This window comes from Engystomops pustulosus, chromosome 1 (assembly GCF_040894005.1).
Source record: "Engystomops pustulosus chromosome 1, aEngPut4.maternal, whole genome shotgun sequence".
NCBI classification, from domain to species: Eukaryota; Metazoa; Chordata; class Amphibia; order Anura; family Leptodactylidae; genus Engystomops; species Engystomops pustulosus.
The window spans coordinates 67,401,964-67,648,489 of NC_092411.1; the positions used below are offsets into that span (position 1 = coordinate 67,401,964).

A 246,526-nucleotide genomic window follows, 5' to 3' on the forward strand; every position below is an offset into this window, starting at 1 on the left:
GTTTTGGCTGCACGCTAATAAACATTGTGAGTCTGCATTTTCTAAGAGACTGGTGTGTCTTAGTGTGTGCTCTCATCCCATACCAGTAGCCATTTTTTATGGCTAAAAGTCACCTTACAACTGATAAGGGCTGTTTGAGCCCTAGATAAAGATCTTTTACACCAGGAAAGCTGTCAATTATAATGGGCTGTGGGCTGAGAAAACATGACTGTCCTGGGAATAAATCCTATTTAAAGAAATGGTCCAAAAAGTAAACAAAAAAATGTAAAAGCAAATGCTACAATAAGATAGGGCACCAAACAATATAGAACTAATTTACTCAGAAGACAGACACTACCAAATGAAATAATGAGTAATATCAATAGTATTATAAAAAATGCAAAGTTTATTAGGTACACTTAATTAAGCATTTAACAGACATGGGTGGTTTCATAGCAGAAACATAAGTGCCGGGCAGCGAGCAGATCAAATAGGCTTAGAATACATCATTTTGTGAAGTGCATAGTGCAGAGCCTAAAGGGCAACACGTCACAAATATATCAAAAGGTAATAATAAGGGGCACAAACAATGTGGAGTAGCAGAGTATACCTGAAATCAGAGAATAGTGAGGCACATTGGAGAAAGCGCTGCCCAGCACCTCCCCGACACGTGTTTTGTTCCCTATACGACTTTGTCAAGGGGTATGCACTTTACAAAATTATGTATTATATGCCTATGTGATGTGCTCTCTGCCCGGCACTTATATTGTAAGTCTGTCCCAGGAGTCCAGCAGGATTTATATATCTCTACACAAATATAAATCACAGAACTAAGCTTCTATTTTGCCCTGACTTTACATATTTTGAGCTTTGCTTTGCCAACCATTAATAGAAACAGTTGATGAATGCTAATAGAAAGCTTGTCCATGTTCAGTCATATGTTGTGTGTCCTGGGAGCAGGACTCATCACCCTGGCACCTGTGTCTTTAACATAACCAAGGTCACTAAACATTTTGCACAGTATGTAACTATATCTATTGCTTCATATACACACCTAGGTCTCTGGTCTCTAAAAGTGCAGATATAATTGACCATTCGAGAGCTTTTGATTGAGACGTGGGGTAGTAAATGGTAGTTCACATTCCCATTTTTTATTATAAAAATAATAATTTATATAGTACACACAGATTACGCAGAGCAGCACAGAGCTTGCCAAATCTGTCCCTATGGGGCTCACAATCTAATCCACCCACCAGTATGTTTTGAAGTGTGGGAGAAAACCCATGCAAACACAGAAAGTACATACAAACTCTTTACAGGATGTTGACCTGGATGGGACTTGCAGCGCTGGGGTCCTGGGTTCAAGTCTGTAGTGCTAACCACTGAGCCACCAATTCTGTTGTAAACTCTTGTTTTTTTCCCCCCAAAAACATGGGTATAAAACAGCTACTAGATCTAGATTACTAGATACTAGCTAGATTTTTTTTTATATATTTTTCAGTTAAAATAAGAGCACTTTGTGCATTTTGCTCTTAGTTATGCAGAATTATCATGCCCTGTACGTTAGTTTTGTAGTCTACAAGGCATGAAAACAGGAAAATTCCTGGTTGTGCTTTTTGAGGGTTTTCCGCCAAGAACGGTGTGCTGTGCACCGGCAGAGGGAATGTTAAGACCGATGCATGAAGTGTCTGTCTTTAAAAAAAAATTCCCTTTAGGCCTCTTTTCCACTGATGTTTTGGGGACGTATATCCGGACGCAAATCTGCGGCTGAATATACGTCCTCACAGATACTTATGGCGCCCAGCTGCGGTACGTTGACCACATACGTCTGTCACCGTACCATGCACAGGGAAAACAAAGAGCACGCTCTATGTTTTCCCGCGATTAAGGCTTGGGGACATGTCTCACTACGGAGAGGGGAGGGCACCCCTCCGCATCTCCAGCACATGGCTGTATGTTTGCCTGGGCCATGGCCGAGTGAGCGTACGTCTGTGTGAAAGAGGCACAAGTCTGTTTTAGAACAAGAGGTATAAAGAATGATGGAAACCATTTAAATAAGCATCTGCTTTCTTTAGTTATATAGTCTTTAATATTAAGATTTGAAAAAGGCCATTTTTTTCTTCTGTTATGTTTCTGTTAATTTTATCATTATAGCGCACCAACCTTGATTATTATTTCTGTCACAATAGCAGAAGTATAATGGAAGGGTGGCAACTGAAAGCAAATCTCCAGAATTTTTACTTAAAGGGAACCCATCACCACATTTTTTCACAACTACAGGTAGTGATATGTTCCCATAGAGGCCTAGTAACTAACCGACACCTTTCTTTTAGGCAAAAATGGTTCCCCTGAGATTCCCATATATTCAACTTTATAGTATTACCTGGTATCCAAGAATGGCTACAGCAAGACGAGGTGGGCGTGGCCTACTCAGGCTGAATCCAGTAGCTCTTCCCCATCCTCTCTCTGTATGCAGCTGTAATGTCATGTGACCAGGGTGACATCATCGCAGGTCCTATAGCTTTTTAGAATAAGAAGACTGTACACCAAGCATATATCTCATGAAATCACAACATATTGTATAACATCAGCCTGAATGGAGAGGAGAAGAAGTCCATGGAGGCTGCTGCAATTGTTATATGTGGTCAGATATGTACATGGGGTACAGTTTGCTAATGTTAAGTAGCTAAAGAACCTTTGATGATGTCACCCTGGTCAAATGACATTAGACCAAGCCCCCTCGACTCGCTCTAAAGATGCATAGATAGCAAGAAATTTTATGGGGATCTGAGGGAAACTATTTTTAGCTTAAAGCAGGGTGTCAGATAGTTACTAGGGCTCTATAGGAACTTGCCACTACCTGCATTTGCAAAAAACATGGTGACAGGTTCCCTTTAAAATAGAATTTGGAAGGAAAAACAAAAAAGGGACATTATTATTATTGTTGTTGCTACTAAATTCTCTGTTTGGTGGATAAAATTGGATATGAATTGTATTCAGACAGCTGTGGTGAGCACCAACCTGGACTGTTCAACATAGCGTAAAAGTGCAGCTTCCTGCCCTTATTTCTCATCCACATAAAACAGAGTAATTACATAAAAACATACAAAAGTGTTATTGCACTGTACATGTTGGTAAAATCCTTAAATTACAATTCCATGAGGAAAGCTCCCTAGCTAAAGGGCAGTCATAAACAACAAGGTCTAAAAAGAACATAACACTATTTATTGCAATAAAATTATGTGACACTCAGCGACTTTATAAATATACCAGGATCCAGCCTTATCAGGCGCCACATATGTAAAAGGCTCTATTCCCTCATTTATAACCATTTCTATGCCTCACGGTTAGACTATAGTGTGAACTTGGACAGAGCATGCTCCTGGATGGGCGGTTTGTTAAAATGTCCAATTCATGATAAGCAATATCAGCTATGCACCAACCAGCTGCAGATTACAACACGTCAGGCCACACCGCCGCCTTGAACAAAGGGAATGCAGATATTTAAAGAAGAGTTTTGCAAGTTATTGCACGAATATGGAACTAGACTTCTCTGCAAATACAAGAAAAAAAAACAGAAAAAAAAATTCCACCATTTAGTGTGAATCAGCACTTTTTTGATGAAATCATATGAGCCACAGATGTGTAACAGGAATTCACATGCTTTTCATTAACTATCCTGTTCCTTCGTGAGAAGAAGTGATGGAAGAGAGATTTTTGTGTTCTTACATATAAGGCTGCAGTTATCTTAGACCCGCTTCACATCTCCATGAATGTAAGGAACGGCATAATGAAAAGACCTAACAGATGTGAACAGGGACTTAGAGTACATGGACGGTTTTCATGTGTTCTATTACAGTTTTCACATACCCAACAGTTACAGTGTGTGTAACCTTAAAGTGAAGTACTGGTGATGGATTTGAAGCACTATCACTATAATTATTAAATGTAACAGCCTTGAGAGCCACAATAATCACTGCCACAAGCAAAACAGATTCCCTAAATTATTATAGGACAGGGTCATTAAAGTAAAAGGGGTCTTGCAAGTTCATGCTATAATGACCTGTACCATTTACAATTGTTTACACTGAATTCCATATAAATAGTAGTGGCTTTTCAATGTATTGTAGATAAAATGAATGAAGCAGCACTCCAGTTCCAGCTGTCCTTTCAAACCCCTGATCAATAGTGTTAACCCAGAAAACTCCTTTAAGAGTCCAGGAACATCTTGCTTTTTGTACATAGCAATAAAATCATGACTTCTATGGACATCAATAGTATCATAGTGTAAACAGAATATTGGTTAAACAATCAAAAAGTTAAATGGTCCCAAACAATTGGCATAATTCAATTGTGCAAGTAGACACAAGAAACTTTACAATACATCATTACAGAGCAAAGTGCCTCATTCTTATTTACTTCATATTCTATCCTCCATCCCTCATCTGCTTCTAAAATCTGTGCTGGATTACACTCATTGGGAGTTATTTATCATGCGCCAGTACAGTCGGATACATCAAGAGGCCAGGCCCATACGGCGGGGTCCTGCGCCGCGTTTCTCTCTCCTGGCATAGAAATAAATGCAGCCGGTGAATTTTCACATATGAAAATTCACCAGCTGAAGCTAGTGTGCAGGCGCGGGGACAGGAACGCTGCACGCCAGACCACTCCCTGCCGGTGGCGGATTTACGTAGCGCAAAAGCCCTGATAATTATCCCCCATTGAGTCAGATTACATAGAAGCTCTATGCAGAGGAGAGGTGGAGCAGTGAGTCACAGCAGCTAGAGACACATGCTAGAGAGAGGAGAACAGCAGGGATATGAAGATTAGAAGTGATATAATGACCATAAACAGTGAAACAAATTTCACTAATTGATAAATGATAAAGGTACACATTAGGCCCAATTCACTCTTGCATCAGGTGTTTTGTAACACTCCATTTAAAAGGAAATCTACCATCAAAATCAAGCACAATAAACCAGGGACACTTACTCTTACATGCAGACACCAGGACTGTGGTAATCTTCCTATATGTGTTATCCATGGCCTCTGTAACGCCCCTATAGCACTTATTCTTTCCACTATAACACAGACTGCTGCACAATTTTTCCTACTTTAATAACGACAGCTACCAAATGCCAGTGTGAACTGAACCTAAAGTGTTTGTCCAACCGTGATATAACATACAGTAAAAAACAATATCTTTTTATAATGCGAAAATAGACATAAAAGATCATTGTGCAGATTTCAAAATTTTTTTAAAAGCAATATTTTTTATAAAAAAAAAATTTTTTTCATTCTCATTGCCTTACTCTCAATGAGAACAGACATGCAATATAATCTGAAAACCAACAGTCTGATGTAGTGCTTTAATATTGCAGATTATAATTCCGTCTGCTGTATGGACTAATATTATACTAAACCAAAAAAAGGGGCTAAAAAGAGCATTTGGCTCTCAGTCGTGGCAGTGAGAATAAATAGTTTTTTTCTACATAGTCAGAATTTTAACATCTATGTCATGAGATATCTGCTCTTACTCAGAATCTCCCATTTCACACTTGGACCTGTCACGGAAACTTTTAGTCCACTGTGCTCTGAGTTGTTTTATTTCTTCCCCAAAAAATTCATGAAGTTTTGTGAAACTGTACCGGTCTTCAGCAACATCATTCAAGACACATGGCTCATTTGCAGCAACTTGACGATTTTGGTCTGATGTCATGAACCTATTTTGGATTTGGTTTCCTGAAGTTTCAGATGTCACTCCTCTATAATGCGGCCCGTTGGTACAGGCAAAGCCATTTGGCAAGTCAGCGATGCTGTTATTCCATTGAGCACAACCATTGTCCTTTATAACTGAGCTATCCTGTATGGAAGACATAGACGGAAAGTGCTGACTATGACCTGTACCTACTGCAGCAGGAGTCACACTAGTGGTGACCTGACCTTTGCGCATTTCCATGACCTGCTGTTGCAGTTCTTTCACCACAAGCCGGATGTACTCAAAGTTTGCCCTGGATAAAGCTTTTACCCAGGATTCCATAGTACTCTGACTATCTGCAGCAAGAATATAGGCACGGGATTTGGAAAGGCCAAATCTAATTGCAAAGGCATATTCTTCTGTAGACTCGCACAGTTCCACCCTGCTCCCCTCCAGTATGATGACTCCCACTGGTTCTCGACTTTCCTGATTGTCATAGTAAAAGAGCATGTTCCCCTTCAGCACAAACCATCGCCGGTGGTATGAGGCATTGCGTTCCCCTTTCTTGTACAGGAAGCCACTTTTGTCTATTGGCGAGTTGCAGTTGGCATAATACACCAAGTTCCTCTCGTTTAGCTTCATGTCTTTGCGTATGTCCAGCCCTTGAATAAACAATAGGAGAATAAACCGCATTAGTAAAAGGGACACTAAAAACCAATTTCCCTATGAAAAAACTGCATAGTGACTTACAATGATAGGCCTACTAACTGTCCTTAGGCCGCCTTCAGACGGCAGTATTGTGTTCAGTATTTGTAAGCCAAAATTATGGCACAATCACTTTCTAGGTTGGGAATGAACACCCATCACTAAATAAATATATTATGCCAATTCAAATTGGTTTCCGTAGACTTTTTTAGGACTTCCCAATTTTGACTGATTACAGCTCCTACTAGGTGAAAAGTTTACAAGATCCCCCTACAAAAAGACTAAGGACTTTTGTTGTATTTTTTAAGCAACTTTGTTTCACTACACAATGAAGAGCATTGATTTATCTATTAGAAACTTCTGATGGACCTTTTCACTGCCCAGTAACATATGAATAAAATATATGATTAGACCTTTTCACTCATAACTGCCTGCTGGCGCTATCGTCCCTCATGGATCATTAACTATTAACACGCTGTGATGTAATCAGTTCACAGCATTATAACAGTTACTTTCACTTTCATTGAAAAGATCGGAGGAGGTGTGTGGAGATCAGGGGATCCATTACTACACTAAGGGCTCTTTCACACTAGCGTTGGTGCTCAGCTACAGTTGTGCATCCCCTGCGTTTTGTCTCCCGTTTAGTCTCTGTGTCCGCAAAAAAAAAAAAAAAAAAGCCATTGCTTTGAAAACATCACACCTGGTTTTTCAGCCTCATCAGTGAAAAAATAGTGCATATTTACAGGCAGTCCCCGGGTTACATACAAGATAGGGTCTGGAGGTATGTTCTTAAGTTGAATTTGTATGTAAGTCGAAACTGTATATTTTATAATGGAAGTTCTAGACAATTTTTTTTCTTTTGCCCCAGTGACAATTGGAGTTTCAAAATTTTTGGTGTAATTGGACCAAGAATTATCAATAAAGCTTCATTACACACACCATACATCTGATCATTGCAGTCTGGGACTATAGTAAAGCATCCAGAGAGCTTCACCAGAGGTCACATGGGGCAGAGGGGTCCGTCTGTAACTATGGGTTGTCTGTAAGTCGGGTGTCCTTAAGTAGGGGACCGCCTGTAATCAGTTTTTAGTTTGCAGACCCATAGACTTCTGTTGTCTTCTGTGATCCCCAATCATGAAAAAAATAGGACATGTTTCATAATTTTTTTCCATGGACAACACAGCAGTGAAAATACAAGCCAATGAGAAAATAGAAATCAATGGCTTTGTGTCTCATCCGTGGAAATCGCTAAACCATGGACGTGTAAAACAACACCAAGGGGAAAGAGCCCCAAGAAAGAATGAAGTATTCCGGCGGCTTACAGGCTTTCTGATCAGACGGCATTGGCAGGCCTCATTAGATGTATATACTGCAGTATAGTAGTATTACTGTGTATAGCAATTCGGAAGCCACGTCAGTTATTTTTACACTGTCAGATGAAACATGGATTTTCTGCAGTAACTGACATATCATACTGTTTGCAGCAGAATTCTGACAAACAAAAACAGTCTAACCCCTCTCAGCCTATAGTGACATATACTGCACACGTTCTTCACATAGGCTCTACATAAATGTCTGACAATGAGGCAGAAAGACCTAGGAAGTTTAACCACCAATAGCAACCAGATTATTAAAAACAAAATAAGACTAAGGATATTGCTCTATTACTTTATCGAATAGGACTCAAAAGGGTGACACCAAGCACCATGTTCCATGATTGGAGACCACGCCAAATCCTTCAGACGCAAGTTTAAGGCATCTTACTTTAATGTTCTATAAAAATAAAAGCAACATTATCCCATGTTCACGGAATAAAAAAAATTGCTCCCCCCTCAGTAGATGACATTTTAAAATAGAAAGAAAAAAAAAAACATTATGCATCACGTGTGCAAAAGTTCTGGTGCTTTTAAAATTATACAAAATAATTATTCCATATTACACAATCACAAGCATTATATTATAACAATATTTACCAGAAATGGTCAATGCAATAAAAAAATAAATAAATAAAACACATTCCCAGGGGTAAATACGGCTATCCTAACAAAAAAAATAAGCCCTCGTATCTCGGAAAACCGGTTTCCACCACATCCCTGCAGCACAGAATAAAGTCATCTACGGAGATTAAAGACGGAAGTTTTCCTAAAAATAACAAATTCCTGGATAGTATGCAAATGAAAATTAAGGAAAAAAAACAAACAAGCCTCTATACACATATTGAAGAGATGATAAAGTATACAAGGATACATTCTAGATAACATAAAGAGGAATAGTGAGAACTCTAGAATGTGACTAGGTATGAGAGCTGCATGTGCACAGGACAGGTGTGCACCTCCGTGTACAACACTGGAGGAGTCCGCCCGCACACACATCTGCATCAGCACAAAGCAGATTGTGAAATGTCCGTGTATGAGGTCACTATTATACATAGGGCTTACATACACAGCGCTAGCGGTGCCTGGTTCATCTGCACTCATAGCCTTCTAGCGCCTCCTCCAGGTAAGGGCAGGTGTGCGGCAGACACTGGCACCTCCGCTCTGCCCCCTCCTGCCGCCGCTGCCCATTGTCCGCTCCTCAGTCTCCCGAAAGTCTCCACATTTCCACCCGCCTGGACAGGAAATGGCTCGTCCCCACAGGCCCCGCCCCGCTCACAGCTCTAGCCCCGCCCCCTAGCGGCGTGGACGGTGCCTGCGTGTCCAAATACACAGGAGTGGAGCGTCCCTACCAGAGCCTCCACTCACATCACAGGCATCACCAGAGCCCCACACGCGGGGCCATTATCCCCCTGCAGTAATGTCAGAAAAGCTGGAACTCCAGTTATGAGAAGTGCTGGGGGCCACCAGAGCCCCTGGAAATACTCCTGATGACCCGTGCAATTCATAACAGGCCCTAAAGATCCAGCGGAAGCCAAGCACTGATATAAACTTCCCAAAAATATCAATCCAAAGCTTTTATTTTTGCATTTTTCATGAGCTGAATGCAAAATATCTAAGACCTTTTCTATATACACCGACTCCATTTATATCTCTCAAATATTGTTTATAAATTTGTCAGGCCCCCTGCCCCTGAACGAGCTCGGACCATGAAAAAGGAACCATGAACAACCGTTGCCGCTGCTTTGAAGCTGTGCATCATATATCGCTATGATGCAAGGACCCCCACTGTGCTCACCTGCACAGGCATGAGCATATTGGTGTACAGGGGACCTGAGTAAGCAGCTCTCTTTATCCAAGATAATTCATCCACCTCACTGTGTGACATAAGCTGCAGGCATGTCGGCATCCTTTATATGACCCAGGCGGGGACATCGCCAACAGCGCCATCAGAATCACCTGAGTCACACAGGCGTTTTGGCACCCTAGGCAGACAAACAAAATCCCCCCCCCCCCTTACTGTATAAAAATATGGAGTATGAAGATGGCCCCCAGGATATAGGTAGCCCAGAACAAGTCCTCTGTACACTCACCGGCCACTTTATTAGGTACACCATGCTAGTAACGGGTTGGACCCTCTTTTCCCTTCAGAACTGCCTCAATTCTTCGTGGCATAGATTCAACAAGGTGCTGGAAGCATTCCTCAGAGATTTTGGTCCATATTGACATGATGGCAATCACACAGTTGCCGCAGATTTGTCGGCTGCACATCCATGATGCGAATCTCCCGTTCCACCACATCCCAAAGATGCTCTATTGGATTGAGATCTGGTGACTGTGGAGGCCATTTGAGTACAGTGAATTCATTGTCATGTTCAAGAAACCAGTCTGAGATGATTCCAGCTTTATGACATGGCGCATTATCCTGCTGAAAGTAGCCATCAGATGTTGGGTACATTGTGGTCATAAAGGGATGGACATGGTCAGCAACAATACTCAGGTAGGCATGGTATGGCATTAAAGTCTCCAATTATCACATCAGAATGCCCCTTTATGAGACAAGATAGGACATCACATTTCAATATTTCAATGGCTCACTGTCACATCAGGGAATGGCCGCCTAGCTAGCGGCGCACACATTACTGGAGTTTTCATGATGGACGAGCAGGCCATCACCAAACTATTAGTTGCACTGTGCATGCACAGGAGTTTCAAACTGGAGAGTAGTGATGTAGGGTTGGAGGTTGACTGGACCCAAAATCTCTCCTGCCTCCAGAACTGGATTACTGATACAAGACATGGGGATTAAAAGTTGTTGTTCGACCACAGATGCTACATACTTAAGACAGATTAGAACCATTTAGACACCTGAACAGTGTTCTATAAAGTACTGTCTGGGGTTATTTAGTTGGTTGAGGGTGGCAGGTTACCTTTAATTATCTAGCAGAAGACAAACCTGTCATGGGGGCTCCCGCATCCCATATCTCGGATTGCGGGTTAACCTATGCCCCTCCATGTACGCTGCTGCAGCGCCCGCGCTTCTTACCTGTCCGTTGTTTCCGTTCCTGACTATGCTCCTCTGCTGTCTGCCTTGACCTATTGCTATGTCCCCAACTCTAATCCCGTGCTGCCCATCCTGACCTCCTGCCTGTCCCCGTCTACGATCCTGTTTAAAATCTGTGTACCTCGCCTTGGCTGCCACCTTGGACAAAGTCGCACCTGTGGAACGACCTGGTGGTACCTCGCCGCAGCAAGTCCAACCAGCTTTGCGGCGGGCTTTGGTGAAGAGCGGGTACCACTTAGATTCCGATCCCAGGTGTCAGCTTACGTCATAGTCCGCGGTGGTCCAGTGAGTCCACAACCCCTGGATGCGAATGGAGCAATCACTTAACACTATGGTTTATTTTTTATAGGTTGATTCACATATTTTATGGTTTATTAGAAATTATTGATGATATATCCTACTTGGGGATTTTATGGATGGAGGGCACAGTAACATGGAGCAGCCTTTCCATGCACATGCATAATGCATAACTGACTCTATGGGGCACATTTATCATAGTTTTTCAGCTGACACTTTTTCAAGTTTCCTGAAGTTGGCCTATTTAATCATTGCAATCTATCTTAAGTTTTTTCCCTTTGTGATACATTTGATGAGTTGCCTGTTTAGTCTCACTTTTGCAATTTTTCTGAAATCTGTAGCATGCTCTGTTTTGGGACTTATTAGTGGGACATGCAAGAATGGGATAATTTCAGACCCCAAAAGTCTCAAGTTAAACAAAGATAAATATGGCGCACTGCAAATCCTTGAGACAGCTAACTTTGGTATACTGCTGGATTCTGTGCCTAAAAAGTCTCAAACTGCAAAAAGTCTCACAAAAAGTTGCACAAAAAAAGAAAAAGAAAGCAATAGGAATAATACATGTCCCCCTATAACTGACATCAAAAGGTACAAAACCCACACTGGAACAGTTTACTTGCCCCAATAGTGGGCCAATTGCAGTGTTTGTCTATAGTCACAGTTGCAGTAAGGGTTAGTAATTTGAGCATCTCTGCTATATAGCTGCTATAAATCAATATGTATATTGACTCCTGCTCTATAACATGCTGTCTTTCAATTTACTACACTTTCAGCATTCTAGGATTCCTTTATTAGACTTAAAATTAACCTAAACCTCTTTATAGAAACACTTAGGCCCCTTCCACACTCGCGTTGCATTTCACGTCAGAGTTTGCTCAGGGTGCGATCAGGGTTTGGTCAGTGAAAAACGCACATTTTGCATCAGAGTGCAATCAGTTTTCAGTCAGTGTTTGTTCAGTGTCTCAGTTTTTCACGCGCGTTTTTGATGCAATTTCAATGCAATTTCAATGCGTTTTTCACGCGCAGAAAATGCGTGTGAAATGGACTCAGGACTGAGCTCTATCTTTTCTATGGCAATTGATGCGTGAAAAACGCATTGCACTTGCATTGCACTTGCAAGTGTCTCAGAGTGCGATGCGTTTTTGATGCGTCTCCATAGACTTGTATGGTGCGTTTTTCACGCGCGTGACTTGCAAAAGTAGAGCATGTCGAGATTTAAACGCGCGTTAAAAAAAACGCGCGTGTGTGCGTGAAAAAGAATGCAAGTCTGAAAAGACCCATTGGTTATAATGGGTCAGAGTGCAATGCAAGTTCTGTGCGTCAAAAGCACGCGCAGAAAACGCGCGTGAAAAACGCAAGTGTGAAAGGGGCCTTAGGCCCCTTCCACACTCGCGTTGCATTTCACGTCAGAGTTTGATCAGGGTGCGATCAGTTTTTGGTCAGTGAAAAACGCGCATTTTGCATCAGAGTGCAATCAGTTTTCAGTCAGAGTTTGTTCAGTGTCTCAGTTTTTCACGCGCGTTTTTGATGCAATTTCAATGCAATTTCAATGCGTTTTTCACGCGCAGAAAACGCGCGTGAAATGGACTCAGGGCTGAGCTCTATCTTTTCTATGGCAATTGATGCGTGAAAAACGCATTGCACTTGCATTGCACTTGCAAGTGTCTCAGAGTGCAATGCGTTTTTGATGCATCTCCATAGACTTGTATGGTGCGTTTTTCACGCGCGTGACTTGCAAAAGTAGAGCATGTCGAGATTTAAACGCGCGTTAAAAAAAACGCGCGTGTGTGCGTTATTACAATGGGTCCGAGTGCAATGCAAGTTCTGCACGTCAAAAGCACGCGCAGAAAACGCGCGTGAAAAACGCAAGTGTGAAAGGGGCCTTAGGCCCCTTCCACACTTGCGTTGCAGATCACGTCAGAGTTTGATCAGGGTGCGATCAGGGTTTGGTCAGTGAAAAACGCACATTTTGCATCAGAGTGCAATCAGTTTTCAGACAGAGTTTGTTCAGTGTCTCAGTTTTTCACGCGCGTTTTTCAATGCAATTTCAATGCGTTTTTCACGCGCAGAAAATGCGCGTGAAATGGACTCAGGACTGAGCTCTATCTTTTCTATGGCAATTAATGCGTGAAAAACGCATTGCACTTGCATTGCACTTGCAAGTGTCTCAGAGTGCAATACGTTTTTGATGCGTCTCTATAGACTTATATGGTGCGTTTTTCACGCGCGTGACTTGCAAAAGTAGAGCATGCCGAGATTTAAACGCGCGTTAAAAAAACCGCGCGTGTGTGCGTGAAAAAGAATGCAAGTCTGAAAAGACCCATTGGTTACAATGGGTCAGAGTGCAATGCAAGTTCTGCGCGTCAAAAGCACGCGCAGAAAGCGTTTTTCATGCACGTTTTCTGCGCGTGCTTTTGACGTGCAGAACTTGCATTGCACTCTGACCCATTGTAATCAATGGCTCTTTTCAGACGTGCATTTTTTTTCACGCACACAAGCGCGTTTTTTTAACGCGCGTTTAAATCTCGACATGCTCTACTTTTGCAAGTCACATGTTCAGTAACATTATTATTTTTACTTTTCTATTTCATTATTATTCTTTCATAATAGAAATTTTTAACTGCTGTATTGCACCATGACACTTTTTTGCATGTATTGTATTTTGGTAAAAAAATGGTTTCCTCACCTTTTTGGGGCATTTTTGATATTGGCACTGGCACTTTAATATGCACATGACACTTTACGAGGTAGGCACACATCGGATTGCAACGCATTTTAATGCATTTACTCTCCCTTCATTTATTTCTTTACCTTTTCCCCTTTTTTCCTTCCCTCTTTTGACACCAAATCTACGTTTCACTATGCTACACTAATATTACAATAACACTCACAAGTGTATGGAAGGTTGATACTCACTAACACGCTACTCTCTTCTCTCTCTCTTTTCTTTTCCTTCTTTTTTCTCCTCCTTTTTCTCTTTTTTTCTTTTTCCTTTTTTTCTTCCTCTTTTCTTTCCATGCCAATTTTTTCCATTCTCTCCTTCCCTCCCCGTCCTCCTCCTCTTTTTCTTACCTTCTCCCGAGTGCAGGTAGTCACACCCCTAGATTCAAGGGCGGGTGTGCGCACGAGCACTGAGTGACGAGGCTCCACCCCGTCCCTGCCGGCATCACTTGGCGCACTGCGCATGACCGGGGATCCGATAGCGCTGTCGGACCCCGCGCATGCGCGCTAGCGCCGTGCTGCCGGAAGTGGAGCAGGTGCCGGACCCGGAAGTCGCTCACGGCGCGTGCGCCGATCGTACCCCCTGAAGAAGCGTGGGCGAAACGCGCGTTGGGGTGTCCGGGAGGCAGCCACAGACGACGTATAATGGGTAGGACACTTGTCTTTTCACTTAGTACTGAGGTGTGACTCATATTGAACTTCTATACCCTGTTGTACATCCATGTGGACATTTGTCTCTCCGGACCTTTTTTTTTGTTTTGGATTTCCTCTGCACAATCATATTGTTTTAATTTATGACAATACAATTTTGTGTTGTCTTTTGTGTATAATAAAGATTATATGTATTGATTTTATAAGAACGTTGTATACTAATTATGGTGGAGTAGTTCATCCATGTGGACATTTGTCTCTCCGGACCTTTTTTTTTTGTTTTGGATTTCCTCTGCACAATCATATTGTTTTAATTTATGACAGTACAATTTTGTGTTGTCTTTTGTGTATAATAAAGATTATATGTATTGATTTTATAAGAACGTAGTATACTAATTATGGTGGAGTAGTTCTAGATTCTGAACATGGCAGGCTACGTGCCGAGTACCTAACTTCAGCAACATGAAGATAAGGTATTTATTAGTTCCACATAGTGTTGTCTTTATATTGGAAATAAATGCATCGTTAAAAAAAAAAGTTTTGACTTTACTAAATTTGGGATTTAGTTCCAGGAAATTGTGGTTACAGAAATTCCCCATGCAAGCATTTCTGTGTTCAGAAAAAAATCATGGCTATTCTGACTAAGAGAATTCCAAATATAGAAACAAAGGAACATTGTGTGTGTGCTGTCCAAGTAGACAGACTGACATCGATCGGCAGATGGTAAACAGATTTATTTATTTGTTGTTGTTTGTACAGTGGCAAGGTATCACACAGAAATTTAAGGGTTTCTCCGTCGGCCTAGCCTAAGTTCTGCACGGGTCCCCTGTGCAGGGAAGAGTTCTGATCCGGACTGTTTAACCCGTTAGATGCTGTGACCGTGGGATCTATGTAATCTATGTACCTGGTGAGGGAGGTTGCTCCCTCCCACACCTATTGCGATTACTGCCATTGCGGTAAGCCATCTGCTGTGCTGTATAGCTGGAGACCTAATGAAGGACACCGTGGGGCAGATTTACTTACCCGGTCCTGTCGCGATGCAGCGCCGTGTTCTCTGTGGAGGATTCGGGTCTTCCGGCAATTCACTAAGATAGTGCGCCTGATGTCCACTAGGTGTCGCTGCTGCGCTTAATTCCGTCGGAGTTCACTGAAGTTCACCATCCTACCCTGGTTGCAGGTAAGTGCGTGTCAAGCGACACTTTTTTTTTTTTTAAAAAGGCGTTTTTTCCGAATCCGTCAGTTTTCTTACGCCCCCGATTTCCGTTGCGTGCATGCCGGCGCCGATGCGCCACAAAACAATCACGTGCGCCAAAATCCCGGGGCAATTCAGGGAAAATCGGCGCAAATCGGAAATATTCGGGTAACGCGACAGAAAACCGCGATTCGGGCCCTTAGTAAATGACCCCCCTTGTCTGCCTGAGGCAAAGCATGCTCGATCCAGCCCCTGAGCTGTGCATAGGCTGTCACTTCTAATGCACTGCAATACATGGTTTTTGCAATGCATTAGTATAAACAAGTGATCAGATGATCACTTGTTCATGCAGCATTGCAGTAAAAAAAAAAAGTTTAAAAAAAGAAAAAAAAAACACACACAGAACAATATATCATTACAAAAAAGTTGTAATTCCCAATCTATAAAAATATAAACACAGTTATTCCTGGCAGTAAACCTAACGGAAAAACACACCCAAATGTCCAAGTCACCACTTTTTTGCCGTTTTGCAACACATAAGAGTTAAATAAAAAGTGATCAAAAGGTCACACTTTACCGAAAATGGTAGCAATGAAAACATCCAGCTCCTACTGGAAAAAATTACACCCTACACAGCACTGCATACCTAAGTATGAAAAAGTTATTGGCCTCAGAATATGGCAAAGGGAAAAACCCAAACAATAAATTAGAGATGTCATTTAGGGCACACAGTGAAAAACGTAAAAAAAGAGTTCACAAGAAAATGGTGCAAATGCAGTTTCTTGTCAATTTTATTTCCACTTCCTAGTACATGTCAAAGGATATAAAATACTGTCAATAGGAAGTACAATTTGTTATGCAGAAAAAAAACCCTTGTATGGCTATATAAACGGAAAAGTGGGTAGCGATAAACAGGAAATAAAATGGAAAAAGCCCATCAGTGACAAGGGGTTAAAATGCCCCCTATGCCACAGATTTTTAACAGGGTTTTGGTACCTTAAGCCGCATCCACACATGAGATTTTGGTTGCTTTAGAACCAAAATCCAAAGTCTTCACCCATGATCACATGTTGAAGTAAGATTACGTTTCTAACGCGTTAACTAAATGCGAAAGAAATGCAATGTTACCTCTACATGTGATCGCAGGTGGAGCCTTTGGATTTCAATCTAAACGCCACAAGTGTACATTGCCTCAGGGCTTCTGCAAACCTTTTTTTAGGGGCTCTGCAAACGTCTTCCCTGCAAAAGTTTGATGGTGCTACTTCCCTTCTGTGCCCCGCCATGTGCCCAGACAGCAGGTTACATCCACATGTTGGGTGTCCTCGTACTCAAAAGAAACCACACAATATATTCGTGGGTGCATTTTGAACTTTTATTCAGCTTAAGGCCCCTTCCACACTTGCATTGCAGATCACGTCAGAGTTTGATCAGGGTGCGATCAGGGTTTGGTCAGTGAAAAACACGCATTTTGCATCAGAGTGCAATCAGTTTTCAGTCAGTGTTTGTTCAGTGTCTCAGTTTTTCACGCTCGTTTTTGATGCAATTTCAATGCAATTTCAATGCGTTTTTCACGCGCAGAAAATGCGCGTGAAATGGACTCAGGACTGAGCTCTATCTTTTCTATGGCAATTGATGCGTGAAAAACGCATTGCACTTGCAAGTGTCTCAGAGTGCAATGCGTTTTTGATGCATCTCCATAGACTTATAGGCCCCTTTCACACTTGCATTTTTCACGCGCGTTTTCTGCGCATGCTTTTGCCCCGCAGACCTTGCATTGCACTCTGACCCTTTGTAACCAATGGGTCTTTTCAGACTTGCATTTTTTTTCACGCGCACGGTTTTTTTAACGCGGGTTTAAATCTCGACATGCTCTACTTTTGCAAGTCACGCGCGTGAAAAACGCACAATACAAGTCTATGGAGATGCATCAAAAACGCATCGCACTCTGAGACACTTGCAAGTGCAATGCGTTTTTCACGCATCAATTGCCATAGAAAAGATAGAGCTCAGTCCTGGGTCCATTTCACGCGCGTTTTCTACACGTGAAAAACGCATTGAAATTGCATCAAAAACGCGTGTGAAAAACTGAGACACTGAACAAACTCTGACTGAAAACTGATTGCACTCTGATGCAAAATGTGCGTTTTTCACTGACCAAACCCTGATCGCACCCTGATCAAACTCTGACGTAAAATGCAACGCGAGTGTGGAAGGGGCCATATGGTGCGTTTTTCACGCACGTGACTTGCAAAAGTAGAGCATGTCGAGATTTAAACACGCGTTAAAAAAAACACGCGTGTGTGCGTGAAAAAAAATGCAAGTCTGAAAAGACCCATTGATTACAATGGGTCAGAGTGCAATGCAAGTTCTGCGCGCCAAAAGCACGCGCAGAAAACGCGCGTGGAAAAGGCAAGTGTGAAAGGGGCCTAAGGCCCCTTCCACACTCGCGTTGCATTTCACGTCAGAGTTTGATCAGAGTGCGATCAGGGTTTGGTCAGTGAAAAACGCGCATTTTGCATCAGAGTGCAATCAGTTTTCAGTCAGTGTTTGTTCAGTGTCTCAGTTTTTCACGCGCGTTTTTGATGCAATTGCAATGCAATTTCAATGCGTTTTTCATGCGCAGAAAATGCGCGTGAAATGGACTCGGGACTGAGCTCTATCTTTTCTATGGCATTTGATGCGTGAAAAACGCATTGCACTTGCATTGCACTTGCAAGTGTCTCAGAGTGCAATGCGTTTTTGATGCGTCTCCATAGACTTGTATGGTGCGTTTTTCACGCGCGTGACTTGCAAAAGTAGAGCATGTCGAGATTTAAACGCGCATTTAAAAAAACGCGCGTGTGTGCGTGAAAAAGAATGCAAGTCTGAAAAGACCCATTGGTTACAATGGGTCAGAGTGCAATGCAAGTTCTGCGCGTCAAAAGCATGCGCAGAAAACGCGCGTGAAAAACGCAAGTGTGAAAGGGGCCTAAGTGTGTAAATTTTAAGGCTAAATTAACGTATTAATGATGAAATTAGCCAATTCTCAATCAACCTTTCATTTTGTTTGAAGTTCTGTAAAATACTTAAAGGGTTAACAAGCTTCCTACCTGCTCTTTCAAATAGTTTGAATGCAGTTAATAGAAGGAAGTGATTTGTGGGGGGTTTCTATTAACAGGATTTCCAAAACCTCTATAGAAATTAAATGGTCCCTAAAATAATTGATTATAATAAAAGAAAAATACACTTTTAACCAGTTAAGGACCAGGCCCTTTTTCTTTTTTGTGTGTTTATTTTTCACTCCCCACCTTCAAAAATCTATGACTTATTTTATTTTTCAATGTAAAGAGCTTTGTGACGGCTTGTTTTCTTCATAGTGATGGTATTTAATATTCTATGCTGTATACTGGAAAGCGGGAAACAAATTCTGAATGTAGTGAAAATGATGAAAAAACACATTTGCGCCATTTCTTGTGGGCTTGGATTTTACGGCTTTCACTTTGTGCCCCAAATAAAATGTCTACTTCAATCATTGGGTCAGTACGATTACGGGGATAACAAATTTGTATAGGATTTATAATGTTTTCATACATAAATTAAAACCTCCCTTACAAAAAAAATCTTCATTTTTCTTTCTTTTGGCGCTAATAACTTTTTCACACTTTGATGTGTGGGGCTGTGGGTGGTGTCAGGTTTTGCAACTTTTGATGACATTTTCAATGCTTCTATTTTTAGGACTGTACAACCTTTTAATTGAATTTTTTATATTTTTCAAAATGGCACTATTTTCCGTTACGGGGTTAAACGCAGTAAAAACTGTTATTATATTTTGATAGATCAGGCATTTTCGGACGCGGCTATACCTAATGTGTTTATGATTTTTACGGTTTATTTATATTTATATGACTTCTAGGGAAAGGGGGATGATTTGAATTTTTAGGTTTTTTTAATATAGTTTTTTTTTACTTTTTCTTTTTACTATTTTTCAACGTCATAGGGTACTTTAACCCTAGGTTGTCTGATTGATCCTACCATATATTGCCATACTGCAGTATGGCAGTATATGGGGATTTTGCACACCATCTATTACAAGAGCGCGACGCTCTGAGCCAAGATGGCGGTGCCCACACGCCGTCGGCTCGTTCATGCCGCTGGCAGCTTTGCTGGGGGCGATTAAAGGGTTAAAACCCATGATCGGTGCAAGCAAAAAAAGAAAACAAAGCAGAAGATCTGCCAGAAATTAGGTGTATTTGGGCAGAAAAATGGTGCAACTTCCATGGTCTAAGTTGCCACACTGTGTGACAAAATTTAGCCAATCTTTCTGGAATAAACATTTTGTGCATGTCTACTGTACCTGTATAAGTGGAAACATTCTCTACAATAATGTAACAAAATTATCTCCCATAACAGTATTTTATTGATACTGCGATTATGCAGAGTTGATACATGCTTTTTAATTGGTTTTCTAAGCCCTAAACCAGGTGGTGAAATCTCTCCTCTATCAGATCCACAACTGCGTGACAACTCTTGCAGGATGTGCCGCCAGACGTCTTCAGTTCCTTTCATCATATCTTCACTGTCATGGTCGCACCGGCGATCCTGGGTACGGCTTGTTGGTAGACCCGTTCCCTTCCATGTGGCGCGGCAACCCCCCGGCCTGGACTCACCTCTCCAAAGCTCCTGCTACCCTACTAGGCCACGTGCACTCCGGCTCTGCCTAATCCAGCTCAGCCCTTATAACCCGGCACCTCCCTTCCTGCCAGATCTTTATCATTGTTTCCTGTAAGTGAAAGTCCCATCTTCCCCAAGGAACTTCCATGGTTTCTGTACCAATCTTCCCTAAGCTGTTCCAGAAGAGGCGTGAGATAGTCTCCAGCCTATCCAGACGCTCCTGTGTCCTGTGTCTTCAGCGTTCCCAGGCGCTCCTGTGTCCTGTGTGTTCCATCGTTTCCAGACGCTCCTGGTGGCTCCTGTGTTCCCAGCGTTCCCAGACACCCCCAAGCCACCAGTTCTCCTCCGTGGGCCAGTCCGTTCCCATCTGCCAGTGTCATGTGTCAGCTCCTGCTTTCAAGCCGTACTCCTGCTGTCACCCCCAGACTCGGTCTATGGCCTGCATCTCCTCCTGCTCCCTGTTACCTTGGCTGTCACTGTGGGACTAGTCGAACCTGTGGAACGACCTGGTGGCACCCTGCCACAGCAAGACCATCCCGCTTTGCGGCGGGCTCTGGTGAAGGTGCCACTTAGACTTCGGTCTCAGCTAGTACCAACATCTCCCGCGGTGGTCCAGAGAGTCCACAGACTCTTCCCAAAGAGACTGACAGATTGTCCCTAAGCGAACTTTGACATTTACATTGTGCCTTTAAAAATACCATAGCCATTTACAGCATAGTGTATCTTGGAAAACAACTACGTTCTGCACTGTACTTCTAAATAATATATACCACTCATACAACTGAACTGTCGTGCCTCCTGCATATATCACAAAATACACCGTATAGGAAAGATAGTTTTCTGTTTACTCTGATTATTCTGGAGATTTACATAACAAAAGATAAACCATTGCACAATAAAACCAAAAATATTAGAATTAAATGTATAATAAATTGATACTTTTGTTTATAGAAGTGATTCCTAGTTAGTGATTCCAGTAGTGTATGTAGATTCTAGCGTCTCTTGGGTCAAAGCAGTATTAAAGCAAATAAAACCATGCTTTGGCTGTTTACAGGCGGTCCCCTACTTAAGAACACCCGACTTACAGACGACCCCTAGTTACAAACGGCCCTCTGGATTTTGGTAATTTTCTGTACTTTAGCACTAGGTTACAATAAACAGCTGTAACGGTTATCAGAGGTGTCTGTAATTAAGATTTATTGTTAATCCTGATTCTTATGACAACCCAACATTTTAAAATCCAATAGTCCTAGAGGCCAAAAAATTTTTTGCCTGGGGCTACAATTATAAAGTATACAGTTCTGACTTACAAATTCAACTTAAGAACTTAACTGCCTGTATTTATCTTTTTATATTCTTTATGGCTAAAAATGTATTTATTTAAATATTCTTCAAAATACAAAGTATCCAATGCATATTGCAAAAGTGTAACAACTCCAAATAACCACTGGATGGCACTTCAGTCAAAGACGAATTAGTTTCCTGCATGTCAAGATTTTATATTTCTCTTCATTTTCAACTTAAACAAGTGCATAATACTTTGCCTATTTAACAACCCCCTTTGCAAAAGTATACTGGTATACAAAATATAAATCCTAAATAAATATAAATCAAAATCATATGATTTTCTCTTTTTTTTTTACCATTTTGATGATATGTGATACATGATATGATTTGCGAATTTAGTGGATTCAACTGACTTTTCGGAAAATAACTATCCAATTTACTACTTATTACACAGCTATCCCTGGATTGTACATTATCTAAGGGGGACACACATAATCTGAAAATCATTCATAACAAAATACCAGAATTTTATCATTATAATATACTGACTACCCACTTACGTTTTCTTTTTTTTCATTTTTCTACTCTTACATTGCAGCAGAACACTGGGCACTCCAACAGTGATGAGAACAGAGCTTAATAGTGCAATAGATACTGTGTTGTAGTACACTGTTTACACACAAAGATCCCAGAGACAATGTATAAGGGACACAAGGAACACAGCAGCTGTGGGAACAATAATGCAGGATGAGATATATTTTGCTCCATCATACACCCAGGCTTATCTGTTTCCCTCAGGACACCCTTTACATGTGGACGCTGCTTTAACTAGGATGTCATTTATATTGGGTTACTATAGAAGAAAGAGAAATGGTTTTGCTGACCAAGTCAGATGAAATACTGAAGTCAACCTAATTATTATTATGGCATGTATAACATTCATCTCTATAATCCATTTAATAGGAACAGATTACATTCTAAGCAATCAGCTTTTCTTATAGAGAAGTTCCAGCTTTACACATTTCACAGTATAAATGTATAATTGTCACAATTTGTTGGTCTTTGTTTGTCCACCCGTCTCTTGATGATTGACCACAAGTTCTCAGTGGGGTTAAGATCTGGGGAGTTTCCAGGCCATGGACCCAATATCTCTATGTTTTGTTCCCTGAGCCATTTAGTTATCACCTTTGCTTTATGGCAAGGTGCCCCATCATGCTGGAAAAGGCATTGTTGATCACCAAACTGCTCTTGGACAGTTGGGAGAAGTTGCTCTTGGAGGACATTCTGGTACCATTATTTATTCATGGATGTGTTTTTAGGCAAGACTGTGAGAGAGCCGATTCCCTTGGCTGAGAAGCCGCCCCACACATGAATGGTTGCAGGATGCTTTACAGTTGGCACGAGACAAGACTGGTGGTATCGCTCACCTTGTCTTCTCCGAACAAGCTGTTTCCCAGATGTTCCAAACAATCGGAAAGGGGATTCATCAGAGAAAATGACTTTACCCCAGTCCTCAGCAGTCCACTCCCTGTACCTTTTGGAGAATATCAGTCTGTCCCTGATGTTTTTTCTGGAGAGAAGTGGCTTCTTTGCTGCCCTCCTTGACACCAGGCCTTGCTCCAAGAGTCTCCGCCTCACAGTGCGTGCAGATGCACTCACACCTGCCTGCTGCCATTCCTGAGCAAGCTCTGCACTGCTGGTAGCCCCATCCCTAAGATGAAACACTTTTAAGGGACGGTCCTGGTGCTTGCTGGTCTTTCTTGGGCGCCCTGGAGCCTTTTTGGCAACAATGAAACCTCTCCCCTTGAAGATGTGATAGATTGTTGACTGAGGTGCAATCTTTCTACCTGCGATACTCTTCCCTGTTAGGCCAGTTTTGTGCAGTGCAATGATTACTGCACGTGTTTCTTTAGAGATAACCATGGTTAACAGAAGAGAAACAATGATGCCAAGCACCAGCCTCCTTTAAAGTCTCCAGTGGTGTGATTCTTACTTAATTATGACAGATTTATCTCCAGCCCTGTCCTCATCAACACCCACACCTGTGTTAATGGAGCAATCACTGAAACGATGTTAGCTGCTTCTTTTAAGGTAGGCCTGCAATGAAGTTGAAATGTGTTTTGGGGGAAAAAGTTAATTTTCTAGGCAAATATTGACTTTGCAATTAATTGCTGTTAAGCTGATCACTCTTTATAACATTCTGGAGTATATGTAAATTGCCATTATAAAACCTGATGTAGTAGACTTTGTAAAAATTAACATTTGTATCATTCTCAAAACTTTTGGCCATGCACGGAATGTGTATATCAATAAATATATATGACTACATAGTCATGTTTCCCAATAATGCAGTAAAAAAATCACCTGCTACACTATACAAAACATTGCAGCAGTTGCCCCATTTGCCAGGGACTACATACAGTTGCAGTTGAAACACATATAATATTGGCTCTCCCTGTTCCGGTTTCTAAATCCAAGTCAACTGTAACGTCTGAACACAGTCTAAGGGTGATTTCACAAATGGCGTTTTTAGGACGTTTTTGGGACGTTTTTATTTAGTGCGTTTTCAGATAGAAAAAACGTGTGCGTTTTTGGCTCTTTTTAATTGCGCAAATTTGGAAAATTGGACAAAAATGCATGCGCTTTCAAGAAACAGATGCGTTTTTAAAAAACGGATGCGGTTTTTAATGGCCTAAAAATGCCATGTGTGACATCACCCTAAGGCCAGCAGCACACGTGGCATTTTGAACCCGTTTTTGGGTCATTTTTAAGCATCCGTTTTTGACCGGTTTTACCAATTATCTTAATTAAAACGGGTCAAAAACAGATGTGTTTTCCAAAAACGCATGTGCTTTTTAACAGACTGCTTAAAAATGGCCCAAACATGGCTTAAGGGTGGTGTCACCCGAGGTGTTTTGAACCCGTTTTTAGTCATGCGTTTTCATTCCATTAAAAAAACACATGCGTTTTTAATTAAGATAGTACGGTACCACACGTGTGCTGCACCGTATCGCTCCTGTACAGCGATGTGCGCCCGTATATACGTCTCCCATAGGTCAGTGTTAATGTAGCTTAAGTCCCACAGAAATGAGTGGAGTGTTGAATGAAGATGTGCACGTGATCCATGCTGTATTGCTGTATAGGGCTATAGGCACCCAGTTACTGCAGGAGTAGGACACGTGTCTTTTGTGGCACCAACCGTCTAATGAAAGAAACAATTATAGCAACCCTTGAAGGGTTGACATGACACCATATAAATAATAAATCATGGTGTATCACTTGTCATGGGAAGCAAAGTCATTTTAGTACTTTTAAAATGGCTCTCAATTTTTCACAGCACAGAAAAGGAAAAAAGGTACATGAATTATAGTGGCTGCTGCATCTTTAGATAATCTAGTTACCCAAGGTGAGCCAGCCCTTTAAGAATCTTAAAACCTTGCTCTCTGCTTCCAGCTCCATTCCTTGATCTTGACCTGTTTTGTCTGTTCCTAGACATGTGTATTATGTCTCTGTACTTGTTTTGTGTGTTTTGCTTCTAGGCTGTTCCTGGATTCTTGAGGCCATGTTCACACGTTGCATTTTGGTTTCATTTACATTGCCCATTACATGGGCTGAGCCTGCGCTGTACAACGCTGAGCGCTGAGGGGTTAAAGGTCATCTACCACCAGGATGAAGGATTGTAAACCAAGCACATATTGGTGTGTTACCCCTCTGGCAGGACCTGCTCTTCTTTTAGATTCATACGCCCTGGTTTTTTTTAAAGCTTTTTAAAATTATGCAAATTAGTCTGAGGCTCATTTGCATCATTTTTTTCTTATAAACCAGGACGTAAGAAGCTAAAAGAAGAGAAGATCCTGCCAGAGGGGACGTACACCAATATGTCAGTGTGCTTGGTTTACAATCCTTCATCCTGGTGGTAGATGTCCTTTAATACTTGTTTTGAATATTATGACTTTAACCTGTACCTGGGTATATAGCCGATGTGCAGCCGACAAATCTGCGGCAACTGTGTGATGTCATCATGTCAATATGGACCAAAATCTCTGAGGAATGCCTCCAGCACCTTGTTGAATCTATGCCACAAAGAATTGAGGCAGTTCTGAAGGCAAAAGGGGGTCCAACCCGTTACTAGCATGGTGTACCTAATAAAGTGGCCGGTGAGTGTGTATATACACTTTTGTACTAAAATGACATTTTGCTTTGTGAATTTGCAATGAAACTATTGTAATAAATCATACACAAAAGCTCTGACATTACTTGAAGTTTCTCTTTTCCCCTTCCGGAGAAAGAAGTCAAAAGTGGCTGTTCCTATGTAACTTCCTTCCTGTCAGGAAAGGAAAGCAATGAAAAAACAGGGAGCATGTAAATGAATATTGTGATTGGCACTCGCTGATGCCTGGTATTGTTACAAGGGAACTCTGACTAACCCTTTTGCCCGTTAATTTTATCAGTGAGGGCCCTGAGGTGGTGCGGTTTGCTATCAAGCTTGAAAATAGCTTTATATCAGATTTAGGCTGCATTTACTCTGACGTATACTCACCTGGCCATAGCCGTGCAAGCATATGGGAGGCTCTACTTACCTCTGCTTTCTCCCTAGGGAATGATGGAACATGTCCTATTTTTTCACGGGGTACGGGGCGGTATGGTGCCGCACGTGTGCGGCACCGTACTGCTTCCGTAGGGCGCCGCGCGCCCATTGCTGTCTATGGGGGACGTATATCGGCCGTATATACGTTGCGGTCGTGTGAATCCAGCCTTAGATGTATACTATGGGCACGGTTCCTTGTGGACTGGAGGGGTCATGATGTTATTTAGCCATTTTCCCAAAACTATGCAAAATAGGATGCTGGAAACGGAACTATAGTATCTTCTAGGGAAAATTGTAATATACCTATAATTTGTATAGCACTATGGTAGTGTATAACTAATAATGAGTATAATTTATTCCTGCTAGGCTTTATATAAATATAGTGACTCCATAAATTGCGATCACTAAAGTAAGTAGCTCCTAGTGCTACAACAGCCCCAGCAGTGTTAGGCTGGTCGCACGTGGCGTTTTGAACCCCTTTTTGGGCCGTTTTTAAGCAGTTAGCAGTGTAAGGCCGGGCAGCACAAATTTAAATCTTTTGTACAAAAAATATATTTTCCATGTTACCTAATTTTAATTTATATTAATTTGGGACCTTTATGACTGATCATTTTTTATTTAAATATTCATGTATCGAAAAATGGCGAAAATGTGATGATTCACACATTTGGGCACTATGTAAACGCAAAGCTAACGGTACATGTGACAGCACCCTGAGCCGATGTCACAGACCACGGATCAGTGGTTTGTGGGCTGATATTACATGTTTGCATATAAAGTCTGTATATTTCATTTCTGACAAGCCTTGTGCTTGAGGCCATATATTGCAGATGTATGTAAATCATGACAGACACAATCTTTATCACAAGCCTCTCATGAGAAATCCTTGTATACACATTATATCATGTATTTGAGTGTGTGCAGTAGTGTACGTGGATTGAACCTCTGCACATGAAGAGCGCTGCAGCACGCACATCCATGTCCTGTGTGAACCTGGTCTTAAGAGTTAAAAGGGCTGCGAGTAGTCGTCGCTCCTCCTCCGTCTTGTCTTGAAGTCACTTTCATTTCAGGCCGGACAGATCTCTCAGTGTAGTCTCCCTTAGTGTCAGTGTGTCCACATTCCCGCATAGTGCCCGGGTGGGGGAGGAGGAGCCGCACGGTGTGTACAGCGCCGTGCACCTCCCTGCAGTGACAGCACTGTCTAGCCCTGACTTGTGACCCCGCCGCCACATGCAAAGGACACTGCAGGACTGATAGACAAGATCCCACATCCTGCTGCAGCCTTTACATAACGCATGAGCCTCAGCATGGGAAGCGCGGCCACCGGAGGGGACCTCGCAGCGACAACCCGCTGAGCTCTCCGGGACCTCGCCTGCAGCAGCTTGTGCCTTGTACACACAGCGCGTTGTGCCAGAGCGGACATGCTCGGCGTGTAGCGGCAGGTACTGGCTGCTGATCCTCCGCAAGTCTCTGGGAAGTTATGGCTTGAGACAACATGGGGGATCGGAAGAGAAGAGGATTATGCAGGTAACGCGGGACACTTAACCCTTTATCAGCGTGCACGGCGCATGGGAGGAGGAGAGCACAGGGTGTTGTGTGACAGGACTGCTGCTGCGGCCTGTCACCCTCTACATGAACTATGTAAAGATGTGTGCAGTCCTAGTGCGACTACAGCTTCACAGTCGGGACATAGTGCAGTAAATAAAGGCACAGTTCACATGAGGTGCTATAAATGTCAATACCCTGCTATGTACAGACACGCAGAGCCCTGCCAGCCCCTGTGCCCGTGTAGGTAATACACAATGTACTGCGCTACAGCACATACATAATGGCGCTCACACTCTTTGCACTTTAGAAAGTTTACGTGTGAGGTATTTGCCGCATGTGGCGACACCATCATAGAGCTGTCAGCAGTGTCATAACATGCACATGCCAGGCCTGGACTCCATATGTGTCGTCATCTGCTTCATGGGTGAGAACACATGTGACTGCTATGAGGTGTATATATATATATATATATATATATATATATATATATATATATATATGGTTTATTCTCCCACTTCTATACAAAACCCATTATGTGACAAGGAACTTCACCTCAGAGTTGTCAGGGTACAATTGTAACATCTGAGGAGGGGAGTTTTTTCCTTTTTTCCAATTTCTTCCTTTGGACACCATACACATTATTATAACTTGGTTGCTGCTCATGCTATTTGCGGACAGTGGGAAATTATGTTATTTGTGATAATCCCAGACACTTGTAGATGTCAGAATCAGGAAGCTCATGGTAATGTATCCGGACGTATGGAGGCAAATTTATCTTCTCTGTGGACTCTGTAGAATGTTAGGGTTTGTTCTATTGCGGAAGTGCCGCTGTGTCTTGCAGATGTTTGGGCCTTAAGTCCATGTTAGGTCACTTTTGCTACAATATGTATAGAATTGTTACTTTTTTATAGTGTACTTTAGCGGCTGGTACTTATCTTTTTCTGCTTATATAATCTGATTGTTTTCTATTTTTTTTTTTTTTTTTTTAGTAGTATTAAAAACGGAAACTATGCTGTGAGGTTATCCTGTAAATTTTCCTTTGCGGTGCCTAAAGTGAAATCAATGGCAAACCAACAGCAATTTTTATTTTCTGCATAAAAAACCACAGCATTTTCGGTATCAATTTTGCTGTAGAAAAGATTCACCGTGGAGGAAAGTTTAAATTAAATTTATAAAACTTTTATATACTTTTATATGGATCACCTTGAAGTGAAAACTGTAGAAACGTGAGTGTATGCTTTGTTGTGTTAGAAGCTTCTTACTGCCAAGGAATGGGGTTTTTTTTTTGCAACTAAATGACAAGTGAATTGTTAACAGGATGTAAAGATGTAAAACTGTTTCTTTTATGTCTGATGGTATCTCGGTGAGGAAGACAGTCACAAGCATATATACCATTAATTTGTTCTCAGGGATTTCCCCCAATAACTCCCCAGAGAGGGTACATAAAACCTCAAGTGTCCGCTGTTTGGTAATAACATCTTATATACTAGGACTGAAATTTTAGTTTGTAAATAGATGGAGTTTTCTTGTGTTTTTTATGCAGGCCTCTAGTGTCAATACACACCAATATGGCATTATTATACTATTGTTGTTTTGTCTGTGACTAGGGGATAGTGTAAAATCTTTAAAAAATACATAAAAAAGGCACCTGTTAAATGCTTCCACCGCTGCAGCGTTGCTCCTCTAGGGGTACCGGATGGTCCTACCCAAGACCTCACATACTTCATTCATGCAATTGCTACCAGTACATTACCGTTATGGCTGCGATTAGTCCGGCCTGGAGAACATGACTCTGAGCATCACAGTAATATATGATATGAAAGGAGTCCATGCTTCCCTGCAGAACAACAGCTCAAAATTGTAATCGTGCTTGGATTTTTCCGCTACCAGTTTTGAAAAGGCCAGATGTATCAAGTAAGAGATACATTTGCTTAATATCTCTCCATTAAGGTGGGGGCTAAAATATGGAAGAACATCTTAAATCAGACTTGAAGAGTCACCAGATTTATCATAGATCCTAGGTTTGGTACTGCTTTAACCCCTTTCTAACCAGGCCTTAAAAGGCTTTACTGATCGAATCACTTGTTGGTTTAAGGGCCATAACTTCCTTTTTTTACTTTTGTGCAGTACCGTAAAATCTTTAGCTGCATTTTTTTCATGACACTTAGGGATAATTAAAAATAAAAAAGAGGCCTTTTTTCATTTTTAGTTTTCTTTGGGGAGGGGTAAAAGTTGCAAAATCTGGAGAAAAATCTATATTTTTTTTTATAATGTGTAGTATAATTTGTTTCAGTTCAAAATGATCATTATAAGTTAATTCCCTAGTGTGTGATGGTCATTTCGATATATAATATGTGTAGTCTGGGGCAAACGGGGTGACTTTGGAAATGTTTTTTTTAAATGTTTTTTTTTTTTTTGTTGGGGAATATTAATGTTTATTTTCAAATATTTATTTATATGTAATATGTTTGTGTGTGTTTTAACTTGATATGAGGTCATAAAACAACCCTGGGGGACATTTCCTAGATTTCACCTGTAACTGGGGCATCGTAAGATCCCAAGTTACAGGGCGTAACAACCCTCACTGGGGGCAGATGTGTGATTAGTGCTGGAGTGGGTGGGCACAGACCCAGCAGCTCTGATTAACCCCTTCAGACGTGACCACCAGGTCAGTAATGTTGGCGGCAGTGTTGGCTCTGCTCCTCTATGCATTATGCTACTTCATCGTGATGCTGTGAGGATCAGAGAAGGAAGATGTGGTAGGTCCTGCTACCACGATTAGCGCGGGAGCAGTGGAAAGACGTCGCCGCAGATTCCTTTATGATGAATGTTGGTGTGTGAGGGCTTGTTTTTTTTTTTTTTTGCTTGTTATGTTTAATGCAACTATTTCAATGCACATATATCTCATTGATGAATTGATTTCTTTATGGAGGGAAAAAAAACAGCCGTTCGAAATTGACTATTTACATATATACAATATTAACGATTTGATACCGTGATGCTTGTGCTTTAATTAACATGGTCATTTGATCATCTGGGCTCGCAATATTACAGCAAAACCTTATTTATAAAGTTTTTACATTTTCTCTTTGCGTGCAAGTATGTTTTTTGGATAGAAATAAAACTGCAATCCCACAGTTTTTTAGGGTTTTTTCAGCATTTTCCTCACTGTTATTCTTTATATATTAAAAAGTCAGACACATTTTTTGTGATATACGATCGGTATCAATTCTCATGGTTTTCAAGATCTCTGCTTGCTGTCTTTCATTTCTTACTTCCAGAATATAAAAGTCCATGGTGCACATGGCCATAAATTGGTTTTGATCCATTGAAAGTAGGCAATGAAGGTTTCCTTTGAATGACAACTAGCAACGATTTTAAGCAAAGTGATACAGAAAGTGTATTGGGAAATGTTGCGATTTTTCACGATACTATAGTGTAACTTTAATTATTTGAAACTGTGCCAACACATTCTCTAGCAAAACGGACCTCAATAAGGCTGCACTCACACAAACGTATGAAAACGGCCCTATATATGGGCAGCATAGGGCCCCATTCATTTCTAGGAGCAGTACTGCCATCCATTTACATGGCTGTATTGCCTACCGTATCGTAAGCAACCGTACCGTAAAAATATAGAGCATGTCCTATTTTCTCATATATTTCTATTCCGTAAGACCCATAGAAGTTTATGGGGATGTATAAAATATGGGTTGCATACGGCAGTGCACCCTATGCTGCTGTATATACGTGCAGTATCTAGGGAGACCAGAACCAGAAGGTGGTGCATTCTGTGAGGCAGCCAATAGTCAGCCATCCATCTTTTGCCAGCACACTGTATTTTATACAGATACGGTATGGGTGCGGTGAAAATCGTCACATATACAGATTCATATAACATGGAAATACAGGACTGGGGAAAGCACACTTCTGTGTGAATGCAGCCTTAGGCCAGCGGCACACGTGGCGTTTTGAATGCGTTTTTGGGCCTTTTTTAAGCAGTCCGTTAAAAAACGCATGGGTTAAAAAACGCATGCGTTTTTTGAAAATGCATCAGTTTTTGACCAGTTTTAATTAGTTAATTGGTACAACCAGTCAGAAATGCATGGGTTTTTTAACACATGCGTTTTTTAATGGACTACTTAAAAACAGCCCAAAAACGGGTTCAAAACGCCACGTGTGCCGCCGGCCTAAGTCCCAGGATGATAAATTCCGTCTCTAGAACGTGCTTAATGTTTTCCCCTGGTGCTGCTCTTATGTACATCTTTCATTTTCTTTTTTTATTTTATTCTCCAAAAGGAGGTACATTATCATACAATAAAGTTTACCAACAAGTTGCTGTTACAGATAGTCATGAAGCAATCATATCCACAGATTGCAAATAGATACTTTGTCGTATATAAAACTCCCCGTCCCGCCCTATTTTCTATTATTTTCTGGCGTAGGTAATGCTCTTGTGTTCTTTATTACCAGATTTTTACATATATGCCCATTGTTCCACGACAAAAAACAGTAAAAACAGTAAAAACTAAACAAACCAACTGTAGGAAGTTTGGATTGCGCTACTATACAGGTAGTGGGTACATTGATAAAGAGCTTTCTGTAATGCAGTCATGTACATCACTTTCTGCTCTGTGTAGACATTCTGGATGTTTCATCGTTGTTATGCAGTGTGTGGGAGTCTTAGCGTAGGCCTCCTTGTTGTCATACAGTGTATGAAGTCTGAATAGTTTACAGCTTGTTTAAATACACTGATACATTTACTTTGTCACTTTACTTTTAAAATGTTGTCTTATTTTTTTGGGGGGTTTCATATTTAGAGATGAAGTGGTTAAAGGAAACCTACCATTTCAAATTGTAGGTTTAAGCTGTAAACACCGAGCACCAGCTCAGGGTGAGCTGGTGCCGGTGCTTAGTTTCGTTAGTGTTAAAACCGCGGTATCGCGGTTTTAACACTTTTTAAACTTTATAGCAGAAGCCGCTTCGGCGCTGCGGCATTTCCTATGTAGGCGCGCGCACGCAGCGCCGAAGCAGTTTATGCTATAAAGTTTAAAAAGTGTTAAAACCGCGATACCGCGGTTTTAACACTAACGAAACTAAGCACTTTGAAATGGTAGGTTTCCTTTAACAGCATTGCATTTGCTGACTACAAGTGATCACTGCTGCTGGCCTTCCTTGTGTAAGTCCACTTTCACATACAAAGAATTTCATCAGGCGGAACAATATAAAAAGAAAAGGTATAGCTGAAAGCTCAGTATCTTTTCAGTGTTATGACCCTACACATGGTTTTGGCTGATCAGTTGGGCGCCAAATGAGATGTGCGCAAAAATCTTACATGGACTGTGACTTTTTTTTAAAATTTTGATTTCAGACCCTGGTCTGTTTTGCACCTAAAAATGCTGACATACTCCACATAATTGTGGCGGATGATGTGGAAATATAGGCCACTCCTACTTGGGCCAAATAAAGCCAGACTAGTCCGAAACAACTATTCTTACTGGCGCCAACTCATTAGAAATGATCCGTAACAATTATGGGCAAAAAAAACCAGTGAGTTTCTGACACTTTTTTTTGGCGCAGATATGATAATACATCTGCCCCGTTCTGTCACTAGCTGCAGATTTATGTATAAAGTTGAGCAAGGCTTATTTTCCTATCAGCAAGATTTATATTTAAGAAAAGTGAAATGAATAACATTTCTGGGGAAAATGCAAAACGAAGTAGATCTTATACTTAAAGGGGTTGTCCGATTGTTTTTAAAATTCTCGGGACGGGTTGGTGAGTGATTTAAAAAAAACCTGCGCTGCTGTCTCGCCTGTCCATGCCCCCATTTCTTTACAGGGGCACGGAAGCTGCGCTAAGACAGCAGAGGTAGCCGGCCACGCCCACCCGACCCCATACCTCAGTGCATGATACCTTGCTGGGTATAGGTATGGGTATGGAAGGGGCACGGACTACCGAGGTGGAGCAATGGAGGAGGTGAGAGTACTGTTTTTTTTTTTTGTTTTTTTTTTAATCCCTCACCAGCTCATCCCCAGAATTTTAAAAACAATCTGACAACCCCTTAAAGACCATGGATTTTGATGTGGCATGTTCTAGGGAGTACTCCAAGCATTCTCCTTTGAATTTAATATTTGGCGTAGGCTAGATTATATTTATCACTAATATTGGTTCCATGCATTACTAACAAATATGATGCATTATTTTAGAACTTACTTTTTCCCAAATTGGTTTTTGCTCAATAATTTTTCTTCATTTTGGGGGCAGTATTCTTGCCTGAATTGAAGTTCTAAGCTGTGAACAGCAGACCCTTGACTTGCTTCACAACAGCAAGGGACATAAGAGTTTCATGAACTCTGCAGGCATACTCTGTGTCTCCCATAACTTACTATCTGTGGTGGATAAAGTGTTATCCACTTCCAGCTGTAAAATTAAGATGTTACATTTCATTGTTTTGCTGAAGATTTTTTTTTTAATAATGTTCTTGCTTTTATAACATAAAAGCAAAATTAATTTTGCCTATAAGGGTGCTGCCACACGGGGCGTTCTAGGACTGTTCTTGGACCATTTTTAGACAATTTGAAAATGCATGCGTTTTAGAACTGATGCAATTTTGTATGTTTACTATGCGCTTGGCTGGTTTTAATCCATTCCACAGCTGTCTACGCTTCTAGAAATGAAGATAAGCAGGCCACCCTGTGTGGCAGCCCCCTAACTCCTTTTCTGTTCATATAGCATTTAATCAATTAAAGAGGACCTGTCACCTATATAAACGGCACTAGGAGCTACTTAATAAAGTAAGCAGCTCCTAGTGCTAAAACAGAGGCAGCAGTGTTACACTGCTAGTGTTATTGGAAACCTCCAATAACGCTAGCAGACACTCCTGCGATGTACACTAGAAATGCTGGACCACACTGGAAGCGGTCCGGCGTATTCATGAGTTAGCAGGATTAGGGGCGGTCACTGTCGCATGACGTGTGGCAGTCACCACTGGCCTATGGAGTGGGCGGGTCGGTTCAAAGACTGCCCACCCTCATGAATATGCCAGACTACTTTGAAAGAGGTCCGGCGTTTCTGCTAGCGATATCCGAGGTTTCTGATAACGCTAGCAGTGTAAGTGTCTTTGAAGTCTTTTAAAACTATTGTTTAAGGCCACACATTTAAAAAAAAAATTTAAGGTGATTTTTTTTTTACACCTCTCAAAACTTCAATGTAGATTTTTGTAAACAGAATGACATCATCTGAAAATCAGGCACCTCCAAAACAAGAGAAAGGGGGAAGTTTTATTTACCCTGGTGCTGGCGTCTGTCACTGATCTTTTTTTGTGCCGTGTAAGATTGTCACTAAATTGACAGTTTCACTTTCACAAAAACCACAGTGATTGATTTTATGTCTAAGATATGAGTGTGCAAACAGCAACATGTTTACATTGACAACGGTCGAGGAGTGAACTTCATGTTCTTCTAGAACATATCCATATCAAGCTTAAACAGTCTACCCTGTCAGAGTGACATTCATTCAGAGTGGAAATTACTACACAGCACTGTACTTGTGCCCGTCTCTGGAAGCAGGATTCTACTAAAAGAAAAGCCTTTTTAATTACATTCTCAGTCCCTCGGGATGCAGCGTGCAGATGAAAAAGCACACAATCTGTGTGATGAAAGGCCATAATTATTGCAGTAGATGTTTGCCCTAAACTAGATTGATCAATGTAAATGTATTTGTTTTTATACTTTATTTCTTCTACAGTTCTTCATACAGTGCATCCGTTTCACAGCTCAGTATGGATGACCTTGATCAAATATCTAGTGTTATAATAAGTCCTATATTGCAGAATTCACTAGTAAAGGTGCAAGCGCTAATGAACACAAATTAAACTTGGCTTAGTTGGCCCTAAAAGCAGTGGCGTAAGTAGGAGTGAGTAGGCCCCATAGCAAAATTTTGCCTGGGCAAATAAATAATTCCTTAATTTATAAAAGGAAGATTACGCAGCGCTGCACAGAGTTTGCCAAATCGATCCCTGTTCCCACAATCCTCACAATCTAATCAACCTACCAGTATATTTTTGGAGTGTGGGAGGAAATCCATTTGGATATTTTTTTTTTAATAAATGTATAAATGGTTTTTTAAAATGTATGACAAGGGTGTGTAGGTGAGTTTTTATTTTAAGAAAATATTTTTTTTTACGCAAAACTTGCCTTGGTGATGTCTAATAGACAGCACCCATTTTTAAGGCAGTAGCCTGGTGTGAGCCAATAGAAAAGGCTAAGCCTAACAGCCTTATTATTATGCCTGTAAGCACTGCCACCAGGGTTTCCAGGATGACCAGGTACTGGGGTGGCGTCAGGCTGGTATTATTGGTCTGTGGACGCACAAAAACAGTGAGCGCAGCACCAGACTGCTGCTGCTGTATTGTATATGGCTGGTTATAAAAAAAAAGAGTGTATAGACCGGTTTAAAAAAAAAAAAATTAATTGGGGTACCCTGACGTCATTGGGGTGTGAACGCACACTCTTTTTGGGCCATCACAGCCCAATAATACAAGCCTGCAGCCTCCCCAGTACCTGATCATCTATAGATTAACAGGTACTGGATTGTCCCCAGGTCTTCCTAGTACCCCTGATCGTGGGTACCAGGGTAATGATTAGGGGTTTAATGTTAGCCTTTTTCACTGGCTTACACTAGGCCCTCTATTAGACAGCACCATTACCATGGCAGCCGACTATGTGACCGGGGAGGGGGGATTCAGGCTTGCGTGCAGAGCCCATGACATCGCAGGCTGTGTGACCAGGGGAAGTAACAGCCAGCGGTCATGCGCGCGTGTGAAGTGTAGTTTGTGAAATCGCAGGCTGCGGGGCCCAGAAGGGAGGGGTGCGGGCTCCAAAGGCTAAAAGGCCCCCTAGCTGCCGCCACAGTTGTAGTTACGCCCCTGCCTAAAAGCATTTTTCCTAAAATACTTAGTGTGAAAATTGCCTTATGTTGTAGTGTCTTGTAACCCCTTCTCTTAAATGGAAATGTATGTATATTCAAATGCCATGTTCTTTCGCATTAGTGTGTACTGGTGATAATTAAATAAAGTTAAAAATGAAAAAATGTATAAAATTAAAAATGAAAAAATGTATAAAACTTTGGGTAATCATGTGGTAAAGCCTTTTTCTTTTTCCATTCTCCCAAGGAAAGGATTAATGAAAATTATCCAATGGGGTTTATGTACCCAAAATATACTGCCGTAAAAGAAACCCAACTGGTCCAGCAAAATAAGACACCTCATAGAGTCACAGGAATAGAAAAAATAAAAAAAGAGGGGTACATAAAATGATTGGAAAAAAGGTCGGCCCTGAGGGTGCATTCATACGTTCAGTTTGCCAGATACAGTTTCCAATGTCCAAACCAGGAGTGGAGTGAAAAAAGAGGAAGAGCTGCATCTCCCTATTATGTGTTCTCAACCATTATCATCCACTCCTGCTATTGGCATCAAAAACATTTTCTGAAAAACTGAACTTGTGACCGCACCCTAAAGGCCAGAAATGGGCATCTCGTGAAGGGGTTAAGGACCAGGCCCTAAAGCATTCTGATTCCAGCATGTGTATTATAAAACAAATGTTATCTTTTAGTGTTCACTATGAGAAAGCCCCTAATAGAATTCATATTCTAGATGAAACATGAACACTGAGATGGTATTCTATAAGACAAACCTCTGTCTTGTGAGCTTCCTCCAGGCCTCTGGAATGCAATGGAGGATTCTGAAATGAGCTTGGGAGACTTCACTAATCATAACATTATGACATTTTTAGTATCTGGTTTTTGTTTAGCTGGAAGAATCCATTCCTTACATCTTAACCCACCCCCAACAATTCTACTTAGAGATAAAATAGTCCTGTTTATGTGGAATTTTCTTCCCCCTGAATGGAGCAAAGTTATGTTGGTAGAGTATAGATGGCATATCTTGTAGAAGTATGATATACATGTATACACCTTCTATCATTTTGTGTGCACTCATTAGACTTGTATGGCATTATCTGCCGATGTGCTATAAAAGTGCTCCTGTAAAAACCTTATTTTGACAGCCTAAGCCTTCAACTTTTGGTAGGGTTAGAAAAAAGCAAAACTTGCAATAGTGGCATAATGCATTTGATTTATACAGATTCCATCCACATACTTTATAAAAACCTGCAACCACCACAGGACTGGTCATAATAGGCCACCTTAGGTCCAACCGCACAGTGTGCAGTAGGTCGGTTCTAGGTGTCAAACTTGTTCCTTCTATTAAATATATTGGATTACAAGATCTGGTATTTTGTCTTTTGTGGGGAGAGAGGGACAGCCATGTTGAAATACCAACATGTCCTCCTAATCCCCTTACATCTATTATTGACTGATAGCTGGGAATGAGATATACAGAGATTAATCATGTGCTCCTGCAGATTAGGCCAGGTTCCCACCAGCCGTGATCGCATGTGTAGTGTCCACAACTGGAATAGAGTCCTGCGCTTCACTCCAGGCATCCAACCTCGTATTTATGTATGAAGCATAATGAGTTTGAGCATAAACTTGCAAAATATTAATTTAATTTCTTGTGGCAAAGCAGTGGAAATTTTCATTTCAGCCTATTTGGTTGGTCTGCTTAGTACCACTCTCTGGAAGTTGTGCCATGGACCCCACAGTGTCATGGGCTAACCACAGCTAGTGTGAAACTGCCCTTACGATCAACTTTTTCCCTTTTCTGTATGGTCAGCTTTCGGTCTCTTGCACATAAGCTACATATGTGTGCAAAGGCTTATTTGTAACCTGTGTGGGCTCTGCTTACACACCAATGACATGAGAAGAGGCTGTTTGAGCTGCAGACTTGGGCAGGAGTAGGGCAGCCATGGAAACCACAGCCATGTGCAAGAGCACATAGAAGTAAATGGGCATGTGTGTTAGTTGCTGAAACAATGACTTGCACATGTCCCAATAACGTTCCTGTGGAAGAGGCCTAAGGCCTCACACCAGGGCCGGAAGAATCGTAGAACAGTGCGAAACGGCCTTGCCTTGTAATGGGCGCTCAGCTCCCACTCCCTCCCTTGCACTTGTTATGTGAGTATATGTACTTTATTCAATAAAAGAAGAAGATATCTGCATCTACAGCCTGGGGAGTGCCATCCTTGCCTTCTATATCGTGTTCTTTTCCACATTATCCTCCACATTTATGTGTATTTTGTAGGCATTTTTAGGCGAAATTTTTGGCGCACGATAGACCAGGAAAAAAATGGTCTGAGAGGAAAATTAAGGCGCAGTCCATGTAAGATTTTGGCGCACACTTCATTACTGTCGGCATTTTTCTGGCGCACGACTGATTAATTCCTTCTACACAGTAATCACTAACAGCCGAGCACCACTTTAATACATGGGACTGTGCTTTGCGGAAATTAGTGTCGCCACCCGCTGATGTCAGGTTCTGTGCCGGCAGATCACATTGAGGTGCATTTACAGGCACAGAAACTATGGGGCACATCTGCTTGCACAGAAACTATGGGCCGCTCTGCTGGGCATTATACTAATGGGGCACTCTGCTGGGCATTATACTAATGGGGCACTCTGCTGGGCATTATACTAATGGGGGCACTCTGCCGGGCATTATACTAATGGGGCACTTTGCCGGGCATTATACTAATGGGGGCACTCTGCCGGGCATAATACTAATGGGGGCACTCTGCCGGGCATAATACTAATGGGGGCACTCTGCCGGGCATTATACTAATGGGGGCACTCTGCCGGGCATTATACTAATGGGGGCACTCTGCCGGGCATTATACTAATGGGGGCACTCTGCCGGGCATTATACTAATGGGGCACTCTGCCGGGCATTATACTAATGGGGCACTCTGCCGGGCATTATACTAATGGGGCACTTTGCCGGGCATTATACTAATGGGGGCTTTCTGCCGGGCATTATACTAATAGGGGCACTCTGCTGTGCATTATAAGGCAACATGTCACCAGGGACCTCATTTTCACTAAAGAAAGGTTGCAAAAGCCCATCACACCTGCAGTGCAAAAATGCCTCTCTGATTTTTCTAAGCATTTGCATTACAATATAAATGTGTGTTAAAACTTACATTGCACCCTGATAAAATCCTGGGGTAGTCACAGGGGTTGGGCTTTGGTTTGGATGCATTTCAAAAAACAACATGTGACTTGTCTGTGTTACTCCTCAGATCTTAGCCCCCACCTTTGTGCTCCTGTACAGCTCCTCCCTCTCCCACTGATGTCAGCTCACCAGGCTGTGACCTCTGGGAAGGAGCAGGAGGGAGGAGCTGGGCAGGAGCACATAGGTGGGGGCTAATATTTGAGAAGTGAGTAACACAGACAAACCACATGTAGTTTTTTGAAATGCATCCAAACCAAAGCCCCGCCCCTGTGACTACCCCAGGATTTTGTCAGGGTGCAAGGTAAGTTATATTTACAAGGTAAGTTATAGTTACACAATTATATTGTAATGAAAATGCTTAGAAAAATCAGAGAGGCATTTTTACACTGCAGGTGTGATGGGAATACGGCCCCTTGCATTCCAATGGGCAATACGGTCATCCATGTACATCGCGGTATTGTCCACCGTACCGCACAGCCTATAGAAGTCCATATGTTATATGGGAACATATAAAATTCGGGCTAAATACATGCTGCACACAGCTGTGCACCGTATGTTGCCATATATATACGTGCTATATCCAGAACCAGTGGGAGGTGCATTCTGTTAGCCAGCCAATAGTCAGCCATCCATCATCTGCCAGTCCACTGTATTTTATACAGGTACGGTACGGATTTGCCACGTTGCCATACTTTTGTAATACTCCCCGTTTTTATGGCCAGCATACATCCGTATATACAGAACAGAAAATACCATACGGTCGTGTGTATGAGGCCTTAGGGATATAATATCTCATTTTACAGTGTTGGTCTAGATTTTGTTAGCTCATAGCATCGTTTATTGCAGTTGTGCTGCATTTGGTATTTCTTTAAAGTTAAAGGGGCTAGATTTTGCATATAGAAATTAGTTTGTTACTAAGTGCATTTTTTTGGGTGTCATGTGTTTCATCCAAGCAGTTCTAGTGTATTTGCCTGGAATTGTTTGATTTCATGCTATCTGCATGTATAAACATATAAAATAGTGTGGCTATATACCTACTTATTGTGCTATGGCAGGTCCAGGTTTCCTGTATATTCATTTAGTTGTGGGGGGTTTCTGTTAGGCCCAGTTGCATCCTGGGTTCCCTTTACACTCTCCGTTTTAGAAGAGCACAGTGGAAACAAAAACGGAAGGTAAACCGATGTTCACGTTAAGTTCCCCTTAGACATCTAGACATTTAGGGGGGGTACATAAATCATAGTTATTTAGACAGTTTTTGACATTTTTTTTGCACAAAAATCTGGCGCAGTTAATTTGCCACATTTTTGCAACATTTTCTGGCGCACGTCAAAGTTTGGCACTTAGTGGTTTTGAGTCCCTGCGCCTTATCTGACATAGTGGGGGGGATTTATCAATGTGTCCCAGGTTCTGTCAGTTTAGTGGAGGAAAACCCTAGTCATTTTCTGCGCCAGATTTATCACTGTGTTAATGAATCTGGAGCAGGATAAGACGGTTTCCTGTTTAGACCTACTTTAAAGTGGTCTAAACTCTGCGACTCAATTTTTGGCGCACGAAACAGTAAATAGGCCACGCCCCCTCAGTCGGACAAGTCGGAAAATGGCTAAAAACAGGTCTCAAAAGCCTTGATAAATGTTGTGTAAAGCTTTTCACACTGTGTAAACCACCAGAATTGTGCGCGCAAGTGTGTTAATACATCCTCCCGCAGTGACTGGCTGCTATACAGATGTTTGCACAGCATCTATCACAATTTTGCGCAAAGTTGCAAAAAAGGCGCAAAAATTCACCTACTCTGAGCAGGTGCACTTAAAAAAAAACTCACTTTTCATTACTGAAATGAAAAATTTTGCCAAATTTTGCCAAATGAAAAATTTTCTCTATGCAACATGGAAAATCATTCAGAGAAGTTTTAAAATGTAAAATGATACTTTTTTGTATAAAAATGAAGCCTTGAATGTTCTGTCACCTTTTTTCTATCTCGTTCAATTAGTAGTCACAAATGTGAACGATCCATTTGTAAAAATTAGAGACAAATTTGGCCCCAAAATTAGGTACAAATGAAGTGGACATGCGACAATTCATAATTTTATCATCTTTAATTAACTGTCACAAGGGACTGCTATAAAAAAATATATGTTCTTTGGAATTTTGATGCCATTTGCATTGGAGACTCAGCTTCTGAGCGACAGCTGTAGTATCCAACCAGAATCCTGCTATTTCTGTTACTCTTAGCAGAGGAGAAAGAGCAAAAATCTCCACAGGCAGAAAGAGCAGAGCACTTGCAGAGTTGTAGACCTGGATTATAAATTAACTTTTCCCAACAACAAACATTCTGAATACATAAATCTCCAGGGCTTCTACATAACACGGTGTGCATGGTCTAAACTGCTGACTGATTTCCTTTAAATTCCTTTCATATGGCACAAAACTGTGTTTTTAAAGGTATTATACTTAAACTTGCTATGATAATGGGATATCACCATGATTGTACAGACTCAAATGATAAAGATGATGTGTAATTTGGACCACACAGTGAAAGCTAGAAAAGCTAAGTCAAATGGCACAACTGAAGGGGTTGTCCGAGACTAACTAAAAAAAAAAAATAGCTAGTAGCTAGTCCCACGCTGCACTCTCTCCAGGACCTTAGGATGAGGTAAATACCAAGGTAGTAATTTTTGTTTTTATGCAGCAACCTTGTTTTTTACATTTTTTTCGGACAACCCATTTAATTTTAAATAATTTGTCATTTTTTTCTCAGCTTCCCAGTATACAGCTTAGAATATTAAATTGTGTCCCCAGAATTTATAATTTGTCCCACAGTTAACGAGCTCTCATACAGGAAGGAGAGGAGTGAAAAACAGAAAACTGGATAGTGAAACATCAAATGTTTTTTTTCCTGGGCTGACATATAACAGCATTGCACGATATAGCTCCCTCATTGCCATAGGCAGTAATAGCCGCGAGCCAACTAGATGACGTCTATGGAAGAATTTCTTGGGCATTTTCTGTGCAGGGAGGAGGAGATGTCTGTGTCTTCATTGTCGTCACCTATCATCAATTATTTATTTATACTACATTCGTCTGTTGATGAAAAGTATTACTGGTATATGTGACTATATATTTCATTGTCAAATGTCCTATTCCGTGACAAATTTCGGACTGTTTTTATGGATTTTTAAAATCATCTTCTCAATTTTATTTATATGTATAAAAATGTACCGGTATTTGGTTTTTAGACTTTGTTATTATTATCTGTTCAGTTTGGTTTTTTTTAAATATCATGTTAACTTGTATAGGATTTTGGCTTTGAAGGATTGACTAAAGGTAGTTGTATTTTTTTTACTGGTGATCACTATGTCAGTGGAAATAAGTAGTAAAGCGTAAAGAAACCCCCCAAAATAGAAAAATGTATATAATATTAAACCACTTGTTGGTGAACGTGTTCAATAGACCTTACGTGTTGGCCAATATTCATTATTAATCACTAGAAATGAATAGGATTTAGTCTGCAGGTAGCCGTACTATCCATGGAAGACCTTTAATTCTATTTGCATCTAGCATGGACTAGGAGAATTCAAGAAATTCACTGTAAATTAACCCTTAATGAGAACCAGAAAAATATTCCAAACAACAAAAATTCATGTCACAATGTAACTTATATCGTGAGAAAAGCATATTAATGAGAAAATAAGCAATTTATCCTGAAACGCTCCCCATGCTGTAACTTGCACGTTCAGCCTGGTGTTTTGTGTGACGTACATCAGTCCATACTCCCATCTGTGACACGAGGGCTTGCAGTCCTAGTGCAGCCTCCGTCTGTGTTATGTGCGGGAGGAAGCTTGGCGAGTGGCTGTAAGGATGCTGAGTCACTTGCTGGCTGGCAGTGACAACTTCGATAGAAAGTCACACTGGGGGGCCCACTAAAGGGCAGTAGTGCAGATATACTATGCAACACGTCCTCATTCTGAAACCTCTTGTACACGTGGCCTGATTGTGTCTCACTAAATATATGTTACGTTTGATGTTTATAAGGTTTCTCAGAACAGGTTTGCCATGATTTCACAGGAATAAGGAGGGGACTGATGTAGAATAAGACGGCAATGGTTGTGGAAGCAATTAAAGTACTTTTCCAGTATAGAACAAGCAATGGGGCACAAATACGTAAAACATTTTTTTTCCAGTATGAGTGCCCATACCTCACTTTTACTGACTTCAGTCTGTTAGGTCCTGGGGTTCATTTATTATGGTTACATTGCAATTAATTTTTAGGTTTTTTTTTTCCCAGTTAAAGCTAAAACTGGGAGTTGCTAATACAAAATTGAAGAACGGTCTAGCCTATATACATATTTTTGGACTAAACAGTAAAGAAATATTGTCTTCCATTTTACTTTTTCTCTGTTCAGTTAATCTTTCCAGGCAAGTCACGTACCTAAAGGAGTATTGCATTGTCTGTGGACACTATGGCCCTTCCCAAATCTTTTTTTTAAAGTTCCATGGGTGTCAGAATTTTCGTCACAAAGCAATAATGACTTTCCCCTTCAATATGTTATAATTGGTGCTGGTAGTTCAGATAACTAGTACATGTCTAATGTTGCATATTACAAGCAGATTTTAAGATAACTCTTTAGAATCAAAGGAGTTTGGGGAGGAGGGGGATTTACAGTCTTGTAGCAGTTTAATTTTACTTCTCAGGACAAGTGGTGCTGTTCAAAGGGAATGCCTACAGAAAGGTAAAATTTTCTTTAACAGTGTTAAAGTAAATACAAGAATCATATCTCATCGTATCCTTTATACCAGGGTATACAATGGTCTTTTGGAGGCCTGGCCACTGTTGCACCGAATCACAGGCACCATTCATAACTGTTATAGCTGATTATTGCAGCCTAAGGCTAAAGTATAGTAAATTACCATAATCCAGAGGTCCGTTTGTAACTAGGAGTCGTATGTAAGTCAGGTGTTCTTAAGTAGGGGACCACCTGTATATAGCAATGATATGAATTATTAGATATGAGCTGACCCGATGTTCGGGTAGGCCACAGGAACAGCCAGTCCTGCAAACTGATAATGTTTTTGGGATGGAATCTACTCCAACGTCCCTACAGTGGCAAGTTATCATCAGAACAGGCATGTTGAAATCTTGGTGCCTGATCCATATTCTGGATATCGGGAGGTCCCCATACACGTTAGTAGGTTGGTTGGTTGGATCTATAAAATTTGCCGCTCTGCATAATTTTAAAATTTTAGAATTGTTGATTTTAGAAGGAAGGATATGGAAAGGAAATATAAGAAGATCACCTGGTGCCTGTAAGGGTCCCTAGTTTATCATGATTAACACTCTTCATATGAGCTGTTCAAGTCCAGGGCTTAATCTTAACACTGTACAGTCTACAATTTATTGGAGAAACAATGATTCTTCATGTTTTCTCACATTAATGGTGTGTAGTATAGCAGGAATTGGTTAGAATAGTTTGCATTGTATTTTAGATACTGCTTAGGAATCTCAGGCACTGTTCACTTGATGTGAGGGAATTGAATGCTTGAGGCCGTGCAATCCAGGCCTAAAGGAGAAAGAAAGAATATCTATTTCTTTTATGCTTTGTTCTAAAGTAAATTCAGTAAATTCTACTGTGCTGTTTCTTCTCATCTTTCTCAGATGTTTTATATCCTCTTGTAAATTACATTTAGCTGGGGTTTCTACATTAAATTTTTCAGAAAAAATATTAGTATTACCCATGCTTCCTAATTATTATATATTAAATATATATAATACTGAAGGTTGATATTACTGGATTGTATTTGGTGATTTTTTTTTTCTTACAAAAAATTCAGTTATTACCAGAGTATACATTGAAGATGCATTCAATGTTATCAACAAGCTTACACCCACATTGGCATGTTTACTCTGGTTGATGCAATATCGCTGCAATATTGTCTCATGAGAGCTAATGTAATGTATACATAGACAATGAGAATATTTAGTATAAATGTATTTGCTTTATTTATTTTCATTTTTCACTTGGCACCTATTATACGGTATGTTTTATATTCCTGGTTTTCTGCAAACCCACTGGTTAATTTCAAACATTGACTTTTTTATCAAATACTTATGTTTTTCAATACAACTGGATGTCACAAAAAGGCACATGACTGATCTTCTGTGAGACGTAAGATTTTCTTACATAATTCGTAATTTTTTATCACACCTGACATAATAGAATAAGAGGAGATTTAGTTCTTAATCACATCAAATGTGAACATATGGTGGATGCATTTCACAGACACAACACTGTTTTGAGGATGAGACTACAAGCATCATAGACATATATTATTGAAGGGCTCCCTGTAGGACAACTGCACCGTACAATTATCACGTTTTTAATATTGCCTGCTTGTCCTGCGGAGATGCAGATTGGCAGCATAATACAGTAGCATTGTGGCATTTGGTATTGATTACGATCCCAAACACTTGATCCTGAGGATCCCATTTTAGAAACCCTTGGAGCACCACTTTCCGGGTGAGATTTTGGCTTGTTTCTGATACTTGTGGAATGGCTGCGGGATAACCGCTCTAGTAAATCCCGCAGCCGGTCTACAACATGTACAGATATCCTTCGGGTGTTATCCTGCAAGCTACTTTGGCAAAGATCAACCTTTTAAATTGTAAGGGTCAAAAGTTGCAGGTGAAAGTGTTGCAGGAAAATTCCATGTTGCATGGCTTCAGTCACTGCATTTGGATGAAATTTGTTTTCTTTCATATATAAATTCTGTGACTGTGTACTGCAGTGCTTATACTGTAGCTTGTGCCCAACGGATGTTTTGGTTTATAATGTTTTTCTTTTTTTGTTAATGTTTTTTGGTGATGTTGTCTGTTCAGTACTTTTAAAAATTCATGTAAAACATGAGGTCAGTTTCCTACCATAAATTCTCTATGAAATCATCATTTGGACTCTTGCTAAACATGAGAACAGCAGGATCCAGATTTCTGTTTACTCTTTGTTGGAGTAAGAGCAGAAAGGATATTTTTATTTGCAGTTCTGGTTATAGAAAATGAATGTTCAGCTTGTTCTGTGGAAGAAAAAACACTCTTAGACCCAGACTGTAGGAAAAAAGCCCTTTAAGGCCAAACTGTATATGTATCTTTACAGGAGTTTTCCTTGACTTTATAATTGTTGCTTATTTGTGCACTCGCGGTGGTCATAATATCCGATGACAATAATCTCATTTCTAAGGGACCATATGACTACATTTATTAAAAATTATCCTTACCTAGCTAGATTTTTTTTTAGAACATCCCATTGAAGAAATGTATGTATATGCCCAGATGAGAATATCCCTTAAATGGGCCAAGCTCCTCCCCACACCCTTTGAATTGTATTTCAAAGCGTTACATGTGGCCTGATACTCCGGTAAGCGCTGCTTCTTCTTCAGTACAATCCATTATTTAGGCAGCTGTATCTGATCCTGTCACTATGTCTCGATCTGTAATACTGGGCAGCCACTGCTCCATCAGTCAGATGATTATCCTAAGGGCAAGTCATTAGTTATAATGAACCAGATAACTCCTTTATTATTACCTTTTATTAGGATCAACATGGTAAGAAATAAAATCCTCCTTGTGCTCCAATGTATATCTATCTTTTTCAACAACTTTATTGGATTCTTAAGTTATTTTTTATGATATATTTTACAGGCTGGAAAACAGTGATACCATTGCACAAAGGAGCAATAGCATGTATGTATGACCAATAATCCATGTTGTGTGTGTTCTACAAATCCATCTTTCAAATCAGAATGATGCTTCCTTATATATATAGGGAAATACAAACTATTTAAATTGAATGCATGCCTTAATGTCATAGACTTCTATGTCTAGTCTTCTAGACTGTATTTCTTCTTTATTTTTTGAGGCCAATTGGTAATGTCAAACCATAACCTGATTCAGAGAATTTGCTCATTGCTGTGAACTAAAAGCTTCTTAGCTTGATGTAATGAGATAAGTGTTTTAACCTAGTGCGCACTTCATTGTAAAGCTTCCTCTTAGCAAAAAAAAAAAAAAAAGAATTGTGAATTGGCAGTGGAAAGCCCCTCATTTAACGTTTCCTTTTTCTGCTTTCGTAGCATACCACAACTGCTTCAGTCACTGCAATGAATGGGGACACTATTCAACCTGAAAGTTCCTCCGTCCCTCAGGGTTGGAATGAGTTCTGTGAGCTTCATGCCATCTCTACTGCGAGAGAGTTGGCAAAGCAGTATTGGTTGTTTGCTAACCAAAATCCACACCATGACATCCTGGCCGCAGAGAACTTCTCCTTGCAATTTACGGATCTTTTCCAACAGTATTTTAGGAACGAGGTGAGGGAAAGTTGGGGCATGGACCAGTACAGATTTTTTCCTTTCAGCAGAGTAAAGGATTATAGAGAGACTGGTGGCAGGACATCAGAGGAACCTCCTAGTACGGTTGCAGCAAAAGTGGAGGTGGACGTGACAGCTCGCCATGAACATACTGAGCAGACAGCTAATGACTCAACTGCCCAACAAGTGCCTAAAACATGGAGCTCCGAGGAGCTCCAAAGCAACATCGCTCCCTCACCTCCAAGACAATTCATTCGATTCTCTTTCAGTGATATCAGAAGGAGTATTCGAAATATTTTCCGGAGAAGATCTGCAGATTCCTCGGAAGCTAGGGAAATTGACACGGATTTGGCACAGTCACCTACCTGGCATAAAAGGATTTTGCAGTGGACTATAAAAAGGGAGCCAGTGTTCGAAATCCGAAAGGAAGGACATTTAAATTACACTATGGTAGATGAAACAAGTATGGACAGTGGGACTCTTTGGCAGAGGTGTCGGTTGATTTTAAGGAAAACAAGCCCTTTGGAAAATGAGGAATATCTATTAGAATTATTTGACCCACCCAAGGTAAGTGGAAAACGTAGTTTGCTTCTAAGAAAAATATGTAACTGGACATTTGATGTTTCAAAGTAGCTCTTTCCCGTTTCACGGAATAATTGAAAATGTTTATTCTAGTTATGGTTTAGTATTAGGTCAGTAGAAACCTGGCCTTGCAGTTGTTCAAGGATTGTATGGAAATTATGCAAAATGTTATTTAATTAGCCAAAATGTTTCAGCTCTGCATCTGTGGCCTGCTGTAACTTCTGAACCATGATGGTTAGATGGGTAATGCAGTAAGGTTTTAGGTTTTCTGCTAGCTTCATATATTTTGTTTTTGTCAATTACATAGCATGAGCAGTGTATGTTTACGCTTTGTGATGGGTCACATATGTTCTTGAATGTCTTCGTAGAGATTGAAAGCTTTCAGGGAGACACAGGGAGACACAATATGCTATGTTTCATACAGTTTTTTTTATTCTTAGATTGTGTTTCATGGGAATTTTTCAATTGTTTTATTTTCTTTACGTGGTCTTTAAATTTCCAGTGTGGCTTTTGGACATCCAATGCCTTAAGGCATCTAGTCTATCAGTTTAAATGGCATTTATTTATTTGAATTTCTGGTTAAGGCTACATGTAGAGGAATGTGGCGAATTTCAGGTGCATGAGTCTGGTATCTTTTTTTTTTAACTACAGTCTATGAGTGATCCGTGAAAAACTGATTTGACTAGAACATGTCCTAATTTTTAATGTATTGGTTACATGATCCATTAAAGTAAGGTCATGTGGAACTGATCCATTAAGAAGTATTACATTTAGTGCAGCCGTGTGCATCTGCCCTTAGCCAGGGCATCAGGAACATTTGCGCACATTTACTAAGAGCCGTGCAAACTGCACTAAAAGTGCTCTGCCTGTGTATAATGCAGGGTGCGCTACAAAGTGTTGCGTGCGCCAGAAATGTGTCTCAGACACTTCTTAAATACCTGTGCAAGCTGTTTGCACTGCGAAGAACAGGTAAAGTCTGACAGAAAACTGGCGCATGGCCCTTAGTAAATGAGGGCCATTGTTCTCACACTCTGGAAATGTCTTTTGGTGGGACCTTGGAGCGCATTTACTAAGAATGTAGGAAACTGCACTAAAAGTGCTCTGCCCGTGTAAGTTGCCAACTTTTTTGTGGTGCCGACAGATTTTGCATGTTAAATCCACCGCACGGTCCGACTGAGTACTGGAATGCCCCCTAATTTGTGTCGCATGATGCCTAGTGCAGCTGTGACACAAAGGGGCCGCGTGCAACACATTTGTGGTGCAGATGCTTCTTAAATACCTCTGCATGCAGTTTACACCTAAAAGAATGTGCAAAGTCCACCAGAAAACAGGTGCCAAACCCTGAGTAGATGTGCCCCTTTGTGCTTGACAAACCTTATCTAACCTCTTTCGCTACCTTAACTTTGGATGGATAGTGGAATGGTCAAATATAAATATAGGTAATTTATTTGTAAAATCTAATATTTTAGCAAAAGTTCACAAAAAGGTAAGAGATGATATGCAACCTTACATGCATTGAATGTATATGTAAAGTTTGGGAATACTACTGAATACTTTTTTTATTGTGTGGTTATGTGGCTGTATATTTTTGGGCCTAACTCCAAATGCACACGATTGTTTTTCCCTCAGGTGCTCCGGCTGTCTCACAGCTCCATGTATTGCTATGGGCTCATGCTCACTGCTGGGGATTCCTCAGCCCTGTGTCTGAGCCTTGTGCCTGTAAGGAAAAACTCAGAGCATGTCCTATTCTAATCTGTGTTTGAGGCTCAGACAGTCCCATAGATTTCAGTGTGGCTGTGAAAAAAAGGGATTGTACACGGTTGTGGATGATTGCTGGGCACCAATCACATGATCTTAATGGGCTGGCCTAGTTTAGTCACTGGCTTCCTGGAAAACACCGATTACACACGACCCACAAATGCGACCATTGCAGCCGTAGATCGCGGACATAGAGTAACAACTATTGTTTGCATAGCTTAGCAAATGACATTTTTATGCAGAAATAAACTTTATTTGTGAGATCCATATTTTAGAGTTTAAGGTGTGTAGTCAAATGGAAGGAAAATCCTGCACATGCTATCCTTTCTCCATCTTGTTCCATGAACTGTGAGACTGCAGGTTTCTCCAGTGCACTAAAATGTGTACCGCATATTTACCTGTAACTAAAATTGTGGCACTTTTTCTCCTTTCTTTATTTACTATGAACTTCATGATAAACACATTGGCGTATGTGTGTCGTGCTAGTAGAATTTGACTAGACTAGACTCACTGTACATGATAAATCTATAATGTCTACTTATGGCTGACTACGACTACATGTCCATTTTGGTACTACATGTACAGAACATATGGTGGAAAATTGACCTTAAAGTGGTGATGGCTTATTTCTGATCAGTGATCACTTTTGGTCCAGTAGAAACTTCCAACAAGCAGCTAATATGAAGACAGCTTGGGATGTGAGACTGTGCAGTTCTGTAGATGCATAAGCTACAGTAGTATAAGTAGTTATGGAAATATTGTAAGACAGTGAGCTATGCTCAGCTCTGCTATGTTTTTGTATAGCTCAACCACCACTGACATTCTGTATATGGCTGTCAGTGGAGAGCAATGGATGCGGTCTCAAAGGTTGATTCAATAGATGAAGTAGATCCCAGTATATAAATACCTTTAACGTGACCGCCCTTTCAGTATCGGCCACTGTGCCCATACCTCATATGTTTCTTCTACAAGATATCAGTTGTGCCTTTACCCTATTAGAGAACTTTGAATAAATACAATAAATGTTCACTATCCCCATTTCATAGCCTGATTGGAAAGCGCTTACAAAGAATGCCTCTCGTTCATAGACCTTCCAGTCTTGCATTACATGCTGTATTTACATGTAAAATCATCCAGAACTGAGAACACATTTAAAGGAGTTTTTTTATAATTTGTAAAGCCCCCCAGGTGTGGGTGAGGTTACACAAATATTGTAGCCAATCAGAGTCCTCTTTGGGCCTCTCAGTGATATCAATTGTTTCCTTTTGCCGTGGCCCGCTTAGCCCCAAGATTATCAGCAAATGAAAATTAGTATATAAATATACGAATTCACATATTGCTGGTTTTGTAGTTATTTATTTTTTGAACAAAACTAGGGCCTTTATAGAGTGACATTAACATTGAACTTTCAATCCCTGAATTTCACTTTGTCCTATTATAGAGGACCAGCCACCCTGAAAAAGTGCACTAGGAGCTGCTTCCTATAGTAAGCAGCTCCTAGCGCTAAAACAAACGCAGCAGTGTTACATTTCTAGCATTATCGGAAACCTCCAATAACACTAACACCGCTGAGATGTACACTAGAAACCCCGGACCACTCTCAAAGCTAAATTTCGTTTATGATTGATGTGCTGTAAGGTGATGTATTGACTTTGTCAAACAATTGGACCGTCTGGGAAGGTTTTCGTTATGGATCATACATTTTTTTTATCTTATTAGTGTTCCTTGATCACAGACAGTTAATATATTGCAACTGTTTAATTTGGGTGTGAAATGGAAATTAAAGTACCGTATATACTCGAGTAGAAGCCGAGTTTTTCAGCACAATTTTTGAGCTGAAAATTCCACACTTGGTTTATTCTCGGGTATATTTCAAAAAATAAACTTGGTACACACCATTTTGATGGCCCGGGCAGCTCCTCTTCATTTTCATGTGCGCTGCACGGCCCAGCCGACGCACTCTGTGATGTCAGCTGTGGCTGACATCATAGTTGTGCGTCGACCGGGCCGTGGGTATGGAGCCATCACGGACCTGCAACCAGCATAAAGACTGAAGAGGCGCGGCCACATAGCTGTCACGGACCTGTGGCATGAAGAGGAAGTGGAGCTGCACGGGCCATCGAAATGGTGAATACTAAGTTTTGGGGTTTTTTTTTACGGGCAGACTATCTTCTACAGGGGGCTGGCTGGCTATCTACTACAGGAAGCTGGCTGGCTATACACTACAGAAAGCTGGCAGGCTGTATACTACAGGAAGCTGTCAGACCATATACTACAAGGGGCTGGCTGGCTATATACTGGGACTATGACCAATGCATTTCCCACCCTCTCTAGTCAATAGGTTTTTCCATTTTTTGTGTTAAAATTGGGGGTCTCGGCTTATACTCGGGTCGGCTTATACTCGTATATACGGTACAATAAAGACTGAAATCTGGAAAGGGCCGGACAACATTATTGAATATATTGACTGACTGGCTCGCCTACACAGTGTTCACAGAGCCGGTGACATCACTGACTCTCCTTCTGCAATTCCCGCGCTATGTGCAATCATATAATTCCTATAAATGCTATGATCGTGCATAGCGTGAGAGGGAGGTCACGTCACTGGCTCTCAGAACAGTGTGTCGGGGGAACCAGCCGGGCCAGGGGGCATGAATAAATGACTCAGCAGCAAAGCCGAGAGGTGCACTGCAGAGCACCCCAGGCTCATTTGCATATTTTAAAATCTAAAAAATAAGAATAAAAGATTACAGCAGATGCGAACGGGACGGGGAGGTGAGTAGTAAGCATCTACCATTAGGTAATCAACGCAGTGTTTAACCTTGAAACCCTTTTTACCTGTGTTTAGCAGAAGAGTCCACCAGCGCCATATCCTTAGAGCACTACAGAGGAAGTCACAAGATCCTCTCCCACTTTCTGTGAAAATGTGCACGTCTCATAAGCTCATCACACTTAAAATTCCATAACTAGTTCCACTTCTTCATACTTTAGTTAGAGACAACAGCCAGGGGAAGTAAAACTTAACAATTTCTGTAGAAGTCATAATGTAAAATGAAGTATGAACTGAGGTGCCTTGAGAAATGCCATAAATTTCTTCATCTGTAACAAGTTAGATTGTGCCTGAAAGCAGGCCTGATGTTTTCCAATATAAGAGTCTTTGTGTACAGGTTGGTCTCAGGGATAAGCATATTGGGGATGAGGTTTATACGTCCACATGCTGTCAAAGAAACCTCTAGCCCAAAGTGACGCATGTTGCAACTCATAGTCCACAACATGTGGGTCATGAATGATTTCTGTTCATTAGCTTGTCCATCCCACAGTAATAATGGTGGCATGTTTTGTGATTATGAGTTTTATTAGTAAATGTTTCTATTCTCATAGATAAATATGACTGTCACTGTTACCCCTACATGTAAATGTGCTTTATATTCTTTTTACCTGCCCATATCAGAGATCCTAATTCTCTGGCCGGGAGCTGGAGGAGACTTGCAGCGGGGTGTGCATTAATTAAAAGCTGTGGAAGCAAAGAAGCGCGCAGCCTGAGGACAGCCAACTAGGACACTCTACCACCAGTAATCTGTTGGTGGATGTCTTTAAAATAAATCTACCATTTGATTTCATGCATTATGAACCAAACATACCTTGAGAATCATATCTTGTTTGATCCCTGTGCTGAGTGGTTTTGCTGAAAAAACAATTTATAAAATTTAGGACCTTGGGGATAGCTGTATCTACATTACACACAAGCTTTCTTAACAGCCAAGACAAGACTAATGAACCTGAGCTGGATCACTCATACACACTGACTGGGGGATGGTACAGCAATTGATTATTCTGCCTGGCAGGGAAAACAGTGATTGCATTATTCTCTGGTGTAGTGCATAAATAATGTGAAAGGAAAAGTCCAGGCATAGAAGGGACAGAGCTTCATTATCATAATGTTATAATTGTTTTTTCAGCAAAACCAATTAACATAGGGATTAAACAAGATATGTTTCTGCATCAGTGCAGTTACAGAATTTTCAAGGTGTATTTGGTTCATAATGCATCAAATCAAATGGTAGGTTTCCTTTAATCGTTTCTCAGGAATCAAACAAAAATGGAGTGGAAATTTTTACATTTAATAAGAATATTTAGCCCTCTACTGTACACATTCAGAGGGTACTACAGGTAAAAATATTTGGGCTGTTTCTCCTGGGTAAGTCAATAACAGACATGTGGATGTCAACTGCTGTTTCTCCGCACAGCGAAGGAAATTAGTGCTACTGGGTTTTTGGCAGGCCAGTTTGGCTACAAATGTTTTGTGATGCCACAGAGTACTTGCAGATGCCCTAAAGTTCTAGTACAATCGAAAACACCCAAAGATGACACAATTTTGGAAACTACAGCCCTCATTGTAGTGGGCATTTTAACTCGAAGTTCTGGCCCGAATTTATTACAAAGTGAATGTTGAAGAGTAAAATTTTTTTTTCTCTAATATGACGTATTAGTGCCAACAAATTTTACCCAACTCATGTCACTTTGGCTAAAAATCATTACGTTGGTTCTCCCGATTATGGCGATATGGGACATAATCTACACGACCAGTACAGTAGAAACCCCTGAGAACTGACCCTATTTGGAAACAACACCCCTCAATTAATTAATCTAGGATGGCACTACTGGGCTGAAGCACATGGCCGACAAGTCAACCTCTCCCAGGTACTTGTCCTGCTCTAATATACAGTTAGGTATTTGGGTTTCTTTACTGGTAACTCATACTGGGACAGGGGTGCTGGTTTGTACATGTATTGTTAATAATACAAGAATCTCTCTCTTGTCCTTGTACTTTACCCTTTAAGAACGCAGACATTTTGTAGCTTCAGGCTCAGCCCCACTTTTTGTATTCTGACTTGCGTCGCCTTATCAAAGCAATTTTGGGTGATAAGTTTTGAGTTTATTTACAAAAAAAAAGAAAAATGATGCATTTTTTTAAAAAATTTGCCATTTTTGAAATTCTAAATCATTGCATTTTCAGGCAGATAGATTTACCACCTAAATAAGTTGCTGAATAACATTTCCCATTTGTCTACTTTACATTTTCATAATTTTTGAAATGTCTGGATAATTTATTTTGATTTCACGCGGTTTACAAGTCGAACAACGTTTTTCTGTATTTTCAGAATTGACTATTTTGGGGATAAATACTGTTTTGAATGAAATTTTAAAATTTAAAAACCCCCCATATAATCAACCCATTTTCAAATCTGCACCCCTCAAGCTATCAGAAACAGCTTTTGTTAACCCCTTGAGATCTTTATAGCAATTAAATCAAAGCCCACTCTGACTGTTAGTGTTACTCGGGATGTCGGCTGTTAGTTTTAGCCGGCACCGCGTGTATCCTGATGCCGTCTTCAGCTTAGAACTGGATATATCCGCTGCTGAGTGCTAAGTTAACACACAGGGGTTAACACACAATACTGAGTCGGTGCATGTGCAAGTGCCCTGCTCTCGTGCCTTCTAAGATTTTCCCTAAGTAGTGACTTGGGGAGACCTCTCTGATTTCTATTTACAGTGCTGCATGTCGAAAGATTTTTTCAAGCAAGGCACTTGAATAGTATAACGCTGCTATAAAAATTGTACATGTAGAGGTGGTAGCCAAGGGTTTTCATGGGGGGAAGCTCACCCAAGTGGGCCACCCACCGATGTGTACCAGTATTCCACCATACAGTGACCATATGGGGGTAGATACTGGTTATACTCAGGCCTCCTCACTAATTATCACATTATATAACAACAAAGTGACTTAAAGGAGACATCTCTGTACACATTTTTTTTGACTCTTCCATATGACCACTGCCGCTCTGACTTCTAGATAACAATATATGAAGTGCACCTACCTATATGCCACACCTAATAGATGTTACACATAAAATAATATGAGGTGCACAAAACTATATGGGTGTGCCTAATAGATGGCACATACACTCACCGGCCACTTTATTAGGTATACCATGCTAGTAACGGGTTGGACCCCCTTTTGCCCTCAGAACTGCCTCAATTCTTCGTGGCATAGATTCAACAAGGTGGTGGAAGCATTCCTCAGAGATTTTGGTCCATATTGACATGATGGCATCACACAGTTGCCGCAGATTTGTCGGCTGCACATCCATGATGCGAATCTCCCGTTCCACCACATCCCAAAGATGCTCTATTGGATTGAGATATGGTGACTGTGGAGGCCATTTGAGTACAGTGAACTCATTGTCATGTTCAAGAAACCAGTCTGAGATGATTCCAGCTTTATGACATATACAAAATTGGGAGAAAACAGCAGATGTGTATATAGAAAATACTTTATTAATGACAAACAGGGCAAAGGATAAAAACATTTAAAAACCCAAAAGAAGAGGGTACGTAGTCACAAAAACTCCCCCAGAAATGTGTGGTGATAACACAGTAGGTAAACAAATGAGGTGGGCAAATAAATAAATAAATATACAATAACAATATCATACAGGTAATAAACAATAAAAAGCCACAGTCTCATGAAAAATAATGAAGTTACATTACCAAGGGTAAAGATCAGGGGAGGATAGGAGACCCCACGCGTATCGCCCGTCTAGCGAGCTTCGTCAGGGGATAGTAGAGTAATGAGCGGTATGCCCTTAAATAGCCCCAAGAGCTTTCCTGATGCGACCCAGCCGTGTGACCGGCACACCAGCCGAGCGCAACGTCGCTTCCGGTTCAGACCGGAAGTGCGTAGGTGTGCACGTGATAGATGCGGTCCATCGAGAAGGCGGGGTATGCGTGTCAACTGCAGCACACCCCGTCCAGCGCGGACCAATACAAGAGAAGAAGGCGGGTCGCAACTCCATGGTAACGTGAGTAACACTAAGACCGTGTATAAGAAACAGCGCAAAAATAGACACAAGTAAATTAATAAATAACGACACATGGAACAAAAAACAAAATAATTAGTGGCCATTATGTTTAGCAATCAATCAATGCATGCGCCAAGATAGATCAGATATAGAGTACATATGAAATATAAGTCGCAACACTATCATCCATATCCTAAAAATATAATACGAAAATTTAGTGACAAAATAAGCTCAAGAAGAGCAAAAGGACGAATATCAATATACAACAAGACGACGCAGTATTGGTGATAAAGTGCTGGTGTAAAGTGCTGTGAGTGATGTGCAAATATTGCAAAAAAGTGCAAATATGACGCAAGTAAGGATAGTAGATAAGAACCATGCTGACGATATAGTTTAACGGCGCAAATGTGAACATTACAGGTTGAAAACTGAATAGTATAAACATAGTGCATTAAAAAAGTATTCAATGAGGAACGTATAATATAAAAGGTAGACCTCCCAAAGAGGAAGAAATATAGAGGTGGAATCTGGAGGATACCAAGGTGGCCTAAGAAAGAATTACAATAAATGCAAAAAGAGAACATAGATGAAAAATATATTAATAAATGAAAAATCGTAAATACGAATGCAGGTGGCGGGGTAGGCTGAGTCGCATCAGGGCTCCAGGGGGGCAATGGCAAATGAAGAAGCGAGGTAAAGTCATGATATTATATTCAGATATTGGGTAGAAATAACGATCACAAGAAATATATATAGAGATACCAGAATCCATAGTACGAGTAGAGAGGAAGAGCAGGGTCAGGGAGCATCAATCTATGACTATACAGAATTGAGTATGTACATGGAAGGAAATGAGGCAAGAGACAACCAGTGGTCTACAGTTGTACAAGGGACCTTAAGAGATGAAAATCGAGCAAAATCGAGCAAAAAGAGGAGGAGAGACGGGGGGGGGGGGGGGAAGGGGAAAAGGGGGAGGGGGAAAGAGGGAAATGGTCCAGGAAAGATGAATCAACAAAGTGAGTAACCAGACGTAAGCATGTCAACAAGCCAGTCCTTGATGGAATCATGTTCTTATCCGCTGTTCAAAATTCTCGATCCTCCAAGGAAGTTCAGAAGAAGAATCATCCCCATACGTGAGTGTCAAAGGTATCTATGACTTAATAAAAACAAGATTAGAAAACTCAAACTAACAACAAAACCCCTTGGAAGCAAGGAGAAATGGGTGACAAACAAATGACAAGTGACCGAAGTAAAAACAAGTAGGGGGCCCAATGAAGAACCTGTAAGGGGTCCATTTTAGGTGAAAAAAACCATAAAAGTGGTGCAGTGCTAAGGAGTGATGTGGTGGACGTAGATGTGTGCGATGTATGAAATAAGTGGAAATGTGAAGAATACCCAAGAAATGTCCAGCTTTATGACATGGCGCATTATCCTGCTGAAAGTAGCCATCAGATGTTGGGTACATTGTGGTCATAAAGGGATGGACATGGTCAGCAACAATACTCAGGTAGGCTGTGGCGTTGCAATGATGCTCAATTGGTACCAAGGGGCCCAAAGAGTGCCAAGAAAATATTCCCCACACCATGACACCACCACCACCAGCCTGAACCGTTGATACAAGGCAGGATGGATCCATGCTTTCATGTTGTTGACGCCAAATTCTGACCCTACCATCCGAATGTCGCAGCAGAAATCGAGACTCATCAGACCAGGCAAGGTTTTTCCAATCTTCTACTGTCCAATTTCGATGAGCTTGTGCAAATTGTAGCCTCAGTTTCCTGTTCTTAGCTGAAAGGAGTGGCACCCGGTGTGGTCTTCTGCTGCTGTAGCCCATCTGCCTCAAAGTTCCACGTACTGTGCGTTCAGAGATGCTCTTCTGCCTACCTTGGTTGTAACGGGTGGCGATTTGAGTCACTGTTGCCTTTCTATCAGCTGAAACAGTCTGCCCATTCTCCTCTGACCTCTGGCATCAACAAGGCATTTCCGCCCACAGAACTGCTGCTCACTGGATGTTTTTTCTTTTTCGGACCATTCTCTGTAAACCCTAGAGATGGTTGTGCGTGAAAATCCCAGTAGATCAGCAGTTTCTTAAATACTCAGACCAGCCCTTCTGGCACCAACAACCATGCCACGTTCAAAGGCACTCAAATCACCTTTCTTCCCCATACTGATGCTCGGTTTGAACTGCAGGAGATTGTCTTGACCATGTCTACATGCCTATATGGACTGAGTTGACGCCATGTGATTGGCTGATTAGAAATTAAGTGTTAACGAGCAGTTGGACAGGTGTACCTAATAAAGTGGCCGGTGAGTGTAGATAAAAATATATGAAGTGCACCTAACTATACAGCGGACCTAATAGATGGCACACAGGAAAAATTATACACAGAGCACCTAATAGATGGCACACAGGAAAAATAATACGAAGTGCACCTAATAGATGGCACACAAGAAAAAAAAATAAATTAAGTGCACTTAACTACACTCACACAGCGCAATGAAAAGTGCATCTATTGTAAATAGCTCTAGCACAGCACGCTAAAAAGTACAAAAAATGTGCACCATGCAAAAAGTTGCTACAAATGGACCTAGCTAATAATCAGAATAACTAACTACCACTACGTAGAATACTGTGCAGCGCTATTCACACAGCACAAAAGTGTGTCTAGCATAGAATAATTCAAGCACAGCGCTTGGGTTCAAAAGGGACAGCCGGATGATGGGAGTAACGGAGCACCATGTCATCATGCAAGGTGATCACACAGGGAATACACATGATCCAGGAGAGGATCAGGAGGGATCAGATAGGAAGATGAGAGTAGTAGTAGCAGTGCAATGTCACACAGTCGCAATGCGAAATACACTGAAATGCAACTTTTTACTGTAAGTATGCTGGGATTGGTCATTCAGATTTTACTGACCAACTCAGCAATTGCAGGGGCTGCTCCGATTGGGCAGCTGGGGTGATCAAGAGGCTTATGTCAATCACGTTTCATTGCAATAGCACCATGTAGGCAGAAATAGTATGTCCTGGAGCGGCAGCACGTTAAACCCCTTGGGGTAGTAGATAGTTTTGTCCTTTGTGTTGTAGTTGTGTTGTTTATTGCCATGCTAGAATTTGGATTATTTCATATAATATAATTGTGATAGGATAAACAAAAGCAATAGAGATATTTTTGTTCTGAAACATGTGCCATCTAGATGTATCTGCTCTAATCAGAATGCCTACAAGCGGAGAAAGTCTGTTCTTCTTAGAACTCAGGAAACCAACATTGATAATAGAAGAGCAGCTTAGCTATGTACTCTGGCATGTGGGACTCCCCCATTCTACGCTGCAGAATGTAACAGGGAGGGTCTTCACCACATACTCTGCAGATTTGCTAACTCTTCATTTACAGTATAGACAGAGCTGCCGGGTTTCATTTTTTTTCTTAGGCCCAGGGAACATGAATAAAAACAATCTGCCGCTGCTTCATCCAGTGAAAACCACATCTCTCGAGAATACAAGTTTTGTTAGGTATTTTTTAACAGAAATGACTAAACTGAAACACAGTTGAGTTTCACAATTGTAGAATATTTTCATACGTGGAAAAGGGAATTTAAAAGGAGTGGCGTAAAAATGAATGTAATAAACTAAATAAAAGAAAAAACATAACTCCCCTCTCCATCCAGCGCCACCTGCATGCTCAGCACTGCTGCAGCTCTGGAGATGTCCCTGTCCCCTCTTTTTGATATTTTTATTTTGTTGCAACAGTGTATCAAATAAATGTTTATATTTAACACAGAGAAATAACCTGTGGTTTATTGTGCTTACTTACACAATTGCTGCTCTCACATGTATATGGGGCTTTCTAGTTCCTGTAGGTGTATACACCCCCGTCTCTGTGGTTTGGTAGTTTCCTGGGAATCATATGTACAATCTATATAACACGTCAATAATCTATTTAGGGTAATGCCTTTGGAGTCCTTTGCATTTAGCTGTAGTGTAGGTATAAACGTTCCTGCATTGGCATCTTTACCTGGGGATTTTATAGGTTCACAGGTTGTGAATTGTTAGGTCTATTTGTACCAGTTTCCTACTGACCTTTGTAACCTTTGTTGTTCTGATCCAGAACAAAGTAATTCACAATCAAATTGTTTATCTTTGTTGGAAAAGCACAAGTCTACTTCCTTCCTGAAGAAACACACTGTGTGTACATAAGTTATGTGCCTGAGTAATGAATTTCTCTGTATCTGCAGCTAGAATATGAGATGAAGCAATCTAATACACCCAGCTTGTACTGCCTTTAATATTTACACATGCAAATACATTAATGTTTTAAGAACAGTGACAAATATTAGTACTAACGCCCACCACAGAATCTGAACCTAAACAGTTGCTTCCTGCCATTAAATGTTTACATTTCTTTAGGAATAATAATAATAATGCAAAAAAGAAACAATATAACACTGTTAATGTTCTTATGGAATGAAGATATTTTCCTTTGAATAACTCATTAACCTTTTAACACCCCAACCACTTCCCACATACCAAAAGCCACAACTTTTGGATTTGTATCCATTTTATTTAGAGAGATGTATGAAGTCTTGTGTGCAAAACAAATTCTACTTTAGATGGTCTGTGTCAGTAAGCTTTTTTTTAATACTTTGGTGTGTGTATTAGCTGTGTGTGATGTCATTTTTTGGAGGTAAAGCTGACGTTTTCATTGATATCAATTAATAGCTTTTTTTTATAATGTGCTATATTGATGACAAAGAACAGACAGGAAAGCAGTCATCATAGTCCTCACTTCCATATTTTTCAGTTTATAAAGGAAGACCAGGAACAAGCAGCAATTCGGACATTTGGGGTGGGGGTGATTTACACAACTCTCACGGACCTGATGTGCTCGTCTTTGTGTCAAATGGGTTGCATGTAAATAATTGCATAAAAACATGCATATGAGACCTGACAGTTTTGTGATAAATCCTCCCCCATTCAGTGTACCCAGATTGATATTAGAAGGAAGGAGGCCATGGATAACAAATATGAGAAGATTACCACAGTCACAGTGCCTGGATCTATGAGAAAGTGCCCCTGGTTTATCATGCTTGAATCTGATGGTAGATTTTCTTTGAATGCTTAATGGAAGGAAGTCCCTGAATTAATCCCAAGAACAGAGTTCCATTGACCCCTGTTCAACAGCTATTCTCTATTCAAGTCAGTGGGAGCACCAAATATATCAAATATGTTTGGCATAGCCGAAACATCAATGTCATTATTTTCAAATCTCTCTCAGACAGGTGGAGCAGTCTTCTCTACTCCACGACCACCCATCTGGCAGTATAGAGCCTGTTTAGCATTGGTTCAGGGTAGTTTTAGCACTCAACATTCTAATTAGGCTCTCTACTGGCATATGGATGAGCCTAGGGTGAAGCAGACATCTTGCCTCCATCCATATGAAAGGTGAGATCTGAAAATAATGATTTTTATTGCTCAAGAACGGAGAAACAATAGACTCATCAGTGACTACATCTAGGTCCTGTCAAATATAATTAGAATAACAGCAACACATTAGGGAAAAAATGTAAATGGAAGGGTGCGACCAAGCAGGACACACCCCCTCCGATGCCAGGTTAACGACATAAAGTTGATTTTATGGGGATGTGACAGAAAAAAAAAAATTAGTTATAAGAAGGGTGGCATTTATTTCATAGGACTCTATGGGAACCTGTCATTTGCTGTATTTGTAAAAAAATTGGTGAAAGTGCATAGGTGGAGTAGCAAATGCTTCTTAGGCATGTGGTTGTTACTCGCCCATGTTACCTTGTAATCCTTGTAATCCTATGTTATGTACCTATGAGATATATCAAACTATATCCAAGATCCATTCTTTATACAGCATGACTCAAGTGGGTATTGGGTTTGGCAAAATACTGTTGAATGTTGAATACTACTTTAGTAGTTTTTATTTCTCTTAATCCCAGTATTCATAGTAGAATTGTAGAATTATAATTATATATATATATTGTGAGACACTGAAGGGGTTAACTGTGGATGGGCGGTATGTTTCCCCTAGGTTTTGCTATTATGCAAGGCCTAAGTGCTGAGGTTGTGTTGGACACAGGTGGTGGGAACAGCCCAATCAGCCTGCATAAAGCGGCTCAGCAGAGCTGAGAGTGGTCTCTCTCTCTGGAAGGAGGCTGGAGAGCACGCAGCCTTGACCTCTGTGCCTGGAGCAACAAAAGTGTTTTGTTAGTGGTGAGTCAGAGAACCATTGTTTAGTTAGCACCCTGACGGGTAGGATATTATTTTGTTTTTGATGCCTGAATGTAAAGGCTGTTTATTTTGTTCCTGCTGAAATAAACACAGGCTAGACCTGTTTTGGACTGTACTTTGGTGTCACTGTCGAGAACTGCATCACAGCACCCCGCTACCACGGTCTCTACTGGGCCAAATCTCCCACAATAGATATATATATATATATATATATATATATATATATATATATATATATATATAATTAAATAATCCCATTTTTCACTAGCCCTGTGTAGCCAACAGAACAAATCTTTTGGAATGGCTCAATTTCTAGATTAGGGCCATGGCCGCAGTGGTGTTGTGACCATCATGATACAGTCATGATAACTACCAAGTTGCTATTACCAGTAAGAATCATGATACAATGGCCAACTCTGACTCCACAAATGTATAATAAATTGCTACAGATTGATCAATATACTATTATATACTATACTAAAATTATAACATTTCTCTTAAATGTCTATGCTATTCTTGGTCTAAGGGTACAGTCAGACGGCTGTCTGGGGGAATGTCCCCATAGACTGAAATGGCGGTCCGGTGCACACATGTGTGGGACCGTTCTGCACCGTACATTGGTAAAAGATAATGCATGCTCTATCTTTCCCTGTGTGTGCGGCCATGTCCACGCTTTTCTCTATGGAGGGTGGAGGGGTCACCTCTTCCTCCTCTCCAGCAGGCATAAGGCTGTGTGAATGTACCCTAAGGAATTACACCAGCAGAGAGAGCTACATTGTCATACTGCTCAACCTTAAGGGGCTGCACCAGTAACCATAGTATAATACTGAATACCACCCTAGCAATTATAAATAACACAGTTCAGCAATAAATGTCACAAAAAAAAACAGATAAGGCATTCAGAGCAGATAATAATGTTATCGGGGGGAAGTGAGGACTTCTCAGCTGCACTCCATGCTCCCTGGCCTCCTGCACCAATTAATGCTTCCATCAGTTATTGCTTGTGCTCCACTTACTGCTGACAGTCATATCAAGGCTTGACAGGGCGCATGTCGGCTGTTGGTTTTATACTCCTCTTCTGGGCTTTTAGTTGAGATGAGTGTGTGCTGCATTTTATGTACATGCTCAGTAGTGAAGCTCCTCTGTTACAGATCAAATGAATAAAGCACTGGGAAGAACGGACTGCTCTTATCTGAGAACTTCAAGAGAGACCCGAAAACCAGGGCTATGGAGTTGGTGTTGGTGACCATTTTGGTGATGATGGAGTCGGAGTTAGGAAAATTGAGGAGTCTGAGGTGCAGTTGGAGTCATACGTTTTGCGTAATGAAATCCATGGCTTATTTATGGCATATCCATAGGACCGGAGGTGGAACCAGAACTGATGTCAGAAAGGGGGTTGGAGACCTGTACCTCATCCCATTGTAGCTGTGAATGGAGAGGTGGTAACATATGGGCAACTCTCTCCAGTTATTTGTATGAGAGACCTATCATTAAAGTGACTGAACAGAGCCCTGCATGTGCCACTGCACAACAAGTGTCCCTACATAAAAAGCCCCATTTAGAAATGAAAGAGGAGTCCTAATTGTGTATTATGAACAGCAAGATTATTTTACTTGTACTTAAACATTCATTTTTCCTGCATGTGGTTGTAGGATGAGAGCATGAATTTTATATTTTCTTAACCTTTACATCTCATGTAAATTAAAATACACATTAATAAAATGTTTGAAAATTCCACTACTCCCTTTAGTATATACCAGTGGAGGATGCCTTTAATTAGATGTATTGAACCAACTTCCTGGAATTCACAAGTACAAATTAAACTCTTGTTTTCGAGTTCTTGGAAGACAAGGAACTTGCATCATCAATGATGCATGCAGACAGAATTATGTCTTATACATTCCAAAATATTAAATGGGACTGGAATTTTGCACAGAATATACCTTATAACTAAAATATAAATTTTTTAGTCACCAACCACCATGCTGTGTCCCCTTGTAGTTTTTAGTATCTCTTCTGGGTCACATTATTTGGAATTGGATCTGTACCTCTTTGGATATGATCCTCTTTGGGTGTTGTATGCCTCAGCAGCTCTAGTGTTAAGCACTAAGTTGTGTCTCTCAAGTAGAGTATAGTACATTGTGCATAGACAAGCCCTTAAATGGGTCGGCTACTTTACCTTATGTTTTTGTAATTTGTGAGTAAGGGTGGGGGGCAGGATATTAGGTAATTTACATATACTCCATGGGAGTAAAAATACTCCTCTTTCCATTTTTGAGGAGTATTTTTAGCTGCAGAGGAGTATGATGTGTCAGTAATAGAAATACTTCATAGGAGTTTAAAATGGTAATAAATTGCTATTTATATAGGCCCCAGACCAGGCTTTTTTTAATATATTGTTTTTTTTCCCATTTACTTTTGTTTATTTATTTTTTCTATCTGGGGCACAAGTTGGCAGGGAGCACATGATGACATGTAGCAGTGATCTAGTGGTATCAGCCCATTACCAGTGATCTTTAGGCACAGACATGCAGAGAGGATGCACATGGCTTTTTCCCTGCATGTGTATCAGGGTGCGGTCACACGTGGAGGTAATGCATGTGTTTTCAAACGCATGAGAATAGTTAAGAAGAGGAGATTTGCCCGATAACATAGCCACAAAGTTAACACATGGGTAATGTTAATAGCTATGTAATCAGGCAATTCTCCTCTTCTCAGCTGTTATGATGCGCTTGAAAACACATGCGTTACTGCCACGTGTGACCGCACCGTCATATATCTTGATGATGTTGTCACTGGATCCCTGGAATCGTGACAGCGATGATATCAGCCCCCGTCACAGTATAGGATCAGGCTGTCAGTGTGACAGCTCCATCCTGCCCCTGACACCAGACTGGGTTATTTCTAGGCTATTTGGTTTACAGAGAGGGCTTTAGAAAAGTGCCACCCTCCAACATATACTGCATACAATGTAACACACATGCCTCAGCTGCTGCAGAACCTACTCCTACATGCCGTCTTTGCATCCGCACAGTCACTTACTCTGAACAATGGCGAGGTAAGTGCCACTCACCCCACCGATGTCAGATGGGCCACAAGCAATGGGACAAAGCTTGTTGTTTGTGGCCAGCATAATGCACAGTGTTCATGTGGCCTTGTACTGCACACAGAAACACATTCAATACATATGACACACTGATACTGCACACACATTAACACATTCTATATATATATAAAACACTGCCAATAGGAATCTGTTAAACCCTTCCCGACATTTGACATATTGTCTACATTTTTCAACTAGCATGACGTACAAAGTGTCACAAGAAAACAATTTCAAAGTCACTTGGATACGTTAAACCGTTCCAAAAGTAATAACCACTTATAGTGACATAGGGCAGATTCTTAAAAAAATGGGCCGTGTCGGGAAGGTGAAAAGTGGCTTTGATGGAAAGGGGTTAAAGTACTGCTCTGCTTTAAAGGGTACCTTTCATCAGGTCTCTGTCACCTCTACCTGTTGGAGCAGCTCACAAGGATCCATCACAGCCTTTATATAATCCATTCATACATGAATCATTATAAAATCATCTTTTCTTTATTATGTAAATGAGGCAGTGATGTCACCCCTTTTACCCCTCTTATGGTTTATAGAGAATTATTGATCACATGACCCTCCATCTGCGGCCATTTTATGGACAGGAATGTCTGACTGATGATGTAAAATACAGGAGGCTTAAAGGGGTATTGCCATCTGGGCATCTACATTTAATTTAATTCATTTGGCATTTGTAAACATTTCTTCAATTGGATGTTATTAAAAAAAAATGTTCCTGTGTGAAGATAATTTCTCATAAATGTAGTCATATTGTCCCTTAGAAACGAGATGGCTTCCTCGGATACGACCACGTCAGATTTTGGCGGCAGTGGCCAGACCGGCACTATTGAGTCCTGCCTGACCCCCTGGCTTCCACAATGATTACTACAGGACGTCTGTGGGACATTTCAGTAACTCCCGGACATTTCATATACAAAAACCTTTTGTTCCTTTGTGAAATCACTGCAGCAGTGGTGGCCGTAACTGAGGAAGCCATCTCGTTTCTAAGGGACAAAACCATTACATTTATGAGAAATTATCTTCACTCAGGAACATTTTTTTAAATAACAACTTATTGAAAAATTTTTTATATATGGCAGATTAATGAAAACAGAATGTGAATGCCCAGACGAGAATACCCCTTTAACTTTACTTATCAAGAAAGCAGAGCAGAACTATTAATAGATGTAAATTGGTAACTTACCTAATATCCTGTCCCCCAACACCTACACACACATTATGAAACACATGTGGTAGAATGGCCAACCCCTTTAATTCTCAGAATTAAGTAGAAAACCCCATTGTTTTGGAGTATGGCCCAGAACTAAGTCTGGCCCAAAATTAGATGGTCTGATTTTGACTATATCCTCTATTCTTACTTTATGATGATATTTTACCTCAGAGCTTTTCTTGGTGTAAAATTGTTAATGAAGTTACTTTAAGTAGATAGTAGATAATATAGTTTATGTTAGGATTGTGGCCCAAGTCGCCAGAATAAATTTGCTGTTGAGGAGTGAAAGCTGTGCCAGAAGCCATATTGTCACAGATAAGGAATTGCAGAGGAATGTTCTAAATGGGGAAAATAAAATTCTTATCAAGGAAGCTTATAGCACCATCCGCAGCACCTTTTATTTTACTATTGAAGGTATTTAGATTTCCACACTTCTGCCACTGGGTTTTATTAATAATATTCAGTTATGTGTCTTCATCTACCCCCTGCTCAGAGCAAAAAGGGGGGAAGCAAACTGACTACAAACCACTACAGCGCTTATCTAAGAAATTTCCCACAGAACAGGAATGAGATGCTGTTGGATGGAATTACATTTAGATAAATAATTGGAACGCTTTAATTAATAAAACCCAATTATGTAAATTATATTTACTCAAAAAATATATATATATATTGAGTACAAGAGGTAGGTAAGAGTAGGGGCCCATCTAGGGCATTACAAACCGGTTACTGGACGGCTACTGGAAGTCTTATTGGCTATAGGCCAGTACAGGAAACTTGTGGCCACCCGTTTTTGTGCATCATAAATAACATTAGTGGGCTACACCCTCAGGATATTGCGTCATGTTAAGTTATTTTATGTGAACTAGACTTTTAACATCATAAATGACATGTGTAAGTCTAAAGATTAAGCAATTGTAGAATGATATACGCCCTAAATAAGCAGTAGCTTAGAAGATAGGTGGTTGGAGACTGTCTTCCATGATGTTTCCCATACACTAAGTACATAGAGAAGATCCATCAGACAAGGAGAAGCAACAGCAGAAGAATGGATGTCATTATAGAAAAGAAGTAACTGCTGTAGCTATAACATGGAGCAGAGGATTAAAACATATTTTGTTTATTTTATTTTTGACATGCATTAATTACTTTTGATTGTTCTCTTAGGTAAATACAAGCAGGTGTTAGGGTCCTATAACAATAACCAATGTGGAAAAAAACACTCTTCCTTTTAACTAATGGTTTGAATCATCATTCTTCGAAGGTGGTGGAATGGCTGCTACTTTCTAATGCTCATAACATTGTTTTATGGCTTCAAATAAGATTTCTTTCTCATGAGTATGTGTATGCACACTCATTTATTCTCAAACCACATTGTTTTCCATTCTGTGTATGACACGGAAAAACACACTTGTGTTGCAGCAACCACATGGGCAGCTTATTGATCGCTTAGCAGTAACACCTATCTTATTTTGGAAACTCTGCTTCTGTCCACGTTACAGTTTAATATAAAGAGAACTACCGTATATACTCGAGTATAAGCCGACCCGATTATAAGTCGAGACCCCTAATTTTACCACCGAAAACTGGGAAAACCTATTGACTCGAGTATAAGCCGAGGGTGTAGTATACAGCCAGCCCCCATGTAGTATACAGCCAGCCCCCGTGTAGTATACAGCCAGCCCCCAGTAGTATACAGCTTGCCCCAAGTAGTATACAGCTTTCCCCCAGTAGTATACAGCCTACCCCCCCCAGTAGTATACAGCCTGCCCCCCCAGTAGTATACAGCCTGCCCCCAGTAGTATACAGCTTGCCCCCAGTAGTATATAGCTTGCCCCCAGTAGTATATAGCCTGCCCCCAGTAGTATACAGTTTGCCCCCAGTAGTATACAGCCTGTCCCCAGTAGTATACAGCCTGTCCCCAGTAGTATACAGCCTGTCCCCAGTAGTATACAGCCTGCCCCCAGTAGTATACAGCCTGCCCCCAGTAGCATATAGCCTTCCCCCAGTAGTATACAGCCTGCCCCCAGTAGTACACAGCACAGCCCCCAGTAGTACACAGCACAGCCCCCAGTAGTATACAGCTTGTCCTCAGTAGTATACAGCCTGCCCCCATCAGTATACAGTCTGCCCTCAGTAGTATACAGCAGCCCCTATACAGATAAAGAAATAAACTTAATACTCACCCTCCGTTGTCCCGATGTTCGCCGCGGCTCCCGGCGGCTTCCGATCCCCATCGCGGCTCCCGGCGGCTTCTTCACTCTTCTCTGGCCGGGAGATCGCATTGGCCGTCGCACACTGTGATGCCGCGCTGTTGCCGCTGATGACGTCATCGCATCACAGTGTGCGACGGCCAGCGCGATCTCCCGGCCAGTGAAAAGTGAAGAAGCCGCCGGGAGCCGCGAGGAACATCGGGGACACCGGAGGGTGAGTATTAATGTATTTATTTTTATCATTGACTCGTGTATAAGCCGAGGCGAGGTTTTTCAGCACATTTTTTGTGCTGAAAATCTCGGCTTATACACGAGTATATACAGTATGTCCTTTTATATAGAATGTTTTAATTATTCATAGTAATAATGTTGATTTATATAGCACAATCATATTCCACAGTGCTTTACAAAACATGACGTATGTACACAGGCAAAATTGTACATAAGTCCACATATGATTACATTGACAGAAAAATAGTAAAGTGCCTTTTGGATGACTAGGATGGAAAATTTTAAAAAATATCTGAAATGATTTAAATTCAGGTATAACAAAGAAGTCTGAGTCATGCATAACCCCAAGGCAAGCGGGTATCAAATTCTTGTTAATACCACAGACCACAGGAGGAATTCTCTTGAATTTGCTCTGTGGAAATACAAATACAGGCAGTCCCCGGGTTACATACAAGATAGGGTCTGTAGGTTTGTTCTTAAGTTGAATTTCCATGTAAGTCAGAACTGTATATTTTATCCAAACGAAGTAATGAAGAGGGTAGGCGCGGCACATCCAGTATAAAACGTATCTTTATTCTTCTCACATTAAAAAGTAAATATGTTGTGCATGCAGGTGGCTCACCTACATGCACAACATATTTACTTTTTAATGTGAGAAGAATAAAGATACGTTTTATACTGGATGTGCCGCGCCTACCCTCTTCATTACTTCGTTTGGATATCCACGCCAGTAAGACGCTGAGCACTCCAACGGAATCTTTCACCACTACAAGTTTGCCTCTGCAAGGACACGTGAGAAACAAAACTGTCTATTTAGTTTTTCTCTTTTGTATATTTTATCATTGTAATCCCAGCCAGAACCTTTTTGGTCTCTGTGACAATTGGATTTTAAAAATGTTGGGTTGTCATAAGAACCAGGATTAACACTAAAGCTTCATTACAGACACCTTTGATAACTGTTACAAGGCTAAAGTACAATAAATTACCAATATCTGGTGGTCCGTTTGTAACTAGGGGTCGTATGTAAGTTGAGTGTTCTTAAGTAGGGGACCGCCTGTACTGAACTTCCATATGCACAGTCTAAATGGCATGAAAGCTCCTCTATCTTTTGTGTGGGCACGGCATGGAAAAGTGAACACACATTTTGCTCACTGTCCTGAGCATTTCATTTCCCCACTGCCCAAGTCCACCAAGTATCTGTACTTCATAGCCCCTTTGACCTACAGAAAAAGCCTCTCAGCCAATCGGTGTATTGGGTTTATTATTTACATGTGTTAGAGGGGACCAGGGGGCAGAGCCTTACTAGAGAGCTCTCTTTGGATAGGTCATCAATTATAATTCCTGGCCAGACATTTTAACAGTCTTTTGAGACATCTTCTTAAAACAACATTGTTCAGACACCCTTTAGTAGTAGTAAAGTGCTGTACAGCCAACTTGAGATGTACTACGTTACATATTTTTCATTATTGTTCAGCTAGTCTGCCTAATACTTTCAATATTAGGGGGTCTTTCTTGCATATTAACATGTTCATTCTCACATTTTTTGTGAGGAGTGGAGTTCAATTATCATGTTTCATTTCAAGTAGGTATCGTGGGTCCCTTCTTTAAAACACCCAGGGTTGTACTATGACTATCAATAATTGCTTTTATATTAAAGTAAATTAAAAAAAATAATTGCTTTTATGCATTATGAACTGAACACCTCCAGAATGCTGTAGTTACACTGATGCAGAAATATAATTTGTTTAATCCTTGAAACAAATGGTTTTGCTGAAAAAATAATTCTAAAATTATAATGAGGCTCTGTTGCTCCTGTGGCTGCCCCGGTGCTATCCTCTTACCTTAATTATGCACTGCTCCAGCCTTGTCCTGACCTGCATAAGCAGAGAATAGAAATCTCTGTGTTGTCCCTGACAGGCAGAAGTAATCGCTGCACAATTCCCAGATGCTGTGTATGAGTCATCCAGCTCCAAGTGTCTGGACAGTTCAGGGAGCTCCTGTGTATGTGGAAGTAATGTGTTTATGTACGGCAGCCAGCTTGCACCCAGCTTTCCCAAGGTTCCGAATTTGGTTCAGGGATTAAATAAGATATGTTTCTGCATCAGTGTAGCTACAGCATTTTCAAGGTATGTGTGGTTCACAATGCACAAAAACAAATGGTAGATTTCCTTCAATGAAATTGTGAATAAAATTCCCTAATCAGTTTAGTTTAGTCAGAGTTTCTTCATCTAACTAGAAGTTGGCATTCCATATATGTCGCAGATATGTAAATTTATTATGGAACAAACCTCACATAGGCTGTACACTTTCACACACTTTGAGGTTTGGAAAATTTACGGGGAAATACTCTTTAATTTATTTTGCTTGGAAAACATATGATGTATAGACTCATTCGTATTAATTTCAGAGTCGTGCTGTGCCCCATCAGGCACTGCATAAGGTACTTTTTGCCCTGAATGTCCCTTGTCTGATTTCCTCTAAACTCTTCTTGTGTATATCAAAGAAAATTATCCCACAGTTTTAAGGAACTTAGTCACATTACCAACTTCGCAAATTTAGAAGATGGATATTTTTACATTGGGAAAATGCAGAGATTCAGTACAAAAAAAGGATGTGAGAATCATTGAAACACACCCAAAATGTGTCTCTGGCAGATGACTGTGAGAACAATGAAAAATAGGTTTTAAGCTAAAACAAACCTTGTACATAATCCCAGAGCCTGAATTATGTACTGCTTTTCTGTGATTAACCAAAAAATGGACATTTGTGAGAATTAGATACTTAGATCCGCTGTATACCATCATGTTACTGTACGTTGCATTATTGACAATCCCTTTAGTGTTTTTATCTAGCATTTTTAAGATTTTTTTTCCCCTACTTTACCAGGTATATTGTAAGTAGTGTAGTTGTACATTTCACAGATAAACTCTTGACCATATTGCATTAGATGTGTAACCACATGTATAGCCTATAAGGAAATCTACCATCAAAATGAAGCATGATAAACCAGTGTCACCCATAGATCCAGGCACATGGGTTTATAATCTGCTTATATTTGTTATCCATGGCCTCCTTTCTTAGAAAATCTTTTTTTAATTTATGCTAAGGAGCCACAAGGGCACTGGCTTAACAGGCTGTAAGACTCCCCCTGCTCCTTCATCACTCACCTCCGCCTACTGTAAACTCACACAACGGGAGGGGGAATTGCTTCTGCACAGTGTAACAGCCGGTGAGGCAGCACAGAGGGCCTCTTGCAAAGATTTCTTTAGAAATATCAGAACGCAGCAACAAGCCTTATCTCCCAGCTAACAATGATGATATTGTTGTTTTTATCAGTATTACAATTTAGAGAAGAAATTCTCGTGGTGGAAATGTGAGGAGGAATCGCAGCAAGAACAAGATCAGTCTTTGGTGTACTAATGGGAACCAAAAGCTTTCTTGGAATTTATTCCTCAGGAGACCGATAAAAAGAAATGCTTTGATGCTAATGTTATGTTTAATAAAAGCATGGTATGTCCGCTTGGACTTACAGACAAGATTTTCCACCCACATCCAGTACACCATATAGTTTAGCTTTAGCTACATTTATCTTGCTGAGGAATGTACAATGCATTCTGGAAGTAAAGGTGGAGTACAGCTTTACAGCTAAAGGTTATCTAGGTAGCTGCACACTAGGACTCTCTTGCTATTATTGTCATGGATTCTGTTTCCAGAATGTATAAGCCGTGGGTGGGAAATGCATTGGTCAAACCCCCCCAGTAGTATACAGCCTGCCAGCCCCCATGTAGTATTTAGCAGCCCCTAGTAGTATACAGCAGCCCCCTAGTAGTATACAGCAGCCCCCTAGTAGTATACAGCAAGCCCCTAGTAGTATACAGCAAGCCCCTAGTAGTATACAGCAGCCCCCTAGTAGTATACAGCAAGCCCCTAGTAGTATACAGCAACCCCTAGTAGTATACAGCAGCCCCCTAGTAGTATACAGCAGCCCCCTAGTAGTATACAGCAGCCCCCTAGTAGTATACAGCAAGCCCCTAGTAGCATACAGCAAGCCCCTAATAGTATACAGCTAGCCCCTAATAGTATAAAGCAAGCCCCTAGTAGTATACAGCAAGCCCCTAGTAGTATACAGCAGCCCCTAGTATTATACAGCAGCCCCTAGTAGTATACAGCAGCCTGCCCCCACGGCCCTTAAAAAAATAAACTTATATACTCACCCTCCGATGTCAGTGCGGCTCCCCGATGTCGGCGCGTCTTACCGATGTTCCCGATGTCAGCGCGTCCCATCTTCTGTCTTCTCCGCGGCTCCTGTTCTCTCTTCCGGCATGGACACGGCCATGTTTTCTTCTAGCATGCGGAGGGTGAGTATTTAAAGGGGTATTCTCATCTGGGCATTCACTTTCAGTTTCATTAATCTGCCATATATAAACATTTCTTCAATTAGATGTTATTAAAAAAAATGTTCCCGTGTGAAGATAATTTATCATAAATGTAGTGATATTGTCCCTTAGAAACAAGACTCTGTCCTTGGTTACGGCCACGTCTGCTGGAGAGATTGCACAAAGAAACAAAAAGTTTCTGAATATTAAATGTCTGGGATTTACTACATGTCCCACAGCCGCCCTGTGGTAATGATCGCTGAATCCTGGTGGTCAGGCAGAGCTCATTAGCGCATGTCTGGCCACCGCTGCCAAAATGTGACGTGGTCGTATCCGGGGAAGCTGATCTCGTTTCTAAGGGACAACATGACTACATTTATGAGAAATTATCTTCACACAGGAACATTTTTTTTAATAGCATCCAATTGAAGAAATGTTTACAGATGGCAAATGAATTTAATTAAAGGTGAATGCCCAGATGAGAATACCCCTTTAAGTTTATTTTTTTTTTTTGTTATAGACTCGTGTATAAGCCGAGGGGACGTTTTTCAGCACATTTTTTGTGCTGAAAAACTCGGCTTATACACGAGTATATACGGTATGTAAACCAAGACCAGAACCATCTTACATTAATAAATGGAACATTTTTGCGTTTAATTGACACAACCATAAATTTATGTAAGGCTAAAGTCACACTACCATTCCTTCCCTCTGTGAAGAAATGAGGTTTAATGTATCCGTTAAAAAAAAACCAGATAGATAACAGATCCCCGCCTGAATGAAAAATAACATAAAATTTACATTGTTAAAAAGTGAAAAATGGATGTTTAACGTATAACTTAAAAATCTCATTGACATCAGAGGGAAGGAACGGTAGTGTGAAATGAGCCTAACTCTAATGAGCTTCGAGAGCCCCAATAGAAACCATCCTATTTCGGCAAATGCGGCCAAAATTTGCCTGCACGGAGAGCAGAATTTCACCTTTTGCATTGTGAATACAGAATTTACAGTAATAAGTAATGTGCTGTGGATACTGAAACTAAAGCAAAATCATTTTATGATGCAGATTTTTCCTGAATCATGCAAATGGTATTACTATGGCATGACTGTACGTTGACGCGGATTAGCCACCAGTGATATCAATCCCGACAACCTGCTATAAGTACAGGCAGTCCCCGGGTTACGTACAAGATAGGGTCTGTAGGTTATTTTTTAAGTTGAATATGTATGTTAGTCGGACCTGTATATTTTATAATTGTAACCCCAACCAAATTTTTTTTGGTCTCTGTGACAATTGGATTTTAAAACTGTTGGGTTGTCTTAAAAACCAGGATTAACATTGAATATTAAAGGGGTATTCTCGTCTGGGCATTCACATTCAGTTTCATTAATCTGCCATATATAAACATTTCTTCAATTGGTTGTTATTAAAAAAAATGATCCTGTGTGAAGATAATTTCTCATAAATGTAGTCATGTTGTCCCTTAGAAACGAGATAGCTTCCTCGGATACGACCACGTCACACTCTTGCAGCGGTGGCCAGACTTGTGCTATAGAGTCCTGCCGGACCACCAGGATTCAGCAATCATTACCACAGGACGGCTGTGGGACCTGCAGTAACTCCCGGACATTTCATATACAATAACCTTTTGTTTATTTGCGCAATCACTCCAGCAGAGGTGGCCAGAGGTCGCACTAACATTTTTCTGGAAGGGTAATAATACTCCTCTCACCATTTTTGAGGAGTATTTTTAGCTGAGGAGGAGTATGAAATATTCAGTAATACAAATATATAACTCCTAGTCGTATATATATCTATTAATGTCTATTAACAATCTAATAAACATTTATTAATACAAGAAAATCATTAAAGCCCAAGTTTTTTTTTTTTGCCACAAGTGGTGCACAACTTTTCCATTGTCTTAACCTACAGAGTGGACAAGGGTTGACACCGGCCCCCGAAGACACCCCCCCCCCCACTTATAGAGTGGGCTGGGGCCGGCTGGAGCCCCCCCCCCCCCAACAGAACAGGCCGGGGCTGACGCTTCTACATTTATTTTTGGGGGTTTGAGGGCGTTACGCTTTTTCTTTTAACACTATTATTTTTTACTTAATGTTTTTTTTCTTTTTTTTTTAATTACTAATTTTTTACACTGTTATCAGTGATATATATACAGAGACCTGCAGAGAGGAACACACACTACACATAGGGCACACTCACTACACATAGCACACCCACACAGCGCAGCACCCGGCACACTCACTAACTATACATAGTACCACACACAGTGCAGCACACGCACGCACACAGCATACCCACTACACATAGGGCACACTCACTACACGCACGCACACAGCATACCCACTACACATAGGGCACACTCACTACACGCACGCACACAGCATACCCACTACACATAGGGCACACTCACTACACGCACGCACACAGCATACCCACTACACATAGGGCACACTCACTACACGCACGCACACAGCATACCCACTACACATAGGGCACACTCACTACACGCACGCACACAGCATACCCACTACACATAGGGCACACTCACTACACGCACGCACACAGCATACCCACTACACATAGGGCACACTCACTACACGCACGCACACAGCATACCCACTACACATAGGGCACACTCACTACACGCAGCACACAGCATACCCACTACACATAGGGCACACTCACTACACGCAGCACACAGCATACCCACTACACATAGGGCACACTCACTACACGCAGCACACAGCATACCCACTACACATAGGGCACACTCACTACACGCAGCACACACACAGCGCACTCACTACCCATAGTACCTGGCACACACACCTAAACAGCGCAGCACACGCACGCACACAGCAAACCCACTACACATAGGGCACACTCACTACACGCAACACACACACAGCGCAGCACCTGGCACACTCACTAACTATACATAGTACCTGGCACACACACACACAGCGCAGCACATAGCATATCCACTACACATAGGGCACACTCACTACACGCAACACACATACAGCGCAGCACCTGGCACACTCACTAACTATACATAGTACCTGGCACACACACACACAGCGCAGCACATAGCATATCCACTACACATAGGGCACACTCACTACATGCAACACACATACAGCGCAGCACCTGGCACACTCACTACACACAGCATATCCACTACACATAGGGCACACTCACTACATGCAACACACATACAGCGCAGCACCTGGCACACTCACTACACACAGCATATCCACTACACATAGGGCACACTCACTACATGCAACACACATACAGCGCAGCACCTGGCACACTCACTACACACAGCATACCCACTACACATAGGGCACACACATACTACACACAGCATACCCACTACACATAGGGCACACACATACTACACATAGGGCACACACATACTACACATAGGGCACACACATACTACACACAGCATACCCACTACACATAGGGCACACACATACTACACATAGGGCACACACATACTACACATAGGGCACACACATACTACACATAGGGCACACACATACTACACACAGCATACCCACTACACATAGGGCACACACATACTACACAGAGCATGCCCGCTACACACAGTACACAGAGTGCAGTGAGTACAGTGTGGTCGGGGTTTGCACTCACTTGGCCCTGCTCTCCGGTCCCGATAGAATCATTTAACACTGACACACTGGCCTGCAGGGGGAGCTGGAGCAGCAGCCCGCATGTCTCCCCCGAGGACTGCGCTGTCGCTCCGGGTCTCTCCTGCCCGCCCCTGACACTGAGTCACGTGTCAGGCTGAGCGGTCCAGCGCGCGCTGTGATCGCTCTATAGACATTTCCCTCATTTGCAGCGCGCGCTGAACCGCTCAGCCTGCGCGCTACAGGAAATAATTGCCATGCGTACTTTGACGCATGGCAATTATTTTGGGGGGTAATGGCGCCTCAGCATGCGTCTATGACGCTTGGTGAGGCGTTAATGCGACCTCTGGAGGTGGCCATATCCGAGGAAGCTATCTCGTTTCTAAGGGACCATATGGCTACATTTATGAGAAATTATCTTCACACAGGAACATTTTTTTTAATAACATCTAATTGAAGAAATGTTTATTAATGGCAGATTAATCAAACTGAATGTTAATGCCCAGACGAGAATACCCCTTTAACTACAGACACTTTTAGTCACTATTATAGCTGTTTATTGAAGCCTAAGGCTAAAGCACAGTAAATTACCAACATCCAGAGGTCCGTTTGTAACTAGGGGTCATCTGTAAGACCGGTGTTCTTAAGTAGGGACCACCTGTACATCCTTTAAGACCAAGTGCATTTTTACAATCAAGATTTAAATTGAAAAATAAAAAAAATATATACCGTATATACTCGTGTATAAGACGAGTTTTTCAGCACAAAAAATTTGCTGAAAAACGTCCCCTCGGCTTATACACGAGTCTATAACAAAAAAAATTACCCACTTAAAAAAAAAATAAACTTAAATACTCTCCCTCCGATGTCGGCGCGGCTTACCGATGTCGGCGCGGCTTACCGATGTCAGCGCGTCCCATCTTCTTTCTTCTCCGTGGCTCCTCTTCTCTCTTCTATCTTCCGGCATGGAGGCGGCCATGGTTTCTTAGTGGCCGCGCATACTATGACGTCAGCAGCGGCCGCATCATAGCATGCGCATGCTAGAAGAAAACATGGCCACGTCCATGCCGGAAGAGAGAAGAGGAGCCGCGGAGAAGACAGAAGACATCGGGAACTTCGGTAAGTCGCGCCGACATCGGGGAGCCGCGCTGACATCGGAGGGTGAGTATATAAGTTTATTTTTTTAAGGGCCGTGGGGGCAGGCTGCTGTATACTACTAGGGGCTGCTGTATACTACTAGGGGCTTGCTGTATACTACTAGGGGCTTGCTTTATACTATTAGGGGCTTGCTGTATACTATTAGGGGCTAGCTGTATACTACTAGGGGCTTGCTGTATACTACTAGGGGCTTGCTGTATACTACTAGGGGGCTGCTGTATACTACTAGGGGGCTGCTGTATACTACTAGGGGCTGCTGTATACCACTAGGGGCTGCTGTATACTACTAGGGGCTTGCTGTATACTACTAGGGGCTTGCTGTATACTACTAGGGGGCTGCTGTATACTACTAGGGGGCTGCTGTATACTACTAGGGGCTGCTGTATACTACTAGGGGCTGCTAAATACTACATGGGGGCTGGCAGGCTGTATACTACTGGGGGCTGGCAGGCTGTATACTACTGGGGGGGTTTGACCAATGCATTTCCCACCCTCGGCTTATACTCGAGTCAGTAGTTTTTCCCAGTTTTTGGTGGTAAAATTAGGGGTCTCGGCTTATACTCGGGTCGGCTTATACTCGAGTATATACGGTATATTTTGGCCACACATTTGTATATACTATACACATCTATATGTGACTGTATATAGGTAACCCTGCTAGCTCCTTTCCCATCATGCCCCCAGCTCATGCCCCCATTCGACCACAGCTCACTCTGGGACAGTCCTATTCTATAGCAGCATGTAAGGAGCCATTTAGGAGCTCTGAGTCGGCAGATAACTATGAGTATGCTGTGGTCATAGTTGCAGAACTTAGCAAGTAACTTGCCTTTGCCAGTACCAAACCGCTTGATTAAATGGTGGAGTCTGCAGTGAAGGATGGCCAGGGACCAAATGATCCCCAGTAATGTGCACCACATTTGATGCAGGGTCAGTAGCCTGGCTGACAGTCATAATGACAATTACAGTGACAATACACTGCTCTACATGAGTGTATTATACACACAATCAAATTCCTGCGTAGTGGGATTGATAAAAACTGTCAAAGAAAAAAAGTTAAAATACAAATAAAGAAATTATAAACATAATGGGGCAGATTTATCAGATTCCTCCCCCCCCTCTTTGCGCCGTCATTTATAGGCAACTGGTTTGACTTCGTTTTCCAACTATTGTTAAGTTTTTATAGATTCTAGATATAGAATATTTGCCCATGGCAACCAATCACAGATCGACTTTCCTTTTTACCATTGCTCATGAATATTTGAAAGGGGAGCTGTGATTGGTTGCCATGGGCAATTAGAAATATTCTGACTTTCAGACAGCTTGTTAAACCTGCCCCATTGTGTATTGGCACATCTGCTACATCCTGTCAAGTAAGCAGTATTTTTTCCCTCCATTGTAAAAATTATTAAATTGCTGATTTTTGGTGTTTTTGCTACTGTATATACTTGAGAATAAGCCGACCCGAGTATTCACCAAGGTACCTAATTTTAACACAAAAAACTGGGAAAACCTATTGACTTGAGAATAAGCTTAGGGTGGGAAATGCATTGGTCACAGCCTACACCCAGTATAAAGTCAGCAGCCCTCAGTAAATAGCCAGTCCCTGCCCCTTAGTATATAGCCAGCAGCCCATGTCTCCTAGTTTATAGCCAGCCTCCTGCCCCCTTGTATATAGCCAGCAGCCCCCTAGTATTAACCCAGTGCCTGCCCCCTTGGATATAGCCAGCAACCCCCTACGGCCAGTCTATTAAAATCAGAAAAAAACCTCTGTACTCACTTTTCCAACACCCCTGCAGGTCCTCTTCTGTCTTATGAAGCTCCCTCTCCGTGTCCCCACGCGCGGCCGTCGCATATACCATTTTGTCAGCTGCTTGCTGACATCATTGTGTGTGCCGATGGCGATGCACACACTGTGATGTTGGCAAGCGTCTGACGTCATGGTTTGTGCAAAATAGAAGTGACCCATAGCCCGAGGTGAAGACCGAAGAGGACCTGCGGGGGCATCAGAAAGGTGAGTACAGGCATATACTCTAAGACATCTTGTAATATTCCTGCAAATTAGGGTTAAAATGTATCAATAAATTCTATGTAGTCTAAATTGGTAGTCTAAATTTCAACTCTACCTGCAAAAAACAAGCCCTCATACGCCTAGAATGACTACAAATGTTAAAAGTTTTGGCCTTTTGAAAGGTGATGGTAAAAAAAACAAAACAAGAAAAGCTTTAGATATTTGACCCCAATACGGGTTGCTCACTAAGGGGTAAAATTTCTATTTTTCATACAATGTATCAGAAGTCGCTCAGCAGGACAGCATTAAAATGTGCTCTGAATGTTACCAATTGTTTCAGTTCCCTATAAAGAAGTGGTAATATTTACAGATTTGAGGAATTGAAAGTTTAATTATCAGGGTTTTTTGTTATGGACCCAGTGGGTGTCAAAATAACAAATACCCTATACTTAGCCTGGCACTCTGGCCTCTGCCTATATTCAAATGCTCATTCATCACTGAAAGTGATAGCGGGTGTGCTCTACAGACACTGTCACCACTGAGCCATGGGAGCAAGGTACTATAGGGTGTAGGGGCGAAGCTATAGCTGTAGCTGCCACTCTTCAACGTCCAGGGGCCCATGGTGCCCGTCTCATGGGCGAATCATGCCCAATGACCCATGTCATCAGCTTACAGGGGCCCGCCGGAGAGGAGGGAGGGACTATTTAGTATGTGTGTAAGAGTGTATTAATGTGTGTGTGAATGTAGAACTTTATGTGAGTGTATAATTGTGAATATATTTGATCAGAGTTTTGGGGCATCACATAAGGGACTGATTCTTAAACACCTCAAATTGATATACTGTTTTTCTAGCTCAAGGTTTTTCCAGGATTAACATATTATTGATCTATCTTTACCATAGGTAATCAATATGGCTGCTTGATGCTGCACTCTACTCAGTGCCACGTCCCTTTTCCACGCCTGTGATGTGATGTCCATTGTCACATAGCTTTTAATGTAACAGGACTGGGAAATATGCAAATGTTTTCCAGGTTGGGATATGGAAAACATTGCCCCTTAGCTTCCTTGTAAGGCAGCCCCTTAGCATCAAGCATGCTAAGCATACTGGTTTGACTTTAATCCTACATCATATTATTAGGCTTTCTGAAAGTAATTCTTCACATTAGGTGATCTGCCTTACTAGGTAGCTATGAAGCAATGTTTTTCTTATCCCATCCTGAAAACATTTTTGCATATCCCCCAGTGGAGCATCAATGGCTGTAACTTTCCATACCCCTGCAAGGCAGCCCTAATCGGCAAAGTCTCCTTCAGGAGAGCTCTTACTCCCTGACCGTGTTGCAGACCTGCAGGTAAAATTGGAAATTGATTACAATTTTCCACAGCAAAAATATATGGAGTTTCTGTGATCATATTACATATTACATATTTGAGCTTTACAGTCTGTTACACATTCTTGTCTCTTGTTTAAATTTTTCTGCCATTATTAAAATTCAGTCTTCTTTTAATTGCAAGAATGCCATTTCCAGAGATTTGTTCTACGTCTCCCAAACATTCCCATTTGTCTACTGTCGGGGACTAAAACAGAAGAAACAGGAAACATGTCACATGATGTTTGTTTTTGGCAAACTGTAATGTCTTCATGCCAAACTTGCATTCAAACCCTTTTATTCAAAGCAAGGATCAGATGTTTTATTTACCTAATCTCAATCATATTTTTTTTATCGAATAGTTACATGTAAAGCATCTTTCACCTCTCAACAAACTTTTACAGAGATGAGCAGTGTGTCCATGAGGAATTAAGGCTAGATGCCCATGATCAAGCTAATTCTCAAATGGGAGACAAGGATGCTAACCTTTGTTTTTCATGGCCTATGTGCATCTGATTTGAACGACGTAGCTGTGTGTTGTATCTGTGTGAATATGTCCCTTAAGTATTGCATTCAGTGAAGCCACGTGCCATCCAGCACTTATCCTGAGTCCTTACCCTGTTCCTGGACTTTATGTGATTTGTAAAAACTCCTTTCCCCTCTGTATACTGACTATATGTAATCTCAACATGGAAAATGACACTCATACCCTATTTACAGGATAAGTGGCTGGGTCACATTGATGGGGGTGGGGGCAAGTGTCCTGCAGTACCCCTTAGTCCAGGGGTTGGGAATCGTTTTGGCTGAGAGAGCCATTAGCGCCACATATTTTAAAATGTGATTCTTTGAGAGCCATACAGTATGTTTAAAACTAGATACAAGTAAATGGGGCACATGTATCAGTCCGGCTTTGTCCCTTAGTTTTTTAGGACTTTTCTTGGCTATATCTTTATGTATCTTAGTGTTTTTTCCTTATTGATACTTTTTGGGTTTGGTCTTTAGTAAATTTGTGACTTTTTAAAATAAAAGTCGCAAAAAGTCTCCAAATGTCACAATCAGCTCCAAGCTAATTCCTACACCTGGTCTGCAGCAGCCTTAGAATTGTGCCAAGATTTGTGACTTTTTTGCAACTTTAAAAAAAAAAATAGCAACTTCCAAATCTGGATTCAGGTGATAACTCATGGAACACTGCAGAAAACTAGACAGTGGTGGACTTTGAACGGAGACAGTTTTAGATCGCAAAAAAAGTCGCAAATGAGCACCATAAAAAGTCTTAAAAATTAAAGAAAAAGGCAAGCCAAAAGTTTGATACATGTGCCCCAATCTTTGCAAGTACAAGTAATGAAATGTCCAGCTATGCCCCCTCACTAATGAAATGTCCAGCCATGCCCCCTCAAATAAATTGGCCTAGTATTCGCCCTCTGGCATTCATCCTCGGTATCCTCTTCTCTCGGGCAGCTCTTCTGCTGCTCTTCGGGTTCCTAGCAGTGTGGGCAGAGGCACGTCTATACATTCTGCCCACGCTCACACTATGATGTCACCGGACAGTAACACCGCAACGTCATAGTGTGAGCGCAGGCAGCACACATAGACGTGCCACTGCCGTCCTGCTACAGCAGTAGGGTATACACCACATCCACACCATATATATATGTATAACTAAAATTAATTTAATGTCAGCTGATTAAAATTATATATGCAAATGTCGTAAATGTATTATGAATTGTCCAAAATTTGAATAGGGGATTTTCAATAGTGCCAATGTAAATAGCAGGAATGTAAACTAGAAATAAATGTGTGAAGAAGCAGATGCGAAATGCGCATTGAGGAAAGGGGGAACAAACTCAGGTATAGTTTAATATTAATATTTTGGTACAGTTAAAAGGCTCACCTTGTGGGAGATACTAAGGGCATTATAAAGACATAGGCCCACATTTATCAAAAACACTTGGTATGCCAGGACATGAATTGTGGTGCCGTTCTTCATGAATGTGGCGCCCCCTGCACTACTCATACAGAGTGCCGCAACTTTTTTGGTGCACCTTTCACAATTATGTCGGACACTGCATTATAAATGTGGTCTAATATGTTTAGGCCCCTTATCTTTCATTTCTACCAGGGTTGGCACAAGCAAATAGAACACACATATCCTCAAGGGGTCATTGGAGGGCACTTCTGTGTATGGAACATCATGATTTATATTTTATCTGCATCCTGTCGTTCATCTGAAGGGATCATGCGACTAGTCCGTTGCACTTCGCCTGTTTGGGTTAACATCAAAACTAAGAAACAGAAAACCAGAGCTTTCTCATTGAACCTGACTTGCACTTGATACTTATGATATTGGACATAAACGGCAATAAAACATGTAATTTCTTTTGAGCTGTACTTAAAATTCTTTAAATCTATCATTTCATTATGATGCATGTTTTACAGTAAAGACATGATATTGGCTCACACTCCACACATATTTCAACAGCATACAGAACATATGACTTCTACTCCTTTCGCTTCCACACAATTTACCAAACCAATGTAAATGAAGCAATTGTCTGTCAATTGATTTCTCTATTAATAGTCTTATGTATTTGTTGCATTTTTCCAGAAGAGACTTGTCACAAATGACTGGAAGCTGTTGCAACCTAGTGATGGCTTACAGCATATGACTTCTTTGCAAAACATGTTGCTTGAGTCAAACTGATTGTGAAGTTTCCTGAGTGGGTGGAGGTTGTTCTTCTTCACTTGAACATCCAAGCTCTTACTAATTCACTGGCAGGAAGGAAAAACTCTGGAATCAGCTCAAAATTTCAGATAAGAAATGACAATGTTTGATCATAGTTTACCCCACAAATCCTGCCTGCAATAATACAGCCATTACTCATCCAGTGTCTCCATGGTAGAGTAACACGCTTTCACTTTCAATCTATCCTCATCTTAGTCATTGGCATATTGCCTTATGACAAATTTATTGTCAACATTCATACACTTATGATACAATACTTCAGTTATTCTTTTGAAGATGATGAGTCGGTATATCCTGGTTGTTTCATAATCTCTTTTGAAAGAGAAGAATTATTTATTGGTCAAATATTGCTTCAAAAATGTATTTGCTCATTTTTATATTAAAGGGGTTGTCTGGGATTATTCATCTTTTATATATGGTTGCGGGGTCAACAAAAACACTCATACATACCTCTGCCTCACTCCAGTTCTCTTTGGGGCAACGGTTAGAGCCCATCACTGCACTGAATCTCATGCAGTAGCAGGAGCGTGGCTGTATAGACGCATGACAGAAGCTGTGGACATGCGCTGCCATCCACCTTTATATATAAACACAAGCCAGCAGTGACAGGCACGGCCACAGGAGAATGGGAACAGAGGTAGAAGTAATTATGAATTCTTTCTTATTTTTAGGACCTCCTAGCCATATATAGAAAACATATATAAAATTTTAAAAACCTTTATCATCCCGGACAACCCCTTTAAGACATACAAGTAAAAAAATATGAGAAAACTTTGGTTGAGAGGGGAAAAATTTACATACACAGTTTATTTGTGATCATTTATTCCAGAACATTTTGGACAATGTTGTTTAGGTCAGCAGTTCTACGTTCAGGCCGCTAAATCCAGCAGGCAAATTTGTTGGAACTACCTCACTTAGGCTAGTTAGGCTAATCGATTTCCATTTTTCTTTACTGAGACAGAGATAAAAATGGAGATCAATTCCTGGTTTCTGCTAGCCTTTACTATTTGATTATTGTTCTGTATTATGGAAGAGAATAATAGCAATGTTGATCGGAGATGTGAACAGTCTGAATATATTGATTGCTATCAGGATGGGTTAACATCACCAGTGGAATGTACATGTGGTGGAAGTCTACTGACATTTATGGGAGTGTTGCGTTTGGTCAAGATCTGTATGGATCCCGTGACCTTATTTATGCTGCTGTATTTTTGTCCCTATTCTTCACCTTAATGTTCCACAAAGTTGCAGCATGTCTAAATGTAATGTGTACTACAGACACAATAGACAAGTTGTCTCTGATGACCACCTTCATCTCCTCAACCGACTACCAGCATTTAGAAACATCAATGTTGTTCATCATACAGCCGTATGAGTCCAACTTTACCAGAGAAGATTGTGTCTACTGATTATCTCTGAATAAATGAATTTAGAGCATTTGGATATGGTTTCTGTTTTGAAAGACTTCTCTTTCCCTAATTTAACCACTATTTTACAACACCTCTTAACAGCACGTCAATGGCCTTGTTAAATGATGAGAGGAAATTCATTTTAACCTCCACCATGATTGCCTCTGTACTACGATGCTGTCTCTTTAAAAGTCAACCGGTCATAATACCTTTAAGTGCTACATAGAGCCATAAGGATGTGGTTGTGCGGTATGGCCCAAGCCTTTTACATTAGCTGCAGTTTCAGATAAATATTTCAGGTCCATTTCTTTGCTAACTATTACATGGTTGGACTGACATGTAATGTTTGTTTTTGATGTCCCTACAGAGGCAGTTCATTATGTTGTTTTGCATTTTAAGGTCACTTTATGTCCACACAACATGTTATTGTGTGTTTGAGAGTTTTCTACCACATTTCTTCTGTAATTCTTAGAATGGACTTATTTAAAGTAATGCTGAGACATCTAAATATAAATCTCTGTGGTCACTTTCAGTACATTCAGCTACGTAGATTGAAATCCAAAAGGGCATTAACAATTAGAGATCATGCCTCAGGTTACAGATTACTAAGTTAAACTGTGATAGACTTTTACTAGACTTTTTAAGTAACATTAAATATTGTTTATGAACATATTAGTTACTAAGTTGTGAATGGAGACAAATATTGCAATTTTTATCACACATATATATAGCTCTAAGGATAAGGTAAAGAAAAAGCTTGGGTTTTTTTAAATGTGTGGACACAGTGCTAAACTAGCATCCTCCCTTCATTGTTAGTTGGCGTCCTCATAATTAATGTCATTTCTTGGAAATTTTATTAAGATTTTAAGTGTTTTTAATTTTTTTTTTTTTTTACATTTTATAGCACACAACAAAGGGAATACCACTAAGACCCTCCCACCACCTCCAACCCAAACCCACACACAAAGGGCATACACAATCATTGTACACATGGATGGCTCGCTTGGTGAAGAAGAAAAAACCCAAACGAGCCAATGAAGGCAATGGGTCAAGTATAGACATATACCACCTACATGACATTAATAACAACAGCATCCATACAAGTACCTATGAGTGTGACCAACCCCCAACCCCACAACCACCAGAAATGTGATAGGGATATATCCCCCCAAGTATTGAAAAAGCCAAAAGTGATAGACACCTTTGCCCTCCAGGGAGATGATGCTCTATCTATGGTGCCCTCAGTTTTCCAAACTTGGAACCCCTTTCTCAAAATTTCTTATCCAATTTACTTTGTTCACAAACTCAACCTTATCCACTTCCAATCAAAGCCGAGCAATTGGTTTCTGTAGCATAAATGGCAAGTGTGCAACTGCTAGTTTTCCAGGCTTGCTGCTCCCTGGGACCTGGTGAAGGCAATTGCACGTTTTTAATTGATGTATCTGGACAATATTCAATTTGACTCATAGACATGTTGTAATGTAAATTGCCCCTGCAGATTGATGGCCAATCCCAACAAAAGTGTAAGAGCTACCAACAGTAATCAGTAGAAATACCGTTGAACACACTAGAATAGGGAAATGTATATTAACTTGGACATGCAGTCATGACCACAGAACTGTATGTATATCCCTACATATTACTGTACCGTAATATCAGTTGGCTGGCAGATAATGAAAACCTAATATACATCCCTATAGAGAAGGATGAGGAGTCCAACAAAAAATATAAAATAAACAAGCAATAAGGAATATAAAGAATCTTAAATACTTTATTTTAAAGATATAACACACTGATTTAAAATGATGATCTTGTCCCAGGTGAGACACAAAAGAGAGTTGCATTCCAAACAGCGAATCACCGATATGATATATACATGTATTGACATCAGTGGCCATAATGAGTATAATGAGCGTTCATAGGGAAGAAACAGTACAAGTGTATTGCAAGGTAGCCTTACATAAGAACATCATAATCCAATAAATTGCTTACCCGTGTTGTTGCTCGTCAGTGCCTGGGATGACAACAGCCCCGACGTACGTTTCGGCTGATGTACAGACGTTCTTCTGGGGGTGGAGTCCTCAGGGCAGCGGGCCACAATAATAGTACCCAAGCAACCAATGAATATCCCGAACGATGGTCATGTGATAAGCCACTGATGCCAATACATGTTTATGTGATTCACTGTTTGGAATGCAACTCTCTTTTGTGTCCCACCTGGGACAAGATCATCAAAGGCACAATATGACACAATGTTTTATTGTGGGTTACTGTATTTTGCGAAATATATATTGTTTTGTAATGTAAAGTATGTGAATTTATTTGTACATTAAAATGTATAAATAAAAAAATAAATAAATAAAGTATTTATAATTCTTTACATTCCTTATTGCTTGTTTATATTATATGTTTTGTTGGACTCCTCATACTTCTCTATAGTGATGTACAATAGGTTTTCAACAGTAATCTGCGACCACTTTTGATTCCTAATTTGGCCACCCTTGATACATGGCTCAATTTTTGGATGAACCCTGCACCATTAAAAGAAGGATCATGCTCTCTAGAGATCAGGAAACCCCTAATAAATACAGCAACATACGTTGTCAGAGGGGTCATTATAACAAGATGTCAAAATAAATAATATTTTACATAATTTTATAATTTGTTCTGTATCTGAGAATGTGGATTGTGACACCACAGCAAGCAAATTTTCTAATTTTACTTTCACTTGTATTGCTAGCACATATCTCTAAATTACATCTGTAGAAACAGTGAAATCTGTAAAGTTTACATATCAATAGCTTATTTTTTACCTGTGTACCTTCACCACTGCATGTAATAACATATTTTTTGCAGTCTGAAGTATTATACCTCTCACAGTCAATAACAAAGCCACTGGACAAAAAATTGCAGTGGACTTCGAAGACAAAAAAACTCATTTTTTTGGTGCTCTATTTGTAGTTTGTTTTGTTAAATCTACCCACCCTCCTAAAAGACAGGGACCCTTAAAGGTGTTTTCCCACGAAAGAAAATTCTCAAATCTCAATTCTCTAGTGATGTTTACACAATAAAGATAATTTTAACCCCTTACTTTGCAATTTTACTCAATATTATTGCTGTTTCAGCTCCTATCACTCCCTAGGCTGGTCAGTGTAAGATTCCAGAGTGTGGGCGGGGTCTCTCTAAGTAGACACATTATTATCCATCTAGTTCTGTGAGCAGACAGTGTAGTTAGATTATCAGGGTACAGGTGTATATACACTGTCATCTGGCTTTTGACATTGTATAAACACACGGACACATAAAAAGATAGATGAGACAGAAGAGAGATGATGAGATGCATGAGATACATATTACACAGAGGCTGGCAGACTTTTACACTGTGAGATCTGCTGAATATCTGTCCCTGCCTCCCCCTTCCCCGGGTAACCTATTTGTAGTTTACAGCTTCTCTCTGCTCAGGATGTGTTTGCTGGCAGGAAGTGAATAAGTGAGTGTCTGTGAGGCATAGAGCAGAGAGACAGAAATCTCAGCAGCACGGGTTTACACAGAAATCCAAGATAGCGGCCCGACCCTAAAGTCAGAAGTTACGGGGTCAACTAAAATTGTGTACAGCAGGACTGATAGAGACAGGTTGGACTTACCGTATATACTCGAGTATAAGCCGATCCGAGTATAATTTTACCATCAAAAACTGGGAAAACCTATTGATTCGAGTATAAGCCGAGGGTGGGAAATGCATTGGTCACAGACCCCCCCCCCCCCAGTATGTAGCCAGCCTGCCCCTAGTAGTGTACAGCCTGCCCCCAGTAGTATACAGCCAGTCCCCAGTAGTATACAGCCTGCCCCCAGTAGTATACAGCCTGCCCCCAGTAGTATACAGCCAGTCCCCAGTAGTATACAGACAGTCCCCTGTAGTATACAACCTGCCCCCAGTAGTATACAGCCTGCCCCCAGTAGTATACAGCCAGTCCCCAGTAGTATACAGCACTGCCCCCGTAGTATACAGCACTGCCCCAGTAGAATACAGCACTACCCCCAGTAGAATACAGCACTACCCCCAGTAGTATACAGCACTGCCCCCAGTTGTATACAGCACTGCCCCCAGTAGTATACAGCCCAGCCTGCCCCCAGTAGTATACAGCTTGCCCAAAGTAATAAACAGCCTGCCCCCAGTAGTATACAGCCTGCCCAGCATTAAAAAAAAAATAATAATAAACTTATATACTCACCCTCCGGTGGCCCCCCTCGTTCAGTGCTGCTCCCCCGATGTCCGCGTGGGTCCTCTTCTGGCTTCCGCGGCCGTCTTCTGTCTTCTCTAACTTCGTGCTGGGAGCTGCCATTGTTCTCCCCCGGACACCGCCGCTGCTGAAGTCATACTAGGTGCCTCCTGGGAGAGAAACATGGCGGCGCCCAGCACGAAGTTAGAGAAGACAGAAGACAGCCGCGGAATAGATATACGGTATATCTGTGAAATGCAGCATTTTTGGTAATAACAGTAAATTAGAGAATGTGTTATTTTGTTATCCTGAGTACATATAAGAAACTTATCGTCGTGGGAATACCCCTTTAACTTTATATTAGCTCATACTAGCTATAGGACTCAAACATTTTATTTTTTTCTGGGGGTGTCTATATGTGTTTTTGTGCATATGAAAAGAAAGAGAGCATCCTCTCATGAGCTTCCAGCATACCTTTTGAACTTTTCAGAGGAGGGTCATATCTTATTGTTATTGAGGGATTGTTATCGTTTAAAACAAAAAACGTCAACTTCATAAGGGACATCGGGAAAAATCTCTTTCAGCATTTTCAACCTAATGACCCCTTAACCACCTGCCTAAAAAACCTCTAGCTACCTTACCTACTATAATAACTGACTACAGGCAGCTCCTGGGTTAAATTCAAGATAGGATAGTCAGAACTGTATATTTTATAATTGTAGCTCCAGACAAAATTTTATTTTTGTCCCAGTGACAATTGGATTTTCAAAATGTATTGCAGTAATCGACCAAGGATTATCAATAAAACTTCATTATAGTGACCTTACAGCTGATTATTGCAGCCTGGGAGTAAAGTAAAGCATCCAGAGAGCTTCACGAGAGGTCACAGTGGTCAGAGAGGTCCGTCTGTATCTAGGAGTCGTCTGTAAGTCGGGTGTCCTAAGTAGGGGACCGCCTGTATTTCATCCTGACATTTCATTGTCAGACTTATTTATATCTTTGTACATGTGTGTAACAAACCCCGGATTTAAAATAAAATGTAATTCAAACCATACAGTGAACACCATAAAAAAGCGCCATAAAAAGATTTTTCTATAAAAGATAATTGGTTCGATTATACCTAAATATAAAATAAATAGTACTCCATATTATGCTGTATGGGTACATTGAAAAAATAAAAACCCTTAACATTACAAAACAGATTTTACTGTCCAAAACATAAGCCTGAAAAACCTATATATATTTGGTATCAACATAAATGTAGCAACATGTAGAATAAATGTTAAATGTTCTTTAGGTAGGGAAAAAAATAGGCTTGTACTGCTGTTTTTGCATCCTTTCACAGAAAGGGTGAATAAGTTATTCAGTACTTTTTATGTAACCAAAATATGATGTTATTTTGAAGTGTAACTGGTCCTGCAAAATGCAGCCCCTTTATCTGAAAAAAGAAAAAGACCATAAATGGAGGTAAAATATGTTGTCCAGGATTTTATTTATACAAATGCAGTTCAACTTATCAGAACATAGAATCACAGGTGATTCATCTCCTCAGTGTTAATGCTGTACAACACAGATGTAACCGTAATCTAATTGATAAATTCAATGTCAGATTTACATCCTCACATCCCAATCATACTAACATGCATTATAGTTGACCTATATACGTAGATTACACACATATAATAATATCCATATAATCTAATGCAGCCTTATGTCTACAATACACACTACCTGCTTTTATGGATGTGTCAGTCAGGCTGTTCAGCAGGTGCCATGACTCTCTCCTCCTCCCAAGACAGTCAGGAGTGGGGAGTACAGAGAACAGTGAAAACATAGCACACAGAAGTATATAGTTTTCAACCTATGTATCAGATTGCTGTGCTGATCATCCACTTTTATCTTTACTGACTTCACTATAGCCTGTCAAAGCCTAGATAGAAGTTGGTGGTGTGTAGGGAAGGCTTATAGACGATAATTGTTTGTTAAACTGAGCATATGCAGGGGGAAGGTGCACTGTGTGTGGGAACATGAGAGCAGACTGTAGATAGGAGAGAACAGACATGAGGAGCTGCTTCCTGTAATACTCAGCAGAGAACAGAACTAGCACAGTGCATAGTCACACCCTCACACATCCAGTCCATATTTTCTTTTACTCTATGGTCTGTTCTTAGCAACCAGAATACAGGGGTAAAGGGACAGAGGTTGAGACAGGGTGAAAGCGGAGTATAAGCAGCCAAAAAGCTGCAATAAGATTATAAATGCATATTGGAAAAATGTTAATTTTTCAACTATTGCCGCAATAGAAAAAACATAACCACATAATCACTTAACGCAGTCTTCAGCTTTTATACCCCTAAACTAACAGCACTCTTTGGTCAGGTATAAAATACCTGCATTCCCTTTTTTATGATAAATCTCGCCTATAAAAATCAGGTGAAAATGAGCTTAAAACATATATTAATCGCTTAAGCAGTTAGAGGGAGCGTAAAATGCCTCTTTTTGTGTTCTGTAACAGCTACGACCGTTTCTATGTTAACGATGCACCTAAAAATGGTGGTGCACACTTACCAAGCAGTGCGGGGTGCAGGTCTGCTACTTGTATTTTTTTCTGCTGTTTATGGAAGCAGCTGGCTAAGTGGCAGAGGCAATTGATTCTTTGCTTCGCTGCTTGGGAAATTGGCAAAAACAGTGTATGGCAATGCGGCAGTGACAGGGTTAATCTTGCATGGGAATGCACAATCACAAATCTGTGGCTGTAAGCAGAGCGTTTCCTTGAGCGAGGAGTATTGTGACAGTCATGTGAATTCCCTAAACGGATGCTGGTAATTGTGTTATACGCTGGTTTGACATTGCTTGAATCAATAGAAGAAGCGGCTTCCAGTGGAAAGTAACAGTTACTTGTGTGATAGAATGTGACTTGTCTGTCCTCTCCTTATCTGAGCTCACATCACATTGTATCCCTGATAATGGATGCCGGCCAGAGATAACACTCATTTATATAACTGAGGCAATGGCCTAATGTTCACATGTTTGTAATGACAACCTTCTCATCCATTTCCCCGGCTGTATCATCTCTCATTATAGAATAATATCACTGTAACTAACCAACTAACTTCAGTTAACCTACTAATGCATATTACTTTGTGTTTTTTCATCACTATAAAATTCTCTGCTTATAATTAAAACTTTATTACACACCACAAAAAGGAACCCCTCTCCTGGTCAACTAATATAAACTTGCAGTCATCAAAGTTGATGTTTTTGTGAAATCATGTCCATATGTATATGTCAATGCCATTGATGCTGTCCCCTACCCAGAATAACTACTTCATTCCCATCCATTTAAATAGCCATCATGCATGCTATGCATATTTTCTTTAACCCCCTTAAGGACCAGGCCCTTTTTCGATTTGCGTTTCAATATTTCACTCCCTACCTTCAATAACTTTTTTATTTTTCCATGTAGACATGTGTTTGGGCTTTTTTTTTTTTGCTTAACAAATTGCAATTCATAGTGATGGTTTTTATTATTCTATGCCGTATACTGGGAAGCAGGAAAAACATTCTAAATGCAGTGAAAATGATAAAAAACCGCATTTACACAGTTTTTTTCTGAGCTTGGATTTTAGGCTTTTATTAAGCGCCCCAAATCACAAGTCTACTTCTTTGGGTCAGTATAATCAAGTAGATACCATATTTGTATAGGTTTTATAATGTTTTCATACATATGCAAAAATTAAAACCTGTTGGACAAAAAAAATTCCTTATTTTGCCGTCTTCTGGCACAAATAACTTTTTCATACTTCGGTGTACTGAGCTGTGGGTGATATCAATTTTTGCGTCTTTTGATGACATTTTAATTGCTACCATTTTGAAGATTGTATGGCCTTTTGACCACTTTTATTGAATTTCTTATATTTTGAAAAATGGCAAAAAAGTGACATTTTCGACTGTGGGCGCTATTTTCTCTTACAGGGTTTAACGCCAGGAAAAAAAACATTATTATATTTTATTATATCAGACATTTTGAGATGCGGCGATATATAACATGTTTATGATTTTTACTGTTTATTTTTATCAGCTCTAGGGAAAGAGGGTGATTTGAATTTTATTTTATTTTTTTTTTAAAAAAACTTTTTGTGCAACTTTTTCAGACCCCCTAGGGTACAACATAAATTGCACATTGTAATAGATAACCTAAAACATGACAGCCTCAGATCTTTGTGTGACCCAGGCTGTCACTGCAACGCCATTCCGTGCGCTGCTGGCTTGTTAATGCTGATTGTGGGTGTTAGCGATGGGTGTTTGCTCCATTGTACCTCAACAACTTGATTGTTTAGACGAACATACACTTATATAAAGGCATACATTACACTTATATTCGGTACAATTCATCATACTTGGACATACAGCTTATTATATAAAAAAGACATATTTTGACAGGTTAGATTTCTTATTCTTGCCTTACTTAATCGTGGACCACTACTGGGACGCATTTTGACGCCTTTGTGGGCAGAAGTGATGCTGCAGTACACTGTTGGAGCGGATGGAGTTCAGTGCAATGGATCAACTACGGTGGCCAAAATAGGACAAAAGACTATCGTGTGGGAATGAAACTTGGATGAACTGGCATCAGGCTTGAGCTTACACCACTGCTTCTGATGCTTCGTTCAAGCCCTCGGGACTCAGGGTACATAGTTTGTACATCCAATATACCTACCTACGACATAGGGCTTAGTATCGATTGGTGACATTGTTCAATTTTGGGTAATCATCATGGTGACCGGTGGAGCAGGCATTTCCACTGTGTGAAGACAGATCTGAAGTCAGACAAGTAGGGACCAGGAAGCATTTCTATGTTTTGCTCGGCTACTCATAAGATAGACATTCCCTATAAGCATAAGCTGTGTATAAATACTGGACCTAATGGGCTAACCATTGGAGGAAGCCAGAACAGTACTTGTGCATAGCCTGAATGTGTGAACATGATCATTGATATTCAACACATTCTGACATTGTGGACATTCTAACATTTTTACATTTTTATGTACAGATTTTCTAAACTATCTGTGTCTGATTGCATATTTAAAGTGTGTAGAAATTGGGAATGTTGTTTTCATTAGCATAGTAGTGTATTGTGTTATAAATGGGAGCACTACATACCGAGCTTTATAAAGTCATTGGCCTACGTCATCCACCCATTACCTCCCCAAAGCTTTGCAATGCATTGGAATTTCCTGGGAAGGATTATTTCTTATCTAGCCTGGTCTTCATAAAGTGAACTGTGTTCTTCCAGCTCGGACTACAATGTATAAAAGCTTATCACTTGGGTGATAAGCATCCCCACAAACAATGCCCTTTCCTATAGGTAAGTTATTAGTACATGAGGTGCCCATGGCTGAAAACAAAAAGACATACAATAAGTGTTCTTATCAGAGCAGGTTAGAATACTTGGATTACAAAAACCAAGGCACATTACGCTGCTATCTCCAGCCTTCTCAAACTAATGAGAAGAATGCATGCACAACTATCCCTTAACTTAAATGGAAGCCCAGCAGTTGAATCCCCTCATCCTCTGTGCAGCCTGTGGAAACAGACCTGTAAATTGGTCCCATCCCGTGGAGTGAACACATTGTACGGAATGGGAGTCCTTGCATCATACAACTGCAGTGCAGACACTGTAATAACTTATGCAGTTCAATGCTGCAGTTTTAAATAACAACAATATGATTACCCTTGCTCGCAGATGAATAGAGGGAACGGCGCAAGGAGGATACAGGTTAAAAGATCCAAAAAACCTTATGTTATCAATACAAATTAATTGATCCTCCTCCTCTACGTTCACCTACTCCAAAAATAAGAAAAAACGTGGTACCCTTCCAATCTAAAAGTTCAGTACTCACGGGGACAGTCCTTAGTCTATACCCAATGGGGTAGATTTATCAAGTGTCTGAAAGTCAGAATATTTCTAGTTGCCCACGGCAACCATTCACAGCTCAACTTTCATTTTATAAGTGCTCATGAATATTTTAAAGGGGAGCTGTGATTGGTTGCCATGGGCAACTAGAAATATTCTGACTTTCAGACACTTGATAAATCTACCCCAATGGGGTAGTCAGAATATTTCTAGTTGCCCATGGCAACCAATCACAGCTTCCCTTTAAAATATTCATGAGCACTTATAAAATGAAAGTTGAGCTGTGATTGGTTGCCGTGGGCAATTAGAAATATTCTGACTCTCAGACACTTGATAAATCTACCCCAATGTCCTCAATTTTCTGTGCATAGGGCATAGAAGTCCTCTTATGAGGTGCGATGTTTTGCCACGGCGTCCCTCCTAGGAATTTCAGAGGTAGCGCGTAGCCTCTGTGCTGCTCCTAATTCCTCCCACCAGGGGACTTGTTCCTCCACTTTTCGTTCCGTTCTCCTCGTTCCTTCCCCTGATTGCTGTTCAAGGTAGGAAGAAAAGGCAAAAAACGATGGTGCAGTACTTTTCTAAAAAACGATGGTGCAGGCGAAACTCGGCAGTTGTCGGGCAGTTGTACCGAGCGTGTTCTTTTATATTAAGGCCTTTTTATCTTCTACTCTTGTGAGTATTTGTAATAAAATTGTTTTTAAGAAACTGAAAAGTACTGCACTATCGTTTTTTGCCTTTTCTTCCTACCTCGAACAGCAATCAGGGGAAGGAACGAGGAGAACGGAACAAAAAGTGGAGGAACAAGTCCCCTGGCGGGAGGAATTAGGAGCAGCACAGAGGCTACGCGCTACCTCCGAAATTCCTAGGAGCTGAAACATCGCACCTCATAAGAGGACTTCTATGCCCTATGCACAGAAAATTGAGGACATTGAGTATGGACTAAGGACTGTTCCCGTGAGTACTGAACTTTTAGATTGGAAGGGTACCACGTTTTTTCTTATTCTTGGAGTAGGTGAACGTAGAGGCGGAGGATCAATTAATTTGTATCAATGCTGCAGTTTGACTGGCAACAGGGCATCCTTGCATCATACTTAAAGGACACCTGTCATCAGGTCTCTGCCACTTGTCCTGTCACCTCTTCCTGTTGGAGCAGCTCACAAGGATCCATCCCAGCCTTTATCTAGTTATTTCATACATTATTCATTATAAAATCATCTATTCTTTATTATGTAAATGAGGCTGGTCACATGGTCAGAGGCAGTGATGTCACCCCTGTTCCCCCTCCCCTCTCCTCCCCCTGCTCATGTCTGTGTGTAATGTATAGTAAAGCATAGTTAGTGCATCTGCTGACATGCTGCATCCTCCTAATACACATGTGTGATACACAGACATCAGCTACACGTGAATCTGACATGTTCTGCTGTAACATGGCTGCTGCCTGGAGCTGCTGTATCTCTCCTAAACACACACACATTCACACACAGGCTGCAGGGGGGCGTGGGCACCAGCACCAGGAAGCACATCATTATACAGCCTCACATCATTATACAGGCTGTCAGTCAAGCACTGGGGGTGTGGCTGTGCCTCCCACTCATGAATAGAGTGGACAGCTTGAATATGCTAATTCTTCATTGGACATTTCACAGGTCATTTGCATACAGCTTTAGGACCTCATTGCTTAGGTTTACAGGCATATAGAGGGACAATGAAGGGATAGATGCAATGCTCTCTAATGGCAGTTTATGAAAATATATTTAGTTTAGGGGGGTTATTTTGCATGACGGGTTCTCTTTAATTACTGATTACAAGCCAAAAACACAGCATCACTGGACCAAAACTGTTCTGGGAATGGGAGGCCAAGCATTATCGTTATATATGATGCAAGGAACCCCATCACATAATCTCAGAAGACAGCTCCATAATGTAATCATGTTGTCAGTATTTTTACTGGAAAATCTGGCTACCATAAGTGAGTGCAAAGAGCACAGAAATATGTAGAACGGGCCTTGTTTAGGGCCTCTTACACACTGTTGGGTTGGGCAAAGATTTAATATTATTTCCTATTCCCAGGATAGGGGAGAACATGCTAATTTATGGGGGTCCCTGTCAGAAAGAAGTGCTGTTTATACAAACTACTGACTACTGACAGAATTCCGCCATGTAAAGATTTTACAAGCCATGTGTAAGACAAAACCAAAAATCACCACCTCTTTTGTAGGAATAAAATACACAACTGTCCATGGGTCAGGGCGAGTAGTATTGCAGCTTAGTAATTCATATCAATCAGAGATGAGCTTCAATGGCAAAGACAGCCCATAGACAGGTGCAATGCTATTTATAGAAATATATGTATTTTGTAATTCTGGGCAGCCTCATTACAGGGTTTGTCCACTTTCATGGTTTGTGTAGTGTAGTGAAACTATGGCCCCTTTTACACACGGTCCGGCACTTGGAGGAAGCATACGGCCGGCTGGAGAAGGGGAACAGGGAGGGCTCCACACCTCTCCCCTCTCCATAGGGAGCCGTGCAGCCACACCGTACGTATGACAAAAGATAAAGCATGCTTTGTCATTTTATAAGGCTCGGCACAGTACGATGATTACAACATTTACCTCACCTCTGTTTTCAGTGCAGCCGGTCATAGGCCTCATCAGTGACCTCCATGGGGGACCAGAGAGAGACGTAGATAATCTTCATTTTAAATGGCCCTATAGCTGCATAACAGCTATCCATCCTGTAGTCTTTAAGGGTGCTTTCATGCATTTAGAACACCAGTCGAAGCCTGTGGGGAGGAGCTTGGCCTAATAGCGTTGTGTAAATAATTAATTTACAATGTGTTTAAGTAAACGTAATATTAAGATAATGGGGCACATTTACTAAGGGGTTTGCGCCCGTTTTCTGTCGAACTTTGCATGTTCTTGTAGGTGTAAAGTGCTTGAACAGGTATTTACGAAGTGTCTGCACCACAAATGTGTTGTACGCGACCATTTTGTGGTGTAGCTGCACTAGCCGCCATGCACTTGGGGGCATTCCGCTGCTCAGTTGGACCATGTGCTGGATTTAACATGCAAAGTCTGTTGCACGCCCTATGTAAAGGTGCACCACAAAAAAGTTGGTGAACTCTGTCGGGTCAGTGCAGGGAAGTGACAGATTCATGATTTCTGGCACACGTTCTTAATTAATCTGGCGCAGCCAGCATTATACACAAGCAGAGCACTTTAAGTGCAGTTTCCTACATTCTTAGTAAATGTGCCCCAATGCTTTGTGTAGCGCTGCATAATCTGTGTGCGCTATATAAATGAAGGAATTTTTATTATTATAAAAAAAATCACAAATGCACTCTTAACATTGCGTTTGTGCAATGTCAATGCAATTCAATCAGGACAGGCTCCTCCCCCACAGCCTCTGAACTTCATTTAATAATTCAACTTAAATGGAACATGTGAACGCAGTGTCATGGGATACTCTTATCTTAACATATATAAAGAAAAGAGTGAATGGGGGGACACCACACTAGAATGAAGAAAATAAGGCTGCATTCACACTACAGTATGGGGGATGTATATACGGCCGACGTATATGCGGCTGATATACATCCCCCATACACTTCTATGGGCTTGCGGCGCCCTACGGGAGCGGTACGGTGCAGCACACGTGCAGCACCGTACTGCTCCGTAGACCAGGAAAAGATAGGACATGTCCTATCTTTTCCCGTATTATGGCGCCGCGGCCATACATCGCTATGGAGAGGGGCGGGGGTGAGCTGCGCTCCTCCTCTCCCCGCGCTGCCGTGTGCCCGCCGTGCTATGGTGCACCAGGCACATGGCAGTGTGCATGTAGCCTAAAAGCGAGTTCCAATCATAAAGTTGGGGAAAGCAGCAACTTACTTTAACAATATTTTATTAACCCCTTCCCACTGAAGCCCTTTTTCATTTTTGCGTTCACATTTTTTTGCTCCCCTTCTTTAAAAAATCTATAACTTTTTTAAAAATTTTTCTGTGTACGAAGCTTTATGTGTAACAAATTGTACTTCCTAGTGCCTGCATTTAATTTTCCATGCTAAGCAGGGAAAAAAATTCCAAATAAAGTGAACTGGGCAAAATAATGCCCTGTTTTTTTATGGCTTTTACTATGGGCTCCAAATGACACCTCTCCTTAATTCTTTGGGTTAGTGCAATATATAAATGTAAAATGTTTTGTAGGGAAAAAAAATAGTTGCAAAATGACAAAAAAGTAGCATTTTGGACATTTGGAGGCTATTTTTTGTTTTTATATATAGATTGAACTGTACTTTTGGGATGTGGCAACTAATAATGTTTAAAACATATTTTTTTTAGACCGGTTAGTAAAGTGTAGCTGTATATGGCAATTTTGCACATGATCCGTTACAATGTGCCACCGGCATATAAAAACCCCAGAGTGTCATGGCGATGGATTGCCACTCTCAATAACCTAATGGAGAGCAACAATCACAGCCAAGATGGTGGTCCCCATATGTTGTCAGCGGTTACAAACATGATGGCATGTAAAGGGTTAACATCTGCGATCGGTGAGCCTTTTCCATACACCCTTTCCTTGCTATTATGTCAATTTACGGATAGGGGTTAAATATATCAAAATACCCAAAAAAATTAAGTGCAGAAGAACAGTCAAGTCCTCAAAAAAAATGGTTAGAATAGTTGAAAGCCCTTAAAATAATGTACTGTACAAAGGGGAGGCCTAGTTTTGAGTCCTCCTCCACAACATGACCTTGTTCAGAGATGAGGCTGATAAAGTGTGCCCCCCTACAGTCTGTACTATAATACAAAGTATCAAAAGAGGGGAAAAGGGTAGAAGACAAGTCTCCTATAGACGGTGCATATACGTAATTGACATGAGATATGATATGTATAAAATACACAAGCCTGGCTTGTGATGGGGGCACATGGGTCATGTCAACTGTTTACCTTACATCTTGACAATTATGGCTATTTTTCATAAAATCTGCCATAAATGCTTGATAGATGCAATTCCTACCAAAATTGTACGGCCGTTTGCCCACAAGAGAGTTCAGAAACTTGCTTAGGATTTCTCGGACTGAACGTTGCATGTAAGTACGGTCCAGGGGTCCAAGTTTCGGTGTGGGAAATCCCTCCAGCATGTGGAACGAGTTTCTACGACCGCACTCATTCCTAAGCAATCGGCCTAACCGATACTTAAGTCTCTCTATTCACGTTATTATTGTAAAAGTTAGTGGAGAAACTGTAACATAAATGTTGAGATGGGAGTACATACTTAAAGGGATTTCCATTATGAGATAATGGTAGATTCTTCTAAAAATACCACGTCTACAGGACAGTTGTGGCATTGCAGCTCAGAGCCAATATCCGGGGGGGGGGGGGGATGTGATACCACATACAACTTGTGGACATTAGTAATGATTGTTTTAGTTGTAAAGCAGCTAAGTTTTTCTTTTCCTTAAAAAAGACCATGTAACCTTATCTAAATCCAATAGACCACTAGCATAGTTTTTATGCAGCTGAACTATAGAGTCACAAACCTGGCAAAATAAGTCCAGTTCATTCCAGTAATCCCTCATCCATCAGCCTGCAGGAGAAACAATAATCTATTCTCATTATTGCCTGTCCCCAGGCTCTGACCATTGGTACTGGACAGTGCACTGACAATGCTGGCTTTTAAGAACTTGTAAGCATTATTGAAAATCCACAAACTTCAATAGCAAATGTGATGTCTGCTATGTAGATTACCGTATGTTTTTTTTCAGGAAAGAAGGATTTCTCATTTGCTTCAATTCTGCCATATCCCTTCATATTCTGTTTTAATCATTGAAAAATCCATTAATAGGCCCCTTCTATACTAGCGACTGAGATGTGATGAACTCGCATCACACTTGCAACACATGCTGCGCTGATCGCACGGCCCGAACGCTGCAAACCGGGACTGAACTCAGCATGTCAGTTCAGTTCCGGTTTGCAGCGGTCTGTGAACTATAAACAGATTTGATTTGTTGCTTGCACAGATTGAACTTCACTTTAGCTGCATAGGCCAATGTTATACCATACAGGGGTCTGGTTGCAGATAAGTCCCTTGTAAGTGAATGGGGCTGAGCTACAATAATATGCACATCTGGTGTACAATGTGCAGTAGTGTACGTTCCATGTGCAAATTCCAGAATAGAATATATTTTTAATGGAAAGTATAGCTGTGTCAGTATCTGCGGAACTGAAGCATTACCATGCATTGGTACAGCAGTAATGGTGCCCCCTACAGCACTAACGTTCTCCAGTGGAAGCATGAATAAATGCATAACGCAACTTCCAAATGCTAAGCTTTTTAATGTTGGATTTTGCATGTATCAAACTCTTGTTTGCTACCTTATTCAACGAAAGTATGGACTATAGAAGGACCTTATACTTGTAAATACAAAACAAATCCTTTTGTCAAGCCTTATCAATACTGAGGATAAGATAAGGCTTGACATCAGCATTTTTATATGCCATGTTTTTTTGTATGCCAAAGATGCTGGTCACATGTTGGGGAGATTCATCATTCTACTTGTGCCAGATTTCTGCGTCATTCACGGCACAAAAAACTTTTGAAAATATTTTATACCTTGTTTATCAAGGCTTTTACATAGTTTTTTGGACACTTTTGTGACTGCTATGACAAAGGGGGCAAGAGCTCACAGCAAAACGTCAGTGGACCTAAAAAATTAAGTTTATGTGCCAAAATTTGGCTCCGTAAACTAGACCAACTAATAGATGATGCAAAGCCTTAAAGTAGTCTTCTGCTGCGCCAAATTTCTCACTATATCTAATGCTGGATGATAAATCTGGCGCAGCAAAAGACTTTCTAGTTTACGGGCCTGTTCACATCTTCATTATGGCTTTACTTATTTGCTTCAGTTATTATGAGGCAAAACCAGGAGTAATGGAACTCACAGGACAGCCTTTCCAGTTACTATCCAGAGATAAGGCTCAGGGATAGAGATACAGGATAGAGATTAAGTTGCTGATCGGTAGGGACTCAGTTATGGGACCCCCATTTTGTTGTACCACCGTTGTATCCCAAGATGAAGAAAGCATCCAGTCTCAAATAAGCCAGCTGCTCAATTCCTTTCTATGGCACTAAAGGAGATAGCCACGTATGGCGCATGCGTGACCTGCTGTCTTCATATCAGGGTATAGAATATAATAATCTGTAGAATCTAAGTGCTTGAGTTATTTATAAGTGTTTTGGTACCAGTACTTCTGCTGCTAGTACAGTAGTTGACAATACTGACAATAAAAAGTTTTACCAATGAATGTAATATTTCTTGAGCACTAATGGGTTAAAACGTAGAGAGACAATTTTGCACCAGTGTTTTCCTGTCAGGCAATTCCCACAGTGGGAGTATTAGCGGAACATATCCGTTTCATTCTGTTAATTGGAAACATTAGCTTAGAGTTTGCTAGAGACATGTATAATAGAAGAGGAGGCCCATCCAGATAAGCCGCCGAGTGCCAGCAGTAAGTTTCTGAACTTTCCAGCTACTAAAGTGTTAAAACTACCCATAGGGACCATTGCTGGTTTCAGAATCAGATCCCTGCTTTTAGTTCAACACACGTTTTGGAATGAAGCACTGGTTTATGTGAAAAACACACACAGGTTGCGTAGGCCAGAACTTTCTGGAGACAGCAGAGGTTTCCTGTGGAAAGGATGAGGCAGGTTTAATATGTACATCTGTGCCGGACGCTGGTCATAATGGCTTTTACGGAGCTCACACAGGGAGCGGACTAAAGTCCAAATAATAAAACCACTAAACCATTAATCAAAAAAAGTCTGTACTAGGTGCAGTTTACCTGTGTATAGTGCTGGGTGCGCCAGATTCAGGATTTCTGGTGCACATTCTTAATGAATGCGGTGCCCCAGGCTCAACTTTTTTGATGCACCTTTAACATAGGGCGTGCAACACAATTCTGTAAGACACTGCATTATAAATGTGGCGCAGGGTTCAAACCCCTTTCAGTGCAGAATTTTGTGTTGTGTCAGGTATAGTACAGCAACACAAAATGGTCGCAGACACTTTATAAATATATGTGCAAGCACTGGAAAGTCAGACAGAAAACTGGTGCAGGGGCTTTAATAAATGTGGGTCATTGTGTAACTAGGCAATAATCCTTTTATGAACTACAGTTGTTAAGGATCCAACTTTTTTTTTGGTATTTTCTTGTTATTTAGTTGTTTGTTTCACTGTGTGTATTTGGTGAAGACCCTGGAAATTGTGTGTAATCTATTTCTCCTGAATATTGTTTTCAATGGCCCTTTTTTTTAACTAAACAAATTTAGCAAAATGTCACTATATTGTCTGCATAATAAAGGCAATACCCAAGTCTGTATTGAGTTTCTCTCATCCAACTCTTGTCATATTAATCAAAAGGGCTTATACTTCCTAATAAGGACAAAAATGTGCTTTGTAAAAGAAGCTTCTGCCTATTCTCCCCCTGCTCCATTACTATAACCAGAGCATACAGACACAGCGTCATGTCCAGGATTATATACCTTGGACTGGACATTGTTAACCCCAACAGTGCATTACACTTAAATATTACTTCATCTTTACAACTTTTCATACGCCTTTACATAAATGACTTTTTCTTCACTAACACTTCACTTGTATGTTGTCTATTGCTTTGTATTCATTTTGTCCTCCTTTTCTTATGAAGTTTAGATCATTGTCTGTGAAACAGCCTTCTGTACTTGTAATCCTCCTCCACTACTTTCTGCAGTGGGAGAACGCTTGTCTTTGCCTTCCTTTTGCCTTTTATAGTAGCATTGCAGGTCATCTTCTTACAGAGTGCTTCCTTCCAATGTAATCTTATTTCTCAGCAGAACTCCCTGCCCTTACTGAGACATGCGTCCACCTCGCATTTTTAGGGGCTGTACCAAGTTTGATTGTTATCGGGGATAACAATCTGATTGTTGGGGGTCCAACTGCCATCACCTGATGGAGCTGCAGGTTGGTCAAGCATCTTGCCGCTCCATTCACTACTTTGGGAGTGTCGGAAAGTACAGAGTTTGTCTATTACCGGTTACTAGGCAGTTACTAGCTCCCACGGACTAACACACTAGTCCATTTCCACAGGCCGAACACATTCCCTCGCAGCCAGCTTAAATCTAATGGTGAAGCCTTTTTACCTTATGCCCATTAAAATGTTCCCAGACCAATAGTACTTGTTCTGTGAGGCTTTAAAGGAAACCTGTCAGGGCAATTTGGGACCATAAACCACCCACAGGTCCTTATGGACCGGGGAATTAGTGTCCTAAATTGGCCTGGTTGAATTTTGTACTTGTTTGAATAAAAAGAACAAACATTTATAATTGTCCAGAGCTTCTGGTGCCTGCACGAGCACAGGATCCTCAGAAGTGAGTATAAATGCTTATTCTTTTAGTTGACACCAATGTCAGCTGTCATATAGGACATACGGACTTGTAGATGATCTAGGGTCCCAAGTCAACCTACCAGGTTGTATGGGAATTTAAAAAAATATATGGCTGGGGGGTGTAAGCCATAAAAATAATAATCATGTTTATAGTCATTCCTCCAGCACTCCCTTTCACCCACGACGCCGTCCATCACTGCCGGCCTTTGCTGTGCGCCTGTTACAAGCATTGATTTTATTGCGTAGCAGTAACACTTGGAGCATATGGGGGAATGAGAACAAGTCAGCTGAAGATCTGGCCATCGCTGTTATGGTGATGCATCTACAAACTGAATCAGATCTATACATGCTGCAGACCTAGTGGACCACATAAAATGAGCTGCCAGGTCAGAATTGGTCCACAGTCTTGAGTTTGATATGTGTATATACCATTCACTGCTTGGTGGATTTGCCTGACTCTCCAGAGGTAATTGTTCACTAGCGCCATCCTGTGACACTGATCAACTCATTAGCTTAAATTATGAAAAAAAATCTGCAGATTCCACAGATTTATGATCATTGCAGTGTGGACGGAAATCATGCTCTTCCTTCCTGCCACAACAACATCAAGGCATAAAACACATCAGACGATTTAGACTTTTTTATGTTTATGGATTGATGTGGATTTGAGTATGCAGGCAGCCATATAGTGCCACATTTAGTAAGATATACTTTACAGCAGTGGTGGCGAACCTATGGCTCGGGTGGCAGAGGCGGCACTAAGAGTCACACTGTGTGCACCCAGGCCATTTCCCTTATCACAGAGTTGACCAGACTCCTGGGGGGACATTTATCTAATTAAATGTTAGAGACATGTTGGAATTATATCTGTGAAATGCTGTATTCTTCTTACTATCAGTTCTGGTGTATACGATTTTGGTAACCCTGGGATTTGACCGTAAATCTGACTATGGTTGGACAATCCTCTCTAGCTCATCTTGAGGTAGACAGCACACTACAGGTGCTTCCTGGTTCAGTCGTGATTCTAGCAGCATGGAGAGGACACAGCACCAACAAGATAACCTCTGGATCCCAGGGGAAGGGGTGACATAGCAGTGCTGACTCTGTTTTATTGATTGGCGAGGCAGCAGAGTTGATTGTGTTATTGTTCCTTATATCCATCTCATGACTCTGATCTGTCTCATCTCTCTTTTTATTTGTGTCAGATATTAGTAGAATCTTCAGAACCTAAATTAAAGTGTAGATAAACCCTGTACCCTGATAAACATTGTCAGCACAGAGGAATCATGAAGTTTCTTCTTGTCCCCTCAGAGAGTCCCCTGTCCACACTCCTGAGTTTTACACTTACCATCACTGAGTTATAGGAGCTAAAACAGCAATAACAGCAGTGAAATTGCAAAGTTAGAAGTTAAAAATGATCTTTACTGTGTAAACATCACTTGGGGATTAAAATCTGAGAACTTTCTTTCACGGGCAAACCCCTTTAAGTCTGGAAATGTCTAGTCTGGCATGTAAATCGGTTGCTTTTCTGAGGCTTTTTGTCTCAAGTGTTTATGCAATGAATGAACCTGTTGCAAAACAGCATCAAAAGTCGCAAAAAAGGGACAAAACCGCTAAAAAGTCTCAAGAAAGAGAGAGAGAAAAGAGTTATAAGTGCCCCCCTGCCCTCCAAGCTACAACACATTCTTGGCCTCAGACTGCAGGATGAGAGTATAGTGTAGGATGTGTAGTTATCAGGGCGGCTTATCATGTGAGCGCCTACTTCATGTCCCTCCATTTTTCCTGTCATCCTGGATGGATGCTACAATGATAATCCAAATTTCCCCTCCTTCTTTCAATGTATTGGTGTACTCAGTGTACTTATACAACTTAAATATGAGGCAAAGCAGGTAAAAATATGTTACTGCTTAATTTGCCATGTTGACACTTTAGGATAAATAAGTGGGTTTTGATTGTAGTTTGGAAGAACCTTTATGCTATGTTCACACAGTGATTTTCTGCTGCAGAAAACATGCTACAACTTTGCACCATTTCCACAGTGGCAAAAGATTTTGATGCAAACAGCAGCAGGTTTCCTTGAATTCTGCAGTTTCTTTTTTAGCCAAAGCCAGAATTGGTTTCCAGGTATTAAACCAAATATTAAAGTATGTACTTACTGATACTTCTCCTTCCTGCTGGATCCACTTGTCACTGTGGCTGCAAAAAAAACTGCTGTGTTTTCCAGAAATATGTTATGTGTGCAAACATCATAGGGTATTTAGCTAACAGAAAACTGAAACTTGAGTCTTGTGGCTACTCGTTCAACCAACTTCTTTAGTTTTTTCGCTGAAAAGGCAAGATGATGCTTCCCAATAACTAAAATATTGTGTCCTTATCTATATCTCCCTTGCAGTGCTCCAGACCAAAGTTACGGGTTCCATGTTCTGCCGTCCATGAAATCAGAAAATGCACACGCCTGGAGATGCCAGACAATGTTAACACATTTGTGCTAAAGGTATGTAATCTTTTAGCAAAACCAAATTATTGGCCTTATTCATAATAAATGTAAACCTAGAGTGAAATACAGGGCTTTAGATAGGTAACAAAATGACCCACATTACTTTTTAAATGTATAAGCAACAATTGCACAAGTTGGCGCATTCCGGCATAGGGCATGGTAGCTCACTGCGACATAGGTCAATCAAGAGTTAGCAATCCATTAGACCAATTCTCTATTTGTGTGAACTATAGCAATGCTCACGATCCAATCTTTTATTTTCCTATTCCCTGGCTATTACAAAAAAGGCTTTTTTAAAATTATGCAAATGAGTGTGGGCCTCAGGCTTATTTACATAATTTTTAAAACCGTTTTTTTCATAAAAACAAGGGCATAGGAATCTACAGAAAAGCAGATACTGCCAGATGGAGCACACATTAGTACGTCAGTGTGCTTGGTTTACAATCCTTTAGATGTCCTTTACGTTCTATGGTTGGTCCAAAGACCAGTGTAAATGCTTCACTCATTCTGTGTTATATTCCGGTGTATATGCGATTTAGAGAATCATCCAAATTAATTCTTTATACAGCAGCCCCTGAATTAATTCTTGTATGTCCAACACCTCTTTTACATTGCAGTGTGGGATGAGTCCCATGTGCTGTGTCTCCGTCTTCGAAGTCATTCTTTATCTCCTCCATAACATCCCCTTACCTACCCTGCCTGTTTAATTCACATGACGGGATCAGGGAAGGGACGGAAGAAGCTGGATAAGTGTGGAGATGAGGAAGAATGCAAGAGGAGACACAGGAGGTACAGGCTGCGGCAGCTGCTTCTCCCTGGGACTCGCCACACTCTGCTCGCAGTAAGCCAAGTAATATGAAATAAAGTTTTATAAAGTAGTGGTAGTATTCAGAATGCTGACAAAGGTTATTGGAACCTGTCACAGCTAAAAATGGCATTCCTGGTGACATGTTTGCTTCAAAATACATTATTGCATAAAGTTGCCTCCTCATGAATTATACAACTATAGCATTTGCCACCTACTGAATTATACTAAATTTCCTCCATGATGAATTGTACTGTAGTGCTACCCGTATGAGTGGGGCCCTGCACAATTTGCGGCCAGATCGTGGCTCCCATATAGAGATCTATGTCAGAGTGCACTGTGTCTCTCAGCACCATGCCTGAGCCAGCCAGCCGCACCACAAAATATAGGACATGTCACGCAGCCACTATTGCTTGCTATTGCACCCTTTTAGTGCATCTGAAATGAATTAAATACCCGATCCCCTTAATAATGAACATACATAAAGCCCCCACTTGATAATATTAAATATTATTCCCCCTTCTAAAATATTGGTTACTTAACTACCTGCATTTCCATGTCTTCATCTTTGATTCTTCAGACTCCCTGGAGTAATGCTGGTGGCACAATGGTGTCATTGTCTTTTGCATGCAGAGGTCAGAACCCTTCCATGATCATCACTTGTATCTGCATCTCAAAGACTAGGATGCAGATAATTGCTAAGAGACTATTGCTTGAGTGACTGGTGTGGGCTACATTGAGGACTATTGTATATCTATTGGAAGCGGGCCCCTGCATGAAGGGGGCCTTGGCCAATGTAGCTTACGTGGCAGCCTCCCTAGCCTGTGGGCCACTAGCGACTGCTACAACCCTCTATAGCTACACCCTGGCATACAAAGACACACAGGTGACACCGTAAAGGAAAGCTCTTATTTTAACCTCAAAGACTTAATTAGTAATGTAGAAGGTCATTGACCAAGTTAAAGTTATTGAGCTAAAGGGATTAGAACAAAACATATATTATAATGGTAGAACAGGCTGGAAGGGTAGCACAGTATCCAGAGGTTTCTCTGCAGGAAGCTAGATGAATGCTGTGAACAGCCTGATCGCTTAGCTAGAGGTATTACATCCTGGAGTGGAAGCCCTGGGGCATAGAAATACGATAGATCGGGCTCGGGTCCTGCCATGGCAGGATGTGATAATATAATGAGTGGAAGTTAGTGGGTTTGGACCTTGTCTGCAGAAAGCTCTGCAGATTTGGGGTGGAATATAAACAAAAAAAAAATCTAAACATGTTTTTAAATGTTTCCTACATTCACTTCCTCCTTCCCCTTTCAAAAAACGCTTGTTCATAGAAGTTGATATCATGTATATTACTACATATATACTTGTTTGTATCGGTGAGGCAATATTGTAAGATAATAAATGTATTATTATAGTCAGCACTGGGAAGATGTGAATGACCAAGGGACTCACCATAACTAAGGTGATATATTCCCTGCTCTGTGGTGAATGTGCACCTTTTTTGTATAACCACCTGTCTATAAACCACCATAAAATGCTTAGCTACATTAAATTTGGTATATTCACAGTGTGGTTATATCAAGAAATGCATCTCAGATCAATGGATGAAAAGTAAAAGAAATAATGGGGTTCATATACCATTTTTTTGTCTATATTTGGCGATGTTTTGGTGCTGTTGCTGTTTTTGGTTGTTTTGGTGATTGTTGTGTTGGGGAAACAAGAACTATTTTTGTTTGAGACAATTTAATATATATTCCCCTTGTCTCTGCTGTGTAGTTTTGTCTACAATTTATTAGTTGCAGCTCTAGCATAAGTTCCATTGTGCATAAAGCGTTATTCTTCTTACTATTCACTTCTTTGGGCCATTTAGAAAATGACCTTGCCAATCATTCTAGTCCCAAATGCTGGTGGTCTTAGAAGTCCTGCACCGGTGGTCTGCATCTTACTCTCTATGGAGTGGTTAAGTAAAAGGTTTATTTTGTGGGTCAGCTTTAATAAATAAATGCATAATTAAAGGACATCTACCATCAGATTCCTTGATGGTAGATGATAACTACTCGCCTCACATCCTTCTCCCCTTTGCTGTATTTTTCTTTCAGTATATCATAGAAAAGTCGCATTTAGTAGAAAGATAGGTTTTTAAAATATTTAAATGACAAAACAACATAGGATTGGCGCACTAACTGGGAGATATATGAGGACTAGAAAATGGTGTCGCTAGTAAAAGTTTGGTGACCTGCACCCAAACTTAAAAGCGGGTCACTAAAAAGTGAACTTCTGAAAATAATAATAATAATATAAACTAAATTTACCTGTGCCAACCAATATATTGTGGGTTATACAATGAAATATACAGCATTGGATACTTATTAAACACCTATATCTGTATAGTCTACACTTCCATCAGAGGCTAACGGTTAAAGATGCCAAAGAAGACAGCATCAGTCTTCGAAGTGCGTTGGAAGTTTGTCTCTCTGGACTGCACGTAGTTTGGTGACGTAAGTTCCGTATGGTGAACTTACAAGGATTGTGTACAGAGTGATAGCCGCCAGCCAGGGGTCCTAGAGTGGATCGTTTTATGCTGGAATTTTAAAAGACTTTATTGTGGTTTTACAGAGAAATACATATACTGTATATACTTGAGAATAAGTCGACCCGAGTATAAGCCAAGGTACCCAATTTTAACACCAAAAAACTGGAATAAACTATTGACTCGAGTATAAGCCGAGGGTAGGAAATGCAGTGGTCCCAGCCTTCCCCCAGTATACAGCCACGCCAGTGAATGCCCCCAGTATATAGCCTGCAGACCCTACCTCCCAGTATATAGCCTGTAGCTCCTGCCCCCCAGTATGTAGCCTGCAACCCCTGCCCCCCAGTATGTAGCCTGCAGCCCCTGCCATCCAGTATATAGCGTGCAATCCCCTGTCCACAGTATACAGCCTTCAACCCCTGCCCCAGTATACAGCCTGCAACCCCTGCCCCAGTATACAGCCTGCAGCCCCTGATGTCACAGCTCGAGCAATGGCACCGTGCAGAGAGAGGGAGCCGGAGCCAAAAATTGTTGGTCAGAAGAGGACCTTCTGGGGGGCGTCGGAAGGTGAGTACAGAGGGTTGTTTTTGTAGACTCAAGTATAAGCCGAGTTATGATTTTTCAGCACATTTTTTGTGCTGAAAAACTTGGCTTATACTCGAGTATATAAATAAGGTAGATGCAATATATAACTGAATCTATAGTGAGCCCTCGTACGCGGGGTCTTCCTTTCACTTGTGTAGGTTTAGCCGAATCTTATGTGTGCATGTTTGTTCTTGTCTATATGCGATATATATGAACCCCTTTAACAAAATGCACTGGACACAGTTTTCTTCTCCAGGAGATGGTTGATGTTCGGGGCAATAACCTCCATCTGGTGTTTGGTCATACAGTGCTTTCTTATCTATGTAGGGGCAGGTTTTTCAAAGTTAGGCCGGTTTCTCACAAGCAGGCGTGTTACATCAAACATGCAGTGTGTGTCTGCCGGATTAACTGTGCCAAACACTGATCATGAATACAGCATGCCACTTCAGTTGGTCCAACTCACTAGTGTGAAACTTGCCTATGGCTGTTTGCCCATGAACAAGTTTGTTCCTACACACTCGTTCCTTGTATGTGTGGGATCAGCGTGTCAGTTCAGTTCAGCAGTTCTAAGTTTGGTTCAGTAAATCCTGCACACGCATATAGCGAGTTAATACTTTAACTGTGTGGACGCCCTTAACCAGCAACAGATTTATCAGAGGGTCTATTCTTGAGTAGTTTAAGAATGTCTAGTCTAACTTTGCACTTCCTATAACAGTGATGGGCAACCTTTTGAGCTTGATGTGTCAAAATTCGCCAAAAAAACGAGCATAACTCGGGTGGTGTGTCACCTTGACAAAAAAACGGAATTTTGTGATATTTATAGTTTAAATAACAAATATGTATAATTATTTAACTTCTAGGGTACTTTAATCCTAGGTTGTGTGATTGATCCTACCATGTACTATAGTATGGCAGTATATGGGGATTTTCCACATCATCTATTTATTACAATGTGCAGGACAATCTCTCAGACTCCCGGCTACTGCACCTGGCCGTGTAGGAGCCGAGGATGAAACTTAACTCTCCAGTGGCTGCGTGTCACTGAAAATGGCTATGCGTGTCAGCACTGACACGCGTGTCATAGGTTGGCCATCACTGTCCTATAACTTAGCTTAGTTAACAGCAGAAATCTGTGCCTAAATGAGAGAGCATTTACTCTGACATTATTAAGGGACACTGATCGGTGGCAATGACTGCCAGGAGCCTCCCAGCCCTGGAGGTCAGAACACTGTTTTACAGCCTGTATTATACACCCATATCTATCTCTGCAGAACAAGGATCCATTGACCGCCTTCCTGTGGTCGGTCAGAATGGAGAGTTTGTGCCAAGCATGCTTACCCAATTTTCATTTAAGTTTATTGGGGGAGGGGGGGGGGGATAGCAGAGTGTATACATGTAGTCGTATCCAAGGACAACAATCACATTTCTCAGGGAGAGCATAGCTACCTTTATGGGAAATTATATTCACATGGGTACTATTTAGAGTGGAATACACCTTTAAGTTATATATTGATTCATAGGTTACAACATCTGTTGTGACTGATCAGGGTAACAAATGTCTGTGGACATAGTTTTCCAGCATGTGTGTTAACTGCCCTAAGCAAAGTCATTAGACGACACAAATTGTTCTCACACGCTGATATAGATAGACCTTTTAGATGTGGATAAGCACATTTCAAAGGGAACTTTTGTGGGTTTCATCCAGAATTAAGATTGTTTTGTGATATTTATCTTTTTTCCTGTTTTCCTGTATTTTTTTTTTAGGTTAATACAACTGAAGTTATTTTTGAAGTTGTAGATGACCAGCAGCTAAATTCCTGGACATCAGAAATCAAAGAGTGCATGAACTGCGGGTAGGCCATCTACTTAGTTTTATGGTGGGAGATTTTTCCCATTTCAACTAAACACAAAGTAAACATTTCAGAATTATCAGAGATGTGATGTTGCAGCAGGAAAGGAAACCATATCATAAGAATGATGAGGTTTTACTGCTTAAATGGTCAACAAACTTTGCATAGATCTTTGATTTACATATCAGAACACAGTGCCTAATTCTTCACTTTCTTTGGCTTTTATCATCCTCTTTCCTTTTCTACTTATCTGGACAAACTTTCATTTTCTAGGAAGATTATCATATACTTAAAAAAACTCATTAAAATCAAGCATTACTTATTTATCCAGGCACTGTGACTATGGTTATCATATATTTGTTATCCATGCCCTCTTTCCTTCTAAAATTAACTTTTAAAATTAGGCTAATAAGCTATAAAGGGCTGTGGGGGATGTTTCCAGAGCCCACCTTGCTGCAGCTTCACAGGATGTAACACTGTGCAGGAGCACATTCCCCCTCTTACTGTGTGCTGAAACCTCCTCAGGCAGGGGAAGGGGTCAAGTATTGGGTGAGCAGGGGAGGATACGACCGTGTAACAGTCTGTGAAACTGTAGTATTGAGTTTCTATAGCAGTGGTTCTAAACCTTTCTAATGCTGTGACCCACAACTTGTACAGGCAGTCCCCGGGTTACATACAAGATAGTTTGTCCTTAAGTTGAATTTGTATGTAAGTCGGAACTGTATATTTTATCATTGTAATCCCAGCCAGAACTTTTTTGGTCTCTGTGACAATTGGATTTTAAAAATGTTGGGTAGTCATAAGAACCCGGATTAACAATAAAGCTTCATTACAGACACCTGTGATAGCTGGTATAGCTGTTTATTGTAACCTAGGACTAAAGTACAATAAATTACCAATATCCAGTGGTCCGTTTGTAACTAGGGGTCGTATGTAAGTCGAGTGTTCTTAAGTAGGGGACCGCCTGTATATTTCCTCATGTTGCGGTGACCCCAAACCATGTACAAGAATATAACTACTGTAATACTGTCCCCCTATGTACAAAAATATAACTTGTATAATACTGCCCCCTATGTACAAGAATATAACTACTATAATACTGCCCCCTATGTACAAGAATATAACTACTATAATACTGCCCCCTATGTACAAAAATATAACTACTATAATACTGCCCCTATGTACAAGAATATAACTACTATAATACTGCCCCCTATGTACAAGAATATAACTACTATAATACTGCCCCCTATGTACAACAATATAACTACTATAATACTGCCCCCTATGTACAAGAATATAACTACTATAATACTGCCCCCAATGTACAAGAATATAACTACTATAATACTGCCCCCAATGTACAAGAATATAACTACTATAATACTACTCCCTATGTACAGGAATATAACTACTATAATACTGCCCCCTATGTACAAGAATATAACTACTATAATACTGCCCCTATGTACAAGAATATAACTACTATAATACTGCCCCCTGTGTACAGGAATATAACTACTATAATACTGCCCCCTATGTACAAGAATATAACTACTATAATACTGCCCCCTATGTACAAGAATATAACTACTATAATACTGTCCCCTATGTACAAGAATATAACTACTATAATACTGCCCCCTATGTCTCTCTCCAAGAATCAATGGAAGATGAGATAGGGCAACCCCTTTAATAACCATGCAGGCACGTGGTGTCTGGGGACAGTCTATGTGACATCCACATTTCCCCCACCACCTGCAGCTTGGCAGAAGTGAACTCACTGCCTTATGGGGTCTGCCATACAGTGGATCTGTGGTTCTGTACTCAATGCTTCATTTCAGCATAAATAATATTGTGATACACTGTAGATATTCCACATGGACACTTCATAGCAGTAATAAGATCCAGGCTTTCATATATAATGTCCATTGTACTGTATATATATATACTGTATATTGTTTGTATATATTACAATGGGACATAGACTATAAAATATGAGGCCAAGGTCAAAGTGCAACTGTTTTCTTTTCAGAGCACTATTTGTCTGTGGTAGCTCTGGTACAATAAATGGTTAAAGCTGCCTCAGGTCAGTTGTGATGCATGAAGTGCTTTAGTGGTGTGTTGCTGGGGAGCATTGCATGTGTGACTTGCTGTGTAGGTGATATTTGCTGTTTCTAAAGCAGGAAGCAGAGGAAGTGCATGTTGACCTGTAGGGTTTGCATATGGCTCAGCCTCCAGCGCTATGCTGAAAGGCTTTTCCTGTTATTGAAATACCAAGAACTCTGTTAGCAATTAATCATTGTGTGATTTCCAGAGCTTGTCCTCCTCCAGCTCTGTTCTCCTTTCCTTGAATTTCCATGAATTACATGTGTGTTTCCGGTGCTTTTCGAGGCTCCTATATGAAGCCTGTGTGACTTACAGGTGACAGCTCATGCCTCGACTTGTGCAGGTTAAAAAGTGTTGAGTCAGAGCAGAAGTATCCTTCTTTACCATTTATACGAGTGCTTGTTAGGCTACCCGCACACAAGCTTATTCTTCTCATGGCCACAATTGACGGCTCTATTGTCTGTAGAAATATCAGAAGAACCACGGGGAATGTATCATTGTAGTTATGGCAAGTTTCTAGCAAATATATGTAGCACAATTGTCACATTGCGTCTTATTTGTGCTTTTTATGTGACTTTTGAAAACCTACTCCACTACTCACTTGTTTCATTAAGTCCACATTTCTCAAGGCAAGTCACAGTTATGATGTGCGACTTTTTAAAAGTCCACTCCAGTCCCGCTCCTGCTGTAGAAAATATGCCTGCAATTGCTAATGATAGTCCCCCACCCCAATATTCCAAGACCAGAAGTTCCAGAACTGATTTCCTAGTGGTTTACAAGTATTCTGGAAGAGCAGACTAATCCTCTTTACACACCAATAAGGCGTTATGCACACGAATATAAAGGGGGTCCGCGATCCGGCTGCAAGATCACGGTCCTAGATGTCTATAGCACAGGATTACGGTGCGGTGTGGACAAGCTATCTCACCGCACCATGACTGAGTACGGACAAAGATAGGACATGTCCTATATTTTGCCGTAGTAAAGCTGCTCGTCTTTCAGTGAAGAGGAGGGGCGAGGAGCACTTAACCCTCCTCTCTCCTGCATCCGTTCGAGTCCAATGGGTGGTTTTGTTTTTGCAGTATTAAACGAACACTGAACTCTTAAAGTAACAGTAAACTAAAATTCTACAGAAAACATACAAACTTTTTCAGCCTTTCCAAAATGAATAGATTCCTTTTTTTTATACAATTTTTTCTCCTGTAGTAAAGCTTCAAATAATGGACCTCAATGCTGATAGGACATCAGTTTACATTTCTAAAAATCATGTCGAAATTCGAATAAATCTCATTTGATCGTCACACTTACTGTGCCTCATTCTTAATATTAGGTGCTCTGCATTTTAACCTGTGAGCTTGATCTGAGAATGGGTTTTATGTCTAATCCATATGAAAAAATTCAGCAATTTTTGTGCAGGACTACATGTGGCCAAAAATGCTACCTAAGGCTTTCTTTTCTAGACAATTTTTACTTGTAGATCTATAACTATGATTATTGTTCTCTGTGGAATAAGGGATGATTTTTTCATTTACTAAAGCATGACAAGCAGAGATTCTGTGATGATATGGAAACCGAAAACTTTGCCTAAATCCTGCAGAATCTGGTGGATTTGGCATCTGTGCATCCGACAATGTGTTAATATCACCTTATGGTATATTTCCATGTGCTTTTGCAAATTGAGCAGTTTTTGCCCTTTTTTTGCTTGTATGAATGTTTACTTGTTATTCTTGAACTCTATTGATGTTAATACCCAATTTCCTTTTTTTTTAGGACAGAGGAAGTTGAGGCAGGAGATTTGCAGAGTTCTTCTCCGTCAGATCCAGCATCACCCAATCCTAGTGGAAGCACAGATTCCATTAACCAAGGTTTGTTTATTCCCTTTGAGACGTAGGTGTCCTCTCTCTTCATGGGAGGATTGCAGTGCCCCTCCATTGTAATAGATGAGGTAGCACAGATCAGCCTCTCTGTCTGTGACCAATGACTTGTTTAGAGAGTCTGCATGCTGAAAGCTTTCTATAAATCTTTAGTCAGACTTCCAACAGGACTCAGAATTGGTTAAAAAATAAAATAATTGCTCCATTAACTTATTCACCCTGTGATCTTTTTCTGACGTTTAACTAGTCCCCACTTTTGGAACTGAGCACTCAGTCAATTACTGGTCACAGTGGTGACCCATAAAATGGGACTAAGAAGTCAGGAACTGTAGTTACTGGGGATTGACAAGGTTAAAATCTTTTCATTTCTTTTTTCTATTTTTAACCCCTCTCTGAGCCCTTTCCTTACAATGTTTCTACCCCAGTCAGCTCATTTATAGAATCTCTGAAATAGTTTCATATGCATTGGAAACAAGTATCCACACAAAGCTGCTCAATACTGTATGACCTTTTAATGTGTACAAAATCTTGTTCTTCTCAGGTGCTGCCGTTTTTGTTCCTCCAGAACAATGCTGCCATAAAACTGACCATTTTTTGTCACCATATCCATGGTTTCATGGACCTATCTCCCGGGTCAAAGCAGCACAACTGGTTCAATCCCAGGGATTTGAGGGACATGGAGTCTTCCTGGTGAGACAAAGTGAAACCCGCAGAGGAGAGTATGTCCTGACATTTAATTTCCAAGGCAGAGCTAAGGTAAAGACATTTGCAAGATTCTGTTTACATGTGTTGTATCAGATTTAGAGAACATATACAGGCTACATATCCAAACAAGTTAAAGCGAACCTGTCACCAGCCTTATCATTTTCAGCTGTTTACAATAGCCTATGCTAAGCTGATTTTAAAAATGCCTTTGTCAGCTTTCTCAATCATTTCAGTAGTTTATATAAGTTTAATTCACATTTCCTGCCTGCTTCCAGCAGCGTGTGGTGAGTCCCTAAGAGGGGCAGCTACAGCCTTTGTCAGTCTCCTCTCCTCCACATTCATGCAGCTCCCTCCCCCTCCCAACTTCCTCTCATGTGCATTGAGCAGGCAGAGGAGGGAGGTGGATGATGTGGAGAAGAGGAAAATTATATGGGGAGACACAGGTACACAAAGGCTACAGTTGCCCCTCTCCTGAACTCACCACATGATGTTGGCAGGGAGCAGGTAATGTAAATGACACATATATATATAGTATTGAAATCCACAATGCTGACAATGGCATTTTTAAAATCAGCATAGCAGAGGCTATTGAAAGAAAAGCGATTGAGGCAGCACATCTGTTGAAAAAAGGTGTTCATTCATCCAAAGTGCAGATGCGATGTTTCAGCTCCTCAATGGAGCTTTTTTCAAGCATAGGCTATTGGAACCTGAGTAGAGGTCTCTGCCTTTATTACCCTAATAATCAACATTTCAGTAATAATACGTAGATCCCTGTTCCTGACTCCCCCCTTCCCCGCCAATGTCTGTATTTAATATTTTCCAACAAAAATCAATTAAAGATCATTGCCAGGAGAACATGTGGACATTATATAGGGACACAAAGGGGGGCAAAACACATACATGGACAGTGATAGATGGCAGTAAGGGAAAATCCACACAGTCATTATAAAATATTGCACATGTAAATTTAAGCAGCAAAAAGCGTTCCTCTCCTACAAACAGTGCCAATGTATCCAAAAAATAAACTAGAACCTGTGTTGGTTCACAATACAGCTGCCTAAGACCTAGATGTTCAGTAGTTCAAATACATTGCTTACCCATGTGGTACTGTGTCTAACGACGGTGACAAGACACCCCAATGCGTGTTTTGGCACTAGCCTTCATCTGAGGGTGGTGTCTACCTTACAAGGCTGGGTTTATATACTTCAATTGGCTGATGATAACATCCTCACCTTCTGAAGATTACTAATGTATTCCATTTGGAACAAGCGGGGGCAAGCACCATGGAAAAAATCCCCTACTTGAGTCACGCCCCCATAGGGATTATTATATCGGCACGCCATACGTTTCTCTATTCAAATATGTCTGATCAGACAGTGCCGTATTAGATAACCAAAGTAGGTGTGACCACAACAATCAAAGCCTACATCATAGTATTCGCCATACCACCAATAATAAAATGACCCAACCTAACATTTCTCAAGTTGAATTGCAATATGCGTAGATTCTATCCATACCACTTCAAAAATAACACTATGTCCAGATATTGTTGTTCTTTGCCACATTATGTAATTTATAACTCACCTGTAATTATACCTGTTGGTAACACTGTAATAATAAAAAAACACTGCATAATTCTTATTGAACCCAGTTTTCAATGATACACAATACACCAATATTAAGTGTAATAATAAAAGTAAACCAAAATAACATGTGAATGTGTGTGTAGAGTGTTGTAAAACAAAAATGTGTACTAAACATATGAAAAATGTATATAAATAGAGTAGCTTGTGGTGTGAATTAATATAGATCCTACATAATGTATGTTTGGTGTGAGCAAAATGTGTGCATGAGAATAGAAATGTACAACACTCTTACAATACTGCAACAAATACCTATATACCGTATACAGTAGACTACAGTGTACCACAAAATTAAGTGTCTAAATACCATTGGGTCTGTATGCCCATATCATAATACCCATAATTCCCATTATATACACCTCCCACCATGAGGCTATTTAAGTGATCGATTATGGGCGCATCAATGTATCAACATCCCACCATCAAATATTGCAATCATTTGTATCAAAAATACTAGTACATCTTCTTATTACAGTATTGTATAATAACAAAATACATTATTTCTTACAAAAGTGCGATCATATTGGAAAGCACAATACTTTGTATAATGGACGCTCTATAACCTTCTTTTGTAGTTTACTATTAGTGCAATTTCTCCTGTTGTATGTGGATATCTGTATATATAGTTTTGCTAAAGAAGGTTGATGTTGTTTAAATGTCAGTGTATCGGATATATTCCAGTATAAGTCGATCCGAGTATAAGCCGAGGTTCCTAATGTTGCCATAAATAACTGGGAAAACTTATTGACTCGAGTATAAGCCTATGGTTGGTCACAGACCCCCAGTAATGAAATGCCCAGTAATGAAAAGCTGAGTGCATAAGCAAAAAAAACCCCCAAAACTAGTACTTACCTTGTCTGGTGTCCAGCACCACGCTCTCTCCGGGGCATGGCCCTATAAACACCTGACCACTGTCCCAGCACTGTATCAGTCGCTAAGACACGGTGACGGGTGGGCATGCGTTAACTCTTCAGGACTTCTCATTACAGGGTCAGTATTTATTCATATACTGCCATGAAACTGTATTCACATGTCTTTTAAATGTTTTTAATGGTCTGGAATCTTGCACATAATTATTAAAGATTTATTGCACTATTTTAGTAGTGATTATCATTTTCCATTGCCAATACGCATCCTTCTTTTTTGTTCTTGGATGAATTACATGGTTTGTGTATGTGGCACAAGTACAATTGCATACAAGAAACCTTTCTATACAGTTGTATATTTATTAGATCCCAGACAAGACAGACAGCATTACTCTATGTGATTCTATACTCTATAGAACACACAGTCGTTACATGAACTACTGACAATTAAGGATGTGACTGCTGATCTGCCCCCAGCCACCCCCATCTCTGCACAGAGCAGATGTAGAAATGTCTCCAATAGACCTCTGTGAGCCCTCTCCAGTCTGCCACTCTTCATGGCTGTGAGGCTGCTGTATAGTATAGAATTATTGCTGTTACCAGAGCATAACAGACGGCAGCCCCCGTGATATACAGAAAAAGAAGAATTATATCTGCATGTACAAAATAGACACGATTTCCAAATCCTCTTAACTTTCCAGTAATCGTTTTAAGAATTAATTAAGAATAAACTGAAATACTGTATCTGTTTTCTAGCACCTGCGTCTCACATTGACAGAAAGGGGTCAGTGTCGGGTCCAACACCTCCGTTTCCTGTCTGTTGTAGAAATGCTTCACTACTTTCGTTTGCAACCAATACCACTAGAGTGTGGAGCTGCCGGAGATGTGAAGTTGTCCAGTTACATAGTATCAGCTGTTCATTCACAAGGTAAAAGTCAACTCCTGTGTTATTAATGCGAGATTGTTTACTCACTAGCTCAATGTGTACTGCACATAGGGCTCATATGACTGCCTACACAAATGGTTACATTGTCTTCAGAAGACTCCACCAGCCAAATATGGGGCCCTTTGGCTCATGAACACTGGGAGGGTGACTTCAGCTATATTTTGGCTGTGAAGAAAGAGGTTTATGTGTAACTTAGAAAATGTATTTTAGATATATTCCTCCGGAGAACAGTACACGCTTAAAGGGGTATTCAGCACATCAAAATAACACATTTTCTAATTCACTGTTATTAACAAAAATGCAGCATTTCACAGATATAATTCCAACCTGACTCTATCAGTCCTGCTGTAAATAATTTCAGTTGCCCCTAGATCCGACCCTGTAACTTGAGACGTAGGGTCGTGGGGCGACATCTTGATTTCTGTGTGAGATCATGCAGATGAGATTTCTGTGTCTTGCCCCCTGCAGTCCTAGCACCAGAGCTCACTGATTCACTTCCTGGCAGGAGACTGTGAGGAGAGACAAGCTGCAAACTACAAGCTACAAGGAGATAAGTGATCCTGGGGAAGGGAAATGCAGGCAGGCACATTTGAGAGTGAGAACAGAGATGTAGCATAGCTGACTCTGCAATAGGCATATACACCTTGTACACTGATAATGTAACCACACAGTCACCCCACAAAACTAGATGAATAATACAGTAAAGTGTCTGCTTAGAGAGTCTCCACCCATTTTTTACACTGAGCAGCCTGGGATTTTACACTGAGCAGCCTAGGGAGTGATAGGAGCTAAAACAGCAATAAAACTGAGTAAATTGTAAAGTAAGGGGTAAAATGATCTTTATTTTGTTAACATCATTAGGGGATTGAAATCCCCTGTCGTGGGAAAACCCCTGTCATAAGCAAATGGCCTCCTAAGCCACTACCAGAATATTGTAAGCAGCGTAACACCTTCAAGTTTATTAGGTCGATTTCTGTTGACAGGTTCCCTTTAAATCCTGTTGACAGAAAAAGGGCTTCATCAGATAAAACATCAAATGTATATAATGTGCCCATTTGTTTTGGGAGAGGGAATCAATATGCCCATTTGTTTTTTCACCTGTATTTACTGTGGAAAATATGAAGGTATTGTCTAGACCTGCATTATTTTTTTTTAAGATGGGAATAAATAAATAAGGAAGTATACTTACCTGTCTCGGGCATTGCACGCAACTGTCACCAACAGTTTTTGGATACAGAGGCGTCACACCGACACAGAAGGTGTTCAATAGCCAAGTACGTAGGAGAGACATTTCTAGACATGTGCCCTACATATTGACCTCAGACTGGTGCTGTACATAGTCTTCTCTTTCTATTTTTTAATTCCATCACTACTATAATGCTGAAAGAAGAATGTTTTGTCAATGATTCCTAAACATAATATTTCATATATTGTTGAACATGAACACAGACAGCACAGCGAATCTTACAGGTTTGTCGTACAATAAGAGAGGTTTTATTTAGCGCGCAGCTGTGCCTCGCTCAGAACTCGCCGTTCAAGTTTTCATTTCAGAACTGAATTGATTCATTGATGGCGGCCTCAGATGTTCAGATGTTTCTCAGGAGAACAGTTCTCCATTGCCTTTGCTTAAAGTGAAGCCCAACCTTTCACCAACATAAACTGCACATACTATACAGTCAGCCAATGTATAATATGGGATCTATTATATTAGAAATGAATTGCATACTTTTCTATGTTCCCTGGTTCACTTACCCCTTATTGATACTGCTAAACTTTTTGTCCTATACATTTTTTTAGGTTATTAAGGATTATGGTGTGGGGCTGTATATGTGAAGTTGTAAGACCTTGATTTTGATGATTCGCTCTCTCTCTATCCTACAGACCAGAGCCTCACAGTCAGTCCGTTACTGTTCCCACTGCCAATCCAGAGAACAAGTATGGAGCGCAGTGTTCCCCACCTCCATCCAGCAAACCTACAGAGAAACCCTTATGGCGACGACTCGCTTCCTAACTCCTACTCTGAACAAATTTTCCACTTGGTTCCCCCGCCAGAAGAACTGGAACGGAACTTTCTACGCAGTGAGTCCGGGAGGGCACATTCAAGCAGTCAGAGGGAATCTGACTACGAGATGGACTCAAGGGGCCATTTACGAGCAATAGACAATCCTTACACTCCGCTATGACAGTGCGGCAGTGTGCTGTAAATACTGAACTGACACGTTTACCTTCCTACAATCACAAAAGCCTTAACACATGCTGATCAAGAAAAGAATGTAATCTGTCTTTTTTTATTTCTATATATTGCAGGGATGAGTAAAGTTTTACATCCCCTTTGGGTGTTATTGTATTAGGCCTGTTAAAGGGCCTCCGCTTTTTTCCTGCCTGGAATGTCTGTTCCAATATAGGGTGCAGAGAAGGGTTAAGTTGTAAGCAACTTATCAGTTTTCGTGTTACTGTTTACAAAAGGCAGTTATGTAAAGGTGAATTAATTTAGTTCCAAGAGAAGTGTGGAGTATTTGTCCTCTTCTGTGTTCCATACATTAATGGCCAAGACTATTCGTATTTTTGCTGAGATTGACAAGATAGTTTCCGGGCCTACAGTATTATCTACATGAGATGGGGCAGTGGTGTATGTAACACAGAGATTCATGCTGACACCCTCTCTCGCTAGATAGGTAGCTATGTAAAATTGCAATGAAATCGCCCATATTAAAGCTGACTAGGAAAATGGACAACGGAGTAGGTCTGTCCATATGTTCAGGACATAGAATCCATGGTGTAAGCATCCACTGAGAAGGAGATATTATTGTGTAATATAGACATTGATGTGTAGTCACATTATCAGTGAAAGGATTAATGTTGTATAGCCTATGTGCCTTAAACTAGGACTTTACTGACATTAGTATAATGTCACATGGTCAGACTTGCAGAGGAGATGGCAAATATGGATCATGTTGACAGCGCATTAATTGTGAAACTTGCAGATTGGATCATAACATTATTTATTTAAACTGAACTTGTCTGGACCTTTCACACCCTTCCCCTCTCCAATCCACAATTCCCACTACCGTGTATTAGTGTAGAATGACTATATTTGACTTGTCCCTAAACTAATTTTATGCTTCATCATTATTTAAACAAGTATGGTGCGTGCCACAGGCAAATACGGCGGGTTCCACCTTGCAGAGTTTGGACCGAACTCGGCAAAGGTAAAGCTGCACTAACCCTGTGAAGTTCTAGAGGTAGAAGAACAGTCAGGGTACTAATCCTTGATTTCCTTGGTTTCTCCTGCACTGAGCATGTGCTTGAGCTGGCTTGTGAGTTTGAGCCCTCGCCAGAGGGATATTAGCTAAGAGCTTATTCACACATCCATTTTTTTTCTCAGTATGCCACCCATGATTGTCACCAAGTGTTCTGCCTTCTAACTATTGTTGGAACGATGGATACCTTACGAGTGTGATAAAAACTGATCAATTTTTTAACGGATGGGCACTGGGCACAGTGGTGTGAATAAGCGCTTAATCAGAAAGGCAGGCCATCTTAAAGAGGACCTATCACCCTTAAAAGTAAGCAACTCGTAGTGCTACAACAGTCCCAGCAGTGTTAACGTTCACAGACACTGCCACGCTGTACACTAGAAATGCCGGACTACTCTCAAAGCACTCCAGCGTATTCATGAGAAGCGCTTTAGTAAGCAGCTCCTAGTGCTGTTTTTAAGGGTGACAGGTCCTCTTTAACTGTTCATAAGAGCGAAACCAAATCTGTTACATATTTAGGATAGGTTGCATGCAGTGTGTACCACCTTTAAACCACATTTTTTTACATAATTCATAGTCTCCTGTTGAAAGGTCCCAAAAGTTTTCCTTTAAACTTCGTCCACATTGCAAATTCACAAAGTTCCATAAGCATTATAAAAATCCTTTTAGCATTGTCTTGTATCATACGTCATACGTCAGGTAGCAATGAACAATGCAGCCACGGGTGAGGTTTCCACCTGTTCTCTAAGACGTATCAATATGTATTGTGCCTTCTTGATCACTAAAAAGCTAATATATTTTATATACATTTAGAAAATGATATTTTATGATGTATTTAATTGTGGCAGCTTTATACTACAGTCTGTCAGCATTAGCCCCATGTTTACCCACAAGATAATGATCTGGTCCTCTAATTTTCTCCTTCTTCCTCTTGTGCTGCCCATATCACTCTCATGCCTCGAGCATTACTAAATATCTGAATCGTGGCTCTCCTAGCTCCAGGAGTCTCACACATTTTATGTGTGGGCTGCATGTTACATATAGTTCTCTCTTCTATCAGCACTTAATAGCAGCCAGCACTTTTACGTAACCAGTATTTCTGAGTACCTGGTGTAATGGGGAACGGATATGGCGGTGTGATCTCTCCACTGTATATTATTGACATGGGCATAATGTCTGTCTGCATTGTTCTAAATGCGGCCTGGCAGAAAACTTGCACACGCGGTTACTGACAGAGATCCCTGTAACAAGGGATGTGATTGGAGGGTATCCTGGAATAGCAGGGTATAGGTGGAGCATCGACATAATAGATTGCGATGGGTTACAATGGGGTTGGGGGGAGAGTTATTTTTACTGAATTTTCAATACCAGAGGTGTAATAGCAAGCACTCCAATATTAGAGAATAGAAAGAAAATAATAGAAAATAGAGAATCTCGCTTGTCTGTGCCTGGTCAGCTCTATAGATCCAAGAATCACAAATGTATGGAATCACACATATGGAGTGAGCTCAGCTTTTAAAGAGGTTCTCCACCTAAATTGTCGCCACAGACCTGGTTTCTGGGGCCCAAGCTCCCTTTTTTAAAATTATATCCACTCAAAGGCAGATTCTTCATCTTCTTGACTGTAAATGCCAATGTAGCTTTAAGTCCACACAAAACCCCTTTTCATCCTGTATATTTTAGGTGGAGAGCTTCTTTAACAAAGACCTATAAAGCATTCTTATTATATTATTATATAAATAACACGTTTTTAGAAATGTATTCATAAATGGTGGGTTCATGCTGAGTTGGATAGCTACAATCATGTCAATTATACCCCACATTGCCAAGTTTTGTCATTCTGCAAATGTGGCAATTCCAAAATAAAAGCAGACATATGACTTGGTGGCCACTGTACTATTTCATTTCTTTATCAGATTGTACCTTCATGTTTTGTCGTCTCATGTATATGCATCATTGTCTAGCGGCTGAGAACTCCACTTACAAATGGGCTTTGTCCTATAGGTCACTGCATTGCCTCCAACCATCTACAAGAAATGAGAACGAGAAATGGCCCATTAGGGCTCATGCATACGAATATTGTATTTTTTTGGACGAGTGTTAGCCATTGTTTCAGCAGCTAGCACATGTCCTCATGTATCTCATTGGGCTCATACACATGGCACTGGTATTTCCAACCCCATGTATGACTGCCTAAGCTGCAAATTATAGAGTGGGTCCTATTTCTGCCCATGTTTGCAGACCTGGAGATCTCTTCAACTGTCATTGGCATGAGAGCGGACCACACCTATGACACATGGGCTGCAAACACCAGACCACAGTCCCTTTGTACGCAGACTTTCCAGGCCTTATGGTGGATTCTGCATTGTTGGGGAACAAGGCCTCAATCAGGTTCTGCACTACACTTTGTGCTATATCAGAATTTATCGAAAGGAAGAGAACTATTCCAGTTTTGTTATTCTGTCTGTGACCTTAATGATGTACAAAGATAGTGGTGAGAAAAAGTATTTCTGTCCCAGTTGTTAGATTGGCTTCCACAGGGAGAGAAAACTGGTTGTGTTAAGACAAGTATTACAAGTATCTTTATTTGAGAAAATAAGATATACACAAATTAAATCTATACAAATTAGAAGGTCTACCAGTATGTATATGGCTTCTTTCATTATTATTGGATGCGCTCAGAGTAAGGCTGCATTCACACGCATACGTTCGCCGTGATGGAGAGGACCCTTCCCCTTCTCCATAGAGATACACGGTGCCATAACATGGGGAAAGTGTGGACATCTCCTAGCTTTTTCCCTGTGTACGGAGTGGTGCGGTGCCGCATCGTATTGCTCTGTGCGCCCATTGTTGTCTATGGGGGACATAAGTACAGCTACGTCCCCCTGACAGTCGTGTAATTGTAGCCTAAAAGATTGTGTGTACATCTCTCATACAGAGACATAACAGTCCTAGATCTTTCCAAGGCCGCCACTAGGAATTATCACAATTTGTTAATCAAAGTTTTACATTTAAATTTCATTCAATTAGCAGGACTTCTTATAAAATCATCATCTTTATGGTCCACTTGTTTCTAGTGAAGGCAAGTTTTATGTTCAGGAATATTTAATAGATGCGCGACACATTTAACATGCAAAGTCGACAGAATTGTATTGCACGCCCCATGTTAAAGGTGCCCTCTTTCAGAGCTGCTGAATCTGGCACCCTCCGCATACAACACAGGCAAACTGCATATAGTAAATGTGCTGATGGTTTTAGACCATTTTAGGCAGTTTTCCGACTTTCTGAAAAAGGGGCATGTCCTGCGTATAAAAGGGAACGCAAAATACAAGTTAATCAGGTTTTCAGACTCTATCATTAATCTGGAGCAGCAGAGAAATGTTTAATACTACTCTGCACTGGTCCAAAGACCGACACATTCATACATCTTCCCCCATCATGTGCACATCATGATCCCTAAGGCCCAGTTCACATCTTCAGTTATTACAGCCAAAACAAGTAAGGTATAATGGAAAGACTTGCTCCTGTTCTGTGTGCTTGACCACTCACTATAAATCATCCAAATAAAAAAACTGATTACATAATAGAAATGTTGCAGCAAGTGGCAACAAAAAAGCACTTTTCTCTTATAACATATATTAACCCCTTCCCGACATTTGATGTAATAGTACTGCATCGCGGGAGGTGCGTTCCCACAAAATGCAGTACTATTACGTCAAACTTCGGGCCAGAAGCTGCGGGTGTGGCTATATGCACCTAACACCCGCGATCAGAGATTTCTTCGATTCCGGGTGTTAACCCCTAACATGCCACGGTCGCGCTGACCATGTCCACATAAAGAAGACATTCGGTAAATGGTAGTTATTAAGTATTTTTGCGGTTATGTATGGAAAAAGTAGAAAATTTTGAAGTTCGAAAATCAAGAATTTTTCCAAATTTTCACCAAATATCTGATTTTCTCATAAATAAATGCAAAACATACCACCAAAATTTTTCAACTAACATGAAGTACAAAGTGTCACGAGAAAACAATTTTAAAATCACTTGGATATGTTAAAGCGTTCCGAAGTTAAAACCATTTATAGTGACACAGGGCAGATTTGAAAAATGGGCCGTGTCAGGAAGGTGAAAAGTGGCTTCAGTGTTAAGGGGTTAAAAAAATTCTTGTTCACGGAGGGGGCTTGGCCAGATCACATATGTGTGTCCGTTGAAACAAGCACCAGGTTTTTTACATTGCATTATTTACATTCAAACCACTTGGTGCTCATCCTTATCTCATATGTGTTTAAGTGGAAACTCATGTGTGATTGGGACAAAGCCTCGCCCCGTTGACTATGAAGAGATACACCAGAATTCTGGAGGAGACATGTTGATGTTAATTTCCACTTTAAATGCAGATCGCAACATTTATTGTGAGTTTTAGACAAATGTCAGACTAGTCAAAGGGGCGTGGCCTCAGAAAAGGGGTGTGGTCTAGCAGGCACCAGAAAATTTAATTGGTGTGCCAGAAAAATTCAGTTGCCCGACAAAAAATGCACATGTGAAAATGATTTTACTGACAGTGTCCTGTTAAATAACTTTGGATGTCCCATAGAGGGTCTGAAGTGACAGCAGACATGCAAGAGCACTCATGTTTTTACATGAAGGTGTACAAGAGCTTCATTTCTTAACGTGGCCAGGAATTTACATTGTTAATTCAATCCTGACCACCAATATCTTTTGGCATTGCTGCAGTTTGTCCTGTGCTGATCGCAGGAGCAGAACTGGTTCTCCAGCTGTCAGGAGCTACATAGACCCCCTGTAATAAAAAAAACTCCTTCTGCTATCTTTTTTTTTTTTGGACTGCATAGAGCTGAAGTAGTGATATGTGCAAAATACTTAGGTGGTAATGATGTGGGCTCTATAGGTCCAGTGGTCACATGATCTCCAGGTCTGCAAGCAGAACTCTGCCCCAAACATTTGCTTGTAGTGTGGCCCCAGTTACAGTGGAGAATTTTTAAAAGCAGGGGGGGGGTCTGGGGGTTAAATGTCCCAAAGGGTTTTTAAAAGCAGAGGTCTTTAAAAGTTAACTTTTTTTTAGAAATTACATTGAATATTTTGTAAGAATCTCTCTCTACACTATTAAAGAAAAAAAAAAAAAACATTGCCATTCCCGTTGGCTTTCACACAATAGGGAATTATTTTATAAATGGTCATTTTGAGTTAAATTAAAAAACTAAACATATATATGCTATACATTTCATATATGCTCATTCTCACACGACCAGTATGTTGGTCTGGTTGGATGGAAAAGGGAGGGGGAGTGAGTGCTCATCACCTCTGTCGCTCAGTCATGGTGCTGTGAGATGTGACCGGGGTGCCATAGACCTCTTTGGGGCTGTGATCAGTGATGGGGCCTAAGTGTCACAAGAAAAACACTGCAAAATTTTAAAGGTAACACACAAAATAAAGATGGCTCGGTCATTAAGGGGTTAAAAGGTGGCAGTTGTCCTTTTTGCTGAATTAGGGATTTACTTGTGGGACAAGTCTAAGAATGTGTGTCGGCCATTGCTCTTTATCATATGACAATACATGATCTCCAGTGATGGAGGCGGCAGATCATCTCAGCCCATGTCTTCTTGTCTACAGTCACTTTTTTCTTTCTGAATTCTTGTTGGTTTTGGCTGTAAAATGGTAATCGGAAGAGGAAGTAACCGCACACATTTCTGAGAGATTTTCTTGGCAGGCCGGAGTATAACATCCAGCTGTGCTAATGAAAATAGATCATCTCAAACACTAATAGTCAGTCATCTCACATACATGTTCAAGCAGCATTAAGTAGTCCAGGACGTTACCTCAAATTTCATTTTCTTAACCTTTTCAGCTGCTCTCACAATACCTTATTGTTAGTATGAAGTAGTTTTACACTGCCCGACTCAGACGCTTTCTTTTACGCATCAGATGTGTAGATCTGACTATTTTTCTCATGTAAATTACACTGATAATCCAGTTACAAACTGATGCTGTATATGGCCTGCAGCCTCTGTTCACACTGGTATAAAGCGTCATGCTATGAGATGAGAATGCCTCAAATAAGACTCCGTTCACACAGTTCTGTTGGGAATAGAACCCACATTCCTATTATTGTCTCTACTATGCAGAATGTATGGAAACACCTGATGCAAGTGTGAAATGGGCCTAACAGATAGTGAGCATAGCACAATATTTTTTACAATGGTTCCTGCGGAGGGGGGACTGAGGCTTTCATCACTGCTTGTTGGTGTGTTTTTTAAAATTTTAACCTCAGATTGAAAAAAAAAAAATGCATTTTTGTGCAAGCAGGGGTTTCTATCTATAAAGCATACCTAAACTTTTAACAAAACTGTGTAATGTGTCAGTCAGCTTTCTGTTGAAATCCTCTGACATCTGAGAGATGAGGGATAGTGTGTCTGACTTAAAGGGGTATTCCAGGAATAAGCATATTTCATATTCAAATAGATCAATAGATCATTAAACTACAAGCTAATATACAATTAGTTATTTAAAGTTTTGCTATCTTTAGCATAAAAATGCTGGTGAAATACATTATAATGTAGAATTAAAATGCTACTGGCCCTTTAATCAGTTCTGTTACTTTGTCCCTCTGGAAGAGCAACAGGGCAGAAGATGGCCGCTGTCACATGTCCTGCATCTGCCTGGGCAGGTCATGTGATCATCACTACGTTTGGCTGTAGTGGGTTGGTTGCAGTGCATCCTATATGGCCAGTGTTGTGGTGAGACGTCATCTCAGTGAGGTAATGTGCAGTGATGTTAGTTACACGTTCTTACTATAGTAACAGGAGCAGGACAATGTGTTAGATCATCACTGGGAGCATAGCATAAGAGGGAGGAGGAGAACTGAGGGATCATGGGAGAGGTAGTTGTAGATGGTGGCCATCTTGGAGATAACTCCGCCTACTTTAGAAAGCCCATAAAATTTTGTGAATCATAAAAGCAAACTATTTAAACTCCATGTAGTGAATAATGATATTGTTGTATTCATTTATGTATAGCATTGTGGGTTTTTGTATCAGATTCATATTCCCCCAATAAACCCCTTGAGCTCCTTACTTACGGTCTCTGGAAAGTCTAATCACCTAAGAAAGTGGAGGTCTAAAAACCCTTAATAAATGTGGCACAAGGCATGCTACAGTATTCTGCAGCAGACAGCTTCACACTCCTTCACCGAAGCGTATCTAAAGTTTACTTGAGGGTAAATGTATAAAGGGTTTGTATAAATTGTACAGAGTTAAATAGCATCAAGTTTTGCCTAATAAAATTTTTGCCCTTTAAAAGAAGTCTACCATCAAAATCCAGCATGATAAACCAAGGGCACTTACTCATAGATCCAGGCAGTGTGACACTGGAAATCTTATGTTGGTAATACCAAGCCTCCTTTCTAAAATCAACTTTTAAAATGATGCTAATAAAGTGCTCACAGCTCAAGTGCTCAGCAAGCAGGGAGAGGGTGGAGTGTAAGCCCAAATCACAGGGGAGCTAGGGTAGTCCTTCAGGCTCATTAGCATAATTTTCTGGATAACTAATATAAGAATATTTCCTCAGTCATGGTGCATGGATCTATGAGTAAGTGGTTTATCAAGATGGATTTTGATGGTAGATTTCCTTTGAGCTGGTGCAGGTTTGAGCTATGAATTATATCACTTAAAGGAAACCTACCACTTCTGAAGGTAGGTATGAGATGCAAACACCGGGCACCAGCTCAGGGTGAGCTGGTGCCGGTGCTTAGTCTCGTTAGTGTTAAAACCGCGGTATCGCGGTTTTAACACTTTTTAAACTTTATAGTAGAAACTGCTTCGGCGCCTGCGGCATTTCCAATGTAGGCGCGCGCACGATCGTGCGCACGCAGCGCCGAAGCAGTTTCTGCTAGAAAGTTTAAAAAGTGTTAAAACCGCGATACCGCGGTTTTAACACTAACGAGACTAAGCACCGGCACCAGCTCACCCTGAGCTGGTGCCCGGTGTTTGCATCTCATACCTACCTTCAGAAGTGGTAGGTTTCCTTTAAAGTATGGCGCGACAAACACTTCAATCCAAAAGACGTACCAATTGAGGGATTCTGCTCCAGCACAATGCTGATGTATTCAGTTTTGTGTTGACAGGAGTGTAACCTCTACACACAGACCAAAAGCTGGCAAACGTTAAGTGCAAACTTAGCTGAAGGCCGTTCCTGAACTCTGCTATTTAGGAGCATTGCTCTTTTCCAATAGAGGACTTGCATTACTCTTAGCGTCATGTCCTCGGAAGTCTATTAAGAGTTAATAAAAAAAATGCTGTAAAAGCTTGATATGCAAATTTAAAGCATAATACGTATTTGTGTACAAATTCTTGCAACATGCAAATGTACAACCTCTAATGGCCCATGAACAATCCTAACGGACAGAATATCATTCAAACTACAGAAAGGAAACTATTGACTCCTATTAACACTTCACTTTACAACGATTTGCATCCTTGAAGCAAAAATTTCCCTATGTTTGCTTAAAAATCTAACAAGCACTCAATGTACCCAGGCCGATAGCCCACAAGTAAAAGGGAACACACCACCTACAGATATTAGCAGAAATACACGTTTAGCACTGCATCAATGGAGAGTGCTGGGGTTTACATCTGTCCAGTGGGGCAATGACCACAACAGCCTCTGACAGTACAGTATTTCCTGTGGTGAATTGTGGCGTCTACATAGGGAGAAGGGATCATGCAAAGATTGCAGCTGTTTGCTACCAGTAACTCATGAAATAACCGGTCATCGCCTGCCGGATACACCATTGTTAAGGCACCAATAGCTAATGTCGTACAAGCAAAGAAAGTACAATGGCCAAAATATACTTCTGTCATCACAGCCGATAGGTGATGCAATGGGTCCCTCTAAACAGCACTGCCAAATTATATATGCAGCACCCCCAATTCATTAAGGGTGTGTATACAATACAGTACATATGTAACCCAGCACTTGCCCCCCAATACTCATGCAACCAAAAAAAAAATAAATACTCTCCCACCTGCGCTCCCTGCAGCCAAACTCCTCTCTTTGGCCCGGTTGCCATGGCCCAAACAGCGAAGGTAGTGGCGCCTCATTCGCACCAGCGCAGTCTACGTCTTAAGACACACATCATAGATTTATATTGAAGGTCGGGAGTCAGTGGGTGCCCTGCATATCGGGCCCCCTGCAGTTCTACATTTCCCCCATGATGGTCGCCCTACCCATGTCTACTGTGTGACTAGAGTGGAAGTGTGCATGTACGACCTTTGTTCCATTCACTTCTCTGGGACGGATTGACTGAGAGCTAATCCTGTCCATTCCAGTCTCCATCACAAGTAAATGACATGGTGTTTATGCACATGCAGGAACCTAAATTCCCATAGAAAACAAGTAGCAAAGTGGTACAAAAAATTACCTAGACCTGCAGAAGAAAGAGACTGGGAATGTGAGATTTAAAAAAAATAAAATAATAATGTACATGTGCATTCATGGCCAACAATAGAGATAATGTAAAGTTTAGTGGGTGGGGGTCGTTTTGGGCATAGCTCAGCCTGAGCAGGCCCTCTTGGGAATCTGAAAACTAGCCACACAGACTGTGTGATTTACTGGGGTCCAACAACCAGGACAAACCAATCGTATCATCAGGAATTCCTAGAGATTGTCCACATTAACTAGGACATGATTTAAAAGGAAACTTGCTATCAAAATTCAGCATGACAAATCAGGGACACTTGCTCATAGATCCAGGCTCTGTAGTGGTGATAATCACAGGCTGTTACACTGTGTCACCCTCCCCCAGCACTTCCTTCCCCCTTTGCCTCATCACACAGGGGCTCTGGTAACACCCCTCATAGAATTCTGACTAATTAGTATAATTTTATAAAGTTGAATTCAGAAGGAAGGCGTCAATGGATAACAAATATAAGAAGAAATGAGAATACCTATACCTTCTTAGTAAATCTTTACTTCTTCACTGACCAGATCATTAAAGTGGGCAGGGAATGTATTTCTTACCATTTCCTTAAGAATACAGTAGTGGTGGTACAACGCATGTAGCCAGGGTATATGGGACGCCTAAGAGGAAATAGATCTTTTTGAGCCATTTTGTAAAAATTGGTATTGGAAATATTTTTTTTTTTTTAAATTGCATGTGTTTGATGAGACTCCTCTGACTTACCGGGAACAGTGGATTTCCTTCATCTGTCATTCCACCTGATAAAAATTATACCAAGTTGCCTTTTTCTGCTTAGGGTAAACAGAATAAAAAATTGTAGTTTATTTCAGAAGATAATCGTATACGCTTGATGAGTAGCATTGCCACCCAGGTATTTCCAAATAGCAATAGTGACCCCTGCAGGCCACAAAAGGCATTTCCCCAAAACTATTACAAAGTGGAGCATAGGGGGAACTTTTGTCTTTGTTTTCCAATTGCCCAAATCCAATGCTTTTTGTTTTCCCTCATCAGTCAAATTTAGGCAATTGTGTTAGTGGCAATGAACAGCATATGCAGGTTACCTATGCCTATAGTGGGGGCTGTGTACAAGTATCCTGTGTCTTTACATTGTTCAGGGATAGTCGTTCTATTTTACAGAAGCCTTTGGACTTTAATACTTTCTAACATACACAGGACCGTGTGGCTTTTACAACACCTCATGTGGTGTATGATCCAAATTAGAAATCCCGAATTTCCTACGGCCATGTATAACCAAGCACAGGATTTGGAACCCCTATAGTTTTCAGTACACAGATGGACTGCTCCTTCATGCATGTTAAATATTATAAGCATTTGACAGATTCCCATCCATATTGTAAAGTACTGTACATGTAACTTATTTTTTTTAATAATTTCTCTTCCTAGAATGTACAGATCCTTCTATGTGACTTGATTTGCTTCCTTTACAATGTATTTTGCCATCTGTATAGAAATTAAAATATTTTATAATAAAGTTTGTGTCATCTGCTTTCACATTGCACGCGATTGGCAAAACTCATGAGGGGCGTATTCACATCTGACAATTTATCTGCCGAACGTCAACTGTTCCATTCACCTGAACAGGATATGCAAAGAGTTAGAAATGACAGAAACAAGCCCATTTAGACCAGGCCGTTTTCATGCCGAGAAGATGCTACGAGAAACCTGCGCGCAGAGCACATTCACATGCAGAGATTTACCATTGTGAAGCGGTGGGACACTACTACAATGCTACAGATTACAGGGGCAGCTGCCCACACATGACTGGGTGTAAAAGAAGAGCAGATGTGTCCTACGACTGACAATTTTACTAGAAGAATACCCAATCTCACCCACAGGAAAGCGGACATTGCCATAAATGGGAAAAACTTCTGGAGCAGATACATACAAGTCCCACTCTTGCCAATGATCTGGGTCCGCAGGAGATAAAATACACCCACGACTCGGTGACGGACACAACCCATTAGTATTCTTCCTGGCTGCATTGACATAATGCAGGTCCTGCAGCACGCAGCATTTGTGTGGCCCAGATCAAATTAAAAGGGGGGGTTCAGATTCAGCAAGTAACACAAGTGTCCAATATAAATTCTTGGCAATTAGTATGGAGAGATCTTAACTTTTCTTCTTATTCATGACCTCCTGCCTTCAAGCTCCTAAGCATAACTTTAAATGCTGGATTTAGAAGGGCTACGGGGCGATTCACAAAGCCCCTCCATGCTGCAGAAACACAGGCTGTTACACTGTCTCCTCTTTCACCCTGACATAAATTTCCTGCAGTAGAGGAAGTTTCATTCCAAGTGGGAAGGAGAGGTAGGCTCCAGCACAGTGTAACAGCCTGTGAATCTGCAGCAAGGAGGGACTCTTCAGGTTTAATTCGCACTTTTACTTTGAAAGCTGATTTAGAAGGATGGAGGCCATGGATAACAAATACAAGATTACCACAGTCACGGTGCCTGGATATCTGAGTAGGTGTTCCGGGTTTATCCTACTTGATCTTTATGGTAGATTTCCTTTAAAATAACAGTCACAGTACCTGATCCATTACATCATCCTAGTCAGAGCAGTTTTTCTCAGACTATAGTTTGAAAATCCTTGAATCCTTGAAAAACAGATGTCAGATTGATGCAAACCTTTAGACACATTTCCCCTAAATTTCCCCCACATTTTCCCTACAGAAATACTGATCACTATCCTGATAGGCCACGAGTTTAGGGTGAACATGCCACTGCTGGATGGATTTTTTTTTTTTGTTTTGCTTGTTTTATGTGGGGAAAACCCTCTTTGAAGATGCATTACGAACCACAGAAGTCAGGTGTTCAGTTTTTAAAACTTTTTTAATTTTTATTTTTTTTTTTTAGTTTTTATTTTATATTATCTACAAAGTAAAAGTTTTTTTTTCCTTAACTTAAAAGTTATTCCACTGTTGCAAGACAGTGGCCACATCAAACCTGACTCATAAATAATAATCCATCAGTTTGATGATAAGAATCTTACTGAATCGGTTTCAAGTTTAGACATAAAAAGGGGTTTTAGAGTCAATTTTTGTTTTGTTTTTTTTGTGAAGGATAGCAGCAAGAATCACTCGAGTTATATCCTTTTGCTAGCTGAGGAGTTCATAACTTAGAAGGGCCTTTAAAAATAAATAACTTCCAGTTATCAGCAAGCAAAGGTGGGGCTATAGGAGGACAAGGCAGTGTACGGACAGCCTGCAAGCTCCTACATGCCTCTACTCGCCTCACATCTTTCCCACTGCAAGATGATCGCTTAGCATTCCTAATGAAGGTTAGCAGAAATCAGGTTTGTTGCTTGGTTTTTTTTAAAGGAAAAGGAGAAATTCTAGATGTCATTCCTTCCACTGGAGGGAAGAAGGTGGCTTTTTTTGGCCTACAAAAGGGTTCCAGCCTTTTTCACAGAAACTCCAAGTTCAGAGCTGTTGTTGGTGGTGTGCTTGCACTGCAGAGCAAATAAAAGAATAAAAACACAGTTAGTACAGAGGCTGGCGGTAAGAGAAATAACAAAGATACATAGAGGGCTGGGGAGGACAGCGCTGACCTGGAGGATGTGTCATATAGGGGAAGTGTGCAGTTGTAGAAACAGGAATGGGCTGTAGGGCACTCTGTGCAAGCGCAGCTTGAGGTCCTCCTGGTGGCTGTGCAGTCATCAACATCATGGGATGAGCAGTTGGATGAGAAGGGACCATTCCTGACTGGACATGAGCCTTAAGAAGAAGAAGAAGAAGAAGAGAGGTAAAGAGATTGAAAGTCAGATTTGCCGTGATCATGTTCACAGGACATCTATAAACCTGAAGACTAGAGACCTCTGCATTGTAAAGGCTGAGCTCAGCCCCAAATGTGGCAAAATAGCAGAATAAAACACATCAATTTGGCTGGTTTCTGAACGCTGCACTATTTCCTGCAATCCTGCAAACATTACACTACGTGGTAAGGTGCCCTAATCCTCCGGGCCAATGCATTTACCCTTAGTTATGTACAGAAAATATGTCACTTCCGTTCTACAATATCCACAAACATGGCTGTGCTTCTGTGTACTACACAACTGGAGATGTAGGAAGTCAAATCTTCCCCTAAATGTCTATATCAGCGCCTGCACACCAAGCACTCGTGTTTTGTGGTGTAAAAGCCCTGAAATAATCGCAATTTCTTGAGAACCAGGAATTGCAGTTATTCTTGGTTGGGGGGAAGTGGGCAAGGACTGGCACGGTGCACACACTACAGCCTGCAACTGCTCAAGCGTAAACGGCCTCTGTAATAGCACAAGGCCTGGCATAGAATTGGCGGCCTACAATCTGCTGGTGCATTATAAATCTCCCTAAAAAATGTGCACATAATACTTATTAATCTAAGGTGCCCATAAACAAGAAATCTAAGATCTGATATTTTACTACTACCACCAAACAATAAGCAATGCCAGGAAACCAAAGGAAAAAGCAGAGCCAGACACACCAACCTACTTCAAGTAAATAACGGGCACACACATTTAAAAATAAATAAAATAATCCACAATTACCTGTTGCACATGAGCCATATGAGGTGGATTGGTATAGGCAGGCTGGACATGAGAAGGGTGAATTGTGAAGACAGTCTGCTGTGTTGGGAAGCTGTTTTGTGGGGACTGGGCATTAGATCCTGGGGTCATAGAAGGTGGTGTTGGCGCCAGCCCCGTATGGTAAATGGCAGACTGTTGCTGATTCGCTAGGTGCAGAGCCTGTGCCGCCTGGTGCTGATGGTGCTATGAGGAAATAAGACCAGAATTTATTACTGACACAAGAGAAGACAACATGTTGGAGTCTCCTAAGTAAGCTAATAAATTGCTTAACTTTATAATATAAGGCAATAAAGTAACATTTTACAACATTGTGTATAGAAGAACTACAAACAACACACAATTGGACATTGAAGCCATACTTTCTCAATTCTGAGACTTGTCCACCATCATGTTTAATTTGTTTGTCTTTCAAAAAGGGAAGCTGTATCAGATAACACAGATGTATATTTTATAATTGTAGCTTCAGAGCAAAAAACATTTTTCAAGCGAAAATGTTTTTTTTTTTTTTTTTGTTGTAATGGACCCTAGTTAGGTCCGTCTAACTAGGGGTCATCTGTCTTTAAGTAGGGGGCCACCTGTACACGATTCTGATAAGTTAATTAAAAGCGACGGCGAATCAATACACTTAGTAACTGATGATACAAGATAATTTTTGCAACAAAAACTTATGCAGAAAGCATGCAGAAATATTTCCATCTCAAAAGAAAATTTCTCCAACACCCGATTCACTTCCCACTAGGTTGGAAACAAACCACAGCAATAGACCGACCTTCCAATACCATACGGCTTCACACAATTCTCTTCTGTTCTTACCTGAACTGGGCTTGGTGCTGGATGGCTGCCTCCATGCTGAGACTGCTGCTGTCCAGTTGGGGTGGCTGAAGGTTGAGGATGAGGAGGGTGTGGGTGTAATGCAGCATTGGGGTGTGCATACTGCTGTGCTAGTGAACTAGTAGAAACTGGAAAGGAGGATTAAATATATTAATAATCAAAGATTAAGCGAGTAGAACGTCTAAGGGCCATTCAGTACAGTTCATAAACCATGTTGTTTTACATAAGACTTTATATCTTTATAATAATTTGAAGGGGTGGGAGTCGGATATATTCACATTAAAGGACATCACCACCAGGATGAAGGACTGTAACCGAGCACAGTGACATACTGGTGTGCGCCCCCTCTGGCAGGATCTGCTCTTGGCTTCTTACGCCCTGGTTTAAAAGAAAAACCTTTACAATTATACAAATAAGCCTGAGGGGCTCCATATGTGTTAATGGAGCCCCTGAGGCTCATTTACTTAATTTTTAAAGCTTTTTTTTCTTGAAAGCAAGGGTATAAGAAGCTAATAGAAAAGTGGGTCCTGCCAGAGGGGACACACACTCCAGTATTGTCAGTGGGCTTGGTTTACAATCCTGGAGGTAGATCTCCCAATGTCCTTTAAGAATGAAGGACTGAGAACAAATTTGAGCATATTTACAGTTAAAATAAATAGATGACCTGAACTTGTGACCCAGTGTTGTATACACCCTAAATCATCTTAACCGAACCGCAGGTCACATCAGTTTTAGATGTGGGAGACACCGACTAGGCCTCATGCATTGAACACAGTCGTGTGAAATAGACCCCACTAAATAGTCACCAATAGACATCAGTGCAGACTCAAAAGAACCAGAGGTCAGAACAAGGAAAGGAAAATGTACAATTCCCCTGAACAATCATGTAAAGAAGAGAATAGCTACACTCATAACCAACATGATGACTACAAGTCTGCTTGTCCATGTCACATGTAATACAGGGCTGGATACTATGACTGGACAGGCTGAACCACAAACATGGAGCACCCATCTGAATACAGATGACAGGTTATGATCACTTACCAGGCTACCAACTACAAGATCTAAAACTCTGCTGCTGTTTACAGTGCGCAGATAAGAGCACAACAAGCATTTTTATTCATTTTAAATCACTTTAAAGTAGTGGAGTATTTTACACATAAACCCACAGTAACTAATAACTTGCTATAGAGCAGAGGGGCACATACACTATACACTGGACTCATAACTGGTTCTGCTCCCGGTGTGGGCCCCACTCTAATAAAGGTCCCATGTACACCACAACACCACATCAACCATTCCCCTTACAGTTATCGGCACTGCCCCTCTAGGAGAATCCCAGAGGTGCAGTCATTCTGACGACTGTTTCCACATTCATCATTGTTGAAGGTTCCCCAAAATTAAAAAAGGCAACAAAGCGTAAACACTTTACAACATTTTTTAGCTTTCCTTACAAATAAAATCTGTATGGTCAATACTCAAACATGGGGCGCACTGCAGCGCCAAACCCTTTACTCCAAATAATTATTAAATGGTTTTATTCCAAAAGCTGGAAATTTGTAACATGGACTGATAACTTTGCAGGGTATATGGCGTATCTGGTGGCCATTCATGGATCAAGTAAACTGGTTTTGCTGTGAGGAGACCTGGGAATGTTGGGACTGTGTATACAGAATTGAGTATTCCAGACACTGGCCATCAGCCACACATCTGAAAAGTCTAAATAGATTTTTTTTTCTTTTACACAAGCTTGGGTGTGTTTGGGGAGATGGGGTATACAATGTGTGTCTAGCACCACATTTGAAAGAGTAGGGGGGGCCCTACTGTTCCGGACTCTGGGACATATCTTGAATAGTGCCGAAATGCCTTTATTCTGCAGAAAATTGAGTTTTAAAATATGCGGACATCACACAGCTGGCCCGGGACTCTTTCAGCTGCTAATTATACATGCCTAACCTAGCCACCCACTGCCACCCCCCTGCCCGAGAGCCAGTTCTCAGGCAGCCTTGCGAATGTGAGCACGCGTCTGCGAGAAGGGATAGGCGTGCGCATTAGTCAAGGTATGACCCACAGTCCAGAACAGCAGGCCCACAAGTAGATGTATTTGGTTGAAATTTTGTATGTCCTTTTAAAAAAGGTATTCCATCATTAAAATAAAGCACGATAAACCAGGCACCTCAGCAGTGGTACTCATCTTATTTGTTATTCATGGCCCCCTGGCTTCTAAAATCAACTTTTAAAATAAAGTGAATGAGCCTGAATGGCTTTGGAGGGTGTTGCCAGAGTCCCTCCGTTCTGTAGCTTTGCAGGGTCTTACACTATGCAGGATTATACCAGGCAGAGGGAGACAGCCTGTGACTCATTAGTGTTATTTTAAAAATTGATTTTAGAAGGAAGAAGGCGATGGATTACAAATATATTACCACAGTGTCTGGATCTATAAGTGGTTTATAATGCTTGATTTTAATGGTAGATTTCCTTCAAGAACTGGCATGAAAGCTAACTTGCCTTTTGGCAAAAATGTTGCATGGCCTGGTGAGGGTGTGTGCACCGCACTTGTCATATGATACTTGTCACAAGATATTCAAGAGAAAGGTAGAAATCGCACGTATCACAAGAGTAAAGGTACCAATCCTCCATTTCAATGAAGCAACGTTTGTGTTTGGGTTGATTTAAAGTCAACCAAGAGCCTGTAGCAGGAAAACGTTGCACTTCTGTCTTCTCCAGTAAGAGGAAGCTTTGTGGACCTTCTAGAATGGATCAGATTTGGAGCCGTTCATCCAACCCACAGCCTCTGGTGTAAGGAAAGCCTCCTCAACATTCACTTTGTGTTTTACAAGCAAAGTCAAGTAAAAGCAAGGGAATCAAAAACAACAACTCACTGGCAAAGTAGAAAGAAGGGGCAGTCTCCTTGTTGTTTGGAATTTTAGGACATGCTGAATTTGGGGAAATAGAAACGCAAATTAGCCTTTTGATGAAAGCATTGGAAGGCTGACATGATGGACAATGAGTATGAAGGTTCTCCTGCAATAGCTGCCATGCACACAGTCACTGCCACCAAGATATGAAATGACGGATTAGCATTTAATGATGAGAAACTTAGTGGTTTACCCTCCACATCCTACACAGCACCCCGAGGTCTGACCAGCAAGGGGGCAAATAGCAGCAAGTCAGATACTAGAACAGATGAATCCAGAGCCCTAGTGCCTGCTAAAACAAGCCAAAATCTGCAGGCTCCCGTACACTTGTAATGTGCTGCCTTCATGTATATCAGATACTACAACAGGGTGTGCAAAGGATATCTTACTGATCCTATAGAACCACAGCAAAAACCTACTCTCACAACCTAATGTCTATGGCATTGCTGCAGCATCACTCATTTTTCCTGGTTGAGTTTGTGAGGGAATGTGTAATGTACTCATTTTCAGGAACAACAGCAAGTCCAACAAGGCAGGGATTGTCCATAACCCATATAGTGTGTAGACTGATTTATAAGATGCGACTACTACTGCTCCTTATGAATAGGGAATGAAAACCCTCAAACTGTAGAGAAAGCTACAGACAAGGATTCTCTGTTTGGCAAAGCAGCAGCTGATCTTATGAAAGGGAATTCCCATGATTTTTAAAAAGGTTCTTTTATGATAACTGGAAGTGGGATAAATAAAGCAAACAAAATTTAAACATGCAAACCTGCCATTACTCGCTTCCCATTTACGTACTACACCAACGGGTTCTCCATAACCCAGCCACTAGCAGCTCCTATAAATACCCACCATGAACTCAGTTTTTTTGTGTGGAAAAATTTGATTCCTCTGGTTATACTCTGGCCTCTTATACTCAAGTATTTAAGATATTCATAAGGTTCACGTGTAACTTAATAACTTCTGATGGATGTGTCAGCAGCTTTTACCCCACAAAACTACCAGCACCCTCATGTAAAGTATGGGATATCCTTTCTAGAACTCCCATAGTTAAAACTTGTGTTTTCTGGATTTTAGGTAAGCTTACAACACCAAAGTCATATGCAAATTGGCTGAGATGAGTCAATGTTTTAGAGAATGGAGGGGGGCACTTCTTTAGCACCAAGAACCTTTATTTGGTATCATACTACAGATAAGAATCTCATCTTTTTAATCATATCAGTCCCAGCTTTGTGAGCTACGGAACTGGGAGAGAGGTAAACTGGTCGGCCTCTTATAACAAACTACCAGGTTAGATACAAGAACTCAATGGGGTCACCCATATTATAGATACCCTGTTAAAGTTTAAGAATGGGAGCTTTGGGTCACTTGACCCCCAAACGACAAGGCTTCTTGAACTTGATGGACAGGTTTATTTTTTCAACCATATAAACTATGAAACTTCTGGCAGATGGAGGTGTCATTACTGTTCATGCAGTCATTACTGTATTCACACCCCCTCCATCATAACCACTCCTGCACCAGGGCAGACAGAAACGACTGGGCAGCTACCTCCCTCGTCCAGTAGCCAAAAGGACACCATCGCAGGAAGTCCTGCTGCCAGGGAAGCAGGTAAACTTTAATAAAGTACAACATGCGTGACCCCATTAGGATATTATACTAACCCTGTTATAGTTTGGTATAACGTGGCCAATAGGCAGGAATTGGATCTCTATCTGCAGCCATGTCTTTACAGGATTGTGATTCTGCAGAACTCGAGATACAAACTGTTAGAGAGTCATGTGTACAATGTCACCAGAACTAGCTACTACAGAGCCCAAAATAGGGGGCACATGAAATGACTCCCCATCCACCCTCTTCCGATGCAGTAAAACAAACGCATGTTAGAGGGCTGTAGGCTAGGAGTCAAACTGTACAAGGAAATCATTAGTAAAAAGGGACTTTAGGCTAATTATAAATATTACAAGCTCTCATGACAATGAGCATATAAACTTTTTAGGGGCAGTGAAAGTGCTGAGAAGAGACTGTCCCCTGTGTTATATGGAAGGGGAATCTGTATTTTATGTCCAGATTACAAGGTAGAGAACAAAGCAGTGTATTACAGTTGCAGTAAGGAGAAAGCTGTAAAACAAGTCTTATCCATAGGATGTGGGAAACATCTGCTGTAGGAAGAGGCCAGAGCTGGAGCTTTCACCTTTTGCTCCAGAACAACATGCAATATGTGTTTGATTTGCCACAGTATCATTGGAGGTTTGTGGAAAGAAGCGGTATGTGCAAAAGGGGTTAATATGCCGTTATCAAACAAACGAAATCGGCAAACCATCGGTGCCACATTTCCATTCTGCCAAAGTAATATCACACATTTTCAAGAATGGAGCCTTTAATTCTAAGTGATGGGTTTTAATGCTATGGACAATCCTTGTCTGTAATAAAGCATATGCATGTAATCTCACTGCAGCAGAGGAAGTTTCAGCACATAGTGGGACGGTGGAAGGGCTCCTGTAACATCCAACAGCCTATGAATCTGCAGCATACAAGGGCTCTGCTAACATCAGGAGGCCAAGGATAAGGCCAAGGCAGTCACAGTGCCTGGATTTATGTGTATCCCTGGCTTATCCTGCTTCATTTTGACTAAAGATTTCCTTACAGGTTTTGCTACCACCATTCTTTACATAACAATTTGCACGTTACGTTAATTATACGGGAACCAAAAAGCAAATGGAAAAACTTAAAAAGAAAATCTCAGATGCTGAACATGAATACACTCTACCCTACATGTGTCTAAATCAATTTTTAATTTTTTAGAATTCTGTTAGCAATGATTAAAGGGGAGAAGAAATCAGACGAAGTACACTGATTTCCAGAATACTAGTTCTCTTTGTCAGACATGATGCTAGCTCATGAAGAGAACAAATTCTCACAAATATATTCGGCCTCAAAAACATATAACCCGATTTTCACTCTTCTGCTCTCTATGGCAATCTGCCATTTTGACCATGTAGAACCACAAAGCTAAGGGAAGACTAAAAAAAAAAAAGTTTGATGGGGCAGTTACTTCTAGCAAAGAGCTCTGCACATGAGTGGAGATGCAGGGAAGCTGCTGCACAGAACTGCAGGCAGAAATTATGCTGCAGATTAAACATTTTCTGCTGTGAATTCCAAACAGATTTATTTTTAAATACAGTAGTCAGGAAGAAATCCTCTTTGAATGCCAGCAGTATCCAGACAAAAGTCTAGGGTGAAACATATGTAACATATTATGTGTTATCATCCTCAGGGCCCTTGTACACAAAAGATGAGACGACTGCCCGAGTCACAAATGATAGAGCCAGTTCTGTTCATAGACTGTAAGCTCTTGTAAGCAGGGCCCTCACTCCTTTTGTTGCATATGACCGTTTGTGCTATGTCATGATTTATTATATTTGTATATGTCCCCTATGATTTGTAAAGCGCTACGGAATGTGATGGCGCTATACAAATAAAGATTATTATCATTCCTGTCAGAGTTAGAGGCTTGAGCAGTCTTATTATCCGGATGTCTGCTGTCTGTGACAGTCGTGCCTTAAACATCAGTCCATGGGAGGCTTACACTTCGATTGCCATGTACTCAGGCAGGCCAGAACCTGGACATGGCACATAGCCAGGCAAAGAGGAGGCGAGTGCTCCTCACCCATCTACCAGGTGGCTGCAAATGCTGCAAAAGCTAGGACACAGATCAGAACCACAATTACAGCTGTGTCTATGGGCCCTTACTACAGATTTTACCCAGATTTAGAGGTTAATCATGTGTGCCCCTGTATGCACCTGTATGCACCAACTCAATACTCCTACTTAAAATTAAATTTCAAGCTCAGCATTTGCTCACATGATTTTGGGCCCTGTAAGGTTTACAGCAATATTTAAATTGTGTAACCACAAAAGATATAGTAAGAGTTAAATGTTAAGAATGGATGTGCAGAGTCATGCAATATTCCCGCTGAGGTTACAAAAAATGAAGCTGGGGTCTTACCATACATAGCATGCGTTTGTTCTGGAGCACCATACTGAGTAGCAGATGAAGACACTAAACCAGGCTGTGCGTGTGCTGGTGGAGCCATCATTCTAGAATTTCCTTGAATTACAGGGCTATATACATGGGGATGCTAGAAAACAAAAAGTATTTAAATACACAACTGAGTTAAACGAAAGCCGAGGAGGAGGAGATCAGCTTGCCGCTTTGTAAAATATGCAATATTTAGCAAGTGTACAGGGAAATCTCTCCAAAAGAAAGACATCCTCCATTTTTCTAGACACATTTTCAGTTCCTCTCAGCATTTTGGATCAGTAACTGTGTGCCACAACCAGGAATGAAGCAGAAACAGGGAAGGTATAATGCAAAGATTTGTACCTGATTTCCGTATAGGTTTGCTTTGCTGGTTTTGGCCTTCAATGCCTGATGCAAAACAACAAGGGAAACCACTAACTTTGTAAACTAAGAAAACTTACCTGTGACTGATAATGCTGCACATGCTGCATAAGAGGCTGGCTAGGGAACTGTTGAGGGCTGTAAGCAACATACTGCGCAGAGTAGGCAGGCGAAGTGGCTACTATAGGAGGTCCTGCTGCAGACACAGGATGCATCATTGCGTTCTGGTGATGCTGATCCTGCCGCTGCTGAGGCATATTTGGTACTGTGAAACAAAGAAACCAGTTAAGAATATATTTTATACACCGTTATCAAGCCACATTGACGTTATCACAAGACAAAGCTGTTCAGCATTATTCAGATGTGCAGGTTAGGACCATAATCAGAAGAATATTTGGCCTAAATTAAATTGAATCAAACAGTTCAAGAGAAATGTGAAGACATGACTAGCCCCATCCAATGGATGTACACACACGCAGTGTATATATATCTGCCAGATGTGGAAACAGTAAGGAGTAAATGCAACCAGTTTGTAACATCTAGAGCTCAATGAGTTGTAGATAATCAGTTTATAACAAATATGTACCAAAAACAGCCTACGATGCCTTGTGCCACATTTACCAAGTGTTTTTTTACATTTTTACAACTAAAGTGGATCTTTCCTGGAAAAGGGCATGACCTACAAAAATGCATGTCAACATTGCAACATTTGGTACATTTTTGTGGTGTGCACTAAACCAACAAATAGTAGGTGCAAATTTAAGACAAAACTATGAGGCCATATTCAAGAGGCTGTAAACCAAAAAAAATAAAATCAAACTTCAATGTAACCCGCCTATGTATATGGCCTTTCCACATGATAGATGACTAATGTCTGACGGCTGAGCCACTGTCATTAAGTATACACAGTCTATAAATAAAGTAATAAAGCATGCAGTGTGTGCAGAAGTCTCACCTTTACCTGCTCTGTATGTCTTGGCCTGATTTACTGGCACAGTTGTCATTGGAATAGGATATAGTGGCTAGAGGTAAAATAGAGGAAAAAAGGTTAAAAAACAAATAGCTGAAAGTAGATTCTACCAAATATCTGCAAGCTCCACATCAAGCTAAAGTATCCAAGAGTAAAAGTAATAACATGCAAAGACAGAGCGTACTGGGGCTCATTCTCACAAACGTGTGCATTCCACAGGCCCCAAGCAGGGGAACGTGCGCCCAGATTGTGGCCCGTCTGACATCAGACTGCCTAGGCCGGAAACATGAGCAGGAATAGGACCTGCGGGCATTGGGAATGTTCACAGCACAGTCTCTCACAGTGTATGTATGCAGTATCCAAGCCCAATAGAAAGCAACACGGCTGTGGCTAAGCCACTGTTTCTGGGCCTAACTTACAGCCAAAGCATGCTGTGCCTGAGGCCTATTACTGCACCAGATTTATCCAAAAGTCCAATTCTTAAAAGGTCAATCAGTCAGAATTAAAGACTAACAGTTTGATAAATCTGCCCCAAAATGAATATTAGTTGATAACAACATCAGTAACTAGAATATTTAAATTTTTAGTAAATTATATATTTTACACAGATGCAGAGGTCGTACTAGGTTTTTCTAGAAGGATGATAATACTCCTCTTACCATTTTTGAGCAGTATTGTTAGCCAAGGAGGAGTATGAAATTTTCAGTAATACAAATATATAACTCCTAGTCCTATATATCGTTAATAGATGTCTATTTATAGAAGAAAACCATTACTGCCCGTTTTCTGTGTTTAAGTGCCCAATTGAGACAATTATAGTAAGACCAGGCTGGAACTGATTCAAGGTCATGCTCCCAGCTTTACTTATATATAAATCACAGATAACATTGATCTAACACCCCATTGGTATCAATGTATACAGAGACATGCAGAATGGATGCAAAAAGCATCTTTCCATCATGCCTCTCACTGTATACATGGGGTAGGTGTGACAGATGTCTGATATCATAAGCCCCCTTTCACAGTAAAGGATTGGGCTGCCAAAAGAGCCACTGGAGGGGCAGAGCTCCTCACCATTCCAGTCTACTGCCACTGTCCAACGTCATGTGACCTGAGCTCTGGTCACATGACCTGTCGGAGCCACAAGCTGACCTGGTGGGGGAGGAGAGGTGTCACTGAAAAAGTGACGCCGTAAGTGATGGGATCAGGACCGCTTGGAGCCGCCAGCCAGTGGGGGAAATTTTTTTTTTTTTTTTTAAATCACCAAGTTTATTTATACACGTGGTGGCTTTTTTGGGAAGCAAATCAGCCTCTACATGTGTCATAGATGCTTGTAGAGGAGTTATTGCGACCTCTGCACAGAAGTCATGTAAACTACTCATTGTAGTATGTATTTCTATGCTTTACCTGTACACCAGGACTCACAGGAACTGGATACATCATATTTGGTGCAAAACAAACTGGCTGTGTGTACACAGGGGTAGGTTGCTGATGCCCCACCATGGAGGGGCTTGGCTGAGCTTGAGGTCGAGGCGAGGTTGGCGTTGTAGAAGGCTTGGGCTGCAATAGAAGTAGTAAGACAAAGATTATAAGTTGCACAAAGTATTCCTTGTTGATTATTGTAACTTCTATTTAAATAGAAGGGTTTAGAAATAAATTACAACTTTATAGTATCTAGTATAGGGGTTAAACAATTTTATCTTACTTAAAGTACTAGTACTAATGGTACCAATACTAGTGTACTCTTGCCTCCCCCATTCAGAAGCATAGCGCTCTCCTCAGATAACCCCTTAAAATGTCAAAATGACAGCCATAAACTTAATATACACAGCTGGGCTTGCCCAAGATTTTGACATGCAGAGGTCTAGCTCTGTGTCTGGCTGTTCTAAGGCTTTAGAAGACGGCACCTACAGAAGTATTAGCAGAAAGCAGTGTACAAATGTAATTGTTAAACATGGCTCCCTTTATGGCTTTTTTAGTGTTTTCTCCCAGGAGGGCAGTGACATCTCAGCCATTACTAAAGCCACAATACGATAAATGGGCAATCCACTACCATTATCCTACTACTGTATTCAAACACTGGCAAAATGGGATGAAAGGAAAAAAAAATTATGCAATTTACTTGGGCATACGATCGTGGATTGAATTCCTTTGCGTTCGGGTTTAATGTAGATTTTCTCACTTGCCTGGAAAAAATAAAACAAAGATTTTATTTAAATATTTTTCTCTACATTAATCTGGACCCAAGTCTGAGGCTGCACCAACGAGAATTTCGATGTCTGTATCTGAATCTCTCTGATCTCTAGAATACGTAGAGGTCACATATCATTCCATTGTGTTTATAAAACCGCTTTACACAAAAGATCATCTAGCAGGCACAAAGCGATTCACTTACTCTGAGGCATTTTCCTTTTTATCATCCTTGTCTTCACGCTCCTGCTTGCCAGGTCCAGAGGTCTGTACACCTTGTGATGTAACCTCTGGTCCTCTCTTATGTTCAGAGCCACTACTACTAATAGATGGGGAGATGCTGGGGCTGCTTGGCTTACTGCTGCTGTTGCTTGTAGGTGCATTACTGCCACTTTCACTGGCAGACTCCTTGGAGTTAGAGTCAGACTTGTCCTTTAAAAGTTCTCTCGGCTTCTCCAAGTTATCACGATTTTTGCCAAGAAGTTGTTCAATGGCATCAGGACTAGAACTAGACTGTAACTATAGAGACAAAAAAGATCAACAAACGGTTCTCATAGTTCTAGGCACCTTATATGCAATGACTTATTCCATACATACCCTGAAATCATTTTTAAACTTCTTTAAATCATCCAGTTGCTTTCTTTGCTCTGAAGCCATTGGAGACACTACTGAAATATAATCATAGATACATGTAATCCAAACCTCAAGGATGCACCTCCAAGCACTGAATAAGGTAGACTATCGAACATGTAGCTCTACACAGACTATAAACTGTGATCAGGTTTACAATGCCCCAAAACATTTTTTTTTTTCTTTCATGTCAAACATGGACCAGTGTGCACAAGATTCTATTCTATACTTCCATTCATGAAGGACCCCAATACAATGTGCTCCATCAGCAAATAGACTCTCCCAAGCTGAAAAATAGAGGTTTATGTAGCCTTGGAAGGAGGCATCAGTCCTGCCTGATCTAAAGCCCCCCCCCCCCCCCTTCACCACCACCACTCCGGTTCGTTGCAATACTAAAGAGGTTTTAGCATTTATACACATACCTTTATTTTCAGATTTGCTAAAGGAGGAAGAATCACTTTGTTTAATAGAGTCTCTTCCACCGGCAGGGGAAATTTGCCGCTGATCGTGTAATCGAGGATCTTTAGCTAAACAAATAGACATACAGATAACTGTTATAGTATTTTCATGCACAGATAAAAGGTATAGAGGGAGATTTAAAAAAATAATAATAATAATTAAAAAAAAAAAATGTATATGTGGAGTCACAGGAGAAAGGGAGTGCCAGAGGAGGCGAGTATAAGAAGTTTATTGTTTTTAAGCCCATCCCCCAAAATTATTTTTTTAATCCCTGGAGAACCCCTTACATACAAACACAATAAAAAGGGTTGTAGCATTGCAATTAGGTTGTTTTGCCATTTGTGACTTCTTGCCAACCTACTCCAGATTCATCATGTGAAGCCAGATGTGGTAGACAAATTTACCAAGTGCAGCATTAAAAGGCGCGTGCTGCCGGCCTCTGTATACAGACAGAGGCAATAGTCATGGAAAGGGGAGTGGAGAGAGAGTCAAGTACAAGATGAATGTTTGATAAACCCCCAGCCACATTGACATTTTTTCAAAGGACAACCCCTTTTACACAGGCCCCATTTATCAAGCTGTGTAAGCAAAGTTAATAAATCTGAAGTGCATAAGCCCACAAAAACTTCAGCCTGTGGAAACAGACCCATTCATTGGTCCAATCCCACGGACTGAACACACTGCAGAGAAAGGGGGTCCTTGCATTATGCAAAAATATGAAGTAAGGAGTCCCTGTCTGCCGACCAAACTGTAGAACCGACCCCGTATTAACCAGAGGCTTTTTAAAGAGCTCATTAGATTTTTTTTTTTAAACTGCAGTAAGATCCTGCCTAGTAATCAACCTGCTCCGCTGAGGTTTCTTAACTGTACTTTGGGGTATTTTATGTATTCAACTTTATTTACAAGCTTACACAAAGCAAACCCATTTGAGCAGGGTTCACTGTAGTTTTTTAACAAATATTTTTCACAAGTCCAGAGCTTGTAGAGCTGTTGCTGCAACCAGAGTGAACTCACAGGAATGGAGAATTTCTTTTTTTTCGATTTTTAAAACAAAACCAGCCTTCGTAGGGTTTATCCATAAATTTAATAAAAAACAAAAACTTTAAAAACTAAAAACCTTTTAAGAACTTTAAAATGTATAAGATCTGAGACCTGACAAAAACTTTCATTCCTTCATATAGAAACTGGAATGACTTAGAAATAATTACACAAGTTATTCTGCACATACCTTCACTAGAGGGAGTGACTGCTCTATTGGAAGCTGGACTTGCAGGTGTTGGAGATCCAGTAGGTATCGGCATGGTACCAGATTCTGAAGCAACAGAACCAGCCTGAGGAGAGCTTACAGCTGGCACTGTGGCACCACCCATAGCACTCTGTCTTGGAGATCTTGGTCTGTGGGTTTTAGGCGATAGTCTTTGCACTGCAAATATGAACAAAGATATTTATTCAAATTCAAAAATAAAATAATTTTCCAACATGCATCAAACTACATGTAATGTCATAGTACAGGTTACAGATCATGTAAGCCACTTAACTGATAATATATAATTGTTCCCACATAAGATTTAAACAATCTAGTGTAAAAGCAAGCTTAGGTCTAGTTCCCCTTTGTTGTGTGAAAGGCCTTTCTGATAACCTGAGCTTGTGAAAATAGTCATATGCTACCCGTACTGTTCAGACCTCGTAAAGGTAGCATACAGCCACTTTCACTTTAATGTGCAATATGGCCATCCATTTACATTGGCATATTGTCCACAATACCATGAGTGAGACGTTAAAAAAAATAAATAAAACAAAGCATGTCCCATTTTCTCCAGCATTCTAGTTTTGTTAGCCCCATTGATTCTATTGGAACTTCTAAAGTATGTGTTAGATCCTATTCAGTTACAGTCCCTAGCATCATAATTACATGTGTTTTAGGGTGTACTGAGGAAATTGCCCTGGACGATGACCGTGGGAAAATTATTATATATGGTACAGAAGGCGGCTGCAGCAAGGTGAATCCAAACAACCTCCTCTACAAAAAGGGAGTTCCTCCAGAAGGGGGAAGCATTGCTAGTTAACGAAATGGCCATATATATTAACAGTAAGGCGACTAAGTGTGAAAAACAGGGGGGGGGGGCATAGTTAGATACCCCAGGAGTGGTTTCAGTGGAGTTGCTGAGATAAAAGCTTCTGCAAGCCAATATGAGTCCTTCAGTAGTATGTCTTATTTATTATGTCTGTTTTTGCCTTGAGGCAACTCAAAATGTTCGTCATATTTTTTCAAGTGGTTCTCATAGCCCTGTATGCAACATGTATGCTAATTGTACCACAGTCTGTTTGAAGCCTTGGCTGGGGTGGGATGGAGATGGTTTTGTATGTTTATGTGTAATACTAGGAGAAAAAAAAATTTCAGATTAAAAAAAAAAGTTTTTTAAAAAGTGTGTGTTTCATACGGTTGCAATCTATATATACGCTCAGTATCCAGGGAGAGAGGAACCAGTGGGATGTGCATTCTGCCAGTCGTCCATCAGCAAGCCCACCATAATCAATATGGATACAGTGACATACATGCACATAAAGAAAAAGAACTTCAAACACTCACACGTTCATGTAAAAGGGCCTTATTGTGAGCCAAACCCAGCAGTGGTTAAACAAACAATAGAAAAACTTGCACCTTTTCTGTATGTTACTCCTGGTTTTGACTCACAATAAGGCTGCATTTACCCAAACGTATGTCCGCAGGGCCGAATCCGAGCGGACATACATCCGGCGCCATGGAGAGCAGGAGGGTTGACCCCTCCCCTCTCTATAGAGATGCACGGCGCTGTAAGACGGGGAAAGATAGAACATGTCCTATCTTTTCCCCCGTGTATGGAGCGGTACGATGCCACACCGTGCACCCATTGCCGGCTTATAGGGGACGTATATGCGTCCCCACAATGGTTGAATGCAGTCTAACAGAAAGAAATAACTTAAGACCTAATGTAGATGTGTACTGTGCCTAAATTTAAAAGGTTAGAAGATTTCTACTGACCTCCACTAACAACAGATGACCAAGTGCCGCCTGTGGAGCTGTTTCTAGCCACAGGTGGAGCAGGTTCTCCAGGTTCATTGCGAGAAACAAACTCAAGGCCTCCACACATGCCCCTACCATTAGAAACTCTATGGGTTCGAGGATGCCGCTGTGCTTTGGGAGACATCCTTGGAGGTCCTGGAATAATAAATTGTATTATATAAACTTTATTTTCATAACAGCAAAAGACCAGAAAAAAAAAAAAACCCACACACCCATACACAGGTAAACTGTACATTTGGGGAAGTGGGGGTTAATTTTTCTGAAAACAGATATAACATCACATAACATACTGCCACTATTGCACATGGTCATGAAAAGCAGAAAGAATACAGTGGAAACCATCATACATTTGTTAGCACAAGAGCAAGCCTTGATATTGATTTGCAGAAATAAAAAAGACGAAACCTGCATGCAGCCACCGAAATAAAGCCACGTAGAATTCAAAAGATACACAATGCATACACCTGGAAAATGCCGACAGGATTACTGGGCCTCTTACTAAATTCCTTAATTGAAACAGAAAATGATACTTGTGGGATCTCTATAAATACTAAAGAGATTCCTCGATCTTTGAGAAAACATTTTAGGGCAAGCCGTCAGATGTGTGTTCATGTAGTAGAACAATTTTTTGGCAATGATATGACATGTACTCAGCAATATTTAGCAGGATTGGTTGACTGGAGGCCGACTCTCTAAGTCTCAGTTATGCTTGATCTGGAGGGTAGAAAGCAGATGCTCTAATGTCTTCAAGGAGACTCTGCTCCCTAAAACTTTGTCACTTTTGAAAGGGACTGAACATAATTGATGTCCGCCTGGGCATTTTAGTCTTACCACTCATCCCCTCTTCCATCTACCTCAACTTTTACCAAAAATACATCTATCTATAGTGGTAGATCAAGTCAAGTTCAATGAATGTTAGTGGTAAGAAGGAAAGGGCAAGCTGGGGAAGTTGAAGAAGAAAGCCTGAATAAATAAAATGCTCTAAGGAAATTTACCACTATGTGGTACTAAAACTAAAGATACCTGCCTATCGCCATCTCCAGGATCCTAGTGCTTGGCTTCATCAAGTTTTACACTCTGTGATCAATGTAAAAATAGACTCTGGCCTATTCACTCTTGTGTGGGAGAAAGTGGCATCTATCGCGTAGGAGTCGCGCATATTTAGCAGCCCAGAGCGCTGGACATTGAGCTCTGTAGCTGCTTTTTCTAACACTTTTTTCTACAGCGATCCCAGCGTATCAAGGCTTAAAGGGATATTCCCAAAAAGATTCTTAAATTTACTCAGGATAACAAAATAACACATTCTCCAATTCACTGTTATAAGCAAAAAATACAGCATTTCCAAGAGATACCACATTTTAAAAGGCGCACCATCAAATGCCTGCTAAAACGTCTAGGTTCATATATAAGGCACATCGGATTATAAGATGAATGACCAGTAGGTGGCAGACCTATGCACATTTCAAGGCAGCTGTTGTCTGTAGGTACGGTTCATATATAAAAGGCGCACTGGACTATAAGGCACACCTTTGATTTCTGAGAAAATCAAAGGAATTTTTGTGTGTGCACCCTATAGTCCGAAAAGTACGGTAATAAAAACCGGTCTGTCTCAATCAGCTCTGGTGTAAAGATTTTGGTTGCCGGGGTTCTCAATGTAAATGTTCTTCCGTCTAGGGTTGGGCATGGCAGAGTCTTCTCATGAAAGTCTCCTCCCCCTGCATTCCAAGACGAGTTCACACACTTCCTGCAAACTAAGGAGACTAAATCTACATGCTACAGTCAAGATAAGATCTTTATAGCAGGGGACTGACTGTTTTATAGCTCAGAAGTTGCAGAGGTGAAGTGCCTCATTGTGTGTTATACCCATCTCATGAGCTCATCTCTTATCTGTCTCATTTCTCTTTTTATATGTGTCATATACTAATAGAATGTTCAGAAGCCAAATTATAAACATAAATAATGTACCCTGATGAACCACATTGTCAGCACAAAGAACTAGAGGAACCATGAAGCAACTGCTTAGAGTCCCTGTCCACACTGAGTGATGGGAGCTAAAACAGCAATAAAACCAGAGTAAAATTGTAAGGGGTTAAAAATTATCTTTATTGTGTAATCATCACTAGGGGATTAAAATTTGAGAACTTTCTTTCATGGGAAACCCCCTTTAATTAAGACCAGCACCGGGATCCAGGAGAGGACGGCTATAGGCAAGTAGGTTTAGTTAGGTTTCCATTAAAAGGAAATCAAGAATGACAAACTTTTACATGACAAAAGTTTTGATTGGCTTGTTAAAATAAAGTTTCAGAAGCGCCCAATCAGTTTTGTCCCCAAAATGGTGTATAGACAAAGCCTACAAGTCCAGTCACCACTTACCAGAGGGCAAAGTGCTCAGCTTTGAGCATTTTAACCATTATTAAAATGCTGGTGGCACAACAGATAGGTAGCATAAAGCGTAGCTGCCGCACAGTTTTGCCTAAAACTAAATGGACCAAAAAAAAAAAAAAAAAAAAAAAAAAACACAAAAAAACCCCTCAGATTTAAGCTAAACCAAGGATGTTGGTTGAGGGATACATTCCATAGGGTAAAAGTTTCTGGTATACCGTATATACACGTTTATAAGCCGAGTTTTTCAGCACAAAAATGTGACCAATGCATTTCCCACCCTCCGCTTATACTCGAGTCAATATGTTTTCCCAGTTTTTGGTGGTAAAATTAGGGGTCTCGGCTTATACTCGGGTCGGCTTATACTCGAGTATATACGGTAACTATATTTTGAATTAAAAAGTTTCATGTAAATGAATGGGAGCGGGGGAGGGGGTTTTAATAAACTGTGTGATATCAGGCTTTAAAAGAAAATCTCCCATCAAAATCAAGTATAGATAAAGCAAGAACACTTACTCCTACATTCAGGGTGCCTGGATCTATTAATCATATCTATAATCCCTGGCATTCTTCCTAAAAAAATCAACTGTTACAATCATGCTGATAAGCCTGAAGGACTGCTGTGGATACCAGATCCCCTCTGTATCAGATTCACATCTTAAAATGGGCACCCCCATTTTTTTGGGCAGATTTGGATTTTACTTGGGGGGGGGGGGGTCAATTTTGATGACAGATGGCACAATAATTGACAAATTAAATTGTGCGCAAAAATGTTGAAAGAAAATATTTTTATAAATATAGATTAGATCCAAAAACTGAAAATGGAATATTTGAACACTTTGTAAGCAACAAAAATTAGAGAATCCTAGTCTTCAGAGGGGAGGAGACAAGCTTCTCCGAAGTGTGAGAGGCAAGGGGACTCCAGCACCCCAAATAGAACAAAAAAACTACTTGTAAGTCCACATCGTTGATCCTGGGTTATGCTGAATGAAGTCTCTACATTAAAAAAAAAATAAAAATTTAGATCCCCCCCCCCCCCCATCACCCCTGGGGGTGATAATACAGGGTCCTTCATTGGGTTTATCATAAATGTCAGCATTCTGAAACATTTCAGTAGTTTATACAAGATTTATTCACATTTCAGTACTTGGCTCCCTGCTAGCAGCGTCTGGCAAGTCCCAGGGAAGGGACTCTCATCCAAACTCATGCCGATTTTTAAAATAGCTTTGCAAGCATTCTGAATCATGCATATCATAGGCTATTGGAACCAGCTAAAAATGACAATTCCTGGTGACAGATTTGCTTTATTTTTGAAACACCCCTGCCTACTCCCAAAGGAAGGGTTGGGTTAGAAGTTTGCCATCATTTAACATTAGTTTTTTGCTCAGATTTTGCAAGATATTGCATTGTCCCAACCTTTTTGTTACACCCTGTATATAAACTTTGCACAACAAAACAAATGAAGAATAAGTAAAACACATGGTTAGTGAGTGAGGCAGCAAGTGGAAAAGCATAGCAGGCTGAAAAGTTTAAAATTGCATTACATTTTCCTACTCTAAAGAATGTATGAGGTGAACGATTACCAGCAGATAATCAGATTAGTTCTCAATGCACACAAGTTATTTCTCAATAACCAATTAAGAAAACCTCAGTACTAAAGCCAACACTCAGATATTCAGAAATGACCAACTCCTTAAATCCTCAGTGATGCTGTCTGAGCAATGAAGGCAAGCAACACAATGACAAGCTGATCATGCTTTGCAGAATTCACCAGTGCACGGGATTACTGCAGTCTTAAGCCAATTATATAGCTTACATTAGGAAGCCTGACCAGGGTTGCAAAACACTGAAGCTGTAGATGTGATTATTAAAGTCTTATGAAATCCATAAGCAGAGTTGCAGGATGTGGAGGGGTTTTACAAAACAAACAAAAAACAGAGGCGTTGTACCTTCTGAAGACATGCGTTTAGGCATAGTAGAGACAGGAGCTGGAGAACCATGAGCAGAGGGGTGAGACGGGGGCCTGGATGGCCGCGAAGGGGGCCTGGAGGGCGGCCTTGTAGGGGTGGCTGCCCGAGGTGGAAGAGAGTTGGGACCTGACTGGTAGCGAGAAGGTGGGCGGGAGGAAGGAGATGGACAAGGCGATGGCCAGGGAACACCTGACAGAACAAATGAGATGAAGGAAAGTATAAAAAATAAAAATATGGGATGAAAAGGAGGGAAAAAAACAGGTCAACAGAAAAAGTAAAATAACAGAGGGGAAATGGTTTCTCGCGATAAGCCAGTTTTGGCATATGAATTAAATATGGGATTAACGCTGAGAGTTTTCATTATGGATCATGTCTATTGTATAGCTTCAGTAGGGACTAATGGGAAATTACTTTCTGATACCATAAGACTAACTGCATCAGGCAGTCATGGGGTAGATTATAGGCAATGTAGTAGTGCATGTTTACCACTGATTTCTAGAAGACTAATGAAAAGAATCATTAATTTACCTCCATTAACAACTCTTTGATCAGCTCCAGAACTTGGGCTAAAGTCTGAAGTATGGGATCCAGTTCTTGAAGGAGTAGGGCCAGATCCAGACTGACCCATTCTTGGCGAGTTCTGTCTTACACCATGGCTACTCCAGGATAGCCCATCTTTACTTCTTTGTCCAGGGGGGACATATTTATTTTCCCTTCACGGAAGATAAAAAAAAAAAACACAATACATTGATGTTTGGCCAAGATCCATTACTATATCATCTTATAAACATAGCCCTTCTCCCCAAGCCCTGGTCAGCAATACAGATATAATATAAAGGATATTCTCCTCTCAGGACTCACTTCTATGAGCTGGAATGGAGATATGTATTTCATGCCGTAATACATGGACAACATGGAAGCAAATATTTATGTTGTCCCCTGTAGTTACGCGAGTGTGACCATTGGAAATGACAATATGACTTTCTTCAATGGGTAGCCTCTCCTTCAACAATCCCTACCTAGTAGCCACAGAGTGTCCTTCTCTTTCACCCGCGTTGCGTTGTACTGCAGTGTATTTTTCTTCTTCAGACCGCTCATCATTTTCCAAGGCAACACGTGCTTTATACTGGGAGCTTGATTCAATCTCTTCAGCTATTTGTGCAGCTCTTGCTTCTCGCTTTAAATACTCTTCAGAATTGTCCCTTTCTAAAGGAACACTTCAAGGTAAAAAAAAAAAAAAAAAAAATATTGGAAATGCCAACAAAAATAAAGGGGTAATTCACAGAATATGCTTTAATGGTTATAAAATTGAAACTTGAAAAAGCCTTATAAGTTTTCATTATACAGACAGGTAGGGGCCCAGCACAGTGCAAAAATATAAGAAGATTACAAGTCAGTGCCCCTGGTTTATCCCGTTTTATATCAATGTTAAATTCAGATCTCAAATATCCACAGAGAAGAGATTTTGCTGCAGGTACTACAAAAGATTTTGAATGGAAAGAAATACGCTGCAAATCTGTAGCAGAAATTTGACAAATCTTAGCCATTAAAATCTGCAGCTAATTTATTTACTGTGCAGAAATATTTTGCCCAGAACATTAAAGATCACATGGTTTACAAAAAGAATCCCCTGGGGTTGGGCCCCAATTGATCAGATAATGACTGCTCCAGCCTAGAAAAACGCTTAAAAGGGTTTTCCCACGAAGACAAGTTAGGCCCTATCCACGGGATAGGGCCTAACTTGCTGTTTAGTGGGGGGGGTCTTGGTGTTGAGAATGAGGGGTCATGATCACGAGGGGTCCAACCGACCCCTTGCCGCCTCTCAGTCAAATGGAGCAGACAGCCGCGCATGACTGTTTTGCTCTTTTAATCTATATGGAGCTGGCGGATATCATCAAGCGCTGCGCTCACCGAGACCCCACTCATCAGCAAGTGGATAGGGCCTACCTTGTCTTCGTGGGAAAACCCCTTCAAGGCTGAAGACACAAGTTTGTTATTTTTTGGTGCAGATTTTGCAGATGTCTTTTAAACCAAAACTGGGATTTAGCATAGAAATCTTTACTTGTAACTGGGAAAGCAAGGTCATGATCATACAGAATACAATACATGCAAGGATCTGGAAACTCTACACGTATTGTGGGAATGCATGATCAGTTTATAAAATCCTGGAAGCAAAGACAATAAAAGCACAAAATGATGTGCAGTACTAAGAAAGAAAAAAAAAAAAACACACCTTCACTGTATGATAGGTCAAACTCACTACGCAACTTGTTTTTTCTACTTACGTATATGAAGAAAGGCTGCTGTCATATGTTGATACCACACCATAATTTTCTTCATTGTAACGAAACATTTCATTGGGATCCCAACCATTAGACTGGATAGAAGATAACAGAAAAGTGAAAGATAATGCTATACAAGGCTGAAAGCAACAGCCTGAGGTTACACAATACTATTTATTTGCTATACTACTAAAACGTTTATTCACACCATTATAAAACTGCATCTTACAGCTTCTTACCAATGCAATCACCATATTTACAGACTTAAAACAGCCTGTGGGCTGGAAAATACGGTATAAGGCTACATTCACATGCCATTTATGCCATAAAAATTGTAAGCTTAGGTTGCGAGCGTTCCCAACAAAGGGACAGTACCTGCTCAGTGGAGGCAGCCCACCTCCTCATAGACCTACACTGAGCATATAAAATAAGCATTCCACCATCTGACAGAATTCGTATGTATACACAGCATATAAATTGGGAGCTTTCACAGCATATACAAACAACACCATGTGAACCAAGTCTTAATATGTTGGCACTTAAATTGAGGCAGACAGACATTAATTGCTCCAATGTGTACCATCAAGCAGCAAAATCATTAAAATGATGGCATCTAGGGATAAGATCTTCGTTCAAAAAGGGCCTACTATCATCAAGTATATGGCATTAATTTAGGAAATACATGCAATGCTCTGAGAATTTTCTAGATCTCATAACGATGCATTATGCCATCTCCATGTTGCGTTTGTCCTAAACTGTTGCCAAAGGTGCATGCAACTATATAGTCAAAAAAACAGCTGTCAATATATTCGGCCATTTTCTAGGATGAATAAGATAAAACTTATGCAACACAGATTTCCAAAGCTGCTAAAAGTTGCCTTTCAGCATAAATGGACATTAAATATACCCAAAATGGCAACATAATTTCACTTAGGTTCATGTAAGCGGTTTCAATTTGCAAAGCCTGCTATTGTGCTATTGTTGGACCATAAGACATGACAGAGGAAAACTTGCTTATTACAAGTACACTAGACAGTAAAACCATAGCAAACATTAAAAATGTCAATTATCACTTACATCAATGGAAACAAACTCATTCAAAATTACATGTTTTATACTAGCATCAATCAGAACAATCTTTACTTACTACATCTGTATCTAAGGACTCCAGCTCCTCGCTATTAGCAGACAAACTGCTACTAATAAGGCTTTCGCCCCCATCCCACGGCTCCAGATCTTTCTCCTTGTGCTCACCATTCACTTTAGAAGATATACCAGAGTCTGTGAATCCATCTAAAAGACAAGCATTTTAATTAGGAATTATGGCACAAGTTTTAGGGTTGCTCAGCGGGAGCCAGGGAGACAAGAAAATTGCAAGTTACTACAATAGGGCATTTTTCTGTACCTCTGTTTATCCACTATTAGGAAAATCTCCATGTGAGGGTTATGCAGTGTATATGCCATATTCCAAGAGCTCAGCCAGTATGGACACTATAGTAAATAAGGAAAAAAGGCCCTTGTGCACTACACCTTCAGCACTACATTTTTCTCAGGTGTAACACGAATTCTAACAAGCTTGGATTTTATTAAAGTTATATGGGAGGGATACAGGGTCACAGAACAGCGAGATGCAAGCACAGGACACCGGGAGCGACAGAGGAGGAGAGTACAGCTTGGATTTAAAAAAGGGAAAAAAAAAAAACCTTCCCAGCCCGCCTGCAGGAAGAGTCTGACAACCCCTTTATGGACAATAAATACTTTAAATTACGGAGCTGACCTTTAGGTGAACTGTGACCTAACTGTATGCTGTGTATTAGATCAAGAGGTAGAGTTATACTGCGGTACTCACACTGGTTGAGAAGAAATTGGAGCTGGAGCCAGGCACATTAGGATAGCCGGCTCCTGTTGTGGCAAGTGTGAATAACGATCAAGGCCATCATGGCAATTTTCCCAGCATTGGGGAGGGCCAATGCATTGCCATGAAAATCTACTTGCTGGCCGAACCAAAACATACATATTTGAAGATTTACAAGGATATCCCCAGAAAACTGCCATAAGTACTGCTTATATGACATACTTAATACGTTTTAGTGATAAAGGAAATTCCGCAACTGAATATGCATGGAATGTGTACAAAAGATATCCTCAGTTTAAGCAAGGTGTCACATACCTCTTTTTGCATAATTTACATCCATGTCTTTAAACTGCACCATAACAAAATCGGAAGCCTTGAATAGGATACTATCCACAATGTCTTCACGCTTTGGCCCACCAGTAAAGTCTTTATTCTTCTTATGAGCCGCATCAAGCACTAAGTCACACTGCAAAAACATAAGACTTATCAAATACATTCAGCACAACAATAGATAAATCATGTAAGAGATCATAGGAATGGCTTAGGCTCCAGTAAGCTTCTGCTGACTAGTTTTGTTGACAATCTTTGTGTATTAGTCAGCTATTACATTCTATTCAGCTGACGTTACTGCACAAGTACAAGACTCTTCATTTTTCTTACAATTAGTCTAGTTATCTGGATTTCCAAGAATTGGGATGGAATGCAGCTCCAAGATGAAGACGTCTCAGTTTTTTTGCTCCTCCATTAATGGAGGTCTCAAATGTTTGAATGTCGACCAATTATAAAGTTATTACATAATTTAAAACCCATACGGCCAGACGAAGCGCAGGAGTGCGCGAAACGGTCCGTTGCTGGAGTTTGCAGCGTGTAGCACCTCCCTGTCCTATGCACCGCTTTGAATAAAAAGAAGATTCTCTTATATGGGTGAGTGCCGCCATTCTTTGTCTTCTTTGATTCAAGTGAATAATTTAAAATCTTCTCTCGAAAAACATTACGAAATTAAAATTCCCCACTATAGAGGTTTTATGCTACAGGTTAATTTTAGGATCTCACTTACCTTAGGACTATAGGTTTTAAAAACGCCTTCATACACACTACCATTTTTCACATGTACTTCACACTTTGAACCCTAACAGGAAGTAAAAGAAAACAAAGCAATTATTACACAACTAAACTTCTACAAGCTGTATACAGTCTGGAATCTGATGAGACTGCAGGAAAAGGAACTAATTAAAAAGGTTTAAAATAAGAAAGAAAACAAGCAGATTCCTGGATTAAAATTACTACATGGTGGCTACAACATACAATGTCCGGGAATGAGCTAGAAAACCATCACTTGAATCCATGACCTTGTGGTCTTCTACATTTCACACACAGGAAGAACTTACCACAACTGAAGTAAGAATGTGGACCATTCGCATGTTTGCATAGATTCCATCAAAAGAAATCTAAAAAGATTTAAAAAATATATTTATATCAAAATAAAACTAGAAGGTGTGACAGATTTATATACTCAGCCTTGCGGATAGTTTAGGGGTATGTTGTATTGTGTTTTTATATTATGTTGTAATGTAGGCATCCAATCCTGTGCTTTGCTCTGCCTTACAAGTACTGCTTTTAGTAAAAACGTCCATTAACACAGATTGGTGGAGGTTTAGCTGATAGATGGGACACCGGTTTTAACAATTGATGGGTACTCAGAGGACAGCCTATTCACTACCTTCCAAAAGAATAAAAACATTCACTTTATGGTGTTTTTCCAGGAATCCCATGAAAGAACATGGGAGATGGGGTAGTAGTAATCAAATTAAAAAAAAACCTGTTTGTGTTGGTTTGCACCATTTAGCATTTAAGACCAGGAACTGGAGTAGGGAAAGTTCAGTTTTGTTTTTCAGTTTTCCCAAACCTCAGGATTCCCTTGGATTTCGTGACCGATATCACTTGCTACCCTTTAAGAGCAGCATTCACTCCATGCACATTCCTCATTGCTCACATCTACAATACCGGCTTTGTGTTCAGATTCCTAAGCCTGAGTAACAACAACTGTACAGAGAATATGCCTCATTCATATAGGGTTTAAAAACCCAGTATTAACACAGGGAATATAAGGGGTAAGAAACATAACTGCACTACTAAAAGGCTGGTCAAAAAACACTCAGAAATTTAGTTTTCAGGAAGATACATCCCTGTTGTACTGGGCACATTCTCAGACTGGGGTGAATGGGCCACAGAAAGGTGCTCGTTACCTCCCAATCTGTACCCCCTCAAGGGGAATAAAGCAAAGGAAGATACACACTACGGGGGAGATTTATCATCAAGTTTCTGAGGTAAAACTGTTCTAGTTGCCCATGGAAAGCAATCAGAGCTCAGCTTTCATTTTATAAACAGCTGTGGGATAATGAAAGCTGAGATCTGATTGGTTGCCATGAGCAACTAGAACAGTTCTGCTCTAAGAGAATTATAAATTTCCCCCTAGACGTTCCATCAATTGCACAAAATTAATATTTAGGCAATCTTATTTGTATGGGGGCTTTAGACCTTATTCATACATGCATAAGTCATGGAGTTGTGCTAGTGTCTAACATTTTGTATACAGGTCACCACTGAGGCCAGTAATTGGCTGCACCCGTGACCCAAAAACAAACTATCAACACCTCCAGTCTAGGGTGGATCAAAAGTGATGGAATCTGTTTTGGCAGCCTGGTCACCATTTAAACATTTGTGTTTTTGATTATTTAACTTGCTTTATCTTGGGAACTAGCCTATTAGTGTGGTTAGAAATACCAGTTTAGGAGACTAAGAGCATTTTTCAGAAGTCTTCTTGATATGTCCTCTGCCTTTGACATTGTTCACCATTATCTCCTGCTGCAGGTTCTATGTTCCTTTGCCATCACTGAACTGGCCCTTCCTTGGATCTCCACATACCTCTCCAACCAGACGTTCAGTGTCTATCACTCTCACACCACCTCTTCACCTCACTCCCTCTCTGTCGGCGCCCCTCAAGGTTCTTCCCTGGGACCCCTATACTTTTCCATTTACATCTCTGGCCTGGGACAGTTCAATTAGTCCCACCGCTTTCAAAACCATTCCTATGCAGATGACACACAGATCTATATTTTTGATCCAGATATCACCTCTCTTCTAGCCAGAATTCCAGAGTGTATCAGCCAAATCCTCCTCCTCGCCTGTTTTCTAAATCTTAACATGAACAAAATGGAACTCAATCTTTCCTCTACCTAACGCATCCCTCCCACCAAACCTAACCATCACAATTCATGGCTTCACACTCTAGCCGGTCCCTAAAGTACTCTGCTGGGGAATCATTGCTGCTTCACCCTTTAAGCCTCCATAAAGGTCATTATTAGAACATGCGGCCTCCATCTCAAGAACATCTCTCGCATCAGACCTTTCCTCAAACCAGAGTCTACAAAATTACTAGTCCATACCCTCATCTCCCGTCTGGACTACTGCAACATTCTTCTCTGCGGTCTCCTGGCCAGCTCGTTAACGTTCCTCCAATCCATCCATAGCTCTGCTGCCCAGCTACTCCATCTCTCCTCTCAGCCAGTCTCTTACACATTGCACAGCAAATTCAATTTAAAATACTAACCAAGACTAACGAAGTCGACCATGACGAATGCCTACTCCATTGATCTCTGAACTAATCAGCCAATACCACCCCACACTTAGTCTCCGTTCCTCACAGGACCTTCAGCTTCATTCCATTAACATCTGCTCTTCTTACAACAGTCTCCAGGACTTCTGCCGTGATTCCCCTAAACTCAAACTCTCTACCAAAAATATGCCAGCATGTTCTACACTGTTCAAACATAATCTGAAAAGCCACACAATAACTGCACAGCTCTTCTCCCTCCCCTTATGTGTCCACCTACCCTCCCACATAAATTGTGAACCCTTACCTTGTGTCCCCATATTCTTTTTTTTTTATTATTTTTACTTGTATTTGTTCTCATCTTAATATAATGTATGTGAACCCCTTATTGTACAGCAGCATGGAATTAATTGTGCTCTATAAATAACTTACAGATTGGGGGGGTCCTTTTCCGCTACTTCTTCCCCTGTTAATAAAACAAATGTAAATAAGATTGTTAGTTTTAGATAGGCAATGTAAACAGCTCTATTTAATACCGTAATACAAAGTATCAATAAGAAGTACAAATTACAGGTTTTGCCAGAATGTGTGCCACAAAGGCAAATAGTACAGCAACGATGAAGGCATTTGAATTTGCATTTATCTGGAGTGCTTCTTCACCGTGAACTTTTTTGTTTATCTATGGCAAGACGAGGATAGCCTAGTGCAGTGATGGCGAACCTATGGCACGGGTGCCAGAGGTGGCACTCAGAGGCCTCTCTATGGGCACCCGAGCCATCACCCCAGCACAGAGTTCACCAGACAGGACTCTTGGAGTCCCAGACAGCCCAGGACCCTAGAAGGCAGCTACAATGATACTTCTTCTTTCTACTGTATTGGTGTCCTCAGGTGCCTATAAACTTTAAACCTGTGACAGAGCAGGGAGTTATACGTTACTGCTTAAATTGACGCATTGGCACTTTGCGAAAAATATGTGGGGTTTGGTTGTAGTTTGGGCACTCTCTGCCTAAAAAGGTTTGCCATCACTGGCCTAGTGGAAGCTTCAATGAACACATTCTGGGCCAATAGGCCTCGTGCACACAACCACTTTTTTTGGCTGCAAGTTTTTTTCCTGGCCAACTAAAGGCCTCCTAAAGCACTATTGGGTCAGCTCATGGTGTTGTTTGTGCAAAAAAAAAAAAAACACAACCCAACCTGCAGCAGTCAGTCAATCACATGGACAACAAATATCGGAAAACAACCGATTACATAAATGAGGAAAGTCTGGTTGAACATTGGAACTTTTAAAAACGCATTCTTGTCATGTAAGACAATGCAGCTAGTAACAAAACATATTCCAGCGTCATCAAATAGATGCATCTTTATTGAGTTTTTCTTTTTACACTGTGAATTTTTGCAAAATATGTTTGGTGCCTACAACAAGGTGTTAAGAAGTCCTCTGCGTATCTGTTTCAATGTTCCTAAAGTATCTTTGCAGAACAGATGTTTGATTTGCGCCTCCTTCATTCTTTACTTTTGAGCAAATTAAAGATTTTTTATTTTAGGTCTAAATTGAAGTATAACTGATCCATAGTTCCAAACAAAATGAAATGAAAAATAAAAAGGGTTTTTATGCATCTCAAACAACTCTGAAAAGAGGCAGCAGACATACAATGATATGTTTGACCCACTCTCTTAGGTGACCATAAACTACAAAACTGACTAGTAAGATTGCAGGGACAAGGGACCGGACAGACTCATCCTGCTTTGCTGAAAACAGATTACCAAGTACAGAATGTAAGCTACCGAGGAGGACAACAGCTTACTGAAGATTACACCCAATTTCGTGGATAGGTTCGCTGTTTTAGGAGCCAAAATTCATCTGTTTTTTCATTCGATCTCAAAAGAGAAACTGGAGACGTACTAGCGAATTTTCTAGACAAATTGGATTTCTGTGTCTTGACACTTGTAGAGTCTCAGTTTAATTAAAATAATAAAATATATAAAATAGAAATGATGCATTGCTGTCTCATACTAAACACTATCACATTCAACGTGAATATACGGGATCAGTGTTAACCCTGCACACAGTTCTTGGATGTCCAAACACCTAAAATGCAACGTATAGGTAGTTTAGAACACTACAACAGAGCATGGTATAGAAAGATTTCCAGATTTTCGTCATGGCATCCAATCCCACTCTTTGCATACAAGATACAACAACCATACATTCCTATGGAGTCTTTATTAACATGTCCTAAAAAGCTGAAATGTTATTCGGGCCACAAATCACACACAAGAGATTTTCAAAAGTGGACAGGCCATCCAGAAGTCAATAGGGTTACAACATTGGCCTGGTCCTCATAAGCCACAGGTAGAGACCTCAACATTCACATATGACAAATGTAACTAGGGAGTGCAAGTCCCTTCCAGTGGTGAAGCGGCTCTGATGGCAGTGACCACATGCCCGTGTTGGTTGGCAATTACTTGCAGGTCGTCTAGACAGTCCTTGATGTAAACTTGGTGTGACATGACATTTTTGAGCTTCATCTCCCTTTAATGTGCCTAGAGTTGTATGTCAATCATTCAGTTCTACAGAGCACAGTTCACAATGAAAAGTCATCAGTTGGGATATGGCCAATGGATGCCCACTTTTATGCGACTCCTCCCAGCTCAATTGCAACCTGCTGATGACACTGCCACTTTTAGTTTAGTAGTCTTTTCCATCCAAGAACCTCCTGCTAGAAACTTTGCAATGGCAAGGTACCATTGATTAATCATCAAGTGTCTTGGTTTCATGGTGTTGAAATGTGGACAGCATGATGAGGAGGACTGTTTAAGTTTTCTGAGCCAGCGATTCATGGATCAAATACGTGTTCTGAATTTTGCTGTTAAGCTCCTTGTTAGAGAACCGTTACTTGTGCAAAAATTTTAGAGATAGTCCCCATAGAAATTGCTACGAGAAAAGGCACGTGTCATATTCTACTTATTGCAACTCATTACTTCTCTGGCTACTTGCACAGTGAGCACCTCCTGTTCACTGCACAAGTGCTGAGAGAGCAGGGGAGAGACAGTGTAAGGGTCTGTAAAGCCAGATCAATAATGGCTAAAACTCATTAGCATCAGTGCTTTGAAGTCAGTAAGCTAAACCTCCAACTCCACAGTCCTGTTTCCTGGTCACTTTAGCAGTGCTCCAGATAAATGTGGGCATTCCTTCACAGTGTCTTATTCCTCTAATCTGTAGCAGAGGAGTGTCCCTCCAGAGCACCTTAAGTACAGCCACATTCATCTAACTAAAAGTGGGATCAGGGGCGCACAAGCTGTGCCGACAGGTCACATGCACCTGTCAAGCCATGAGTAGTGGTCCGCTGACAGTCGGAGTCCAATGAGATAGTTGCATTTGTTGAGGTGAGGCAAAGCAGAGCATCCACAGGAGAGGACCCAGTAGTGGCAAGTACTTGTCAGCTGTTCTGTACTGCTCTCAAGTCCTCTCCTGCTCCTGATGCTGCCAACTACAACCAGCATGAGACACAAGAGCAGGACATAGCGGAGAGAAGAAGCTGCAGTGTGGTTCAAGGAGAAGAGACAGGAAGAGAGAAGATTTATATATTTTGTTTTGTCTACACTGGAATTTCCAGTATTAGTTTTATGCTCTTGGGGTCTCCAACACTACTGTCCCCACTGGGGGGCAGGTTACTAATCCTTAGATCAGGAATGGAGAAGACATTTAATGGAAACTTCAACATTTTTACACAGCCCTGATTAGAATAATTTTAAAAGTCAAATTTATTAGGGAGGCGACCATGTATAACAAACAAGAAAACCATGCCTGGATCTATGAGTAAGTGTCCCTGGTTTATCATGATGGATTTTGATGCAGATTTCCTTAAGGTCAATTACACACTTTGAAAAAAAAAAAAAACACAACACAAAAAAATCTGTCCCAACTTGTACAGATTTTCGGTGCAGTATGTGAAGTTCATCTGTATGCGGTCTCCCTGCCCATGTAACTACCCAAATAACAGAACTGCACAGAAGAATCAGACAGCCACAGCTGTGGGACTGTTTCTTAGGTGGAGATCTGTGTAACCATACCTTACAAACATTAGTAGCAGAAAAACAGTGAAAAAAAATTATATATTTGTATACCGGAAATGTAGCTGAACTTAGAACACTGACTGAATGCAGAAATCAAAAACAGAAGCTGGAGGAGACTCAGAGCTGTGCTGTAATATCCAACCAGCAGCTTAAAATTTATCTTGCTTAAAGAGGGGAGAGTCAGATACAATCCTGGAATAAAAATGCATTTTGAGTCCTGCTACTATCAAAATACAAAATATGGTTACACAAATCTCCCATCTGCTGTTATGTACAGTCAAAACTACTGGTTGACTCCAGTGGTGGAGAACAGAAGCTGCTGAGCAGTACAGGGAGCAGAAAAGGCGCTCTTTGGGAGTCTCCACTATTATGCCTTGGGGTGGCATTGTATTTATTTCTGTACTGTGTACTGTACACTTGTGCGGCAGCATTTTGTGCTGTACTGATCCAGCCCTTTAAAGTTGAGCAGTATGACAATGTAGCCCTCTGACCAATAAAAGTTGACCCAAATCCTTGAATGAGGAATAGAAGAGACATTCAAAAGACATTTCCAATTTTCCGCCAATGTTCTTATGAGAAAATATTCAGCACATTTTGCATTGATCAAACTGAACCAATTAATTGTATATTTGTGGAGACTGAGTCAGTCCATTTTATCACAACCCCAACACCGTGCGTAAAAATACCATTCCCATTTTGAAAAGTGATGAGCCCTCCCTTTGTGATCACTGGGAGTGATAACTCTGGGATCACTTTGGGATAAATCCAGAGAATAAGGGTCATTCACACTGCAAGGAAAACTGTAGGATATACAAGCCTATGTGTTTGTATGTATTAAGCGCTAACCCGATGTTTGTGACTTCTAAAGATCATCGGGATCTCAGAGATCAGACCACAACTAATCAGAGTGATGACATATTGCCACCCCATTAGGAGATGGCGATACCCTTGGATAACCACAAGGAATAGTGTCAAGTAATCAGAATTGGCTCTCAAAAAGTTTATGTAAAAAAATTCACAGAGTTGTGTTAAGGCCTCAAATCCAAAACAATGTAGCTGCTCATACTTATGGCTTTTAATGTATATGGGGCTACAGATGTGAACTTGGGGGAGGGGGATATAGATCAATCAGTAGGATTAACACTGCCCGATCCTTCTGACCTATGAGATACAAGTCACTGCCAGAGGAAGTGATAAGCTATTGACCAGTTGATCCCGTAACAAGTATCCAGGTGTGGACGACCTGCACAGGAGGTCAGCTAAGCTCTCGGAAATTGCCTAAATCACACTGGTGCCCCCCGCTGTGTAGACATACGGGGGATTGTGCCTCCTGGTCAGGATGAGCCTGGATTTACCAAGAAAAACAAATAAAACACAATTTCCTTCAATAAAGCAACAGTCACATGTAAATGGTAGTCCTTGAATTGTCCTCTTGTATCCAACAGCTTTATCAGTTCCCAGAGTAGGGACACAACAAGTGATAGATGGAAGGCCAGGATAGGGGGGGCATCACCCAGCTTTCCTAGAACCCTGCACAGCACCTAGCCATAATGCCAGGTGTCAGCTTGATGAGAAACTGACTACCGAGGAGCGGATTTATAGATGTGTGGAAGGTGGAGCAGTATAAAGCCGCACCTTGTGACTGGTGACCTGCAGCTCCATGACCCTGCGCTGCGGCACTGGGAATGTCAGCTCTCCGGGCCATGTGTGAGGTCACAGCCCCGGTAATCCCCCCCGGTGCACACTGCGCAGCCGGCACAGACACAGCCCTGTCTGCCATTGGCGAGCACTGCGGATTAACCCTGTGCGCCCCGCCGCCTCAGCACATGACAGCAGCCTGAGGCCGCCCGACACCGGAGCCGGTACACGGGGCAATGTCACACGGGGATGCGGCCCGTACACCCGGGGCAAGGTGAGGCCTGGAGAGCCCCGCGGCCTAGTCCCTCCGCCACCCCTCCTCCCACACCCGCAACGCCCTTTAACATGGTCTCCCCTACACATCACCCACCTGCCCATGTTCTGCCTGCCTCCTCCTCCGGGCGCCGGCACGTTGGCCCCGCCGGGCTTCCTGTTATTACCGGTCTGCTTCATGGACATGACGGTCCCATAAACAACCGGCAGTCACAGCAGCTACCGAACCGGGTGCAAAGACAAACTGCGGCTTCTCCTCTGCGATAAAAACCAGTGACAAGTAGGTAAAAGAGCGGAGGGTGCGGGAGCGGCGTGACGCCAGGGGCTGGAGGCCGCGCCGGGGGCAGCAGATCACAGCCGCTCAGTCTGCACGGTTGCCACAGGCGAGCAAGACCAAAACAGTCTGATGAAAACGGAGCGGCGGAGGAATATAGCCCCGCGCCGTTACTATATCCGCCAGCACCGTGTCTGCAGTGTGCGCCGCGCTGCCCGCCTCCTACAGCGGATAGAAAATGTCTTCTCCTCTCCGGGGACACAGCGCCGGGGTCACACGAGATGAAAGGGAACCTACAGGGAAAGCGCAGGCGGCACGCCGGGGACTCTTTACGGGAAGTCGGAAGGATACGTGAGAGGGGGCGGGCAGTGCGCTCTAGAACACGTGAGCCGGTTTGTGCTGTGCAGTGCTGTGTGGCGGAGGGAGGAGGGCGCCGGTCTGCCTCCATCTACAGCTGTAGGTGCAGTGACCAGGGCCTGCTCTGCCTACTACCGCCATGTGTGCACTGCGACTAACCATCCCCTGCATGTACACAGTGCATGGCGTGCAGCAGGAGCGGCGCCATACCTTCTCTCCTGTCTACAGGCACATTTGGCTTGCATGTTTCTATGGGCAGCTGGCACACCACACTGGCAGCACAAGCTAGGACAAAGGCTTGTGTGTGACATCCATCGTGCACAATCCTTGTTTCCCCTGACATCAGCCTCTGGGGGGACACGGGACCCCTGCACACACATGGGTCCTGCTAAAATCAGCTGGAGGCCTAGGGATGACCTGCCCGAGTACCACAGAGAGAGAGGGTGGACAATAGGTGTTATCTCCACAGGCCCATAGAAGTCCATGGAGTTTTGGTGCACATGAGGAGATTTAGGGCACATTCACATCATGTGTTGCGTTTTTGACGCATTCCACTGGCTTCAGCCTTGATTACATGCAGAGGTTACACTGCATTTTAACAAATGCAGTGGAAACACAATGTATTATTAGCATGTAATCATGGCTGAAGCCAGTGGAATGCATCAAAAGCGCAGCGCATCGTGTGAATGCGCCCTTAGAGACTTCAGATCACTTGGGGGTTTAGAGGTCAGTTGTCAATTGGACAGGGAAGATGAAGACGCAGCTTTAAACCCAACAGCTCTGGTGTCCCCATTCTGCAAGGGCATGTGATAAACAGCTATACATTGTGTATCCATGGGGATGTAATGGTGGTGGGTGAGGGACCACAACTCCATTCACTTATATACAAGTGTTGAAATGGTGACATATCCAGTAATGTGCAAAGAAGAGACATATGCGGCACTCACACGTTAGAAGGTTTCTTTATTGCGGTTTCACATAAAATCAGTCTGACAGTCAGCCAAAGTGGGTCAGAGGTAGGAGCAGGGGGTCAAGCAAGGCGACAGCCGTTTCGCGTCGTCCGGCACTTTCTCTAGCCTTTCTCTTAGTGATACCTGTACCCTCTATGCTGAGCACCACCCTTAAGGACACTCACCAGTTTTCACACCATCTCTGAAGATATGTACTAACTGATGGTCTATAGGGAGTAGCGGTAGTGCCCCCATTGCTTCCACTTTGACTATTGCTTAACATATCCAGTAATGTACTCATTCATCTTCCTACATGTTATGGAGATAACGGGTGCTCTGACATCAGTGCTACTGAAATTGGAGGGGAATAAACCTTTCGCTAGTTCATTTTAACCATTGTTATTACATTTGTTTTATAAAATTGATTTGGAAATGAATAATTCAGGTGAATATAAGAAACTTTGTTATACAGGCGGTCCCCTACTTAAGAACACTATAACAGTTATCACAGGTGCCTGCAATGAAGCTTTAGTGTTAATCCTGGTTCTTATGACAATCCAACATTTTTAAAATCCAATTGTCACATACACCAAAAAAGTTCTGTCTGGGATTACAATGATAAAATATACAGTTCCGACTTGCATACAAATTCAACTTAAGAACAAACCTACAGACCCTATCTTGTATGTAACCTGGGGACTGCCTGTATATCCTATCAGAGGAAAATACCTCTCCCTTTTTATTAACTCTCTCCAGCCTGGTAAACTGTTCAGCTTACTCCTCAGGGCGCATTCACAAATTGCGTTTTTATTGTGTTGCAAACGCATTACACCAGCTGAGGAGAGGTGATTTGCGTAATTACATTACTGTTTAAATTTGTTAACACATTCTTTAACAAAAAAAAAGCGTGCGTCAATGAGTTTGTAATGCGTGCATTAACATCGCATTTACGATGCGATTTGTAACTGCAATTGTTAACAGTAAGGTAATTAGTCAAATCACCTCTCCTCAGCGTGAAGACACATGTGGCGTTTTTGAGCCGTTTTTACTAAGTGCGTTTTCAGATCATAAAAACCGCATCCGTTTTTAAAAATGCATGCATTTTTGTCTGGTTTTCCGAATTTGCGCAATTAAAAATGGACAAAAACGCATGTGTTTTCAAAAAACGCATGCGTTTTTTAGCACATGCGTTTTTTACGTTCTGAAAACGCACTTAGTAAAAATGGCCTAAAAACGCCACATGTGTTTTCAGCCTCAGTTTCCCACGTGCCTTTTTCATTGCGTTTTAAACGCATCCAAAACGCAAGTGGGAGGGTGTTTGGCAAATTGCATATGTGCCAATTTGGCTCCAATTTGTGTCAGTCATAATTATGGGCATATGAATGGGGCCTTAGGGTAAGTGATTCTGGAATGAGCTGAAAATATATATCTTATGTGGGGAAATTTAGAATTCAACAATATATACGGTAATAATATGACAACATTACTAGTCTAGATGTCTAGAGGATCCCATCATATATACTACTCACAAAAAAATTATGGAAAACAAAAATAGTTCACACTACCCTTTGATGGACTGGAACCTGACCTGCTGCTTATAACCAAAGCTCATTATCTACAAACTGTCCCATTCTCCCTTGTATTACTCCCCTACTTCACTGACTAAGTGGCAACAGGACCACCCTATGGCTACACAATCAAGGCTCCTTTAAGATGGCGAGTTCCTACACATCCCTTCTTTCCAGGAAATGTATCTCCAGTTATGGCATCGTTCTGTACTATGTGCACTAGCGGGTATCTATGATTCTGACAGGGCCTGGAGGTGCCTATCTCTGGGAATTGTTTGAAACTGCTTACTTCTATTCCACTGTTTTCTCTATAATTCATGTTGGATAGTGGTATCGCCTCAAACCCTACAATTTCACTTGTTGTCTGTGATGACTGAGACTTGGGTGTAGTCAGACCAGTTGCACTCTGAAGTTTGGTTTGGGGGTTGGCGGGGCTTGGTGAGTGGCACTGTACTACATATGGTAGGTATGTATGTATCTTTGTTTGGGTATTCCCTTCCTTTTCCCCCTGATTTGTCTTCTTCCCTCATCGTATCAGTACTTGTCAACTCACAATGACAGGACTCTAACACACTTGCTATTATTATGAATATGACTTTTTTTAGAAGTTAATATTTTTACAAGCTTGGAGGACACATCAATGTGATCCTGAAGAAACAAATATGGTACATGTCCTGATGTAGAAGCATTGTACACCAGCATAGCACATGTGGATGGTCTGGGAGCTGTCACATATCATTTGGACCGCAAGACTACTGGTGATAGACGACATGATTCTTTTCTCCTGGATCTCTTAGGGTATGTATTAAAGCATAACTATTTTATTTTTGATGGGACGTCCTACAGACAGATCTCAGGTACGGCGATGGGTGCACGTTGCGCACCCTCCTATGCCAACCTATTTTTAGGTTGGTGGGAGGATGCGCACTTGTACCCAAGGACCGATTTTCAATGTTGTGTGGTCGGTTGGTTCTGATTCATCGACGATGTCCTTCTGATATGGGATGGCTCCCTCGCTTCATGCCAAGAGTTTGTCCAGTCGCTTAATCAGAACCCATGGAACATTGTACTAACCTCCCATTTTTCGCAGACATCTGCAAGCTTCTTGGATCTGGCGGTCTCAGTGGAGGGTGGCTTCCTGTCAACCAGCCTATACTGAAAAGAGGCAGCCACCAATAGTTTATTGCACTTCAATAGCTTCCATCCAGGACATCTGAAAACCGGAATCCCGGTGGGACAGTTTGTCCGATTAAGGAGGAATTGTACCAAAGATGAAGACTTCCGGAAAAATGCTATCGAACTTACCCAACGTTTCCGACAGAGGGGTTATCCTAAGAAGTCTATCTCTCGAGCCTACACTCAGGCATGGAAGTCCAACAGGGAGGAACTGTTCTTACCCCAAGGCTGTCGGAGGGAACACAAACCAGGTATAGTGACAATGTTAAATAACCAATGGTCGGACCTTTATAACATCTTACAAAAACACTGGAACATTTTACTGGCAGAACCAAAATTGAAACAGGTGGTGACCAACAAACCAAGGTTAATAGCAAGGAGGGCACGAAATCTAAAAGACAGGCTAACTCGCAGCCATTTCAGATGACCCACCGTCCCAACTGGAACTGGGTTGAGATTAAAGGGTTAGTTCCCATGTGGTGAATGCTCTGTTTGACCCCTTATGCAGGTCTCAAAGAACCATCTGACTATCCCTGGCCATGAGACAATACCCTTATACTCCTATATCAACTGTAAATCGAAAAATGTAGTCTATGCATTAATCTGCCCTTGTGAGAAGATTTACGTGGGCCAAACGACTCAGGAGCTCAGGAGGAGGATCCAGCAACACTTGTCTACCATCACTCATGCTGAATCCAGCTTTTCACAGGGCAAGACTCTATCTACTGTTGCCATGCATTTTCATCTACATCATGCAGGTAGGACACGTGGACTCAGAGTTGTTGCCCTCGATATGATCCGTCCCTCGATACGTGGTGGCAACATCACACTTGAGCTTTTACGTAGGGAGGCTCAGTGGATCTATAAACATGACAGTTTGGCACCCAATGGCATTAACGAGGATCTTTTATTTACAGACTTTTACAAGCAAAAATAAGGATCACTTGTATTCTGGTCGCTTCGCCACTGAAAGCCTGGTAAATATCACAGATCACGGAATTATTGTCTATAATTTAAGCTCATTCCTCACTCTCTTTCTCCTTTTCTCTCCCCCCCCCTCTTTTCTTCCTTTCTCACTGTGGTTTTGGTTGGTCACACACCTTTGTTATTCTCTCTTTGTTTTGATACACTTAGGGATTTTCTATCCCCTTGTAGTCAGGTATTTAGATATACCCTTAATCACTCTATGCCTTCACTAATTGCTTTGGGTTAACATTTACATTTCTTTATACTTCATCATTGTAAATGCAAATTGTTCCTCCCTTTTTCATTAGGTCAATTAGATACTATTCAATTCACTATCCTCTTACCTGGCCTCCCCAAAACTAAGAAGAAAATAATGAATAAACAACAAATAAACAATAGATCCATCCATTGAAACTCTGATACCTACCTGCAACGCTCCAGCATCTCTAGGATCCGGTCCTCTCCTCCATCCTTGTTTGTCCTGTAACCATACTCGACCCCATCTCTGATGGAGTCTGACTGACATTCTGTTAGACTAACTGTTTTTGTCACGTCAAATGATTTATGTATCTATCAATTTTACGTCATACTAATACTTAGCACTTGCATTGGTATTATCCTTTGGACCAGATAATCTTATGTTACTATTCTTGGCATCTGTGCTTATGTGTGAGGGTCCCCCCTGGCAATCCTACTTACACGTAACTTTTTACCAAATTCATGACATGAATGTTGGGATTTTGGGTTCTTCTTATGTTGCGCCGCATTCTTTAGCACCATTGAGGATGTTATATGCTATACCTTGTATCAACCGTTTGACGTTTTTAATAAATACCTTTTAGGGTCATGGATTTATGTTTCCTGAATATGAATTTTAGCTAAATGCTCTCTTTCCAGGCGGAATTATCTCCACAGTTTAATGCGTTATGGGGATGCATTTGCCATGCACTTTGTAGGATTTAATTTAGTACTGTATTTATTTATTTACTTATCTACTTTCAAACATCGCCGACACATGGCGCCTCTAAATTTTTATCTATTTGACTTGATCAATTATTGGGTCAAATATAATATGTATGCTTTTTTCACTTATCTTTTATTCTTTATTTTCTGTTCTGGTATCTATAAATCGCACCGCTAATTCACTGATATTTTGAAACTTGATATATGGCAATATATGGATCCCAAAGCCATTTGGGGACATACACGGCTTTCCTTTCCCCAAATGGCTACACTGTCCTTGTTGATTTATCCATGTACTTGGCTTTTCCCTTTAAAAGGCGAGGCCTTACTGACTATCTGGCTGATTTTTTTTTTCTTTTGATTATCCACGTGTCTCTGGTTACCTTTATCCTGCGGCGCCTACAACTAATCTTATTGTATCATGTGCGCAAGCGCACTGCTTTGCAGAAACCTCTAGGGACCGGACTTGTGCGCATGCGCAATAGCAACCTCTTGTGTTCGGACCTGTGTGCATGCGCAATTCATTCCTGATTATTCACACGCGCCTCTACGGCATGATTGCTGACTCGGCTGCAATGATGTCCAGGTGAGGTTCGCGGCTTTGGTAGGCGGGGGGACCCCTACATATGCACATAAAAGGATGCCATGTAAATTCTGGGCTTCATTCCCCTGATGAAGTCACCGTGAGTTACGGAACGCGCGGGGTGGTAGCGCCTTTTGCCCTGATTGCTTTGGTGTCAGCTTTTTAGTAGCCATGACTGCTCTAGACCGAGATGTTGGTAATTGCATTAGGAACACTCATTCTTGGTTACTTTGAATTTATTTTGGTTTATATTGCATCATTGTATAGTATGCATTAACTGTTTACATATTTGTACTTAGTTTGATGTGTCATATCTATTGTTGAGCTCATACTCTTTTGACTTTTGTAATTAATAAAGCTTGTATATTTTCAATTTATATTTGATTGGGTTCTTATGGCACATCTTTCTTGGGAACTGTTTTTGATGTCCTACTACCCCTGTTACGTATCGCCTACCTGTTTTGTAAACGGAAATGTTAACAGTGATGTAATTAGGCAAATCACCCCTCCTCAGCTGTTGTATATGCGTTTAAAACGCAATGAAAACGCAGGTCAAAACGCAACGTGTAAACGCGCCCTCAAAAAACTTCCCAAAAACGGGTTCAAAACGCCACGTGTGCTGCCGGCCTAAGTTCACCTGTAAAGATTAAAGTGCAATTTAGTTTCATTTTGACATTTCACTCACAAGGCATAAATACCATACTTTTTGTGAGTAATGTATGTAAAGTGAACTGAATAATAGTCGCTCTATACTGTAAAACTTATACGATTTAGAATTTTTCTTACCCAAAAGTTTTTTTTATTCTATAAAATAGTAACAAATAATTTGTATATTAATAAATGATTTTCTTTCTCAAATCCTCAAATCCCAACATAAAAATTCTATTCCATTGATTCAGTTTTAAGGCCCCTTCCACACTAGCGTTTTTCACGCGCGAGTTCTGCGCATGCTTTTGACGTGCAGAACTTGCATTGCACTCTGTCCCATTGTTTCCAATGGGCCTTTCCTCATTTGCGTTGTTTTTCACGCGCGTGCTTGCGTTTTTCCCGCCCCATTCAAGTCTATGGAGACTTGCGTTTTAAATGGATGGATTTCTAGGTGACATGAATAATTCCCCTGCTCGAGATCGAGCATTTAATTAAAAAAACACAGTGAAGAACAGTGAAGAATAGAATAAAAACAGTGAACACAGTGAACCGAGGATCATTTAAGTGAAAAACACAGTGCAGAACACAGTGAAGAATAGATTACAGATGTTCGGCACATCTGCTTACTAATCTATTCTTCACTGTGTTCTTTACTGTGTTTTTCACTTAAATGATCCTGTGGTCACTGTTTTTATTCTATTCTTCACTGTTCTTCACATCTGCTAACTTGTCGGGAGATAATATACGCGCGGAACAGTAAAGAATAGATTGCAGATGTTTGCATACATCTGCTAACTTATCTGAAGACATTCTTTTTCAATTAAATAAAACATTTTATTCCCGAACCATGGTCCCTTTCAAAAAGTCTCATTGACTTAAAAAACGTACGTGAAAAACGCACCGAAAATGCAAAAAAACGCGAACAACACGCGCGTGAAAAACGCACCCTGACGTGAAATGCAACGCTAGTGTGGAAGGGGCCTAACTCTCCTGTAATATGCAATAAGTTGGATGTAGGTAGATGTATGTATGTCCAACTGAGGGCTGGGAAATCCCCCCTCCCCCTGAAAACAGGAGGAGTGATCAGCAGCAGACAGTGATTGGCTGTCGACAATGTTTGTAGTGTTTCCACAGTGATATAATTGTCCATATATAGTGATGAGAGGGTTGGTCAAAATTCTGGTTTGGCATGAAAAAACATTCAGTTTGGGACCTGCACACAAAACCCATTGAAATCAATGGGGGCCTAAATTCTGACACCAAAAATGGTTGCAAACTGGAGGCAGTACGGTGTAGAGCGCTGGAATTGGTGGTGATAAAAGGGGAGTTGCCCTGACATAAATGGTCTAGGAAAAGTACTTAAAATACAAAATTAAAGAAATATTAAGAAAAAATTATTTAATATTGTAAAATGGGTTTTTCAAGTGCATGGGGCCTAACTTGATTGGTGGTAAACCCATTTAATGTCACTGTGCTAGAAGACAGTATGGGTATTGGTAATTGGACCGGACCAACACTGTTTTTGGGAGAGGCTACAGTTTCTTGAGGGCGCGTTCACACGTTGCATTTTGACCTGCGTTTTCATTGCGTTTGAAACACATGTACAACAGCTGAGGAGAGGTGATTTGCCTAATTACATCACTGTTAACGTTTCCGTTTACAAAACGCATTGTAAACGCGGTGTTAACGCATGTGTTAACATTGTGTTTACAAACATGTTTACAAACATACATATGGTAACAGAGTGAGAAATTATGTTACATCATCACTGGGAGCAGAGCATAAGAGGTAGGAGGAGTTACTGAGAACTAAAGGATCATGGGACTAGTTTCCCTTGGCGGTCATCTTGGAGATGCATACTGCATACTTTAGAGACGCCATAACATTTTGTGAATCATAAAATCAAACTATTTAATCTCCATTTTGTGATTAATGACACATGTGTTTAGCATTATGGGGCACATTTACTTACCCGCTCATGTCGCAATCCCCGATTCTGACTGTCCGACAAGATTCATCAAGATCGTGCGCCTGATATCCTGCATGTGTCGCTTCCCTGATCAGGTCCGTCGGAGTTCACCTTCTTTTCCCGGTGTATGTTAGTGCATGTCTTGGGACACAATTTGAATTTAAATCCAGCGCTTAGTCCGAATCAGTCAGGTTGAAAGTCGGCACCAAAATCTGATTGCGTGCGCCAAAAACCCCTGTTAAAAGTGGCGCAGATCGGAAATAGTCGGGAAACCCAACGGAAATGCACTCCGCGGACCCTTAGTAAATGTGCCCCAATGTGTTTTTGTATTTGACGTTCATATACCATGAATACCCCTTTAAAGGGAACCTGTCACCAGGAGACCCATTTTTAGCACTCCCCCAGTCCCCACAGGGCATAGTACATACACTGCCAAAGTGTTTTTGTATTAAAAATTGGTTTTACCTTTTTTCATTAGCATCTGCTGTGTGACTAGACAGTTGCCAAATGGGAGGGGCTGGAAAGGAGCAGTCCCCACTCCTCCATGTGACCTTTTCGAATATATGAAAACACCCATCACTTGGCTTAGCGACGCCCCTTGCGCCTCTACAGCCAATCCCGAGTGTGGGGAGTTATTTATATATTTGAAAAGGTCACATGTTTCCCAAGGGTGAGGGGGAAACAGCTCCTTTCCAGCCACTCCCAGGGGACGAGTGCCTAGTCACACGGCAGATGCTAATGAAAGGTACTATATAACATATCTTTTTTTCTGCAAAACCTATTTTTTATACAAAAACACTTTGGCAGTGTATGTACTATGCTCTGTGGGGAGTGCTAAAAATGGGTCTCCTGGTGACAGGTTCCCTTTAACTGTTTTGGAGCTGCCTCAGGAGCTAAGTCCTCTCCTTACAAGTCCTCTCTGTATTATATGGAAGACACCCACCATTTACATTGATTACGGGTATTACCCGTTTAAAAATCCAATCAAAGTAAATCCATTAGATTAAGGCATGGTACAGGTACTGAAGGGAGGAGCATGAGTCATTTTCATTTTGTTCCTAGAATCTTGCTAGAACTTAGTCCCTCCCTTCAGGCTGCATTCACACCTGGCATTTACATTGTGTTTTGAAACGCAATACAACAGCTGAGGAGAGGGAACTAGATTGCTGTTAACATTTGCATTTACCAAACGCAATGTTAATGTGATGGTAAGACATGCATTTTGTTAACACACTGTTAACAGTTGCCTTTTGTAAGTGCAAATGTTAACAGCAATGAAGTTAGGCAAATCCCCTTTCCTCAGCTGTTGCATTGTGTTTCAAAACGTAAGGTAAATGGCATGTGTGAACGCAGCCTCAGGGCGCCTTCCCACGTGGTGTTTTTCTCACATTCTTAAACGCATCCAAAACAAAAGTGGGAGGGGGGTCTGCCTGAACCGCATTTCATTGCAAACGCATATGCGTTTTGGCCAACCCCCTCCCACTTTCGTTTTGGATGCATTTAAAAATGCGAGGGAAACGCCACTAGGGAAGGCGCCCACAGGCACTGCGTAAGGTGCATTTTAATGAATGAGCTGTAACTGGAGGCCATAGCACAAAGATGGTGGCGCTGCCCCATTTTCCTCATCTGCCTTTTTTCCTTTTTGGTTGAACATGTGTCCCAGATTAGGAGGCACCAACAAGGTTATTTTACATCTACTCTATGGGGAAGATTTATCAATGTTTGTATGTCACAAGCTTTGAAATAATTCCAATTCCTTGAGCATGGCCAGGAATTGTTATTATTTTCCTCGTTAAGCCACCTTGTACGATAAACCTGCTACAGACTGGAACTGTATCATTTTGGGTTTGACATTTGGGTTCATATACGGAGGCCTTGGGGTAAGAGCCTCTGCTGTGGAATGATGCTGCCGCAACTGCTGGTGTGGTGATCTGCGGAGTCATCACATCGTTCATCCCTAGCAGTTATAAGAGAGAAACTCATTGAGATTAGCAGTACACTTGTTACCTCTCATAACAGAACTTACCAAGGGCATAACTACAGCGGTAGCATCCATAGGAGCTGCTTTGGGGCTTGCAGTGTCAGGGGGCCCAGGTTGCCGACCTAACACACTAATGGTGGTTGTGCACCATTATACATGTTATGGTGCACATTGTAAACCATAATATGTATATAACAGTGCTCATCTTTCACAGTACACACCTAGTCAGCATCTCGGATAAGAAAAATTGGGGGAGCACACCGCAGAACAACAGGAGCCTCTCAACTCTACTTCTTGCTGTCTACTTCCACCATGTGGCCAGCAGCAACTGGGAAAAATGTGTGGCCGCTGACACCGCACTGGAATAAGAAGAGTGCCTGAAAGTGAGTATATACATATGTGAGTAAAAATGTACTAATGTTAATATGCTGTATATTTGTACATGTGCGTATATGCTCTATATGTGATGTGTTTATTATGTATGTGTATATGGTGTTTGTACTGTAAAAGTGTGCAGTATGTCTCTATATGGTACTTTATGTTTGTGTGTGTTAATGTGATGTGTATACGCTCTGTATGCCATGTGTATATGCTGTATGTCTGTATATGGTATTGTATCTGTGTATGTGCTGTATATACTCTATGGGGCAGATTTATCAAGTTGTCTGAAAGCCACAATATTTCTAGTTGCCCATGGCAACCAATTACAGCTCATCTTTCATTTTACCAGTGCTCATTAATATTTTGAAGGGGAGCAGTGATTGGTTGCCATGGGCAACTAGAAATATTCTGACTTTCAGACAACTTGATAAATCTGCCCCTATATGTGTGTTCAGGTGTGATATTTACATACTATATGTGTGGGTATTTGTGTATATACTGTTGGAGTGAATAAGAAGTATATACACTCATCGGCCACTTTATTCAGTACATCATGCTAGTAACGGGTTGGACCCCCTTTTGCCTTCAGAACTGCCTCAATTCTTCGTGGCATAGATTCAACAAGGTGCTGGAAGCATTCCTCAGAGATTATGGTCCATATTGACATGATGGCATCACACAGTTGCCGCAGATTTGTCGGCTGCACATCCATGATGCGAATCTCCCGTTCCACCACATCCCAAAGATGCTCTATTGGATTGAGATCTGGTGACTGTGGAGGCCATTTGAGTACAGTGAACTCATTGTCATGTTCAAGAAACCAGTCTGAGATGATTCCAGCTTTATGACATGGCGCATTATCCTGCTGAAAGTAGCCATCAGATGTTGGGTACATTGTGGTCATAAAGGGATGGACATGGTCAGCAACAATACCCAGGCAGGCTGTGGCGTTGCAACGATGCTCAATTGGTACCAAGGGGCCCAAAGAATGGCAAGAAAATATTCCCCACACCATGACACCACCACCACCAGCCTGAACCGTTGATACAAGGCAGGATGGATCCATGCTTTCATGTTGTTGACGCCAAATTCTGACCCTACCATCCGAATGTCGCAGCAGAAATCGAGACTCATCAGACCAGGCAACATTTTTCCAATCTTCTACTGTCCAATTTCGATGAGCTTGTGCAAATTGTAGCCTCAGTTTCCTGTTCTTAGCTGAAAGGAGTGGCACTCGGTGTAGTCTTCTGCTGCTGTAGCCCATCTGCCTCAAAGTTCGACGCACTTAGAAATTAAGTGTTAACGAGCAGTTGGACAGGTGTACCTAATAAAGTGGCCGGTGAGTGTATATACAGTGTATACAACATGGAGCGTTAAGAGGTTAATTTATATTTATATCCGTTCTAGCTAAAGGGGGGTGATTTTTTTTTTTTTTTTACTGGTGTTAATGATATATTCCTCTACAGCGACCATCTTGGACCAAGAGAACCAAACAGAAGCCATTTTGAAAATCAAGCGGACATTTTAGTTTTAGCCAGGGGTTCTTTTGACCTGTGTGTTAACAGCAATTAATGGCAAAGTCAATATTTGTCTAGAAAATGAACTTTTTCCCCCAAACCACATTTCAACTTCATTGCAGGCCTGCCTTAAAAGGAGCAGCTAACATCGTTTCAGTGATTGCTCCATTAACACAGGTGTGGGTGTTGATGAGGACAGGGCTGGAGATCAATCTGTCATAATTAAGTAAGAATCACACCACTGGACACTTTAAAAGGATGCTGGTGCTTGGCATCATTGTTTCCCTTCTGTTAACCATGGTTTTCTCTAAAGAAACACGTGCAGTCATCATTGCACTGCACAAAACTGGCCTAACAGGGAAGAGTATCGCAGGTAGAAAGACTGCAATTCAGTCAACAATCAATAGCATCATCAAGGAATTCAAGGGGAGAGGTTCCATTGTTGCCAAAAAGGCTTCAGGGCACCCAAGAAGGACTAGCAAGTGCTGGTACCGTCTCTTAAAAGTGTTTCAGCTTCGGGATGGGGCTACCAGCTGTGCAGAGCTTGCTCAGGAATGGCAGCAGGCCGGTGTGGAGGAAATGCACGCACTGTGAGATGGAGATTCTTGGAGCAAGGCCTGGTGTCAAGGAGGGCAGCAAAGAAGCCACTTCTCTCCAGAAAAACCATCAGGGACAGACTGATATTCTGCAAAAGGTACAAGGAGTGGACTGCTGAGGACTGGGGTAAAGTCATTTTCTCTGATGAATCCCCTTTCCAATTGTTTCGAACATCTGGAAAACAGCTTGAGAAGACAAGGTGAGCGATACCACCAGTTTTGTCTCCTGCCAACTGTAAAGCATCCTGCAACCATTCATGTGTGGGGTTGCTTCTCAGCCAAGGGAATCGGCTCTCTCACAGTCTTGCCTAAAAAACTATAAAGAATGGTACCAAAATGACCACCAAGAGCAACTTCTCCCAACCGTCCAAGAGCAGTTTGGTGATCAACAATGCCTTTTCCAGCATGATGGAGCACCTTGCCATAAAGCAAAGGTGATAACTAAATGGCTCTGGGAACAAAACATAGAGATTTTTGGTCCATGGCCTGGAAACTTCCCAGATCTTAATCCCATTGAGAACTTGTGGTCAATCATCAAGAGACGGGTGGACAAACAAAAATCAACAAAATGACAAGCATTGATTGTGCAAGAATGGACGGCTATCAGTCAGGATTTGGTCCAGAAGTTGGTTGAGAGCTGCCAGGGAGAATTGCAGAGGTCCAGAAGAAGAAGAGTCAACGCTGCAGATGTTGACTTGCTGCATTGACTCATTCTAACTGTCAATAAAAGCTTTTGTTTCTCATAATATGATTGCACTTGTATTTCTGTATGTGATAAAAACATCTGACAAACACACATAAAAACCAGAGATCATGTGAAAATATAATATTTGTATCATTCTCAAAACTTATGGCCATGACTGTACAGCCCAAGCATCAGAGCAATGTTCAGACAGCTCAGACTCCTCGAACCAGTCTGCCGATTCTCCTCTGACCTCTTGCATCAACAAGGCATTTCCGCCCACAGAACTGCCGCTCACAGGATGTTTTTTCTTTTTCGGACCATTCTCTGTAAACCCTAGAGATGGTTGTACGTGAAAATCCCAGTAGATCAGCAGTTTCTGAAATACTCAGACCAGCCCTTCTGGCACCAACAACCATTCCACGTTCAAAGGCCTCAAATCACCTTTCTTCCCCATACTGATGCTCGGTTTGAACTGCAGGAGATTGTCTTGACCATGTCTATATGCCTAGATGCACTGAGTTGCCGCCATGTGATTGGCTGATTAGAAATTAAGTGTTAACGAGCAGTTGGACAGGTGTACCTAATAAAGTGGCCGGTGAGTGTGTATGTATATATACTGTGTGTATAAGATGTGTGTGTGTGTGTGTGTGTGTGTGTATATACTATATATTAAACTATATGTATATAATTATATAAATGTATGAGTATACAAATCTGTATAATTTTCAAGGGGGAATGAGGGCCCTTTCAGAAGTCTGCTATGTGACTCTCTCTTAGTTATGCCCCTGGGGCTTCCAAATGGCATTTTACCAGATTGAAAAACTTCCTTGGCCTGCTCAGACACCAGATTTATTACCAATAAAGGATTTATGGCTCCAGCTGGTATGCCAAGTGTGTAATATCCACAGGCCCACCTGTAACATCTGTTTGCAGCTGGATGCCTCCGTCACCATATGTATCTCATTTTGATTGTGAGCTAGAGGTAGTCCAACAGGTAACTGAAGCCTCCTTGTGAAAACAGTTTACCCCAATAAATAAACCTTCCAATCACTTTCATATTTCATCATTTATTATTTTTTGTCAAATAATGTACAGGTAGTCCCTAACTTACAGATGACCCCTAGCAAAGCTCTTTGGATTCTGTACTTTAGTCTCAGGTTGTAATTATCAGCTGTAAGTTGTCTGTAATGAAGCTTTATTGATAATCCTTGTTCCCATGACAGCCCAAAATTTTTAAAATCTAATTGTCACTGGGACAAAAATTAGTCTAGAGCTACAATTATAAAATTTCTCACTTCCGACTTGCATACAAATTCAACTTAAAGGGATATTTCCACGAAAATAAAATTCTTAAATATACTCAGGATAACAAAATAACACATTCTCTAATTCACTGTTATTAACAAAAATGCAGCATTTCACAGATATAATTCCAACCGGTCTCTATCAGTCCTGGTGTTTATATTTTGGTTATCCCTGGATACGACTATAAACTCCTGACTATGGTCAGGCAGATTCCTCTCACATGAATAGCTTCTCTTGTACTGCAGGGGGCGGGGCAGGATGCAGAGAGCACTACAGACAGAGGCTGTAAATCAGCAGTGTGTAGAGGAGATAAGCTCTGGATCTGAGGGGAAGGGGGCATAGTAGTGCTGACTGTGTGTTTTATAGGTGAGGTAGCAGGGCTGAGTGTGTAATTTGGGGTCATTTCTCTTTATTTTTCTTCCTGTTTTTTCTGTCTTTTTTAGACATTTTTTTGGTGCATTGCAATTTTTGCGCAATTTTGGGGACATTTTGAAATGTCTGCCAGACATTTATTTTTAAAGACCCATTTATCTTCTATTCCAGATGTGCTAACTGGCGCAAATTACATTTATCATTTCAAATTGTCTAAAATTTGCAACATTTTTGAAGCAAAAACGCCAAACTAAACCATACTTAAGGAAAACTTGGAAGATGGAAAGAAGTTACTTGCGACATTTGTGCAACATTTTTGCGACATTGGTGACAAATGTCTCACAAAGGGATCTTTAAAAAATCCCCCATTTAACACAAGGAAAAAGCGAGATGGATAAATTGCCAAAGAAGTAGATGGAAAAACCGGAAACAAACAAACTTAGAAATAAGATAAATGACCCCCATTGAGTCTTCTATCCATCTCATGACTCTGACCTGTCTCTGTACCCTGCTAATCTAAGCACATTGTCCACACAGCATCTTATAGCACTGTGAAATCATGAAATGTCTGCTCGGCTAGTGCCCGCCAACACTGCTGAATTTTACACTGACCATCACTGAGTGATAGAACTAATAACAGCAACAAAACTGACTAAAATTACAAAGTAAGGGGTTAAAAATGATATTTATTGTGTAAACATCACTAGTGGATTAAAATTTGAGAACTTTATTTAATGGGTAAACTAATTTAAGAACAAACCTAATCAACCTATCTTGTACGTAACACAGGGACCACCTATATTTTGATGCTCCCTGCTTTGCTAGGCAGTGTTTTGTTTGTCCCTCTCTACTCCTCTTTCTTTCTTCAGGCCATCCAGATCCCTAATCCTTACTTCCCATTACTTTGAGCTACCCAGCACCATACTGTCTTCTACTTCTTTCTTTAGAGGATGCACGCTCTGAAAGGGTCACCAACTAATGTGTCTCCATCCTTATTGTGCTTACCTGGGGCTCTAAAGCCAAGAAAGCCCTTTCCCAGTTGTTGAGCTACAGTTCCTACTTTGTCTATTCCTTCTGTATTTGATTTGGCTGATTTATATGTTTGACCATTGACTTGTAGCCTGACCATGTCCCTGTAATTTACTGTATACTACCTCTGATTGTTACTGACCTATAATTCTATTCTGCCTCCCTCCACCACTGCCTGTTTTCTTCCCCTGCTAGTGCTCTACCTACCTTGACCTCAGACCGTCCCTGACTAGTCCCATGCTCAATCCCTAATTGCCACACACCCGAATGGCTGGACCAGCTGCTATTCATACCAGGACCACCTTCAGATCCGTGTACACAAATGAAAGGGTGAAGACCAGAGTTAAGCACTTCATTAGCTTTTTAGACAAATACTTCATGTTTAGTCATTTTATAAAAATGAATTTTAAAACGTGGTTCACTGGGAGCAGGGTTATGCTTACCGATGCCTCCTTTCTTTTTTCTTTTCAGTACACAGCACCACTCTTTTACAAATATATTGGTATAACCCTTAGAAAGAAAGTAATAATTATAATAAATAAACTGATGCCTCATTGCTTTGCTTCATTCAGCTTTTTCAACAACCTTAAAGAGAACCCGTCATGCAAAATAACCCCCCTAAACTAAATATATTTTCATAAACTGCCATTAGAGAGCATTGCATCTATCCCTTCATTGTCCCTCTACATGCCTGTAAACCTAAGCAATGAGGTCCTAAAGCTGTATGCAAATGACCTGTGAAATGTCCAATGAAGCATTAGCATATTCAAGCTGTCCACTCTATTCATGAGTGGGAGGCACCGCCACACCCCCAGTGCATGACTGACAGTCTGTATAATGATGAGAGGCTGTATAATGATGTGCTTCCTGGTGCTGGTGGCCACACCCCCTGCAGCCTGTGTGTGCATGTGTGTGTGTGTTTAGGAGAAATACAGCAGCTCCAGGCAGCCATGTTACAGCAGAACATGTCAGATTCATGTGTAGCTGATGTCTGTGTCCCTCACCTGTATATTAGGAGGATGCAGCATGTCAGCAGATGCACTAACTATGCTTTACTATACATTACACACAGACATGAGCAGGGGGAGGAGAGTGGAGGGGGAACAGGAGTGACATCACTGCCTCTGACCATGTGACCAGCCTCATTTACATAATAAAGAATAGATGATTTTACAATAATTAATGTATGAAATGACTAGATAAAGGCTGGGATGGGATCCTTGTGAGCTGCTCCAACAGGTAGAGGTGACAGGGCTAGTGGCAGAGACCTGATGACAGGTGTCCTTTAACCAAACTATTTGTCCCAGCTGCTGAAATCATGCAGTGGTGATATTGGATGATGAGCAGTGCTTGGTTTCTATCAGACATAATAACAGTTCATGCTTGTATTCATCATATCAGATAATCTTGTTTCTTCCACAACGAGTCTTTTATTGTGTGTTTTTTTTTTTCACATACTTTTTAGAGAGGAGAGGCTTCTTTCTGGCCACTCTGCCATTGTGCCAGGTTGGTGAACGGTTGCTGTGAAGACTGAATTGGCCTATTGGAAGTTTCTTCAATCTGCACACGGGACGCTGAGGACATAGGATCCATGAGGATGCTGGGTGTTGCCCTCCCACAAATCTAACATTAATGACCTATTTTATGGATTTTCTAGCAATGTTTTATACCAGGAAACTCCTTAAAGTTGGCAGGGTAAAGCCATTGGAATTTGATGTTCCTATTAAAGAGGAAGAGCAGACACCATTATATGCCCTTGTTTGCTTGATCTCATTCAAAGGGGGAGATTAACTTCCCCACATCCTGCTAGATATATCAAGAGACTTAGGCTTGGTGTATCTGGCAGGCAAAACTATACCAGGTCCGACCTGGCGTAGTTTTGCGTAAAAACGAAAACAAATAATTTTGCAGGCACGGGGCAGAAACAGCCAGTTGCCTGTCCACTCTACCTGCTGCTGTGCCCCTCCTACGCCCCCTCCATCCGTATTGCATGGAGGTGGCGTAATAGTTGTAAGAAATTCTTACACTGCGCAAGAATTTGAGATTCCCCCATAGTGAATATGAATGCATTGTGGTCTTAAAGAACTCTGCAACTTTAATATATTCCTCTGTATTTTGTAATTACTTGCCTACAATTTTCTTTATCAACTAGCCACCTCCTTTAGGTCTATTTGACCTCATACAACATGCTTTCTTTTAATTTTCTCTGGTTTTTGTAAGCCCAGATCTTGGGGAAGAGTCACTGTGGAGATTTGGTGTAGTGTCCTTCAAGGGATTTCTTCCAAGAAACCCACCACATGCAGGTTATTTCTGTTTGACCTGATTTCAGGGTCTTCTTTATGGTCATTAAGACTATCCATGCCAACAGCTTCTACTACTTGGGTAGTAATGGTCAGTTATCTACCTTTCCAAAGTCTAAATTCACAGTTCAAATTACACTAGCATTTGGTAAATACTTATGCCAGAATGTTATTGAGGATTCACAGGATCATAAGGGTACACATAGTAGCATTAAGGTCTGGAGCTAGTCACTTAACACTCAGTTCATAGTCCAAATCAATATGATCCTGATCAACCAATTGCCTTTTTATTTGAATTACTTAAAGGAAATCTACCACAAAAATCAAGCATGATAAACTTCCTCCTAGATGGAGGTAGTGTGATTGTGGTAATCTTCATACATGTGTTATTCATGGGCTCATTCCTTAGCAATTAAACTTTTACAATTATGCTAATGCAGGATGGGATCTTGGAGGTTTAACCAGAGCCTCTCCATGTTGCAGCTTCATTAGTGACCCCTGGTTTATCATTAAACCAGCCCCCTGAGGTAAGTTATGAAATGTCCGTTCTAGAATTCCCTCTTTTATGTCAAATCTTGGCCTTTTTTATAGTAAAAAAAATTCTTCCAAAGCTATGTGAAAATGAGCAGAGATCCAAATTTGTCTTGGATGAGTAAATAAGTAAGGCTGCATACACATGACTTATCCGTTTGTGGATTCTGCAAGGGGTTTCTCATTATTGAATGGAGGTATAAAATCTTCCACTCCTGAATCTTCCATATGAACATAACTATAGTCTCCATGCACACAAATGTGGCTAGTTCTCAGGGTGAATATCAGCCCTTATAAGCACATCTACTAAGAAAATCCAATGTGCTTACAAGCTGCTTGTGGATAGCATATTGTACAGAAAAGTACATCACCTTTGGGGGGGGGGAACTATTTGTTGTATTTTTTTTTTTTTTAGGTTTCACCAATCAAACTGTTGTAGGGCTTTTCTGGCAGTAAAGTTCAAAAGAAAAAAATGCAGCCCAAAATTATATACATGTTTTATGATATAGCCTGCAAAGTATTCTCAGGAAAAAAATGTATATAGCACCTTTTATCAATAATAATGATAATGATATTGTACATTCTGGACTGTACCCCAGGCTGAACATAGGTGAAAGAACTACAGTTTCTCAGCTTCTTTTCTGTTTAAGTAACTCTTTATCCATTAGCTGTTAACTTGTTGACTGGTGCCTAGTTATGACAGAAGAACATGGTAAGGCCTTATGCACAGGAATGTTATGGAGGCCTAGATGTGGCTGTAAAATTGGTTGCCAGACCTGTCCTATCTTTTCCCGTAATACGGCGCCGTGCGCCATAGGTTGCTATTGAGAGGGGCGGGGGTGAGCTGCGCTCACCTCCTCCTCCTCTCCCCGTACACTGCCGTTGCCTGCTACGGTACGGTACGGGCGGGCAACGGCAGTGTGAATATAGCCTAATGCGCTATGCGTGTTGTCCCCCTAAACCTTCTTAGAAATCATGCATACCCCACTGAAAAATGTGGCACCGGCACCGATCGCAGGTGTTAACCATTTAACTGTGGTAGCATTAGTTTACTGACAGTAATATTTGTCCACAGCAATAAAGATTTTAGAGAACATTCATCTGTTACCCATAGAACAATCTATTTTTTACATCAATATAACATTATTATTACTTATAACAGAATTATCTGATCTAGCATATGTATACTGGTGACCAATTTTATTTTAATGTAAAAGTTTTGTGTATTTTATGTGTGTGTGTGTTACAAGATAGGTTCTGTAGGTTTGTTCCTAAGATGAATTTGTACGTAAGTCGGAACTGAATACTTTAAAATTGTAACCCCAGCCAACATTTTTTTGGTCCCTGAGACAATGTTGGTTTGTCATAAGAATGAGGATTAACAATAAAGCTCAATTTACAGATACCTTTGTTAACTGTTACAGCTGTTTATTGTAGTCTAGGACTAAAGTACAGTAAATTACCAACATCCAGAGGTCCGTTTGTAGCTAGCAGTTGTCTGTAAGTCAGGTGTTCTTAAGTAGGGGACCGCATGTATAGTGTATTTTGTCAAACCATATATTTCTCATATAGACTCACTGCTTGGGTCTACAAATAAGGCTTCTTTCGCACAAACGTGTGCTACGCCTGTGTCCATCCCTCCCTTGGTGTGATGCTTGGGGACTCCCTGTGCCCAGCTGTACTTCTGAGAAAAGATAGAACATGTTCTATTTTTTTCACCATTGGCGGTGCGGTGACATATGTGTCTGCTCACCGTACTGTGGCCAGACTCCATAGGCGTCTTTGAGTATGGATATCGGGCTGCACAGCGTTCGTGTGAAATCGTGCTTAATTTTGATGGTTGATTTCCTTCTTTACTATCACACCATTTTATTTTAAGAAATGAAAATAGGCAATGTAATGGGCATGTCAATGTGCATGCTGCAGATTTTAGTTTGAATAAGATATATATAGTCATTACTGAGGAGGCTGACAAGATTTACTGTATCTAAATATTTCATGTCCACCCTTTTTCTCATGAAGGGAGGATGGAAGCATCACCAAGAAGTCTATGCACTTTAACTATCTAGTAAATAGATTGCAGACTTTATTGTGACTTTAAAGAAATCCTAGAGGTTAAAAATATAGATGTGGAAAACTAATTTTCAAATCATCTTTATGTGCAGGTTTTGAGTATGTTTCAGGGAGATAATATATTGCTTTTGTTTTTTCTTATTATTTATTCATGATCCAACTCCAAATTATATTAACCACCACCACTCAGCTTCTCACATCGCTGAACTGGCAAATTTTAGCCTTAGTAGCTGTAGGGGAATCCTCTCATGTAGTCAGAAGGACGGTATTTCTTGTTTTCCTTTCTCTGCATTGTAGTTTTACAGATGCTCCAGGGCAAACACTACCTATTTTATATACCTTTTACATTTTGGTAGAAAGTGAGAGAATTATCCCATTGTCCATATGTCTATTCTAGTTTATCAAAATATGGCAAACTGATGTGTATGATTAGGACCGGTGCTGGAAGTTATGTCCAGAAGTGGGGATAATGCAAATTTTTGTTTATTGTGGTGGACTTTAAAAACAAAATTACAAACAGAAGTGCAGCCATGTTGTTTTCAATTAGCTTCTTATCTGATGACAACTTGCTATTAAAGGGCATCTACCACCGGGATCAACGATTGTAAACCAAGCACACTGACATACTAGTGTGTGCTCTCTCTGGCAGAATCCACTCTTTTTTTAAGCTTCCTATGCTTTTGCTTTTAAGAAAAAAAGGCTTTTAAATAGCCTGTGGGCCTGGAGCCCCTCAGGTTGATTTGCATAATTTTAAAAGCCTTTAAAAAAAAAAAAAAAAAAAACACAGCATAAGAAGCTAAAAGAAGAGCAGATACCCTAAGAGGGGACACATACCAGTATGTCTGTGGTCCTGGTGATAGATGTCCTGTAAATGAAGTTATATGTCGGCAGAAAGGTCAAGAAAATACTTAAAAAGTCAGGAATCAAATATGTCTGAGGTAAATTCTTCAGAGTTAGCAGCTAAACTCACGCTGGTGTCACATGGTGATGCCTCTCCATGCCAGCCGCAACCTCACTCAATTGTCCTCGCTCCAGCTACAACTCCTGTGCTGCGGCGCACATTCCCACCTCCTAGTGCGCATGCGCCAGCTCTGTGAAATTTAAAGGGCCAGCGCTCCACTCCTTTTATATTGGCTGCCTCTTCCTGTGACCACTGCCGGATCTTTGTGCTTCATAGCCTGAGAGAGAGCTTGATTTTGAGACTTCTGTGTATTATCCGCTGTGACCTCCTGCTACATTTCTGACCTTGATTCTCTGCTGCCTGCCTTAAAGGAAACCTACCACTTAGAATGGTCGGTATAAGCAGTAAATACCGAGCACCAGCTCAGGGTTAGCTGGTGCCGGTACTTACTTTCGTTAGTGTTATAAACCGCGGTATCGCGGTTTTAACACTTTTTAAACTCTAGAGCAGAAGAGGCTTCGGCGCTGCGCGCGACCCGCAACGCGCAACGTCTCCGTCATTTCCTATGTAGGCGCGCGCACGATCGTGCGCATGCAGCGCCGAAGCCTGTTCTACTCTAGAGTTTAAAAAGTGTTAAAACCGCAATACCGCGGTTTATAACACTAACGAAAGTAAGTACCGGCACCAGCTCATTCTGAGCTGGTGCTCGGTATTTACTGCTTACACCAACCATTCTAAGTGGTAGGTTTCCTTTAAACTCCTGCCTGTCCACGACAGGTCACGGTAAGACTTTGCTGCATATTGCTAGCAGTGATTGCGGTTGTTATTCCATTGATCGCCATGGCCAAAGCTGCCGGCGGCTTCAAAAAAGTGACGATCGTCTTTCGCCGTGCCATAATTGGGGAGCGGTGATCGGTCGACATAAGGCTGTCTTTATGTACTGTATGTACATATGTTGGCGCAGAACTCAAGCTAGACTATATATTTTACTAGTATCTGCTGACAAAGGCAACTGTACAGAGAGGAGTTTATGGTCTTCTAGCTGATGGAATTGACATTTGTGTTTAGACAGTGATGATAGATCATGAGTCTATCCCTTGAGAAATGAGCCAGCGATTAATTGACAGCTGCGTTGACAGTTCATTTATCATTTGTGCAATCTATTGTAGTGGGATCTGAAGACCATTGAGATAAGTAGCAATAAACGAGTTTCACATTGAAATAGCAATGAAAACATTGCTCCTTTACAAACTCGATTACTGAAAACATGCCTACCAGCAGAAGTCATCTTTATCTTACAAAATGATTCTATTTCATATTCATTATTGGACCAAGACACCTTTTTTTCTGAAAGCTTATAGAGCACCCGCAAGTGATTTTTTTTTTTATGTTTTAGGGATCATTTTGTTAATATGCCATGAGACAGAATATGAAGCTTCAAGGCCCTAATGTATTACCTGTTATAGGGCCGGCAACGATTATATGTCTTGTTTGGACCCCTTAGGCTCAATGGTTAGGGTGCAATTTCTGTACCCAATGAATTAGTCCTGAAGAGCATACTTTATAGATTATCGAGTCAGCTGGCATCCTAAATGCAAAACCTTTGGAAATACAGTCTGTCTGATATGGATAAATATGTAGTGCAGCACTGCAATTGAGTTTTCCCTGGAAATACTCTCTTGTGAAAAGTCTACTCTGCAGCGTGTTGATCTGGAGCCAGTAGCTGCGTGCAAGATGTTGGCAGTCTGACAGCAGCAGCCAAAGTTAAATGTGTTTGGAAAAGGTACCGCAGTCTTTGCAGAGTTCTCATTCCCCTGTCTGAAAATACTCAGTCTGTTTTGGCATTGATGCATTTTCTGTATTTGTTTTACGAAAAGGAGAACAGATTTCATTAATTGACTACTGTTTAACAACAGCTTGGTTAACACGTATGAGGTAACACTTGCTTGCATTTCCTTGAACACCCATACTGTCTTTATAATGCATTCATGATTTATTTAATCCTGGTTGGTTGTATAGGCCCAGGATTTTTTTAATGCTCTGTATAGAGATTGTTGTTACTTACATCACTGTGATTGGCTACACAATCTAAATTCCTATCTTGGCCTTACCTGCACATGACGTCATGAGCCGTTCTTGGTCTGCAAACAATGGTACTGTGGCCCCTTGTTTGCGGTCTGACTGTCTCTGGTGGGTAAGTGCTCAATGACAGTAGAAATAGACTGCCTGAGCTGCAAATTCAGGCAGGACTAGGACCTCATCTGTCTTTTGCTGCTTGAGCACATACAACACTGTGAAAGCCATGGCCGTGTGCTTGAGTCCATAGAAATGGGGACGTGTGCTAGCAGCTGAAAAATGTCCAGCACACTGCCCTATCTCACGTTTGTGTGTGAGCAGTGGCGTAATTAGAGTCCTGGGGGCCCCAGGGCAATATTTATGACAGGCCCTTCTAATTTACAATACACATGCAAGCATGAAAAGTTACCTTTTTTTTACTATAGTAAAAAAAAAAAAAGACTATAATAGTAAAAGAATGACAAAAGAAAACCTTCAATGCTTGCACATCTATTGTAAATTATGGGAATGGAAGGAGTAGCGTATATACCCGAGTATAAGCTGACCTGAGTATAAGCCAAGACCCCTAATTTTACCACCAAAAACTAGGAAAACCTATTGACTTGACAGCCAGGCAGCCCCCTGCAGTAAACAGCCAGGCAGCCCCCTGCAGTAAACAGCCAGGCAGCCCCCTGCAGTATACAGCCAGGCAGCCCCCTGCAGTATACAGCCAGGCAGCCCCCTGCAGTATACAGCCAGGCAGCCCCCTGCAGTATACAGCCAGGCAGCCCCCTGCAGTATACAGCCAGGCAGCCCCCTGCAGTATACAGCCAGGCAGCCCGCTGCAGTATACAGCCAGCCAGCCCGCTGCAGTATACAGCCATCCCAATGTAGTATACAGCCAGAAACTTCAGAACAGATGAGGTCGGCACTTTTTGTTTCACCGGGAATCTTGAAACCTTTATTCAAACATGGTGACACAGCAAGTTACAGATATTAACACATAAGTGCAGAAAAAAACATCTTCTTACGTGTTTCTGACCAATAAGGTCCTTAGTCCTTAGTCAAAGATAGTATACAGCCAGCCCCTGTACTATACAGCCAGTCGCATGTACTATACAGCCAGCCAGCCCCATGTAGTATACAGCCAGCCCCATGTAGTATACAGCCAGCCAGCCCCATGTAGTATACAGTCAGCCAGCCCCCTGTATTCCAAGCACATAAAAAAAATTAACTTAATACTCACCCCCGATGCTCGGCGCGGCTCCTCTTCTTTCTTCTCTTTGCTGTAATAGTCGGCAGTCTAGTGTCCATGCAATCTATTGGCAGCACACACTGCGACCGCGATCGTAACACCCCTGTGTATGAGCCCTTTATACACAGACTTATAAAGGTAAATGTCATAGCACTGTAGCAACAAGAACTACTGTGCCACCATTCTACTCCAAGTATAGTATATGTTGCTGGAAACTAATCTGTCAGGTGAATTCTGCTCTGTGGTAACATGATTTAGGGATTTCTGAGTAAAAAAAGTACTATAAATCCTGAGAGGACTTCTTGAAAAAGCAGCAAGAGTTTATATTTCCTGCAAATAGTGTTGTAGAAAAAAACTAAGATAAAAGGTGTCGCCCTTATGGCACTTTTACCTACAGCCAAATAAATTGAAAATGGCAATGCATACCCTGTAGTAAAAAGTTTATTCCAAATAAAATTAAAATTTCAAATAGTGTTCGGCAGTGGTGGTTGTGAGCCGGGAGCCAGCCGGAGCAGGGTGAGGGGACCGCACCGTGCCTACGTGCAATGCATGTCTATGGCAGCCGTGAGCTAGCTGCCAGTTTTGTGGCCAACACACGGCTGCCATCATGCAGATATGTGCATGAGGTCTGATAAAGGGAAAGCTGTCAATCACCATGTCTGGGTAAGGAAAGCTGAACTCTTATTGTCCCTCCTAAGAGTCCTGCTACAAATGATCTGACCTTTTTATCTCAGAGCTCCTTTTCTATCTCTCTGTTACATCCTAAACGCTAATGGGGCAGTAGAAATCCCCAAACAGGCTTACTTTAAGGCTTATTGAAACAATTGCCAAGCAGTTTGCAAGTAAAGATACCATTTACAAGCAGCTAATAACCTACTATGCCTGTAATTATCATCAGTAAAGCTTGTGATACTTGGGGATCTTAACAACAATAGCTTTGTGTAAGTGTCCATTTACATACAACAACACTATTCAATACTGCTAAGATGTTTTGTAATCCTGTCTACACAAAAGTACAATATGAGTTGTAGCTTTGTATTAGTTGTACACTCCAAGAGACTAAACGGAATACCAAACATATCCAATCTGCTGTACTTGTAGATAAAAAAGTATTGAACACAACAAATCTTATCAGATATTAGTAACTACCCATCCAATCAACTCTGGCAAAGAATTCAAGGTTGCAGTGAGCATTGTTTGGGCCATAATCCAGAAGTGGAAAGAACATAATTTCACCATAGAACAGCCATGACCTGGTGCTCACTACAAAATTGCAGAAAGAGGAGTTAAAAATGATCAGCAGAATTGTCCAAGAACCAAGGACCAGATGTGGAGAGCTACAGAGGCCTGGAACCAGCAGATTAAAACATTTTTTAAAGGAAATCTATCATTTGTTTTTATGCATTGTGAGCCAAACATACCTTGAGAATGCTGTAGCTACTCTGATGCAGAAACATATCTTATTTAATCCCTGAACAAAAAAACAAAAAACAATTATAAAATTCAGGACCTTGGGAAAGCTGGGTCAGCATGGCTACCTAGATCAGGAAAAATGTGGTATGAACTGCCAGTAGTAATTTGCGAAGCCCAGGAATCTCTGAATAGCACAAAATCCTGCTGGGCGAGGCCGCTGAAGTACCGCAGCCAACTTTGTGGGATCCATCTGTAGACCCTTGTCAGAGCTGACATACCCAAGGAATGGAAGACTCTTTTACTTGACCTGGCACTTGGTATATAGGTGATTGGCCCTTAAGCACCTGAGAACTTGTCGTACTTGGACCTGATGGGATTCAAGGTCCATAGAGAACACCAGGATATCGTCCAAGTAGACCACAACACACGTGTAAAGCAAGTTTTTGAAAATGTCATTGACAAATAATGCAGGTGCATTACAGATCAAAGGGCATGAACAGTTTCTTGAAGTGCCCATCACGAGCATTGAAGCCAGTCTTCCATTTGTCACCTTCACAGATGTGGATGATATTATATAACCCCTGTAGGTCCAATTTGGTGAAGACCTTGGCTCTACAAAGGCGGTCAAAGAGTTCCGTGATTAGAGGTGGTGGGTAGCGGTTCTTCACCGTAATTTTATTAAGACTGCAATAATAAATGCACGGGCAGAGAGAATCATCTTTCTTGGCCACAGGGGAAGAATCCAGCACTGGCAGGAGAAGAGGAATTGCGTATGAAACCCTTACGCAGATTATCCTTCACATAAGCCAACATAGCCGTGTACTGACAGAGATTACACCCTACCTCGTGGCCATATCCAGAATCCAGGAAGGCAGAAGCTTGAAACTGGCCACATGCTGGATCTTGCCAAAGCTACTATGCTGAATCTTGATATGGTGCTGCTGCATTCCTCAAGTGGACACCCACGCTGATGCCCTATACATTGCTGCCGTGCTCCTCGCCAGAGCCCTCCAACCTGGGAGCCTCTGCAGCGGACCATCAAACACTGTACACTGCTGAATCCAACTTCCTCGGCGCCCAGTCCATCTCAGTATATGACACCATCCTTTGGCACACATTGAGGTCCCACATTAAGCAATCTGTGTTGGCTCTAAATAAAACACGGCACACGGCTACCTGACTTTCTTTCCATACTATAGAGCTTCCATTGCCACATTCGTACTTGACCTGTTCCATAAACGCACATCCAAACTGTGGGTTGAAATGGAGCTGGAGCGTAACCACACACATGCACCAAGTGCTTCTGTGTGGGATTCGAACTTACCTCTCCTGGCCATGCTGCTTAATTCCTGAAGGAAATTAATTTGGTCAACCATTACTGCTTTAGGTCCATGCACACCTCTTATAGTCAACCTTGATTTACCTGACTTACGAACTGTTTCCACCCTAGGATACGTGATGTAGTTGATGAGAATGGGGTCTGCCCAATGACTTACATATGCACGGTGCTGGGTTTAGCCCCCTCTATGTGACTTCAGTTCTTCCATGTCCATAGATTTGTCAGTATCCTGGGCCCTCTGCACAATCTACTCAACTTCCTCCATTCAAAGAACTGTGTTATGAACCGGAGTTCACAGAAAGTTAAATCCCTTGCTCAGTCCGAATCAGTTGGACTGTCCGACAGCACAGCCCCTAATTTGTGTTGCATGGAAGCCAGCTCCACTGTGCTACACAAAGGGTCACATGCGCCACAATCCCAGCATACACACTTCTTAAAGGGAACCTGTCACCAGGGACCTCATTTTTCACTAAACACAGATTCTAAAAGCCCATGACACCTGCAGTGCAAACATGCCTCTCTGCCTTTTCTAAGCATTTGTATTACAATATAATTGTGTGTTATAACGTACTCTTGCATGCTGACAAAATCCTGGGGTAGTCACAGCGGCTGGACTTTGGTTTGGATGCATTTCAAAAAACAACATGTGAGCTGTTTGAGCTGCAGGTTGTCTCCATGTCTGTGCTCTTGTACATCTTGTCCCTCCCCCACTGATGTCAGACTGACCAGGTTGTGACCTCTGAGAAGAAGCAGGAGGAGGAGCTAGACAGGAGCACAAAGGTGGAGGCCAAGCTCTGAGGAGTAACACAGACAATGCACATGTTGTTTTTTGAAATGCATCCAAACCAAAGTCCAGCCCCTGTGACTACCCCAGGATTTTGTCATGGAGCAAGAGTAAGTTATAACACACAATTATATTGTAATGCAAATGCATAGAAAAGGCAGAAAGGCAGATTTGCACTGCTGGTGCCATGGGCTTTTACAATCTGTCTTTAGTGAAAAATGAGGTCCCTGGTGACAGGTTCCCTTTAAATACCTGTGCAAGCCTCGAAAATGGTGCACAGTTCGACACAAGTGTGCGCATGACCCTTAGTAAAAGTGCCCCAATAGGTGGAGCCCTCAACCTAATAATGCACTTGGCGGAGTTGAAAGCTAGTCACAAAGGCAAGCACAACCTCTTCCACAACACCTGGAGCCTGTGGCTCACTTTCATAACCCTTCCGGCCATGGACATTTGGTTGACCACTTGCAACCCTGCATCCTAAAAATGGCATCTAGCCCAAAGGTGTGTGTCTGTTTGCTCTGCCCTCTACCCCTAGCACCCTTCTCCGCCTCCTATGTCCTTTTGTACCCCCATGTTGTTCATATTCCGTTAGTTATATTATTATTCAAGGTCCTCTATGGATCGTTTCAATTACTTGACTCGAATGTTATAGTATATTTGCTATCATAATGCACTCAATGTTATTGACTCAATTGCATAACCACTTTGAATCTTATGTTTGATATGACTGGCCATACTGGACATTGATAATGTGCATATTTCATTAATATTAATTGCTAGATCAAAGAACCAAGTATAAATAGATGTACAAGTTAATTATAGTCCAAAGATGTGAACATGTGAAATGCAATCTATAGTTATAAGCACGCAAGTATATAGCTATGAAAAATTGGCAATGCTATAATTAAGGACTAGTAATAATCTGCAATATAGAGATATAACACCAAATAATCCCTAGAACTCACAAGAAAAGGACAACTGTCAATCAAACAAAGCTAGACTACAAACCTACTATTACAAAAATAAGGATAAAAAAAAAATAAATCAGGAGCAAGGCAGGACAGTGGGCAGGAAATAGGACCATGGCTGTCCCACATGTATCAGCATGTATAGTGCCTTCCTGAGACTGGTGTATGAATCTAAATGCCTCTGTTACCAATTCGAGGGAGTCGCAACTGTGGCCAGTTCATAGAGACCCCATGTGGCGGCACTAGTAATATAATACGTTGGAAGAAGGCAGTGCCGTCTGCCTCCACAAGATGGTTGCTACGGGCTCTAATTAAGTGTCCACACTATGTGCATGTGTAGTGCCCTGCCAACGTATTCGGGCCTCCTTGAACTTTTCTACCTTTTGACACATTTCAGGATTCAAACCTAAAGATATAAAATTGTAATTTTTTGGTGAAGAATCAACAACAAGTTAATACTTTGTAGCGCCTCCTTTTACTACAATTACAGCGTTAAGTTGATTGGGGTTTGTCTCTATCCGTATTACACATCAAGAGACTGAAATTATTGCCTATTCTTCCTCGGAAACCAGCTTGAGCTCAGTGAGGTTGGATGGAGAGCGTTTGTGAACAACAGTTTTCAGCTTTTTCCACAGATTCTCGATTGGATTCAGGTCTGAACTTTGACTTGGCCGTTCTAACACCTGGATACGTTTATTTGTGAACTTCTGGAGTGATTTTGTTTTAAAAGGCCATAAAGGCCAGATTTGTGCAGTTTCCGAATGACTGTTATCCTATGGACAGACTCTCCTACCTCAGCTGTAGATCTCTGCAGTTCATATAGAGTGATCCAGCAGCCTCTTGGCTGCATCTTTGATCTTTGCCTTGTTTGAGATTTTATAGAAGTTTATAGGAATGGACGGGTCTTGGTAGATTTGCAGTGGTCTGATACTTGTTCCATTTCAATATGATCGCTTGCACTGGGCTCCTTGGGATGTGTAAAGTTTGTGAAATCTTTTTGTATCCAAATCCAGCTTTAACCCCTTTGTGCACCTTGACGTGACTCTACGTCATAGGATGCGGCTCTTTCCCGCACCTAGACGTAGAGTCACGTCACAACTTTAAAGTGTCACTGTCACGAGTGACAGTGACACAGACCCGCGATCTCGGCGCCGGCCGCCGGGTCCGGTATCCTAGTAACTGGCAAGGGACCTATCACAGCCGTCCCTTGCCGGCGATCGCTCTGATTGGCCGATCTGTACAGAATGGCCAATCAGACAGCGATCACGTGTCAAGAGGAGGACAGAGGAGGGCTGCAAGCTCCATTCTCCTCATTCAGCGTTGTGAAGTGAAGAGAACGGAGCCTGTGTCCTTCTGCTGTCCCCTCATAGTCAAAATCCACCATTTTAACCCTTTGATCACAGCTGCCCCTCTGTGATCATCCCCCATAACTCCCACACTATTAGGGAGTTCCCAGTTTCTTTTTTTTTTTGTCAAAAAAACTAAAAAAAAAAAAAAAAAGTCAGTGTTAGTTAGTATCAGTGTCAGTCAGTGTCAGTTAGTGTCCGTCAGCGTCAGTGAGCATCAGTCAGTGTCAGTTAGCATCCGTCAGTGTCAGTTAGCTTCCGTCAGCATCAGTCAGTGTCTGTCAGTGTCAGATAGCGTCCGTCAGTGTCAGTTAGCGTCCGTCAGCGTCAGTTAGCGTCCGTCAGCGTCAGTTAGCGTCCGTCAGCGTCAGTTAGCGTCCGTCAGCGTCAGTGAGCGTCCGTCAGAGTCAGTGAGCGTCCGTCAGAGTCAGTGAGCGTCCGTCAGAGTCAGTGAGCGTCCGTCAGAGTCAGTGAGCGTCCGTCAGAGTCAGTGAGCGTCCGTCAGAGTCAGTGAGCGTCCGTCAGAGTCAGTGAGCGTCCGTCAGAGTCAGTGAGCGTCCGTCAGAGTCAGTGAGCGTCCGTCAGAGTTCAGTTTCTTTGTTCTTTGTCAAAAAACTTATACATAAAAATTTTTTAAAAAAGTCAGTTAGTGTTATAATCAATTAGTGTCAGTCAGCGTCCGTCACAGTCAGTCAGCGTCCGTCACAGTCAGTCAGTGTCCGTGACAGTCAGCGTCCGCCACAGTCGGTCAGCGTCCGCCACAGTCAGTCAGCGTCCGCCACAGTCAGTGAGCGTCCGCCACAGTCAGTGAGCGTCCGCCACAGTCAGTGAGCGTCCGCCACAGTCAGTGAGCGTCCGCCACAGTCAGTGAGCGTCCGCCACAGTCAGTCAGCGTCCGCCACAGTCAGTCAGCGTCCGCCACAGTCAGTCAGCGTCCGCCACAGTCAGTCAGCGTCCGCCACAGTCAGTCAGCGTCCGCCACAGTCAGTCAGCGTCCGCCACAGTCAGTCAGCGTCCGCCACAGTCAGTCAGCGTCCGCCACAGTCAGTCAGCGTCCGCCACAGTCAGTCAGCGTCCGCCACAGCCAGAGAGCTTCCGTCACAGCCAGTTTCAGTGTCAGCGTCCGTCAGAGTCTCCTAATCTAAGGGAGCTTCAGTTTCTTTGTTCTTTGTCAAAAAAACTTATACATAAAAAAATTTAAAAAAAAGTCAGTGTTAGTGTTATAATCAATTAGTGTCAGTCAGCGTCCGTCACAGTCAGTCAGCGTCCGTCACAGTCGGTCAGCGTCCGTCACAGTCGGTCAGCGTCCGTCACAGTCGGTCAGCGTCCGTCACAGTCGGTCAGCGTCCGTCACAGTCGGTCAGCGTCCGCCACAGTCGGTCAGCGTCCGCAACAGTCAGTGAGCGTCCGTCACAGTCAGTGAGCGTCCGCCACAGTCAGTGAGCGTCCGCCACAGTCAGTGAGCGTCCGCCACAGTCAGTGAGCGTCCGCCACAGTCAGTGAGCGTCCGCCACAGTCAGTGAGCGTCCGCCACAGTCAGTGAGCGTCCGCCACAGTCAGTCAGCGTCCGCCACAGCCAGAGAGCTTCCGTCACAGCCAGTTTCAGTGTCAGCGTCCGTCAGAGTCTCCTAATCTAAGGGAGCTTCAGTTTCTTTGTTCTTTGTAAAAAAAACTTATACATAAAAAAATTTAAAAAAAAGTCAGTGTTAGTGTTATAATCAATTAGTGTCAGTCAGCGTCCGTCACAGTCAGTCAGCGTCCGTCACAGTCAGTCAGCGTCCGCCACAGTCAGTCAGCGTCCGCCACAGCCAGAGAGCTTCCGTCACAGCCAGTTTCAGTGTCAGCGTCCGTCAGAGTCTCCTAATCTAAGGGAGCTTCAGTTTCTTTGTTCTTTGTCAAAAAAACTTATACATAAAAAAATTTAAAAAAAAGTCAGTGTTAGTGTTATAATCAATTAGTGTCAGTCAGCGTCCGTCACAGTCAGTCAGCGTCCGTCACAGTCGGTCAGCGTCCGTCACAGTCGGTCAGCGTCCGTCACAGTCAGTGAGCGTCCGCCACAGTCAGTGAGCGTCCGCCACAGTCAGTGAGCGTCCGCCACAGTCAGTCAGCGTCCGCCACAGTCAGTCAGCGTCCGCCACAGTCAGTCAGCGTCCGCCACAGTCAGTCAGCGTCCGCCACAGTCAGTCAGCGTCCGCCACAGTCAGTCAGCGTCCGCCACAGTCAGTCAGCGTCCGCCACAGTCAGTCAGCGTCCGCCACAGTCAGTCAGCGTCCGCCACAGCCAGAGAGCTTCCGTCACAGCCAGTTTCAGTGTCAGCGTCCGTCAGAGTCTCCTAATCTAAGGGAGCTTCAGTTTCTTTGTTCTTTGTCAAAAAAACTTATACATAAAAAAATTTAAAAAAAAGTCAGTGTTAGTGTTATAATCAATTAGTGTCAGTCAGCGTCCGTCACAGTCAGTCAGCGTCCGCCACAGTCAGTCAGCGTCCGCCACAGTCAGTCAGCGTCCGCCACAGTCAGTGAGCGTCCGCCACAGTCAGTCAGCGTCCGCCACAGTCAGTCAGCGTCCGCCACAGTCAGTCAGCGTCCGCCACAGTCAGTCAGCGTCCGCCACAGTCAGTCAGCGTCCGCCACAGTCAGTCAGCGTCCGCCACAGTCAGTCAGCGTCCGCCACAGTCAGTCAGCGTCCGCCACAGTCAGTCAGCGTCCGCCACAGTCAGTCAGCGTCCGCCACAGCCAGAGAGCTTCCGTCACAGCCAGTTTCAGTGTCAGCGTCCGTCAGAGTCTCCTAATCTAAGGGAGCTTCAGTTTCTTTGTTCTTTGTCAAAAAAACTTATACATAAAAAAATTTAAAAAAAAGTCAGTGTTAGTGTTATAATCAATTAGTGTCAGTCAGCGTCCGTCACAGTCAGTCAGCGTCCGTCACAGTCAGTCAGCGTCCGTCACAGTCAGTCAGCGTCCGTCACAGTCAGTCAGCGTCCGTCACAGTCAGTCAGCGTCCGCCACAGTCAGTCAGCGTCCGCCACAGTCAGTCAGCGTCCGCCACAGTCAGTCAGCGTCCGCCACAGTCAGTCAGCGTCCGCCACAGCCAGTCAGCGTCCGTCACAGCCAGTTTCAGTGTCAGCGAGAGTCCAACAGCGTTATTCACTGTCAGACTGACAGTTTTGAACAGTGACAGTTCATCTGTGTCCACCAGCAGCAGTCAGTGTCACTGTAACGATTGTTACATTTGCAAGTAAATTACATTACACATTGTTACAGTTTCAAATAAAGTGCATTAGACAAAATGACACAAAAAACATACAGTGCTGAGGAAGCGTATGCTATGTTAGCCTCAGATACAGAATCAGCGAGTGAGGGAGGCTCAGAATTTGTTCTGTCCTCCTCTTCTTCTTCCTCATCTGATAATGAAGAACCTCCTCGCAGGGTTAGGAGGGCCATAACTCCAGTTTTACCTCCACCTCCAGAAAGTAACTGGTTTTCCACAACCTCCTATGTCCCCCAAGTACTTGACTTTACCGCTGTTCCAGGAGCCCAAGTACAAACAGCAGGGTTATCTGAAATTGGCCATTTCAAATTATTTTTTACAGATGACCTGCTGGACTTGATTGTTGAGCAAACCAACTTATATGCCCAGCAATTTTTAGAAACTAACCCCAATTCATTTTATGCCAGGCCATATAGATGGTATCCAACCACTAGAGAAGAAATTAAAAAATTTTGGGCATTAGTGCTAAATATGGGCCTTACAAAAAAACCATCAGTAAGGGACTATTGGTCTAAAGATCTCTTACATCATACCCCCTTGTATGGATCAACAATGCCCAGGGCTCGCTTTGAGGCCATCCAAAAATTTCTCCATTTTGCAGACAATTCCCAATGCCCCCCCCAAAATGACCCCAGTTTTGACAGACTGTATAAGATTCGGCCCCTGATTAAATTTCTAAGCCAAAAATTCTCTTCCCTATACACCCCAAAAAGAGAGATTTCGGTGGATGAGTCCCTTGTGCACTTCAAGGGGAGAATAAAGTTTAGGCAATATTTGCCTAACAAACGTGCCAGATATGGCATAAAGATTTACAAAATGTGTGAGTCCGAAACAGGCTACACTCACACATTTCGGATCTATGAGGGAAGGGACAGTCAAATTCAGCCCCCTGATTGTCCTCCATCCCTCACAATAACTGGGAAGATTGCCTGGGACCTCCTGCATTCAGTGTTTGACAAGGGTTACCACGTGTACCTGGATAATTGGTACACAAGTGTGCCCTTGTTTCAGTGCCTGGCTGAGAAAAAAACACTCGCATGTGGGACGATCCGCAGGAATCAGAGGCACCTTCCCAAGACCCTAATAAGCCAAACCCTGCAGGTTGGGGAGAGCAGAGCACTTCACAGTGATGGGGTCCTCTTTTTAAAATTTAGGGACAAAAAAGAAGTGTTTATGCTATCTAGCATTCATGATGCCAGCAGCTCCCTTGTCCCTGTCCGCGGAACAGCAGAACCTATCTCAAGACCACTATGCATTCAGCATTACAATAAATTTATGGGGGGAGTGGACATGTCTGACCAGATCCTCAAACCGTACAATGCCATGCGGAAATGTAAAATATGGTACAAAAAGCTGGCAGTATATTTTATCCAAACGGCATTGTACAACTCCTATGTCATCTTTAGGAGCACTGGTCACCAGGGATCATACCTGGAATACCAGGAGAAGGTAATTAAATGTCTTCTCTTTGGTGATAATGCGGCAGAGGGAGGAGAAAGTTCTGCCTCTGCGACTGCTGTCTGCAGAATTGTTCCTGGGCAGCACTTTCCTGGAGTAGTGCCCCCCACTGCAAAAAAAAGTCACCCCCAGAAAAGATGTGTTGTCTGCTACAAAAATGGCAAACGCAAAGACACAACATATCAGTGCGACACATGTCCCTCCCACCCTGGTCTTTGTATTAAAAACTGCTTCCGCATTTACCACACATCCCTGGACTTATAAATTTCTTTTTTACCTGTTTTCTTTTTTTATTTGAATACTCTGAACCCCTAATCTCGTCCACCTCCATAATTCCCATTATACCCCTAGATGAATACCAAGTAAATGAAGGCCTCAGAATCCTTGTGGCGTTCTATCACTTCCAGGCCCTGCCATGTGTCCAGGCAGTATATAAAGGTTTATTTTATGAAAGCAAGGGAAATAACCTTATAAATGTCAGAGTATATTTTTCCACATTTTTGCTGTTGCATGAAAATGATGTACTAAGTGGACATTTTTGATAAAAAATGTGTTTCAATATTTCAGATATTCACCACATCTGTTCCAAAAAAACAAGAGAACAATACAAGCGTATATACAAAACCCCTTAAAAAATATTTAGTGTGGTCTTTTATAAAACAGAGGTACTTCTGGCTATAAGGGCCTATGTAAATCAAACTGGGACCTGCAAAACCTATAGGGAAATAGCCCTAAAAGCTTCAAAATCCTTGCATTGTCCTATCACTTGCAGGCCCTGCCATATGTCCAGTGAATATATTTATGCCACTTTGGGGGTATTTCTGAACTCAGGAGAAACAGCACTATAAAAATTAAGCCCATTTGTTTCACTTTCATGCTCTGCATCTGACAAATCTGTCCTATAAATGCTGAATTTGTGAAAAATGGCACAAAATTTTTTTTCACGCTACATTTCAACAAAAAACTCTAAAAAAACCATAGCGTCAAAAGGCTGATCATAACCATAAATACATTCTTTCAGGGGTGTAGTTTCAAAAATGGTGTCATTTGTGGGGGGTTTCCATCATTCTGGGGGTCCACGGTCTCTTTGAACATTACTTGGGGCTGGTGAATCAATCATTCAAATATTGGTCTTTGAACGCCTCAGGTTGCTGCTTCACTTGCAGGCCCTGCCGTATGTCCAGTGAACATATTTATGCCACTTTGGGGGTATTTCTGAACTCAGGAGAAACAGCACTATAAAAATTAAGCCCATTTGTTTCACTTTCATGCTCTGCATCTGACAAATCTGTCCTATAAATGCTGAATTTGTGAAAAATGGCACAAAATTTTTTTTCACGCTACATTTCAACAAAAAACTCTAAAAAAACCATAGCGTCAAAAGGCTGATCATAACCATAAATACATTCTTTCAGGGGTGTAGTTTCAAAAATGGTGTCATTTGTGGGGGGTTTCCATCATTCTGGGGGTCCACGGTCTCTTTGAACATTACTTGGGGCTGGTGAATCAATCATTCAAATATTGGTCTTTGAACGCCTCAGGTTGCTGCTTCACTTGCAGGCCCTGCCGTATGTCCAGTGAACATATTTATGCCACTTTGGGGGTATTTCTGAACTCAGGAGAAACAGCACTATAAAAATTAAGCCCATTTGTTTCACTTTCATGCTCTGCATCTGACAAATCTGTCCTATAAATGCTGAATTTGTGAAAAATGGCACAAAATTTTTTTTCACGCTACATTTCAACAAAAAACTCTAAAAAAACCATAGCGTCAAAAGGCTGATCATAACCATAAATACATTCTTTCAGGGGTGTAGTTTCAAAAATGGTGTCATTTGTGGGGGGTTTCCATCATTCTGGGGGTCCACGGTCTCTTTGAACATTACTTGGGGCTGGTGAATCAATCATTCAAATATTGGTCTTTGAACGCCTCAGGTTGCTGCTTCACTTGCAGGCCCTGCCGTATGTCCAGTGAACATATTTATGCCACTTTGGGCGTATTTCTGAACTCAGGAGAAACAGCACTATAAAAATTAAGCCCATTTGTTTCACTTTCATGCTCTGCATCTGACAAATCTGTCCTATAAATGCTGAATTTGTGAAAAATGGCACAAAATTTTTTTTCACACTACATTTCAACAAAAAACTGTAAAACAACCATAGCATCAAAAGGCTTATCATAACCATAAATACATTCTTTCAGGGGTGTAGTTTCAAAAATGGTGTCATTTGTGGGGGGTTTCCATCATTCTGGGGGTCCACGGTCTCTTTGAACATTACTTGGGGCTGGTGAATCAATCATTCAAATATTGGTCTTTGAACGCCTCAGGTTGCTGCTTCACTTGCAGGCCCTGCCGTATGTCCAGTGAACATATTTATGCCACTTTGGGCGTATTTCTGAACTCAGGAGAAACAGCACTATAAAAATTAAGCCCATTTGTTTCACTTTCATGCTCTGCATCTGACAAATCTGTCCTATAAATGCTGAATTTGTGAAAAATGGCACAAAATTTTTTTTCACACTACATTTCAACAAAAAACTGTAAAACAACCATAGCATCAAAAGGCTTATCATAACCATAAATACATTCTTTCAGGGGTGTAGTTTCAAAAATGGTGTCATTTGTGGGGGGTTTCCATCATTCTGGGGGTCCACGGTCTCTTTGAACATTACTTGGGGCTGGTGAATCAATCATTCAAATATTGGTCTTTGAACGCCTCAGGTTGCTGCTTCACTTGCAGGCCCTGCCGTATGTCCAGTGAACATATTTATGCCACTTTGGGCGTATTTCTGAACTCAGGAGAAACAGCACTATTAAAATTAAGCCCATTTGTTTCACTTTCATGCTCTGCATCTGACAAATCTGTCCTATAAATGCTGAATTTGTGAAAAATGGCACAAAAATTTTTTTCACACTACATTTCAACAAAAAACTGTAAAACAACCATAGCATCAAAAGGCTTATCATAACCATAAATACATTCTTTCAGGGGTGTAGTTTCAAAAATGGTGTCATTTGTGGGGGGTTTCCATCATTCTGGGGGTCCACGGTCTCTTTGAACATTACTTGGGGCTGGTGAATCAATCATTCAAATATTGGTCTTTGAACACCTCAGGTTGCTGCTTCACTTGCAGGCCCTGCCGTATGTCCAGTGAACATATTTATGCCACTTTGGGCGTATTTCTGAACTCAGGAGAAACAGCACTATAAAAATTAAGCCCATTTGTTTCACTTTCATGCTCTGCATCTGACAAATCTGTCCTATAAATGCTGAATTTGTGAAAAATGGCATAAAATTTTTTTTCACACTACATTTCAACAAAAAACTGTAAAACAACCATAGCATCAAAAGGCTGATCATAACCATAAATACATTCTTTCAGGGGTGTAGTTTCAAAAATGGTGTCATTTGTGGGGGGTTTCCATCATTCTGGGGGTCCACGGTCTCTTTGAACATTACTTGGGGCTGGTGAATCAATCATTCAAATATTGGTCTTTGAACGCCTCAGGTTGCTGCTTCACTTGCAGGCCCTGCCGTATGTCCAGTGAACATATTTATGCCACTTTGGGCGTATTTCTGAACTCAGGAGAAACAGCACTATAAAAATTAAGCCCATTGGTTTCACTTTCATGCTCTGCATCTGACAAATCTGTCCTATAAATGCTGAATTTGTGAAAAATGGCACAAAGATTTTTTTCACGCTACATTTCAACAGAAAACTGTAAAACAACCATAGCATCAAAAGGCTGATCATAACCATAAATACATTCTTTCAGGGGTGTAGTTTCAAAAATGGTGTCATTTGTTGGGGGTTTCACCCTTCTGGAAACCTCAGGAACTTTTGAAATGTGTCCTGGCACCTGATCTGTGTCCTTCGCCTAATCTGCCCTCCAAAAGCTCAATGGCGCTCTTTCTATTCTTTACCCTATTGTGGCCTCATAAAGCGGTTTACATCCACATGGGGATTATTACCATAGTAAAGAGAAACTGCACAAACAAAAATTTGTGAGGTTTTTTCCTTTTATCCTGTATGGACATATGTATTTTAGGGCTAAATATTAACTTAATTGTAAAAATTAGAAAATTCCAAATGGAACCTCCATCTTGTTTCAATTCATATGAGACACTGAAAGGGTTAACAAACTTATCAATGACTGTTTTGAGCAGTTTGAGGGGTGCAGTTTTAAAAATGGGATGATTTGTGAGGAGTTCCACAAAATATAACTTGTAAAACCCTTTACAATATGAAATGACCTCTAAAATCATTGAATCTTACATTTTTTTGAAAATTAGAAAAATTGCTGTTCTATTAGAAAGTCACCTAATGGCCAAATAAAATATTATAACATTTAAAAAATGATGCCAACATAAAGTAGATTTATGGTAAATGTTAATTAGTTACTAATTTGGGTGGTTAGACTTACTGTAAAATGGGAATAACATTTAGAAATCAAAAAATTGCCATTTTTTCAAAATTTTTACCAAATTTCTTACTTTTTAATAAATAAATGCAAAGCATAACAACCAAAATATACCACTAACGTGAAGTACAACATGTCACAAAAAAACAATCTCAAAATTACCTAGGTATGATAAACCGTTCTAAATTTATAACTGCAAATAGTGACACAGAACAGATTTTAAAAATTGTGCTTGGTCCTGAAGCTATATAATGGCTTAGACGCGAAGGGGTTAATCTACTCCACAACAGTATGACAGAACTGCCTGGTGTGTTCCTTAGTCTCAGGGTTCTGCATCATGAAGATCATCACAGAGCAGGTATATTTATACGGAGACTTGATTACACAGAGGTGGATTATATTTATTATCATCAGTCATTTAGGACAACATTCAGAGATCCTCGCTGAACTTCTGGAGTGAGTTTACTGCACTAAAAGTAATTTTAGTTTATTTATTTTTTTTACAAAACTGTAAAATATGCAATAAATTTAGTTCCACTTCACAATTGTTTCCCACTCGTTGATTCTTCACCAAAAAAAATACAATTTAATATCTTTCTGTTTGAAACCTAAAGTGTGGCAAAAAGTAGAAAATTTCAATAAGGCAGAATACTGTCCAAAGGCTCTAAAGAAAAACCACAATGGCCACATTGCAAACACAGATACAACCTTATATTTCTACGCTTGGACAAAATTGTACTAGTTTTTATTTTTGGGGGATGTCCTATTTTAGAGGAAACAGGGTATATACAATTCGTATAGAGAGCTACAAGCATAAATAATATACACCCACCGGCCACTTTATTAGGTACACCTGTCCAACTGCTCGTTAACACTTCTAATCAGCCAATCACATGGTGGCAACTCAGTGCATTTACGCATGTAGACATGGTCAAGACAATCTCCTGCAGTTCAAACCGAGCATCAGTATGGGGAAGAAAGGTGATTTGAGTGCCTTTGAACGTGGCATGGTTGTTGGTGCCAGAAGGGCTGGTCTGAGTATTTTAGAAACTGCTGATCTACTGGAATTTTCACGCACAACCATCTCTAGGGTTTACAGAGAATGGTCCGAAAAAGAAAAAACATCCAGTGAGCGGCAGTTCTGTGGGCGGAAATGCCTTGTTGATGCCAGAGGTCAGAGGAGAATGGGCAGACTGGTTTGAGCTGATAGAAAGGCAACAGTGACTCAAATCGCCACCCGTTACAACCAAGGTAGGCAGAAGAGCATCTCTGAACGCACAGTACGTCGAACTTTGAGGCAGATGGGCTACAGCAGCAGAAGACCACACTGGGTGCCACTCCTTTCAGCTAAGAACAGGAAACTGAGGCTACAATTTGCACAAGCTCATCAAAATTGTACAGTAGAAGATTGGAAAAACGTTGCCTGGTCTGATGAGTCTCGATTTCTGCTGCAACATTCGGATGGTAGGGTCAGAATTTGGCGTCAACAACATGAAAGCATGGATCCATCCTGCCTTGTATCAACGGTTCAGGCTGGTGGTGGTGGTGGTGTCATGGTGTGGGGAATATTTTCTTGGCACTCTTTGGGCCCCTTGGTACCAATTGAGCATCGTTGCAACGCCACAGCCTACCTGAGTATTGTTGCTGACCATGTCCATCCCTTTATGACCACAATGTACCCAACATCTGATGGCTACTTTCAGCAGGATAATGCACCATGTCATAAAGCTGGAATCATCTCAGACTGGTTTCTTGAACATGACAATGAGTTCACTGTACTCAAATGGCCTCCACAGTCACCAGATCTCAATCCAATAGAGCATCTTTGGGATGTGGTGGAACGGGAGATTCGCATCATGGATGTGCAGCCGACAAATCTGCGGCAACTGTGTGATGCCATCATGTCAATATGGGCCAAAATCTATGAGGAATGCTTCCAGCACCTTGTTGAATCTATGCCACGAAGAGTGGCCGGTGAGTGTATATACAAGATAAAATACAAAATATAATATTGCGATATAATAAATTGATCCTTTAAAAAAAATAATTTATAAATAAAGTGATATAAGACAATGAGATATTCAATTAGACCCAGTCACACACTGGGAAAATAGTAAAGGAGCTAAGTAAAAAGAATAATGTATTAGTGATGACACTGGGGCTTATTTACTAAGGGTCCACAGCCGTACTTTTGTCGGATTATCCAACCTTTTTGGGATTCGCTGTGACAGGTATTTAACCGGGGATTGTGTCCCATGCGATCAGATTGTGGCGCGGCTGCACTTGCTTTCATGCAACAGAAATCGGGGGGCGGGTCGGTGGACGAATCGACTGATTCGGACTGATCATGGGATTTAACTTTCAAATTGTGTTGCAAGATCAAGCACTTGCATGCACCAGGAAGAAGAAGGTGAAATCTGGTGGACCTGAGCGGAGAAGCGACACATGCAGGATATTGGGGCGCATGATCTTAGTGACTCGCAGCATAGTACATTCCGGTCGGACAATGCACTTTCGGGAAACGCGTCAGGTGGGGTAAGTAAATATGTCCAACTAACTCCACTAATAACATTGTTAAGAAAAAAAAGAGTGAATAATGAAGTACATTGGAAAATGAAGGAATAAAGAAAAGAATGAAAAGAATATGAAAAGACGCAATAAAGTACATATATATAATCCAAATAGTCTTACTGCTTGTAGAAACCCCAAAAATAGGATATTTTCATTGAATCCCTGTGGGGACTGGAAAGACAGTTGGAAAATCCATTTGGCCTCCAGATGTACCACATCATCTCTACGAATATTAGGCTGTACCTTTTCCAATTCTACTACCCTCAACTCCAAGGGGTTACTCCGATGATGCATAGGAAAGTGATAGGCCACTGCGGAAAGCTATTTACCATTTCTGAAATCTTTAGTAGCATGCTTAATTGTAGAGAGATGCTTTTGAGTAATTTTACGCAATTCCTGTGTCGTTCGACCCACATAAACCTTCGGAAATGAGCAAACCAGACTTTAAACTATATTCGGAGTATGGCCATTGATATATCATTGAAGACCAAAGTTATCATGACTTATTGGATTTTGGAAATTTTATTAGCACCATTGGCCATTTGGTAAATTATCTAGATGGGGCCTTATTTAAGCATTTGCTGTCCTTGGACTCGCCCTGGGGTGATGGTGAGGCACGTTGCACGCTGTAGCTGGGCCATCTGCAGCTCATGCACTCGTGCTACAAGAAAGTTAGGGGCCCTGACACCTCCAAACCCAGCCAGTCCCCGAGTGACATCTCCTATCAGTTCATTTGAGACTGAAGGTCCCTGTTCCAGTTCCACAGGAGGATGGAACTGCATATTAAATGCCACCAGCACTTGAACTGCATTTAACTCTGCATTGTTCTGGCTCGTGGGTTTTACCCTCTCACCACACAGAAAGGCTGCAGCCCTGCTTATGTTTCTGTACTCCTCTTCCAACTTAACAGTGATCTAACTCGCAGACAGAAGATAGAAAAGAAAAAAAAGAAGAGAGAGAGGGAAAGTGTTTTACATGTATGAATATCCCTGACAAGTCTCCAGCCGACCAGGACCCGAATAAGGTTGGTGGGTACCCCTGGGTGAAAAATCTGGTGGGGCCCCTCAGCAATCACTTTATACAACTCATACAGTGGGTTTAGTGGCACTTATTGATCTCTGTCACACCGCCTTGGGTGCAGCCACAAAGGGTCTTAACACCAAAAAGGGCCCCAATGAGAAAATTCGAAAAAAGTTTTTTGTGTATGTGGGCACGCTCAAAAACGGTCTCGGAAGTGAATCACAATATTTCAATATTTAATACCACATTCAAAGTATAGATAAAAAGTATAGATAAAAACATTCACAATGGTCTTGATATAATAACAGATGGTTGAATTACTACATGTACTGGAATTTGATTATTACTCGATAGCTCTGACAAATTTGAAGTGTGTATACACTTATGTGTTTACTGTAAACTTATGTGTTTACTGTGGACTGGTGTGTTCACTGTGAACTGTAAACTTTTGTGTCCACTGTAAACTTATGTGTTTTACTGTAAACTTATATGTTCACTGTAAACTTGTGTGTCCACCGTAAACCTATGTGTCCACTGCAAACTTATGTGTTTACTGCAAACTTATGTGCCCACTGTAAACCAATTTGTTTACTGTAAACTTTTGTGTCTACTGTAAACTTTTGTGTTTACTGTAAACTTATATGCTTACTGTGGATATCAGATAAAACAACGTTACACAAAAATCAATTGAACTTGCATGTATGAAGAAATATTAAAATGTCCAAAAAGTAAAAGACAAAAAACAATAATCAATAATGAATGTCCAAAGTTGTGAGTCCTAAAAAATAAAAATAAAAAATAAAAAGTAAAAAGTAAAAGTCCAAAATCAAAAAGCGAAATTCAGCTTTGTATAGTAAATTGATATCCAGGAGGTTTTGCTATTTAAACAGGATGCAGGGCCCTACACCTGTAAAGACTCATATATATTTTCGCCTTTTTACGAGATTTAAAATAGAGGTATAGACACTCACGGTTGGTTGGCAACAATGGTTCTGATTGTCCTTAAAATTATGTTGCTGCTCTCGATGTGCCGGGGTGGAGAAAAAAACAATCCAGATATCCACATATATTGTGGTTAGCGGCCTTCCACATGTAATGGAGTCTGTGGACGCCGTTTGAAAGCGTGATCTCAAGGCGTTGCGGGATGTTAGTCCACACGCATCCGCTAGACTGAATGGATCCTCCTCCTCCTAATCCAGATCGAGCGACTGAACTGTGTCGCAAATAGTGTGACTGTACTGTGTCACAGATGGTGCCGTGCTACTCACTGGGTGCGGTCGTGCTCGTCAGTGGATGTAGTCTTTCAAGTTGAGGCTCCAAGTGGTGCACTTTAGTTTGTAAACTTTCTCAAGTGAGTGTCTTTTCTTTTCTTTTATAGGTGATATTGTTATTGCAAATGAGTCATAAAATCAGTAGCTAGACGCGTTTCGAAGCGTGATGCTTCTTCCTCAGTAGCTCTATATTTAAAACCTCCATGTTAGAACACTTCCTTAAATACCCCTTCCGGGCTCAAGAATTATCCGGTTTGGATTTTTCGGATTGGGTTAAATTACAAAGACCTGACCTGGATCAATCTACTTTGATGTGTTTCAATTCTTTTTCGGATAATGCTGCATTGTTTCAATACATTAATTGAAAAGACCATAAGTCATAGACTAAAATTGTAAATATTCATGTTGGACAGACATATTAAATAAAAATGTCACCAAAAATATACACAGAATAATATACAGACACTAATGTAATAGTGTAAAATGGGAGTTTTTTTGGGGAAGAGGATTTTGTAACAATATTGCCCAAATTTCTATTTTGTCGACTAATCGATATAATCTTGTATCCATAGTTTCAAAATATATGGAAGACACCATTCTCTGTAGGGTATTTTTATATATATATGTTTTTTTTGTGCACATAGTTCAGTGCAAAAGATGCTTATAGATAATGAATAATATATGTATATATATGAAAAACGGTTGGGGGATTTTCATGAGTTTCATAATGGGTGGGGGAAGCTGGAAGGGGCCACATGTGCTGGTATACAGCCCGACTAATGTTGCCTGCGTTACGGCTGCCTCCATCCAATTTATAAAAAACCAAATATTTCAAGTTCTGCATTGAGACCCTTTGGTGCCATCGTGTCGAAGGTGAAAATGAATCTTGATTCCATTCTGGACATTTTAGCGATATAATCTCCACCCCTCCAGTCTTTTTTTACTGATTGTATCGCACAGAATTTTAATTGTGTTGTATCCATGTTGTGGGCTGTTTTGAAGTGTTTTGACAGAGTATGGGTTTCTAAACCTTTCTTAATATTCCTTAAATGTTCAGCGATTCTCTCTTTTAGGGGTCTGATCGTCCTTCCAATATACTGTTTTTGACAAGGGCATATTATCATGTAAATTACTCCACTACTGTTGCAAGTGAGGAGTTCATTAATGTTATGTATTGATTCATTGCTAGATGAAGTGACCTTTTGAGTGCGTTTCGTAAAAGTGGTTTTCTTACAACAAATACAATCTCCGCATCTAAAAAAGCCTTTTAAATTCAACCAGGTTTCATTTAAGGTTTTTGATTTGGTCTTGATAGAGGGAGCTATTTGAGAGCCTAAGTTGGGAGCTTTAGTGTAAATAATAGGTGGTTTCTCCGGTAAAAGTGTGTGGAGTGTTCTATCATTCTTCAAAATGTCCCAATGTTGGGTAATGATTTTCTGTAGTTTTTTGTATTGTGTGTTGTATGGAAAAATAATTTTACTTTGATTCTCTCGTGCGGTATCTAGTGAAGTTTCTTGTGAAAGTGGGATTTTTTCTTTGATCAAATCCTCTCTTTTTAATTGTCTCGCTTTTGTTAAAGCAGAGGATAGTATTGTAGTGGTGTAATTCTTTTCTTGAAACTGTACTGTTAACTGGTTAGCTTCTTCCTCAAATTTTTCAGTGGTCGTACAATTTCTCCTTAAGCGTCGATATTGACCAAAAGGTACATTTTCAAGCCATCTAGGAAGATGGCAACTATGTTTAGATATATAACTGTTTTTGGATGTGGGTTTTATGTATGTGCTGCATTCCAACTTGTTATCCACTATATCAATTTGCAAATCTAGAAACTCTACCTTTGTTTTGCTTATATTAGGTGAAAATTTCAAATTGTATGTATTTATGTTCAATGTTGAAATGAAATCATATAACTCTATCTCACTTCTGTCCCAAATCAGGATGATGTCATCTATGTATCGATGCCAGAGCACCAGGCCGTCGCCAAGCCTGCAATCTACAACTTGCTCCTCCCAATAAGCCATGAACAGATTGGCAAAGCTTGGCGCGAACCTGGTGCCCATGGCCGTACCGGATATCTGTAAATAAAAATCCCCTTCAAAGTAAAAATAGTTATGTTCTAAGATAAATCGGATACAATCCAATAGAAAATTGATTTGTTCGTCTTTTAGGGAAACTGTTTTTCTCAAATGGTGTTCCACCGCTTCAACACCTAAGTCGTGTTTGATGCATGTATATAACGAACTTACATCTAATGTTGCGATGGTCCAATTTTGTTTCCACTCCAAATTTTCTAATATCCTTATGATTTGAGTGGTGTCTTTCAGGTAGCTTCTTGTTTTTTTCACATATGCTTGGAGGAAATGATCTATATACTGAGAAAGATTTGCTGTTAGGGATCCTATGCCTGAAACTATAGGTCTTCCAGGGGGTTTGAACATGTCTTTATGGATTTTAGGCAAACAATAAAAAATGGGTATTCTGTAGTGTTTATGTAAAATATAATTATGTTCTTTTTCTGTTATTACTTGTGCTGATAGAGCTTTGTCGACAAGAATGTTTAATTGTTCTGTGTAGGAGTCAGTGGGGTCGCATAAAAGTTTATGATATGTGTCCGTGTCTCTCAATTGTCGTAGACATTCAATGTTGTAGTCAGAGGTGTCTTGCAATACAATCCCCCCCCCTTTGTCTGCTGGACGTATAGTTAAATCATTATTTTTCTGTAACATTTTTAATGAATGTTGTTCTGATTTAGTTAGGTTTGAATATTTATTTGTTTGTTTCAGCTTGTTGACATCTTTCTTGCAGGATATTTTAAAGGATGTCATTTCTTTGCTCATTTCTTGCCGTGGGAAAAATTTTGATTTCGGTTTTAGATTAGTGTATTGGTGTAGCCCTAAACTTGTGGTGGTCTTCTCTAATGGATTTTTTAAAAAATATTTCTTTAAGCATAAGTTTCTCATATATTTCTCTATGCCTACATATATTTCAAATTTATCCAAAGGGTGGCTAGGTGCAAATTTTAGTCCTTTGTTTAACAGACTGACGTGATTTTTAGTGAGTGATATTTTACTTAGATTAAAAATTCCTAATGTGTCCAGTTCACCATTTGTTATAACTTCCCTACTTTTGTCTTCGGAGTAGTGTCTATTTCCGTGTCCTCTTCTAATCCTCTTTTTCTTGTGTGATGTCCTAGATGTATTTTCTGTGCTGAAACGGGTGAACTTTGTGTTGCTTGTGCATATGTCTGTGGTCTGCTGTGTGTGTGGTCCCTGGTTTGTCGGTGGTTCCTCATTTCGTTGTGCTCTGTCCATGTTTTGGGTGTATACCTTTGTGAGTGTTGGTGCAATTGTTCGTGATTTGGTTGTTGATAATTTGGAGATTGTCTGTAGTTCGACTGTTGGTGATTGTGGTTGTAATATGATCGTTGGTGTGTGTGTGTATGATATTTCTTCTTGCTGTAATCCGTGGTATGATGGGGTTTCCATGGGGAGAGTTCCTCCCTTTGTTTTTGAAAAGGGGAACTCAAGTTTTGTAATGGTAAGTATCTATTTTGTAAATCAATAGATTGTGTGTTTGGATTGTACCCTTCCTGCCATCTCGGTCTGATCGTTTTTTCTTGATGTTGGGTAGAACTTGATCTCGGAAAATTCTGTATCTTATTCTGATTCCATTTAAATTTTTTGATTTTCTTCTCTATGATTTCCTTTTCTACTCTTTCCAATTTGTTGCAAATGTATTTTTGTCTATTTATAGATGCTTCATTTTCCTCAAAGGATTCTATTTGCCTCTTTTTCTCTGATATCATTGTTTCCAATCCCTCTAGCATTTGTATTCTACGTCTAATGATCAGTCCAATGATTTCTTTGGACTGACTCAATAGTAAAGTGTCCCACTCTATGTTGAATGTATCATCTTGTAAGTCCTCTGCTGGTGCTTTATGTATTCGTAATCCTTGGGGAATTATATTATGTTCGATATATTGGCGTAATGTCTTTATTTCCCATTGTTGTTTTAACTGTTTAATCAAAAGTCTTTCTAAATCGTTAAATGTTTCTCTGACCTGTTGGTCATTCTGTGTACATTCCGTTTGTGTCCCATGTATACCCTGGTCAATGGAAAATTTGTACTCGTTAATTGATTTCTTCTTGTCATCTAAAAATTTCCATAGTGACATATTAGTTTTAGATGGATTCAATTCCGAAAGCAGAAATCAATAGTGCTTAACACTAATAGGTGTTATCGAAAAATGGTTTCTAATACAGTGGGTTTAGTGGCACTTATTGATCTCTGTCACACCGCCTTGGGTGCAGCCACAAAGGGTCTTAACACCAAAAAGGGCCCCAATGAGAAAATTCGAAAAAAGTTTTTTGTGTATGTGGGCACGCTCAAAAACGGTCTCGGAAGTGAATCACAATATTTCAATATTTAATACCACATTCAAAGTATAGATAAAAAGTATAGATAAAAACATTCACAATGGTCTTGATATAATAACAGATGGTTGAATTACTACATGTACTGGAATTTGATTATTACTCGATAGCTCTGACAAATTTGAAGTGTGTATACACTTATGTGTTTACTGTAAACTTATGTGTTTACTGTGGACTGGTGTGTTCACTGTGAACTGTAAACTTTTGTGTCCACTGTAAACTTATGTGTTTTACTGTAAACTTATATGTTCACTGTAAACTTGTGTGTCCACCGTAAACCTATGTGTCCACTGCAAACTTATGTGTTTACTGCAAACTTATGTGCCCACTGTAAACCAATTTGTTTACTGTAAACTTTTGTGTCTACTGTAAACTTTGGTGTTTACTGTAAACTTATATGCTTACTGTGGATATCAGATAAAACAACGTTACACAAAAATCAATTGAACTTGCATGTATGAAGAAATATTAAAATGTCCAAAAAGTAAAAGACAAAAAACAATAATCAATAATGAATGTCCAAAGTTGTGAGTCCTAAAAAATAAAAATAAAAAATAAAAAGTAAAAAGTAAAAGTCCAAAATCAAAAAGCGAAATTCAGCTTTGTATAGTAAATTGATATCCAGGAGGTTTTGCTATTTAAACAGGATGCAGGGCCCTACACCTGTAAAGACTCATATATATTTTCGCCTGAATCCATCTAAAACTAATATGTCACTATGGAAATTTTTAGATGACAAGAAGAAATCAATTAACGAGTACAAATTTTCCATTGACCAGGGTATACATGGGACACAAACGGAATGTACACAGAATGACCAACAGGTCAGAGAAACATTTAACGATTTAGAAAGACTTTTGATTAAACAGTTAAAACAACAATGGGAAATAAAGACATTACGCCAATATATCGAACATAATATAATTCCCCAAGGATTACGAATACATAAAGCACCAGCAGAGGACTTACAAGATGATACATTCAACATAGAGTGGGACACTTTACTATTGAGTCAGTCCAAAGAAATCATTGGACTGATCATTAGACGTAGAATACAAATGCTAGAGGGATTGGAAACAATGATATCAGAGAAAAAGAGGCAAATAGAATCCTTTGAGGAAAATGAAGCATCTATAAATAGACAAAAATACATTTGCAACAAATTGGAAAGAGTAGAAAAGGAAATCATAGAGAAGAAAATCAAAAAATTTAAATGGAATCAGAATAAGATACAGAATTTTCCGAGATCAAGTTCTACCCAACATCAAGAAAAAACGATCAGACCGAGATGGCAGGAAGGGTACAATCCAAACACACAATCTATTGATTTACAAAATAGATACTTACCATTACAAAACTTGAGTTCCCCTTTTCAAAAACAAAGGGAGGAACTCTCCCCATGGAAACCCCATCATACCACGGATTACAGCAAGAAGAAATATCATACACACACACACCAACGATCATATTACAACCACAATCACCAACAGTCGAACTACAGACAATCTCCAAATTATCAACAACCAAATCACGAACAATTGCACCAACACTCACAAAGGTATACACCCAAAACATGGACAGAGCACAACGAAATGAGGAACCACCGACAAACCAGGGACCACACACACAGCAGACCACAGACATATGCACAAGCAACACAAAGTTCACCCGTTTCAGCACAGAAAATACATCTAGGACATCACACAAGAAAAAGAGGATTAGAAGAGGACACGGAAATAGACACTACTCCGAAGACAAAAGTAGGGAAGTTATAACAAATGGTGAACTGGACACATTAGGAATTTTTAATCTAAGTAAAATATCACTCACTAAAAATCACGTCAGTCTGTTAAACAAAGGACTAAAATTTGCACCTAGCCACCCTTTGGATAAATTTGAAATATATGTAGGCATAGAGAAATATATGAGAAACTTATGCTTAAAGAAATATTTTTTAAAAAATCCATTAGAGAAGACCACCACAAGTTTAGGGCTACACCAATACACTAATCTAAAACCGAAATCAAAATTTTTCCCACGGCAAGAAATGAGCAAAGAAATGACATCCTTTAAAATATCCTGCAAGAAAGATGTCAACAAGCTGAAACAAACAAATAAATATTCAAACCTAACTAAATCAGAACAACATTCATTAAAAATGTTACAGAAAAATAATGATTTAACTATACGTCCAGCAGACAAAGGGGGGGGGATTGTATTGCAAGACACCTCTGACTACAACATTGAATGTCTACGACAATTGAGAGACACGGACACATATCATAAACTTTTATGCGACCCCACTGACTCCTACACAGAACAATTAAACATTCTTGTCGACAAAGCTCTATCAGCACAAGTAATAACAGAAAAAGAACATAATTATATTTTACATAAACACTACAGAATACCCATTTTTTATTGTTTGCCTAAAATCCATAAAGACATGTTCAAACCCCCTGGAAGACCTATAGTTTCAGGCATAGGATCCCTAACAGCAAATCTTTCTCAGTATATAGATCATTTCCTCCAAGCATATGTGAAAAAAACAAGAAGCTACCTGAAAGACACCACTCAAATCATAAGGATATTAGAAAATTTGGAGTGGAAACAAAATTGGACCATCGCAACATTAGATGTAAGTTCGTTATATACATGCATCAAACACGACTTAGGTGTTGAAGCGGTGGAACACCATTTGAGAAAAACAGTTTCCCTAAAAGACGAACAAATCAATTTTCTATTGGATTGTATCCGATTTATCTTAGAACATAACTATTTTTACTTTGAAGGGGATTTTTATTTACAGATATCCGGTACGGCCATGGGCACCAGGTTCGCGCCAAGCTTTGCCAATCTGTTCATGGCTTATTGGGAGGAGCAAGTTGTAGATTGCAGGCTTGGCGACGGCCTGGTGCTCTGGCATCGATACATAGATGACATCATCCTGATTTGGGACAGAAGTGAGATAGAGTTATATGATTTCATTTCAACATTGAACATAAATACATACAATTTGAAATTTTCACCTAATATAAGCAAAACAAAGGTAGAGTTTCTAGATTTGCAAATTGATATAGTGGATAACAAGTTGGAATGCAGCACATACATAAAACCCACATCCAAAAACAGTTATATATCTAAACATAGTTGCCATCTTCCTAGATGGCTTGAAAATGTACCTTTTGGTCAATATCGACGCTTAAGGAGAAATTGTACGACCACTGAAAAATTTGAGGAAGAAGCTAACCAGTTAACAGTACAGTTTCAAGAAAAGAATTACACCACTACAATACTATCCTCTGCTTTAACAAAAGCGAGACAATTAAAAAGAGAGGATTTGATCAAAGAAAAAATCCCACTTTCACAAGAAACTTCACTAGATACCGCACGAGAGAATCAAAGTAAAATTATTTTTCCATACAACACACAATACAAAAAACTACAGAAAATCATTACCCAACATTGGGACATTTTGAAGAATGATAGAACACTCCACACACTTTTACCGGAGAAACCACCTATTATTTACACTAAAGCTCCCAACTTAGGCTCTCAAATAGCTCCCTCTATCAAGACCAAATCAAAAACCTTAAATGAAACCTGGTTGAATTTAAAAGGCTTTTTTAGATGCGGAGATTGTATTTGTTGTAAGAAAACCACTTTTACGAAACGCACTCAAAAGGTCACTTCATCTAGCAATGAATCAATACATAACATTAATGAACTCCTCACTTGCAACAGTAGTGGAGTAATTTACATGATAATATGCCCTTGTCAAAAACAGTATATTGGAAGGACGATCAGACCCCTAAAAGAGAGAATCGCTGAACATTTAAGGAATATTAAGAAAGGTTTAGAAACCCATACTCTGTCAAAACACTTCAAAACAGCCCACAACATGGATACAACACAATTAAAATTCTGTGCGATACAATCAGTAAAAAAAGACTGGAGGGGTGGAGATTATATCGCTAAAATGTCCAGAATGGAATCAAGATTCATTTTCACCTTCGACACGATGGCACCAAAGGGTCTCAATGCAGAACTTGAAATATTTGGTTTTTTATAAATTGGATGGAGGCAGCCGTAACGCAGGCAACATTAGTCGGGCTGTATACCAGCACATGTGGCCCCTTCCAGCTTCCCCCACCCATTATGAAACTCATGAAAATCCCCCAACCGTTTTTCATATATATACATATATTATTCATTATCTATAAGCATCTTTTGCACTGAACTATGTGCACAAAAAAAACATATATATATAAAAATACCCTACAGAGAATGGTGTCTTCCATATATTTTGAAACTATGGATACAAGATTATATCGATTAGTCGACAAAATAGAAATTTGGGCAATATTGTTACAAAATCCTCTTCCCCAAAAAAACTCCCATTTTACACTATTACATTAGTGTCTGTATATTATTCTGTGTATATTTTTGGTGACATTTTTATTTAATATGTCTGTCCAACATGAATATTTACAATTTTAGTCTATGACTTATGGTCTTTTCAATTAATGTATTGAAACAATGCAGCATTATCCGAAAAAGAATTGAAACACATCAAAGTAGATTGATCCAGGTCAGGTCTTTGTAATTTAACCCAATCCGAAAAATCCAAACCGGATAATTCTTGAGCCCGGAAGGGGTATTTAAGGAAGTGTTCTAACATGGAGGTTTTAAATATAGAGCTACTGAGGAAGAAGCATCACGCTTCGAAACGCGTCTAGCTACTGATTTTATGACTCATTTGCAATAACAATATCACCTATAAAAGAAAAGAAAAGACACTCACTTGAGAAAGTTTACAAACTAAAGTGCACCACTTGGAGCCTCAACTTGAAAGACTACATCCACTGACGAGCACGACCGCACCCAGTGAGTAGCACGGCACCATCTGTGACACAGTACAGTCACACTATTTGCGACACAGTTCAGTCGCTCGATCTGGATTAGGAGGAGGAGGATCCATTCAGTCTAGCGGATGCGTGTGGACTAACATCCCGCAACGCCTTGAGATCACGCTTTCAAACGGCGTCCACAGACTCCATTACATGTGGAAGGCCGCTAACCACAATATATGTGGATATCTGGATTGTTTTTTTCTCCACCCCGGCACATCGAGAGCAGCAACATAATTTTAAGGACAATCAGAACCATTGTTGCCAACCAACCGTGAGTGTCTATACCTCTATTTTAAATCTCGTAAAAAGGCGAAAATATATATGAGTCTTTACAGGTGTAGGGCCCTGCATCCTGTTTAAATAGCAAAACCTCCTGGATATCAATTTACTATACAAAGCTGAATTTCGCTTTTTGATTTTGGACTTTTACTTTTTACTTTTTATTTTTTATTTTTATTTTTTAGGACTCACAACTTTGGACATTCATTATTGATTATTTTTTTTTGTCTTTTACTTTTTGGACATTTTAATATTTCTTCATACATGCAAGTTCAATTGATTTTTGTGTAACGTTGTTTTATCTGATATCCACAGTAAGCATATAAGTTTACAGTAAACACAAAAGTTTACAGTAGACACAAAAGTTTACAGTAAACAAATTGGTTTACAGTGGGCACATAAGTTTGCAGTAAACACATAAGTTTGCAGTGGACACATAGGTTTACGGTGGACACACAAGTTTACAGTGAACATATAAGTTTACAGTAAAACACATAAGTTTACAGTGGACACAAAAGTTTACAGTTCACAGTGAACACACCAGTCCACAGTAAACACATAAGTTTACAGTAAACACATAAGTGTATACACACTTCAAATTTGTCAGAGCTATCGAGTAATAATCAAATTCCAGTACATGTAGTAATTCAACCATCTGTTATTATATCAAGACCATTGCGAATGTTTTTATCTATACTTTTTATCTATACTTTGAATGTGGTATTAAATATTGAAATATTGTGATTCACTTCCGAGACCGTTTTTGAGCGTGCCCACATACACAAAAAACTTTATACAACTCCTCCAGAAATCGCTATATAGAGCTCCCCAGTAATCACTATATACAGCCCTAAGTAATCACTATATACAGCTTCCCCAGCAATCACTATATACAGGACCCAGTAATCACTATATACAGCCCCAGCAACCACTATATATAACTCCCAGCAATCACTATATACAGCTCCCACAGTAATCACTGTATGCAGCCCCCAGTAATAAATAACACAGCCCCCCAGTAATCACTGCATACAGTCCCGACCCCCAGCAATAATTATATACAGCACCCATTATCTATATATAGCCCCCTATGATAACTATATAAAGCCCCCCTATAATAACCATATACAGCCTCCCTATAACTAACTATATACAGACCCAATATAATAACTAACTATATACACTCCCCCTATAACAACTTTATACAGCCTCTCTATAATAACTAAATACACCCCCAATAATAACTATATACAGCCTCCCTATAATAACTATATACACCCCCTATAATAACTAGATACAGTCCCTCTATAGCAACTATATACAGCCCCCCTACAATGACTAATGCACCTGCCTGAATCGCGCACACTTGGTGGGGGCCACCTTAAAGGTGAAGTGGTGGGGCCCCGGGGCACACGCCCCTTGCACCTTCCCCATTTATCCCTCCCTTACACTATCCCATGATTAACAACACCTTAGAAGAGCACATGAGTGAAATCTGGTTCATAGAAATCTCGTTATACCGTTTAGTTAAAATTTAATTCATTTTATTTAATCATTACACTTATTTAAAAACAACAGTATGACAATATGATTTGTGAAATACAAGCAAAAATTAAATTATCCTCGGGAGTTCCACTGAAGCATCCACACTCCACAGAAACACAGGAATATATCCAGGTTACTGTCCACATGTAAATTAATCAAAAAAGTATTATAAAGTGCCAGTGCCCCGATATCCATACATAGATTTATCACAGGAAATATTGTAAAGTGCCAGTGCAACAGTAAATAGCAGTACAACCTGACATAAATATATGACTAAAGTTTTAAGTGTTATGTGCCCTTTTTATATTTGTATGGAATGGCGAAACTGGCTTACCCATGTTCTGTTTGGTGTGGGCGCTGATAGTTTGGTGTACTATCCCATGATTGCCACCAATCTATGACAGACCTTCACTCTCATTTCTTGTCACGGTGCACAAATTCTAGAGAACCTCATAATTTACCACATAATGCCCCACCCACATATGCAAAATAACACTTAAATTCTACTTCTCTTAGCCCTGGCACCCACTCAAATATATACTTATTAATGCCCCATGCACACATCCACATGGTGGCAGCCAAAAGGCTGCCATAGACATGCATTACATGCGGGCACGGTGCGGTAAGCACACCTTTGACTACTGTACCATGTCACAGCTACGCTCACCCTCGGCTTCAAATTTGTGCATGGGACCTAATTTATAGTAACAAGGCAAATAGATCTACATAAATCCTTCAACAACTTACAAATTACAGACAATCCATTTTGCTAGAATATTATTTAAAACTAATATCAATATTGCTATCTTTTTGGAAACTTTAGTTTAGTTTAAGACTACAAGCAGAGACTTATTCAGTTTCAAAGATTCAATACATGGATGTGCAGTGCAAACATATTACATACAGGGCTTTAATATAAAACCGGAGTCAGTTTTCTGTCGGACTTTTTCTTTTTCGTGAAGACTTCTTGCACATGTATTTAAGAGGTTTCAGCAACACATATGTGTTGCAGAGGACAGTTTTGTGTCACAGCTGTACTATTCCTTGCGCAACACAAATTTCTGCACCATTATCATTTATGTCAGAGTCCGACAGAAATGTATTTCACACCCCAAGGTTACCAGACATACTGCAAGGAGTTATGGTGTATCCTGGGGTGCAAACACCAACCTGGATCTCAATCTTTTCTAGAACCCAGCGGTGGGGAGATATGTAGAACTCGTAATAGAAGCATAGGAACATAGCAATGTATGGTGTCCAAGCGTGTTGGGGCCCTGTTTGACCAGTACACAAGCTCTCTGATATAGTGCATTAATCCTCACATGCATGTTCTCGGGCTAATGTATATGCTACCTGGGCTGGTTTCTGACCTGTTATGGACAAGACTTATAGCTGACAAGATGCTAGTGGCAGTGCTACAGTTCTCGGGGCCTTTCAGGGTTGTGAGTGAGTGTTCTGCAAAACCGGAGGTTATGTGGGCCACTCCCTGAGCATGAGCCTGTACAACCAAAGTGTGTCTGTGACAATATTAAGGTGACCTTATACAATATTAAGGTCACATATTTTTCATCTCTTTTATTCTTCTCTTTCCCTCCACTCTATCCCTACAAAAGGGAGGAAAGAAAAAATTTTGCTGTTGAAAAATAAAGTATTGAATGACCTGACGTGATTTAGATGTCAATAAACTATTACTCACTTGAAATACTCTGTGCCAATACATATTTAGTTAGAGAGGTTGGCCACTGGGGTCTTGTTATGCCATTGTCTCCTGATACCCTTTATTTCTTATTATTTTTTATATCCACTTGTCCATGTATTCTTACCCTTATTAGCCTGCAGTTTCCCAGATTTCCTTCTCTGGTATTATCTTTCAGATTCTGAAACCAAGCTTTATTAACCTCTTATAACCCGCTCTTATTCCAAAATAAACTTTAGCCACATTTATTTCCTACTAAGGTCTTTCCTTGCAGATTTGTTCCGCTAGTTGCACTCTCCTTTGCAGATTACTTTCTTTCAACTTAAACTTATTTGGGGCTTTAATTTTTAAAGAGACGTGCAGGGGTCTGTGAAAACAAGAGGGAAGTTTAAAAAAAAAAATTCATGAGTCTAAGTTTTCCTGTATCTTCTCATGAGTATCTATAACTGTCAAACAATGTGAATTGCAATAAAAGGACCTTCCCATTATCAAAAATGACCATAGCTGCAAAATGATCCAAAAAATTAGATTCCCACATTCTATTTTAGAGAGCCAAGGGATTTCCCTTGAATTACACATTACATGAGAGGCACTAAAGCAAGTACAAATATGTTTATCTAAAACATATTTTGCCATCAATAGAAGTAAATTCCTCCATTATCTTAGCAAGTGAAGAGTGTTAGACCTCTAATTTAGTGTTACTGAACACCTATTTAACACAATTAAAAGTCCCCATAATTAAGTAACTGTGCTGTGAAAAATCATATAGATAGACCGAATTCTCTGGTGAAAAAGGGCAATAATAATAATAATAATAATAACAATTCCTTTATTTATATAGTACACACAGATTACGCAGCACTGCATCAGTCCCTGTCCCCAATGGGGCTCACAATCTAATCAATCTTCCAGTGTGTTTTAGAGTGTGTGAGGAAACCCACGCAAACACGCAGAGAACATACAAACTCTTTGCAGATGTTGACCCTGGGGTTAAATGTACAAAAGCCATAATGCACATATCAACTGACTCACTAAAAATATATATATGTATTGTAACTTTTGCATTCACCTTTATTTTAGCCTTTTTATACCATATTTCCTTGTGAACTAAACCATTACACCTGCTAGCATATTTAAAATCGGTAGCGTGGTCTTGAAGAGAACACCACCCCCTAGGTCAGTGATGGGCAATCTTTTAAGCTTGGTGTGTCTAAATTCGCCAAAAAACCGAGCATAACTCGGGTGGTGTGTCACCTTGAGAAAAAAACCATAATTTTTTGATATTTATAGTTTAAATAACAAATACAGGCAGTCCCTGGGTTACATACAGGATAGGGTCTATAGCAGTGGTTCTTTTTGTACATGGTTTGGGGTCACCTCAACATGAGGAACTGTATTGCGGGGTCACAGCATTAGAAAGGTTGAGAACCACTGGTCTATAGGTTTGTTCTTAAGTTGAATTTGTATGTAAGTCAGAACTGTATACTTTATTATAGTAAACCCAGCCAAAATTTTTTTGGTCTCTGTCACGATTGTATTTTAAAAATGTTGGTTTGTCATAAGAATCAGGATTAACTCTAAAGCTTCTTTACAGACACCTGTGATAACTGTTACAGTTGTTTATTGTAGCCTAGGACTCAAGTACAATAAATTACCAATAACCAGAGGTCCGTTTTTGTAACTAGGGGTCATCTGTAAGTCGGTGTTCTTTAGTAAGGGACCGCCTGTATGTATAATTATTTAATTATATAATTATCTGTGCTTAAACCATACTAATGTCCCCAGTGCTCCAAGGCATAGTTGTAAACAGGCTATATTGCAAATACAAAGAACAATATCAGTCACATATATAATATAGAAGTTTGTCCACAAGTGTGACATAAGTGCAATCAATACATAATTATAAGGTTAGCCATAGTTTACTTGGCAATGATAAAAATGCAGATTCAGGGTACTGAGGACAGTAATCCCCACGCGTTCCACCTGCTACCACAAGCTTCCGCAGGGGTCAGTTGTTCCCTGCTGCACCAGCGGGAAGTTCGGCCTACCGGAAATCCCAGGCCTAGACGCTCTGTGCCGGAGCTCTGCTGTTCTGGCCTACAAACCTCCGGCACAGAGTCACTAGTCAACACTACAGCATTTTTTTTATCCTCGGCTACTGCACCTGGCCATGTAGGAGCCAAGGATGAAACGTAACTCTCTGGTGGCCGCGTGTCACTGAAAATGGCTATGTGTGTCAGTGCTGACACGCGTGTCATAGGTTCGCCATCACTGCCCTAGGTAGTACTAGCACTCAGGGCCGGCTCCAGGTTTAGGTAGGCCCCTCATGTCCAGGTGCAACACTGCTGGTAAGGAGAAAGAATAATCCAGCGTGCTGCATCCAGGTGGTAAAAAATTTTGGTTGCTTTATTGTGGACTCGTAGTCCGAATAAAAAGTGGGTAATAAAGTTATGACTACCGCCGTAGTCACAGCACAGCAAAACTGCAGATGGTATAGGTTAGCCTACTCCGGCCAACGCGTTTCCAGTGTCATCCGACACTCTTAGTCATGGCAAAGGCTTTGAACGCTGAGTAAATGTTAAATGTAAAAATGACCGGAAGCCGGGAACAGCTTCGGGCAAAATGGAAAAAGCGGGATAGATTCACGTAGCGTTCAAAGACATGGAGTAATAGAATCCAAAAATGAGATTGTGAACATTGACAAACTTATAACAGAAAGGTAAGCAAATGCAAAACAGTGTAATAGTAACTCAATGTCTTAACATTTCTATGCTCAATATAAATGATTGTTAGTTACATTATTACAGCGATAATCGCTTTGAAAATTAGCTTACGTTATTTAATATAGTGTGGTGTCATTGTAAGACACTTAAACCCTTAGTTTGTCATAATAAATAAAAACTATTTAAAAAGAAACAATTCATTGACTAGTTTGCAGTGAAAATAGACAAATGACTGCCCGTGTAGAAGAATGAATGACTGTTCGTATTTTGTCATGTGCAAAATAAATATTGTATATAATTGCTGCCTGATGATGCTGTGTAAGATAATGTACAAAAAATGTCTCAGTGTACCCGATGGACAGCGTGGAGGAAACAATGGGACAGAATTGATTAGTCCCTGTAATGAAACATGAATTCATTTCTATAGTTGAGGCCAGACGGGAATCTGGAATTCAGGTGGAAGATCCAATACGCCTCTCGATCCACGAGGCGTTTTTGGATGCTGCCTCCTCTTTTATTTAAATGAATTTTATCAATGGCATAGCCTCTCAGGAAGTCAGTTTTACCCCCATGGATATCTATGAAGTGCCTCGATGCTCCTGATATTGCCCTTTTGTGTTCGAAAGGAGCTGTTTTCCTGCTAATGTCTCCCAGATGTTCCTGCTGGTCCAGTAAGACCCCCTTTTCAGCCTTAAATTTTCAAAATGTATATCAAAACATAGGTCCATATCCCACCTAACTTTACATGCAAACCTCTTGCACACAATTTTGTGCTGAATAAAGAGGGACATAAAATGCAGAGCACAATTCTTTTGTTTTTTTACCATATGCCATGCCTATTGCCATGCTTACTATCATACCCCTTAGCATTCTCATACAGTATAGCTGCATCCGGTGTATCCTTTTATCTCCCATGCTGCCTTACTCTTACCACCTGCTGATGTTATAGTGTGTGCGCGGGCAGAGCACATAGACATGCCTCTACTCGTCCTGCCAGGAGAAGCCGCTAGGAGCAGCAAGGAGAAGAGGAGCAGAGAGGAGCATCGGTGGGTTTATATTTTATGATAGTGGGGTCAGGCTGCTGGGCATTTTATTATACTGGAGCAATACCAAAAGAGGCATATAGGACAACAATCTATCCCAACACAAACAATGGACTATTTGTTGGGAATCAAATAACAACAATCTTTATTGTAAATTATTTACAGCAATCAAGACACATAATATTAAAAACATATAAAATATTCCACAAGACACAAAAGAGCGTGGTGGTGGTCCAAAAGGTCAATCAATATAAATGCATCTCCACTATAATGACCCAAATGTATATGCCAAAGTATCAATAAATTCAAATTACCCTCCCGGGCGTGACATGATAAAAAGCTACAGGAGAGAGGCTTGACCACCACCACAGCACCCGCGACGCGTCGGGGTGCTGTGGTGGTGGTCAAGCCTCTCTCCTGTAGCTTTTTATCATGTCACGCCCGGGAGGGTAATTTGAATTTATTGATACTTTGGCATATACATTTGGGTCATTATAGTGGAGATGCATTTATATTGATTGACCTTTTGGACCACCACCACGCTCTTTTGTGTCTTGTGGAATATTTTATATGTTTTTAATATTATGTGTCTTGATTGCTGTAAATAATTTACAATAAAGATTGTTGTTATTTGATTCCCAACAAATAGTCCATTGTTTGTGTTGGGATAGATTGTTGTCCTATATGCCTCTTTTGGTATTGCTGTTGTGGTTTCGGTGTTAGGATCTATACAGGAATAGGGTTATCTGATAGGTACTCATTTTATTATACTGGTCTCCTTTCTTCCAAAATTTATTTTTACTATAATGCTAATTACCCCAAAGGGCTCTGGGGGTTGTTACAGAGTCCCTCTGTGCTTCAGATTCACAGGCTGTTACAGTGAACAGGGGCACCTCCATCCTCCCACTGTGTACTGATACTTCTGCTGCTGTTGAGAGCTTACATCAGGCAGAGGTGAAGTTCTGGGAGAACGGAGTAGGGTGAGACTATGAAACAACAGCACAGAATGGCTCTGGTAATGCACCAAGTAACTCTCTAGGAACAGCAAACAGAAGATAAGTCAGCTCACCTGGATGGATAAGGCATATGCAGACGTGACGTCCCGTGAGCACGGATACTGTGGCTCCAAGTACAAGAAGGGAAATGGTAAAGAAATTCCAGCTGCAAACGGTGTCCACGTGCGAATAAAATACTGTTTTCTTTATTCAAAAGCATATAAAAAACAGAAACATGTTGAGGGCAAACAGCCTATATGCATGGCAAAAGCTGATACAGGGTAGTGAGGAGACGGATAGCAGCCATAAGTAACTAAGTAACTCTCTAGGATCATTCGCATACTTTTAAAAGTTACATTTAGAAGAAAGGAGGCCTTGGATAACATATATAAGAGGATTACCACCGTCACAGTGTCTGGATCTATGAGTAAGTGTCCTCGTTTATCATGCTTGATTTTGATGGTAGATTTCCTTTAACACTCAAAGACACCTTGGAAACGTGCCCTTTGTAACCACACAACAACATCTTTTACAAGGATCTAAAGTATTTTTTTAAACCCTTTAATTGCTTATGACTGACTCTTAGTGTGAATATAGAGTTTTATACTATGGAGCAGAGAACAATATATGCTACGAGTGCTCAGCTTACGAGAACCAGCATGCTGCATATAAGGACCTGTCACTGTATGTGTGTCAAGTATTTACTAGCTGCATGGAAAGTGACATGTGTGTGTCTAAATATAGATATGACCAATTGTGCAGGGTGTGTAAAAGCCTGTGAATGAGAGTGTGCTTAGAAGTTTAGATAGCATAATGCAGACTCGGAGAATCTGCACTGATGTTTCTGTTGTGGGTTTCCATAACTCTAGATAATAGAGAAAACAATATATATGCAGTATTGCACTGTTGTTTGAATACCAATACATGGAGAACCTTATTATATACCATTGCTTTCAATGCACAAAAGGCCACCTTCTTTCCGGCTTCCTCTATAGTGAAAATGTAAATGCTAGAGCATCAATTATGGACTTAAATATCTTTGGAGAAAATATAGTAAACTTTTTTTGTATTTGGGTACAAAAAGGCTTCAACACAAGTTGGCAGAGTGAGACAATCATAAAAGTGTGACTCGTGACGTATCATAGTACCTGTAACAAGACCTCAGTGTGTCCCCGAATTCAAAATATAAAAAAATTTAGAAAAAACCTGAATGAATGTAAAAAGAAATAAAAATGTATCCAAAAATTGTTTTATCTCTTACCTCTCCCTGCGCCTGAATTCCGGAACTTGAGCCATGCGCGCACGTCCCCTTCAGAAAATTTAAAGGGCCAGTGCACCGTTAATTGGCGCTGACCATTTCCCAGAATTCTATATAAATCTGCCTCTCCCCGCTGGATCTTTGTGCCTTGTGCCTTAGAGAAAGCTGTGTTCCATGCTCTGTGCTGATATTGTGATTTCCCATTGTGACCCCGTTTCTGTTCCTGACTACACTCCTCCGCTGCCTGCCTTGACCTATTGCTATGTCCTAGACTCTGATCCTGTGCTGCCTGTCTAGACCTCCTGCCTATCCCCCACCACGAGTTTGCCTGACGGTTTTGTACTAGACCTTGGCCGCCACTGCGGACAAAGTCGCCCCTGTGGAACCTGTTGGTACCACGCCGCAACAAGTCCAACCTGTTTTGCGGCGGCTCTGGTGAAAACCGGGTACCACTTAGACTCTGGTCCCAGGTGTCGGCTAACGTCATCGTCTGTGTTGGTACAGAGCAGTGGTCCCCAAACTACGGCCCGCGGACCGTTTTTATCCGGCCCCCGCCGCATCCAGCGCTTGCAGCGCCAGCGGCTCCTGCTGAGGCCCGCGGCAGTCGGGCAGGAGCCTCCGTCCGTCCGGACAGGAAGCTCCTGCCCGTCACTGAATAGTGCTCGACGCGGCCGATGCGGCCGTTCGAGCACTATTATTACAGGTGGAGCGATGTGGCCGGAAGACAACCCCGGCGCACATCGCTCCTTGAACCTGGGTGCGCGGCCGCGTGATGACGTCATCACGCGGCCGCGCATCCTTCCCGGCCGACAGCAGCCCGAAGATAGAAGACTCGGTAGCCGCTGCCAGAGGTGAGTATAGGATTTTTTTTTTGACCAGCAGCAAATATATTTTGGCGACCGGGGGGGCCCTGGTATGAAAAAAATAATTAATTATGGGGGCATTAAATAAAATGATTAATGGTGGAGGAGCAGTATAGGGAATAATTAATGGGGAGGCAGTATAGGGAATAATTAATGATGGAGGGGCAGTATAGGGAATAATTAATGATGGAGGGGCAGTATAGGGAATAATTAATGATGGGGGGCAGTATAGGGAATAATTAATGATGGAGGAGCAGTATAGGGAATAATTAATGGGGGGGCGGGCAGTATAGGGAATAATTAATGATGGAGGAGCAGTATAGGGAATAATCAATGGGGGGCAGTATAGGGAATAATTAATGATGGAGGGGCAGTATAGGGAATAATTAATGATGGAGGAGCAGCATAGGAAATAATAATGATGGAGGGGCAGTATAGGGAATAATTAATGATGGAGGAGCAGTATAGGGAATAATTAATGATGGAGGGGCAGTATAGGGAATAATTAATGATGGAGGGGCAGTATAGGGAATAATTAATGATGGAGGGGCAGTATAGGGAATAATTAATGATGGAGGGGCAGTATAGGGAATAATTAATGATGGAGGAGCAGCATAGGAAATAATAATGATGGAGGAGCGGTATAGGGAATAATTAATGATGCAGGTGCAGTATAGAAAATAATTAATGACGGAGGAGCAGTATGGACAATAATTAATGATGTAGGAGCAGTACAGGGAATAATTAATGATGGAGGAGCGGTATAGGAAATAATTAATGATGGAGGAGCAGTATAGGGAATAATTAATAATGGAGGGGCAGTATAGAAAATAATTAATGACGGAGGGGCAGCATAGGAAATAATAATGATGGAGGAGCGGTATAGGAAATAATTAATGATGGAGGAGCAGTATAGAGAATAATTAATGGTGGAGGAGCATTATAGGGAATAATTAATGATGGAGGAGCAGTATAGAAAATAATTAATGACGGAGGAGCAGTATGGACAATAATTAATGATGTAGGAGCAGTATACGGAATAATTAATGATGGAGGTGCAGTATAGGGAATAATTAATGATGGAGGAGCAGTATAGGGAATAATTAATGATGGAGGTGCAGTATAGGGAATAATTAATGACGGAGGGGCAGTACAGGGAATAATTAATGATGGAGGTGCAGTATAGGGAATAATTAATGATGGAGAAGCAGTATAGGGAATAATTAATGACGGAGGGGCAGTACAGGGAATAATTAATGATGGAGGAGCAGTATAGGGAATAATTAATGATGGAGGTGCAGTATAGGGAATAATTAATGACGGAGGGGCAGTACAGGGAATAATTAATGATGGAGGAGCAGTATAGGGAATAATTAATGATGGAGGGGCAGTATGGGAAATAATAAATGATGGAGGAGCAGTATAGGGAATAATTAATGATGGAGGAGCAGTATAGGGAATAATTAATGATGGAGGGGCAGCATATGAAATAATTAATGATGAAGAAGCAGTATAGGAAATAATCAATGATGGAGGAGCAGTATAGGATATGTGCAGTGTACAGAGGAATTTCTTATTTTTTTTTTTTTTTTTAACTTTAGTCCGGCCCTTCAACGGTCTGAGAGGGACCGTGAACGGCCCCCTATGTAAAAAGTTTGGGGACCCCTGGTACAGAGGATCCACTACCACTGATCCTGACAATCTCCTGCTTCAATCACTAACATCACTCAATAAAAAACCTAGTTAACCTATGTGATATATAAAAACTAATTAGTAAATGAAGTGACGAACACAATTAAAAGATTTTTTTTTGTTTAAAGATATTATTTAAATTGCTAAAAAAAATGTTTAAAAAAACCTACAAAATTGGTAAAATGCAAAAAATAAAATAAAATAAAAAAAAGAAATCCCCAAATTAAAAAAAAAAATGTAGTGTAGACACAAGAGATGGATCCAACAACTGGCTGCGTAATTTCCAGGAATGAAAAGAGTGCTTTATTGGTATGAACAATTACACATTTTGGCTCTGAACCAGAGCCTTCATCAGGTTTAAAAAACACATTAACAAAAACAAGAAACAAGTCAGCAGCATGCTCGGTCCGCTCGTGCTTGGATTGCTAGCAAGGATTATTGATCACAATTCACATTGACCTTCAAGAGTACTCAGATTGGTGATTGAGAGGGTCAATTTGATAAAATGATAAATACTAATAATAGTAGATATATGAATAAATAATATAAAAAACATACCTTATATACTCTAGTACAATTTTTGTGCTAAAAATCCCCACTAAGTTTATACTTGGGTATATATACTTGAGTACTGACTATTCTGACACCCGGGGCAACTCCTCTTCATGTGCGCGTGTGCCGACTCCAGGTCAGCAACAGGTCTGTGCGCATTGTCCGGCTGGCACACAAATTATGATGTCAGCCACCGGGGGGGTTAGCTATATAATAGCTGGTCTGGCTGGCTATATACTACATGGGGCTACACAGGGCTGACTGGCTATATACTACTGGGGGCTGGAAGGCTATATACCACTGGGGTCTAGTAACATACTACTGGGGGCTGGCTGGCTATATACTGAGGAGGCTGTGACCAATGCATTTCCCACCCTAGGCTTATACTCGATTCAATTGGTTTTCCCAGCTTTTCGTGGTAAAATTAGGTCCCTCGGCCTATACTCGAGTATATACGGTAAGTACATAGTCGATCCTTGGTAATAAATAAATATAAAAGTACCTACCTGTATTTTATACTATAAATTTATATCAATTTGCACTTACCCATATAAAAGTTGCAAGAACAAGGTAAACAAAGGGTAGTACATTAATAATACTAGTGCCCATTACAATATTCATCTTTCAATAGGTGCAGTTGTAGGTATACCATCAGTAGTCATTCTTATTATCCGAGCTATGGAAGCTGAGTGGGACCAAAATGGGCTGAGCCCCTAACGTGCGCGTGACAATATCGGCATTGATTACAAGACAAGCATTCAGCATACCTTAGAAATTGTTGCTAGAGACATATATACAGTAAAAGGTACATACATATATAAAATATGGCATATATAGATGTGTTTTCTAGATTTATATATGCTCTATAAAATTGGAATATAGAGGTTATATACATAGTAGAACAGATTCTTTGTTCTCTACTGGCATTGGCTAGAGAGCGAGCGTTCAGGGTATAAAACATAGTGATTGTCACTATGTGGTGGTGATTTGGGGTTGTACTCATCCTCCTTCTTCCTCCAAACATGGGAAGTGGAGTTGATACCAAAAAGTTCATGACCTTCTCCAATGCCTTCTTTGGATGATATGGTTGGTTGTTCACAAACTTCAAACAGGCCTGAACATGTGCTGGTATGAATAGGGGGACCTTGTGTGGTCTGCAGGATTTTAATCCGTGAGGGTGTAGTGTGTTATTAATGGTAATCTTTGAGACTGTGGCTCAGCTCACTTCATGTCATTGATCAACTCCTCCCATGTAGTTGTGGACTACTTCCAGACCTTCTTTCGAAGAATCATCCTTACCCAACAAAGCAAAGTTTTGTATGGATTCTCAGACCAAGAATGATTGACAGTCATATTTCTACCATTTTCTAATAATTACCACCAAGCAGTTTGCCTATTGTTCCGTAGTCCATCCTAACCTCTGCGGATGTCATCTAGGAATATATAGCACGAGTCAGGGGCGTCATGTGACCAGGCTGACATCAACACACGTCCTTTAGCCTCCTAACATAGTACACCAAGCATGTATCTGACCTCATGAAATCACAGCATGTCTCCATGACTTTTACTTCTCTCCATGAAGACATGTTGTGATTTTATGTGATACATGCTTGGTGTACAGTTTGCTAATGCTAAGGAGGCTAGAGGACCTGCGATGATTTCCTGCTGGTCACACAGCTTTACTGCTGCATGCAAATAAAGCATTGGGATGAGCTGCTGCATTCAACTTGCTCTAGATATCCATGGATATCAGGTAAAATTATAAAGTTGAATACAGTCTGTCCCCTACTTAAGGACAACCAAATTAAATACAACCCCTAGCTACAGATGGACCTCTTTGACCACTGTTACCTCTGGTGAAGCTCTTTGGATGCTTTACTTTAGTCCCAGGCTGCAATGATCGGCTGTAAGGTGTCTGTAATGGAGCTTTATTGATAATTCTTGTTCCCATTACTGCACAAAGTTTGAAGATCAAATTGTCACTGAGGCAAAAAAAATAATTTGTCTGGAGCTACAATTATAGAATATACAGTTTCAATTTACATACAAATTAAACTTAAGAATAAACCTAAAGAACCTATCTTGTATTTAACCCAGGGACTACCTGTATATGGGAATGGGAACAATTTTTAGCTTAAAGAAGGGTGTCAGGTAGTTACTAGGCCTGTATGGGAACCTGCCAATATCTGTATTTGTGAGAAATGTGGTGACAGGTTCCCTTTAAGCACTAATGTTTCCATTAATGTGGCCACACGACGACTTATTCTTTTGGCAGATTGTGGGGCTTGGGTACAAAAAAATGTTCTGTAATTCTGTAACTGAATTTTTAACCCTTTTTTATTGTTCATGGTATAGCTTAAAGGGGTTGACCACTTTCAGCAAATAATTGATATGGTTTGTGTAAGGAACAGTTTTCCAATATATTTTCTGTATCAATTCCTCATTGTTTTCTAGATCTCTGCTTGCTTTCCTGCTATAGAAGGCATCTGTTTACCTCAAGTGGATAGAAATCTGACCATGCTCACACAGGTGCACGGCTTGTTAGTATAACAGAGAGTAACCAGAGCTGTGTGATATAATGAACCATGCACCTGTATGACCAAGGACATATTTCTAACCGCTGGAAGTAAACATAGAAGTTACGAATAGGATGACAGCAAGCAGAGATCTAGAAAACAGTGAGGAATTGATACAGAAAGTATGCTAGAAAATTGTATAACTTTTCCTTACAGAAACAAGATAAATTATTTGTTGAACGTGGATGACCCCTTTTAAGTAACATATTACTTTTATATTCTTATGGTCAGTACAAATATGACGGTAGATTATTGATACATTTTTATTCATGTTTAACATTTTTTTTAGCATTAAACCTAATTTAGGGGGAAAAATGTATTTTCAGCAGTACCAATTTGTAGTAGATATGGTTGTCACGGGTGCTCCCGCGATCCATGTCTCGGATCGCGGGCGCATCCGTGCTCCTCCGTGCCCCCCGCTGCGGCCCGGCCAGCTCACTCACCTCTCCCGGCTCCTGCTCTTCCCCGGACTGCCGTGCGCGCGCGTCCCCGCCTCCTAGGGCACGGCTCCTGCCGAAAATTTTAAGGGCCAGCGCAGCGCTAATTGGTGCACTGGCTGAACACCTCACCTTTAAGAATCCTGCCTCTTCCTGTGTCCCCTGCCGGATCTTTGTGCCTCACAGCCTAAGAGAAAGCTTCCTGGTGATTATTCCTGCGTTCCTGTGTATTCCTGCGTTCCTGTGTGTCTCCGCTCCTGAGTCCTGTTTTGCCGTGTCACCCGAGTTCCTCTGTGTTGCTGTGTTCCGTGTGCCTGTGTTCCCGTTTCCACCTGCCAGGACCTCCCATTGCTGACCCCGGATTTGGACTTGACCTTGCACCTCTGCCGCCTGCCCTGACCCCAAGCCTGGACCTGACTACGAGACTGTCTTCTGCTAAGGTACCTCGACCTCGGCTGCCACCGCGGACTAGTCGCACCTGGGAACGACCTGGTGGTATCCTGCCACAGCAAGTCCAACCCGCTTTGCGGCGGGCTCTGGTGAAAACCAGGTGCCACTTGGATTCCGGTCCCAGGTGTCGGCTAGTTCCATCTCCCGCGGTGGTCCAGAGGATCCACTGATCCTGACAAAGGTTTTGTGTGCACTTTCTTATTACATTTTTGATAGAGTGCAATGGGTGTCATCAGGTTATCACTATTAATAAGGGGGTAAGTAGGGAGCTGAGGGAGTTATTGATTGGCTCAGATGAAGAGATTACCTGAGGCAGGGGGGAATGAGGATGCAGAGGGAGATGTCGGCTGAGTCACACAGTCACTTTGCCAAATATGATACACCCCTTCCTTGTGACTCTCGGTGAGTCTGCTGGCAAGATGCTCTAAAAGTTATGCAAATGTGCGTCAGGAAACCTCTCCTCATTGCAAGACATATGAACGTCTGCATAGAGTTTGCAAAAAAACACATGAAGGACTCCCAGACTATGAGAAATACAAATCTCTGGTCTGATGAGGTGAAGATTTGCCTTTTTGGCGTTAATTCTAAGCGGTATGTGTGGAGAAAACCAGGTACTGCTCATCACCTGCCAAATACAATCCCAACAGTGACACATGGTGGTGGCAGCATCATGCTATGGGGGTGTTTTTTACCTGCAGGGACAGGACGACTGGCTGCAATTGAAAGAA

General features: G+C 41.0%; 3 protein-coding genes and 2 long non-coding RNA genes across 15 annotated transcripts; 3 read left to right on the forward strand and 2 right to left on the reverse strand.

Moving 5' to 3' along the window:
- Nucleotides 1–365: 365 nt before the first annotated feature.
- On the reverse strand, nucleotides 366–9,022 carry PHETA1 (PH domain containing endocytic trafficking adaptor 1). 2 transcript variants are annotated; one of them, XM_072142925.1, is made up of 2 exons: nucleotides 8,825–9,022; nucleotides 366–6,339 (listed from the first exon to the last, which is right to left on the reverse strand). In XM_072142925.1, exons 1-2 carry the CDS (start codon nucleotides 8,847–8,849, stop codon nucleotides 5,513–5,515), a joined length of 852 nt encoding a protein of 283 aa, XP_071999026.1. In that variant the 5' UTR covers nucleotides 8,850–9,022; the 3' UTR covers nucleotides 366–5,512. The 2 variants fall into 2 exon arrangements, with proteins under 2 accessions (XP_071999026.1, XP_071999034.1); XM_072142933.1 differs by having other exon boundaries at nucleotides 8,821–9,022.
- An 18,235-nt stretch (nucleotides 9,023–27,257) lies between these two features.
- SH2B3 (SH2B adaptor protein 3) lies at nucleotides 27,258–131,545 on the forward strand. 2 transcript variants are annotated; one of them, XM_072142955.1, is made up of 9 exons: nucleotides 27,258–27,732; nucleotides 47,571–47,612; nucleotides 47,999–48,799; nucleotides 109,157–109,258; nucleotides 114,949–115,037; nucleotides 118,914–119,008; nucleotides 119,559–119,773; nucleotides 122,988–123,159; nucleotides 125,059–131,545. In XM_072142955.1, the coding sequence occupies exons 3-9, from the start codon at nucleotides 48,026–48,028 to the stop codon at nucleotides 125,358–125,360; spliced, it is 1,749 nt and encodes a 582-aa protein (XP_071999056.1). In that variant the 5' UTR covers nucleotides 27,258–27,732; nucleotides 47,571–47,612; nucleotides 47,999–48,025; the 3' UTR covers nucleotides 125,361–131,545. The 2 variants fall into 2 exon arrangements, with proteins under 2 accessions (XP_071999056.1, XP_071999047.1); XM_072142946.1 differs by lacking the exon at nucleotides 47,571–47,612.
- A 7,686-nt stretch (nucleotides 131,546–139,231) lies between these two features.
- Nucleotides 139,232–174,701, reverse strand: ATXN2 (ataxin 2). 7 transcript variants are annotated; one of them, XM_072142978.1, is made up of 25 exons: nucleotides 174,148–174,701; nucleotides 168,495–168,528; nucleotides 165,838–165,897; nucleotides 165,507–165,578; nucleotides 164,765–164,915; nucleotides 163,742–163,887; nucleotides 162,598–162,689; nucleotides 161,332–161,529; nucleotides 160,841–161,025; nucleotides 160,292–160,501; nucleotides 155,919–156,095; nucleotides 154,125–154,319; nucleotides 152,860–152,964; nucleotides 152,405–152,472; nucleotides 152,013–152,326; nucleotides 151,740–151,803; nucleotides 151,025–151,177; nucleotides 149,603–149,669; nucleotides 148,728–148,912; nucleotides 148,252–148,384; nucleotides 144,204–144,257; nucleotides 141,304–141,449; nucleotides 140,452–140,673; nucleotides 139,477–139,642; nucleotides 139,232–139,377 (listed from the first exon to the last, which is right to left on the reverse strand). In XM_072142978.1, exons 1-25 carry the CDS (start codon nucleotides 174,234–174,236, stop codon nucleotides 139,349–139,351), a joined length of 3,315 nt encoding a protein of 1,104 aa, XP_071999079.1. In that variant the 5' UTR covers nucleotides 174,237–174,701; the 3' UTR covers nucleotides 139,232–139,348. The 7 variants fall into 7 exon arrangements, with proteins under 7 accessions (XP_071999079.1, XP_071999089.1, XP_071999071.1 ...); XM_072142988.1 differs by having other exon boundaries at nucleotides 149,609–149,669; nucleotides 152,405–152,475; XM_072142970.1 differs by having other exon boundaries at nucleotides 152,405–152,475; nucleotides 174,148–174,700.
- On the forward strand, nucleotides 173,797–181,231 carry LOC140122303 (uncharacterized). 2 transcript variants are annotated; one of them, XR_011854307.1, is made up of 4 exons: nucleotides 173,797–174,051; nucleotides 178,290–179,133; nucleotides 179,293–179,352; nucleotides 179,650–181,231. It is a non-coding gene; the product is annotated as an uncharacterized lncRNA (long non-coding RNA). The 2 variants fall into 2 exon arrangements; XR_011854306.1 differs by lacking the exon at nucleotides 173,797–174,051 and having other exon boundaries at nucleotides 176,805–179,133.
- Nucleotides 181,232–184,178: 2,947 nt separating this feature from the next.
- LOC140075365 (uncharacterized) lies at nucleotides 184,179–193,065 on the forward strand. Of its 2 annotated transcripts, none has more exons than XR_011849413.1 (3): nucleotides 184,179–184,249; nucleotides 185,700–185,868; nucleotides 192,836–193,065. It is a non-coding gene; the product is annotated as an uncharacterized lncRNA (long non-coding RNA). The 2 variants fall into 2 exon arrangements; XR_011849411.1 differs by lacking the exon at nucleotides 192,836–193,065 and adding an exon at nucleotides 187,333–188,725.
- The last annotated feature ends 53,461 nt before the right edge of the window (nucleotides 193,066–246,526 follow it).

What these genes read in the sequence shown, in the direction of transcription:
- PHETA1 (XM_072142925.1), bottom strand. Translation starts at nt 8,849, where the DNA reads ATGAACCAGGCACCGCTAGCGCTGT. An exon ending in CCAGGCACCGCTAGCGCTGT is followed by an intron (nt 6,340 to 8,824) that starts GTATGTAAGCCC and finishes TGTTTATTCAAG; the next exon opens with GGCTGGACATACGCAAAGAC.
- SH2B3 (XM_072142946.1), top strand. An exon ending in ATTTCCAAGGCAGAGCTAAG is followed by an intron (nt 119,774 to 122,987) that starts GTAAAGACATTT and finishes TCTGTTTTCTAG; the next exon opens with CACCTGCGTCTCACATTGAC. An exon ending in ATCAGCTGTTCATTCACAAG is followed by an intron (nt 123,160 to 125,058) that starts GTAAAAGTCAAC and finishes TCTATCCTACAG; the next exon opens with ACCAGAGCCTCACAGTCAGT.
- ATXN2 (XM_072142970.1), bottom strand. Translation starts at nt 174,236, where the DNA reads ATGTCCATGAAGCAGACCGGTAATAACAGGAAGCCCGGCGGGGCCAAC. An exon ending in TGTAAATTATGCAAAAAGAG is followed by an intron (nt 163,888 to 164,764) that starts GTATGTGACACC and finishes CTTGTCTTTTAG; the next exon opens with ATGGATTCACAGACTCTGGT. An exon ending in GTCATCTGTTGTTAGTGGAG is followed by an intron (nt 154,320 to 155,918) that starts GTCAGTAGAAAT and finishes TCATATTTGCAG; the next exon opens with TGCAAAGACTATCGCCTAAA.